The sequence below is a fragment of the Acomys russatus genome, chromosome 7 (assembly GCF_903995435.1).
Source record: "Acomys russatus chromosome 7, mAcoRus1.1, whole genome shotgun sequence".
Lineage (NCBI taxonomy): Eukaryota > Metazoa > Chordata > Mammalia > Rodentia > Muridae > Acomys > Acomys russatus.
In genome coordinates this window covers 21,421,231-21,709,588 of record NC_067143.1, presented here as the reverse complement: position 1 = coordinate 21,709,588, position 288,358 = coordinate 21,421,231, and the positions used below count along the sequence as shown (strand labels likewise).

General features: G+C 47.9%; 2 protein-coding genes and 3 pseudogenes across 2 annotated transcripts; 3 read left to right on the top strand and 2 right to left on the bottom strand.

Annotated features, from left to right (window-relative positions):
* Positions 1 to 26,081: 26,081 nt before the first annotated feature.
* Aldh1a3 (aldehyde dehydrogenase 1 family member A3) lies at positions 26,082 to 59,827 on the top strand. The gene is made up of 13 exons (XM_051148696.1): positions 26,082 to 26,264; positions 30,965 to 31,069; positions 33,789 to 33,929; positions 40,065 to 40,194; positions 40,704 to 40,765; positions 41,499 to 41,627; positions 43,399 to 43,512; positions 44,607 to 44,709; positions 46,400 to 46,584; positions 50,349 to 50,513; positions 52,120 to 52,277; positions 53,444 to 53,518; positions 59,376 to 59,827. Exons 1-13 carry the CDS (start codon positions 26,166 to 26,168, stop codon positions 59,446 to 59,448), a joined length of 1,539 nt encoding a protein of 512 aa, XP_051004653.1. The 5' UTR covers positions 26,082 to 26,165; the 3' UTR covers positions 59,449 to 59,827.
* Positions 59,828 to 83,604: 23,777 nt separating this feature from the next.
* Positions 83,605 to 92,010, bottom strand: LOC127192453 (high mobility group protein B1-like; annotated as a pseudogene).
* A 1,084-nt stretch (positions 92,011 to 93,094) lies between these two features.
* On the bottom strand, positions 93,095 to 93,217 carry LOC127192525 (uncharacterized; annotated as a pseudogene).
* A 19,951-nt stretch (positions 93,218 to 113,168) lies between these two features.
* Positions 113,169 to 203,419, top strand: Lrrk1 (leucine rich repeat kinase 1). The gene is made up of 32 exons (XM_051149712.1): positions 113,169 to 113,321; positions 123,537 to 123,729; positions 126,618 to 126,797; positions 127,751 to 127,899; positions 150,455 to 150,681; positions 152,433 to 152,560; positions 152,652 to 152,815; positions 154,192 to 154,329; positions 156,497 to 156,609; positions 158,377 to 158,453; positions 163,423 to 163,552; positions 164,239 to 164,351; positions 164,789 to 165,003; positions 167,318 to 167,482; positions 168,191 to 168,363; positions 169,376 to 169,496; positions 169,844 to 170,003; positions 171,505 to 171,781; positions 174,878 to 175,049; positions 177,693 to 177,856; positions 178,284 to 178,423; positions 180,317 to 180,566; positions 183,266 to 183,432; positions 187,039 to 187,236; positions 189,416 to 189,693; positions 191,695 to 191,889; positions 192,788 to 192,939; positions 194,987 to 195,104; positions 196,082 to 196,198; positions 199,437 to 200,287; positions 200,677 to 200,778; positions 202,923 to 203,419. The coding sequence occupies exons 1-32, from the start codon at positions 113,169 to 113,171 to the stop codon at positions 203,098 to 203,100; spliced, it is 5,958 nt and encodes a 1,985-aa protein (XP_051005669.1). The 3' UTR covers positions 203,101 to 203,419.
* Positions 203,420 to 233,712: 30,293 nt separating this feature from the next.
* LOC127192451 (40S ribosomal protein S20-like) lies at positions 233,713 to 234,070 on the top strand (annotated as a pseudogene).
* The last annotated feature ends 54,288 nt before the right edge of the window (positions 234,071 to 288,358 follow it).

The window sequence follows — 288,358 nt, the reverse complement described above, 5'->3', positions numbered from 1 at the left end:
ATGTAACCAAGCAGGACTGCGGCCTGCCTTTATGAAAGGCCAGGAGAAGAAGCAAGGCACGTCCCAACATGGGTGTGGCTTCAAGAACAATGTAACTTTTTGAAGATCATACCCCAGCTTTGCTCATATTATGTAATATAATTATAACCTCGGGTCATTTCTGGAAAGGACCTTCGTGCTTAGTCTTCTTAGGGCCCTGTTACATATCTCAGTAGAAGTGGAAGTGTTCTGTCCACATCGTCAGCTAGGCCCTCTCTCTCAGACCCTCAAGTGTGCAGCAGGGTCCCAGCCAGGCACAAGCAGGTGTTGAAGTAACTCCAGGAGGAGGCCGGAAACACTACTTTCCCCAACAAGTTCCGAAGATGCCAGGACAGGCAAGTTAAAGAGATGTCACGGCAGCCATGTGCCTACATCATGAGAGATTTCATATCTATAGCCAATACAATGCCCAGTTTTGAATGAGCATCTGAAACTGTTTTAAGAGCATAGGTTACCTGGTACAACAAATGACAACAAGTAAAGTAAAACACGTCCTTGTCTACTTTTAATATTGCTCATCACACGTGGAGACTGTGAATAAATTAAGGGCTGAGATGACTGTAGCTTCATCTCACCGAATACGTAGAAGTCAAGCCTGGACTTCTAGTACAAATCAACCATCAAGTAACCAATAACCAATTAGTTCCCACGCAATCTTAGATGGTTATTTGGGAGAGCAGAGCAATAAATAACGTCCTTTAGCCAGAACAGTAGGGAGTGCACTCCTAGCTGTACTAGGACTGTGGATAATTTTAAAAGATTTTAATGAATATAAATACACAGGACATCTTAGGAAGGACAGAGGTCCAAGGGAAGCAGCTTTTGAGGCTCCTGTCATTAGTCTCCTGTCCCAGAGCCTATAAGGGGGGGGGGGGGCGGCAGGGGGAGGCTTCACTGTTTGCACACAGCTTGCTTCTGGCCCAGGAGAAGGGCTCTGCCTGCAGAGCACCCCCTTAAAACGGTGTTGGGGGTGGGGGGCGTCCATTCATCATTTCCCATGTGGTGTCAGGTTTCACGGAGCAAGTGTGTTTTCCTTCATTTAAGCTGATCTCTCTGGCAAGAGGCATTTTGGGCAGCTTTGTCCCTCTCTGAAGCAAGTTTAATTTCCTTGATTAAAAGTACACCCGTGTTCAGCATGACTCAAGGGGCCAGAATGGGACGTTAATAAAGAGTTTCCCTTTGAAATAAAATATACAGATTTTGTTTCCCAGTGTTTCTGTCTCCCCTGCTTTCTTAGTTTTCATGTCATATCCGATATCACAGAGCCTGGCAGGAGAGGGACATGGCAGCGCTTCTCGTGGGGGCGTTCTCTGGGCTTGTAGGCGTGACATAGATTTTATAGGAACAATAAGAAACCAGTAAGAGATCCACTTTTTTACCCACCCTCATGGAAGATATGCTGGCTGCCTGGGGTAGAAGTGGGGGCCCCAGGGTAAAAGGTTGTTATCAAAAGCATCAGAAAAAGAAAACGTTTCAGGCTCTTGAAATTTACTGTCACTCTACCATCTCTTTCACAAAGGTTTTTTGCCTGGAACATTCACACAAACTGCACATGCTGGTGAAGGAAAAAAAAAAAAAAATCCTATTGACCAGGACTCAATGCAGAACCGCAGAAAGGTCTATTTCATATGTATCCGTATATTTATATCTTTCAGGGAGTAATATATTCTGCATATTATTTTTTACTGAGATGTGCAGAAATTCCTCACGCTGATATATAATTAGACATTTTAAAAATATAAACTGCCTTTATTTAAAGCTCATAGCCACACATTTATTTTTATTTATCCAGAAGATTGAAACAACATTTCTTTGAATTTGTTTTCTTGGGTTTCTTGTTTAAATATATAATTAGGCAGTTTTTGAACATACCTAATAACCATGAAGTGACTGAGGGAGCTCTTTTCAAAAACTTACAAAAAAAAAAAAAAAAAAAAAAAAAAAAAAAAAAAAACCTGGCTAGAAACTGTTTTCACTGCTTTTCTCCTAGTTTGGTAGCTTAGCTGTTCATTTCCTATAGCCAATAGCCAGGGTAACCAGACTGTAATGAGAACTCAATGCTTGGACATTTGAAAGTTGGAACTGCTGTTGCTCAGATCTCAGCACAGGGAAAGGGACAGGGACCCCTCCTCAGAGAGAAGGTTCTAGAATGGAATGTCATGTCTCCTAAAATTACTTCTTCCTGGAAAGACTCAAAGTCCAGGATAAACATGACATGTATACTATTTTTGTTTGTTTGGGAGGGGAGATGATAGATTCTTCATTGTTAATAAAAACTGTCTTTGAATGCTCCAGGAAGGTCCAGGACCTGTGGAAAAAGCCATTGGTCACTAGCGTTCCTTTGCCAGTGCTGGGGCTTGAACTTAGGGTCTTGAGCATGCTAGGCAAGCTCTCTACCACTGAGCTACATCTCTGGTCCGTCTTTCAGGTGTCTGCTTCCTCTTTGCCAGTGCTGGGGCTTGAACTTAGGGTCTTGAGCATGCTAGGCAAGCTCTCTACCACTGAGCTACATCTCTGGTCCGTCTTTCAGGTGTCTGCTTCCTCTTTGCCAGTGCTGGGGCTTGAACTTAGGGTCTTGAGCATGCTAGGCAAGCTCTCTACCACTGAGCTACATCTCTGGTTCTCACACAGCCTGCTGTTCGCCTTACTATGTAACCAACACAAAGATCAAGAGTGAGAACAGTTTCAGCTCATAAAGGCTCCCAGACCCCAGTCCCCAGACCCTTCCTGTGTACACAAATGGAAACCACACTCCTGCTTTAGACCCCTCAGGAAGAGGACTGTAACTTGCACACTGTTCTGTGGATGGCGTCTGAATTCTGAGACTAGCACCTGCTGTCTTCACCAGTCCACAGTCTGACCTGTCACCTCTGCTGCAGTGTCCTTCCCTTTGTGTGGACACCACGATGCATCTATCTAGTCACTGAGACTCTTCCACACCAGCCGTGTGGGCTGTTTTCCCAGCATCTCCCTCATTCCATCCCAACCATCTTCCCATGGGGCTTTCTCTCAGGGCCTCTGTGATGTCCTCTCCATCACTTGCCAGATTAACTAACACCTCCATCCAGAATTATGCCAGGACAGTCAGAAGCACTTGAGCCCAGAGGGTCACCCATAACCCAGGGTTACAGCATAGTGGCTTGTCAGCTCACTGTAGCCCAGAGCTGATGAGCTTGCCAGGTTAGTGTATTGAGCTTCTGAGGAGTTCACCGTTTTGTTCACCTTCTATACACAGGGCAGGGCTCAATCTACCGGGAAGAGATCCTGGTTCTAATAGGCCACACCCTGCAGTGGTAAATTTCCAAGGCTAGCGTCTGCCTCACCCTCACTTCTTCTCCCTCCTCCCTCTGGAAAATAACAGCTGCTGTATCATGAATACCCGCAGGCTCCACAGTAGACAAACCCACACAGTAAGGAACCGTGAAGCCTCCTGCCAATAGCCCTGTGGGCAAGTCTTCTTGGAAGCAGTGTATGGAGCCTCACTCAAGCCTTCTGATGCCTACAGCCCTGGCCACATCTTGAGTCCAACTTCATGAGAAAGCATGAGCGAGAACCACCCACCCAAGCTACTCCCAAATTCCTGAGTAAGACAATAAATGGTTACAGTTTGACGCCTCTGCATTGTGGAGCAATTTGTTACACAGCGTTAGCTAACTAGTACTAGTCACCAAAAGTTTCTGGTCCTGGCTTTCAGAATCATGACAGAATTGTTTCTCTCTCCTCGTTGAAAGTTAGCTAAGCGTATATAAATCCTTGGCTAATGAAATGGAACAAAACGGATACGTGTCACTTAGATGAGAGTATTTCAAGAGCCAGCAGAGTGTCACCAACCAACTCTTTCCTTCCATCACCAATGTTCTACCCACCGTGAACCATGAGTAGAGTAGAGCACCTTGCTGCCCCACCATAGACAGCAGAGTAAATAAGTGCTTGGGGCTTTCCATAGCTCCCTTGTAAGTGTTTGTTACTGCAGCATACCCTGCCCTGCCCTGACCCATGTAGACAAAGAGATGCAAGAATCTTATTCTCCCCACCCTCTGCTCTTTACATTCTTGGGGCCCAGCCAAGTTAGTATATCCACTGAGGTCAGAATGGCATCTTGAGCATAGGATCTGGATTCTACACAGGAAGCTGCACCCACTTAGGCCCAGTGCAGGTGAAAACTGTGGAGCCTGGTTAAGGAGAGGGTTAGGGGCTTGGCCCGGTCACCATGGCTCCGTTGGTTGGAAGCTGTGGATGGGAGAAGTTTGCAAGACAGTAAGAGGAGCAGCCTCTGTGATCGGTGTTTTGCTTTCTTTTCCAGAACCATAGAGAATTGGGGAAAATTACTGTCTGGCCACCCAGAAAACAAAGGGCGTTAGGATTTGTTTTGTTTTCTTTTCTTTCCAGACCAATCCACACTTCCCCCCAAGGACCTGATATGGTTTTTGAGCTTCCTTTGGGCCTCCTCCAATCTCCATCATGCACCCCCAACCCCCTCTTTCCTACTAGCCCCTCAACTGTCCACTCTGCCTCCCCTTGCCCACAACTCTGCCTCCTCCCCTCACTCTGTGGCTCTGGCCCCTCATTATGAAGTGTTAGAAAGTTGCTGAAGTGAGAAATGAGCCCGTGAACGCTCATTGTCCTAATTATACTTCGACAGAGAGAGAGACAAGAGGTGACAGGGAGGAAAGCGTACCACCATCGGAGTCCCAGCCTGGGCTCAGGTTGGGGAAGGCCTTTGTCCTACAGAACAAAAGCTACTGTTTACATGTGCTAAACCTCATCAGCCTTCATCAGAGTCAGGTGCAAAAGCCTGCATCCCCATCAGCCCAGCTTATGCCACCTTCCTGGAGCACTGATGGTCCCCAGCCGTCAACCCCAATCAGAGCCAGGAACCACATCAAAGCTTCTCTCCTTCCACAGACTACTTCTGCTCTGAAATGCACTGTTGTTGTGACTTCTAGGCTCCTCCCCTGAGGAATTAGGGCACAGAGCCCCCCACCCACCCCATGGCACTCCTGGACCCTGCAGCACTGTTAATGAGGTAGGAAGGGTGGGACTGCCCTAGCCTGTGCCTGCACCGACATAATCACATAAAGCTGCTGCTTTGGGACAGACCCCAACGGCCCCAGAGTCAATTTTCCCTGAAAACAATGTGAAGCAGAGCTTCTTGGGAGAAGAGACAATGGCTCCTATTGTCTCTGTCACTTCCCCTCCACCCGCCCAGATTAAGCATCCACTTGGAGCCACAGCCCTGTGCAAACCCTGTTTGCGGATGCGTCCGGTCCTAGTCCCAAAACCCCCGTGAGAAGAAGTTTCTCTCGCACTCATTGCTTCCAGACTGGCCAAGCTGGCTGGTGAGGCCAGGCCAGAGCCGGGGAGATCTGGGAATAGTTTGCAACACAGGACCCTGGTGGCTAGTGGCATCTCATGGGGGAACTGGGAGGCAGCCAGCACTTGGCCTTGTTAGACATGCTTAAGGCTTGGGCAGAGGCCAGGGGGAGCATAGTCTCCACCCCACCCCACCCTACCCCCACTGGCAGAGCTCTAGGAGGAAGCTCCAGAGCAGACATGTCTAAAGGTGGATTATGCAGTTGAGCCCACAGGACAGTCTTGGAAGGTCTAATCCAGAGCCTCCAAGATCCATCTTTTTTTCCTTCTTTCCTTCCTTCCTTCCTTCCTCCCCCTCCCCCTCCCTTTCCTCAGTGCTGGAGGAGCTCACTCCCAGGACCCTGAGCTTGGCAGGTAAGTGTTGTACTACCAAGCCACAGCCCTGTCCACACCCCGTCCACACCTTGTATTTTTCCCTAGCACTCTGAGCTAGTCACCATACTGCCCTCCACTTAGCCACACACTTCTTCCTTGCGTTGCTCAGTCCCATTGTCTCTGGAAGCTTCATGGACGTGATTGTGACTAGAGGAAAACTCCCATCATACTCATCTGATGCCCTCACATTTATCTTACTGAACTCCAGACTGTGTGTTCTGAACTGAATGTGGCCGCAGAGGCCCAGGGTAGGCAGCATAGGGCTGGCACAAAAGAGGAGTGAGGAAGAGGTGAGAAATGGGTGTGGACCTGTGCTGAGCACTGGGTAGGAACAGAAAACTCGTCCCGGAAGCTATGCCTCTCTGTCATACTCGAAGTACTTTTTGGGGGCTTCTACATCAAAGCTGTCTGGAATATTCATGACCAAGATCCTGGCCTCTCTTCTCAGTTGTGGGGAAGACCAACTTGTGGACAACCAACCATAGTCAAGACAGAGGCCCCAATGGTAATGGTTACGGAAGAGGGAAGGCAAGACTTGGTGCAGAGAGACTGGCAGGTTCCTAAGAGAACTGACCGTACTCTGGCCTCAGTGGATCAGCGAGGTCCATAGCAAAGATGGGGCACAAAGAGGTGACAGCTTTACTGAGGCATCACTGTTGGCATACAAGCAGCCAGCCTCTAGGTTGCTTAGCAACCTGTGACGTCATCACCTGCTGCTGCCAGGTGTGCCAGACTATAAAGGGGCTGAACTGCCACTTTGTCTCTCTCTTACTTTGTCTCTCTTACTCTTCATCTAAGGGTGCCCTGCCCCACCTCTCTCTCCCCCCCCCTTGCCCACTCAGGTACTAATTCCTCTTCACTTCTCCCCAAATAAATCTCTCCATATCAGATCTGTTGCACACCTCTCTCTCTCTCTCTCTCTCTCTCTCTCTCTCTCTCTCTCTCTCTCTCTTTCTCTCTCTCTCTCTCTCTCTTATATCTTAACAACCACTTAGGCACAAAGGCACTTGTGCCTTCTGAGGCCTGGGCTAGCTCTCCAACTGTGGCATTCTTGGAAAAGTGTCACTTCCATTCTGCACAGGCCTGCGGCCACTTCTAACCTTCTCCTGCAGACTGGCATGCGGGAGAGGCATCAGAGAACAGCGACTGATGTTTTGAAATTGAAGCCGTCCTTTGGGCCCCTGGAACCTAAGGTGTCTCACTGGAGATAGAGGTCGGTCAGGATTAGACAGCGACAAGTGTGAAGTCGCTCGCTAGGTATTTTGTAGAGTGTTTCTCTTTAGCTCTAGATTGCCTTTAAAAGGCTGACGTGCAAGCCCAACCCAAGAATACCTTGGCGCTGGCTCAACGCGATGAAACTAAAACATGATTTAACGTTATGTCGGAACGCTGCATATTAAAGCAGTGCCATGCCTTCGAAGAGGACAGTTCAGATGCTGGAAGCAAGGCCTTAGGCAAAGTTAAAGCTGTAACTCACATTTCAAGGGAGCAACTGTAAACACATTCCCCAGTATGCGCAGCAGCCTGGACTCCTAATGCCACTTGGTGAAGGCTCTTTACCCCCGATTAAGGAGCTCTCATTTTCTCCTCCCCTTTTCAAACCACTTATTTTCTAAGCAACAACTGACTGTGGGATGGGACACTCCTGAGAAGGAGACCTCTGGGCCTGCGTTGGCTTATGGAGCAAGGTTGCATGGTTCCTGCTTCACAAAAGCCAATGGTTTCACAGGAAACCTGAGTTTCCGACGCTCGGGGTGGAGGGGGACAGGCAGGGAGCCTGTGTGTACATCGGGTATGTTGTCTCTCCAGCTGTGCCGCAGTGGGGGCCTCTCTGTACAGAGCAGCTAATGGACAATGACTGGGCACTGAGCCCACACCAGATGTGCTGGGGGAACGGAGCCAGGAAGGGTTGGGATGCAGCCGACAGAGGGAGGAAAGGGCTTGAGAAGCCTAGCAAGGTAACCACAGGCAGAAACCTTAAAAGAAGAAGAAGAAAAGAAGAAGGAAGAAGAAGAAGAAGAAGAAGAAGAAGAAGAAGAAGAAGAAGAAGAAGAAGAAGAAACAACAATGACATTCCCACTATTTCGCAGAATGGGACTAACATAATACAGCCCCTTTCCTTGAAGTGGGCTTGGCAGGCCCAGTTGTTGAAAGAAAGAAAAAAAAAAGGAAGAAAAATCAACGTGTTTTACATTTGTCTAGCCTGCATATCTAAATGAGCTCGCTCCAGAGCCTTTCACATACATCATGAATATGGGAGAGAACAAAAGGCATTGAGAGGCATAGAGTGAAGCAAGGGGGTGGTTAAAATATTCTTCCCATGCATTTATTAAATGGTGTTTGTAAGCAGGTAGCAGCCTGTAGGGCCCTCCTGAAGTGACCATAAGTCACACACCTACTGCTAGGGGTGGGAGAGCGGGAAACATATCCCTTCCAGAGATCACTTCACCATTAAAAAAGGAGGGCAAGAGTCCAGTGCCTCTGCTGCTGAGGGTTCTTGTTTCTTGGTGCGTGTTTTGGAGCCTCAGTTCCCCTATTTCTCTCATCTTCTGTGGGTTACCACAGAATTAGACAAGATCCGGAGATATCACAAATCAGGGCCCAGGGTAGATCAACTGTCACAGGGTGCACGCATGGGAGGACCACCTGCTACCTGCATGTGTGAGAGAGCCAGAAAAGTCTGAGCACCTGCTGCAGGGCCAGGAAGGGAGCTTCCACCAGACTGCTCTCCAGAATGAGCTGTATCAGGAGACAGCCTTGAGACCATGGGGGGGAGGGGCTGTGACCCGGCCTTGAAGTGGGGGAGCAACTTAGAAAGGTACAGCATCGTATCAGAAACACTACAATGGAGGCCTTCCCTTTCAAAACCCAAGAGGAGCTGCACCAGGACTGGAAACCCTCAAGGGGAAAGAGAAGGCATTCAGGTCCAGATAAAAGCTGCCCCATGGGAGACAGACACCATCTACTGTACGATGGAGACCTAAGGAAAGAGCCTCCGAAGAATAACCTTGGAGAGGAAAGAGGCTTTCTGGCTTTTGCTTTTCCATGATGGGGCTGGATGATACAGGGAGTTCTGCACCATGTGACTTGGCCTGACCTAGCCTACCTGCCAAGAGGCAAGGAGCCAGGCTCTATATAGGACCATCAACTTACACCCTAGTTACACGGGGGTTGGGGGGAGCTAGGTTCATGTCCTTCCATCGCATTCTCATGTGCTGTGGCTGTTGCATCGCAGCAGAGGCCAGTCAGCCTCTGTCAAACAGATTGGGGGATGGGGATGTGCAGCCTGATTTCTGAGGAGAGAGAGAGGAGAGAGAGAGAGAGAGAGAGAGAGAGAGAGAGAGAGAGAGAGAGAGAGAGAGAGAGAAGGGAAGCTAGAGAGTATTTGACCTCATATCTGGGACTCTACCTCCAGTCCTCACAGTGAGTGTAGGTTCCTTACCTTAGGCTGTGTCCTATGACTTCTGTCACATAGCAGGCTGCCCCAGAGTCGAGGTTTACAACCCCTGGCACAGGATAGTCAAGTCTTTCTTCTGGTTCTAAGCTGAGTGGGACTCAGCTCACATTTTCCCTGCTGGCCTTTCCTGGGGTCTCTCAACTAACCGGAGTCACCAGAGTGATGTGACTTCCCTGTCTGGAGTCCCAGGAGGAGTAGCTCAGCCAGGACACTGGGACAATTGGGTCTGTCTTTCTCTGAGATCCTGGAGCCTCTTTCTCTTCCCACATGGTTTTTCTATGCGGTCACTCCTGAAACGTATCTGGGTCTCCTGTATGGGGGCTCAGGCCCACAAAAGTGTAGAGGAAGAAACTGGGAGGCATTAGAGATTGGGCTAACATGGGTTGTGGTAATGCCCTGGTGTGGTGTAGGGCTAAGGCAGTGATGAAGCCAGCCCAGAGTTAGCATGGGCACAGGGAGATGCTGTTTAGGGCTAACTTTGAGGTCTAGCTGCTGCAGCTCCTGAGTGCATAAGACTTGCTGGCTCGTTTTTTTTTTTTTTTTTTTTTTTTTTGTTTGTTTGTTTGTTTGTTTGTTTGTTTTGTTTTGTTTTGTTTTTTGAGACAGGGTTTCTCTGGGTAGCCCTGACTGTCCTGGACTCGCTTTGTAGACCAGGCTGGCCTCAAACTCACAGCAATCCACCTGCCTCTGCCTCCCAAGTGCCCGGCTTGACTCGTTGACTCTTACGGTGAGAAGAGCAAGGCTGAGAGAGAGACAGGAACTTGCCCATGACGATGAGACTGAACCTGAGCTTCTTTGTCTCTACAGCTTGATTTCATGTGTCCTCTTGGCCAAAGTGGTATCGTCTTAGTCCCTTTTCAATAGCCATAACAAGAGATCCAAGGCTGATAAAATAAAGAGAATTTATTTAGCTCACCATTTCAAAGGTTAAAAGGCCAGGTGGCATGGAACAAGCTCCGGTGAAGGCTTCATGGCAGAAACACATACAGAAAAGACGATTTGGTGAAACAGAACACCAGAGAAAAAGGGCCAAATTTATTTCTCCTCCTCCTCTTCCTCCTCCTCCTTCTTCTTTTAAATTTTACTTTTTATAATAACCCCCCACAGAAACTATACAAGAATCCTTGAAAACTACCTCAATCCCATCAAGGGGTACTTGTACAGTGACCCAACCACGTCCCAATAGGCCCCACTTCTTAAAGGTCTCACACTGGTACATTAAGGACCAATGCAGATGCCTCATCTCAGTGTAATTTCTGTTGCTAAAACTCAATACCACAGACTGAGTAATTTATAAAGAGAAACGGATTTCTTATCGTTTCTGCAAAGTCCAAGGCAAGGGCAGCATCCAGGGAAGCACCTGATGGTAAGGGTTCTACACCGTCCTTATGTGGTGAAGAGAGAGCAAGGGTGCTAGCCCTGGTTTCATCTTTGTAAAAGATACTGGTACCAGCATAGGGCCCTAGCCTTATGACCTCATCTAACCCTGATTATTCACCTCAAATCCCATTTTTATATGACTGTGAAGATTAAATGTCAACATGAGCTTTGGTGGGGAACATCCCACCCTGAAGGTTCACTGGTCTGCTCAACTCGCGAAGGCACCACACATAGAGCTGAAGGTGGCCTCCCATCTGTGCTCACTCTGTCTTTTGCAACAATATGGGGCCCTGTGAAACCTGCCACCAAGATGATTCCCAAGAGGGGCTGCTAGAGCCGGGTGTGGTGGCGCACGCCTTTAATCCCAGCACTCGGGAGGCAGAGGCAGGTGGATCGCTGTGAGTTCGAGGCCAGTCTGGTCTACAAAGTGAGTCCAGGATGGCCAAGGCTACACAGAGAAACCCTGTCTCGAAAAACCAAAAAAAAAAAAAAAAGGGGGGGGGGGGGGCTGCTACGTGGCGAGCTGGGAACATCCACAACGCCAACACCACTCTGCAGCTGCAGATCCCCTGTTAACACATGCCAACCATACACCACCATGCCAGGCTGTCCCATGCTCTGGCATGCACTTGACCCTTCTTCACCTAACAGGGCACCAGCTGAACCTCCAGACAGAGCTGTAGTAAAATAAGGCACCCCAGACTGGGGAGCAGAGCCCACAGGAGAGGTTGCCTCAAAGTGGGAGAGTTCCTTTGCCCACCCATCATCTACTTCCCTGTGGTATGTTTTTGGACATGCAGATCCCAGCCATCCCAGCCCCCTGGCCTCCTAGCTCAGCCTTCAGGGCAGGGCAGGAGAAAGAATGCAATGGGAGTTATGGCTTAAGGAAGTGAACCGTGATAACCGTAAACAGACAGTTTGGGATTTGGTCTGGTATTTTGTGCAAGGCAGTGCTTTTTCAAAAGCCACTGCTGTCAGGGTCAGGCTTGAGCATTTTCATGTCACCAACAACAGAAAAAAAAAAAAAAAAAGACAGTAGTGCCATTGTTACAACACTGTACTTTTCCACCTTAAAATGGAATTGGTTTTGGGGGACTGAGAATGTTTCCAAAAATAAGTGCCCTCCATCACAAAGAGTAGCAGAGAGGAAGTCGGAGAGCACTGTAGAAGAGCTATCACAGACGACCATGTGCACACTCCCTACCCAAGCATTGGTAATATTTAATACATGTATCATAGGCAATGGATCATGTACCACAACAGGAAGAAAACTTGTCTATGAGGCCCAGTGTGCAAGGCTCAGCAGAAACAGCTCTGAGTGGTAGCTCAGGCTACACACTCTCTTTTAAGAGAAGTGCTCACTACTGGGCTGTAGAGGTAGCTCAGTCAATCAAGCTCTTGTCTAGCAAGCATGAAGGCCTTAGCTTGAACCACAGAATGTGTTCAAAATTAACACTGGGTGTGGTGACATCCTCTTGAATTTTAGTGCGGAGAAGTTAGAGACGGGTGGCTCTCTGGAACCCACTGAATAGTCAACTAGTCTACCTTGCAAGTGCCAGGCCAGTTAGAGACCCTATCTCAAAAACAAAATAATACAGCAACAACAAAAGCCAAGGTGAATGGCACCTGATGACAGTCAATATTGTCCTCTGGTCTCCTGGTACATGCTCACACATCTGTGCCTTGCATACAAATTACCTGTACATACAAACATTCATATACATGCTTGTGTGTGCATGCGCATGAACACACACACACACAAACACACACACACACACACACACACACACACACACACACACACACACACACACACGAACACTACAAAAAAGTTTCCCTCTTGCAACGAACACCCCAACCGGAGGGTGTCTTGGCTTTGCATGCTCTGGCCACCAGCCCAAGATGGAGTAAGGCAGTTTGGAGTGGGGTCTGCTCTCCACACTACCTTTAGAATGTGTTCTGCTATCTCTAAAAGGCTCATGATCTCTGTCTTGCATTAAAGTATAGCCAAGATCTCAGCTCCTTGCAGTTGCACCTGAAGTCAGGACCACTCCCAGAACTTTTTGAGTTTGAGTCATTTAGTGGTTCCCAGAGGAGTTCTTCATCTTTCAAAACACAAGCTAGAGCAGAGAGGTGGTGGTGCACACCTTTAATCCCAGCACTTGGGAGGCACAGGCAGGTGGATCTCTGTGAGTTGAAGGCCAGCCTGGTCTACAAAGTGAGTCCAGGACAGCCGGGTGACACAGAGAAACCCTGTTTCAAAAACAAACAAACAAACAAAAAACCCCAAAAAAACAAAAACAAAAGCCCAAGCTAGAAACAGGCCCTGTCTTAGGGTTTCATTGCTGTGAAGAGACACCATGACCACAGCAACTCTATTTATAAAGGCAAACATTTCATTGGGGCTACCTTACAGTTTCAGATTTAGTCCACTATCATCATGGCGTAGGAAGTATGGCAGCATGCAGGCAGGCAGGGTGCTGGAAGAGCCTAGAGTTCTCCATCTTGTTCAGCAGGCAGCCAGAGGGAAGCTATGAAACCTAGCTAACAACAGTGCTGTGGAGTCACTGGAGAAGCCACACCCACTAACTTACCAAACCAGCACAATGTCTAACAACAGTCTGTAAACATTGCCCTTATACTTGCTGATAAGTAAATCTTCACCCCTCTTCAAGGAACGTTCTCTTCCCAACAGATAAGCACCACTACAGAAAACCCAAACCCATCAAAAGGCAGACTTGTGGAGCCCAGCGCCAATGGATACATCTGCAACACGTGCTGGCATCTAAGGCACAGGGAAGGCTCATTGTGGAAGAGGGGACAGAAAGATGATAAGCGCTGGAGGATTAAGGAGTTTGCTATGAAGTAACTTCTCCTAGTCATGATGTAAGCTGCATCCATAAACTCTCACCAACGTGACTGCTCGAATGAGAGCTGAACATGGACAGCACCAATGGGCACACCAAAGCCCAAGGGGCCTCAACCCCACACAAAGAACTATAAGGCAACTGAAGAAATCTGTGCACAGCAACTAGTTGTCGGGTGGAAACATATATACAAGAAACTTTTATGGACTGAGTAGGTTATATTTAGGAAATATGTTATATTTAGGAAATGTGTGTGTGTAGGAAATATATATATATGTACATATGTATACACATATTTATTCATGTAAATAATGAAAAGAGAGACCATGCATTAGAAGGAGAATGAGAAAGGGTTTATGGGAGAGTTTAAAGGGAGGAAAGGGAAGGGAAAAATATTCTAATTATAATCTCAAAAATGAAAAATAAATGAAAAATAAAACCAGAAGCTAAAAGTATGTCTCAAGGAGATGCTGGTGATGGTGTAGAGATGGCAAGGACAAAGGCTGATGGGGACAGGAGACAAAGTTCTCAGCCCTAGGGCCCAGGGCAGCCTGAACAGACCTTACTCAGACATGAGGCCCCAAGGCCCCAAGAACTTCCAATCTATCTGAGCCAAAGTTTCTAGCTTATAGTTTCCCTACACAGATGATTCAAGTTCTTATATATTTTCACTTAAAACATCTTCCCTATACATAGGAATACTATCCATTTGCCCCAATGCCTTCCTCTCAAGTATGCCACCAATATCTTAAATGGGACACTAATGACTCTACCTGGACAAAGCTAAGTTTTTAACCCAGTCACAAAGCCGTCCCGAGCTGGAGCCACATCCTATGGCTCTGAAGCCATTCCATATGCTGCTTGGAGATGGACTGCAACATGCCAAAGATTAACAGAGTGCCTTCCGTTGGGGAGTGACCTTCCCACTTCTGGAAGCAGATGATGGATCTCCGTGCTATACAACACTGCACTGGGATCCTGGTGTCCCTCCTCATCGCAGGTCAGTCTCTGCTGACTTGAGCATTGTGGCTCTGCATATGGCCTGTCCTGTGGCTCCAGTGTTTGTCTACAAAGTAAGGGACAGAATTTTGGACATGGCTGTGGTCTCATACCAGGACTGCAGCACTGGGCTAGCCAGTGACGTTGTTTCATCCACCATCATCTTAAGCATGGGCAGAGATAGCAGGGGATGGCTTTTCACTACTCCAACATAAGCCTATTTTCATTTGTTCTAGAAAGAATATTATTGCTGATGTATTTACCACACACCTACTAATAAACTATTTGAAGGGATTCTGGCCAGCTTGAGAGTGCTGAGCATGGGCCTGGCTGGCCTTGCCCTCTTCCCCAATTCCCTCTACCTTGCTAAAGCCCATTAGATGGCATTCCTAAAGCTAGCCACCAAGGTATATTCTGTTAATCGGGCACTTTCTTCTCCTGAGGTTGACTACCAAGGTCCAGCTATCAAAGTATTGAAGTCCAACAATCAAAAGCCCCCTTTGGCTCACCTAATTAGCATGTCCAATTAAAAATTAAACGCCTCATCCTAACATTGGGTTTCCCGTTTTAGCTTTATAAACCATCATTTGTTTTATCTGCAGTGTTTGTCTCCTCTCTATCCAGAGGCAGTCCTTTGTCCAGTCCTCCCATCCCCTGGAACAAATACCCCTGACCCCTCCCACTCACCCCCCATCCTCCATCTCCTTTGTTCCCTTCCCCTCATGCCTCTTTCTGGAGCAAATAAATCTTTGCACTGAGAACTTGGTCTTGGGGGTCCTGAGCTGACACGTTTCCTTTCTCTATCCAATTCCCATTGGTGAGCGTGCCCTATACTTAAGGAGCCTTGTCAAAACTTTGGGACTTCATGGAAAATCCAGAATCAAATTGTCCCAGGCCAAGGCTGCACCCTCATGGCTAGTAGGAGCATCTTTGAGGCCAGAAACCTCCATTGGAGATTCAAAAGTCCAGACAGCAAACAAATAGAAAAGGTATAACAGAGCCATAAAGAGAGACAGGCAGATGGAAATCTGGATGTGTCATCCCAGACAAGCTGGTCAAGGGAGTCCTCAGGGGACAGAAGATTTGTCTGTAGAGCCACAGTGGGAAAAGACAGGTCCTGTCAATATCCGAAGAAGAAGGCAGTGAGGCTGAGAAGGCAAATACCCTGGAGTGGGAGCCAAATGACAGTGCTTCAGGGACAGAAAGACCTTGACATCTGGGTCTGCAAACAGCACAGGTAGCTGTGGGACAGACAGAAAGGTCCATCTGGGAGTTTTTCCAATGTGAGCAGTGGATCTGAGGGCAGAAAATTAAGAGTCAGGGTCAATCAGACGAGTAGTGTGGGACAGGCAGAAGTCCCAGCTTGCTCCATCTTGGTCCTTGGTCTTTTGAGTTGTGTTGGGGCTAAGACTTGTAGAACAATTAAAGTGCGGTTTCGGATGAAGACAGAAGCGCCAGTGCTTGCGGCACTGTCTTGCAGCCTTCCTTCTTGATCGCTCACCCTACTTTAAGAGCATCATACTCATCATGCTTCACGCAATACAGATATCCTTCAGGACCCCAAATCCCCAGATACTCAACCTCCTGCAGTACATGATGTGGTGTTCACACAGACCTGTGTACATCCTTCTGCAGAGTAAACCATCCCTCGTGACTCACAATACTTAGTGCAATGTGATACTATGCAGGTAGCTGTCACACTTTGTTGTTCAGGAAATAGTAACAGGAGAGACTGCTGGACATAATCTAGTACTATGCCCTTTCTTCTCAGTGCTTTGGATCTGTGTTGGTTGAACCAACAACTACAGCGCATGTGCAAACAGAGGACTGATTATCTTTCTAGGCCAGCCTTCCCACAGATGGCTCAGGAAAATGTATCTTCCCTATGAGCACCCTCTATGTCATCTCACTGGGGACAAAGCTAACCCTGACTGGCCAGTGAACACACTGTGACCTTGGCTCTTATAAAAAAATCTTATCAACTAAAAATCTCTAAAGCTAGCTCCTGGCAGACTCAAGTGTCTCCAAAGAGCAGGGTCTGGTCTAGGTGTTGAACTTTCCTTAGACTCACAGAGGCACATGATGCCATCCTGACTGAAAATAAGATGAAACTTGAAAAAGGCGGAGAGATTTCTTTCAGCCATCCCTGATACAGTTGGGCCAACCTGCTTTCCTCAAAAGAATGAACAGCACCAGGCCTGGCAGCCTTTCTCACACTCCATGCTCATTGGAAGCTTCGGGAGGACTTATCAACTTTCAGAGTTTTGCCTCAGCGAGTCTCAGAAGGGGCCTAAGAGTCTGTGTCACTCACAAAGCACCCAGACAGTGCTGACGTAGAAAGGAGGCCTGTTAGTTATGTATTGGTAGCGAGCTAGAATGTCCAGCTCCCGAGATGCTCCTCTGACTCTGAATGGAACGTGTCCAGCAACAAGATGCCAGATTCCTAAGCATGTTCCAGAGTGACAGGCTGGTTTCCTGCACTCGGATTCATCTCTTTGTCCATGAGAGACATAACTAATCAATCAAGGTGCACTGATGGTCCTTCTCTACACAGCACGGCAATGTCAAGCAATGCCTGAGAGACAACCTAGGAAACTGCTCTGCTCCTGAGTCTAGAGAAAAATCATCCCTGACTCATGACCAAATGAAATGAGGAAGAGAAATGGGCCAGGGATAGTTTGGGCTTTTAGAAGGCCAATCCTGGAGATTTCTAGAAAGTACTCTAAAGTGTCTGCAATGTCAGACAACGCATATGCCTACACAAAGCTCACTGAGTTCTCCTGTGATGGCTTCTCTCATGGTTCTGAAGCTACAGAAAACCACCAGTGGCTTTTCTCACAAAGAAGACCAGGAAAAAGTTCTAGAAGGGCTGAGAGGAGTTTCTTGGCTTGTGATGAAAGAAGGGACTGGAGTCTATAGCTCTACAAAGAGGGTTTCAAGAGTCATAAGCAGACCGCCCAACATGCACCAGGCAGTGGCTGGCCTTCCCACACCGAGAACGGCAGTCAGAGCTCCAATTCCAGGAGGGGGCCCCAGCATCACTTTAAGATGAGGACTCTGAGGTCAGGTGATAAAGCTCACAAGTGCCCGACAGGAACCTTTACCAACAGCCTGCCGAGCTGTCCCACATGCAATATAGCATCTCTTGGCACCTTAACTGTTTTGTTTGTTTGTTTTGCAATCTCTTGGCATGCTTACTTTACGGAGTTCTTGCTTGCCATCCTTTGGGAGAAACTTTGAGGAATGAGGAACAGGTGGGCACTGAGGAGGGTGCTTCCCTTTGGCTCAATCAAGAGTCTGGCTGCACTGAGCTCTTCTTGTACACTGGGTATATGGCAACTGCTCTCTAATCCATGTGAGCCCTTTGCTGGGTGGGAAGCGTTATCCCCAAGTTCAGCAGACAAGCAAGATGACAAAGAGCAGATGTCAGGTCCAAGTTTGTCCTGGGCTGTGATAGCCACCTAATGTCCTTTTGATCTTAAATAATCTCTATCTTAGAGTTTACTAATAAATGAGGTGTTTTTCACATGGCTGCCTAGGTACTCATCGGCACCAGAATCCGTAGGACCCGTGTTTAAGCACGTGAGGGAGCAGTTCTGATTGGGTCAATGGCAACACTGAAGTTTGGGGAACTGTGGCTTCAGTAAGCTCTTATACAGCTATTTGATTATAATTGGGAAGTGAATACATTTCAGTGACAATTTCCTACTCAACTTGGACCCGTGACATCTAGCGGCCAACAGAGGAAGTGCAGGGAAATCGCTGGGACATGAGCAGGTGCAAAGGCACACTGATGGTTCACGGGATAAAAGATGGGCAGACATTCACTACTGGCTGAAGTCTCTGTGGAGTTAGCCAGATGCACATGTAAGCCATGTGAGGCCTGTGTTTCATGCCTAATATTTATTCTGTTTTACTATCACCAATGGAAACTACACTCCATCTAATCTGTTGTCTCTTAATTGATAAACTGTGTTGGCGCTAACTCAAAACATCCGATACGTAACATCCTGATACAGCACAATGCAAACCCAGTGCATGAATGCCTGTGCAAGAGTGAAAAGCATGATACATTGGAAAGTGTTGTAGTCACTCATTAAGCCAGACCCCCGGGCACGGGGTGAGGATATTAGGATCATCATAATGCCATGTGAAAGAGTTAGGTGAGGAACAGCACAAAGGTGGGGGGTGGGTATTTTACTCCTTTCAGACATGCTGTGCCATGCAGAGGAGTGTAAACTCTGCCAATGAATTCACAATGAAGGCATTGCTACAGGAGGACCCGTCAGGAAACTGCACAACAGCACAGACTTCAGCAGTCACCCCCCAACCCCCGACCCCCCCATCTCCACCCCAGGATCCAAGTAGTGGCAAAACTCCAAGGGAAGATGTTGCGGAAATCTGTGCTCTTTTTACAGCATGTCCCAGCTGAGGGCCAGGGGACAGTCTTCTCACTGTGGGGCCAGAAGGGATGAACCGGAGAGTGATTTGCCAAACCTTAGCATACTCAAATTATTTTTCAAACATTTTGGGTTTGGCAAATGTATTCCACTAAAGTCCCCTTTCCCGACATTCTTACACCCGTGTGGATTTCAAAGGAAATTTAATATGTGTGTGTGTGTCTGATTCACGTGGACCCAAGCGCACACCATCGCTCTGTGAGAATCATCCTGCATGCAAGCCTCTCCCTAGCCCCTTTCTTCTATCAGCCCCTTAACACTTTCCCTCCTAACCAGGAAGCCTGTTTCATCCTCATCAAAATGAGCTCAAAAGCTAAAACATTCAAGTTTGGTTTGAACTTTAGAGCCCCTCGAGTCTGACAATATGTCTAAGAAGTTGACAAACAATGTCTTGTGTCACAGAGAAAGCCAAGTGGTACTTCTGGGAAGGGTGGGGTGCTAGGAGAGAGATGCAGGCATTAGTGTCACAGTTTGTATATTTTAAAGCTGAAACTCTGGCCTCTTATTCCTTAGAGTGAGTGACAGCCCAGACAAGCATCTTTCTGGGGCTGGGTGGCACAGAAACCTTGGCACTCAGGGCAATTCTCCCAGTGCCGGGCTTCCCTTAGAACACAGCAGGCACCAGGAAGAGGCCATAGTATGGGGGCGGGGGCACTGCCCGCCCAGCCCAAGCTAGTCTTTAGGTGGGTGGGATTCCACTGTCCAATTTAGGCAATAAAGCTTCAAATGAACAAGTGAAATGGATTCATTTATTCTATTTAAGGGTTAATTTTGTCATTTTAAAGTTCCTATATAAATCTACATCATCTATACCACTTAAAAAATCGTGTGTGTGTGTGTGTGTGTGTGTGTGTGTGTGTGTGTGTGTGTTAGGGGTATGAACATATACATGTGAACTTATACAGTCGTTTCTCTCTTTCCAGTGGGCTCCAGGAGTCAAATTAAGGGGTAGAACTTGGCAGCCATTTTGCTAGCCCTAGGGCATTTGGTTAAGCTCAAGATAGCAGAGATAGAGAGAACCTTTTTTTTTTTTTTTTTTTTTTTAAATAGGCTGTTCTACTGATATAAAATGACGTAATTATTATGTTTTGTCATAGTGATGGATTGGATTCATACAGGCAGCTCAGGTGATGACCTTTCTCACATGGAAGAAACCAAGTGAAGGACATCCAGAGTGAGAGGCTGGCTCCAGGCCCTTCAGGGTCTAGATTCTTCCTTTATGTGTCTACTCCATATCCTTTATCTCAAACTTCCAGGTCAGAAGTGCTTAACTGTCCCAGGATGGCTGCTGCAGCCTTAGCCCTCATGCCTGGGTTCCAGGCAATGGGGAGGAAAGAGTCCCTGACCTGACTCTCTTCCATGGAAGCTCAAGCCAAGGCTTCAGCTTATATTTCTTTCACCACCTCTGCCTGCAAGAGAAGATGATAAACACGCTTTATCAAAACATTCTGCTGCCCCTGATCATGTGGGGTTTCTTATGGCCAGAAAGAAGAGAAAATTGGAAGGTCAACCAGCTGTCATCCTTACCCACATGTTCTTTCCTGGCCTTGTCACAACTCCTAACCGCTGGAAGGGCAGGAAAGTTCCAGAAGCCATGTACTGTCAAGCTTTGTGTGTGTGTGAGGTCTCATCAAGGCCAGACCCACAAATATTGTGATGTATTCTCTTTGGTTTTATATGATTAGTTCTCTGTTTGCTTCTGCCTGGTTGGGGTTTGATTTACCTCAGGTTAATGTGTGTTTATGTGGAAGATATTTTCTTGGGATCAAAAAGGGACAGCAGAGTTGAGGAGAAAGCAGCTGCAAGAGGCAGTAGGGTAGCCCTTCAACATTTTCCTTGCTTCCATCAGTTAATTCGTTTTCCTTCTACATGGGCAGCTGCTCACTCTCATGATCCTGGATCCCATGGTTACATGGAGCATGTAATGAACCCCAAAGACCCTTGTGTTACAGCTTTGTTCTTCATCCTGCAGTGATATCTTTAGTAGGCTGGGCCTAATGGAAGGATACGTAGTCATTGGAGGTATACCCTAAAGGGGGATATTAGCGCCCTGGCTCATTCCTGGGTTTTCCCCTTTCTTTTGCTTCCCAGTCAATGTGAGGTGAACTTTGCCACCTACTCCAGCCACGATGTCCTACCTCACCATGGGCCCAAGGAAAGAGGCCCAAGGGGCCATGGAAATATGAGCTGAAATCTAACTTTTTTCATCAATTGATTGCCCCAGGACCAGAAAGCTGACTAATGCTTGTGTTAACTAACTTTACTGACAACTTGACACAACAACTAAGAATCATCTTAGAAGAGGGAACTTCAATTGAGAAATTGCCCAGATTAGATTGGCCTAAGATCATGTCTGTGAAAGATTGTCTTCCTTGGCAGGGGAAGGTTCGGCCCACTGTGGGCAGCACCATCTCTAGGCAGGTGGATCTGGGCTGTATGTGAAAAGCAGCAGCGAGCTGAGCAGAAGCCATTGAATCAGTCAATAAGCAGCATTCTTCTGTGGCTCCCGCCTCTGGGTCCCTTCCTTGAGTTCGTGTCTGACTTCCCTCGATGTCCGATTGTGGCCTGGAAGAGTACGCCAGGTAAACCCTTTCCTCACTCACCTAAGTTGCTTTTGATCGGAGCCTTTTACCACAGTGAAAGCAAACCAGGGAAACAGATTGATTTGCATGTTCTATAATTCCCAAAAGTCACCTGTACGCCCCACAGGCCCACAGGCAAATCGTAATTTATAAAGTTTGAAGAATAAGAAGTTGCCTGTTCAAACCTATTTAATCTCATTGGACAGCACTGCCCTCCCCCTCCCCCCCAATACAAACTCTGCTTCAGTGATAATAGCAAGGAAATGCTCACAGTGAAATCAACCTTGCCAGGTCCTGGGCCACCTGTCACCCCCATTTATAGCCAAGAAGACTGAGTGCCCAGAGGACACCTAAGAACTGCACCACCTTCACTTTGAAGACCTCCCTTATGGGAAAAGCCTAGCTTTCTGGATAGTCCTTAGGAATGTGCACCAGTGTGCCTGGACTGGGCCAGACGTCCATCTACTCGCCGAGTGACGTGAGTGGTTTGGGTAAGGAGATGGGATGATGAACTCTGGGATGCTAGAGACCCCCAGGAAGCCCAGCCACCCCTCACAGATGCTCAGACACCAGACTTGAAATAAGGTAAAATAAAGTACAGGTCTGTCCCTCCCGTTATTAATTATGTTTATTACAGATGCCAACAGTTCCCACAAACAGGCTCAGTTTGAAATGGAACTGGGTTGGCATGTGAGGGAGGTTATCTAACCTCTTCTGTCGCTGTTTTCTTTAAGTTGGCATCAGATGTCTTCAGTGAGAATGGCCAACCAGTGAGCTCCGGGGAGTTGCCAGTTTTCCACCTGCCTATCTAGTGCTGGAATTCCGGGCGCATGCTGCCGTGAAGAGCTTTTACATGGGTGCAGAGGTACTTGTACAGAAAGTGCGTCAATGACTGAGCTATCCCGCCTGTGCCCGTGCTTTGTAAAAATCTATTTACTTATTTACATATGTAAATATGTGTTCCACATATGTGCAGTGCCCACAGAAGCCAGACGAGGGCGTCAGATCTCCTGGAACTGGAGTAACAGACAGTTGTGAGCTGCCGTGTAGTTGCTGGGAACCAATACATCTCTCCACACCACCCCCATGGTGCTTATTATTATTAAATGTTTATCACACACACAAGCCTCCAACATAGCCCCAGATCACATGACACACCCACCAAGAAGCCAAGCTTTAAGCAGTGCCAGCACCACCAATCTGAATACAAAAACAGTGAAATTAGCAGAAAATTGCAGGCTGGGAAAGCTACACGAAGCAGGAAGAAGTGAGAGCTGGATGCTGGCTTCTGAGGAGAAATGTCTGTTAGGAGGGAAAACGGGAGAATTAAGAACAGGCATGAGTTGGAGTCCACTTTAAATCCTTTAACGAGGATCCATTGGAGGGCAAGTCTGGTGCCAGCAGCCTCGGTAATTCCAGCTCCAATAGCATATATTAAAGTTGTTGCAGTTTAAACAAAAAACAAAAAACAAGCATGCGTACAGCACTTTACAGTTTATCCAGTGTTATCTTGCTTGAGACTCCCCAGGCACTGGGAAGTGGGAAGAGAGTTACAGAAAAGGAAATGAAAGTTCAGAGCTCAGGTGTCCAACCCAGGAACGCACAGCTGGGTGTGAGGAAGGGATGTGGGGGGAGGGAGACTGAGCCCTCACCAACCACAATGCTTAGGAAATCCCCAAACACCTGGTGACCCACTGTGCAAAGTAATGAGACCTTCCTTCTTTAACCCCTAGGGCCATGTCCCTGTGGCCAAGGCTGTGAGCATTGGTTCCTAGTAGACACAGCCAGAAGGGATGATCCCACTTAGTGCATCAGGTGACTAGTGCATCAGGTGACATGGGGCCGCCTTGGGACACAGGTACATCCTCGGGTGAACAAATGTGACAGAGAAATTGAAGAGAAACCTCTCCTCATATCCTACACCACCCGCTCCCACAGTCAGCCTTTGGTTCCTCCAAGACAGTGAGGTCCAGGGCAAGTATCCACCTGCCTCTGTTTGCTCATCTGTAAAATGGGAACTTGAGCATCTCAGCTTCTCCCTGACTGATGAATGGCAAGCTGAGGGGAGTGGAGGAAGAGCCTTCCAGTCAGGACAAGCCCAGAGCCAAACCCATCCTCCCCCCCCCCCGCCCCACACACCTGCTCTTGGGGAACTGCCTACCACAGGAAAGGTCAGTCTACAGTTGTGAGTTTTGCTGCAACCTCCTCAGGGTCATGTGGGAATTGGCAAGAGGAGTTGACGGTGAGCCCAGTCTGTCTGCGGCATTGCCACCGGCTCCAGGACTCTCCAGATGCCATGGGGCAGGAGGGAGTTTTGGGGTATGACTTGAGGCAACCTGCATTCCCTACTCTGTGGCTGGCAGAGTGACAGCCGTCCACCTTAAAACAATCAGGCTCTTACCCCCAAAGGAGCAGAGTTCTAATGCTCAATCCCATTTACCACCTCCATCAGTCCAATGATTATGGAAAAGGTGCAATGTCTTCAGCATATTTTCAGAATTTGCAGTTTTTAATTAACTAATTAACTAAGTAATTAATTTTATTCACTTTACATCCTTATCACAGCCCCCTCCCCTCCTCTCCTCCCCCTTACCCCCTCCCCTTCTCCTGAGAAAAGAGGGACCCCCCCCCTCAAAGCACCCTGGCACATCAGGACTAAGCATATCCTCTTCCACTGAGGCCCAGCAAGACAGGCCCAGCTAGGGGAAAGTGATCCAAAAGCAGGCAACAGAGTCCATGTCAGAGATAACACTGTTCTTATCCTAGGGGACCCTCATGAAGACCAAGCTGCCCATCAGCTACTTATGTGTAACGGGTCTGGTCCAGTCCATGCACGCTCTTTGGTGGGTGGTTCAGTCTCTGTGAGCCCCATGGTCCTCAGTTTAGTGACCTGTCAAACTGAAACCCCAGGCAGGATCCCTGGCAAACTTGTAGGATAGGAGTTCCTATAGGCTTTTGACAACTGCCAGCCTTTGGTCTCCCAGCCCCTGCACGGGGGAGGGTCTTTCAGTATTTCAAAAGCACTCAGATGGTGGGACTCAGCATCCAGGGTCCCTGGTGTGAGACACCCAGATGTTTTCAGTTGACCAAGGTGGGAGTCATGGGACCAGCCACACACACAGGGAGCCCAGAAAGCGGCAGGAAAGATGAAGTAAGCGGGTTGGTGACCCTAGTGTCAAGGACAGAGTCTCAGATTTCTGTCCTTTATTCATTTGCCCCACCCCCCCCCACCCCCAACCCCCGTAGGCAGCTATGCCCCCGTCTCACCTGCAGGGGCAACACGTAACAGCACAAGACCCTCCCACCGTCGGAGAGGGCGGAGCTCTAAAGGTTCGGCGCTTATTCGACTGTCCAGAAGGATGCCTAGTGATGCTCCAGTGCGGAAGGACACGGAGAGCAGAGACGGACACTGAGTCCTTAAAGCAGACAGTGGGAGCCACGTTACTGATTTCTCACAGAAAGAGATGGCTGAGACTGTCTCTGAGGTTTAAACAACTTCTGTGGCAAGTTCCAGCCTCATTGATGCAGCCATCCTATACCTGCATGAGAAGCTTTCCCATGTTTCACCTGGAGTTGAAGTCTATTTCCTGGGATGAAAGCAGCGTTTCCTAAATGGCGAAATAAGGGAGTCAGACGTCCCTAACCCCAACCCCTTCTTGGCAGTTTTGAGCAATATAAACATTAGGAGCTCTGAGTCTGAAAGCAACTAGCTGCAAAGATCTCATGACTTTTGTTCTGGGAGTTTTTGTTTGCTTGTTTGTTTTTGTTGTTTGTTTTTCATTTTTAAAACGGAAGTTCAGTTTATACGTTTCAAACATTAAACTAATTACCTCCGTTGGGCTGGGCCTGAGGGTGGTGAATGTTTATGAAGGTCATAGGACGAACAGCCACTAGGCTCCATGGTGCGGTGTATAAGAACTGTTGCCTAGCTTTTGCGTTCTGTTGTGGGTGTAAAGGAAGTTCCCTGCCAGCCTGACTCAGAACGGACCTCCCGGCCGCTGGCTGCCCTAGCTTGGGAAAGATGGAGCACGGGCGTCTGGCAGCTGGACCCCAAGTCGAGGCAGCGATGGGTGGTGGCCTCAAGGCGTCCAAATTCCTGCGCAGCAGGATCCCAGAGCTAGCTTTCACTCTCGCCCCGGCAGAAGTTAGGCAGGTATGGGGAGCCGCTGTGGCGGTCCGGGAGCCCGCAGGTGGCTCCGACAAAGTCTTCTGATGGCCCTGAGAGAAAGGCCTATTACTGAGGTCGCTGCGAACTTGCCCTGACCGGTGTCTGAACCCTAGAAGTTTTGGGCCCTGGCGTCCCTCTCTAAGTTCCTTCAGGACGGCAGGAGTCCGTGGTATGGCCGCCCCGCGATGCGCAGAGCTCACTCCAGCCGCAGCTGAGGTCGGGCCAGGATCGTCCGGCTCCGGCTGGGGAAGGGACCGTGGAAGGGGTGGCTACGGCGGCCGGGTCCCCTCCTCCCCTCCCGCGCCCGCCCTCCCTTCCTCCATCCTGCAGCCAATTAGGCGGCCCCCTTGGGCGGGAGGCGTGGGGTGCTGCATAAAGGCGCGGAGCTGTCACCCGGAGTAGGCAGCGCACAGCCTAAGCAGAGCCTGTGCGTCCGGGACACCGACCGGGGAGTGCGAACCAGCCATGGCCACCACCAACGGGGCTGTGGAAAACGGACAGCCAGATGCGAAACCTCCTGCCTTGCCGCGCCCCATTCGCAACTTGGAGGTGAAGTTCACCAAGGTGAGGAGGGCGCCCTTTCCCCTTTCGACATGACAGCCTCAGACTTCCTCGCGGAGAGCACCCTGGTAGGGAAAGCGGGAACCAGGAGCTAAACCTGCTGGGAGACCACAGGGAGCTACCCACACCTGAAGTGTCTCTCTGGTGGGGTCGGCTCCTCAGAAACCGCACTATTGGGGTGGTGGGGGCACCCAGAGTGGGAAACCCTCGCCTCTCGCTAGGTGATCTAAGCCTCAAAGCCGGAGGAGCAAGGCAGTGCGGCGCCCAAACTGCCTAGTTGCAGCCTGCAGAGGCCCCGATGCGCCTGAGCCACCGCCCACTTTCAACGCTGGTGCTTGCAGCTAGCTGTGACTGGGCCCCCCGCGGTGACTTCTTGTCTGAAAGGTTTCTAGGCTGAAGGACTTGGGCTGTGGGAAGGCTAGAGGTATCTGAGGACTCCAAGATTAGTTTCAAGTATGAACTACCTCGGGGAACTGCAACTGGAAGGAAGGTAGGTCTTCCTGGGCGAGAGAAGGGTCTGGTACCTTCTGTGTGCTCAGCCTGAACCCAACTTACCAGCAGAACTGAGAGGGAAAGATGAAGATCACTGAAAAACACTCTGGGCCTAGGGAAGCTGAGCTGCCAGGTGAACAAGGCCACACGCAGGGCCCAGACACGGTGCCCTTTCCTGGGAGGCTGAAACAGGCAGAGTGGCGAGCTCACCTGCCCTGAGCCGCACAGACAATGGTGATGTTTGAGAACGGAGCAGGCTCCTGGAGGAAGAACAGCTAAGTCTAAGCTCTGAGGTGGCGCACTGCTCCGTGCCTGCTGTTTGAACGGGTCTCATCTGAGGGACCCGGGCAGCTTTTGGCTTCAGGTCTGGAAATTTCAACCCCTCTTATTTTTCACATCTTATCCATAGCTCCCAACTCCAGCTGACACGATGCTTCGAAACAGCTCCCATCAATTTTACTTTCAGAAGTGGCAATTATCCCTCTCGAATGATTTTAATCAAAAGGTGAAAGTGGCAGGCCGCTATGTGTGGCCTTCAGATTCCGATCTGTTGGCACTTAATCCCCAAAGTTGGCCATGCCGACATATAAATTGCATGACATTTACACGAACTGTTTTCCCAAGGAAGGCTCAGTAATCAAGAGAGGCACAGCCCTGGGAGGACTGAAAAAAAAATTTTTTTTTAATGTAGTTTCCTTAATCGTATCAACTTCAGAGGGAGAGTTCCAACATCAGGTCTGGGAACCGTGGGAATAATGGCTTCATTTTTCAAACCCATGCTGTGATGATCGTGTGTCTCTCTCTCTCTCTCTCTCTCTCCTCTCCTCTCCTCTCGCCTCTCCCCCTCCTCTCCTCTCCTCCTCCTCTCTCTCTCTCTCTCGTCTCTCTCTCTCTCTCTCTCTCTCTCTCTCTCTCTCGTTCTGCTGGTGGTGGTTCTGTTTTGTTTTCACAGTTCTGTAAACCGCCACAGCCGCCAGAGAGGGAGCAGGATTGCCTCTTTGCTTAGAATCTTGTTGAGTTTTCCCACAATTGTCTGGCTACACGGGAGGACAAGTTTGCCTCTTTCTAGGCGATTCCCTGTAACACTTTAAAGATACCAATGTAGCCTTCCTGGGAAGTTATTAGAGGAGAGATTACTGTCCTGACAGAGGCCTCCCTGCCCGCCTTGTGGGTTGAAGGTTCGGGTGTGTCTGATGGAGACTGAGAGCTGGGGGCCCCTTGGCTTGTTCCAGGAGACACTTGATCCAACTGCTTGATGCCCAGCGACACCTTCCACCCTTTGTTAGTTCTGTCTGTTCCCTCTTTGCTCCTTGTGCACTTCTCCAGAGACTTCCCATAACGTTTAAAAGGCCAAGGTGAGCAGTGTACCATCAGGGTATCCTGCGCCAAGGAAGGGAGCCAAGGATTCAGAACAGAATCCAGGCCCAGGACACTCGGCCATGAAGCGTGCAAGCCAGCAAGGCTGTGCGGTATTCCCGACTCACTGTTCCTCTCCAACATGGAGGACTGGTTTGAGGCCAGGCCATGGCAGCCGATTTACCAACTTCCTGAAGGATGACTTTACCAAAGCTCCTTCATTTGTTCTCAAATTTTTATAGTGGGCACAGGGTCATGTGGAAGGATTCTGATGAGGAAAGGGAGGGCCCTCTGGGGGGTTCCTATGCTCATCTTAGAGGATGGCCGCCCCTTCTATTTTAGGGACCCACCTTTCTTTATAAACTCTCTTCCAGTAGCAGAGGCTCTTTTTCCAAGGTTTTTAACTCACCAAAATGCAAAATGCTCCCATCTCTTTAATGAAAAGTAAAATTCCCCCAAATCTCCTGAAAACGTAGTTACTTTGAAATTAGCTGAGTCCAATGGAAGTGACCGGAACCAGTGCCAGCAGGGTTGTCTTGTGTGACCACCACCTTTGCCTCTATCCAGTAAACTGTGAATTCTGTCTGCATCACACGGTATCTTTTACCTTGTATCTCAATAACGCCCTGGTCCACGAGTCAGTGACGATGTTTTCTTTCTAGACCCGTCAGCTAGTGCGTTATGATTCACAAGAGTTCAGCCCACAGCAGTGGTGGTGGGCCAGGCCTGTTTCCTCAGTTGTGTGTATGAGTTGCTTTAGCGGAAAGAAAGCCAGCAGTAAGGTAATGAAAACAACAGCTTTACTGTAGTGAGAAACACTACGGTGGAGAAATATGGTCTACCAGTCTGAAGATTTTATTGGAGATTGCTGGTTTGCAAGGCCTAGGAATCAATGTCATGAACAACTGATATATACATATATATATATTTTTTTTTTCGAAGAGTGTGCCCAGCCATGAGGTGCATGTAGCAGACATCTGATCACTGCAATCTGCCTCCATCCCCTGCTATTTAGACTCCATTTTGCCACCTTCTCATTTTCCCTCCCCCTTGGAATTGATACCAGGAAGGACCTAGAATCAGCAATTTCCACTGACAGTCTCTATCATCTAACTGAGGAAATTTCATCTTCCTTCAAATGAGCCTGCTCCCGGCTCCACTCTCCTTTCTACGCTGACTTAACTGTTTCCCTGCTTATTAATTTCTCGCTGTTGCCGAGTAATTGCTTGCTGCGCAGCAAAACTGAACTCTTGGATTTGGTTTCAGCTGGGAGAATAAACCTGTAATCGTAGCCAGGCCTCCTCCTCCTCGCGGGCTTCCCTGGGGGCCTGGCCTCACATGGAAGGTGCTGAGCTTCCAGAAGCTAGATGGCTAGTCCCACTGCAACTCCCTGCGCAGCTCTAAACGCCGCTATTTTAAGGGTCGCGGGTAGCCGCTGCTCCCCTGCTTAGACCAAGCCCGCCGTCTGTTTGCAGCTCACTCCGGAGATATCTCGAGTTGGTTTCCTTCTGATACCTAAGCTTCAAAACATGCGCAAGAGAGCCTGAAGATGCGCACTGCGCTCCCCCCACCCCCCCATCTGCTGTCATCAGGGAACCGTCGTGTGTTCCAAATGAAGTGACGGCAGTGACACAGTTACTATTACCATTTTACTAACTTGCATAAAGTTACGTGATGTGCGTTAGGCTGTAGCAGTCAGGCACTTGATGGCCTTTTCTTCAGGGGGCTGCATGAAGGAGGCTCTGGAACCTACACAGCACCAGGTTGACGCGCCTTCTGCGCCATCAGAACTTGCTCTGTGTGTTAGCTGTCCTCTCTGTTTCTGGTTCTTTCCAAAAGCTACATTAAAAAAAAAATTCATGTGCATTGATGTTTTGCCTACATGAATGTCTGTGTGAGGGAGGGTATGGGATCCCCTAGAACTGGAGTTACAGTTGTGAGCTGCCATGTGGGTGCTGGGAGTTGAACCCAGGTCCTGTGGAAGAACAGCCAGTGTTCATTACTGCAGAGTCATCTCTCCAGCCCCCCAAAAGCCACATGTTTTAATGCCACATTTTAAAGGCGATTAGAGATGAGAATATAGTGGAGGTTAAACACAAAGGGTCTCAGTGCACCGATGTGGTAAATTCTTTTTTAAATATTGCATTTTCAGCTATGTTTTGGATAATTGAGGCTTTTATAAAACAATCTTTGTGTGTGTGTGTGAGTTACTTATTTCTGGATATAAGTGATTGTTTACTATGTCATTTAAAGTAATTTTAAAAGTTTGTAACCCAGATACTTAGCTTTGTGTTCCAACGCTAGCTTTGTAAAAGGTCCCAGACAGTAAACACTGTAGAGGAGATGCAGAGCCAATGCCACCAGGTGGCTTAAGGAAGCTTAAGGATTTATGGGAAGATCTCGAATAAACCTAGGTCCAAGGGGGTCTTACTTGGAAGGCAGAAGGAGTGTGCGTAGCTTATGGCCTTTTGGGACCTGGCAGACTGTATGCTGATTTATACACAAACCCGCCCAGCCTTTCCCTAGAGCCTACAAGTGTGCAAGCTTCAATGTGCACTCTTTGTAACCATTTAATTCAGTGGGTTCGTTGGCAAATCCGTGCTAATGCTACAAAAATATCATTTAGAAAAAAAAAAGAAGAAGAAACAACTCTAGAGGACTTTAAACTCATTCTGCTCCCAATCGGTCCCTCTGTGTGCTTCTGTGCCCTGCTCTCCACTCCAGGTCTCATGTATAAAACATCCAGGGGAGGAGTCAGGAAGATGGCGGACAAGACGTTACCTAAGTTCCTTAGCATGTTGAAGTTGTATGATTTTGATTTAAACCTAATTTGTTACACTTCCTTTCCTGGTTAGATATTTATCAACAACGACTGGCATGAATCCAAGAGTGGAAAAAAGTTTGCCACGTACAACCCTTCGACTCTAGAGAAAATATGTGAGGTGGAAGAAGGCGATAAGGTGAGTCCCCCCCCCCCCCCCCTTTGTAAGAATTCAATTAGGGAGAAATGAAGTCTGAGGAAGCTCTGTGGCTTGGCTGTGAGACGCGTGGGCCCACCTCCAGGTAGGGCCAGGGCAACCCCAGCAGCCAGTTGGTATGTGCAGCTCAGACACAGCCTAGCACGGGATCAGTTACAGATGGTCCTCTGCAAAGAGTCACCATCTTTGATGGATGTTTCTCCATCTCTGAGAATGACCTCAGCTGTCTTCATCACACAGCTAAAGGGAAGGGTTTTGGTTTTTGGTTGTTTTTTTTTTTTTTTTTTTTTTTTTTTTTTAAATCAATTATTTCAACCTGTAAGCATTAAAGAGTCTTTCCAGAAGGCATTTCCTGCTGGTGTGTTTCACCAAAAGTAGCCTTCTGGCAAGAGACATTTAAAAAAATAAAAATAAAAAAGGCTTCAAGGGTGGGGAGGATGTTCCCAAATGAGCCTGGGGAGCAGAGGGGGTAGTCATATATCACGTGACTGCTCCATTTCTTTGGTAGTGGAAACTCACACGATCATGTGAGGCTGTAGTCTGCACAGACCTTTTGCCTAATATAAGCTCTCCTTTATCACACAGCCTTGAAGGGACTGCAGCATGTGTCCCTTTTACTTGTCAAGGCCATCAAATGTAGTTTAAATAGAAGGGCCTCTGAAGAAAAGCCGATTAGGGCAGCAGCCTTCTGCAGAGAGGAGAAAGGCATGCCCCTCTGCTTAAACCACTAGAGCACTGGATGGACTGCCTGCCTGCCTGTCTTCCTCCCTCCCTTCCTCTCTCCCTCCCCTCTTCCTCTTTTTCTCTCTTCCTTCCATCCTTCTTCCTTCTTTCACCTTCCTTTCTCGCTTCTGTTCCCATCCCTTCCTCTCACCACCACTCTTGCCTTCCTCCATTTCGCTTTCTTTCTTTTCTTCCTCCCCTCCCCCCACCCCCACTGGCACCCCATTCTGAGATTGCACCCTTCAGGTCAACCCCACGACCCGTTGCATTCTGGGTAAGCACTCCAATGCTGAGCTATACCCTCAGCCCTTGGTTTCTTAAGAAAGGTCTCACTATTTAGACCAGTCTAGCCTCGAACTCTTACTCTTCCTGCCTCCCCCCCCCCCAAGTGCTAAGGTTATAACTGTGTACCACAATACCTGTTGAACTGATTGTTTTTTTTGAGACAAGGTTTCTCTGTGTAATAGCCCTGGCTGTCCGAGGACTCACTCTGTAGACCAGGGTGGCCTCAAACTCACAGAGGTCTGCCTGCCTCTGCCTCCTGAGTGCTGGGATTAAAGATGCATGCCACCACTACCCTGCTAGGTGTTCTTAATATGTGCATTGGTGAGTCCAAGTAGGTAAAATAAGTGGCATGCTGGTGATGAAGACTTGGATTTTCTTCTACAAATGACATCTTTTATATGTGCATGACGCACAGTGGCTCACCTGCATAAACTGCTTAGAAGACCAGCTTCCCATAGGTTCTTTATACTGAAAAGCAAAGAAATAGGGAAGAGCTGGGAGAAAGCTGAGAGGGCCTAAAGAGGGGGCGTGAGGCTGATATCCCAGGAGGAAAGTGGGAACCCTGTGAAGGGCTCCAGTTCTTCCTGTCATCTGAACGGACACTTTGCTATATACACCCAGAGACAGAGGCTGCCCCATCTCCCACAGCTGGAGCAGTCCTGGCTTCCACCCACTGTCCAGAACAAGAACCACAGTGGCCAGCATTTCTTTTTTCCAAAGCTTTCCCTCATCCTGAGAAGGCTTTGGAGACGGTCTTAGCAGAGGCCTCTCCTGGCTAGGGTGCCAGGAGCTACCTGCCACATCCCCTCCAGGGACACAGGCTCTGTGTAGAGTGAGACAATACCTATCGGCAACCAGATCCTCAGAGCCCATTCTCCTGAGATGAGGAGAGATGGCTGTCCTGGGCATGCCTCTCAGCCTTCTTTTAAAGACTGAGAACAGCGTGGCACGGCTCAGTAACAGAAGGCTTGTCTAGCACAATCAAGGCTCCAGTTCAATTCTCTGTCTAAGAAAACAAAAACCAAACACACACACACACACACACACACACACACACACACACACACACACACACACACAAACCTATGGTTGTTGCTCTACCTAGCACGCAAAATGGTGGTCTCTGTGTGTGTTGAAATGAAGTTGACACATTGAAAATCTTTTCAGATTTTTAAGTTTTGTGTGTGTGTGTGTGTGTGTGTGTGTCTGTGTGTGTGTGTCTGTGTGTGTGTGTGTCCCCTGTACGTGACTGCAGACACTCCTGTGTTCACCGGGAGGTCAAAGGGCAACTTTGGGGAGTCATCCCTCTCTTTCCATCCTGGACCCTGAGACTGACCTTGAATCATCAGGGTTTCCTAGTGAGCCCTTTGCCGGCTGAGCCATCATCTCCCTGGCCTGGAAAAAAACGTTTAGACTTGGGTCATCAAGAAAAATATTTGCGATCCACAACTCTATAAAACATTAATACTTGGCCATTACAGAAATAGTTTTTTAAAAAATGACTTACCATGTAAAGAAAATAAAAAATCACTTGGAGGCTCCCAGGTCACCAAAGGCATTTAAAACCTTGTTTCTTTGACACGCTGGGTTGCACCTCTTTTCTGGGCTCCACAGCATGACACTGCTCTTTTCTGTGCCCTCATACGACAGATGCATGGAAAGTGACCACTCTATCTGTTGTTTTGCCATGCAGCCTGACGTGGACAAGGCTGTGGAGGCCGCACAAACTGCCTTCCAGCGGGGCTCCCCTTGGCGCCGGCTGGATGCCCTGAGCCGAGGCCAGTTGCTGCACCAGCTGGCTGATGTTATAGAAAGGGACCGTGCTATCCTGGCAGTAAGTACAGGCACTGGGCAGGTGGCAGCGTGGGAGTGGGTTGGGGGGAGGACTGTCCTCCCTATTCCCCTCACAGAGGGGCCTGTCCTCATGGGGATGTGGCTGGAAACATCTGAGGTGCTTGTTTTGTGTGGCTATGGACCTCTCTGGTCTTTGGATGTGGGTAGTAGGTGTCTATACCTCGGGACTTTATCCTTTTCATCTTGAAGTCAGGCTTTCCTCCGCCTGTAGCTCAGCTTCTTGGTCAAGCTGTATAAAGGAAGTTCAGCTGCCTCAGTGGTTTCCCAGAGTAGAGACATTCGCAGCAGGTGACCAGAGGCTGGGGTCATCCGACCTCACCTGGACATTGATGTAGTAACTGTTGGCTTCTTCACATTAGCTTCCTTGCAAATGTATATCTAACCTCATCATAGCTAGGCCAATCTCCCTTTATCCGAAGTTTCAGTTATCCAGAATCACCCTAGCCCTAAAAAAATATCATATGAAAAATTCTAGAAATAACCGATTGGCCTTGCATCACAGTGAGCTGCTATACTTTTGTTAGTGACTGCTTCTCATCCCTTACGGTGACTTACAAGCTAAGCTTTATCGTGGAAACTCAGTAGAGGAAAAAAAAAAAAATACAGTATGTATTAAGGGGTTAGTTGCTACCTGCAGTTTTCAGGCATTATATGATAAACATGAAACCACAGACCTAATGTTCTCCTTGTAGTTTTTTTTTTTTTAAGTTAATAAAAACAAACGATACCGTGTATAGAAAATCAAAGTCCTTGCGTTATTGGAATGCATTCCTGTATCACCCCAGAACAAGACAGTGGTGAGCACAACCAGAATGTTGGTAGGAACAAGATTAGATTATAGGAGGGTGCACAGCATAAAGTCTCTGGGGTCAAAGCCCAGCATTGCCGCTTACTGATTACATGCTAGTTTCTTACCTGCCTGAGATTTATTTCTTCGAGTAAAATGTCACAGATAACGGTATCTGAGTGTTGTGACCAAGAGCCATTTAAAATCCTCAACAGGGTCCCCAGCATACAGTAAGCACCAGTGAGGTGCTAGCTTTTATCAATAACCACCTGCCCAGGGGTGTACAGAAAGACTACAGGGCCGGGGAGTCATTAATAAGCTGAAAGCCTGATCATTAGCAAGATGCAGCCCTCCTTAGGCCCTGAGGTAGATGAGCAGAAGGCAACTCTGGGCCCACAGGAAGGATTTTGTTTTAAAATATTTTTTAGTCATTATTATTCATGGGGGGATGGGTGGGTGCATGTGTGTGGGTGTGCACTTGCCACAGTGTAGGTAGGTGTGAAGGTCAAAGGGCAACTCTCAGGAGTTGGTTCACTTCTATTGCCATATAAGTCCCAAGGGTCCAGCTCAGGTCCTCAGGCTTAAGGGCAAGCACCTGTACCAAGAGCTATGTCACTGGCCCCACAGAGCCTCGAAATCATGACAGCCTTTGCTTTAGCTGTTGTACAGTTCAATTTGTTGGTTAAAAAAAAAATTTTTTTTTTTGTTTCAAACCTTGAGGCCCAGTTTGTACGATGGGCCATTTCCGTTTTAGTCTTCGATTTTTTATTTTTAATTTTTGCTAGTGTTCTTCTGATGTTGAAAACCAGGAGATCAGCCATCCTTTTAAAGAACAGCATCGGCCACAGCACTGCCTTGCTTTTGTCTTGAGTGTATTCCTTGGGGCTAGGGGAGCTCTGAGAGAGAGAGAGAGAGAGAGAGAGAGAGAGAGAGAGAGAGAGAGAGAGAGAGAGAGAGAGAGAGATATGCAGATAGCGAGAGTTCTGCTTCCTTCCTCCCAGTTGTCCTGCTGTTCAGGGGAATGAATCTGAGTGAGTATATCTCCCTCCCTCCCAGAGTAAAAGCTCCAGAGAGCCTCTGGTTCCTTCCTGCACCGAAAACCAGCCGCCTGCACTGTTCAAGCTGCCAAACTGGCTTTCTCAAAAACATTTCTGTCCTTCCCTCCTCCCGCCCCCCCCCCCCATGAGCTCATCAGTCTGCAATGTCCCTGAGTACTAATAGCAGGCTCAAGAGGATGTGCCCTGGGCAACCCTCCCCGCCCTGTCCTCAAGTGTCAGTGCCATCTGTGGCAGCCACAAAGCCACCTTCCTCTCCTGCCCCATCGCCCTGGTCCTAGAGCCTGTTGGGAGTAGACAGAAGCAGGTGGAGGGAATGGGGACATTACTCAGCGCCTTAGTCCTGCCACTACAACCTGGTTGCTCGCAAGAAATAAGATCCAGCTCTTGGCCCCAACATTAAAGGGACGTGAGAATGACTGGGAAATGTGGCTTTGAAACCTCTGACCACATCATAGGCGGGTGCCCCTTGCTGCTCTCCACCTTCATACAGTTTCCTGCCTCTTTGAGTAGCGAAGTGCTTTATTCTGTCGCATTCTCTCGCCAAGCTCGATGGTTTGATGGAGCTGGGTGTTTATTCTGTGTTCAAAGTTCAGAACCAGATGTCGGGGGTGAGGGGGGTGGGAAGGGGGGGCAGGGAGCTTGGTGGCTTGTGACTTTCTAGCTTTGTTGAGAAACCCTGGGCCCAAGCTCTGGCCCTTTGGGTGCTCATCCAGGGAGGTGCCACACAGGGCCCCTCCTTGACAGAAGATTAAACCTTTCGACTTAGGTGTCATTTCTGGACTTGCATTGGCAGTCTGAGCACAGTGGCATTCAGGGCAACCGTACCAGCACTTGGTTGTCCTGTAGCATTAGAACGTTGAGACACGTTAAATTTTTGAGAAGGTGTGTATTTCTCTTAATAGGCTAAAGAAAGTAAGCCTGGGGGTGGCTGAGGTAGATAGCCGTGTGCTCCAGGCTAGAGATAACACTTGATTTCCCAAGTTCAGTCCTCTAACCAAACTCCAATCTCCTCTTCCCCCTCCTCCTTCTCCTCTTCTTCCTCCCCTCTTCCCCCTCTTCCTCCTCCCCTTCCTCCTGCTCCTTGTCATCTACCTCCTCCCCTTCCCCCTCCTCCTCCCCTCCTCCTCCTCCTCTTCTTCCTCCTCCTCCTCTTCCTCCTCCTCCATCACCTTTTCTTCCTCCATCTTCCCCTCCTCCAGCTTCACCTCCTCCTCCTTTTGTACCAACTCCTCCTCCACCCCCACCGTCTCTTTCTTCTCCCCATCTTCTGTTCCTTTTTTCCTTTGTGCATGTGGAGATGTCTACATGTCTTAGTCAGGGTTTCAGTTGCTGTAATAAAACACCATGGTCAAAAGCAACCTGAGGAGGAAAGGGTTTGTCTCAGCTTACAACTGTCAGGTCACACTCCGTCACCGGGGGAATCAGGACAGGCACTGGAGGCAGGAACTGAAGCAGGGGCCAGGGAGGGGTGCTGCTTACTAGCTTGCTCCTCACAGCCTGCTCAATCTGTTTTCTTATACCATTCAAGACTACCTGTCCAGGGTTGGCACGGCCCACAGTGAGCTGTGGGCCCTTCCTCATCACTCATTCATTATTTTTAAATGCCCCCACAGGCTTGTGTACAGACCAATCTGGTGAGGGCACTTTCTCAATTGAGGTTCTTTCTTCCCAATCTAGCTCGTGTCAGGCTGACAAACCAGTAGCCATCACAGCACGTGAGTGTAGATGTGCATGCACACGTTTGATGTGTGTGAGGAGGCCAGAAGTCACCATCGTGTGTTGTTCCACAGGAGCCACCCACTTTGGTGTGTGCTTTCCTGAAACAGAATTTCTGATTGGCTTGGAGCTCACTAATTAGACAAGGGTTATTGACCAGTCAGCCCCAGGGATCTGTTTCTGCCCCCCCCCCCCTTTTTTAATGCAGGAGTTATAAGGCTGTGCCATCAAACCTGGCTTTTCTCAAACGTGCGTTCTGGGGATTGAGCTCAGCCCCTCACCCTTGCACAGCTAGCACTTACCCACTGAGCTATCTCCTTAGCCACCCTTCCCTTCTGAAGAACTTTCTGCTTAAATTTACTGTGAACTGGATTTTGTTTGTACAGATTCTTTACAGCCAGCGCAGAAAATTCGAGTTATTGTGCTACTAAGCAACCTTGCTTGCCTAAACTAACAATTTAAACATCTGTAGGCAAGGCTTATTGGATGCCCTCCACGGACCTGATTTGTAGACTCTGCACCTGTAGTTATCTCATTTCAAAGTCAGGACATTGAGGCCCAGAAAAAGTAAGGTCCCTGTCCAAGTCCACCAAGCCAGGGTAGAAATCCAGAATGAGAGGCAGAGGAGTGCCATGTCCCAAATTTGCCCACAGTGCTCCATCAGAATCTTCTCCCTTGCCTTATCACAACAAAGCCAAGAACAGACCAGCCCTTAGCTTCGTGTACAGATGTGCCCACGAATTTGGGAGCTGCCCAGAGCTGGGGCATCCTTGCCAGTGCCAGGCTTCTCCTCAGAAAACGAAAGTGCTGACTTGGATGCCAATCCGCAGGGGCCCAGGGTACAGGAGGCGTGTGTCACGTTAGCCTCCAAGTTGTTGATGCTGAGGGTAGGACTCAGGCACTCAGACCTAGCCAAGTGCTGTCATCTTCAGCAAGTCTGAGTCCTTCCTCCTCAGGGACACAGTGAGGATCACCAAGAACCTGCCCAGTGCATAAGAGAAAGCTGGACTGTCCACCACTTCACATCTGGACAATTGTGTGCCACTGCAGTGCGCCACTGATTTGAGGGTTATGTCTCCCAGTTTCCCTACCTCTCACACCAGCCCCAAGAGGGCAAAACTGTTAATATCTTCATTTTACAGCAGAGGAAACTGAGGTGAAAGATATTTGGGGGTGCTCAGGCAGTGTCAATCAGAAGCGACTGTTCCTATGGCTCGGGAGATGGCTTAGTCGACAGAGTATTAGCTGCACCCGCATGAGGACCTGCATTAGGGGCCTCAGCATCACAGAGGGATGGCGGGAGAGGAGGGTCCTAGAGCTCAGTGGACCGATTAGCCATTCTAGCTAAATCAGTGAACTCCAGGCCCCCAGCGTAAGGTGTGGAACGACTGAGAGAAGTTTCTACATGCATACACACCCACATGTACATGTGTCCACAACACACATGAACATGTACACACGTGCATACCACACACTCAGAAAGTGGCTTTTCTTTCAATTGTCTCTGAAGCAAAGGTCAGACAGAAGATCCCTGAACATTTCAAGTCTTTCCAATGTCCGAGGGACGGTGATAACTGAGGTAGCTGCAAGTCAGTGGTGGCTGGTTTTTCGGCCTCAGGGAATCCCTGGGCCAGAGACATCTAGCACACAATAAGACTTAGGCAAGTGCTTTGGGTAGGGATGAGGAGGCAGCACTTCCTCTCTCTCTGGCTTCATCTAGCCCCATGGAAGCTTCCTCAGGAATCCAGCCTCAGGCAACGTGTAGGGGTGGATACTTTTCTGTGAAGCCAGATAAGGGGAGGTCTCAGCCAAGTTCTCCCCCAGGGGCTCCTTGTGTGAGGGACAAAAGAAGTTTCTTTCACCCAGGCTAGAAATAGAAAAGAATACCAACATTGAGCAGCAGCAGCAGCACCCCAGCCTGGGTGACTGCCTAGTCCAGCTCGCTTGCCCTCCCTACTCCGTTTCTGCATCCGGCTGGCCGGCGGCGGCAGCCTTCTTGGAAAGCATTGCATCTTTGTGCTGGTGGCCTGACCCTCCTGCGTGCCATCATTCTTTCCACTGCCGCACTGACCAGTTCAGCTGAGAAGGGAAAACCAACGTCTGCCCTTTCTGTTTTGTTAAAATGAAAAGGAGCCACTTTCTTGTTAGAGCCAACCTTCTGGAAGCTCCCTGGGTGGGAGTGGGGGTGGGGGGCTGGAGGGTGCATGAATTCTTGGGTCTGGATGGAATCACGAAGACCGCCGTGCTCTGGGTGGAAGAGTAAATGCCAGGGTGGATGGCGCCCAGCACACCTTTAAATGCACATCCATGGAGATGGTGGCCATGCATCAGCAGCCCCTGGCAATCAAGTGGGGGTGGGGTGGGGGTGGGGTGGACGGTCCTTGGCAGTAGTGTGGCAGGTCCATTTCACTGTAGAGACCGGCTTCCTGAAGTGCTGTGTAAGGGCAGAGCTATGCCCCAGGCTTGCGCTTTCTCCCGCACCCCTCTACTTACCAAGTAACTGGATAAGGAAAGAAAGCCACATCTACAAAAGGTGTCCATCTCGCCCTTGCAGACCCTGGAGACCATGGACACCGGCAAGCCATTCCTTCAAGCCTTCTTCATCGACCTGGAGGGCTGTATCAAGACCTTCAGATATTTCGCTGGGTGGGCAGACAAAATCCAGGGCAGGACCATCCCCACCGGTGAGCCTGCATTGACTGGAGCCTCGCTTGGGTCTATGGGGGGGGGGGCTGTCTGTCTTCTCCTCCCTCCATGCCCTTTGCCCTGCAGTGCATTCTCCCCTCCACAAGCCCCCTCCCCATGTGGCATCATGTTAGTTCTTCTAGGGAATTCAACTTGTGTCTTGAAGTTGAGCTCACATCGCTTCTTTGAGAAGGGACCTGGTACCTTTGCAGACTTTTCCATTTCTTTCTTTTAGTTTTGCCATGTAAATTTTTTTTTTTTTTTTTTTTTTGGTTTTGTTTCTTTGTGCTGTTGTTGTTTTTGTTGTCATTGTTTTGAGACAGGGTCTTTCTAGGGGCTCCAGTTGTCTTGGAACTCACTCTGTAGATCAGGCTGGCCTTGAACTCCCAGAGATCCACCTGCTTCTGCCTCCCAAGGTGCTGGGATTAATGGTGTAAACGACAAGCCTGGGTCAATGTGAAATTCTTAACCATGACTGTGTTCTTCCCCTGTGTCACCTCTCTTCCAGATGACAATGTTATGTGCTTTACCAGGCATGAGCCCATTGGCGTGTGTGGGGCCATTACACCAGTGAGTATGGAAGCTTTCCCTCACAGACTCTGTTTCTGCCCACTGGACCCATCGCTGGCTGAGTACAAGCTGGGGGCACGGGACATGGAGTCTCTTAACTGGGGAATAGGAAAGTTTGGCCAACATACAAGAGGGCTTTGCCAAACAGTGGGGACCTGCCTGGCAAAGGCATGGGAGGAAGCAGAGGAAGGCTGACTAGTAGAAGTTAAGGCTGAGATGAGCATACCTGGCAAATAGCAGGGCCCACTCCTGCAGCCTGGGACACCAAGGGGTTGAGATCTGTGCATGTTGGGGAACTCAATACTGCCTCCCAGTTTGGGAAGCCCTGAGCCACTTCCACGGCAGCTGAGTGAATGAGGACTGAAGAGACACGGAAAGAGGTCACCCTGTTGGCAAGCATTGTGAAGGGAATAGGAAGACACACAGGATAGACCCACTGTGCATCAGCATCTTCTAGGGTGCTCCCCTCCCCCCTGAGCAAGCACCGAGCTCCTGCAGTCTTGCAGACTCCAATATTATCCTTCAAAGCCCAAACCAGACCATACAAAGGAAGTATCCTGCACAGAGGCAGCTGGGCTCTGGGATGGGGGCACAGTGGACCTGACCTGCACAGAGGTGGCTGGGCTCTGGGATGGGGGCACAGTGGACCTGACCTACACAGAGGTGGCTGGACTCTGGGATGGGGGCACAGTAGACCTGAACCTCAGAGCCCCCTTCTTGTCCTCTGGCACAGTGGAACTTCCCCCTGCTCATGCTGGCCTGGAAACTGGCTCCTGCCCTGTGCTGTGGGAACACCGTGGTCCTGAAGCCAGCTGAACAGACGCCCCTCACGGCACTGTACCTTGGCTCTCTCATCAAAGAGGTAAGAAGTCTAAAAAGAAGATATTGTGTATTCTGGATAGAGCCACATGCTCCAGAGCTAGGCGCCATCAAGTGCTGTGACAGTGGCCCTCAGCTCGTCACGCAGAGAGTGACTGTACACATGGTAGCCAGTCTGGAGCTGCTATTCCTCCCCCACCTGGTCCTAATAAGAACCTGCCTCTCTCATTAAGGCACAAACTGGTGCTTAGCACTCAGTGTTTCATCTAGAGCATTGTAGGAGGGGGCCAAAAAAGGGATCCCCAAACTCCACGGGTCCTGGGCTCAGTGGCCATGGGAAGTGAAATGGTCCTTCTTCCTCTGGGAAGGGTGGCCTTGCCAGCTAGTTAGGTACTCAGTTGCAGCTGTGCGTCAATCCCCAGGAGCCTCCACACTGTCTTCCCCACCCCAAGGGAGCCACAACTCAGGGAAGATGTGGCCTAAAGGGACACCTGCCAGACACACCTGGCAACATACCTCAGCCATTCCATCATCAGCATGTATGTAGCGAGGATTGAAAGAACAGGAAGAAAGATGAGCTGGAAGCAAGGTGACCATTTCACTCCCAGCTGGGAGGAGCAGGCTGGACTGCTTGAGGGAGGCTGGGATCACTGTAACCAGCCAGGTCTTGCCTTCCCCTCCCTGGCCACACATGCGTGTCATGTAAAAGAGACGCTAGGATTCTAAAATCACAGCTGTGACAGAATGATGTCTAAGAAAATAAATAGTCAAACATTGCAAAGGTGACATTTTTAAACACAGAGTCACAGAGAAGACCAAGCCACGCTGGCAATGTCTACCTTCTCCCTCGCTGGGTTGGCGATGGGCGTACTAATGGGGAGGTCTCCAGGTGGGCCTTGCAGGAGGATGGGAGGAGTCACCAGTCTTTTGCCTCAGCCAGTGCCAATCTTGGCCAAACCCAGTGGGGCCAGAAAGGGGAAGGATTTCTTGGTTTTGCCTGATAAACATGGGAAAGAGTAAGCTCTAACATTTGCATGGCAAGTGCATAGGTGCCTGGGGAGGTGGTGGCCAAGGTACCTCTCCTTCCCTCAAAACACACGCGCGTGCGCGCACACACACACACACACACACACACACACACACACACACACACACGTGCTCTCATATTCATATGTTTACATACAGATGCACACACAGGCTCACATATGAACTCTCAATGCACATACAAGTGCACTTATGCTCACACACTCATGCAAACACACTCTTACAAATAAAAGTGCTTTCACATGTCCATTCTTTCTTACTCCTTTCCCCACATATACACAGCTATACTCTCACATATGTACATTCATGTTCACATGTATACACATGCAGACATACAAGCACATACACCCATATACATGCACACACATTCTCCCCAACACACACACACACACACACACACACACACACACACACACATACACACCCCCGGCCTGGCACTCTTATACAAGAGGGCCACTGCCACCTAGTGGCGTCTCTGAACCTTTGTCCTGGGATGACTGGCTCTTCCAGAGGGTGATCTGATCAGTTCACCCAAGAGCCTTCACCCCCAGCTGGCAACAGAGGATTAAAAGGCCAGCACAGCTTGGGGGTTGGGTGGGGTCCTGCAGCTGATGTGGGTGCATCCTGGCTAGTGTGTGACCCAGCTGCCCTTTAAAGGATGCTGCTCCGCTTGGGGACATTACATGGCAACAACTCTTGCCACCCTTGAAGATAGGCTTGCAGCTGGTGCTGTCTATCTGGTCCTTTGATACCAGTTCTGTGCCTCCCAGGTCGGGTTCCCTCCAGGTGTAGTGAACATCGTGCCTGGCTTTGGGCCCACAGTGGGAGCAGCAATCTCCTCCCACCCGCAGATCAACAAGATAGCCTTCACCGGGTCCACAGAGGTAAGCCCCCTTTATGAGCTGCTGGCAACAATCACTCCATCATTTGAGACCCACGGACCTTTTCTTGAGAGGCTCAAATATGACTTGTCTCTTTTTTCTAAATCTAACTATACTCTAACTATTAGTAAAATGACACTGCTTCAGATCCCAAACTAAATAAATACTTAATAGAATTTGGAAGCCTTAGAAAAAAATAACTAAGAGATAAGATAAAATAAAAATGTAAAACATCTGTAAGAGGTGATAAACAAGCCGGGAGAAAACCAGTTGTACTGCATGTAGCTCACCAAATGTTTATATATCCTTCATATGTGAAGAGCACCTACAAATCAACAACAACAACAAAAAAGAAGACAAGCAGAATGATGAGGGGAATGGGCATCTCTGAGATATCTAGTCCAGCCAGAAGCCTGCTACCTGCCTCACTTCTGACCTTCCCTTCGGTTGCCAGGATGAGCATCTTCAGAGACTTTAGTCAGAATTAGACCCTGGCCTACAGCCACCATTCCCCTGCATGCCATTAAACAAGTCCTGGCAATGACTTGAGCTCTATCCAGCTCTAAGTCTCTGGGGTCTGCCCTGGTCTCTCTGGTCTTTCCCGGCTCTGAGGTTCTTGATGTTTGGCTAAAACTTGCAGTCAGGATGGGTCAGAAGGCACAGTAGGCCAGTGTGCATCCAGCTGTGTACCCTGTCAAGGTGTGTGGGAGGGAGGTCTTATGAGGTCTCATACCTCAGCTACAAATTTTCACTCTTCTTTCTAAGGTGGGCTCAGTCTTCAAAGGGTTCTAGAGAACTGGCCACATGTCATCTTTGAGCCATCTTTGGTGTGTCCCTAGCTTGACAGTCCCCCCAAAACAGCACCACCTCCATATTGGGCCGGCAGAGTCTCAGTCGTTAATAGCAGGAGAGGAAAGTCACTTCAGCAGGGTGCCCTGCTGCAGTGGCCTGCCTGGTGAGCCAAGGCTGCGTGATACAACAGGCCTAGGGTGATTCACTGAAGCAGGTGACCAGTGTGCCCCCCAGTCATGCCTGCATCTCCTGGGACCGAGTTCACCACATCTAAGAGTTAACGAAGTCTGATTCTTACCCTGAAGGTAGGAAAGCTGGTTAAAGAGGCTGCGTCCCGGAGCAACCTAAAGCGCGTCACGCTAGAGCTGGGAGGAAAGAACCCGTGCATCGTGTGTGCAGACGCTGACCGTGAGTCACTGGGGCTATCGGTCTGGTCTCTCCTCACTTTCTAACGTGCATTCAGGACCCACTGAAAGAGGGGCATGCACACACAACGAGATGCTTTCCACAGACCTACAGAGGGCAGAACGCCAGTGTTGTGGTGGGCGTGGCTTGTGGGTGCTACAGGGTCTGCACCTGAAGACTAAGTTTACCTTCTTGCCCCTAAGGAGGAGGCTGGGAGGACCCTGTAAACTGTGCCCAGTTTCTCCTATAGGGGCCCTTCTGGGCTGGGGAAGGAGGGAACAGGCTCCCCACTCTGGGCATCCTTTTTTTTTTTTTTTTTTCTATCTTCAAGCCACTATCGCTGCTGTGTTCTTAGGCCTCTTGAAAGAGTTGAAGTGTTTCTTTCTTCCTTATCTTGGGCACGATGACACACCAGAGGATAGCCTTGCTGACCCTTCAAAGCACAAAACAAAAACATGCTCTGGATGTCATCCCTGTGTGATTCCTTTCCTGGAAAAGCCACCTGCACAGCAGCCGGGAGCAACTAGTGTCTTGCCAGAGCTGTGTGACACAATATTAAAATGTGTGTTATTGTTGGCTATTATGTCCAGGAGAGAGCAGAAGGGACCACACTGGGCATTTACTCACCTGATCCCCGGGTCACCTATCAAAAGGTGTGACACCTCAAAAGACCTTAGAGCGCCTATGCCTTAAAGGACAACCTCCCCCACTGTCCACTGGTGCCAGAAATCCACGCCACAGAGAACAAAGCCTTCCATTCCATGCTCAGATAAGACTGGAATTGCAAATAGCCCTGAGAAATAATGACACTGGCACAATTTCTCATTAAGATGTGAAGGACTGGTAGCCATTCCTTTCCCTAAAGCCGATTTTCAATGGGAGAGGCAGAGAGTGAGGAAGAAATCCAGAGAGGTTGTGGAAAGGGACCTGCCATCTCTTGCCTGAGTAATGTAGTGATGCTACTGGAGTCACTTGGAACAGTTTCCTATGTCGCCTTACCGTGATTCACATGTAGGGTCCCAAACCCCCCATCCCATAGAACCAGGACTGTTTTGTGTTCCTGGGCCACTGTAGTGGTGTCCAGTTAGTGAAGCAAAGTGTATATAGGGGCTGGCTTTCCAGGGGTGAAAACAGAGCCTGTCCCCTTTTCCTCCTGCCCCCTCCTCCAGGGAGTGCCACTCCACAGAATTAAATCCTGACATAGTGCTCAGGGTGGCAAACACGCACCCTTCTATCACTTCAGTCATCTTTCCTGCATCCCAGAAGGGACCAGAAAATGAATTAGTGTCTTGAGGAGGGGCAGAGCTAGCCTGGCCGCTGGCACCAGGGCAGGGGTGGGGTGTAAAAACATCCAAGAGCCTTTCGGGACTGTCCTGTTACAATCCTGCTGGGGTACAGTACCTCCAGGGATAGGAAAGCTGGGGTGGGGGTTCGATGGGCAATTGAACTGGAAAGTGTTCCGACTCTGCACTCATTAGCATATTAAAGGCACTGAGAAGTCCTGAGTCTAGGACTTAGCTCAGACTTGGTGCGTCTAAAATCCTTTTCCCCACCAAGCGCTGCCGTAAAAGAAAAATGAGTTTCTGAAATGCAGTCATCTGGGCCCTGTTTTCTTGTGGGGGCAATTAAGAGCTGCAGCTGTCAGGCCTGCTATAACAACTTAATGGCTTCCTCTTGCCTCCCTGACCCCCAGTGGACTTGGCCGTAGAGTGTGCTCACCAGGGAGTGTTCTTCAACCAAGGCCAGTGCTGCACGGCAGCCTCCAGAGTGTTTGTGGAGGAGCAGGTCTACGGGGAGTTTGTGAGGAGGAGTGTGGAGTACGCCAAGAAGAGGCCGGTTGGAGACCCCTTCGATGCCAAAACGGAGCAGGGGCCCCAGGTAACCCACCAACAGACATGACGTGTCTCCATGTATGGTGCTCCTCTGGGCACTGGGCCAAGGCAGAAGTATGGCCACAGATGGAGGTCTCCTCCTGCTGGTCACTCAAGGCTTTGGTTTAGAAGTTGATGCAGTGGTTTCTGTCAGGAAACAGACCTGCAGGGAACAGGGAGGAACCAGCCGATCTCAGGCATAAGGCTATCTTCTGTACCCTGCAGCCTTCTTCATATGATGACCTTCAAAGCCTGGGGGTAGAGAGAGAGTTCCCTGCACCCTGCACAAGAGGGGCATGGCCAGGGCAAGCTAGACTCAGGGGCCCTCGAGGCTACATGCATTACTGCATGAGATAGCCTCCAGGAGGCAGAGGACTGGAGACTCTAGGGATTGGGCCTGGATCCTGGGCAGTGGGAGCAGGTTTCTGCAGGCCTGGTTTGGGAAGCCGCGAATGACTGTAGCCATAAAGCTTAATACCGTTTGTAAAGGGCACATCCTGTGTGGCTTTCTTGCTAACGGTAAATGGAGCCAAAGGATGGATATTTAAGTGGGCAGCTGGGCCATCCCTTGTACTATTGCAACATAGCACAGTTGCCAGAATTCTGTTCCACCCTTATGTTTCCAGTCATATCCATCATTTGCCCACTGTGGTCTATCCCAGAAACTCACTGAATTGGCACCAAATGTTTACACAGGAAACTAGGCTCTGTGGCTTTGTTCCTTCCAGCTCTGACTTTCCCCATCTAAGAAAAGGGGGTAATAGAGGGTGAAACACCACCAGGAAGTACAAAGGGAAGAGATTTGTTTTAAGGGAGATGCTCTGACTGACAACTCTCTGACCCAGGCACACATGCCCGCCCCCCACGTGATTTCAGGACATCTTCCTCAGGTTTGCCTAGTTATTCTGTGTGGATACTGGCTGGGGGAAAAAGTGGAGGGAGATTTTTTATTTTTATATTTATTTATTTATTTGTTTGTTTATTTATTTATTTTGCCTCAGGCGACACCAATCCTGACTCCAGTCCATTTGCTCTATGGCTCTGGTGTCACGTGTCCCTGGTGGGGAAGCTATGTCCACTCCTCATGCTCAGCCTCAAACCACAAACTCTGCTGTCCTGTCACAAGGTAGCCCGTGGCCTCAGTGCACACATAGCCACCAATCAGTATGGAATACACATGTTAATGTGGAATAGGTGGGAAAAGTACAAAGGGTGGCTTTTCCTCCTGTCATCTACCTCCTTTTCTTCCCAAGTCTCCAGAGTGGCATTTCCAGGGAGCAGGTGTCCGTCCATTACTCAGCTGTGCAGAGTCCCTTTGGACCTCATGCTGTCAAACCTGGAGACTATTTAGGATCCTGTCTATATTCTTTCCCTTTCCAAGACCTGTACGGTTTTACCCTGCAAGGCTGCCCAGCTGCCTACACACTTCTGTCTTTCTCAGGCCTGTGGAAGAGCTAGCTGACCTACATCAGGGCCCAGGGCTGGAGGCCACGTGCTGGAACATCCCAGCTCTCTTTTGGGTTAACTTGGCAGCCGAGCAAGGAAGCCACCTGGCCTGCTCTGGATCCAGAGGCATCCTCTGGAGAGGTCCTGGGGGGGCCATCTTTTCCCACTTCTGGTGATGTGCCCTGCCCTGTCATCTTACTTCCTGCCAGATCTCTTCCTGTACTGAAGGCACCAGCTGACATTTCACGGATGGTTATTAGATTTAAACAACCTGTTTACGAGGTCTCGTCAGGGAGAGAGCTGAGTTTGAGTGTGTAGGGGTTCTGACAGGGATCCATGCTGCCTGTAGAACAGAGCTCCGGCCAGCTAAGACCTGAGGCCTGATTAAGTTCCTCTAGTGAGCAATGCCGGCCCCCGTAGGAGGATAGAAGGCCTTTGTAACACAAGGGCTTCTTTTCTCACATTAAAAAAAAAAATGTTTGAAGTGACACTCATTTATTTAATTTGTACGTGTCTACGTTTGTGTATATGCGTGGGATGCACATGCCACAGCACTTACGTGGAGCCACAGACAGCTGTCTGCTTATATTATGTGGATCCTTGCCAGGCCCAGGACTGAGGTCAAGTTGCCAGGCTTGACAGCCAACACCGTTATTTGCTGAGCATCTCATCAGCCCCGTCTGGAACTTGTAAGCCAAGATGTGGTTCACCCAGAGAAAGACCACCAGGGCTTGGAACAGGAATGTTTCACGTCCTTTCGTTACTTTTTTGTGGGTGTGTGAGCACAGGGCTCCAAACCCTAACCATGTACAAAGGACTACAGTGACGAGGTTCCACCATTACCACCCCATCCCCACCCGTTCTCACCTGTCCCCACAGTGGGGCTCCTATGGTCTTTATTCCTGGCAAATCCCTCCAGGATTTCCTTATAGGAAGGCAAGCAAGTATGAATGTGCACTTGGATTTCTTCCTCCATCTCTATGCAAAGGAGATCATGTTGGCGCCACCATTTTATTTGTTTCTATTCCTTAAAAAAAAAAAAAAGACCTCAAAGAACTTTCTGTACCTGAAATAGGTTTACTTTCTTTTCATCCTTTTTCTGTATGTGTCTGTGTGTGGTATATGATCGTATATGTGTTCGTATGCATGCGCAGCCATGTGTACATATGTGTATGTGTGTGTTATATGTTTGTGTGGAGGCCAGGGGTCAAGGACAGGTTCATCCTCTATTGACGTCCACTCTATCTTTTGAAGCAGGGTCTGTCACTGAACCTGGAATGCACTGACTGGGTGAGACTAGCTGAGCAGTGAGCCCCAGGGGGCATCTTGTCTCTGCCTTCCCAGTCCTGGGATTATATAGGGTGGGTCACCATGCTCGGTTTTTTTCCATGGATATCAGAGATCCAAAGTAGGGTCCTCAAGTTCTACTGACTGAGCTATGTCCCCAGCTCTGATTTTTTTTTCCCCTTACCTAATGTTTCTGGAATGAAACCAAGTCTCCTAGCTAAATGCCTCAGTAACGGTGTTTTTTGCTTTAAACTGTGTCTCTCTCAGACTAGGAGGGAAGGAGCTGTCTGTTAATAAGAGCATATGGATTTGAGGAAGAAGGCTAGGAAGGGGGACAGAAAAAGCATCTTATCTTCCCTGCTGAGCCATCCCCAGAAAAGATAGCCTTTCAGCAGCTGGCTGAGTACCGTGTCCCCCAGCTGGTGTCCCCCAGCTGAGTGTTAATCTATGGCATAAGGCACTTTCTAGCCAAGGAGGAAGTAGCAGTTCATTTCCCTCCAGGCAAGAAGCGGTACCCATACCCTATCGGGAGGCTCACTCTGTTGTTCCCAGGGGTGCTGAGACAAGGGCTCGGCCCTTGCTCCCTTCCCTATACTATGATAGGATGATTCCCATAAGCACCCCCTCATCTATGGTGTGCAGCGAGCAGGATACAGACTTGTCCGGTAAATATGACACCATTAGGCTTGAATTTTAGACAAACTGAAGATATCAAGTCTATCTCAAGTACAGTTTGGCATATACTTAGACTAAAAGCTACCACGTGTTGTATTTTCGATAGTTACATTTAGCTGGGCTTCCTGGGTCTTTACTTGTTGAGCCTGGTAAAGCTAGCAGAACGCCAAGGCCTGAGAGAATGCCACCATTTCAGAACCTCCTTTACCCTGAGGCTTACTTCACAGCACGAGGAAGGAACCAGATGTAGGAACAAGGCCTCAAGCCTGGGACAACCATTGATGGTGCTGAGGGCCACTGAAAATACAAGAGGACAGTCCCCTCCTGGAGGAAGCAGGCATAACTCCCTTCTGCATTTTGCAGATCGATCAAAAGCAGTTCGACAAGATCCTGGAGTTGATCGAGAGTGGGAAGAAGGAAGGGGCCAAGCTGGAATGTGGAGGGTCAGCCATGGAGGACAGAGGACTGTTCATCAAGCCCACTGTCTTCTCAGACGTCACGGACAACATGAGGATCGCCAAAGAGGAGGTAGGTGTGGCTACAGCCCAAACTGAGGTGAGGCCTTTACAGGGCAAAACAGTTCCATTTCTGGGTGGTTGCGTTGTCCCTCAGGACTCAGGTGCCTCTGGTAAGTCCCAAGGCCCACAACAGCTGCGGCTGCTCCAGCCCGGGTTTCCGTCCTTGCTCACGGTCTCCAGGTGGCAGTCCCTATCTCCTTCCCACACCATCACAGTTACACGTCTTCAGTTACATGCACGGCTTACGTCCGGCATCTCTCAGCCTTGTTTGCGAGCGTCACCAGGCACTGAACTGTGGATTCAGGAACCGTGGCCACTTCAAACTCTTCGGTCTGTCCTTAAATAATAAGTATCTGGGCTGGAGAGGCGGCTCGGAGGTCAACAGCACTGACTGCTCTCCCAGAGGTCCTCAGTTCAATTCCTAGCAATCACATGGTGGCTCACAACCATCTATAATGAGATCTGGTTCCCTCTTCTGGCATGCAGGTGTACATGCAGGCAGAGCACTGTATACATAATAATGAATAATAAATCTTTGAAAAAAATGTAAGTATCCTTCAAAGAATGCATTGCAGCCCTAAATCCACACTGACTTTTCTGCCACAGTTGTTCCTGAGAGTGATGGGGATGATGCAGACCCCGCCCCCATAGGAACATAAATCTTCTCTTGCCCCTCAATCACCATGTTAGGCACATGGCTGCCATTCCCCCACAGGATTAGTTAGAAGGAGTCTCAGGCCCAGGGACAAGATTTTTCAGGAGCCGTGTTCTGGAACATGTGAGGGCTGGGCGTGGGCCTCCCCATGAGGGCATCTGATATTTCCTCCTTGAGATACTGAAAAGTTTCTCACCTCTCTGTGGTGGTGCAGAGCCCAGATCTTTATGTACTTCTTTTTTTTAATATATTTTATTAATTTATTCATATTATATCTCAATTGTTATCCCATCCCTTGTATCCTTCCATTCCTCCCTGTACTTCTTTTTTAAATTGTTGTTGCTGTTTGTACACTTTTTGATGAGATGTCCTGAGGAGGCTGAGGAACCATTTGCAGAGATTGTACGCTGTCCTGACACGTAATTCCACCTACTGTTGAGTCAATCCCAAGATCCCTTCAGAATCGCCACTAAATGGGCAACCTTGTACTTTCCCTCTTCCATTTCTTTGCTGTGTGACTACTGTGGCTTTCCTTCCCCCTGGGATGCTCTATAGAAACATTTTTTTAATTATTATTTTCATTAAGCAACAGAAAAAGACATCAGGGAAGAAGCATGCATCCCCAGGGAACACCCTTCTAGAGAACCTTCCAGAAACCTCTCCAGTGTTTCCCTTCTGTGAACCCTGCTGTACATGGGTTTTCCTGAAGCTCTAAGGCTGAGTGATGGTTCTCAGAAACAGCACTAGCATGGAGGGATCATAAATGCAGTGTATAGTCTTCTATTATCTTTCATTTTTGATCCATCTGAATGCCTTTATTCAAATTTTAGCTATCACACAGCTATAGAGTTCTCTGGAGTTCTTTGTCTCGGGGGCAGGGTTCTTGTCCTGTGGAAAAGCCAGAGTGCCTGCTCAGGGCACATGGTCCCATCCTCACATGCCTCCTTGTAATTAACCACAGATTTTCGGACCAGTGCAGCCAATACTGAAGTTCAAAAATCTTGAAGAAGTGATCAAAAGAGCGAACAGTACCGACTATGGACTCACAGCGGCAGTGTTCACCAAAAACCTCGACAAAGCCCTGAAGCTGGCTTCTGCGCTGGAGTCGGGAACAGTCTGGTGAGCACTGGAGCATTTGTGTTGTCTGAGCAGCTGGCTTACTATTTTCACTTTTCATCCATTACCAGAGATCATGTGATGTCCTCCCACTTCCTAAGTGCGCTATTGATCACCCTCTGAAATGGGTATTGTATGGCCTTAAGTTCTTCATTTTTCACATGGAGAAACTGAGGCACAAAAAGAGATGGGATGGGTTGTCCAGCATCACACAGCTTGACTCTCACTCAGTGTTTGACTGTGGAGGATTCATTCCTTGCTGAGAGACCAAACTCTGTGGCTACTCAAGTCCTTTGTATGTATGTAGAGGTAGCTTAGGCACATCTTCCAGCTTGCTTACTGGCTCGCTGGCTTGTCTGTCTGTCTATCTGTCTGCCCGTCCATCTGTCTGTCCATCCATCCATCTGCCATCTGTCTGTCTGTCTGTTATCTATCTATCTGTGCCATGCTAACACTCTGGTCCAGGACCTGGAACATACTAGAAAAAGCATTTTTACCACCAAGACACACCCCATTCCCTCTGGCATACTACAAACTCATCTGCGTGTTCTGCAACACCTAAAACAATGCTCTGGTGATATTTGTTGTGCAATATTGTTTAAGGAGTACCGAAAGGGAGAGAAATAATTCTGCACCAAAACTTTGGGTCTGATTCAACAGTTGGTTGAATCTGAAGGTATAGAACCTATGGTTATCAAGGGTCACTTTACATAGCCAAGGAGGTTCCAAAGCCTGGACCTTTGACACACGGTCACACTCACCTCTCTGATGTTGTCTCTGGTGGATTCTACAGTCCACACATGGGCACTTATCCCTGTTCACTGACAGTTCTGAAGACTGACACTCGTGCCCATCTTCCAGCTGAATGAAAATGAGCCTCAAAGAGGTAGAACAAGCTTACAGTCACATAGTCTAGGGAGCAGAGCTCTGAGATCAGGCCTGTACCATTTCACAGGTAACTCACCCTCTAGCTCTTTTCCTCAGAATATTCCAGCTGTAGTTTCTGGCAGGAAAAAGCAGGAAGCAGGAGTAAAAAGCATAAGGGGCATGCTGTGTTATTAACACTCTGCCCAAGGGCCATGCGCTGGGCAGCCCTGTGCCTCCAGTGTCTTAAGATGCAGACGCTCTTAAGTTCTCCAGGTAACCTGGGCATCTTTCTCTTTCTCCAGGATCAACTGCTACAATGCGTTTTACGCACAGGCTCCATTTGGTGGCTTCAAAATGTCTGGGAATGGCCGAGAATTGTAAGTATGGCTAAGCCCTTACCATCTCCTCTGCCACGAAGACTGGTGGTCCCGCAATGGAGGCTGCCCGGGCTCCCTCCCATCTCCCCTCCCTCCCTCCCATCCTTGTCCTCCCCTAAGCCCTAGAACTAACCTGGAGCCTCAACTTCTTGTCCTGCCCAGTGACATCACCCCAGGGACATTCTACAGTTCTTGGCCCTAGGCTAGCAGGATGAGGTGTGACAAATGAGGGTGTTATGACACACATCTGTCCCCACTCTGGGTAGTGAGAGCAGACTGGCTCAAGTCAGGCTCTGAATCTGCCCAGCTTTGCTTTGAGAAGCTGGTACAAGCTTTGGGGACATACCGTGGATGACTCTGCTTCCTTTTGGGATACTTTTTGTGGGACTGTGTTGTACCTTTGTGACCCCAGCAGTACATTCTGGGACTGAACAAGTGCCTCTTGTCATTCCTGCCTGGCCCCCAGAGATTCGAGGATGAGCCATCTTACCCTTGGCCGGAGTCAAAGCTAGGTAGAAGATGCTGGGGTCCCCAGCTGGACACCCTCTTCATACCCCCTTATTGTTGTCCTGGGTTGTATTAGGCAGTGTGGACGAACATCATGGTAGGCTCCGTATTTCTGGGGAGCCATCTATGACAACACCCCACGGCTGTTTCTGAGGGGTCCTGTTCTCCCTTTTGTTTAAACAGTTTGTGTCATTTATATACAAATGCATTGCCTTCTACATATTTGGACCTCTAGTCAGATTCCAGGCACTTCTTCTCAGCCCTGGCCTTAGTGTGGCCATGGGGCAGCTCTCCTTGCAGATTATTAAGTATGTTATGGTGGAGAGGGCTGGTTTCCACTGTTTTTTGACTGACCTACATGGAATTGGTGCCCCTTACTCTACCCTAGTTCTGTTCAGATCATCCTCAACGCATGACAGATGCCCAGGGGACATCTGCACAAATGAGCATAAAACATAGTAATTTTTGGTCCTGTTGCCCCCTCCCTTGTTCCCATGACTGGCTCTTCTGCGATAACTTACTGATTCTTAGCAACAAAGACTCATGGCAGGAGCCAGGGGCAGGGTTCTCTTGGCAGCCTGTTGTATTTGCCGTTTTGTAGCCTCTTAGAGGAGCTTGCCAGCTGAGGTTGGGATGGCAGGGCTAGAGTCACCTGAGTTCCCATCAGGCTCCTCCAATAATAACAACACTGGCGAGAGCCAACGTTTGCTCAGCACAGACTCTAGAAGGTTCTGAGAGCCTCTCCCCTCTTCACGGTCTCATGGAGACAGTCCATGAGAGGGAATAGCTCTCAAAAGAAGACACAGACCCAGGAGGTTAATGGGTCCTAAGAGTTAGCAGCAGGGCTGGAGAGATGGCTCAGCCATTAAAGACTAGGCTCACAACCAAAGAGGCAACTTGGCCTTGGGTAGCCCTGGGCTTGCTAGACAGAGACCACTTGGGCCTTTTTGGGTTCTTGTGTTTTGTTTGGGGATATTTTGTTTTGCTTTGCAGTACTGGAAATTGAACTTAGGTCATCCCGCACGCCAGGAAAGTTCTCCACCACTGAGATAACCCCTGCCCTAGGAGTCAGCTCGGTAAGCCTCTTCAAATGAGGCCACCAGAGCTCATGTGCTCATTTGTCTCCTTTGGTCTTCTGTCTTCAGCCAGGCAGGGTGGGGGGTGGGGGGCTGAGAAACCCATCCCCTTCACAGTCTTCCTTCCAGAGGCCAGAAGGCAGGGAGCACTCCAGTCCAGCAAGTGAAGGTCATTTGGAAGGACACAGGGTGACTGGGAAATACTGGGAACACTTGCTGCCAGGGTTTTCTGAGCATCACGGAGAATTCACTGTGTGGTTTTCTTACCTGGGCTGGCTCCCCTCTTGTTGTGGTCCCGGTGCCTGCCACAGACTGGCTTGGTGAGCTCGCAGACCTCAGTCATGCTTCACGTTGACAGCTCCTCTGGGGGCTTGCTTGAACATCTGCTTTTTAGATCTCTGCCATCTATTTTCCCAGAGCTTTCTGTTGACAAATTATTTTCAAATCATTCATAAGGAGCCTGGAAACTGCCTTGAAGAATAATATCTGTTTTCAATTGTTTCAAATTAATGTCTCCGTGTTGCAACAAGTTCCCCTTTTCTATGCTGGAGCACTGTACGGTGGATTCCGTGGTTTTCCCCCAAATTGGTCACTGGGGCTGGGCCGGTTACTGGCTGCACACCCGCTGCCAGCCCCTCTGGGATGCATTTCTGAGTTGGTCTTGGATGGAGCCTGAAAAGCCTGTTCTTCTTAGTGCATTACTTCCTGGTTCTTTGATTTGCAGTGTAAGATGAGCAGCATCCAAGCCAGCAACCAAAACCTCCTACAACAGAGATACAGCAAAGTCAGACCTTCCTCCCCGACCATCAGTCTCATTTGTTAGGGGACCCACTGCTCGCTCAATTTACTCATCCAATCATTGGCCCACGTCGCAAATATTTGTTTTTGTCTTTCTAAATTAAAAAAAAATTTTTTTAATTAAAAAAAAAAAAATGAATGGTGGTAACAAAAATAACCCTAAAGCCAAGGCTTCTGGGAATGCACTTGTTCTGGCCTGTGTTGTACTGTTCCTCAAACTTGACCTGGGCCTCCCACCTGGGCCTTGTGTCTCCCAGCTGGGTCACTGACAACAGTTTATCCAAGGGCATAGCCACAGAGGACGCTGTGGGTATGAGGACGTGTGAGCATCATTGTAGTCAGACATTTTCACAAAGGATATGCTCTTTGGTCTCTGGGCAGCCTTCTTCTGGCAAATATTCTTTGAGCATCTTTACTGCTCCAAGCTTGGTGTCAAGCTCTGGGCATTTGTCAGTGAGCTGCCATCAATCCTTGACCCCATTGTCATTGTAGGGAGGTTTGTTGGGAGGAAGGCTGAACTCCCAAATGGCTTCGGTTCCTGAGGTAGAAAAGACTGAGTGGGGGGGTTGGATGAGGCCAGCAGGAGCTTGAACTAGAACAACAGATGAGGAAATGGAAGGAAAAATAAATGAGGAATCTACACCCAGTTTCTCGCAAGAATGCTGACACTTCTGAGCTGTTTGACATGAGCTAATTCGGGAAGATTCCACCTCTTTTCTTTATTAGATCAATAAATCACTAACACTTAGAATTTTGGCAAAGCAGCGCTGTTTTCACATCTTGAAAGTTTATGGTGCATTTTCTATGGATATTCAAAAATCCACTCATTCTCTTCTGTCTGCTAACGTGAAAGCAAGCTACATTTTACCCTCTGAGATAGGTTTTGGATATCTCCCAGTCTTTTTTGTGAAAGCCTCCTAGAATGGGCGTTAGTGTTACTTCTACGGGCCTTTATTATTACAAACCCTGTTTATATACTTCTTTGCATATAAATATTTATGCACTTAGGGTGACTGTTTTCAGCGTGAATTCCTAGAATTCAGTGCTGGGCCACATGAAAGTGGTTTTGTCTCTGCGTGGGTCCTCACGTTTTCAAGTGCGGGACACTGAGCGCCCCTTGCACACCTGTTGGAGTTCGTACTTCTTTTTCTGCCAAAAAAAAAAAGAGTTTGTTCTTTGTGGAATTTTCCCATTCTGTTGTTTGTGTTCCTCCTTGGCCCAGTACATTGATGAAAACAGTGCAGCTTCCTAATGGTGACATTACTTATTCAGCACAGAGTGGGTGGCTTATGCAGGTTCTCTCTGGTTGATATAACTGAGTGGGCATGCTGGCATTCCCATGGCACAGCCGGAACAGTCAATGTCAATGAACTTGACTCATTTACGTGATTCTGAGCCCCAGTTGCTCTTATACTTAAGCATCAGAATTACCCAGGGAACCTGCGGGACGCAAGTGTCTTGGCTCTGCCGAGGAGACCGCTGATGCCATAAATATATTGGTTTTTCTGGTACTGCAAAATCGGTGCTTTAGATGGCACAGCATGTGACCCCTACGATTTGTAGGATATGCACAGCTCTTTCTGAGTGTAGATTGAGGTGTTGGCTAGCCCACATCCTCTTTGGAGGCTGTGAGGACTGAGTTGCCTTGCCTTGCTGAGCCCCCAGAGGGCCTACCTCCTACTTGGCTGATGGCCTCTTCTATCTTCCCAGCCAGCCTGGTGGCACCTTTCTGTTTCTTGTCTCGTTCTTGGTCAACTCTCTTCTTCAACTTTTAAGGACTGTTGGGTCACCCAAACTACCCAGAAAAGTCTCTCCTTTGAAGTCAACTGCTTAGCCACAGGAATTCCATCTCCGGCATCAGTTCTCCCTTGCCTTATAACCTAATTAATTTGTGCAACAGGACAGGGGAGTAAGGTGTGGAGACATTTTACTATTTTGCCTACTACAGTAGGTCTAGGTGAGCCCCCAGAATCTGTATTTCTAAAACATTCAGAAGTAAGGCTGCGGCCACTGCTGCTGCTGCTGCTACAGGATTTTAGGTCTCAAGAGATGAGATGGGCCTGTGGCTCAGATCTTTAGTACAGAGGTTGAACAGGCTATCTCTACCCTTACTTTTTCTGGAACCAGAATTTACTGTTCTATTTCTGCAACCAGTAAGAGTGCGCTAGGAGCCGAGCTGTGGTGGCGCACACCTTTAATCCCAGGGCTTGGGACGTAGAGGCAGGCAGATCGCTGTGAGTTCGAGGCCAGCCTGGTCGACAAAGCGAGTCCAGGACAGCCAAGGCTACACAGAGAAACCCTGTCTCAAAAAAACCAAAACCAAAACAACAACAACAAAGAGTGTGCTAGGGGAGAAATAGCATCCAAGCTGCCTCTGGGTTCTGTGAAGGGGATCCCCTCCAAGGATGGTCTAAGATGCCTAGCAAAGCCCCTATGAGATATAAGGGAAGGAAATATGCCAAAGATGCTAGCCTGAGGGCCATCGCCTCCCTGTGTCTAGCCTGTGCCAGTGGCTGCTCCCTTTCCCAGTGTAGTCTGACCCAGCTCCTCTTACTGCAGTTCCCTTCAGAGCCAGATGTCCCTGTGGTCCCTTGGCTACCTCCTCAAGTGCAGACATCACTTTTCCTGTCTGTTCCTGTAGAAACAAATTACCACTTAAAACTTAACATGGTCAGTGCAGTTCTTATACCCTAGATCTCCTTGTTCACTGCCCAGGCCCCTCCCGGACCGAGAGAACTGACATTGTATTGGTTTTGTTGTTTTCACTTCTCGTCTGAAAGCAAACCCTTATTTCTTTTTTGTTTGTTTGGGTTTTTTTGTTTTTTTTTTTGTTTTTTTGATAATTTATTTTTTAATTTATTCGCTTTATATCCTGATTATAGCCCCCTCCTTTGTCTCTCCCCGAACCTACCCTCCCTCCTTCCTCCAGTTCCTCCTCCTCTAGTCCTCAGAAAGGGGAGCCCTCCTCCCCTACCATCATATCTCAGCCTACCACGTCTCATCACGACCTTCTGCATCCTCTTCCTCTGTGGCCTGGCAAGGCCACCCCACCAGGGGGAAGTGATCAACGCGTGGGCAACAGAGATAGCTCCTGCTCCCCATATTAGGAGACCCACATAGAGACTGAGCTGCCTATCGACTACATCTGAGCAGGGGGTCTAGGTCCTCTCCATGCCTGGTCCTTGGTTGGTGCATCAGTCTCTGCAGGGCCCCCTGGGCCCAGAAAACTCTTAGTTCTTTTCATTGCTTCAAAAGCATCACACACACGAACTTAGCATTTAAGCTCACATTTCCAGACCCTGACACTTACTGAGCTCATCGTAGCACCTACTTGTCTTACTATGCCCAGGTACCACATTGTGTCCTGTCACACAAGCTCCAGCTGTCAAACTGTCCAGCAGACTATGTAGGCACTGGAAGATTTCCCCAGAGCCATGAACTGACAGTGTGACCTGCCCCCTTTTCTGTCATCACAGAGGTGAATATGCTCTGGCTGAGTACACAGAAGTGAAGACTGTCACCATCAAACTCGATGACAAGAACCCCTGAAGGAGAGACCAGCTTCTTCCTCAAAAGCTGGACAACAAGCTGTGGCAACTCCCAACCCGCCACGTGCAGAACGCAGGGTGACAGGACCCTTCTCTTCTGGACACCCGCTCTACTGGAGTTTAATGGTTTTGATTTTCCTCTCACACTCATGCTCTATGGACCAAACTGTGGGTGGCTGGATGGTATGTGTGAAACTGCAGGCCTTCCTGGGGAGGAGCTCCTACCCAGCTCTGGCTTTGCCTTTAGACTAAGTGCAGGACACAGCAAAGACATCTGGGGCTCTGTTTCTATGAGATGGTCTCTAGAGTGTCCAGTGATTACTTTAAATGCTTTGTCAACCCCAGTAGGAACGCAGAAAGAGCTCACTGCAGGTTCTGCAAACAGATCTGCTCTTGTGACTACTCCTTGGGGTCACCTGTGCACAGAGCAAGTCCCTCCTCACTCCGAGGTAGAAGTGGGACTATTTGCAAGCAAAGGATTAGTGTGGAGGTGAAAGGTGGATTTCAGGGACACAGTGCAGGGAGCGTAGGGAAGCATATGCCACAGAAAGGCACCAGAAGCCTTTGGTCTGCAGGGTTGTGGGTCCTAAGGGCTGCGTGTGGACACTGACCATGGGATTCACCTTGAAAACAATCCTAACTTTGGACTGACCAAACCGACAACCCAAAGAGCCTGCTCTAGAGTTGTGAGATGGCCTTCTGTAACTAAGGCCCATCTTAGGCAGAGAACATCCTTAGTGTCAACTTTGCCACTGAGGACTCATTTTAGAAGTACCACAGCAGAGCAAACCCTAAGCAGTTAAGCCTCCTGTCTGACACTCAGAGCCATCATTCACTTTCACAGTTTACCCATTTCTACCCCAGTCAAAATGGATACGCCCACTTCCTTTTTCTTTTCTCCAGCTCTATTATCTGTTTTAGATCAATAGAGTTAGCTATACTGAGAGACAGCTGCCACACTGCTCTGTAGTCATAATAAAAAAAAAAAAAAATCCCATTTGGATTTTCATTTCTGATTGGTTAACAAATAAACACCTGGATCCCATGGGGAACCAATCATCAGCCAACTCACCCTAAGTATTTCATTCACATTATAGCATTTTTCTTTTCCTCTTTGGTATAGCCATTTGATGTGCAATCCCATGTTTGAGCTTGGAAAACTGAAACCATTTCGATAAAGCTTTAAGGATCAAACCAAACTCACTGGGTCTACTGCTATTTGAGTACTTTTACTGTCAGTCACATGCACCTCTCTAAGTGAATAGGATGCTTTCATTTGAGGATTAAAGATAGACCGAGCAACAGAGAAAATGAAGGCTTATATCAGAACCAGTGTGTGCATAAAGAATAGGATGTGTGAATTGGGCCTCTCAGGCCTGTCAGAGATAAGCAATATCCTGTTCACCTTCTTTCTTCCCTCAGCACTTATACTATCAGTAACTTGTTAAATCAGGATTTGGCCTCTTACACTGAATTTTAAGTATCTCAGTAACTCTAGGCACTACCCTTCACCACAGTATATTAGAGGGTTGCTATTCTTCCATTGTACAATAATGCCTTTAATATGAAATGTTACATTATTTATAATTGGTATCATTAATGTATCTTTTTATAGCTGTAAGTACACAGAGGTAGTATATTTAACCTTCTGTAATATACTGTATTTAGAAATGAAAATCTATATAATGCTAGCTTTCACTTCTTTTAAGGTTTACACCTGTGGTATGGTTTTTAAATCGATTGGATTGGTAATTTTGATCCTAACTTCAGATTGTGTTCAGCAATGATAAAATAAAATTGAACATTTGAAAAACACCATTTTTTTTTAATTGAAGGACTAACTCATTTGAATTCTGTGGTAGGCCTGTCTCTTTCTGAGATTTCTGTGCTATGTGGCCTTTGATAAGGCACTGGCAATAATAAAATTACATTCCTTCAATCAGTCACACATAGGGCTTTTCTTGTTGGTGGCATCCATTTCTATAGTGTTGGATGTTGGACAGCCCCATGGCTTACAGGGCAATGTAAGGCTCTTTCGACGCTGCTCAGGTACGTTTTAGTCACCAAGCAATGATGGTTGAGCACAGGAAATGAGGATTGGGGGAAAACATCTTGTCCCCAAATCGTGACCATGTGTCTATTTTTGTGACTTTTCTCTATGATGACCTAAGGGCCTGGACTTAGCTGAGGTTCTTAAGGTTTCTAACTGCCAAGCAATACCAGATACCCAGTTATGACCTGGCACTGATGCTGGAGCGGGAACCTTCACTGGACAGATCAAACAACATTAAAAGCTGAGGCGACTGACACGTATAAAAAGCATCACCTCTTTAAAAAAATGGCAGCAGGGTGGCTGGACCAGACCTCTCTCAGTATGCACTTTGTGTATATGTTGCTGTGTTTATGAACATTCCATTTCTGATCCAAATGTGAACAAAAGATTAGATAAAAAATGACGTTCTTTTTATTTGATTAATTAGAACAGGCCTGCCAGAAGAGAGCCACTCTAAAGATACGTTTGTGTATGTGCGTCTAAGAGTGTGCAAGTAATTGTATATGTGCACTTGCCAGCCTGTGGCTAGGCACATTCTCTAAAAGAAGACACTTTGGGATGTTCTAGCTTTACCTCTTGGTAGGCACCTACTTTCTAATGTCTACTCCTTGCTAGGATCCAGATAGCAGATTGTACTTGCAGGTGGAGACTTGGGGATCACTAAGTCATTTGGGGAGGGAGCATCAAAAGAAAGCGGGCTTTTGGCTGAATAAAGACAAGCATCAGAAGACCAAAGGAACAGTTAGCTTTAGTGAATGTTCGTTCAGAGAGGTAGGCGGATGGATGACTTACATCTGACGGTGGTCTACCAGATGGCCCTGTTGTACACAGGGTCATTCCAACCTCAGGCCTCTGAAAACCTGAAAAAGAACATGAGTATAAAGGAATGAAAAGGAAGTGAAAAAGAATTTTAACTGCTCTGTAATAACCTCCTTTGCAAACTTGGGACGAAAGCATGCCTCCTGGCAGATGGCCATCTCAAAAAAAGGCCATATATGTGTCAAATGATCCAGATGTTTTTTGTTTTGTTGTTTATTGGTTTGGCTTGGTTTCGTTTTACACTGGGTACTTTTTCTAACCTAGTTCCAAGCTTGTTTAAAGGGGAAATTTTCTTGCCACAGTAAGTATTGGCAACACAAGTCCCCTAAGTGTCGGTCCTGGAGCGAGGCATGAATTTCCTCGGTGTACCGCTAGGTGGCAGTGATTTATGTCCTGAAGGCGCCACCAACCCAGGCTTATTCAATCTGCTGACGCCACGCCTTGCAAATTATTAGGGACTTTTCCGTAGCAGTCATACTGCTGCCCTTGCTAATTGGTCTGAGGACCTCGGTGGCGAGGACAGGACTGCAGAACTGGGCCTACATTTTTGGAAGGGTGTTCGGAAGTGGAGGGAAAGTAGAGCATAGCAAAGCTGCGAGGTGATCCTTTTGCCGACTAGGGATCCAAACTCCAACTCTAAGTAAATACTCGCCTTATTCCTGGAGTAGCTCGGGCGGTCCAAAGCTGCTCAGATTCTGTGAACTGGCTGTGAGGGTTATGGAGATCTGTTTGTATTCTTTGCGCGTGGTCTCAGCAATACTCGTTACTGGGAAAGCGCCTACGTGCAGGACTATTTTTCTGTCAAGGATTATCTTTTCTAGGTGAAAATTGGAGCCGAATCCGAAGCCTGCCTGCAGCTTGGCCATGAGTGTTTAGCCTGCGTTTGGCTATTTTATCCTCAGTAGCATTAACCGACAACATCCCACCATGCTTTTCACCTCACCACCACAAGCGCCCAGGCAGGTGGCACGCGACTGTAGCCCCCCGGCTACTCCAGAGTCCGAAAATCTAAGGAGAGTCAGAAGCTAGTAATATCTTTGCCAATGTCCATAATTAAATTAGCGAATTTGTGTGGTGAAAGGGTGCAGCTTACAAAACATCAACGTTTAAAAGTAGTTTCTGTACTACTCCCTAAAAACCTACGCACACATCAATATTCTCATCCTTTTAAAATATTTACAGCCAGAGTGCATGGCCAGCATACAAGATAGAAATTAATCAGTTACCAGAACAGAGCAGAAAAGGCTGAGCAGTGCACGGAGCAACCTTGTCACAGTGCCTGTCCCTAGGGAAGACAGCAAGGCATTTGAATTTGGGGAGGACCCCAGCAAGTCTCAGGGCCCAGCCAGTGTCTACAGACGCACAAGAGCACAAGAGCTTAGTCACCGACATCTTGCACTAGGGAAACCGAGGCAGGCCATCAAGGGGACCAGGTCTGCGGAGGCGGGGAGCGGGTGGGGGGGGGTGGGGGTTGGGGCACGGATGGCCGACCCTCTGGCACAGCCCTGCTTCCGCGCCACTCGCCCTCTCCGCCCGCAAGGCGGCCTCAGGATTGAGGAAGTGCGTCTGGCCCCGCGGGCTGACAGAGCTTTGCAGGGCAGAACCCTGTCGGACCGGCAGGCCCTGGCCGGCTGGTGTCACCAGTCCGAGGAGCCCCGACCCTGCTTCCGCAGGTAAGTGCTGCTCAGACCCTCACCCTGCCTGGGGACCCTAAAGCCTGCACCCCTATAGCCAAGCTTCGCCCGCGCCGCCCTTTCCCGTGCCCGGGTCCCGGCGTGCAGCTGCGGCCGCCTGTCCCGAGCCTTGCGGCCCGCCCTGCAACCCTTCTCTCCAACTAAGCACCCCGTATCGCGGGCAATCACAAGCTCCGAACTCCGGCCTGTGCCTGGGACCCGCAAATCACAACTCTGGGGGGCGCTTGGATCTCAGGGCAATCTGGGTCTCCTCGCTGCTTCTCTGGCTGAGCAGAGACTCTCGCCCCTCGAAAGGTTAAGTGGGTACGGTGCCGTAGCCCAGGAGCTGGGGACCCCTAAATCCCGCACAGGATCAGATCCCAGCGGGGCGGCGAGGGCGGGGGGTTGGGTGGCCGGGGCGGGAGCAGAGTTCGGAAGCAAAAGTAGGAAACACTAGGGCGGCTACAAAGTTCTTTAGCGATTGAAGAAAACCTGACTTTTAACTTGGGGGGCGTGGGGGTGTCTAAGCATGTGTGCGCGAGAGGGTGCGTGAGCGCGAGTGGCGGGAGGCGACGGCACAGCAGGCTCTCCCTGACCTGGGTAGCCAGGCGATCCCGCGTGGTCTGGAGGTCTAACCCTCCTCCAAGCCTGAGGTACGGTTTTTCCGCCCAGTGGTCGCATCTTGTAGCTACAGGGAAAAACTGTCCCCTCGGTTGCTTGAGCCTGCGGTGGTCCCTAATGTAGATGAGAGCAAGAATCTAGGAGGGCAAGGGGTGGCAACAAAGACTGTGATGGAGAGACTCTTAAGATGCGGACAGCCAGTTCTTCTTGCTTGCGCTCACCCCTGCAAAGACTGGAGCAGGATAAATAGAGTCATAAGGGCCATGTTCTTAGCAAATTCTCACCAAATAACCTTTTATTTTTCTTTTCTTTTTTTTTTTTTTAATGAGTTGGTCACTCACATAACAGCATCAAATTTGTACATTTGGAAAAAGCTTAACATTGAATTCCTTCTCTGATTTGGCTTTCATTGTCTTTGCCCATGTTCCAGAAAAATATAGCATACCAACAACTAATTTGTCCCTAGAGGAGGTTTTAGAGCCAGCCAAGTCTTTCCTAACTCCCCCCCCCCATCTCTTTAATAGCTTAGAAATAATAATAATAATAATAATAATAATAATAATAAACCAGCTAGGGAAAATGGTTCAATATGTAAAGCACTTAATTGCTGGTCAAGTGTGAGGATCTGAATTCAGATTCAGAATTCACATCAAGCCAGATGAGGTAAAGGCTGTAATTCCAGCATGCCCTTTCTTTGAGATGGGAAGTGTGGACAGGAGACCCTCTGGAAACTCACTGGCCAGCTACTTGGCATAGGCAGTGAGGAAGAGACCTTATCTCAAACACGGTGCAAAACAGGGACCGTCGCCAGAGTCATTGTATGATCACAACACACACACACACACACACACACACACACACACACACACACAGAGAGAGAGAGAGAGAGAGAGAGAGAGACAGACAGACAGACAGACAGACAGACAGACAGACAGACACAGACACAGACACAGAAACAGACACAGACAGATAGAGATTAAAAATAAGGACCCTAGAATTTCTCTGCATCCCAGAGTCCAGTCTACTGTCTTGTTGGCCCCATCCCCAAAAGTATCCCCACTTGTTCCCTTCTTCTCACATATTTTTGAGACACAACAGGGTGGACGCACATCTGAATTCTGACAACTCCAAGCCAGCACTGTCTCTGTTACATCATCACAACCCCTCCCTCTGCTCTAGCTACCCGGCAACGTGATCAAGTGTATATACCTTCTTTGTCTTAGTATTTATTTTAAAATTTTATTTATACAATATATATTTTGTCATATTATTTCCCCTACCCCAACTTCTCCCAGATGCTTCTCTCTATTCATACAACTTTATATATTCTTTCTATCAAATAACAAAACAAACAAAAAACAAAACATTAAGCCAAACCAACCAACCAACAAAAAATTTAAAAAACTCACAAAAAACATGGAGTCAGCTTTGTGTTGATCAACTATTACTCTTAGGCATGGAGCCTGCCCTGGAGCCTGGCTGAACAGTGATTTTTCTCTATCTTAGCAGGTATCACAATTGCAAATTGCTTCTTGGCTGGGAGGTGGGACTTTGTCCCCACTTCCCCTTCTCATGAGATTCAGTCTGGTTTGCACCTGTGCAGGCCCTGTGTTTGCTGCCTCAGTCTCTATGAGTTCATATGTGCATCAGGCCTGTTGGGTCTCAAAAAAATGCTGATCCCAGGGAGTCATCTACCACCTCTGTCTCTTACAATCTTTCCACCTCTGCTTACCCATGGATCCCTGAGCCTTGAGGGGAGGAGTATGACAAAGAAATCCCATTTAGGATGGAGTGTTCCAAAGGCTGTCACTCTGCACATTGTCCCGTTGTAGGTCTCTGGGTTAATTCCCATCCATTGTAAGAAGAAGCTCCTCTGATGTGGGTTGAGCTATGCACTGATGTATGGGTCTAGCCATGCGTCATTGGGAGCCATTTTATTGCTATGTCCCTTTAAATAAGACTAGTGGGCTTTCCCATAGGAACAGAATGGTGGGCATATATTCTTGATGGCTTGGTGGGATGCATCCTTCCTCTTCATGGAGTCTTTAGTATTCTCTCTGTGGTGTTGGCATGACATCCAGGGGGGGGGGTAGCCTTTCATTTCAGCCCCCTGCCATCCCACGATACTGCCCCCCAGCCTCCCTGGTTGAGCTTACTCTCCAGCTTGAAGCCTCTGCTGTGCTGCCCATGTCTCTCCATGTGCCCCTCAAACCTCCACTGTCTCCCCCTTCCATCTGTCCATGTGCTCCTCCTAATTGGTTTATCCTCTCTCTATTTACTCACGGTCTCTCCTGGGGCTCCTGAGGGCAAAGACTGCCTTGTTTGCCGTGGCGTCCTCCCACAGCCACGTCAGGAGTCACCTGTGAACAGTGGTAGGCACAGTGATGGAATAATGAAAGAGCAGCTTTAAGTTAGATGTGGGTTCAGACGGGTGGAACATTTCTGTCTCCCAACCTTTGTACACTCGTGTGTGGGGCTTCAGGCAGCATAGCTCTCAGGCCTCCAGTGCCACGCTATTTTAACATCCATTTCTGTAGGCACAGATATTGGTCCGAGGATGCTGACAGCACTAGAGGAGTCTACAACCACAGACTGGGCATCTGTATCCACCAGGTTTTGATTCAGGAAGGTGCTAGCTGGTGTGAGCAGTCCCGGCATGCTTCACGCAGACATTCAACACCTGTATTGATTGTCCTTTCCAAACTTCCTGCAGAAACACTGGTGGCTCTCTTTGGTCAGGGAACCTCACAGCAGTGACTTATTTGGGGGTCTTCCCTCCCCTCTGGCATCACAATCTCACCGACACTCACTCTTCCCCAAGAAAGGCTCAGAGAAAGCCTTTTGAGAATCAACAGCAAGCTCCATCTTCTGTTTTTCATTAACCATTTAGGTTTGTTCATTCATACAGGCGCGAAGAGTTGGCAAAGGGAAACAGGTGACATTTTAAAACATTAGTAAAATAGTTGATACTGAAGAAAACCCCTCGAGGCCCTCCCTCTGCAGAATGAAAACTCGCAATTTACCACAATGATCTGTTGCATTACTCTGCACCTAAGGGACGCACCAGGAAGCAGGGAGCTGTTTGAGGGCGAAGATGGAGTAAGTCCAATGACTTCATCCTAAAAGTACCTACCTTAGGGTGTAAGCCAAAATACAAATTGCAATGTAAAAACTGCCCCTGTGACAGAATCCTCTATCTGTGGGGTGATTTGCAAAAGGAAACTGAAAGGGGAACCAAGTGTGCTGGGTGAGAGTTAGCCTAAAATATGTGTGTGTGTGTATGTGTGTGTGTGTGTGTGTGTGTGTGTGCGCGCGCGCTCGCGTGCGCGCAGCTTAAACACATTACATGCCAAGTCACTTCTGTTCTGAGAAGGAACATCTGCCACTGGGGATCCTTGAAATGTGTCCTGTGTGTTTGCTGGCTTTAGAAATGCATTTGAGGGCTGGAGAGATGGCTCAGTGGTTAAGAGCACTGTCTGCTCTTCCAGAGGTCCTGAGTTCAATTCCCAGCAACCACATGGTGGCTCACAGCCATCTATAATGAGATCTTCTGGTGAGCAGGTGTACATGCAAGCAGAACACTGTACATGTAATAAATAAATAATTTAAAAAAAAAAAGAAATGCATTTGAAAGCAGATGATAACTATGGCTCTCGGGTTCTGGATTTTAATGTGCAACTTGAAGCCTTCATTTTTACCCAGATTCTGTCTGGAGCTCTTCTCCCTCTCTCTCTTCTCAAGTTGATCTTTCGAACTAGATGGTACAACTTACAAAGCTTCTGAGAATCTCCTGTGTTTCCTTCCCTCCTTGTGCTTGCCAGACTTCTCAGCTTTAAGTGTGTTTCTTTGGATGGTGAGTCCTCTGGTTCCAAGAAGTGTAGGCCATAGGAGGAAGAACACTTGGTCACATCTTCTCCTGCCTGGAAGAGTGCACCCTGAAATCCATCCCACCCCTTCTCAAGGGCAGGTGCCTTCTTCCTAAGCTTTTAGAGGAGAAATTGGAAGCACCCTTTAGCTCTTCTTTGCTCTGTGGCTTCCTTACTGCCCACATGGTTTAGGGAAGCTTCTAGAACCTGCATGTTGGGACATAATGGTATTCTAAGTGTGCTCATCGAAAGGGAAGAATGAGACCCTGGGCTCCAGGGTCAGTGGGAGCCCAGAAGAGCAGGCCTTAGCCACAGATCAGAATCAGTTCAGTTTCAGGAGATGACTCCTAATTTGGTTAGAAATCTATGTGGCCAGCTAATTCATACATTGTTCGTTATTTAGCCACATGTCTGACCTTTACTCACTATGTGTCTATAGCACCCCACCCCACCCCAAGTTGTGACGACCCAAAATATCTCTAGATATTGTCAAATGTTCCTTTGGAGAGAGGCAACATTTACAGGATTCATTTGATATCATAATCAGTAACAACTCCTTCCAGACCCCTTCTCTGTGGGACCAAAAGCCTGGCTGTCATTTGGGGATCACAGGCTTACCCCAGGCATCCATCGGCATCTGTCCTGGCCAAGGGATGGCTTTGTACTATGACCAGCCGTGTGCTTACCCTATCCCACCTGAAGTATGAGGCCTGCCAACAGGAGCCTTATTCTGCTATGTTGGCAGCACCAGGTTCCACATGGGGCCCGGCTGTTTTGCGAGATCCAGTGGATACGTGTGGGCTGAACAACAACTGGACATTTCCTGTGATGCTTTGTGATTTTTGTTTTAATTTCTTTTCATAAAAATAAGATCTGAGCCTGGTGTCATGGTGGCATGGGGGAGGGGGACATTGCCCTTCTAGTGTCCCCATCTGACAGATTTGGCCAGATACATGAACTATGGGAAAAAATAATTCGAGGAAAGGGGAAACGCCAATGCAGAAAGAGACTATGCTGCAAGGGCTTGTGGGAGAGGACTTGGGTTTGAAAGCTCTCTAATTTGATATCTTTTGCCACTAGAGTGAGCGAGTGTCTGCAGCACCTCGACTGCGCGTCCATGCTCTAGCCCACCTGCACAGTGACGGTTGTGGTGACAACAGCAAGACCTTCCTTGGAGACCTGCTGCCTCAGGGGTTGATGGCTGGCATGTCACGGAGACCACCCAGTATGTACTGGTGTGTGGGGACAGAGGGATCAGCCGGGTGTTCGGGACATGCCATGGAGACCCATAATGGTAAGTGTGGGGCTGAGCAGGGTCTGCCATGCCTGGCCTATAGTAAGCGTAGGTTCACCAAGAACAGGTATTTCCCTTTCTCTCCCCCCGCCCCCCCCCCCCGTTTTGTTTTTTGAGGTAGGGTTTCTCTGTGTAGCCTTGGCTCTCCTGGACTCACTTTGTAGACCAGGGTGGCCTCAAACTCACAGCAATCCACCTGGCTCTGCCTCCCGAGTGCTGGGATTAAAGGTGTGCGCCACCACCGCCTAGCTTTGTTGTTGTTGTTTTGTTTTGAGACAGAGTTTCTCTGTGTAGCCTTGGCTGCCCTGGATTCTCTTTGTAGACCAGGCTGGCCTTGAACTCACCTTCTTCTACCTCCCTGGGATTACAGGCCTGTGCCACTGTACCTGGTTAAGAACAGGTATTTTCAACCAAAGGACATAAAATTATGATTCTTTGGTGCTCTTTCTGTATCTTTGGATTCTCACTCCAATCTCTAAAATTGAGAGGTCATGTACAAAATTAATTATGCTTTCGAGAGTTTGAAGGTGGGACATCATATTGGTCAAAAGACTTTTTAAAATGGGGTTTCCTTTTTGTTTATACACTATAAAAATACTTGTTTACAAAAGAACAACCGAGAAGAAGAAAAGAGAAGCTTAGAAAAAGCTCCCCTAGCGTCCCACTACACTGGTTCCCCTAGTGTCCCACTACACTGACACCAGCACAGGCAGTGTCTTGCCTGTTCCTTTTAGTCTGTTTCTCTGTGGTTAAGCAACTTTGGTTTCACTTTACGGCAGTGATTCTCAACCTTTCTAGTTTTGTTAACTTTTGCTAACAGTTCTTCATGTTGTGGTGCCCACTAACCATGAAATTATTCTTGTTGCTACTTCACAGCTCTAATTTTGCTACTTTTATGAATCATAATGTACATATCTGTGTTTTCTGGTGGTCTTGGGAGACCCCTGTGAAAGGGTCAGGCTACTCTTTGAAGGGGTCCCGACCCACAGGTTGAGAATCACTGCTCTACAGCTTCTATAAGGTTAATGTGATCTTATACGCTGCTGTCTCCTGACTTTTTACAAGTGGATATAGTGGTTACTGCCTAAGCCCTGTGGTGAAGGGAAACTCTGGGGAGCACTAATGAAATCCCTGATTTCTAGTTGGACATCTGAGTCATATCTAATCATTTGTTCTTCTGCAAAGCCATCACATTTCTATATTTTTGTATGTGGTTTCTAGGTTCTTCCCGTAAGACAGACTGATTGAATTCAGATTAGAGACTTCCCATGGGAGTGGCACCACTTTAATTCCAATCAGATATCATACACGTTGCTGACGTTGTCTGTGACTTAGCACCAGGCTCTGAGCATGTTTTCAAATGAGCTCACTGAATCCTGTGGAGTCAGTGCTTTTTTATCTGTTTGCTTGGTTGTTTTCACGTGTGTGTGTGTGTGTGTGTGTGTGTGTGTGTGTGTATGAGTGTGCATGCCTCTGTGTGTGCACATGAGCATTGGGCAGGCAGGCATGTGTGTATGAGTGTGAGTGTGTGCATGCATGCATGCAAGCATGTGTGTATGACTGTATGCATATGTGTGTGTGTGTGTGTGTGTGTGTGTGTGTGTTGTAAAATGAAGGAATCATTAAGCAGACATTGGTTTAGTTTCCTGGTCTTTTTCCTCTAAGGTTTTGCATATGCTAGACAAAACCATTTACCTCTGAGCTCTATGCTTACTCTGAGAATAGGTGCTTTTATCCCTGCTTCATAGCTAGAGAACTTGCGGATAAGAGATGTCAAGAAACTTCTTTATAGCTGGGCATGGTGGCGCATGCCTGTAATCCCAGCACTCAGGAGGCAGAGGCAGGCAGACCTCTGTGAGTTCAAGGCCAGCCTGGTTTACAGAGTGAGTCCAGGACAGCACAGAGAAACCCTGACTCACCCTCTCCCCACTAAAAAACAAAAAAAGAATCTTGTGTATGATAGGAACAGAGGCAGAGACTCCTACCCAAACATTAGACAGAGCTTGGGGCACCCACTAAAGAGGGGGAGAAAGGATTGTAAGAGCCAGAAGGGTCTGGCACATGAGAAAGAGAACAGGACCCACAAAATCAACTAACCAGGGCTCACAGAGACTGACTCGACAATCAGGGAGCCTGCATGAGTCTGACCTAGGCCCTCTGCATATGTGCTATGGTAGTGTAAACTGGTGTTCTTGTGGGGTTCCTAACATTGGATGGGCATGCTGTTTTTGACTCTTTCACCTGCTCTTGGGACCCTTTTCCTCCTATTGGGTGACCTCATCCAGCCTTGGTATGACAGTATGTGCTTAGTCTTATTGTAACTTGTCATGACGTGACATGCTCAGTTGATTTCCTTGGGAGGCCTGATCTTTTCTGAAGGGACAGGGAGGAGGGGTGGATCTCGGGGAGTGGGGAGTTCAGGTTGGGGGGGCGGGTTAGGAGGAGAGGAGGGAGGGGAAACTAAAGTCAGGATGTAATACATGAAAGAAGAAATTTTTAAAGGGAAAAGAAACTTGTTTAAGGTTAACAACTCATAAACTCAGAACTGTCATTTGTACCCTGTCTGATCCCTAGAACTCCCATTTTTTTTTTTAAAGATTTATTTATGTATTTTGTGTATGAGTGCTCTGTCTTCACGCACATCAGAAGAAGCAATCAAATCCCATTGCAGATGGCTGTGAGCCACCATGTGGTTGCTGGGAATTGAACTCAGGACCTCTAGAAGAGCAGACAAGTACTCTTAACCACTGAGCCATCTCTCCAGGCCAGAACTCCCATTCTTAAAATGATGGGCTCTCATGCATGCTTTGAGAGGGTCACAAGTTGGTTTTGAGAGCCCTGCACCCTGGGTAGGAGGGGCTATATGCTTGGGTCCTCCGCCAAAGCAATGATTGCTGCTAGCTTAGCACATATTTGTCCAGTTTACTGGGCTTTTTACCCGTTCCACCTTAAATATCCAGAAGCTAACTAGAGTGATGTTTTTTTGCACAGAAACCAAATTAAAATTTTTCTTCTTGACACTACCCAGCAATAAATGTCCCCAGGGTGTTGGACTTCTTGCATATTTTAGTTTTGTTCTCTGTCTCCCCTGCCTGCCTCTCCTCCCGCTACACACACACACACACACACACACACACACACAGAGAGAGAGAGAGAGAGAGAGAGAGAGAGAGAGAGAGAGAGAAGTGCATCCTTCTTCAGTGGCTTATTAGCTTTATGCGTGAGATCAAGGTGGCATGGGCAGTAGAATACAGACCTCTATCAGGGCAGCGTTCCCTCCTCTCCAGTGTACTCTCAGTACCATCATCCCTCCGGCTAGTCCTTTTAGCTCTTTGAGCATGAAGACAGGAAAAGTGTGAGAGCAGGGGCATTTGGTCAATAGGAGCTTTCTGGACAAATGGCTACAAGGCCTGAGAAAGCTCTGAGAAGGACTCTGCCCTTTCCTAGGGAAGAGCTGGTGATCTTAGTGTGTGTGCCTCTCCACCCTTGCTGCCAGAACTATCAGACATCATCCAGACCCACAGGACCAGCGTCCTTATGGAAGGGGCCACGTATGGGCCATTTCAGAGGCTCCCGCATGCTTCTCATATGCAGTTTGGGTTGTGCCTCGTCCACAGGGTCACATGGAGCAGTGCTTCCAGGGTTGGTATGCATGTGTTCCCTGGGGATCGTCATAAAGTGAAGGCCCTGGCCCCTTGAGATCAGGGGTAAAGGTGCTTGCCAATTTCTATGTACAGCGGAGAATGATCTATGATCTATGATAGTCATATTTCCAGTTCTGAATGAATAGATTTATTAAGTATCTAGTAATCCCAAGAAAAAGAATAAATAGAAAGTAGTGATAGACAGATGATAGATAGATAGATAGATAGATAGATAGATAGATAGATAGATAGATAAACATCAAATCTCAAAATATCCAACAGAAATCAACTGGGAAGTGACTTTAAGGCAGCCAGCTGGAGTTCCCAATAGAGCCTGGGCCGAGCAATGTCCCCTCAGACACTCATGCCATCCAGAGGAAACTGACTGGGTAAGCTGAGGCAGTCATTTGGAGTTTTCTATCCCACTGCAGGCACCACGTATCATGGGATACACAGCAATACCCACTGGGAACTGTTGTCCACTGCTGGGTAGTGAACAGGAGCAGTTGTCGGGGCACGATGCTTCCCTTGGGCTGTTTTGCTGTTCTCCTCCCCTTCTCACAGAGTTAGGTGGCTGGTAGCCCATAGCCACACAAGGAACCTTGAAGGACACATTCAGACAAACATTTTTAGGTCTGATATGTGAGCGGGAGCAGCCCTACTTCCAGAGCTGACTTCCCAGTGAGCTCAAACAACACGTGACAGCTTAGCGATTTAATGTCCATTGCACTGATAAACCTGACCATCACCCCTTGGACACAATGGTAGAAGGAGAGAATCACCTCCTGAAAGTTGTCCTCTGGCCTCCACATGTGGGTCACGTGCATGTGCATGCACGCACACACACACACACATATATGAATATGTAATGAGACATACATATTAATATATTAGTTAATATAATTTAATAACAAGTCATATAATCATAATATAATGTTATAATAATTAATATAATTAATGTAGCAATTAATACAATGCACTTATTAATGCAGACTCCCATTTGGCCAGTGTGCGGCATGAAGGCTCCATTTCTGACTGGCTCCCAGATCATGCTGCTGACTGGCAAGGCTAGTATGGTGCAGTCCCCATCATAGCTCCTGGGGACTGTGGCAAGCTGGTCACTGTACACGGTTACCTGTGGCCAGCCCTAGTTGTGTGCTTGTGACAAAACTGATCCCTAGAATAGGTTGCCATGTGCCCAGAGGGGCATTGTTCCTCCATGGTGCTTTATTTCTCTCCCTTGAAGGTCTGTGCCTGAGCTACATTCTGTTCCTTAGTAGGTCCCTGCTCCCTGATTGCTGTGATCATGGGGGCAGAAGACCTTTCATCCCCAGAGGCCTCTTTTCCACAGGGGAAATCTCCTCAGGCCCACCCACCATCCCTGTTTGAATAACGTCAGGAGTTGCATGAACAATCTGACAGAGACTAAGTACAGAGAGGTTTGCTTTTGGAGACATAGCATCAATGACATCCGGTGAAGCCCTGAGGCTGAGGGAGGTATTTAGCACAAACACAAAATCCATGGAGATGAGGATAAAAGAAAATGAGCCGCAGGTATGTCATGGGACATCTGATCCCATGGCTCTGTGTGTATGAAATTACTCTGTGTGTCAAGGAATTCTAGTTGTCAAACCCTCTTGATAAGGTTTTTAAAGAAGCCACCAACGTAGGCGCCCGTACCCTGTGAGTTTAAAGGCTCTTCAGGTGGTAGCAGCAGGGTTGAGCCTAAAACTATCACTTTCAGATCTAAACATACTTTATTAATTTCAAAGGCCTCTTTTCCTTCACCCCTACACACTCTGCAGTGTTTTTTAAATTATCAATATTATCGGCATGTCCGGCTAGCAATCAATCAAGACACTGACACCTGTTTTTTAAAATAGCTTTAGTTAACCTGGGGCAGGGCAGACATTAATCCTCTAAACTACTTCCCATGGTGGGGCAGGTATCCCATGCCATCGGCTTCTAATAACGTCTATCAAGCTACCTCCCATCCACAATCCCAAATACTTGCTAATGTTCTTCATGTGGGCCAAATCCTCCATCCATGCTGGCCATGTGCTTCTTCTCCACCTAACCCATGGTGGCCTCTTCTCTTCTCCTCCTCTGGCTTCCCTTTATTCTTCCTCCTTCCCAGGATTTCTCTCTCTAAGCCCAGGAACCTTAGCCACACCTATCTCATCTGCCCTACCCAGGAGGGATGGCTTTTAATTAATTAGCATCAAAATACGACAGACCAACCTCCAACACTGCAGAGTCCAGTTTTAAAAACTTCTCTTGGTAGATTTTTATTTTCAGAGAATATAAATACCAAATCAAGCTCTGGTGCAGTTATGTCCCGATGAACCTATCAAGAACCGAAACTGCCTTAGTTCAAACATGCATCAAGTCTGCCTCCCTCACTCAGCAGTGTGGCTTTTCCTGCACTTGGAGCACCAGTCATCTGACGCACAGTCTGTTTTAGTACCAGGTGCCTTGTGCAGTTGATTGAATACTACACTGTAAGTGGAAAGCAGAAAGCTTGTGTGCTTATACTGTGGCACTATTATGCAGTCACCTAATAGATCATAAGTTAAAACGACATAAGTCGGGGGCTGTCTGTACACACCAAGACCACAGCCAGGGTATGGCTGAGTGGTGGCAAAGGGTGAGCTTTGCTTATCTGTATTCTTCGCTCTCTGTGATAAACACCTCACTTTTTGTTTTGTTCTGTGTTACTTTTTGCAAGCCAGAAGAATACATTTGCAAGCTGTTCGCCTTTGTTGCTAATCTGATTGTCTAAGTCCTCAAAGTCCAGGTGCCTCAGGGCCATTTTACCAGAAATTCATCTGGCAGGACCACAGACTAGCATTTTTGAGAGCAAATCCAAGCTGCTTTCACCCAGGTTCTTGACAACGGGATGTGAGGCTCCCTGGCTTCCTCTTGGGCAATGTGTTCTTGCAGTCTTGCAGGGACTCTGCTTCTGGCCACACTTTATTGTTAGGAGTGCCCAGAGCTCTGCAAATCCTCCTGAAGTGCTGGCCCATCTCTGAATTGCCATGAGAAAGTGGCTTCTTAATTGGCAGTTCTGCAAATATGATCCCCATACTCCAGACATCAACTGGGGCGGAGTGACAAGCTGAGGCTTTTTGGGTTTTTGTTTTTTCCAATTGATGTTTCTTTAAGCACTTATGTTTCGTGATTAGGAACAAGCCGGCACACCTGTGACTCACCACTCCCACCCCCACCGCCCCACCCCCACCTCGGGTCAAATGTGCCCTAGCACCCTGTTTTTTCTGGAATAAGTGATTTTAGACTAAATTCTCCTGCACCTGAGCCCTCTTCAGAGTCTGCTTTTGGCTTGGGAGGTATCCTCAGAGATGGGTTGTTCCACCCTGTCACCCATCCTGCCCCCCCACTCCGCCCTGCCAGACATGCTGAGGTCAGGGTGAGCTTTATATTTCTCAGCTCTTCTTCTCCCAACTGCACCTACCAGGCTCATGTCACAGAAGACTGCTCCAGACCTATTTTGCAGCCCTGGCTAAGAAAAGCTGCCTGCCAGAAGGGGAAAGCAATAATCCCCAAATTATACAGGGTCAGCTCTCCATCTTTCAAAAGTCCCTAGAAAATAACATGTTTTATTCTTCATACGTGAATGAATGGTTTTGAAACAAAGACTATGCTTTATAACTGAACGCATCGTTTAAACTCCAGCATTCTTTGGCAATGGTATTTTATGCCTTGCGTTTATGTGCCTTTGCACAGCCCCTACCTATTTTGACTTGTGTGTGTTTGGGATGCTTTCAAAGCTCATGCATGTGCAGCAAGCACAGGCCCAACCGTGGCGTCATGGCAGGAGGTCTGGGTGCGGCACAAAAGTGAGCCAGGAAAGGTATGTCATGAAGACATGGGGGGCAAGCAGGGGGCTCCGAGGAGGTAGAGGAGGAATACTAGAAAGAGTTAGTGGATTTCAAAGGCAGTGATTGGCAGGGGGAGCAGCGAGCCTTTTGTGAAGCCAGAGCTGCTGAAGTCTAGCAGCTAGACATATTCCTTTGACAAACATGACATTAAATGTTCTTCTGAATGCCCATACCAGCTAGAGTGGAAAAACCTGCTCTACTGGTTGAGGTAAGGCGCCTGGGAAGGTAGATTCAGCCTCTCCTACACAGCTGAAGGTTTGGGGAGGAGGGAGCCATCTCTGTGTGAGGATTCTGCCCTTGGCCCTGAAAGGTCTGAAACAGCTACCTACCCTTAAAGCACTACCAACTGCCAGACCCGGGATGGACCAAAGAAGATGGAACATTCCAGAGGGCCCTCAAGTCTCAGGTTGTTACATAGCTGCTTAAAACATCCTGTTCTTTTTCTTTTTCTCTTCTGCTTCTCCTCCTCCTCTTTCCTTTGGCTTTTAAAAATGTGCATTAATTGTCTATCATTTTGCTATAACCATGTGGTTTTCCCCCAAACAGGAACTCACCTTCTTCCAGGAAGAAGGAAATAGACTGGATTAGGAAATGCCTCTAACATATTAGCCTATTTGCATCTCATAGCAGTGTCCCATCACACTTTCATGGGATATGTGGGGTGCATGGACACATGGTTTTTCTAGATAGATCACAGTCAGTGGAGCCACCTTCTCCAACCTGAGTACAGAGGCACACTGTGCCTCTCCAAGAAGCATGTTGAGGGTCAGGTAGTGTCTTACTAAGTGGGGTGAAAGAAGAGTGGCTGGGAGATGGCCTATTTGGTCAAGATTAGTCCATGCAGGTGGCAATCAGCTCAGCTGTGCCTCATTCCTACAAAGCCAAGGGCACCTATGCAAGCTCCGAGGCTCAGTGAGACTTGTAACATTTACCTTAATGTGAGGTTGGAGGCCTCGCTTAACTAATTGTCCAGAATATGCTTGCTCACTTCTGGCAATAGAGAGCTGGCTAGCCTGCCAATGATACCAAGCCTTCTTAGGAAGTGGATGCTGGGGAGTTTATCCTGCAATCAACTAGCTCCGCCCAGCAAGGCAACATCGATCCTTCCAGCCCTCTCTTTAGGAACTAAATGCCTTTCCTGCTAAAAGCCAACATCTGGCTCTCCTTGCAGAGTTCCTCTTAGGCCAAGCCTTCCGGATGCTCAGATGCTCAGATGCTCGCAAGATCAGTCCCCTCACATGTTCTGCTCCCATAGTGCTTAGCCCTTTTCCAACCTCAGTCTGTCTGGACCAGTCCTTAGCCTGTGACCTCCTGAGTGCAGGGGGAAAAAAAAACAGCTTCTACCTTCTCAGGCCTGCCATATAAGGGTTCGAGGCCTCCCTCATGCCCTTTGCAGGGCAGGCCGCTCTACCTCATGGCCTCTGTGCTGAGGCCCAACCCTGGCCTATTTGTTATGCACTCTGCAGCCAGCAGAGAAGTTCATTCCAGCCACTCATGGTCCTGTGAGCACAGGGATTTCTGTGCACAAGAGCTTTTCATGCCCCTGTTTGGATTCCAGATCCATGTGGGTCAGACTTTACCACAACTAGAGCTATTTTTTTAAAAAACGAAACTTTCTGGTCTTCCCGCCGATGGCTCCCTCACTCGTAATATATAAACTGAAACTCCAGGCTGTGAGAGCCATGCACACTTTGGGGTTCCATGTCATGGAAACCCTGTTTAGCACTCAGATGTTTTGTCTTTTTCCTGGGCTTTTTGGTTTCTGATCCGGTTCTCTCCCAGAATGCTAGGAAGCCCCAGACAACCTCAGCTCCCAGTGTGCAACAAAGTTTCAAAGGAAACAATTGACTCTATACAAGGCTGTGTTGCTCCGTTGGGATGGTCCACAGCTGTGTGCACTGGGAACGCTCCCCACTGTCCATATTTCCCGTTTGCACTGAGTTCATCAGGACATGGCCCATTGCAAGCTGAAGTCCTTCCACCTCTCTCTGTCATTCACCATCCAGGGCGCCCTGTCCTCAATCTGTGCAGATTCTATTTAATCGCCATGCTAGTTACTGAATGACGTTTGTCAGGGGGTGGGGGGTGGGGGATGGGGGAGCAGGTAGAAGCTACAGAATAGAAGCATACTTCTCAGGCAGCATGCTGTCCCTGTGCTCCGACCTCCGATGTTATGGAACGAATCATACAGCAGTTCACTTAGACTCTGTATTTCAGATATACGGATGGTATAGAATTTCAGATCACTTTCCCAGTTTCTCCTAATGTTGGACCTTCTGGGCCGTCATCCACTATTCAAGAACCAAGGATGTATTACCAAGGGTATCTTAAAATCATTTACCTGGCTCTTTTAGGAGAACCACCCCCCCAAAAAAAAAAACCTTAAAAAGATAAAAATAAAAAGCAAACCAAAAACTTAAGTTCCATGACACTTTGAGCGTTTCAAAGACTCGGAGATATTTAAAGGCCCTGAGAGCTTGTGGTCTGTTGTCGTAAATATAGAATTGTGCAATGGTGACAATTTGAGGTTGGAATTTGAATACAAAACGGCAAGAGCGACACAGAGGTTCCTGCCAGAAACCGGTTCTGGACTTTAAAAGGTTGTTCAAGCACTGAGAGATAAGCAGGTGTTGCAGGTGGCCCACATCTATGGGGCTTGGAGGCAAACAAGCAGGACCCTAGTTCTATAGTGGTGCTTGGTGGGAGGAGGTAGGCAGGGCCCTGAGGCTGTTGACTCCTGCCCCAGCTGACAGGCCAAAGCAGCATCCACGCAAGCAGTTGCCCCTGCCTCTGTGCAGGCAGCAGCAGCACCTCTGCATTCATCCCAACAGAAAAGGCAAAGAAAGGCTTCCTCCCAGTGGGCAGGGAGCATTCTCCTAGCCCCAACTCCTTAAAAGATAAGGACAGTAGGTATCTGTATGTAATGCCATATGTTCCTGCAAGGGATTGAAATAATACAGGGAGAGCCATGCTACCTCTTGACGCTTTTCACCTTGTATAAGGCTGATCACCATTTGCTGAATGTACTTCCTCCCTGATTTCTTGACCACGTGCACACATGGTCTGTCTGTCTGTCTGTCTGTCTGTATCTCTCATTCTTTGGCTTGACGTGTGCATATTCAGTTATACTTTTTTGTGGTCCTAGAATCTTACCCAGGACCTTGTGCATACTCAGCCAGCATATGCTATCCTTGAGCTATATTCCCAGCCCCATCAATGTTGCACATTAAACATGCAGCTTGCTTACCTGAGTGATGTCAGCATTGACTCCACAAGGGCCATGTACATAAATCCAATCCTATTCTTTCATCATTCCCTTGGTGAAGTGTCTCTAGACAAGCAGTCTTCAACTCCCAGGTTGAGAACCACTGCCCTGCACTCTCTCCATTTTACCTCTTATCATAACAGTTGAGTATTACTATATGTGTCCTGGCAGACTTGTGGAATTACAGAGTAAGCGCATTAAATGTTATCAAAGTCCTATGTGCCCCTGGCCAGAGACCACTAAGACACAGAGAGCCAGGACACAGGAAGGTTGGAGAACAAAGCCTGTCCTGGTGTCTGCTGCCCAAATGGTCTCTCGCCCTGTTCCTGGATTTTTTTTTTTTTCTTTGAGTAGCTACCATTTCTTTATTCGGAGACTATGTTTGCCCCTCGCTACCTGGTTCATCAAGACAGTCTCCATGGACTTCCAGCCGTAAGCATCCCTGTCAATTCCCTGAATATTACTTTTCATTTAGGACTCATCCTGTTGGCACTGAGTCCTCTGCACGTCACACATGTAGCTTTATGACATGTTCCCACCGCCGTACCTTGCCTTTTCCTTACACTTTTACCCAACCTCCTCCTCTCTCCTGAACGCTTACTTTGAACTATTTGATTTTAGTCAAGAAAGTTTCCGGCAAGAAAGTTCTTCAGAAAGGCTTTGTGGGACACAAGCATGGGATCGTGTTCCAGGAGGCACCTTAACCTTCACCTCCCCTGGGGACCAGCTTGTCCCCACCTGCCTCCCGGGCTTGGGAGAGTCTGTTCTTGTTCATTGATGTGTTCTGTCTCTCACTGTTCTGTTGCCCCATGTCCCTCTTTTCCTCCGTTGGACAGGTTTTGCTCTTCCCCAGGAGGGTTCTTGTTGGCAATGGATGGGCCAGGCATGTCTTCCTTCCAGGTTTGGAAATGTCTTCTGAGTCTGCTTTTCCTCTCTTTTGTCTGTTTCTGTGGAACTTCTCGTGGATGCGACGCATGTCGATTCATTTTGGCACCTTTTTTTGGTTGTTTGCTTGCTTGCTTGTTTGTCTATCTATACGGAGGGTCTCCCTCTGCACTTTGGGCCAGCCTGGAACTCACCATGGAGCTCAGGTTGGCCTAGAACTCATGGAAGTTCTCCTGCCTCGGCATCCTAAGTACTAGAATTAGAAGCACAAGGCCCAGCTGCTGGTTTGTCACCTTGTGCTTAATTTCCAAAAGCCCTTTCCCATCCTTCATTGTCCTGTTCATATACTCTGCTCCTCTGTTACAGGTGTGGCATGTTCTGGAATTCTCCGGGGAGCTCTAATTGGAAGTTACTTTATTATAGTACCAATTATTTTAATGTTTTCTTGGTTGTCTATCTTTTCAATGTTAAGTATACTTAAAATTAATATATCTACAATGAATTATAGGTAGACCACTAATTGTGTGATATATCCCAAAGCATTTTTCCCATCCTCTGGATCTTGTATTCTTTCTCCAATCCCCTTTTCCTCAGTGTTTCCTGCATTTTGGGGAGAGCAGGGTGAACATAGACGCCCCAACCACTGCTGAGCACTCAGTCACTAAGTCTCAGCAAGCTGAGCGGTAACCTGTTACTGTCTCTGCTTTAAGCGGTACCCACCCACATCAGAAGTGTCACCGACAAGATTGGGAACAGCACAATCTAAGAATATATGAAACATCTAGGAGGCAGTTTGACAACACAACCATCCAACAAAGCAACATCAATAGGGTCTCCCCTAGGGCCTATGACTTCCCTAGGAGAGAATTTTACTATTTTTGTAGTACCAAGCTTTAATTTCCTCCTATGGAGCAGACCTCAAATCCAATCAAGAGAAAGGTTGGTCATGCAGGGTGGCACATACTTTTAATCCCAGGACCCTGGGAGGCAGAGGCAGGTAGATCTCTGAGTTGAGGCCATCCCAGTCTACAAAGTGAATCCAGGACAGCCAAGGCTACACAGAGAACCCCTGTCTCAAAAACCAAAAACAAACAAATATATATATGTACACACACACACACACACACACACACACACACACACACACACACATATATATATATATATATATATATATATATATATATATATAGAGAGAGAGAGAGAGAGAGAGAGAGAGAGAGAGAGAGAGAGAGAGAAAGGTTGGCTACCCACATAAACAGTCATAACGCTGTTGTACCAATGGGCAAATCTTGCCATTAGAGGTCAATTGCTGTAGAGCGAAGGGTCCAGCTGCGAATAAGACCATGTTTGGCTTTTCTCCCCAGCAGCCTGCACAGTGCCTTCCAACACCATGAAAGCTAGTCACCAAGAAGCATTTCCCAATCGCTTCAAGACTGATTTCTTTGCATCCCCAAACCAACATGAGCTGTAGGTTCTTGCCTGTCTACTAACGATGAGCAACCAAGAGCAGCAGCAATAGCCTGTGTTGTTTGGGGTACCCCTGGAGCCTCCCTGGCCGGTACTTGTAGGGAGGCAGTCCATGTCTGGCACTGAGAGTTTTCACTGAAAGCATGTGAGTAGATGGCATTGACTCTCAGATTCTTCTGGTTGACCAGAAGGAGGGAGCCATGAGAAGGTAGGACAAACATTTGTGGAACATACTAAAATCAACAGAGAATGATGTGCCTCGCCAAGAGTTTGTCAAAGCCTGTGTGAACCAGGCTTGGGAAACCAGGACATCTTCCTAATGCTTAGAATCCGGGGAGGAAAACACAGCCAGCAGGAACTAATTCACCTGGTACAGTGTACACGCAGAGCTTGCCTAGGTTTGTCTGGGTCAAGCAAGAGTCTGGGTGGGTCTCGGCCACGTGGCTCTTTATGCTTCTCCCATGTGTCTGGCCCCACAATGGTCCTCTGTGTCTTTGCTCTCTTTAACATGGCCTCTTGTCACACAGCCCCAATTTCCTCATGGCCCGCAGTTGAAAGTTCCAGAGTTCAGTGGTAGAAGCTTCTAGGCTTTCAGGAAGCACGAGTCCAGAACTGGAGCGGTATCACCTTGGCCATCTCCCACAAGCTAAACAAATCAGGAAGCAAGGTCAGATTGGGCCTGTGTAGGAGATCAGTTCCATTTCTGCACAGGATGAAAGATAGAAAATTAGCGGTCATCTTTAATATGGCAATTCTTCATACAGCACTTATTTTTAGTTACTGAGTCATTTTGAAAAGACACACACAGGAGGATGTGCATAAGTGCTATGTAAATACATAAAGGCTGGTGCATCTCTGTATCCTGCCATCCAGAAGGAGCCTGGGACCAATCCCTGCAGATGCCAAGGGCTGACAGTGTATATTACTCTTCTGAGGAAAGGCATACAATATTTTGCTTACTTGGGCATTTATGAATTCGCTATTTGGACTTTTTTTAAAAAAGCAAGATTGGTTCTGTCTGTCTGTCTGTCTGTCTCTCTCTCTCTCTCTCTCTCTCTGTTTAGAGGTATATTTAGACCTTCTACTTCTTGATTGGGTTTTGTCTATATAATTTTCCAGTGTTTCAACATAGTGACATCAGAATTCAAACAACTATTGTTTAATTGTTACTTTTGACATAAAATTCAAAAGCATAAAAGAAAATACAATGAAAACCTTGCATTCCCGGCTTCCCACCCCCTCCTCATCTTCTAATTTCCACTTCTTCCAAAGAACTGACAGATGCTCAGTTCCCCTTGTTAGTTTTTAACCTCAGAAACCATAGGTTCGATGTGCTCATGCCACCCTCAGACTGTCAGTTCTCAGAAACCACGGGTTCAGTATGCTCATGCCACCCTCAGACTGTCAGTTCTCGTCTGATTTTGAAAGCTAAGCAGGCTCGGGCCTGGTTACTATTTGGGTCAGAGGAGCCCCTTTCTTAGGCTAACAGTCACCAATGGTGGCTTTCTCCCTCACAAACCTTTTACCTGTGCAAATTTAATGCTTTGTCTCCCTTTAAATTGTGTGTGCATGCATGCATGCGCGCGCACGCGTGCATGTGTGTGTGTGTGCATGAGTGCGTGCGTGTGTGTGTGTGTGTGTGTGTGTTGTGGAAGTTTTGAGCTCATCACGAAATGAAAGAGACTAATATACTAAACTCCCTCTGTCCATCACGAGGCTTCAGCTGATTTACACACAACCCATCTCGATCTGTGAATGTTCCTCCTCTCTCCAGATGCCTGGGACACAGATCTTCAGAAGTCCAGAAACATCCACAGCACAGCACATGCATACTTAGGAAAAACAATCCCACAGCACTATCTACTCGATATCCGAGTGCGCCTTGTTGTCTACTCACTTGTTTTCACTGTTGTATCTCCCCAGTTCGGTCAGCTGCATCATTATCCGTCTGTCCTGCGGGTCACCGCTGTCCCAAGACTCTCGACTTCTATTTTCTCCCTCATTTCCCTTTTCTGTGCGACTTCATCGCTGATACAGCCACGTGGGCCCTGGCAGTTCCCACTGTCTGGATTTGGGCTTTCTTGTGTGTGGTCTGGCTTGCTTCTCTCTTCCCTGTGGTTTCTTTGGACCTAGAGGGCTGGTTGGTTTCAGGGAGACTGGATGGTAAGAACCCCAGATCGTCTGGGGTGTCCCTCCTGCTTTGCCCCAGGAATCAGAGAATGTCTGGTGTCTGCCTTAGACACTTATATTTTCCCCGAAGTTTTAACTGGTGTCACCTTGATATTCATTCTGGTGGTCCTGATGGGTTTTCCAGTTTGCACCTAGTGGTTGTAGCTCATTCGTTCCTTGCTGCTTGGGTCACTTAGTGCATTCAGGTTTACAAAATCGTGAACCTTTTCCCTGCTGTAACTCAGTTGGTAAAATCCTTCCGTACCAACCGGGCGTGGTGGCACACACCTTTAATCCCAGCACTTGGGAGGCAGAGGCAGGCAGATCTCTGTGAGTTCGAGGACAGCCTGGTCTACAAAGAGAGTTCCAGGACAGCCAGGGATATTACACAGAGAAAGCCTGTCTTGGAAAACTAAAAATAGAAGAAAGAAAAAGAAAATCCTTCCCTATCATGTGTGAAGTCCCAGATTTGATCCCCAGTTCTGCCTGAAACCAGCCATGGTGACGAACATCCATAATCCTAGCGCTCAGGAGTCAGAGGCAGGAAGATTAGAAGGAAGTTCAGGGTTATCTTGGCTACCCAGTGAGCTGACATCCAGCTGGGCTACCTGAGATCCTGTCTCAACAGGAGGAGAGGGTGCGCCAAGCCTTTTTCCTCTTCAGATAGTAGCAGAAAGCCATTACTAACTAGACAAGCGTCTTCTCTCAGCCCACCACAAGCCTGTGGTTTCTTTGGTCACCGCTATAGGGGATTTTCAGGACTGATGCTCAGCCCTCTCCCTGTTTGTTCTTCCAGCGTGAGTCAGTTCCTGAGTACCTCTCACAGCCAACCAATGGGAGCCGTGCCCTCTCAGCATCACTGTGAGCTAAACTGTTCCTCTTTGGCCAATAGGCCCCTTGGGCTTATTCCTCCGTACTTGGTATAGAGCCCCTGGCTTTCCTACCTGGACCTGCCACCTACTGCCTCTCCAAGGAGCACCATTCTTCTCGGCTGATCACATGATTAGTTTTTTTTTTAATTAATTCATTCCTATTACATCTCAATGGTTCTCCCATTCCTTGTATCCTCCCATTCCTCCCTCCCTCCCGCTTTCACCTTATTCCCCTCCCCTATGGCTGTGACTGAGGGGGACCTCCTCCCCCTGTAAATGATCCTAGGGTATCAAGTCTCTTCTTGGTAGTCTGCTATCCTTCCTCTGAGTGCCACCAGGCCTCCCCATCAAGGAGACGTGGTCAAATATGGGGCCCCAGAGTTCGTGTGAGAGTCAGTGTCCACTCTTTAGTGCACACCTTGTCTTGTTCCAGCTGTTGCTTGTGATGGCTCCTGTTTGTGCCCTCCTGTCCCACCTGCCTCTGTGCCATCTCTTGGTTCCTATGCCTTCATTTTGGCTAATCTGTCTTTTCTTTTGTTTTTGTTTTTGTTTTTGTTTTTTCGAGACAGGGTTTCTCCGTGTTAGCCTTGGCTGTCCTGGATTCACTTTGTAGACCAGGCTGGCCTCGAACTCACAGCGATCCGCCTGCCTCTGCCTCCCGAGTGCTGGGATTAAAGGCGTGCGCCACCATGCCCAGCTAAAATGTTTTTTCTTAAGACTTTTTCATTACTCCTTTGGTTTTCCCCTTCTCTTTTCTTTACATTTTGCATTCCTCCTTTCTTCTTTTTTTCTACATTTCCCACTTCCCTTTTCAGTTTCTTGCCTAGTTTCCCAACACTCCTGAGAACTCATCTTATTGAGTTTGAGAATTATTCTTGCAGGTTAGGTTATGTTCTTGATTTAGATGAGGTTAGATACCTCTTAAATTGTTTATTTTGGTCTGATTTTTCTAGAGTTTACTTCTCTCTTTGTTATTTTCGGTGTATAAGTGTTTTGTCTGAATGCATGTCTGTATACCACATGTAACCCTAGTGCCCCAGGGAGGCCAGAAGAAGGTACCAGATCCCCTGGGACTGGAATTAAAGACTGTTGTGCTCCACTATGTGAGTGCTGGGAATTGAACCCAGATCCTCTGTAAAAACAGCTAGTGTTCCTGACCACTGAGCGATCCCTCAACTCCCACTCCTTAAATTCCTATTATAGACTTATTTTGATTAAAAAGGAGCCTGCATGAGCTCCTTCCCAATCCACGGCTTCCATCTGTGCATTCAGCTAACTGGAGGTCAAAACTAATTGTCAAAAAAAAAAAAAAAAAAAATGACCTCTTTGTGGAAGGTGTTCAGACTTCATCCTTACCACCTTTCCCATAGAATAATTGTTAGCATACACTTACAAAGCATTAAGTTTCATAGGTAATCTATGGATACTTGTGCTTTGGGACATATGTACATGTTACGACATTTTATAAAAAAGGGTTTGAACACTTGCAGGTCTTTGTGTGGGAGGGCAATGCTACACTCACCTTGAGCACGTATAGGGATGGGGCAGCTGTGTGCCCTCCATGTCTCTTTCTTTCTTGTCTCTGCTTCCATCATCTTTGCTGCTGCATCCTTTGCTTGACCTTCCAGATTACAGGGCTCACCTTTAGCCCTTTCACTTCTGTTCTGCACCTCACCTGCCTCTCTACTGTCCAGCTCCTCAGGTTTGCCTTCCCTAGGGCTTTTGTTTTAGTTTGTTTTGGGTTTTGTTGTTTGTTTGTTTGTTTGTTTTTCTAATGGTGGTTCTGGGTAGAGATGGGCCTCTGAGATGCCGGAGAGCTGGAGCCTAAGACGATGCATGGGGAAGTTCATGTGATGACTCAGTCTGTTCACCTCCCTTTCCCCGGGGATGAGGGGTGACATTTGCTGACAGCAAGTTTTGCCATGAGAGCCCAGATCACTCTCATTTCAGTGACTAGCTTATTTGTGTCTATTTTCCTACCCTCTCTGATATATCAAGATACTCTTAGCTCCAGCCAGACCCTGCCTTGCACAGACACTGTCCCCACCAGGTGCTCACGTCTCCATGTGAATTCTGAGTCCCAAGGGATACACCTGTGACAAGTGTCGCATCTGTCTGGCTTCCAGTAAATACGTGTGCTGGGCTGCATACTGACTTCTCTACTCGTCTGGTTCATCTCTGACCTTCCCCAAGCGTTGTGGCTGTCTGGCTGGGTGCCAGTCTTTGTGTTTGAGATTCCCCATGGATTTCTGTGTACCCAATGTCAGTTCTGACAGCCTTCAGGCAGGAGGCAAGGAGACTGTAGCTGACCCTCTGTGGCATACACTCAGAGCATGTCTCCTGTGCAGGAGCGTCTATTAGGTGCCTCCCCACTCTCTTCCTTCAGTGAAAATGGACAGATCTCTTTACTAAACCGCAGGAGCTTGCTCACTAGGGTCTCTCTCTTAGTCCCCCTCCCAGCAGCCCTCAGCTCTCCTGCTTCTGTGTGTAGCCTGGGCAGCCCCAGAACACCCCCTTGCCTTCCCCAACCCGTGTTCCATGACTTCCGGACTTCTTCTCTTACTAATATAATGTTTTGGTGTTTTTAGATCATTTTATTTTAAAATTTTCGATCAAGTTAACTATTCTATATATGTGTGTGGATATATGTGCCATGGCATGCATTTGGAGGTCAGAGGAGAATTTGCCAACTTGTCAATTCTCAACTTCTGCCCTGTGGGTCCTGCGGATTGAACTCAGGTTGTTAGGATAACATTAACTCTTATGCTTTGTTTTGGAGTTTTTGTTTTGTTTTGTTTTGTTTTTTGAGTTTTTGTTTGTTTTGGTTTGTGTGTTTGTTTGTTTGTTTGAGATAGCATCTCTCTGTGTAGCTCTGGCTATCCTAGCATTCACTCTGTAGACCAGCCCGGCCTTGAACTCACAGAAATCTGTCTGCCTCTGGCTTTTAAGTGCTGGGGCTAAAGGCATGAACCATCACATCTATCCAAGATAATCTTCTTAATACTTAAGGAGATTAATGGCATTAATCTCTTTCCTTTGAAGTATGCCACTTCACAAAATAATGCTTGTGTTCTCATATCCCCTAAAATCTCTGAAAAACTAAAACTTTCAATCTTTGTTGTCTGCTATAATAATTTCTACAAATTTAAATAAATTCATGGTGGCTCTAGGAAGTTGCCAAGACAAGCTATCTGAAACTTCTTTTTCCAAATCGAACTAAGACAACATTCCTTTCTCTTGCTCATTTTTTTATTCCTTAAACAAACTCCTAGCTTGAAATGAGTACAGCTTTCCTCCATCCTTGGCTTTTTTTGTCCTCATCTGTTTGCAAGGGCTGTTGTCTCAAATGTGCAGCTGCAGGCCATTCATCCTGGATGCAAGTCATAGAAAGATCCAGAAAAGAGGCTATGAGTCAGGCCTGATGGGCTGCAGGCCTTGAGAGCAGAGCCTGAGGAATTCTTGGGATATTTGTGGTTACTAAGGAATCTTGGAGTGTGCTTCAGTTTCATAATCAGAGAGAGACAGAGAGGCAGAGACATACACAGAGAAACAGAAAGGCAGAGACCAAGAGAGAGACAGACAGACAGACAGAGATATACACACAGAGAGTCAGAGATACAGAGAGAGACAGAGAGAGACAGAGAAACAGAGACAGAGCAAGAGAGAGAGAGAGAGAGAGAGAGAGAGAGAGAGAGAGAGAGAAAAGAAGAAGAAGAAGAAGAAGAAGAAGAAGAAGAAGAAGAAGAAGGAGAAGAAGAGAAGAAGAAGAAGAAGAAGAAGAAGAAGAAGAAGAAGAAGAAGAAGAAGAAGAAGAGAGAAGAGAGGAGATAGACAGACAGACAGACAGACAGACGGATGGATGGACAGACAAACAATACACACATTACTACTAGCAAGCCAGGGTTTTCTCTAAGGAAGTAAGTCTGTGCTGGAAAAGTACTGTGACAACCACAGACCAGGGTTGGGCCATCTCAGGCAGCCACACTCTAAAACCCTGACCTTGGCCTGTGTTACATCCTCGCTTTTGGATTAGAAAGATACATGACCAATTTCATGTTGGTGAAAGACAGCTGGACTCAGTTTTTGTTGTTTGAACTTGAGGGTGTGGATCTCTGGAGATGTGGAGAAAAAAAGAGTTAAGGGACCTCATGTCTATTCCTTGACAACACAATCAGGATTCCCTCACCACTGCCACACATCACAGAAGAGCAGGTTAGACAGGTCTGTGCTCATGTGAACATCATAGACTACACAGACTTACACACATGGTATAGCTAAATACACACCTAGATTGTGGGCACCTCTTTCCATGTATACATATGTGTACAGAGTTATATTTTTGTCTAGATAAATGTAAATGTAAGAGTACATTTACACGTCGCACACATGTGTGTGTGTGTGTGTGTGTGTGTGTGTGCACTCTCAGATTTATGGAGTAGTTTGTTGCTCCTAGGGCCACACTAAATAAAATGACAAGATAAGTGGAGAAAGAAAATAATATAACCAAGAGATGCAGGAAGCGTGTGACCTACGAGCTGCTGGTGATAAAGCAAATGTTTGCCCAGGTTTTGCGTAGCTGGGATATACTGTGAGGGTGTACAGGACGGTGCAGTGGGAATATAATGCCGCAACTCATTGGTCCCATCACCAAGCACGACGCAGGAGACTCATCTGCACCTGTGTCACCACAGACGCGTGAGTGGTATGTTACCATCTGTGTTAGCACGGTGCCACAGGAATCCTCAGTGGCAGTATCATCTCATGGCATCGCATCATTGTCATCGTTGGCCATCATTGACCAAAGCACCATTAGGCACCTCTGACAATACTTTAAAACTTACTTGTTTGAATATGTAATATGATCCCATGATTCAAAAGTCTTAGGTATCCTGCCTTTAATTCTTAGTTTTCCTTCTTCCAGAACTAATTTTATGTAAACAAGTAAAATAAATATAGTTTCTTGCCTTTTCTTCTTCTTCTTTTTAATAATAATAAATTATTATAAAAATAAATAATAAATAATAAAAAATTGTATTTACTTAGAAGCATTCAGACAACTGAAGATGAAAAAAAAAAAAAAACAAAAAGAAAGAAAGAAAGAAACAAAACCTGCCATCCCCATATATAACTAATTTGTACTGTGCCCTAACAAGAATCTGCTTTAAATTTCCATGCCAATTTACAACCCCCAGACTGTACCAGGCAAGGTCAGTGGCCATTGAAAATACCACCAGGACAGGGATAGCTAAAGACACATTCGGTAGTGTGTTAACTATACAAAAAAGACAGTGTACAGTTTAAAAACAAATCTTACACAGCCTTACATTTCAATTTTTTCTTCTTTAAAAGGAGTGGGTTGTGTAGAGGGGGAGTTAAGTGCTTTAGAGACAAGAAAAAAACTGCACTAGAACCAACTTATTCATCATCTTCCTTCTCTTCCACTGCTCTTCATCCTCCTCTTCATCTTCCTCTTCTTTTTCTTACTCTTTCCAGCCTTGACCACCCCCCTTTCTCTCTGCATTGGGCTTCCTTCAGCTCTGAAGGCAGCAGTATCCTTTTCACACTTCCCCTTCGGCGTGGCAGCCTTTTTCTCACAGGGCTGCTTGTCACCCATGACGGGCCTGCTCCACATCTCTCATAGTTTCTTTGCACCACCACCAATGGACAAGCCGGGGTGTTACCCCTTGATTTTGGGGCGGTACTCAGAACAGAACAAGAAGGTCCCTTGGGTGCATTGGGGCCCTTGAACTTCTTTTTGGTCTCCCCTTTGGGGGGAACGTGGGTTTTCATTTCTCTTTCATGGCAAGCCTTGTCAGTCTTTGCCATGTCTTCAAATTTCCCCTTTTCTTTAGCAGACTTCGTCTTCCACCTCTCTGAGCACTTCTTGGAGAACTCTGAGAAGCTGACATAAGCATCTGGGTGCTTCTTCTTGTGCTCATTCTGGCAAGGTTTCACAAAGAATGGATATGAAGACATGTTGCCTCTCGGATTCCTAGGATCTCCTTTGCCTATGTTTAGTTGATTTTCATCCATGAGGCTCAGAGTCGCCCGGTGCCCGTCAAGCTTGCGCTTGCCCTAGCACTGTCTCTATGGAACTCAGTGTACTGCAATGGCTGTGAGAGCGGGAGCCAGACGCAGCCACCTCACTCTCTCCACTCTGTAACACTCGCCTTTTTCTTCTTTTATATAGTTAATTGCAAATGCTCATCTGGATTTCACTTATTTCATATATTTGTACATTTGATGTTCTTTTTGACAGCTGTATAGTATTCAGTGGAATAGGCATACCACATTTTATATGGGCAAATTTTTTTATCAATACACAATGAGCTATTCATAATACATACTGTAAGAAATAATCTTGGCTGCCTGTACACATGTTAATGAGCCTGTCCATACAGTAAATTCCAAAGTGTTGTGACAAAGGGCATATACTTCTCGAAATCAGACGGATGTTGCCAAATTGCGTCCAAGAGTGTGTGTCCTGTTGCCTCCCAACTTCAACAGTGTTTGGTTTTGCCTATTTTCCCATAGGCTAGACAATAGTGTTTGCTCCCAAATTTGGGGGTTTTCCAATTTGCTATGTGAAAAATTATCTCAGTGTAGGACCTTGAGCAGAGCAGAGCAAGAATGTGCTCTGTCACTAAGCTGCACCCAGAACCCCTTATCTCTTCATTATGCACTCTCTTGGGATGAGTGGGCAGGGCATGGGTTAGCGGTGGAAGAGCAGATTACGTACCCTTCTGGGGTCCTCCCTTCATATCCTCCACCCATCAATTCCAAGGAGTCCTTTGACCTTTTCCTACGAGTTTTGAAGCACCTGTCCTGTAGACAGTGTGTCTTGCTAATGCATTAGATGCCCTGCCAAATTCCATGAGAACGCAAAAATTGAAATGGAAACACTGAGTGTTCATAGGGCTATAAGAAAAAAGAAAGGTCTATTTTTTAAGTCCTGCCTTATTAAATAATTTCTAAGTTTAAAATTAGGATAAATAAGTTAAAAGCCTACCAAAGAAGGCCTTTAATTTAAACCAGTAAAATATCATCACGCTTAGGAAGCTTTAATATCGTGATCCTTTTTCAAATCCTATTTATATCATCAGTTCACTTTTAAAACCATATTCCTTATTACATGTATCAAATCTCACTCTAAATATTGAGTTCTGGGTTGTGCAAGACTTATCTTTGCTCCTGTGCCTGGTGCTTTTGTCCACCAGTTGAGCAAACACACACAAGTGTTATCATTATCCTCTTAAAATTGTCAGTTCCTTATAAGTTGGTGTTGCAATTCAGGGCAAGAGCAGTTTAAATACAATCAGCACTTCTTTGGAGAGCAGGAAAAAAAAACACACTACATTTTATCTAGAAAAATAAAGCCATGAGAATAGTCAGAAAAATTCAAATGGGGAGGGGTTAGAGTGAGGCAGAGAGAGAAGCCATGCAGTTTGCTACAATGTTGCCACTATGAACGGGTTGAAAGCGGCAAAGGAAGGCTGCAAAAAGGCGGGAGCAAAGCCTGGCTCCCACGTGTGTCCCGATGCACACCGCTTTTCCTTTGCTTTACTTTTGTTCTGCACAAAAGTCAACTTAAGAGTAATCAAATATTTAGATGTAAAATTTAACTAACCAAAGTCTAGGAAAGTTACTAAATTAAAATGGTTTTGGAGCAAGGCCTTTTTTTTTCTCAAAGTATATCACTAAAACCTGAGCATCATGGGAGAGAAAACCAAGGGCTCTGACCATGTACAGTTAGAACTGATGTGATCCAAAGCACCCTTCTGTGTGCAAATGGCCGGAACAAACTGGTTTCCACACTTAGCAGAGAGCTAACTTCCTTCCTCTGGGAAGAACCCTTGCAAAACACTGTGGAAAGGGCATAAAGGAAATCAGGAGTGAGGAGTTACTTTAGTACACACACACACACACACACACACACACACACACACACACACACACACACACCCCACCAAAATGACCAATAATTTCATTGGAAACTGATGTGTGTCATTCTACAGAAACAAATCCCAATCAAATGCCTTGGTGGGACACGTTCCTTGGCTTTGCTGATATTTGATAAGGCCAGGAAGTTTATTATCTAACATGATGAGGGTGTGATTTTATTTCTCTTACATTTTGTCCTAGCAATATTTACTAATATAATTGTATAACTAGCTGTGCTGTGGGTTGGAAGGTCTAAACTATTGTGTAACCACCTGGCCTCCAGCTTGTCAAGTTGCTCAGAAAGTTGTGGAACCGCAATGGTGTCTCTCTGGAGGAAGGGAGGAAGGGGTGGGACTAGAGGTGTGCTATAGGCTGGCTGCACTTGCTATCTGGCCTCTGTTTCCTGACTATGGACAGGATGGGACCAGCCACTGCGTGCCCTTGCTGCCTTCCCCACAGTAATGAATGGCTGTGTCCCTCCACACCAAGCCAAATCAACCCTTCCTCCATCAAATGCTTGTTGTAGGGTGTTTGGTGATAGTAACAGTTGCAATAGCTTATATGTTGATTGGTATGGACTTGGTGGGAAAAAAAAAGTAGTTTTTGTTTTGATACAGAGAACTCACTCTGTAGACTGTTCTATTGATGTGAAGAGACACCATGATCAAGGCAGCTTTTTTTTTTTTTTTTTTGGTTTTTTCAGACAAGATCTTTCTGTATAGCCTTGGTTGTCCTGGACTCACTTTGTAGACCAGGCTGTCCTCGAACTCAGAGCGATCCGCCTGCGTCCGCCTCCCGCGTGCTGGGATTAATGGCATGCGCCACCAGGCCCAGCTCGAGGGGCAAAGTTTCTACCACATTTAATTCGGGGCCGGTTTACAGTGTCAAAGTCTGAGTCCATTATCATCGTGGCGGGGAGCTTTGCGGCAGGCAACATGGCAGCAGGCAGGCTCCGTGTTGGAGAAATAGCTGAGAGTTAGGCCCTGGTCCACAGACAGAGAGATAGAACTGGGTCTAGCATGGGGGTTTTGAAGCCTCAGACTCACTTCCTCCTCCTGCAAGATCAGATGAGACCAGCGCACAAACAACGACTCTGCTGAAGCCCCTCAGCTGTTGCGTTTCCACATCGTCTGTACTTTTGTCTCGTCTATGCCAATGCAAATGCCGAGGAGCTTTTCCCTGTTGTTTCTTCTGGGAGTTTCAGGTCTGACATGTAAGTCTTTACTTCAAGTTGAACTTGAGGTATTGTGTAACGCCTGGATCTAATTTCATTTTTTTGTAATTAGCTATTCAGTTTTCCCAACACCTTTCCTTAAGGGAACCATCTTATCTTTGTGTGCTCTACATGTCTTATCAAAACTCAGTTGATTTCTTTCTTTATGTGTGGATTTTCTTCTGGGTTCTACTCTGTTTCTCTTGTCCCTGTCCATGTGAATGACAAAAAAACATACTGTTTTGATTACTGCAGCTTTGGGGTGTAGTTTGTAACCACCAAGTGCGGTACTTTCAGTTTTGTTCTTTTACAAGACTATTTTAGCTATTAGGGGGGGTTGTGGTTCCAACTAGTTTTAAAAGGCTTTGTTGTTGTTGTTGTTGTTGTTGGGTTTGGTTTCTATTCTTATATGAAATGCCACTGGATTGATTTTTGTTATTCTTAATTATATATGCATGTATGTACAGGTGTGTGCACACGAGTGCAGGTGCCTGTGGAAGCCAGAGGTTTTGTAATCACAGGCAGTTGTGGGCCACCCGACATGGGTACTGGGAATCAAACTCAGGTCCCCTGCAAGAGCGGCACGTGTTCTGGCCACTGAGCCATCCCATCAGCCCTGAATGGCTCAGTCTTGGGAGGATAGATCTCATTCTCACTTGATCTTGGTGTATGGTTTTGTTGTTTTGTTTTAATGTGCCGTTAAGTTCAGTTTACAAGTGTTTTGTTTGCACCTCTTCTATTCATCTTGTTCATCGACCTGTAATTTCCCCCTTTTATTAACTTACTCTTTGATAATTTCATATATGTATATAGTAGTCTGGTCACACCTCTCTCTCTCTCTCTCTCTCTTCCCCCCCCCCCATCAACCCCTCTCCTCTCACCAAGTTTCTGCCCCATTCCATGCCTTGTTTACATTGTTGTTTTGTGACCCACTGGGCTTAACCAGGGCCACCCCGTAGATGTGAAACTGGCATTTGAGTAACTCACCTGTGACAACATCACTAGAAACAATGAGTTCCTTTCCTTTAACAGTCCTCTTCTGGTCTTATGCTCCCCTGAGCAAGGTGACAAGGCGCTTCTCCCCTGCCCACTCCCCCGTCTGTGACCAAACGTTTAAGGCCTCAGTCCTCTGCAGACTCTACAGAGGCAAGTACAATTGCTTGACTTCTCAGTGCCACAACCCTGTCATGACTGCAAGGTGACATTTCACAGCTCTCCATCCCATCATCAAGTTCTTTCTAACCCCTTCCTCCATGTTCCCTGAGCCTTCAAAGGGGAGAGATGAGTGTGTCATTTAAAGCTGACCACTCAACAGTTACTTGTTCTCAGAGCTTTGATGGGCCATGAGTCTCGGCATTAGCTGCCATTCACTGCAAAGAGGCATCTCCGATGAAGGCTAAGGGTAAGGGCAGGGTTAGTCCCGAGGCCACAGGAGCTCCTGTAATTTTTTTCTTACAGTGTCCTTAGATAATCTTTTTAAATATTTAATTTATTTAATTTTCATGTGTGTGCATCAGTGTGAAAGTGTCGGATCTTGGAGTTATAGACAGTTGTGAGCTGCTATATGAGTGCTGGGAATTGAACCCTGGTCCTTTGGAAGAGCAGGCAATGCTCTTAACCACTGAGCCATCTCTTCAGCCCCCCTTATATGATCTTCATTGGCCAGTCTCATAAAATGAGTTTGAAATTTTCCCGTCCCCTTCAATGTTTGACACAGTTTTGGAAGTATTGTCACCTAATTCTTATATGTTGATAAAATTCACCTCAGTAGACATCTAGTTCTAGAATTTTTCTTTTGGAGATTTTTTTAAAAATACTGTTTCAATGTTCTTCTGCCTCCTCATATTTCTTATTTATGCACAGTTCGTTCTTATTTATTAAGACTTATTTTTATTGTTGTTAATTATGTATGCATGTACGTACAGGTATGTGCACACGAGTGCAGGTGCCTGTGGAGGCCAGAGGTTTTGGAGTCACAGGCAGTTATGGGCCACCCGACATGAGTACTGGGAACCAAACTCAGGTCCCCTGCAAGAGAGGCATGTGTTCTAGCCACTGAGCCATCCTGCCAGCCCTGAATGGCTCACTCTTGGGAGGCCGTAGAGTCTAGGGTTTCATCTGTTTTTCTATGTTATCTCATTTGGTGTGTAGTTGTTCACAGTGGTCCCTTATGGTTCTTTGTACTTATGTACTGTCACCCTAATATTTGTTCTTTTTTTTTTTTTTTTAAGATTTATTTATTTATTAACTATACAGTGTTTTGCCTACATGTATGCCTGCACACCAGAAGAGGGCACCAGATCTCAGTGTAGATGGTTGTGAGCCACCATGTGGTTGCTGGGAATTGAACTCAGGACCCCTGGAAGAACAGGCAGTCTTCTTAACCTCTGAGCCATCTCTCCAGCCTCTAATATTTGTTCTTTCACTCATAATTTTATTAATGTGAATCTTCTCCTTTTTCTTGGTTAACGTAGCTAAACATTTATCAATTTTACTAAAAACAAATAAACAAAAAGCCTTAGCTACCTCCACTTACCTTTTTCTGTCGTCTTCTGTTTCATTCAAATCTTTCTTAGCTCTGCCTTCAGGCACATTTGAGTTCTTACTCCCTCCTGCTCCCCTTGAAGTTTAAACTCATAAGTAAAGACACACTTCCCTGCCCCCACCCCAATGTAGGCACTTACTACTGTGAGCTTCCCTTAGTGCGGAGCTTGTTACTTTCTGTGTCTATTTTAGTTTGCTTCAAGGTACTTCCCTCCCCCCGCCTCCCATGGCCTTCTAGCTTCATCCCAGCGTGGACAGAAGCAATGCTTGCTATGATTCCAGTCTTCCTGGATGTGTTGAGCCTGGTTTTCAGTCCTGCGTAAGCTTTGTTCTGGATAACGTCTGCCTGTGCCTGAGAGGAACATGTGTTCTCTCGTTGGATGGACAGCTCTGGGTATACCTGTTCGTTCCACTTGGCCTGATGTTGTCCAAGACCATGGCGTCTTGCTTGGTTTTCCGTCTGAACCACTCATAGTAGAAACTAGGGCAGCAAAGACTCCAACTCTTGTTATACGGTTAGTTATTTTTCTCCTCAGTTAATACTTGTGATGTCAGATACACACACACACACACACACACACACACACACACACACACACACACTCACCCTCTGATGACGGGTGCATCTTCATTTCTTCAGACAGATTTTTACTAACATTCTGTTTTGCTTAATAAAAATACATTTCTTTATTTTCCCCCTTTTTGTTGAAAACAGGCTCTTTTCTCATACACGAAGCCCTGATTACAGTTTCCCCTTGCTCCACTCCTCCAGCCCCTCCCCACCTCCCATTCCATCCAGATCTGCTCCCTCCAATGCTGTTTACACCTCTGTGGGCTCACAGGCGCCTTGCTCAGTTGATTCAGATGCCTTGGTCTCCTGGTGTCCTCCATCCCCTCTGGCGCTTCCACTCTTCCCGCCTCCCCTCTTACACTGAAGGTCTCTTTTAGTCCCCATTCACAAGGAATACTGCTGTCCTTTCGCTTTTAGTGGATGCGCATCTCTCATGGGCAGCAAATCATTTTCTAATTTACAGACTGGGGCTTCTCTAGCTTTTGATTGGGGTTCTTAATCCACTCAGATTAGAAGTAATGATGGATGGTAAAGAGTAATCTCAGACTGGAAAGATGGCTGAACAATAGGGAGCCCTTGCTCCTCTTCCAAAGGACCTGGGTTCTGTTCCCAGCATCCGTCAGTAGCTCACTTCTGATTCTGAGGGTCCACTGCTCCCTTCTGGCTTAACGCCCACATGCGCAGATATGTATGTGTTTATGTGCAAACATACACACACACACACACACACACACACACACACACACACACACACACGCAGACATTACATTTAAAAAAATAATAAAATACTTTATAAAGATTTATCCGTGCCATTTTTCACTGTTTGGTAGTTCCTTTCTTTTTCTTCGAGGTGTTGATTTTCTGTGATAATCTTAAGCAGCCTTTTAAGAGAAGGGTTCTGTCAACCTAAGCAGTTGGGGTGTTTTCTTTCTATGTTTAGCATGTTTGGGGAAGTGGTTGTTGTTTTCCCTTGGGTGGGGACTTTATTCCCATGGGTGGGGGCCGGACAGCATCTTGCTCTGCCTCCTAGAGAAGTCTTGAAGTCACAGTCTTCCTATCTCAGCCTCCTGAGTGCTGCGATCACAGGCTTTTGCCGCTACATCCTTGAATGTTTACAGAGCTTAAGCCACATGCCTGGCAGTGTCTACCTAAGTGCGCATGCCCAACAGTCACCCTGCTGTGGCTCATGCTGCCCAGTCTGGAGTGAACACTTTGGGGGCTTAATCCATCTTTTACCTCAGCTCCCCAGCACTATCTCATGCTAGGTGGGACTTGTTGGTTGACTTTTTAGCCTAACTCACATCTGACTCTAAGCTAAGCAAACAAAAGGCACCAACTTACCCATTTAATTGTCGTCACCTGGTCCAGGCAGCTGAGGAATAAGATAAGAACCTCAGACTTCATAGTTTCTTTAAAAGAACAAAAATTCTCCCTCCCCCCCCCCCCTCCCTCCCTCCCCCCCCCCCCTCTGGTTTTTCCAGACATGGTTTCTCTGTGTAGTATCCCCGGCTGTCCTGGACTCACTCTGTAGACCAGGCTGGCCTCCAACTCACAAAGATCTGCCTGCCTCTGCCTCTGCTTCTGCCTCTGCCTCTGCCTCTGCCTCTGCCTCTGCCTCTGCCTCTGCCTCTGCCTCTGCCTCTGCCTCTGCTTCTGCCCCTGCCCCTGCCCCTGCCCCTGCCCTTGCCCCTGCCCCTGCCTCTGCCCCTGCTTCTGCCTCCCGAGTGCTGGGATTACAGGCGTGTACCACCAGACCCGGCTTGAAGGGGCAAAATTTCTAACTTCATTTTAAGTAATGACAGCGACCTTCATTCTTGACCCTGACCACAGGGCCTCCGAGCTAGCTAGCTTCCACCAGTCCCTCTAGTTTGGTTGCTGAAGAAGAAGAAGATGGAAGTGTGCCAGGGACTCCAAGAAGGGTGCTGATAACAGGGGGAAGAGTTGGGGGTTATGGGTATGTTGTGGCTGTATACCCCAGTCTTCTGTCACTCTCTGGAGGTCTCTCGGGGTCTCCTTCCTTGGGAGTGGTTTATATGTCTACGGTGTACATTCCTAATTAAGTTTCAGATCCTGGTACGAACTGGAAAGCCCCAGAAGAATTACCTTGAAATTGTGAAATTTTTGATCTGACATGAATCCTGTAAATGTTATTCTGAAACAGCCAACTTGCAGAACAGAGGGGAAATGGGGGCACAAGAGGCAGTGAAGCTATTCTTGGAAAGAAGTTTCCAGAAACACCCTGAGTATATCGTTCTTGCCCTTTACCAGGAGAATTCTATTCCCCTAGGCCATGTTATGTGAAATACAGATGGGCAAGACTATAGTTGAGTTGTTCTCAACCTTCTTATGGCTGGGACCTTTTAATACAGTTCCTCATGTTGTGGTGACCCCCCAGCCATGATATATTTTCATTGCTACTTCATAACTGTAATTTTGCTACTGTTATGAACTGTAATGCAAATTTCTATGTTTTTCCAGTAGTCTTAGGAAACCCTTGTAAAGGAGTTGTTTGACCACCAAAGGGGTCATGGCCCAAAGGTTGAGAAAGAACTACAGAGAGCACTGAGGACACCTTGGTAGGTGCCTGCTGTTGTGGGGGGGGGGGGCATATGAGTGGGGCCTGGTCCAGGGGAAGTGCTGAGTAGGCCCTTTCCCAAGGGGGCAGGATCTGGGTCAGACCATGTGCAGACAGAGGAAGGAGAAGGAAGCCCAGAGGGAAAGTCCACCGGTCTTCTTTTGGGGACTCCCACCTATGGTGGGTTCTGGGCAGAGGAGAATGTTGACCAGCGAAGAAAGGGTGGAGACTCCTCCAGGGAGCGAAGGAAACCTGGGGGCCTCTGAGGAAATGCAAACACACCCAAGAGCCCCTGCCCCTTTGTGCGTATGTGTCTGTCCTTTTTATTGACTTATGTGTTATACTAGGTTCAATCTTCATGGGTTTCATTCAACTATCCCAGACGCTTGCCAAAACCCGGGAAGCTATAAGAGGCAAGCCTAGAGCTTGAACTAATTCACTTCTGACAACTTAATTACATTTCTGTTGTTCCATGTTTTAACTAGTGCAATTTTCAGGAGTTACTGGCAGCACCTTGGTGTATTTATTTATTTATTTATCTATTCGCTTTATATTCTGATCATAGCCTCTTTCTCCTCTCCTCCAGGTCCCACCCTCCCTCCCTGTTTCCCCTATACTGCTCCCCCACTCCTCAGAAAATGGGAGCCTGCCCCCAACTAACCCACCCCAGCTCATCAAGTCTAATCAGGACTGAGGGCTTCCTCTTCCCCTGTGGCCTGGCAAGGCAGCCCTGCCAGCGGGAAAGTGATCAGAAAGCGGGCAACAGAGTCCATGTCAGAACCAGCTTCCGCTCCCCTTACTAAGAAGCCCACATGAAGCCCGAGCCGACTATCAGCTACATCTGTGTAGGGGACCTAGGTCCATCCATGCATGGTGCTTGGTTCTTGTGTCAGTCTCAGCTAGCCCCCCTGGGCCCTGGTTAGTTGGTTCCTATCTTGTCTTACGTTTCCTTTTGTTTAATTTTTTTTTATTATTTATTTATTTTATTTTTATTTTATTTTATCTTTTTGTCCTTCCTCTGCCCTACCTCTGTTGTGAGGAAGTTGGCTTCTGTTAGAAACTGACTGTGTGCACTGGGAAGTCGTGCTTTTGAGAAACTTGGTCATTTTAGCAGTAACAGAGAAAGAGTTTTCTCTGGAAAATAGAGAAAAGAGTTTTGCGAGGATGACCCAAGAGTCTTCCACGTAAGAGAGGCCACTTTGAGAAATGTTTGTCTTGTCTGCTCCCTGTGCGCTGCATGACGGGTTGTCCTCATTCGGGTGTTTCTGTTGTTAGAGTTGCCGCAAGCATCAGACCACACAGCGATGAGCATGTTCATGCACACAGCATCGAGTGTCCATGCGTGCGTGCCTCTGTGTGTGTGTGTGTGTGTGTGTGTGTGTGTGTGTGTGTGTGTGTAACATGAGTGGGAGTGTGCAAGCTTATCTTTCCTTTCTCTTACCATTCCTCAGGCTTCCTTAGAGATCCAGGGTCTCCCTAAGCCAGAAACTCGCTGTTCAGCTAGGCTAGCTGGCACTGAGCTCTCTGGTCCTCATGCTTGACGAACACATACTCTCAGCCATCACTCCAGCCCATTCTTATTTAGTTCCTTTTTAAGGTCTCAGTACCAAACCTATGGCCGCGCACATGCTAAGCACATGCTAAGCACATGCCGCACCGTTGAACTGCACTCTCTGCCTTGCAAAGGGTTTTAAAATATGTGGAATTGTTCCTTTGGAGTCAGTTCCAAGCCAACAGGATTGCTGTGTTGGAGGATGTTCTAATCCTGGCATTTTTTAACCACAATCACCTCAAAGATCGGACTAGGGATTATTATTTTAACTTTTATATCTTCAGCTTGGAGCATTTCATATTGTGCTGTAGGTATCGAGTAAAAGAAACGTCTTTTCTCTGGGTTTTCACTCTCTCAGACTGATGGTTCTTTTTTTTTCCAAGTCACCTCTTGTTTGTTGACCATCTCAAACCCTTTAAACATCCCTTCTTGGACAGAGGGTGTGGTTTCTGCTGCAGATGTTTAAAAGTAAACTCCAGGAAAAAAAAAAAAAAAAAAAAAAACATTGACTCAAGCTGTCTCCGCAAGCTCTGAGTCCAGGACCAACACATAGAAGGTTTTAAATGTCCATAGAGCAAAGGAGCAGTGGGTGGGCGAAGTTTTGGAGAAGTATCTAAATTTAGGAGAGAGGTCATCAGTGCCCCTGTGTCTTGTTGCTGTTTCTCTCTTGCGGCTGCAAGAGTTGAAAGACAAACTGCTTCCATTTCCACTCTGGCTTTTCCATCTGGTAAGGCAGCATCACTCACCTCTTAGTTACCACTGTCTTGCCCTGCACAGCATGACATACCTTATGGTGAATAAGAAGCTGATGTTTGGTTGGGAGTGCGTAGCCTAGAGTGCAGAAGGTCATGTTCTTCTGATGGCAGAGGTCCAGATATTAGCTCTGCCTCTGTGAGCTGGGTAAAGCCGGCTTCTTGAACCACTCCAGCCCTGGTCACCTCCTGGCAGGTGGTAATGAGATGGACAGCCTCGCATGAGTGTTGGGAGAAAGGGGATATTCCTCCCGCCCCCCCAGTACCTGGCAGAAATGAAAAATAACAAAAATTTAAAAACGAAGTTACTTTATCTGCTGAAGGCAGACACCACTCTCATTTTTGATACATATTAGTTCATATTTCTAAAGGAGCGAGAAAGAGAAAGGAGGAGGAAGAAAGGATGGAGACAAGTAGAAAGAGGGAGGGAGGTGCTTCTGCTATTCAGCTTTCTCATTGCTGCGACAGACACAACCTAAAGGGGAGATTTCTACTTGGCTCATGGTTTCATAGGATTTAGTCCTTGGTGATAGGAGAGTAGCGGGGGCAGACTAGCTCACATCATGGCTGACAGGAAGCAGTGAGAGAAAATGCCTGTACTTCAGCCTTTCTCCTTTTCCCCTCTTTTATTTCACACAGGCCCCCTAGCCTCAGGGGCATCTCCTCTTCTTAGTTGCTCCTCTCTGGTAGCCACTCATCGACACTGCAGGAGCAAGCTTATCTACCCCTCGGGCACTTTTCAGTCCTTCAAGATTTACCATCCCAGGGCTGGGGGGACGGTGTGCAGGTGAGAGCACTTCCCACCAAGCCTGGTGACCTGAGTCTAATCCCCAGGATTCACATGATGGAAGGAGAGAGCCAGCTCCTAAAGGTTGTTTTCTGACTGCCACATAGACACAAAGACACGCGCATGTGTACACATGCACACACACATATGTATGTATGTATGTATGTATGATGCGAATATGTAAATTGCCCACCCTTACAGTTTACATAATATAGAAATGCACAATGTTCTCTGTGCTTTATGCATTTTAGCGACTCGCAGTGTCTCATTTGGAAGTCCCAAGAGATCCTACATTGTAAAGCAGAGGCATGGACACTCCGTCCAGCTTCTCTTTTAGCCATGCCCCTGTAGAACTCTATGAACCTTTTCCTGTCCTCTTGGCCTCCCTCATCTGTCTGTGGTAGTCAGGACTTCTCCCTCAGGACGGGGCTGTAAGCACTACACTCAGTGTCATAAGCCAAGCCCCCGTCATGTAGGGGAGTTCCAAGTATCTCCTCCCCTGGCGTTGCCATCTCCCTGGCTAACTGGCACCTCACAGGCTGGCACAGGAGTTCTGCAGGAGGTACACTTGTAGCTTTTTGTGTGTGGCATGCTATTCTGCAGGTTAGTTCCTTACAGTGAACCACAGGTCCACTATTAGAATCTCCCCTTGGGTCTGCTTACATGGGATTTTCTTCCTTGCTTTATGAATAGTCATGGCAGTGGTAAGGTTTCCAGCAATGGCTAATGTACCATAAGATATGCCAATTTCACCAGCAATGAATTTTGTAAGACTTTATGTTTTTCTTTGTGTTATGTGAATATAACACAGCATTTTAGGGTTGGTTGCTGTATGCATGGCATGTGCATGTGTGTGTGTGTGTGTGTGCGCGCGCGCGCTTGGTCATGTGTGTGGGTGCAGACCTGTGCCTTCCATGGTACACATGTGGAGGTTAGAGGACAACCTCTGATGTCACTCTTTATCTTTCTAGCTCTTTGAAAGAGTCTTTTCACCCATTGACCTATCCGCCTGCCATCGCCTGTAGGAGAACTCTGGCATTACAGGTGCATGCTGAGAGTACAGGTGCCTGAGCTGCCACCAATGGCTTTTAGGTGATTTCAGAGGATTTGAATTTAGCTCATCAGGCTTACAAAGTGGGTGCTTTTACCTACATTATCTTCTGTATTAAAGAAAATAGGTCCTTTACATGTGATTCTACCCCTGGAGCTGTCTGTATACATGACACCCATCTGTCTTTTACTAAATAAAAATTTCCAAAGATTGGACGAGACTGGCCTTGGAGTTCTGAGTCCATGTCTGGGAGCTTTGCTGGAATGATTACAGCTGGTCCCCAGCTCCCAGCCCGGCCCCTGCTTTGCTCTCTTTGCTGATGCTGATGCTGATGCTGATGCTGGTGCTGGTGCTGGTGCAGCAGCTAGCAGGACAGAGTTGAGTGTTAGCCATCTGGAGCCAGCAGCAGTTGCCTAGGAGGGTCACCTTCCTCCCCTGGCACCCTGTATCTTCTGCCTCTTCCTCCAAAGAAATAAAGGCTTGGATTTCACCGTAATGCGACCCAGAGGTGAAAACTGCTGCTGAAGCTAAAACTTCCCACTGGTGTCTGGGGAAGAGAGAGGCATCCTGCTCTCTGACGGCTACTAAAGCTAGGGTCACCAAGACGAGTTCTGGAGTGCAAAGAGGGTGTCACCTCGGAGGAGGAGGCCCAGCCTTCTTTCCTGGTGCTGTGTGGCCACATGGGGACTCTGTGGAAGAAGGTGGAGGAAGGTCACTAAACAACTCTGACCAGGTTGGTAGCATCCTGCAGTGTGCCTGTCTTTGTTCTGCAGTGAGCTGAGAGCTGATGGGTTGCTTGACCGTTTTGCTGTTCTGTTGATGGAGGTGAATGCAACCAGCAATGTCATGGCTGTGCCAATAAAATGGTAGTGCCTTTTCTTCTGGACATCACAAATGTGCCTCTCAAATATAAAGACACCATGCTTTTTAAATGGACAGGTAGTATTTGCCTCCCATCATATACATTTACTTTAATGCTAATGAGAAAACTATCACACACACACACACACACACACACACACACACACACACGCATGCTTTGCATATGCAGTCAAAATTAGATCTCACTGAATTAAGTCCATTTTTAATATAATTTCTCCATTGCCCTAGATTTGTAGAATAAAGCAGTAGAGAATGTGGTTTTGGTTATTGTGTCAGGAGAAATGACAAATCCTGTCCTAGAAGAAATGTTAAGAATGGCATTGTGACAGAACAGCCTAGGGGACTGAGACAAAGGAGGCCCATCCTACCGTGTGCCCAGTGTCACCATGAGCTCCCGGGATAAGTGACAGGGTCTCAACAGCCTCGCTCTGTAATCTCTGTGGGATTCTGTCATTATAAACCACTGATGGATGAGAATCTTGTCTGCTAGTTTGTCTGTAGTTAGGATGATTTGTGTTTCAAAAACAAGAATTGCGCAAGTCCCAGGGACCGAGTTATTGGCAACGGACCCATTTCTCTCAAACGGGGCTGACGATGTGAAATACTGTGTGAGCCGGAGAGTGTAAATAGAATGTTGAGTTGAAAGCAAGTATCAAAGACAAATGCTGTTCTCTTTCTATGGGTTTTAAGATATTTTACTTCATTTAACCAGCATTTCTTCACATTATGAGCTTGAACTTACCACCCATGTCTGGAGCATCCAGGATATTGCTGCAGCTCACGCCTCAACAACCAGGAATACTTGCGCTTACGAGCTGAGCTCGGAGCTTACTTTAACTACTTCTTGTTACTTTCCTGGGTAACTCCACGTGGGCTGCCTCTGTTACCCTGGTCAGGCACCACACTTCTGTTCCTTGCTCACTCGATCCTACTTCTAGTCAACTCTTTGCTGACATTTGACAGACAACTCTTAGAAGCAGATTCTTTTTTAGACGATGCTGTCAGTTTGCCCTTCCCTTCCTCTGTGTACCTGGGCAGGCATATTAATTTGTATTAAAAGCAAATGACACGCTTGTTTGTAGTCTGTGTGTGTTGGAAAAGGTCATTGCTATTTGGGAAAATCAGGACATAACAAAGACATTGAGAAGGATTTTTAATATATGAAACTAAACTATTCAATATTCTATTTTCATACTAGCTCTTGCTGCTTGAGATGTTCAGGTTTTATTGAAATGGAATATAGGTTTGGGAAATCTCTCTTTTTGTGTGATTTCAAGTGTCTATGAAGAATGCATTTGTCAGTGTAGTGGTTTACCATGTAAAAGGACAATGGTATTTTGAGCAAGGGGATGAGTATAAATACCTGAATAAATAGATACAAATATCTAAACAATCTCGACTGTTTTAAAACTTTGTATCAAAGTAACCAATTCATAGTTATAGAACTATAGTGTCTTGGGTTTAAAAACAGAAATTCCATGAAAATCTTTACCTGTTTAAAAAAGCAAAAAAAGGTGTCTGATCATGGTAAGGCAAGGCTTCTGTCTTTAACATGACTTTTTTTTTTTTCCTTTTTATTTCACTTATTTCCATGTCATTTATTTTTTTCCACTGGCTTTCTGTTCATGGGCTATGTGTAATTATTCTACCATTTAAAACAAATCAGCCATACCATTCCAATACAAGGCACTTGAAAAATAATTTAGGGAACCTTCCCCAGCTCCCCTGTCCCCCTCTAGCAATCCATCCTCAACGCTCATTGTTGGAATGTCACCTTCCCTTTCCGTATAAATAAGTGCTACCCACAGTGCTCTGCATTTCTGGAAATTGCAGGATTAGCATTTGTACCCTTCTAACTGTCTGATCAGACTAGACCTCCAGCTCACAAGGTCTATGAGTGCACGTGCGATGTCCATGCAACTTAAGGAAATCGGGGACCAAGCTGAAAGACCCAACACTGAGGAATTCGAAAAGAACAGGGCAATTCTAGAGTCCCGTGACATCAATACCTCACACGCACCGGCATTATTTAATACCCACATTAAAATGAAAGCACTCTTGTGATTTCCTGTGTGCTGTAACCCTGTATAGATATGTATGGGACCTTCATGGTGCCCTATTACATCACTTCAGAATCTAACCGCCTGCAGAAGCAAAGGCATGCAAGGCACACTTACTGTTGATGAGCTAGCAGCTGCTTGTTTAATTCTGAAAGATGAGCCCTGACATGATGAAGTGCCAGTTCTGATGGAGGCGCCAGCAAGGGAGGGAGCTGACTCCACCCCCTTCTCACCCCTGCTAATGGCCTTTCTCTTGCCTAGCCTGCTCTCAGTGGCCTGCGGTCACAGACTGTGAATAATTAACGGGGACCGTCTTGTGTGTTGGAGAGAGAAGCTGCCATAGTCACATGGTGTGGCCACATACACACAGAGCTTTCTTGCGTTTCTAGAAACAGAACCCAGAGATCTCTCCTCAGACCTAGCTCCACATGCCTCAGGGAAGCTGTCAGCTATGCACAACTGGATTTTCAGAACGATTGCCTTGGAAGTGGTCAGATCCTAGCTCAGGGTGTGTTGTAAAGACTTTGGATGGTATTTACTGTGGCTGAAGCATCTTGCTCTGGCTTCTGCACAGCAGGGTTTTTTCTGTGCTGGTAGGAAACTCATACTGTGTGTCAGATGGTGGACCCTGCTTGTAGGGTTTGACACTATGAGCCTCCTTTCTCCCAACATATTGTGAAAAATTCCCAACATGCAGTAACACCAAAGGAATTGGACCAGGGTACACCCATACACCTATCCCTCTGGAATCTGACCTGGGCCTATTCCATTTCTAATGATTTTGAAGTAAGTTACCAACACCTATACATTTACCCCTAACTTCTAGCATGTGTGTGCAGTGGTTATAATAGCTTTTTAGATAAAAACATCTACAAAGTGTAGTGCACATATTTTAAATGGGCTTTTGATATATTTTAGCAAATACAGCACCCGTGGAACGCAAACTTCATCGAGATCTGGAGCCATCAGCACAAGCGATAGCCTCATGCCCCACCCCACCCCCCACCTCCAAGATTAGCACATCATAGAAATAGCATCGCTTTGTGCAAGCTTTTATTTTCTCAGTGTTTCATTTTGGAGATTCATATCAGCCATCAGAATGATCGCTAGTTCATCCCTTTTTGTTATTGAGTGGTTATGACCCCACAGTTTGTTTATCCATCCCCCTATGGATGAACAAACACCTGGGCTACTTGAAGCTTGGAGATATTCTGGCCACCACTTTTATGAGTATTCTTGGGTAACTTTTTTAGACATGCTCATTCTGGGAAAAAAAAAATCTAAGAATGGAACTGGTAGGTCGTAGGTCGGTGTGTGTGTTCAGTTTTTAAAGAAGCCACTGGAGCTGTCTATAATTTAATTATACGTTTTACAATCTCACCCACTGTACCTGAGCATCCTACTCACTCACAGTTTTTTTTTTTTTTAAATATAGCTCTCTGGTGGAGCATTGTGGGTGTTGTTTCCCCTTCTCTGCGTCTCTGTGATGGGTGATGGGATTGAGTTCTTTGACTGTCCTCCAGTGTTGATTATTCCATTTGTTATTATGTTATGGTTTTTTCCTATTCTTTGTGGTAATCTACACACCGTCTCTTTTCTGATATGTTTTACAGCATTGTATTCCCGACTAGAATTTGCCTGTTTCTTTAAAGGATGCCTTTTGATGAGCGTAATGCTGAACTTTTAACAATTTTTCATCACTTATATGCTTTTTGGTCAAGTGTTACTTCACAGTTTTCCTTCGTGGCTACTGTTTTCTGGGACCTTCTGTATTGGCCCTCTTTTCACCACTGGGACAAAGTATGTGACACAGGCTACTTGACAAGGAAGGAGGTTTATGTAAGTCACAGCTGTGAAGATCCAAGGACCTGAGTGAGTCCACAGAGGCTCGGGGAAGGTGGGGACTTTCTGCTGAATGCCAGGCAGCCCTGTATGTGCACAGGCAGGCAGGTGATGACATCTTGACAATGAGAGCTACCTCAGTCTTCATGGCCCAGGCCTCCTAAGAGCCTCGGCCACTTAAAGCGTCAACACCTTGCAGTAATGCTGCCCTGCTGCCAAGCCTTAAATCCCAGCAGACCAGAGAAACACTCAGATCACATCAAACCGCAGCACCCGGCTTAAGGAGCCCAGCTTCCTCTGAAGTGTTGAAAGTAGTCTACATGTTTTCTTAGAACCTTTATAGCTTTAACTTTTATATTATTGGTCCATGGTCCATCCCAAGTTAACTTTTGTGTACTATAAGAGACAAGCATGGTTTTTTTTTATTTATTTTTATTTAGGGCATCAGATTTCCCCCTGGAACTGGAGTTACAGTGCCACGTGGGTGCTGGGAACTGAATCTAGGTCTGCTGGAAGAGCAGCAACTACTCTTAACTGCTGAGCCATCTCTCTAGTCCAAACGATGAGGATGTTGTGTTGGCGCCATTTGTCAAAAACTCTTTTTCCCCATTGTGCTGTTTTGGGACCCTTGTCAAAAGTTAGATGGCCAAATATGGGTTTTTGTGTGTTTGCTATGTGTATGTGTTCATTTGTGCATGTGTGTGTTTATGTGTGTATATGTTTTTTTGTATGCATGCATTTGTGTGGGTGTGGTGTGTGTTGGTGTGCCATGCATGTGAGTCAGCTTGCGTGTGTGAGTGGGTATGCTGTGCACATATGTCTGCTTGCATGCGTGTGTGTGTGTGTGTGTGTGTGTGTGTGTGTGTGCGCTAGCCTGAGTGTGCTCATGCTTGTGTGTGTCTGTGTTAGCCAGAGTTCAACATCAGATGACTTCCTTGATCACTTTCCACCTTTTTCTTTTTTTCTCCATTTTCATGTGTGTGACACGCATGTGTGTGCATGTTCACATATGGTAGCCTAAGGTTGATGTCGGGACGCCCCCTCCCTCGATGGTTTTTCCATATTACTTGTTGCATCAGGGTCTCAGTCAAACCCAGAGCTGTCTCACAGCCAGCTCTCGCTGGGGATTCCATCTCTGCCTTCCCAAGCCGGAACTTACAAAAGGGCTGGCTGCCACACACACTTAACCTTTGTGTGGGTTCTGGGGATCTGAACTCTGTTCTCCATGCTTGCCCAGCAGGCACTCTAAACCCTGAGCCATCTCCCCAGCCCCATGACTCTATTGCTTAGTTCACCTCTGTCCTCTGGCCCTATCTGTCTGTTCTAGTATCATATTGCCTGCTTACAGGAGCCTTACAGTACGTTTTTAAAGCAGATAATGTAAATCTTTTTCAATATCGCTTTGACTGGTCTAGGTTCTTTAAGTTTTCTGTATAAACTTGAGAGCCTGATATAATTTTATGAGGGGGACAAAAAAGTCCAACTGGGATTATAGTGGAATTGAAATTAAATCTGTACATAAAGTCAGGGGCAACTGGTGTCTTCACAGTATTTGTTCGCTAGTCCATGAACACATGTGGTCTTTCTGGCTACACAAATCTTAATTTTCTTGGCAGTGTTTTGGTTTTTGTTGTTGGTTTTGTTTTGCGTTCAGACTTTACTGGTCTTTTGTGAAGTTTATTTCTAAGCACAGAATTTTGTGCTTTTGTTAGGTAGGTAGTTTTCCCTTGTTGTAACAAAATATCTGAACTAACCAACTTTAAAGAGAAAAATTAAAGGTTATTTTAGCTCATAGTTTCAGTCCATGACAGATTGGCCCCACTGCTTTGAGTCTGTGATATGGTAGCACATCTTGAAGTGACTGAGAGGGAGCAGAGAAAGAAAGAGGAGCAGCCTGGGGTCCCAGATTACCCAGGCTATGTGACAATTTCCCACTAGGCCTGTTTCTTAACAGCTCCACTGGCTGCCAGGATCATCACTTTGGGGACCAAACCTTTCCTACATGGTCTTCTGAGGAACAACTAAGATCCAAACTATAACACATGCTATTGCAGATAAATTAAACTTCAAAACCATTCTCTCAACATTGCTGCTCTGTGTGGGCTAACTTTTGTGATGCCTGCTTATGTTTGGGGGTCACCCTGCTCAGCATATGTTTAACAACATAAGGAAAAAGAAACCACCAGCACCCATTCCATCATCCCTTTAGAGAGATAGCAAGTGGTGGGCAGCCTGTTCCATCCATCATCCCAACATCTTCCTACTATTCAAACTTAGCCAAGAATCCCAGAATTTCTATCGTATTTTTTATGCCACTCAACACAGTTCAGGACTTGGCTTCTCATCGGTTTCAGTCTTTTCTGATATATATATATATATATATATATATATATATACACACACACACAGAGAGAGAGAGCGCTTTCACATTTCTTTCCAGAGATATGTATACACACATCAGAGAGATAGTTTTACAAAGAACCTTAAAATGTTCAGAGAACTTCCAAAGCCTATTTGTCAGCATTTGGGAGCTTGCAGACCTCTAATATGATCCCTTGTTCTGGAGCGGGACACCAATGTGGACCAGTGATCTCCTTCCTCCGTATCTTTCCACCCAGTACAGTCCTCGGCTGTGTCCAGCTGCTCCATAAGTCTCCTTAAGTATCTATGCCCTGAGTCCTCTGCATGGCTGGCCTCCCAGGTGTTGCCAGTTGCTCAGCTTGCCAGAGCATCCTGTATCCCTTCTCTGCCCGGGGCAGGTTAGCACCCACTTATAGGGAAAAGGGATACGTCTACAGGAAGCCACAATTCAGCTAACCACAATGGCAGGATCACCAGGCATCTTAAGGACAGGGTGGGTCAGTCACACGCATGGTCCAGGCATGTCTAACAGCCCAGAGTTTCAAAGGATTGCTGGAGACAGCAGGGTGGGAAGTTGGTGCAGAGGCAAGGATTACCAGTCCTAAACCACTCGACCTTTTGAGAGTAAAGAAAGCCTTCAGAGCTGTGTAGAGTCCCACATCCTGGGTCTTAGCTGTTTGCACGTGTGCGCACGTGCCCACGCTATCTCTCTCAGAGGGACATAGCAGTGGAGCCTCTTAGCTGGGACCACCATAGTGCTGTCCGCCTCCTGTTGCCCGGAGCACTGGAGCAGCTCCAGTTGCAAGTCCCCAGCAGCCATCAGTAACCTGTGCTAAACTTCCCACTGTCCCAGTAAATATCTTCCAGAATGGCCAAAATGTCCCCAGAGATATAGGAACTTGCTGACAGGCACATGGAAGGCTTTCCTTTCTCTTCCTGCACACCCCCACAGTGATGTCACGGGTAAGGAATTTCTCCACTGTCACCTCCAGTGGCTACCCAGAGGTCTCCAGCACAGTGATGCCATGTGTACGTGTCCTCCCATGCAGGTGCCGAAGACATGGGCAGCAAACTGTCTGCAGCAGGTGGCAACGTCACGGTGCACTCCTCCAACGTGGAAGACATCCACACGGCGTACAAGCAGAGAAACGTCTCCCGGGCCCGTGACCTACTCAGAGAGGTTTGTGAAGAAACTGAATCCCCGCAGGAGAAGGTAGGGTGCACTCCTGCCACGGAAATGTTACTCTGATTGTGTGTGTGTGTGTGTGTGTGTGTGCGTGTGCGTGCGTGAGCGTATGTGTGTGCACGCGTGTGTGTGTGCACGCGTGTGTGTGTGCGCGTGCGTGCGTGAGCGTGTGTGTGCGCGTGCGCATGTGTGCGTGCGTGCGTGAGTGTGTGCGCGTGTGTGCGTGCATGCGTGAGCGTGTGTGTGCACGCGTGTGTGTGTGCACGTGTGTGTGTGTGTGTGTGTGTGTGAGTGATGAGATGCCCATGTCTGTGTGTGCAGGTGGAAGCCCAAGGTCTACACAGGGGATCTTCTCTATTGCTCCCTACCTTATTTTTAAGATTTACTCACTTTTACCTTATGTATTCTGCTCGTGATGTTAAGAAGCACCATGTATATGCAGTACCCAAGGAAGCCAGAAGAGGGCGTCAGATCCCCTGGAATTACGGACAATTGTGAGCTTTGACAGGTGTTGAAAACCAACTGGACCCAGATCCTCCGCAATAGGAGCAAGCGCTTTTAATCGTTGAGCCATCTCTCCAGCCCCTATGCTATATTTTTTTAATATAGAGTCACTCACTAAACCCTGTTTCTCAGCCAGACTAGGCTGGCCAGCAACCCCAAAAGATCTTCCTGACTCTACAACCCTAGAACTGAGGTGACAGACCTGCAGCAATGAATCTGGGCTTTATATGGGTACTGGGTATCCAAATCCTGGTCTTCATGTTTGTGCAGCAAGCGCTTTACTCAACTGAGCCCCTGTTTTTACTCACTGAGCGATCCCTCCATAACCACCCGTTCCTCAGGGAGGGATGTGGAGAGCAGAGTCTCATGTGTCTCAGGTTGTCCTCTAACTCACTCTATAGTCAAGGTTGGCCCTAAACCTCTGCCTCCAGGCCAGGGATTCCCAGCATGCACCTCTGTGCCAGGTTTAAGAGGCTGGTGATGGACTGCATGCTTGGTGCACTCTAGACAAGTACTGGGCCGCCTGGGCAGCACGCCCAGCCTCTGGGTCATCCTCTCATGACCAGCATCTTCACAGGAGTCCAGCATTCAGGAACACCTGGATTTGTGGGCAGCATTCCTTCCCAGTGATGTCTTCGGTGGCCCCTCACCGTCACCTTCACCTCGGGCCTTGCAGGGATGTGAAAGGGTTCGTTTACATGGAAAGAACCAGGTGACCTCTGCAGATTTTACCTAACAATTTTATACTTTCTTCCACTATATAAAAGCAACATGTGCTCAGACTTTTTTTTTAATTATATAAAAGTAAAGGAAAAAAGGAAGAACAAAATCGAAGTGTGTCCCTAATATATCCAAACCCTCCTCTTCACTGTCTCAGTACATTTTCTTCTAGCCCGCTGGCCTGGGCGGTGTTGCCATTTCTGACCATTTATAATGTATTACCTATGTAATATAGATACAGATAATAATTTTACATATACTTCTTGTTTGCTTCTGTTATATGAATACTTTTCTGCAGGATTATAAATTCATTTCAAGCATCACCACCAGTGACTGTAGAATATACCATGTGATAGGGAGAATACAGCATAAATTCAATCTATTTCTCTTGATTGGATATTTGGATTATTTCAGATATCTTACTAATAATGCTGTATGGGATTTTTGGCCTATACATTTTCTTATTATAAGGCAATTTTCTTAGCGTACATAGCTATGCTCAGTGGAAAGTATAGGTTTGGACATTTTTGTTAGCATATTAGTATAAAACGAGTTTCATTTTGACATTTTCATACATGGTATTTGAAGTTTTAGAACAGATGCCAAACTGGTAAAAAAAAAAAAACAAGTCCAAAATAGCCCTCCTGCCAACAGTTCAAAGGGGATAAGAATGTGATGTTACCATGGAAACACTTCATCAATATTTTGTTTGCATTACTTTGCATAGCAGAGCCCTAATCTGTCTATACTTAATTTAAAGTTAGAAATGATTCTATTTTTAAACCTAAAACCTGCTCTCAGAAAAGTAAGAGATTGGGGGACAGTGAGCACCATTGGGAAGATGACTGATATCCCTCTGATTGTGAATTCTCGGTGCACATGACAGAGGGCCACACCTGTGTGGGGGAGACGGCCTAAGTGTTCAGCCCACAGGGTGAAAGTGCTGCATCGTTCTCAGTGTTCCCTGGTCATAGGATGCTGTAAAGAATTCCCAGTGCATCTGATAGTGTCTCAACATGTTTCAGTAAATAAGCAAATAACTTCTGCTTCTATTAAGAAGGGGGTGTGTGTGAATGAAAGCATGTGGTGCAAAGACATGCATATGGGCAAAACACTAGTACATATAAAAATAACAATAAATAAATATTTTTTAAAAAAAATAAAGGAAGATTGAATGAACTGCTATGCTTTTCAACACTCTATGTGCACTCAAGACCCCTGGACATCCCATACACAGTGAACAATTTGAAGCTGGAAAGGAAAAACCCACTAGTGAGTTCAGAGCTTAAAAACAAAAACAAAAACAAAAATGTGCTGTTGCATTTCTGGCAGTCTTTTTTACCTTTTTTACATCCCAGACTAAACATGAAAAAGCTGGTAACCCAGAAACAAACTGATACAGACATAAAGGCTCCAAGGAAAGTTGCTGTTGTAGCAGCCAGAGGGCCAGGCAAGGGCAGCATGAAAAGACAGAAAAAGTCCATGGGTGACACCCAGCCACACCACAGCAGTGCCCGCAGCCCACTGCTCTCCAGCCAAGGCCAGGTGGAGAGACTCTAGCCCAGCCAGGCTGGAAAAGCTGCCCCAGTCATCCAAGCAGGCTGTGGGGATCTGGGATGCTAATCTGTAGTAGACAGTAGTGTAACACACACACACACACCCTGCTGCCACTGGAGAGGGAGGGAGCACAGGAGAGCTTCCTGTCCAAGAGGAACCAGGAGTCCACCCCTCCAGTGCAATCTAAATCTGAACAGTTCCTGTTTTTCCACCCCACAAGGGAGTGCTGTTCACCCACCAGCGTTAGCTTAAATTAAGATCCCGATCCTAAGCTTCATTTCCACTAATCACCAGATCCTAATAAACAAACTCTGCCGGGGAAGCAGAAGACGGACAAACTCAGTGAAAACAAGGCAACAACAGACACAAGCAGCAGGGTGAGTCAGATGTTTGAAAGCTCTGACAAGAATGTAAAACAGACCAGACACTCCAGCCAGCCAACATGAGCGCGCGCTTAGAGCAAAAGTAAGCGGTCCATGTCTCCAAAGTGGGAGTGAGGCGGAAATGAGCTGGAAATGTTGGAATCTCTATACAATAGCTGAAGTTTTCTTCTGTAGGCAGAGGAAGGAAGCTGTACCTTGATGGTGTGGGAGGAGGAGGAGAGAGAGAGAGGAGAGAGAGAGAGAGAGAGAGAGAGAAGAAGAAGAAGAAGAAGAAGAAGAAGAAGAAGAAGAAGAAGAAGAAGAAGAAGAAGAAGAAGAAGGGGGCGAGGTGAGAGGAGACAGAGAGATGGGGAGGGAGCAGAGAGGAAGGGGAAAAGAGAGAGAAGAGAGGGAGGGGAGCGGGGAGAATGAGAGAGGAGGGGGAGGGGGAAGATGGAGGGAGGGAGAAGAAAAGGACAGGGGAGAGGGAGAAGGAGGGCAAAGAGAAAGAAGAGAGGGAGGGGGAAGGAGATGGGGGAGGGGGAGAGACTGGAACTGGAAGAGGGGAGGGAGCAAGGAAGGAAAGGCGAGGATGACAATAAACAGACTCTCAGAGGTACGTGAGAATTTTAACTGAACTCACGTCCTCAGCATCCAGGAGTACAAGGAAACACACTGAGATGTAACTGAGGAAATTAAAATCTCCCCCAAAGCGGAGAAGACACAGCCCGCAGAGGAGGGAAGAGGCTAGAGAGTCCCCGACAGGATAGAAGGCTCAGCATGCACCATACTGAAACGACGAACCAAAAATATATTGAAAGCTATTTCCTGAAGGGGAAAACAACCCAAATGGCATCATCAGACACCATAAGGACCCAGAGGAAGTGGCACAAAATATTAAAGAAAAGAAGAAAATGGTTCAAACTAGAATTCCATAGCCTGAAAAATACCCTTCAAGAAGGAAGAGGAGATACACACATTCTGGAATGACTGAAAACAGAGAGGAGTGTCTGGAAAGCTTTCCTAATGGAACAGCTAAAACCAGAAAAGGATGAAATAAGGATTGTTGTGATAAATAGGAACATGGTGAGACCAAAACACAGATGCACATAATGCATTGTTACTTCCTCCTTTGCTAAGTTATATTTACCAACTGAAGCAAAAAGTGTAATATCACCTAATACAGCTCTTAATATATAGAGGAGGGATTTTTAAAGACAAAGCAATTATCTAATAAAGGTAAAGGCTTTAATATTCACCTAAACTTATAAAAAAATACTGAAAATAGTGTTCTATCATTGTGTTTTGGTAGTTTACATATCAATAATGCAATACTTGAAGCAACCATTTATGAAACTGCATATAACTGGACATGGTGGTGCATGCCTTTAATCTTAGCACTTGGGAGGAAGAGGCAGGCAGATCTGCAAAGAGGCATACATGGAAAGTTCCAGGACAGCCAAGGCTACATAGTGAGGAACTGTCTCAAAATAAATAAATATCAAAACTACACATAGAGCTATATTTAAAAACGCTGTAATCTAATAAGAATGAAATTCAAAGTGTCAAGCTGCTCATGGGAAAAACAAAACATGAGAGTAAAGAAAAACAAACAAAATCACATGGCAGACTTAAACTTTAACATCTAAATAATTATATTAAATAGAAATGATTTAAGTCTAGGACTTTTGTTTACAGGTAGGATTTTTAAAAAGAATAAGAAATGGATATTGTGACTCACTTTAAAATAGTGTGTGTGTGTGAATGTGTATGTGTCTGTTGTGTATGTTAGTGTGTGTGTGTGTGTGAATGTGTGTGTGTCTGTTGTGTATGTGAGTGTGTGTGAATGTGTGTGTGTATTGTGTGAGTGTATCTATCTGTTGTGTATGTGAGTGTGTGTGTGTTGTGTGAGTGTATCTGTTGTGTATGTGAGTGTGTGTGTGTTGTGTGAGTGTATCTGTTGTGTATGTGAGTGTGTGTGTGTTGTGTGAGTGTATCTGTTGTGTATGTGAGTGTGGTGTGAGGTATCTGTTGTGTATGGGAGTGTGTGTGTGTTGTGTGAGTGTATCTGTTGTGTATGTGAGTGTGTGTGAATGTGTGTGTGTTGTGTGAGTGTATCTGTTGTGTATGTGTGTGTTGTGTGAGTGTATCTGTTGTGTATGTGAGTGTGTGTGTGTTGTGTGAGTGTATCTGTTGTGTATGTGAGTGTGTGTGTGAATGTGTGTGTGTTGTGTGAGTGTATCTGTTGTGTATGTGTGTGTTGTGTGAGTGTATCTGTTGTGTATGTGAGTATGTGTGTGAATGTGTGTGTGTGTGTGTGTTCTGCAAGTAAGTAAATGAAAAAATATAGACTGTGCAAACACTAAGCAAAAGAAAGCACGAGTGGCTGTGTTACTATCAGGTAAAGTGAACTCCAGAACAAAGAGAACCACCCTGGGGGAGGGTTCTGGGCTAGTGATAGTGAACTAGGTTCCTAGGTCATGGTCTCCAATGTTTATGCATGATTTGTGATAGTGAGAAACTGCATTCGTGCTCTCTGAAATAAAAAAGAATGATTATATTTATAATTGCTATATTATTATTCACTAAACCACTTGATGTTCAAGCCACTGAAATAAGGCGAAGTTAAAAAACACACACACACACACACAGAGACCTGAAGGGAAAATAAAACTAGCCTCCATTTGCAGATGGTACAGTCTGCATAATAAGTCCATAAAAGGAAGGATCTAGAAAAAAGAAAAATAGATAAATTGCATAGTGCCAAAATTATAAACTTGCGCTCTGAGAAACACTCTGTTTGGAGGCTAGAGAAAAAAACACACAGCCCAGGAGGAAGTATTTGCTAATTGCGTCCCTAACAGCAGATTCGTTCTGGAAGACAGAACCTGGAGGAGTGAGTGGACATTAGAAAGTAAACACTCCATGCTCAGGCCAACAGCCCTACTCCACCCAGTGGATTACACACACACACACACACACACACACACACACACACACACACACACACACACTCACACATTCACCCTCATACATACACTCCAACTTATACTCACCCACAGAGACACACTGTCACACACACTCACACATTCACATACATACACTCACTCATACACATTCACACACACAGACACACAAACACACTTACTCTCTTACACACACACACACACACACCCCACCCCAGGTTGGCTTTCTCCCTTCTTGCTTCTTGTCATGTGATGCGATAGAGCATCATGACAGAGAACGCTCAGGGAAGCAAAGTGGTTTACCTCAGGGCAGCCAGGAAGAGGGGAGGAAAAGAGAGAGGGGGGGGGCATGGGTAGCATAGTGGGGCAGCGACAGGATACACCAGGCAAGGGCATGTCCTTCAGTGTCCTCTTTTCTCCAATTAAGGACCACCTTTTTAGGGACTGGTCCACTCCACTATGAACTGAGCAGGACAGTAACCCGCTGATGAAGTCAGCCTTTGGCGTTAGCATCAAGTCGCCTCTGATCACCTCCTCCAGCTGCAGACCAAGCCCTCCCTCAGCACAGGAGCCTTGGGGACATTTTCTAGACAAATGATAACAAGGGGCTTCTGAGCAAGGTTTTGTTCCTCTGCCTGGGGGCAGCTCATGAAACCCAATGGCTTTGTTTTCCCTCTAGGCATATCATACACCTGGTAAAAAGTTGTAAAGACTTAGACGAAGGCTGGAGAGAAGGCTGTCCTGTCGGTAAAGTGCTGACACGCAAGCAGGACGTAGGCCTGAAACTCCAATGCTGGGATGGCGGGAGGCAGGTAGATCCCAGGGACTTACTGGACAGCCATCCTGACACAAATCAGGAGCTCAGTGAGAGACCTTGACCCAAAAGGTAAGTTGGAAAACAGTGGAAGAAGATGCAAGTAGTTGTGAACTCTGCCCGATCACACACCAGCCAGCGCCTCCAATGACACTTGCGTGTGCACACACACAGATAATTAGGTGAGAAAAGTACTTAGTTTTATGTGGCTTCCTTACAAGTGTGCATGGTTACACATGCGCCCAGCAGCTTTCTTTCATAGTGGGAGATGTGGACACAGAAGGAGGCCGGACTTTTATTTTATACTGAATTAAACACTTCAGAGCCATCAATTGTCTCCAGCCAGAGAGGAAGCTCCTGCCTTCCCTGCCTCCTGGTCCCTCTTGGCTGTGGCTGCCTGTAACACCACCCATCACCTCCTGAGAACGGGGCTTTTAAGCCTGTGATGGACAGGAGTCTAGACGGCTCTTAGTCCCGTTAGTCAGTTAATCAATCACTTGTGGCTTTTCTCCGCACTGCCGGTGCTTTCCAGGAATGGCTGGGCTTCTGGGTCCCACCTGGCCTACGTAGTGGCAGGTTTTTGCTTTCTGGTTGCATTTGAGCAAATCCAGTTCCTTGCTTGCCAGACACAGTGTCTCCAGTCCATCTGCACTGCTTACAGAACTCAACAATTCCTCCAAGAGTCCCACCCTACCCAGGAGGTCTTGAGTGAGATGAAGAGGATGTGGGCTCAGCACCACAAATTGAAGTTCAGATCTGGGGTTGCTCTGTGGACCACGTAGCTCCTAACTGGGGCTTCCACGTTCACATCCCGTGTGGATTAAGGGCTGCGTGTGGCATCCACACATGGACAGAGCTTGCTGAACAGCCATTACTTTCCCCAGAACTCTGCTCACACACCCTTTCCTGCCCATCTCACTGACATGTTTCTAGAGATGTCTGTTTTTTGAACTGCTCTGTTGGTTATTTTGCGCACATTCCCACCCCTACCGTGAGCTTACCTGTAAATCCAAGAAGGCCAGCAATTGTCCCTGACATCCTCTGTGCTCAGCCCCGCCCCCTTACACATGCAAAACTCCAAAAAACGTCCACGAAAGCACTGGTTGACTCATTCCTGCTTGGGTTTCCCATTGGCCTCCTTCGGTGTGCTGATGCTCGGGATCATGGGAAGCAGCCGCGTTGTAGGAAAGACAGAAATTTTAGTCATGTATTCCCACACTCGTGTTTTCTGTGGGCGCGGGTCTGTGAGTTACTACTATACTGCCTACTTCACAGAGCTTTAAATGCCAGAGTTACCAGAATGAAGTTGGGACTCAGGCAGAGGCCAGTGTCCATCCTATCGCTTTTCGCCTTTGAACTCAAATCAAGAATCCTGCTGCACCGGGCATGGTGGCACACACCTTTAATCCCGGCACTCGGGAGGCAGAGGCAGGTGGATTGCTGTGAGTTTGAGGCCAGCCTGGTCTACAAAGCAAGTCCAGGACAGCCAAGGCTACACAGAGAAACCCTGTCTCGAAAAGCCAAAAAAAAAAAAAAAAAAAAAAAAAAAAGAAGGAAAGAAAGAAAGAAAGAAAGAAAGAAAGAAAGAAAGAAAGAAAAAGAATCCTGCTGCTTCTTTGTCCTTGGATTTCTGAGTGTGGAGCTCCATCACCAGTCACATTTATCAATAGCTTCTAGGGTGATGTCTTGTCAGTTGTATTGCTGTGAAGAAACACCATGACCATGGAAACTCTTATAAAAAGAAAGCAGTAGGACTTGCTTACAGTTTCAGAGGTCTAGTTCATTTTCATCTTGGTGGAGAACATGCCGGCACAGGCAGACAGAGTTCTACATCTGGATCCCCGGGCATCAGGAAGAGAGCGAGACCCTGAAACTAGCTTGGGCTTTTGAAACCTCATGGCCCACCCCCAATGACATACTTCCTCCAACAAGGCCATACCTACTCCAACAAGGCCACAACGCCTAATTCCCGTCAAGTAGTGCCACTCCCTAATGACCCAGCTTTCAAATGTATGAGCCTACAAGGGATCATTCTCATTGAAAACACCACAGGTGGTCCTCAGGGAGCTTGGTGGGTACCTTCCCCCATCTAAGGTTCCTGAATATAGCAGGTGAGCGCTGGCGCTGGGCTCATACAGCCTCCATCTTCATGAAGCAGGTGGTTGAGAACAGTGCCATGCTGCATACTGTGTTAGTAGAATTCACATAGATAAGGGCACATTTTCTTTTTAAAAAAATACCTCCCTTGACAGTTTCATGCGTATATAACTTCATCCCTATTACCCCTTCCGATCCCCCTCCTACCCCCACTGAATCTCTTCTCCTTCCCTACAACCCTTTAGTTTTGTGCCTTTAATCACTTGCCTGAGCATAGCTGTAGGGTTATTGTCTGGTGCATAGGCTCCTTACCACTGGCTGAAACAAAGGGGGAAAAAAAAAAGACCCCTCTTCCATCAGCAACCTACCAATAGCTCCTCAGGAAGGAGTAAGGGTATATCATGAGCCCCTCCCCCATCCATAATGGAACACTGATGGGCCCCCATCTTATGTAGGTCATATGCAGGTAACCAGGGATGCTCTTGGTTCATGAGTTCATGGTTGTGTCGTGTCCAAGAGAAGTATGTTGCAGAACTCCTTCCCATCCTCTGCTCCCACCGTCTTTCTTCCTTCTCGTCCACTCTGTTCCCAAAGAAGGTGACGTAAGTGTTTCATTTAGGGCTGAGCATCCCGCAGTCATTTATTCTAGGCCCTTTGAAAGTTGGATTTTTAAAAATTGCATTAGAGGCATAAAGGGAAACAGGGAATGTCAATAAAGCAATAAAGTTTTATTGAACCTGAATGGACATTCTCCTATTTACAGTGGTCTGGCTTGACTTTTAGACTTTCTAGTAGTGGGGAAATAACACACTTTCAGGAGCAGTCACAGGGGATTTTGACATTTTCCTGGCACAGGGGTATGTGCACCCGTCTCTGTGACACAGGGCAGCCATGCCAACTACAGCTCTAAGTGCTGTGTTGCTAAGCTGTGGTGTCCTGGATTAGAAAGACTCGGTGCACTGCATGTGCTATTTTCAAATATGCACTTATACCCTAGTATAAGTTGGAAAGTATGTCTGTGTGTATTAAAATCATTGTTCCCTCCTGTAATAATACAGACCTCTTGGTAACCTGGTTTCTGGTTTTGGTTTAAGTGTGTAAAGTTGAGTGTGGTCATCCGCGCTTCAAGCATGGTGCAGCCGCATGGACGGGGGTTGTCGTCCTGGGCGGCTGAGCTCGAGACTTGAGGGAACATTTGAAGTTACGGGGCTGGCCTCACTGAACCCTGTCCCGTTTTGACCAGGGCCAGTTGCTGAGCATCTCAGCAGCCCACGGGGATCTGGAGACCGTCAGGTTCCTGCTCACTGAGAAGCGCATGGAGCTGCCGGTGGAGCCCACTGATGACAACCCAGCTGTGTTGGCAGCACATTTTGGACACACTGAAGTAGTACATGAGTTGCTAGAGTCCTTGTCAGGTAAACCCCTGTGCGTGAGCTCCATTACCGCTGTCCTTTGTAGCTTTGCCTTTTCTGGAAAACAGTCTGAACCTCATGCTTGCTTAGGTAATCTTTTCCGGTTGGTTTCTCTCACCTAGCAATAGGCATCGGAAGTTACTCTGTGTCTTTTCGTGACTCAGTAACTTATTCTTTTATGGCTAAATAATACCCCTCGTCACTGATGGATATACCATACGGGGAAGAGTGTGACAGGGTTTCTCTGTGTAGCCTTGGCCGTCCTGGACTAGCTTTGTAGACCAGGTTGGCTTTGAACTCACAGCGATCTGCCTGCCTCTGCCTCTGCCGCTGCCTCCCTGAGCACTGGGATTAAAGGCAATGTGCCCCCATGCCCAGCTGGATATGCTGTATTCTGATGCATTGGTAATTTGCCTCTGTTAAACTCAAGGTGTTCTAGTCTTCTATAAGTTCCTTGTAGCTTTGGCTCAGCAATAAGGGGCAAGTGCTGAAAGCATCGCTGTTTACTACAAGTTGAGGAGAACTCTGGGAATTATAGGTGTTGGGTCTTTGATGTCAAGGCTGTGTGCTGAAGGAGAACCCACAAACCCACACATAGTCTAGTGTCCTATAATTGATACCTTGAATTTCCTTTATAACTTGGAAACCAAAGGTCCTATTGTTTCTGTACTGGGCTCACATATATGTACTGTTCTTGTGTGGGCGTGTCTGTCTGCATTGAGATGGATCTGTGCTCAGTGGCTTATCCCAGCCAGTGCTCCACTTATGTTCCTGAAAGGGAAGAACTTGATGGGGGAGACAGAGTTGGGAGGTACCTAAGAAGCAGACTGGAAACCAGGTAGTGGTGGTGAACACTTTTAATCCAAAGGCTGAGGCAGGCAGATTGCTGAGTTTGATGACAGCTCAGTCTGTAGAGCAAGTTCCAGGACAGCCAGCGCTATACAGAGAAACCCTATCTCAAAGAGGGGGTGGGGGGTACAGACTGGATGAGATGAGATGTAAAGGCAGGAAGGAGCTGAAGGATGGTGGTCTTCAATGTCTGTGACTAGCTGACTCAGCACCTGTATTTTCTATTGCTGTGCTAAGACATAAGTTACCAAGGCAACTTATGGAAGGAAAGGTTTGATTGAGATTATAGTTCCATAGGGTTAGAGTCTGTGATGGCAGAGTTGGGGCACGGGAACAACTGTGAACTCACACCTTAGTCCACAAGCAGGAGGCAAAGAACACACTGGCAATGGCTTAGGCTTTTGAAACCTCAAAGGCCATCCCCAGTGATGTACCTCCTCCAACAAAGCCACACCTCCTAGTCCTCCCTAAACAGTTCCCCCATCTGGGGACTAAGCGTTCAAGCACATGGATGTGTTTATAAGCGCACCGTGTGTGTGTGTGCCTGGTGTCCGTAGAAGCCAAAAGAGAGTGGTACTGGATGCCCTGGAGTTACAGACCGTTGTAAACTGTCATTTGGGTGCTGGGACCCAAACCTAGGTCCTCTGCAAGAGCAGCCATGGTCCCTATCCACTGAGCTGTCTCTCCAGTCCCCTCCAGTCCCCAGAGTAGGATTTAAGCCTTCACTCTGCTGCATATCCACTGAGGGGCCCCTCAGCATTTCCAATCTCCCTGAACTCTGAGCTGGTCTTAAAACAGTGGCTCTGCCTCCTAACTCAGACACGTCTCCACCAAAGTTAGCACTGTAGTTCTACATCCCCTTGCCAGCATGTCCTTCCTATGCATGAATTGGGGACCCCAGTTTTCTGTTACTGTGCCTTATAGTCACCATTGGCATAGAGCAAGATGGACACTAACTCAACAAGGCTCCAGCCAGGCACTGTGCTGGCGCCTTCGCTGGTGAATCCCAACCTCAGCCATCCTGATCTCATCCCTACTTCCTGTCAGTCCTTCTCCTGTCCCAGAGGTCACCCTCTTACAACTGGTGACACTTTAGTCTTGAAGCACTTTGCACCTCTGGAAATGAGACAATGAGATGATGCCTTGGGGACATGACCAAATAACATGAGGTTATTTCCATGGCAACTGCATCCAAAAGATTCTACACTAGCTTGAACTTAAAGATATTCTAACACCCCAGCCCACTCTGGCCCTGTTACATCCGATGGGTTCAGTGTCATTTTTTTTTTCCTGAAATTAAGTGGGTGGCTGTTTCAGAGAGTCATTTTAGACCCTTTAGTCCGCAGAGTTAGACCTGTTTCCTTTGTCAAAAAATTTTAAAAGTATTAATTATGAAAGCAATGTGTATATGTATGTTACAGGTAATTTGGAAGTACAGACCACTGTAAGCACTCTAGTGGTGTAAGGGACATCCCATAGTGAATGAAGAGTGACTGGTTTAGGCACTTGACTCGTGATGTAATGTGAGGATTAAACTCCAAGGGAAGGGGTTTGTGCCCATTTTACTGTTGGATAACCTGAGGCTTCCAAAGAATAAGCAACCTGTACAAAACGGCATAGTAAATATAGTTAAATCCTAACCTATCTCTCTTTGAAGTCCTTCTCTTGTGTGTAATGTGACCTGAAGGCTAATGTCAGAGGGAAGGGGAAGGCATCTAGAAAAACTACAGCAATTTTGGGTAATTTTTTTCTGGCTTTATTCACATGCATAGGCGTTTTTAATCCATCCAGATCACACGGCACATACCTTTGTCACTCAGACGTTTCTCGGCTTCTAAGCAGGTTGGTCTATGGTAATATGGAGATGTGCTGGGCCAAACAAGGAGGCAGAACTCCAGCGAACACTGTCAATGTGGCAGAATCAGAGATTTCAGTTCGAACTAGGGTAGCTGCGTTTTATTCATCGCCCAAGGGAAGATGAGTGTGGGGAGCAGCCAGTGCGATGCAGTGGCACTTTCCCTCTGCCCTCATACCCCCTCCAGGTCCCTGTAGCACCCAGCGGCTGCTGAACTGGATGCTGGCGCTGGCTTGCCAGCGAGGACACTTGGAGGTTGTGAAGCTGCTGGTCCTGACACATGGGGCTGACCCAGAGAACTACGCTGTCAGGAAGAATGAGTTCCCGGTCATTGTGCGTTTGCCCCTCTATGCGGCCATCAAGTCAGGTGGGTCCCACATGGCCAACCCTGGCCTGCAAAGCATCCCACTCTCCAGTGTGGGACTTTGACTCCACTCCCACCGCTAACTCTCCAGGGGCCTGTGAAAGGGATTCTGCAACTTCTTCCTTTCTGTGAGCATGCACATGTGTGTGCATGCATGCATGCCCTCGTGTGTGTGTGTGTGTGTATGTGTGTGTGCATGTGTGTGTATGTGCACGCACAAGCATGCATGTGTATGTTTATGAGGGATGCGCATGTGTGTGTGCATGCATGCCCTCTGTGTGTGTGTGAGTGCATGCATGTGTGCACGTGTGTATGTGTGTGTGTGCATGTGTGTGTGTGCATGTGTATGTGTGTGCACGTGTGTGTCTGTGCATGCGCATACACGTGTGCATGTGTATGTGTATGTTTATGGGGGATGCACATGTGTGCAGCTGTGTGCGCACTCACATGTGTGAAGGGCCAAAGTCCCCCTCAAACATCATTCCTTAGGACAGAAAGATGGGGTGTCTCACTTCTGCCTGGAGAGCCCCTATTCATCTCTTTGGCTGGCTATCCAGCCCCACTGATATGGATCCATTCTTCCCCCCCCCCCCTTTTTCCGGGATTACAGTCTTACTTGTCATGCTCAGTATCCTTTCTATGTGGCTTCTGAAGATGGGCCCTCAGCAAGCACCACGCCGGCTTAGCTATCCCTTAGCCCTGTTCTTAGTTTCTTTTTCAAAATAGCTGTTTCTCTCTCCTAGTTCCCCCACTGGGTGGCAGGGACCCACAGTGGCAAGTGGGACTTCCTGTGCAGCCCTCAAGAACAAAGTGCAATAAACTTTTGCTGCCCAAAACTTGGCGCATCAGAGGGAGTAACGAGAGAGCCTGCTCTCCAAGCACCAAAGCCCCGGCCAAGTGGAAGTGACCACTGGGACATCCAGATGCCCTGAGCTCTCTGTGCTTTGCCCCATCAGGGAATGAAGACATAGCCATATTCCTACTTCGGCACGGAGCCTATTTCTGCTCCTACATTCTCCTGGACAGTCCTGACCCGAGCAAGCATCTGCTCAGGAAGTACTTCATTGAAGCCAGTGCCCTGCCCAGCAGCTATCCCGGAAAAACAGTGAGTGGCATGGCCTGAGGGCGGGGTCTGAAACTCTGCTTGTGATGGGGATTTCTTTGCCATTCTTAGAAAACCAGTTAAATAGTTAAGAGTTAAGTAGGTCACATACATACACACACACACACACACACACACACACACACACACACACACTTCCCCCTTAAACTGAGTAAGATCTTAAACTATGCAAATAGGTTACACTTGTAAAAAGTGAAAACTCCAGGGTGGGGGTCGATGTTATGAAATGTATGAGTCTTAAAGTAAGTAATCTACCCGGCTAGGAAGGAACCTTCATACACACATTTCCATAAGAAAACTGTGGGATTATTGTGAACCAAGACAGAGCAGGGCTTGGCAGCACAGGAAGCTGGGCATGGTGTCACAGGGAGCTGGGTATGGCAACACAGAGAGCTGGGCATGGCAGCACAGGGAGCAGGGCGTGGCAGTGCAGGCCTGTGATCCCAGCAACTGGGGAGCACAGAAGCAGGAAGATCATGAGTCCAAGGTCACCCTTAATTACACAGAGAGCCTGAAGCCAGCCTAGAATACATGGGACCCTGTCTAAAACCAAGCAAGCAAACAAACAAACTATACCATTTACATTGGCTTTTTAAAACATCAGTCCACATCGCCTTAACTCACTCTTCCAAATGTGCGCTTCAGGGCAAGGTAGTCTCAGCCTTTCTCTTGTGGATACACACTCGGGTTTGCTCTGCCTTCTGGGGTTTGCCTCTTGTTATTCAGCCTTGTTTACTAGGGTGAATGGGTCCGAGTTCCTGAAGTGGGTGGCTGTTGAGTGGCTGCAGCCCACAGCGTCTGAGCCTCTCTGGCCCACACCTTGGCCAGGACTAGATACCCGACCCAGAGCCTTCTCATTTCCCAGTCTATCCCGGGAACACAGCTATCAAGTGGTTTCATTTCCATGTTTTATTAATAATTCTATTACATTTTCTCACACGTTCATAAACTATTTACATCCCTGTAATATGAGCAGCCTCATGCTGTTTGTCAACTGTTTTTCTGAAGCATTAGCATTTCCTTTTCATGGTGGAAATCTTTTGTATGTTAGAGATTTGGGATCCTTGTGGGCCCCCTGAGTTGTCAGTCTTGTCCCCTAGACCATTGTTTTCTTTTTGTTAGTGGGTGGGTGGGTTGATTGGTGGGTGAGTTGACTAGTTGGTGGGTGGGTTGGCTGGTTGGTGGTTGGGTTGGTTGGTGGGTGGGTTGGCTGGTTGGTGGGTGGGTTGGTTGGTGGGTGGGTTGACTGGTTGGTGGGTGGGTTGACTGGTTGGTGGGTGGGTTGACTGGTTGGTGGGTGGGTTGGTTGGTGGGTGGGTTGACTGGTTGGTGGGTGGGTTGGCTGGTTGGTGGTTGGGTTGGTTGGTGGGTGGGTTGACTGGTTGGTGGGTGGGTTGACTGGTTGGTGGGTGGGTTGGTTGGTGGGTGGGTTGGCTGGTTGGTGGGTGGGCTGACTGGTTGGTGGGTGGGTTGACTGGTTGGTGGGTGGGTTGACTGGTTGGTGGGTGGGTTGGCTGGTTGGTGGGTGGTTGGGTTGCTAGGTTGGTTGGTTGGTCAGTCAGTTGGTTGTTGGTTTTGTTCTGCCTGTTACACTTGTGCTGATATAGATATGAGAACATATCCTCACAGCAGTTTGTCTCCTTTATTGGCTCTATGTCGTCTGGGGAGTAGAAAGGGGACTTTCCAGACTGGTTTTATATAAATACTCCACTAGATACTCACACAGTACTTTTGTCCATTTAGGGTTTTACATCTTAAGCGTTGCTCTTTCTCCTACTCATCTCCGTGCTGTTAGTGAGGAGAAGAGGCCTAGCCTTCATATCTTTACATGTATAGACAATAAATCCAGCATAGTTTTCAGGGGAAATTAGTTTGGGGTGGGGTGAGCTTGTCTACAATCCCTGCTTGGGGGGGAACATCTTCAGTTCAGGGCTAGTCTGGGTTACATAGCAAGACTCTGGCTGAAATATAAATGAAACTAATAACAATGGAGCATCCTTTCTCCTCTGGGTTAAAATGTCACTATTGGCATTTTCATATAGGTATTGGTATGGATTTGGGGTTTTTGAGTGGTACTCAGGGACCAGCCCTTCCTGGTAAAGCCTTGCTGTTCGATTACAGGTGCCTCGGTTTATCCTTTCAGTATAGCAATACAAGCTTCCTGTTCCTTTCCTTCTTCTAAAGTTCTATGCATCCTACCCTGTGCAATCCCCACAGACACCCATTTTTGTTGCATCAAATAAGTGTGCACACGTCTGTCCTAGCAACAGAGCTTGCTGCTTCCTTCACCCTGACCTCACCGACTTTGCATCCGTCTTGGGTGGGTTTCCTGAGACTTTCACTTGGAATCCTCAGATCTCCCTGTTTATGTGTGTTTGTGTACATTTCCTAGTTTTCTCCCTAAAGGTCTCAGATCACTCTTATTGACTTGTGATCGTTTTATTGCTTTGGCACTTTTTGAATGGGATATACATTTGTATGTTTTCCACTTCCTCTTCCGGCCTGATGACTGTGGATGGGAAAGAGGTTTGTTTTATTGTTTTTCTTTTTTGTCTTTCGACCATCTCCTTACCAGCTTCCTGTTTATTAATTCCAAGTCCAAGTTCCTTAAGATTGAGCAGTTTCTCAGCAGATTCAACAAAAGTTTGTGTCTGTGGCCATGGACTGTTTAGTCCACGTCTGTACATCACCAGGATTACTAAAAGTTGGGCAATCATGATGCCTGTGGATACCCCTCCCTCCCTCGTCCCTGGCTTTAACGTCTTGGTGTCAATGCTTTGTAAGCCCTGCCTTTGGGGTTCTTAAGAGTAGGCCCTGGTTATATTTAGGTAGTTTTTTCCTTAGTGTTGCATTAAGAAGGTTGCTAAATTAGGTCAAATCACATTTGAAGATATAGTTTTCTGCTTTAATTCATTGATTAAATAAATGATGATGGTAATTGCTGACCCAACCTTGAATTCTTGCAGTAAATACTAGCTGCTGCTGTTGTTGTTGCTGTTGTTGTTGCTGTTGTTTCCCTCCGTGGCTGGATTTAACTACCAATGTTCTGTTTACAATTTTTACGTTTACATTTGTAGATGAGCTGACCTACCATTTTCAGTTTCTGTTGTTTTGTTGAGGTTTGCTGTGTAACTGTTCTTGCTTCTTGTGACAATCTTAGGAGCTTTTCATTGTTTTCTTGTAGATGCCTCATAAGAACCATTGTCAACGGTTGGGTAAAAGGAGACATATTTTGTTTCTGCTTCTTTTGAAGCAATTGGTCTGCTTTCTTATATTTGGTTTAGGAGACTAAAATCTGGTAGATTAACATGCATTTCCTTTAGGTTTCAGCTGTGCCATTTAGTGGTTTTTTTGTTTTTTTTTTTTTTTTTTGTTTTTTTTATGCCTTTTTAAGCATTCTTCTTCTACATCTGTATTTGTATTTCTCTCTCTTTATGATGTTCTGCAGCTTGGCCTTTTCTCTTTCAAACGTAAGCAGAATACCTAGCGATTGTGTCTTGGTGTCCTGTCAAGGAACTAAACTTTATTCAGCACCAAATCCTTCTTCATATGTCCCTTTTTTAAAAAAAGATTTATTTATTTATTGTATATGAGTGTTTTATCTGCAGAAGCGGCATCAGATCATGTTATAGATGGTTGTGAGCCACCATGTGCTTGCTAGGAATTGAACCCAGGACCTCTGGAAGAGCAGGTGGCGCTCTTAACCACTGAGCCATCCCTCAGGCCCCCACATGTCCCTTTTTTGTGTATTCTGTGGTTGAGAAGGAGGTTTCAACAAGGCTCGGGTCTTTCTTGGGCTCCAGAATTCATCACCCTTGCTTCTCATAGCACCTTCTCTGTCTCTGAAAAGAGAGAGTCCAATAAAGTTCTTGTCTCATGGAGATGCTTGGCAGGTAACCGTGACAACGTCTGTAACTTTCTAATAGCAAGGCGTAGCCCATGGGGAGTAGTACCATTATGATCAACATTACCTGCTAGTTATGGTGCAGCCATCCTTCCGTGTCCTTGAGGGTGAGATCCAGGACCCCAGAAGATGATACCAAAATCACAGGTGCTCGAGTCCCTCAGATGAAGTGTCCTGGTATTCCTATATAATCTATTTGCTCCCTACGGTGTGTTAAATCATGTCCATATGGCTTGGACTAACTAATAAATGCGAAGGTGAAGCCACTGGTCCCTGCGAGTAGCATCAAGGGCGAGATGACAAGAAGGAAAGTTGGTACATGTTCACTGCATACACAGCTTTTTAAAAATTCATTTTCACACGGGATTCACGTGATCCACATGCAGCGTCTGTGGATACAAGGGCCACCTAGAATCCTTTTTTAGAAGTCTCAGGTTGAGTATTTATTTATTTATTTCGCTGTTTACCTTGCTGATCACATTACTCACGCCCCTTATGCGCTGCCTATTTGTTCTTTACCAGAATCTGAAATAAGGATGTAGAGACATGCCTTTCTGTACCAACATACATATGTGTGTGATTATATGTACATATGTGTCTGTGCACATATGCATCCTCCCCCCGCTACAGAGTTTCTGTCTCATTCTTGTGTTCTACAAGGATGCTTCACATATGTGGTTTGATGCCAAATAACCATGCGCTGTCTAGTTTTATGCCAATTTGACACAAGCTAGAGTCATCTGAGAGGAGGGAACCTCAACTGAGAAGATGCCTCCATGAGCTTGCGGTGTAAGCAGACAAGCCTACAGAATAGTTTAATTGGTGATTAATGTGGGACCATTGCATATTTTGAATTGAGAATCTGTGATTCTGGTCAGCAAGGACTGAAGAATTAGCCATGACGAACAAAAAAGTAGCACTAGCGAAGCATGTCTTTGCTTTACGAGGACACTTGGTGCTGGCTAGCTGGAGCTGAGAAGTTAGTGGTGCTTAAGAAGAGACCAGCATCATTAAGGTGAACTCTTGGAAGTGTTTCCTCAGAGTCAGCACACAGAAGCTGTGTTCCAGAGGCAACCAAGCTTGGACCTCGTGCTGGCAGCTGTACTTGGTCATGTGGCACTGGTCTTGAAGGCCTGAAGGGGTCATGGAGAGCAGCTGAGGCTTGGCACAGTGGGGCATAGCTTGAGTCCCTGAAGAGAGCCCAGAAGACGTTATTGATGAAAGCGCAGTTTAGTTGCAGCAAGAGATGCCAGCGCTTTGGGAATGCCAGCACTAGGGGACAGCTGCCAAGAACAGCAGCGATGATGGAGTGGAGCCAGCTTGATCTTAGGAGACAATCTGTTTGGTGCAGAGGGTAGAGCCAGAGAAGTGACCCAGGCCCTTTGGAGGAGTCCCAAAGATTGTGAGTGGACCCCAGACATTGGACACCGAGTTGTTTACACAGCTGGGGTTTGGTTTTTACTTTGTTCAGATTGTGACTGTGCCCTGGTTCTTCCCTCTTGAAGTAAGAAAAACATTTAACTTTTTACATTTTATTTTATAGGAGACCATAGCTATAGACATTTAATTTTTAAAGAATGTAGGACATTTTAAAATTTGGAATGTTTATATCGTAGTGTTGATATTAATGTGTGATTCGGGGGTGAACAAGAAGGAAAGGTTGTGTCTTAACAGTGATATGTTTGTGTCAAGGTGGCAGGGGGTCAGTTGCACTGACGAGTTTTATGTCAGTTTGACACAACCTATAGTCATCTGAGAGGAGAGAATCTTCATTGAGAAAATGCCTCCATAAGCCTGGGCTGTAAGCAGACAAGCCTGTTGGACATTTTCTCCATTAGTGATTGATGAGGGAGGACCCACCCCATTGTGGGCAGTGCTATCGCTGGGCTTGTGCTCCTGGGTTCCATAAGAAAGCAGGCTGAGGGCCTGGGGTGGTGGCGCACACCTTTAACCCCTACACTTGGGAGGCAGAGGCAGGCGAATTACTGTGAGTTCAAGGCCAGCCTGGTCTACAGGCTGAGCAAGCCATTACGAGCAAGGCAGGAAGCAGCACCCCTCCATGGCCTCTGCATCAGCTCCTAACCCTGGGTTTCTGCCCTGACTGAGTTCCTGTCCTGACTTCCTTCAGTGATGGAGTATGACGTGGCAGTGTGAGCCCCCATGGAGGCAGCCATGTGCTTAGCACAGGACCTGGCACACAAAGGGTTAGTCATTGTCGTTGTTGTGGTGTCATCTCCATGCTGCAGAGGAAATGGCAATCCTTAGTCCTGCATTCTGTAGTAACTGGTTGTTTTTCCGCTCTTTCTCCTCATATTAGTTCGTGCAGCACAACCGTAGAATGTATTGCAGAGAATGCACTGTGTCTTCCGAGTGAAAACACTGCGGTACAAAAACATTGTCACCAGCCCGCATGTGCCCAGACAGTGCTGCTGGCCAGACCAGAGCCTGCAGCTCCTGCAGACATAGCCTCCCAGATCTCAGTTCCTGAAGCAGGTGGTGCAGGATAGTGTGTGCGTCTCACTTTCGTATGTACTGGAATGTCCGGGAGTTTTAAACGCTCTGCGTTCAAACTGTACCCTACACTGATCGATCCAAATCGTGGGGACAGGGCCCAGCTTCAAGCATTTTGGCAACTCTCCCAGGTGATTCCAGTGTGCCCCGGATGTTGACAGCCAGGGGCTTTGGTTTTCTTGGTATAATGAAGCAGAGAGGAACAGATATCTCTGGTCCCTTCTGCGAGGCGTCTCCCACCTCACGTGCCAAGGCTAGCAGCGGGTATGGAAGTGATGACTGCATCTTGCCAATGAAACAACAAAAGGCCACATCGCGTTTCCCTCTCCTGAGCTCTTCTCCTCACACCAGAAGAGGAAATGAAATTACAGCACAGCCCGACTCATCCTGACCCCCTGGGCTTTCCCAGAGCAGGTATTACTTTTTGTTTTTAAAGTGAACCTCAAAGGCAAATGCCACGGAGTGAGGACATTGGGCTGTCTTGTAATCTCTGACCTGCAAGGGACACTCCTTCTATGCGGCCAGCAAAGAGCAGATAAGGGTGATGGCCCAGGAGGCCCAGGTAAGCTCCGACACCTTTCCAGGTAGCCTGTGGACTGAGCTGAGCCTGTGTTGTTGTTGCTGTTGTTGCTGCTGCTGCTGCTGCTGCTGCTGCTGCTGCTGCTGCTGCTGTTGTTGTTTTCCTTCCAAATATTGAGTTTCAAATGCTAGGCATTAAGAGAGCACTTTGCCCACATGACACACTGCCTGAAAACAGCCTTGGCTTTGCTGCCACTCACAGCAGTGACTTCTATGAAGTTGCTAACACCAAGAAGGGCGCTGGTGAGAGAGGTTACCTCCTGTGACATGTTTAGGGTATGCCATCTTGTTTTGTGTGTGGCACCTGTTTCCCCCACTGGCTTATGTCATTTGGGGTTTGTTTTAGAAAACAGGGTCTCCCTGTGTAGCCCAAGCTGGTCTTGAACTTGCAACCTCAGTATCCTGAGTGCAAAGATCGCATAAATGGGCCTTGGTGGACCTTTTTCCTGATATATTTGAGCAGGCTCTCATACAACCCAGGCTGGCCTTGAACTTGCTGTGTTTGGAGGATGACCTTTAACTCCTAATCATCCTGCCACTGTCTCCTAAGTGCTGGGATTGTAAGCATTCACTGCTGTGCCCATCTTTAGAGGGTATTGTATTGTAGCTGCCCCTCTGGAAACCACAGCTAACACAGGCAGAGCAGCTATGGGTTAAGTACTACCAGCTCTCAAGCCACTGGGGTCCACCTCTGCTGGCTAACCGGGAGCTGCTGACGAGCATGTATTTTCCACACACAGCGTCTGGTTCCTTGGACCGTGTTGCTGTTTGAGTAAGGAAGGCTACAGAAACCACAACACGTGGTCGGATCTGTCAGACACACTTTTCAGACGACAGAAGTGAAGCCAAGTCAGACCTGGTAAAGCCCTTTCCTTGGTCCTTGGTGTCCATCTTAGCCTGTCAGACTCTTGCCTACTGAGAGCTGGGTTCACGGTGGACAGCTGGGCAGTGTTGCCCTGTACTGCTGGGGAAAAAAATATATTGTCACCGAGACACCAGGAAACATCAGGAAAAGCGTAGGAACCTTAGCTGTTCATCCCTGTGCGGCCATCAGTGCCAGGACAGAGGGGCTTGCTGGGCTGTCTGCAGGGTTGGTTGGAAATCAACAAGGGCCGAAATTAAATTTGAAACAGTTCAGTGAGGGACTCGTTTCCTCTTTCACATCTCTCAGCTAAGTAAAGATAGAGAGCCGTTTAGACGTCGCCAACCGTGTTTATCTTTGGTCGCCAACCGTGTTTATCTTTGGAACCAGTGATGACCCACCAACCTGTCTCTGTGGTGGAGCTGAGCAGCTGGTTGTCTGTGCTGAACCTGAAGCAAGTCTCCGCCTGTGTGACCCATGTGGGTGTTTCCTTCCTGCACTTCCAGAGATGCTGCTGCCTCTGCTGGACCGTGGGAGCTGCCCAAGGCCCAGTGGAGCAGAGGCTTCATGCTGTGCTCTTAGGCGGGCTGGAATTTTTTTTTTTTTTTTTTTAAGGATAGGTAAGGCCTTTGGGGAGAATTCTCCCAGGTAAGGCCTCACAGTTGCTGCAAGGAATCTTCTTCAAGCATTATAAGTAATTGGGATGTAGACCATTTATATACACATTGCAGGCAGGCCGTCTTAGTTCCTGGACCCCTGAGTGGCTGCAGGTTCTGTTTACTGAGGGGTGGGCAGAGGTGGAAATTAGCATCCCTAGGTTTAAATCTCAGGCTGTGTGTAGAGGCAGTGCTGTCAAGTCCCTGGATTCCCACAGTCTGGCCTGTTCACCTCCTACTTATGGAGAGGAAGAGAAAGCCAGCCACTACCCTCAGAAAGTCCCAAAGCCAACTCGAGGCAGACATCTTCCTGTTAATTCGCTTCTCCTGGTCTCGGTCCCAAGGTTTCAGTTACTCACAGTCACTTTGGGTCCCAAACTATTAAATTAAAAATCTAAGTAAAAAGCATCCTTAAATCTTAAATTGCATGCCATTCCAAGCATCATGATAAAATTTTACACTCTTCCAGCCTGTCCTGTCCCAAGTGTGAAGCACCCCCTTGCCCAGGGCATCCATGTTGGAGTTTATACCTGACCAATCGTTGCTTAGCAACTGTAGCTCCCAGGAAGACTCTCAGGGTGTCCCAGGGCTTATGTTTAAGTAATCCTTTTTTTTTTTTTTTTTTTTTACTAATAGTGACCCCAACACACAAGAGGAAATGCTGGCAGTTCAGATATACAGATACACATTTTAAGAGAATGACAATGTTCTCTTGACTTCTATTAACAACTTTTTACTATTATTCTACTATTAGTTTGTGTTGTTGATCTCTCATTATATGCAATGTACAAATTGGCACAGATATAAAGGAAAGAGCATAGCATATTTAGGGCTTGGTATTAACACAGTTCAAGCATCCCCTGGGTGTCTGGGCATCTCCCCGTGGATAAGGCAGGGCGACTGTGCCCCTCACAGGTATTATCTTCTCTGGTCTTCACAGACTGACTCTTTCCAGAGGGTGTTCATCTCGTCCTATGGGACATACTACAATTGGGGCCGCCCTATAGAGCAAGGCCCCTTAAAGAGTCTGCCCTATCACAGCCTCTTTTAGCCCAATACATTGTTACAGCATATAGTTGTATAAAATAGGTATATAAGTCAAACATTTACTGGTAATGAATCATAAAGAATTTTATTTTAAAAACAATTCATATATATATATATATATATATATATATATATATAATTTACCAGTTATTAGAGATTAAAGCAAATTTGCATACTAATGAGGTAGATATGCTTGTTTATTTTTACATAAGAATTAAATCTCAGCAGACTATTCTGTTGCTGCAGGATCTAGAGCATCATCAATATTGTTAGAAGTGGGTGATAATGATCAAATATATCATATTAAATATTTACACACACATACACACACACACACATCAGTGCCAAAAAGACCACATCATATAAATATGTAGCATTAAAGTAGCAGAAGTGTGATTACAGCCGTCTCAGAAAGTGCTAGAAATTCTGTCATAATCACCAGCTGAAACTCACTGTGTGATTTTTGTTTAATAGAACTTGTCAGCAAATCAAACTACAGTTTCTAAAATCAAACATTCTAGAACAATGCAGTCTAAAGGTATTCTTATACTTACATGAGAAATAACACTTAGAAACTATTTGAAGTTTTTGTTCTCTTTAATTAAACCATTACATTTCTATAAGAACAGATAAATTTGCAGACGTAGCAAAAGCATTGTGTTTCTTAATGCCATAGTCCTGGCCTTGGGGCAAGGTGTTTCGGAAGTCTTTACACAGTGCAAAGGCCTGTGCTGTGTGCTGTGTGCTGTGTGCTGTGTGCTTCCATCTGAGACTGTAGTGAAGCCACGTGGCAGCACAGAATGAGCTCTGCTGGAAACAGCTCAGGTTAGGACACCTTCTGTTTGGAGCTGTTTTTCGGTCAATTCACATTCAAAAGCCTTTTACTATTGCAAAGGTTTGTGACTTCCTTCCGCACTCAGTTTCATGGCCCCCACACGGGGTCACAAGCCACAGTTTAAGATGCTTGGACGTAGATCAACCATTATATTAACTACTTATAGTAGCTAAGAGCAGAGAGACTGACTGGTAAGCTGGACATGCGGAAGACTGTTACTGGATTGTACTTGACAAACTGAAAAACATAAAAAAGGGGAGGATAAGAAGCCTCACAAGTGTTGGCACTGTTGGGTATATAGCCCAGAGGTTTAGTTCATCAAGGTGCAGGAGACTGTGGCCAGGCTAAGCTTGGAGTACCATCCTTCTATCTCATAAATATTTAAAAGTACACATCAATTACATGCATGAACGCACGCGCGCGCACACACACGCACACACACACACAAACACACAGACACACACACATACACACAGACACACCCACATACACACACACACATATGGATGGTATTTCCAATGTTACAAACATACTTCCAAATATAAAGATATATAATTAGATATAATATGAATGCATTTAAATGGTAAAATTATTTACACTAAATAGTATTTTTAAAATAAAGCTTTTTTTAAAGGGCAGTAGAAGCCAGTGAAGGTCATACCTGTAGTCCCACCTAATTGGGAGATGGAGTCGTTGCAGGAGTCCCAGGACAGCCCCGGCAGCATAGGGATATGCCGTCTCAACAGAACAAAGGAATAGAAAGCAAACTGACAAAAATGTAAATCCAGAAAGATTATTGCTTTGTATGATTGATGACGTCCTCATCAATCGGGTCTGGCTTTAATCCAGCCAATGCCTATTAGTCATGTACTAAGACCAGGCTCTCACATCAGCCTGGCCTCACCTCTACAAGTCACCTTGGCTACAGACACAAATGAGAGAGACAAGCAGTGATTCCCATGTGAGAAGACTCCGAGAGCAAGCCACCGCAGGAAAACACACACAAACTTAGGCACAATTATGGAAAACCAAAGTGAAGCAACTTAAAGCACTATCACCCACCTACTAAACTATCAAACAGAAACAGAAATGCTCGGTAAGATGTTTGGCAGGGCCTGGAGCTGCAGGCACACTGCCATGCTCCTGGCACTGTGGATTGGTTCCATATGTGCAAAAGTAATTGGCATCACATGACAAAGACTATAATCTTTTTTTTTTTTTTCTCCCAGTGAACTATTCTGGATTTGGTATTTCATTTCTGAAAACTATCCTTAGGACGTAATTCAAAAGCTGTGTCCAAATGTCTTATAGCAGGGAGAAACTATATTAGCCATGCTATTATCTGGTGAATACCGCAGCCAGGAAAAGTGGCTCTTGCCTTCTCAACACTCAACACACTGCATTGTGACCCCAAGACACCCTACAAACCTCACCCCCACACAATAGCCTCCAGAAGGCACTGTGGGGACACATACCTTCTCTTATCTCTCAGAACTGCCTATCTGCTTTATTCTTAGCGTCTAGAGTTGACTCTTTGGATGACATTTCTATTTAATGCCAACTCCACTACCTGACCAGAAGCTTTCTAAAAGCAGGGCCTCCAGCCACCTTTGCTCACTCTGTGTTTGCCATTCAGTATAGATCCTGGACAGAATTAGTAGCTGTTGCACTGATGGGTGCATGGATCATTGGATGTGTGCATGAGTGAGCAGGTGGTTGGATGAACAGGGAGGTGGGTGGGTGGGTGATGGATGAAAGAACTGATGGTTCGGAGGATGGATGATTGGATGGATGGATAGATGGTTACATGGGTGAAAGGGTGGGTAATTAGCTGCATAAATGGGTAAATGGTTAAAACTTTACATTTTAAATAATACCCCTTCTATTTATAAATGATATCCTAGCTTAAATGTACTTTGCTAAATTTCCTGCTTTAATCTTTCACATAATTATGAGGCAGAAATATTTCATTTACTTAAAAATTGAGGAACCTGGGGGTGTCTCTCAATAATGAGTTATATATCTTTACTAACTACACACAGAATTTTCATTTCTAGCTTTTTCTCTTTCTCAACTATTAGCAAATTAGTGATTGGATAGTTCTTAAAATTGTCCTATACTGGGGCCTGGAGAGGTGGCTCAGAGGTTAAGCACATCATCTGTTCTTCCAGAGGTCCTGAGTTCAATTCCCAGCAACCACATGGTGGCTCATCACCATCTATGGTGTGATATGATGCCCTCTTCTGGCCTGCAGATGTACATGTAGACAGAGCACTGTATACTAAATAAATAAACAAACAAATAAATAAATCTTTTAAAAAATTGTCCTATACTTTAAAAGAATAACTAAAATAGTAAAAGAAAAAAAGAGCAGTATTCACTGGGGAGACCTGGTAAATTTTTAAGCACTTTAGGGGTTCAGTATAAACTGTTTGTCAGTCCTGCAAGAGGCCCTGGGTACTATCTATCACCAGGGCAGAAAACAAGAGAATTAGTGAAGACAGCACCAGGCTCCCCAAAGAAGCGTCTAACGTTCTTCTGACTTAAGAAGCTCTGTCTCCCTTCCTTCAGAGTGAATTGGGGTTGTCGGGGTCTGAGTTACCACTGTGCTGTGCTGTGCTGGTTTTATGGAGAGACATAAATCAGCCTTAGAATTAAAACATTTGTGTTCCTTTTAATTGTATTCTATTTTTAAAGATGTCATAGCAGTTTTTACATCCATGCACACACATGCGACTGGCCTGGGATTTTAATAGCTCTCACAGAGTTCCTAGTTTTTGCTCATAAAATGAAGAGAGCAGCTATACTAAGGGGCCGTTTACGTAACAATGAGGACTGTTTGTTCTTTAAACTTTTACTTGAGAACAAGTTAGGTTGAATTAGGAACTTTGGGGAATGGTTCTTTAGTTATTTCCCTTAGATACATCATTTCACATTTACTTTTATTGTGTCACATTGGGGATTTTTATTTCTGTAAGTCTTGTGTTTCAGTGTAGTCAAGGGCTTATCAGATCTGGCTAACAATAAACTCTCCCACATTTTGGACATATTTTATACCAGCTTTTCTACTGCTACTTTTACCCTTAGGTTATTATTAGTATATTTTAAAAATGTCATTATTTTACCAATTTCATTCACAAGTATCATACAAAGTATCTTGACTTTGTGTACCCCAACTCCTCCCATCTCCCACTTTCCCTGACATCCACCCCGCGTTGTAACCCACTGAGGCCCTGATCTTGTTGGATTGATCTTATACAGGTAGCCGTAGCTTTAGTGAGATCTTGGATGCAGCCGCAGCATCCTATCCAAAAGCCAGCATTTCATAGCACTCCTCTCCTTGCATTTATTTCTGCCCCTTTCATTAGACCCCCCTAAACGTGTGGGTAGTTATGGTAAACATGTCTCACTTGGGGCTGAGCACTAGAACTTTCACCAGCTGCCCACCGCAGAAGCAGCACCTCTGGCCAAGGCTGAGAGCAACACTGACCTACAGTGTAATCCTAAATGTTTAGAAGGAAGAATTCCACATGGACATTAGGCAAACCACCCTAGAAGGCTCCCCCGTGGGCCTGTGACCTCCCCAGCCATGAGCTTTTGACTAGTTTTGCAGAACTTAACCTGAGTTCCCTACAGAGCCTGCCTCAGAACCCACCAGAAAGTAAGCTCATCGATGAACCATCAAGTTCACTGGCTTTTGAGAGATTCTCAACTTGATTTTCCTGGCCATGCTTTCCCGTCGTCTCTATTTTTCATGTCAGCTTGGCCGTCCCAGCTTTTCTGCTTTCTTGCATCATCCCTCTGTGCTGACTGAACACAGAACACAGTGGTGCTTCCGTTTTTCCTTCTCAGAGCTGATTAGATGTGTGTTCGCCATTCACTGTGAGGCTTTCATTGTCCTAACTTTCTACACTGTTGCCGTGTGTTGGTTTTTTTCTCTCCTTGCCTCACATTATTCAAAGGGGAGATTTTTCAATGTCCAAATACTTTAAATGTTTAAATAATTAAACCATGCCCACTGTTTAATCCTCTTCTCTTGGCTGACCATTCCTTTACTTTGCCTTTGTAAGTTATGTAGTAGAGAAAGGGACGAGGTATGTTGCAAGCCTGCCTTTCCAAGTTTCATTCCCTTCATATCTCAAAGTTTAACCAATTGATGAGGAAGTTCCTATGGGAAAATACAACTTACTCTCTCGCCTCTGTCCTTCGGTGCCCTCCCCCACTATTACATGATACACAGCTTTGTAGTTCCCCATTGCTTCTTTGTACAGTTTGTCTTTCATGATCTACTGCCATTTTTTTTTTCCTGCACTTTCATGGACTTTTCTGTTATATCTTTTGCCCAGTGTCAAGACATAAAGATTTATCTTCATTGTATTTTTCGATTGTAATAATTTGTCTTTTACCACGGCCTGTCACTCTGATATCTTAAGTGTCTTTGGGTGCCTATTGGCTTTTCCATAGCCCTGTAAGCATGCAGGTGTAGTAGAGAGGGAGCACATGAACTACAGTGGTGTGTCTGTCTGTCACAGGACAGGATCCTTCCAGGCAGATGGCACCAGCCCTGGAGGGATGTCGTAAATGGTCAGTAGAAAGTGCTCTGTGTACACTACAAGGAGCTCGTGAGAAGTCCTGCCACTTCTGTAGCTCGGCCTCTGGGCTGCTCACCTGCACTCAGGTCTTGATTTTGTGCTTGCATTAATTGGAACTCATCAGATTTCAGTGCCAGTAGGATAGATGGGTAGATTGCATAGGTGAAAAATGAATGGGTAGATTGGTAGGAATCATAGGTATATAATAATGATTGATGGATGGATAGATTGGTGGGTGGATGGATGGATGGGAGGATAGATGGACAGAGATGATAGATAGATAGATAGATAGATAGATAGATAGATAGATAGATAATAGATTGATAGGTAATAGATAAATAAATAGGTAGATAGATAGAAGATAAATAGGAGAGAGAGAAGAAGAGAAGAGAGGAGAGGAGAGGAGAGGAGAGGAGAGGAGAGGAGAGGAGACGTACTAGGAGACGTGGTTCCTCTAGCTATGGAAACTGAGCAGCCCCTTGATCCTTTCTTCAAGATGGAGGCCATGGATGCCAATAACATGTTTAATGGGACGGCCTGAGAATGCAGAGGGCCACTGGTGTAAAGTCCTCAAGGGCCCCAATGACTTCTGCTGTTCAGTTATGTCTCAGCCCCTGGCTGACTGGATGGCAAACCTGCTCCCTTCGAGAGCAGATGCTCCACTGTCACTGGTCTCCTTAGGACCGCCACAGACACAACCAAGCATGCTCTAGCAGGTTTCCATGGAGCCCTTCGCCAAGTCCGTGCCTGAGATTAACCGTTACATGAACAGACAACTAGAGTGGGTTTTAAATTGCATCCTTAAACTTGGACTTGGAGGTTATTTTTGTATTTAACATTTTTCAGTTATCTGGTTTCTATGGTAATGTCTTCCCCAGTGTTTATGATTGGCAGCTAAGCACTAGTCAGTCTGACCCTCACAATATATTTTAGCAGATATGCTTCATCAGAGCTCATTTCATTTTCCTTTCACTCAGTCATTCAATTAACTGAGTACCCCCTTTCAAGATATAGGAACTGGTTACCAGTTGCCATATCCTTAGGGTTTCTATAGCAAGTCATCAAAGCATAGATGTCTGAAATGAACATAGATGTCCCCTCACCCTTCTGACTCCCCCAAAGCCCCAAGCCAGGGAGAAGCTGTTTTCAGACACCTTCTGAGAACCTTCTGCTGAACACAGAGAGTTTGGGGGTTGCTGTAGACCAAGGACCAACAGACATTTCTAGAATATTCTGTCTTGCTCCCTCATTTTAACGGGTATGTCATAATTGAATGAACTTCTGTCAACTGCCTCTCAGTACATTATGTCCCTCTGCACTGGACAGTGGTCTGTCCCATCAAGGGGTTTGTAGTCTCCAAGGGGTACAGTTCAGACTTACCAGTGTACATAACTGACATGAACAATGGGTTAGGAACGGGGAGGGGGCACAGATCTATAAACTCTGCTCTGAGAGGCAGCAGATTCCTAATAAGAAGAAGCAAGGGCTCCACTTTAGCAGGCTCTCTGTCTGACCAAGCCCTACCAAGCTGTCTACCCTACCAGCCGTCCTTTTCCGTGTCTCTTCTGTGTTTCTTCTCTCTCTCTCTCTCTCTCTCTCTCTCTCTCTCTCTCTCTCTCTCTCTCTCTCTCTCTCTCTCTCTCTCTGGCTGGTGCACTTAAAACCATTGGAGGCTCCAGTCCATCGTTGACTATTTCTTTTTCTTTAGCCAGTCGAGTGCCAGCAACACACAAATAAAAGCAAGGGCCATCTAGAAGATGGCCAGACGGTCAAGGGAATTGCCTCTGAGCCTGAAAACCTGAGTTTGCATCCTCAAGACCCATATGGCAAAAGTTGTCCTCTGACCTCCACATGTGCTGTGTGGTACGCACGCTTGCGCAGACATACACAAACATACACAAAATAAATAAAATATAGTAAAAATGGTTTTGTCAGGGGAAACATGATATCTTTGTGGCCAGTGGCTTCTAAAACATGTCAAGGCAGAGAGTACAGCCTCCATCTCCAGATCAGGAGAGCTTTCTCTACAACACTGTCTACGCATGGCCCAAAGTACACACATACCTTCGTTTTTCTTTTTTTTCCAACTTTTGGTCTTATTTATTGTTATTGATGTGTGTCTGTCGTTTGTCTGTCTGTACAATAGTGTGTGTGTGTGGTGGTATGTGTACAGTATGTTTGTGTGGCATACATGTGACAATCTGAGGATAAGTTTTGGGAGTCAGTAGAAAGAGCCATTGGATTCGTGACTGGGAATTGAAAAATGAAGAAAGGGCTTGCATACCAACATCTTCCTCCAGGACACAGAAGACTTCCTGCTGAGAGGCTCAGCACCTTAACTTGGGTTCCAGGAGTCCCTAGACTTGTAAGCTAGCACTTTTACCCACTGAGCATCCCCGCCGCCTCGCCCCCCAACCCCCCCGCAGCCTCCCACGCAACCCTTAGCAACCTGAGTCCCAGCCATCACCTTGGAAAACAGCTTTCTGAGCCATCATTTGGTGCCTCTGGGGACAGGCGGTCCTTCCTCTGTCTTCCTGTTTGTTTGGCCAACATTTGAAAGGCTTGGAGACAAACACTGGGACATTTTCCATCTATGTTCCCTGGTGCTTGTGGCTTGACCTCTGACCTGTTGAACAGTCCGGTGCCAGCTGCCTTTGATCTTTCGGTTCAGCCTTCTGGGACAGGGTTATGCAATGGCTGGCTGTGCTCCCTCTGAGCCTGGGTTGTGGTAATTTTGCCCAGACTAACACAAGCAACCAGGCTTGTTGGGCCTGTTTCTGTCAAGTACATCGACATTATTGTCCTTTTGTGTTCTTTGTCCTCTCTCTCTCTCTTTCTCTCTCTCTCTCTGGCACCCTATGAGCACTTAGATGCCCTGGGTCCCTGTGCACCAGAAATGATATTAAAATGTGTCAGACTGAATTTTCAATGTAACCCAAGACCAGGTGGAAGGCTTCCATGTCTGTCTATGGTATGCCCCGTCTAGCCCGGTGCGCATCCTTCTGTAAGCCTGTCTGTCTTCCAAGAATGTCATCCTCCTGTCTTCAGACTTCTTTCCTCATTTCTCTCTGGGCATGAGTTTATCAAATATCAGTTGTGAGGAAGCTTGGGGTGGTGGGCCCTAGAAAGGACTCTAGGAACCGGCAGCAGCAGTTGCTTCCCCCTCTCCTCAAGGTCTAGTGAAGTCAGTGGTACACACCATACTCCACTACGTGGCTGATTTTCTTCTAATAAAATGGCCACTGTGAAAGAAGCACAGGTTTCCGCACAAGCATTTTTTTTTTTCATTTAAGTGGGCCCATCATTCACTCATGAGTCCAAGAAGATCAAGAAACTTAAGCCAGAGGCTTGCACACACCCAATGCACACACACACATGCACACTGTATGCTCACATACACAATGCACATACACAATGCTCCCTCTCACACACATACACACAATGTCCTCTCACATACCCATACACACACAACGCTCACTCTCTCTTACACACACACACACACACACACACACACACACCTCTGAACCCCAAGTTTCCTGATCACTACCAGATCAGTGAACACACTCAGCACTATACAAGGAAGCGCTGCTGGACAAAGGCGTCAAACAAGATGGCGACCCCTTCTGTAATAGTATCAGGTACTCCATTTGGGAGATAAAGAATGCTGCATCCATACAGTAAGTTGTTATTGAAAGCAAGCCTGGCCGACAAATCCCTCTCTGATTTCCTTCTCACGGGATGATCCCCTCCCCTCCCATGCCCCCACCAGGAGGCTGCCTTCTATGCTGCTATGTAGCCACTGAATGTCTCCTAGAATCAAGCACCACACTGAGTTCTTTTCCTTAGAAATCTCCTAAGCGCCTCCTGATTTTTCCAGTTGCAGAAAACAGACCACTCTCTTGGGTTTGCAGGCGTAAAAGAATTTCTGAACTGATTTTTTTTTTAATTAGGTTAAAGCCAGCAATATTCAGGTAAGGTAAAGGGAATGGTAGTCCAGTTGTCTGGGTAGCAGAATGACTCGTGGTAACCTCAGAGCTGTGTCCAGTCAGCGGCCTGAGAAGGGGCACTACCCCAGCAGGGATCAGCAACCTACTGCCCACATCTCTGTTCCTCAAGTGAGAACCATAGATAAGGCCAGGACAGCATCAGAGGAGCCAGGACAGCATCTGGTTTTGGTCACCTTAGGGACCAGAAAAAGTCAAACGAGTACAGGCACCCTCAGAAGGGATTGCCCCCTGGACCAGCTGGGACACTTGGACATCAAAAGAAGTGATGATAACAAATTGAAACTTTGAAGAATTGACAGTCAATGTAAGGAACACTTACATGGGGTGGGCACCTGGGTCGTTCTTGCACAAAGAATGACAGTGAACATAAGAAGATAGTTTGGAGAAAACACACACACACACACACACACACACACACACACACACACACACACACACACACACACGCATGCACGCATACATGCATATACACTATGTCAGAATATCACCCTGCATGGTGCTTGTTATGCATAGAGGGTCAAACAGACTGTTACCTACTGGAGAACAGACAGGCTCTACCTCAGTTGGGACTTAAAGCTGGCCTCTGTGATAGAATCACCTGGTGTCTAGTGCCCCCTGGTGGGATTAGGTGGGAAGGGTGCAACATTGTCTCTGCCTTTGGTAAAATGCTTAACCTACGTCTTCACTGACACCTGTGTCAGTTCCAGGGCATGTAGCCAGGCAAGGTTGGGAGATTGTTCTATGGAGAAAATTGAGATGGTTTGAATAATTGCAACGCCAGGCTCAAAAGGCCCTTAAAGCACGAGGTTGCTTCTAGACAGAAGAAAAGCAAAGGACACAGCAATTCCTGGATCCGAACACAAGCTAGTTTTGAAAACACATTCCTGGGGCAGCAAGGGGATACTTGAACATGGGCCATGAGCTGGATAAGCTTGTGTTACTATGTTCTGTACAAAAAGATCCCTGTTTTACCGAGGCATGTCCTGAAATGTGTAGGGTGGCATGCTGTCCTGGAGAGTTTTATGTCAACTCGACACAAGCTAGAGTCATCAGAGAGGAGGGAGCCTCAACTGAGAAAATGTCTCCATAAGATCCAGCTGTAAGGCATTTTCTTAATTAGTGATTGATGGGAGCAAGCCTAGCCCACTGTGGGTGGGGCCATCCCTGGGCTGGTGTCCTGGGTTCTGTAAGAAAGCAGGCTGAGCAAGCCATGATGAGCAAGCCAGTAAGCAGCGCACACACACACACACACACACACACACACACACACACACGGCCTCTGCATCAGCTCCTGCCTCCCTGCTTGAGTTCCTGTCCTGAGTTCCTTATATGAACGGTGACGTGGAAGTGTAAGCCAAATAAATTCTTTCTTTCCAAGTCACTTTGGCCATGGTGTTTAGTCACAACAGTAGAAACCCTAACCAGGACATATGCCATGATGTTCCATTCACAAATGTTTTGACAAAAGTGAAGCTTTGTTTTGTTGTTTTTTTGTTTTTTTTTTTTTTTTTATGTTTTAATATGAGTATGGGAGGGGGGCTATGTGCAGATGAGGACAGGTGCCCTCAGATCCAGAGGCATAGGATCCGCCCCCCCCCCCCCAAAGCTGGAGTTACAGGCAGATGTGAGCCACCCAACCTGAATGCTAGGTACCAAACTCAGGTCCTCTGCAAGGGCAGCAAGTGCTCTTAACGGGAGAGCCATCTCCCCAGCCCCGAGAGTGTATGGTTTTGTATTTGGAAAGAGCTGGGAGACAGCCCACGTGACGACACTTTGGCAGCTGGTGACTCCAGGTCTTTGGGGGCCCATTGCATCCTAGTTCAGCTCCTCGGCGTATTTTAGATTTTTCCAGACTTAAAAGTTTTAAGTGGGAAAAGACGGTAGTTAAAAATAAGGCTGCCAGAGCAATTGACTTATCTAGCAAAACTGCCGGAGGCTAAGATTCCCCTCTCTGAGCCTTAGCTGTTCATCTTAAAGAAGTGAAGAGAGAGATGAAGGTTGGAGGGGAGGCAGGCACACAGCCTTTCCAGGGTTTGGCTAAGGGGAGCTAAAAACAATGTACACAGCACCACCTAGTGGCCAGATACTGTCACTTCTCAGAGGCTGCCAATTGGAAAGGCCAACTTAGCCCACATTATTGGTTACATTTCCCACTGTGCCCGTGGCTCTTACATGCTCTCATTTGTGAAACACTAATTTCTGTTTATATTTCTTGCCCTGTAATTTTCTGCTATGGATTTCCAGTTGCTTTGGATAAACAAGCCAAGAAAAAAAAAAAAAAAAAAGAAAGAAAGAAAGAAAGAAAGAAAGAAAAAAGAAAACAAAACAAATCAGATTTCTTCTCCCCAGAAACCCACTTGAGTCCCAGATTCTTTGATAAGCCTGAAGACAGAAGGAAGCTTGGTCCTTATGTGTTTAGCCAGCACCCACTTGCTGCCTGACAATATCAAACCACTGGGATTTCTGGCTTCCTCTTGTGAAAAACAAACAAAAAAAACAGCCAAATAAGGGACATGTTCTGCGCTTGCCACAGCAAAGAGGTTGGCCTGTTGTTTGCATGTGGCAGAGGTTCAGGGCACAGAACCAAGGGAAGGTTTTACTAAGTTCTCATTGGAGGTTCTTGTTCAGGGAAATCAGAGAGACCTCTGGAAATAGGATGCCCGCGTATCTCTGTAAGGGCCAGGGTTAACCTTCTCATGTTGGCCCGAACGGGAAGAAGGGACAAAAATTAGGGAAACTGATACTAATACAGGCCTGTTACCAAGGAAACTGGTGCGCTCGCTGGATTGTTACTATAGATAACAGTGGCTATCTGGCTTCCTGGGGTGGGTTTCTTGCCCTGAGCTGTGACCAGAGTTCTGGGTTTCTACTTGCTGTGGCCTTTCTTCTGGGGGCAGCCAGTCCAAAGTATGGCCCAGCACAGTGGCAGGTGGCTGCAGACAGCAGCTTCCCAGATCATACAGAGTGTGTCAAGAAAAGAGACCTCAGAGGCACGTTTAGGATTCGGCCTTCACCCTGCCTGAAAAGAGGCCCTAGAGGCTGGAGAGATGGCTCAGTGGTTAAGAGTGCCGCCTGCTCTTCCAGAGGTCCTGAGTTCAATTCCCAGCAACCACATGGTGGCTCACAACCATCTGTAATGTAATCTGATACCCTCTTCTGCAGATAAAGCACTCATATACAATAAATAAAATAAATAAATCTTTAAAAAAAAAAAAAGAAAAGAAAGAAAAAGAAAAAGAAGAGACATTCCATGCCTCCTTAGTACCCATAAGCCATTGCTGCCCTGCTGCACCCCTTTGAGCTGCTCTCCAAGGCTGGCTCAGGGCCCACCAGCACCTTCTGGAGGTGACTTGAAGCCATGAGCAGATGACTTGTACACATCACATTAGCCATCTTCTTAATTGTCATGGTGGAAGCTGGGAAGACAAGGTAGACATGGTCGGCTGAAGTGAGTACCCAGCCTCACTTGAACCTTTTATCTCAGGCCCACCTTGGGCCTGGCTTCACCATCTTTATGTGCTGTCCCCTTGCTGTCCAACCCCAGGCACTTCGTGTCAAGTGGTCCCATCTTAGGTTGCCCTGGGTGGACCTCGATTGGCTCTTAGACATCTCCTGCCAGATCACAGAGCTTGACCTCTCTGCCAACTGCCTGCCTTCGCTCCCCTCCATCATCCCTTGGGGGCTCATCAACCTGAAGAAACTGAACCTCTCCAACAACCACCTGGGGGAACTGCCCTGCGTGCAGTCATCCGATGAAATCATCTGCTCCAGGTGAGCCCAGGGATTGTGGCCCTGTGGCCATCTGTGCCCACCTGTCTGGGACACTCTCCTGTCTGGGTTCTTTGGTTGAATTTTATATTTTGGAAAACTGGCTTATGGTGGCAGTAAAAGGACTGCACAAGCTCACAAGAGCAAGGTCAGCCAGGCCTCTGACCCCTTAGGGGCCGGAGAAGCCCGGCGTCTAGGCTAAGGTTTCACAGCACATCTATAGTCTCAGGGAGCTCTTTGTTCAAAGTGCCCAACTGGGCCTTGCACAGAACTAGAGGAGAGTGTCTAGAAGCTTCCTGGGCTGGTAGAAGGGTTTGCTCTAACTCGCAGAAAAAAAGCTGGGTGGACCTGAGGAAGGGTCAGCTATGGAACTGGGAGTATGTACATGAACGCTGGTCGCTGCCTGACTTTCCTAGAGCCCTGGGCCCTGAGGTGATGTGGGAGGAGAAGGACATCTATTAATTTCTTTCCTCACTGTGGTAACTAAGCCCCCTGACAACGTAAAGAAGGAGGGGTTTATCCCGACTCACAGTGTAAGGGAGACGGTCCGATGTGTCGGGAAAGGCACAGCTGCGGGAACAGGAGGCAGCTGGTCACGCTGCATCCGCAGTCAGGAAGCAGAGAGATGGCTACTTACTGGTGGTCAGGCTAGGCCCCCAGCCCACGGGATGGTGCCACACACATTCAAGGTGGCTCACCAAATCTACATGATCCCCCACAGACGTGCCCAGAAGCTTGCTTTGACAATCTGGTTGAACCATCAGAGGGCCTGTACTTGGATTTCTTTAGCATGTGTGTATGCAAGGCTTCCCTGCAGAAAGGATTTGAGCTGACTACAAAAGCTAAGGCTGAGGTTGGCACGATGGCCCAGTAGGTAAAGGTGCTTGCTGTCAGGCCTGGTGTCCTGGAACCCATATAGTGATAAGAGAAAACTGACCCCTTGAAAGAGGTCCTCCGACTTCACACAGGGTGGCGTAGTATGGCGGTTCACAAGCACAGATGCACACGCTAAATACATGTGATTTTAAAAAAGAAACTGGGGGTTTAAATGGTATAAGAGACAAGGATGTTGGAAAGAGCTTGAGGCTAGTCCTTGAGTCTCACAAATGAGTTTACAAGCCAAAAATGTGAAAAGCCAGGGCCACCGGCACAGACGCCCTAACCTGGGTCAAGTGGGCACATTTGCATGCCCTGAAAGGGTGAACCCTGCCCCATGGCATTGTAGCAGCTCCAGGGCACCACTAGATTTGCATTGGCAAAGACTTTAACCCTTGGATGCTCAGAAGAGCCAGGACCCACCAACATCAGATTCCATTGTGGTAGCAATTAACCAAATGAGTGAAAAAGCCATGTTCCCTCTCACTTTTTAAACTGCGTGTGCATGGCCTGGAGAGATGACTCAGAGGTTAAGAGCACTGGCTGCTCTTCTGAAGGTCCTGAGTTCAATTCCCAGCAACCACATGGTGGTTCACAACCATCTATAATGAGATCTGGTGCCCTCCTCTGGCGGGCAAGCACATATGCAGGCAGAACATTGTATACATAATAAATAAATAAATCTTTAAACTGCGTGTGCAGAGAGGAAACGCACACCTTGCCTGCGAGAAGTCTGTTAGTACTGATTGTTTTGGTTTGGCTTTTGTTGTTGTTGTTTTTTGTTATGTTTGGGTTTTTGGGGGGGGTTGGGTTTTTGGTTTTGTTTTGTTTTGTTTTGTTGCTGTTTGCCACCCTGACCCCCTTCTCCCCGGTCCCAGGTTACTTGAGATTGACATCTCCGGCAACAAACTGTCCCACCTTCCGCCAGGATTCTTGCACCTCTCAAAACTTCAAAAGCTGACTGCTTCCAGAAATTACCTGGAGCGGTTGTTTGAAGAGGAAAACGGTAGGTGTCTCCATCGACAGGCCCGGTGTCATTAGCCACTTTGTCGCTGGTTCAGATACTTTTGACATTTCACGCTCTTTTCGCCCCACAGCCACTAACTGGATCGGCCTCCGGAAGCTGCAGGAGCTTGACCTAGCCGACAACAGGCTGACTGAGCTCCCCGTCCTCTTTGTGCACTCCTTCAAGTCACTCACTTATCTGAACGTTTCCAGAAACCACCTGAAGAGCTTCCCTGACCCCTGGTCCTGCCCGTTGGTTTGTATCATGAAAACCATAGTCTAGACTACGTCACTATGTAGGCCCTCACTTCATCTCCTTTGTGGCGGTCATGCTGTCTGTCACGAGTGTTGCCCCACAGTGTAGCTGAGTAGAGGCCCATAGCACTCAGTCAGGCTGTGTCCTCTGCAGTAATACCTGTAAACCAGTCCGTCTGACTCCGGATTTAAGGGGCACACAGTAGCCGATAGAGTTTCAGAGGGCAGCAGCTCACACCTTGATGTGGGATGATACTGGAATGTGGTAGATGGCTCACTTTGGTAAAGTGCCTGCCGCACTAGCATGGGGACTTGAGTTTGATTCCCAGGAATCCACATAAAAAGGCCACATGTGGGTCTGGAGAGACGGCTCAGTGGGTAAAGTGTTTACTGTGCAAGTCTAAGGACCTGCGTTTAGGTCCCCAGCATCCAGGAAGCAAAGATAGGATCCCCCGGGCAAACCAGCTAGCTAGACCAACCATATCTATGAGCTCTGAGTTCAAGTGAGAGATCCTGCCTCTCTACATGGGGTGGGGAACAATCAACCTCTGGCCCCCACATGAAGACAGGTGAGCACACATACATACATGTCACACACACTTTTTTTAAGCCAGCACTGAAAGGTGGGGATAAGCAAACCCCTGGAATCGGCTGGTCAGCCAGTCCAGACAACTGATGAGCTCCAGATTCAGGGAGAATCCCTGTCCAAAAAAAAATGTTGGAGAGCTATTGAAGAAGACACCCACCGTTAACCTTTGACCTCCACATGTATGTACATACACACCCAAACCCAGATATACCCAGACATACCAACACAAATGCCAAAGGTGGGTGCGGTTCTTTAGTGCATTAAGAAATAAAGAGCAGGAGATAAAGAAAGAGAGGCAGGAGCCTGTATTTACAGTGCTGCCAACTAAATGAGGTTTTTGTTTCCCGGGAATCTGGCTGACTGAGACAGATGAATAACATAAGGAATATTTGTGCTTTGTTGCTGTTGGTTTCAAACCAGGAAATTCCCCATCACAAGAATAAGCATTTCTAGTTTGACCGTATGCTCGGGGGAAGCAGTGTCTCCCAAGAGCATGTCTCTGAATTGGTCCGTTATTTCCCAGGACAATGGACCGGATGGTGGCAAAGGGAAAAATAACTACAAGCCACATTTGTCTCCCCCAGGAAACTTTATTCCCCTTCTTGCAGGGCAGGACAACACAGGAATGGAGAATTTGAAGGCTTCGTCCTCACCCTGCGCCGTGGTCACAGAGCCTGGTGCCCAAAGCCTCACTTCTGACGTCAAATTTCCAAACAGACTTCTAGGCAGCATTACACTCCAAAAACTGCTTAATAACAGCCTCCCCCTCTCTCTCCTCAAACTCCTAGAAATGTTGTAAAGCCTCCAAAAATGCCCTGGAATCACTGCCAGACAAAATGGCTATCTTTTGGAAAAACCACCTTAAGAACGTGGATTTCTCCGAGAACTCCCTGAGAGAGGTGCCCCTGGGCCTCTTCCAGCTTGACGTGAGTCCAGTGGTGCTTCATTTCTCATTGTCTGCACTGGTGAGAAAGATCTCTGGGCTGCAGGGAATCTATGTGCTTTTTCCAAGTTTGTGAGACACACAAAAGGGGAGGGGGGAAGGTGAAGGAGAAGTTCAGCTATCAAAACCATGCAGCCTTGAGCTAAGATGGAAGTGAGAGGACCTGTCACTATGGCAACAGCCTTGCTGGAGGAGGGCTTGTTTACCTGCCAGTCAGCTTTTCGTTACTATAATAAATATCCTGAGATAACAAATGTAAGTGTAGAAAGGGCTTGTCTTGGCACAGGATTCGGGAAGTATCAGCCCGGATACCTATCCACCATGGTTGGCTTCGGTGCTCCTGTGCCTGTGGTGAGGCAGTGCATCATGGGAGAGCAAAGCTGTTCACCTCACAACCAGGACCTGGACTAAAGGGGAAGAGGTGTAGCCCAGATATCCTCTTCAAGGGCACACCAGCGATGAGCAGAGCACCCCTGCCCAGGCCCCAGCTCTGAAAGGTTTCCAAGAGGGATGGTACCCCCCCCCCTTCTTGTCTGATTGTTTAACACATGGGCCTGTAGAGAACATCCCTGTTCTCTCAAAACAGCATCCCCAAGACTTCATTTCATGGTGGGACTTTCATCTTGCTTTTGGCTTCACCGAAGATTCAACCTAGAGCCTCGTGTAGACCATGACAGTGCTCTACGGCTAAGCCCCAGCCCCAGCCTTTCCCATTGAAACTTTTGAGTCATGGTAGAGAGAGACCCCATCTGTTCCTAGCTCTCTTCTCCCTACTCCTAGAGATCCTACTGAACACTTCAAACTTCAGGAAGAGACTCTGTACCTACGGTACTATACCAGGTCTTTAGGCAGGCTGTGAGGCCGCCGACCAGTCCCAGAACATGGATTGCGAAAGCATTAGGGCATTCCCTGTACGGGCCTCATTGCCAGGGGAAAGTGACCATGTTTGAACACTCAGGTACAAGCCCTAATCTTCCCAGACCAGCTGCTCAGATCATCCAGAATGCCAAAGTACACCAAGGGATCTCTTCAGCATGTGTATCTCAGAAAAGACAGACTATCACGTCATAGCCCTCCCAAGCAAACATGGGACAAAGAAAGAGACCCGCATGTACTCACAGCCAGGGGAAGCAGGAGTGCCACTGAATGAGAACCCTTGTCACTGGTACCCACAGGGACCGAGTAGCCATGTGCTCTTACCATTCCCTACCTCCCTATTCTGAGCGCATCCCACACACCTTGCAGTGTAGCGTGGCCAGCAAGGAGGGATGGAATCCTGTCAAGTCTCAACTCTGTGTTCTGTGGAACTCCTGTTTTCCCCCTTGTTGCTTTCTCCAGATTGGGGGGTTGGGTAGGCCTTCACATCCCTGGGCTGGTCACTTGGGGAGGCTTTTATAGAAACGGAGAAGGTGGCAACCATCCTGGTCCTTAGGATCCTAAGGGCCATAGCATCAGCCCGTACACAAGGGGAAACTAAAGCACGGAGAAGGCTAAATGTGGCACAGCAGTGTGGTGATTGGAGGTAGATCTATGCTAATGTCATCAAGAAAAGCTAAGGTACATCTCTAGTGCTCCCATTAAAGAAAGACATCCTCCAGGGGAGTAGGGACCCCGGTAGGCTTGAATACAGCATGGCACAGGATCACCTATGTGGAAATCCCAAGAAATCCATACTGTACAACTGAGGATACCCAGGGGGCCTGCAGACAGCAAGGCACAAGGATGAGTCCCCCAATGTGGGGACCCATGGAGCCCTCACTGGGCATCGGAGGATGTGTGGCTAAGGCAGATCACCCATGGTCTTCTTGCCTCTCTTTGGGGAACACCCAAGGAGGAAGACACCAAGAGGCAGCAAGTACCCCAGTGGTACTCTGTACTCCAGGCAGGCGCCCACTAACCACAACTCTTAAGAAGCTTTGGCCTCAGGGTGTGTTTAGACATCTTCTATTCTACAGTTCTCATCGGCCGCGAGGGAAAGTCTAGATGCATTGTTCGTTGTCTCTGTTTGAGTCAACGCGGGGATTCTGTATATAGAAATAGGTTGTGATTGTTCAGTTGTATGCTGACAGGAAGTCGCCTGACTTGTCACACCCTCTCCTTTCTTTTCATGTTTGACACCATCTTTTCCCCCTCTCTCCTCCTGCTTTCAGGCCCTCCTGTTCTTGAGGTTACAGGGGAACCAGCTGTTGTCACTGCCACCTCAAGAGAAGTGGACCTGCAGACAACTCAAGACCCTGGACCTCTCCAGAAACCAACTTGGCAAGTAAGCAGGGGTTCTCTTTACCCCAAGAGTGTGTAGAGCCACAGATGGGGTCCCCACATCCCCAGATATGTGTCTAACTGCAGCTGAGCAGGAGATGCTGAGCCAGGCCACCATGTCCCACTCAGGGAAGAATGATGCTCTTCTGTAACAAACCGTTGCTCACTATTACGGAGGCCTCAGGTCTGAGACCAGCATGTCAGCGAGACAGGTGCCTCCTGAGCCCTCCTTTACTGGCTTGTTAAAACATCAGGACAGTGGCGCACACCTTTAATTCCAGCGCTCAAGAGGCAGAGGTAGGCAGATCTCTGAGTTCAAGGCCAGACTGGTCTACAGAGTGAGTTCAGGACAGCCAGGGCTACACAGAGAAACCCTGTCTCAAGAAACAAAGAAACCAACACACAAAGTTGTCTTCCCTATATATCTCCATGACCTTTCTCTTTGTTGCTTTTGTTTGTTTGTTTTTACAGACACCATCCATATTAGACTAGGACCCATCCTAAAGAGCTTATGTCAACACAAACACTTCTTTAGAGACCCTACTTGTTGAGTGTCCCTCATTCAAAAATGCTTGGGACCATAAAAGTTTCAGATTTTAGATGTCTTTGGGGTTTTGAAGTATTTGTATATATCCCAGATATCCTGTGATAGGACCAAAAGCTAAACTCAAGATTTATGCATGTGCCATATGCTTCCCATCCACCCAGCCTAAGGACGAGTTCATGTAACATTTTTAGCACACCTGAATGCTATGTGACATGGCTCTGAGGTCAGGTCTAGAATGTTCGCTTTTTTTCCTGGGGAGAAATGACCAAACATCTTTCCCCCATATGAGACACTAGACAGCAGACTGCAGAAACCTTCCCACCCATATCTACCTTGAAAAACTGATGCTTGTCTTGGGGTTACTTTCAGCACCCTGGGTGACCCAGAGGTACCTGTATCACCCCAAGCATGGATGTCAACTCACGAAAGCTGCATCCTGCCCACCTTGTAGGCAGCTCCACCAAAGAGTCTCCCCTCCCCCGCCAGCACACTGTGGTTCCTTACATAGCCTGCAGGGCTGAGGGCTTGTGAGTGGTATTATTATGCCAACTGTCCCCAGACTTACAAGTATCCCTCTTCCCTCCATGACGAGGGTCTAGGTGCAAAACAGAGTCTCAGTACATAATTCCAAATTCCAAAATGCCAAGATAAGGATTCCAGGGGACATCCTGTGGCCCACGAGCGGGACCTTCCATCTGTAATGGTTCAGACGTCTGAGCCTCTTGTCTCTCACTTCAGCCTACACTAGAAGTCTCTAAGTTCTTTACCATCTGCTATTGTGTTCATAAGTAGAATAAAATGTATCCACGCAATGAAAGGTGAAAGGTTAAAGGTGAGCCCTGGAGAGGCCAGGCCCTTGGGATCATTGGGGGGGGGGGTTTACTCTGTAACATCTCAGCAGATCACACACCCAAAGGCAACTTCTCCTGGGACAGTGTACCAGCCCCAGAATGCCAAGTGAGGGAGTGTTTTTGCCTTCTTGAAACTGGGAAGCCTGAGAATGAGCAACTAAATGGTCATGGCAGTTGGATTATTCTTTCTGGTTGTTTCTTCCAGAAGGCCCACAAGTTCCCTCATACAAATTGAAGGAAGGCCAAGCGTCTGCTGGTAGAATTTACTGCCTTTTCCCTGGTTCCATATTACATAGTCAGAGCTAATAATACTCCATGTCTTTGTCATGCTGACCTCAAATGTCTGAGGGTTCTTTTTTCCCCACCTCCACAGAAGTGAAGATGGGCTTAAAACAAAGCGGATCTCTCTTTTCACCACCAGAGGGCGCCAGCGTTCTGGAACTGAGACAGGTTTGTGCTGGATTGGGGAGACCATGGGATCCTGAAGATGAGGCAAGTCAGAATAGGTAGCCTTTATCTTTGTCATAAGTTGGGCTCTTCCCTTCCTTTCCCGGTTGGGATGTCAGAGATACTTATGGTCAGTTGAAAACGTCTGCCAGTAAGAAAATGGTGACTGTTCCCACATGTCACTTGTGTGCATGTCTGTGGCCTTGACTCCCCATCTGGAGGCCAGCTAAGCTGATAGCTACCCGCCACATACAGAGAACTGCCCAAACTTGTATACACAACAGTTTCAGTCCTCACAGCAAGTAGGAAACGCCATCTATATTGCACACAAGGAAACAAAGGTTCCTCGCATACCTCAGTCATCAAAGACCCATGGCTCATACAGTAGATGCTTCCTCCTCGTACTTCTAGGGCCTGGAAGGCGTGCATCCATGGTTGCCTTTCTCACTTGCCAGGAGTCGCCTCCTCCACGCACCCACACATGGTGGAGAGTCTCTCCTAACAGCAATCTTCCGTCCTGAAGCACCTGCCTTCATGACGTCATCTAAACCTAACCGCTTCTTCCCAAAGATCCCGCCTCCAGATTGAGGGTCAGGGCCTCTGCACACACACGGTGCTTCTTGACTAGTTCTGGCTCACGTGACAGAGCCTGGCTTCCACCGGGCGCGGGGACCAATGCTATCCAGTCAGAGGACACAGCCACACTGGCCCCCAGGCTGAAGTCGCAAGGGCACTCAAGGATTCCTTGGGAAAGGCGTTTTGTTCTTCAAGGAAACCCTGCCCGGTGGCAAACAAATCAGCGCGCCTCTGTGCGCATGCGTGTGTATCTCCGGGTGTGTATGTACATGGAGTCCAGAGAACAACCTCAGGTGTCATTCCTCAGTGGCCGCTCTCCTTTGTGTGTATGTGTTGTTTCTGTCGGGGTTGGTGTTCACAAGGTCTCTCACTGGCCTCATACTCAACAAGTAGGCTAGGCTAGCTGGCGATCAAGCCTGAGGGACCTACCTGTCTCTGTTTCTCCAACACTGGGATCACAAGTATGTCCTCCTCTGCTCCCCTCCCACCCCCACCCCCACCCCCCAGGGAAGGAGTGCGGCCTGGGAATCGAACTCGGGTCCCTGCAAGGCAGGACTTTACAGACTATGACATCTCTTTTATTTTGTTTGCAATGCTTGAGTAGGGATTGTATGCATCTATAGGGCACAGTGTACCAAGCGCAATGATCAGATCAGAGATAACTGGCATTTCCATCACCTCAGACCGGCAGTGCTTTGTGTTAGAAACGTTGATAATCCTCTCGGCTATAAGTTTTGAAATGGACAATTAGCTGTCAATGCAGCTATCCTGCTGCACTACAGAACATGAGAGGCTTCTGGCTACCCAGCACACCCTTACACCCACTGTCCATCCTCTCTGCCTCCCTCACCCCTGCACCCACTGTCCACGCTCTGCCTCCTTCACCCCTATACCCACTGGGATCCCAGTCCCTCAGAGTTCCTGAGAGAAAACTGTACACATTTAATATATGGCACTGTAATTTAGTAGAAAAGGCTGTTTTCAGGTTTTAGCAAACAGAGTTGGCATAGCCAGCTAGGAGGACCCGCACCCTTCCTTAAGTCAGTGATTGGAGTGCCTTCACTGATAACAGGCTTGCTTTGAAGAGATAACACTTCAGAGGGCATTTGTGTGGTGTGTGTTGGGGGGAGACCTTTAAAAGCTGGCTGGGAAATCTTTTTAATTTTATTTTATTTTTATACATGGTCTCATGCTATAGCCTGGGCTAGCCTGGAAATCCACTCTGTGGCCTCAGTGGTGATTGTCCTGCCTCAGCCTCCCAAGTGCTGAGATTATAGGTATGGGCTACCATGCCATAAAAAAATCATTTTTGGTTTTGTTTTGTTTTTTTCTAGACAGGATTTCTCTGTGTAGTCTTGGCTGGTCTGGACTTGCTTTGTAGACCAGGCTGGCCTCAAACTCCCAGAGATCCGCCTGCTTCTGCCTCCTGAGTGCTGGGATTACAGGAGTGCACCACCATGCCCAGATCAAAACTCATTTTTTAAAGCCCCAAATCTTGGCTTTGCAAAAACTGGACAGTTTTATTTGGTAAAAGACAGTATAGACAAAGGCTTCCTGAAAATGTCTGAGAACTACTTCCCACCGAGGTCACTGCAATACCGATTGGCACACAAATCCCTAATATTCAAAGAATGCTTACAGTTTATTCCCATATGTATGAATTTGACAGACAACCCCACAAGAAAAAGATGGCAACAAATAACAAAGTTTGGAAAAATAGGCCCAAGAACCAGGAGACAGATGCAGAAATCTGTTGCCATGCTAATAGGAAAATACGGTTTATCAACTTTTATAATAGGGCCCTTTTGCTTTGTTTTTCCTGCATGCAAGTATAGGACCCAAGGCCTCGGGGCATGCTGGGATAGTACTCTGCCACTAAGTCATCCCCCCCCCCCCCCCAGCGCAGCTGGTTCCTTTATACAAGTTCCCTCAGCCTTGGGAAATAGAGTGCAGATGTAAGAATCTCACTTGGAAAGAAAGAAAGAAACACCATCTTCTCCTGGTGCCGAGGAGGACAGTGGACAAAAGCATGGGCTGGGAATAATCTTGGTCCCTTTTGCCACTTGCTGGTGGCCAACTTTGTCTACTCTGCCTTCCACTCACACATGTGGGATCCTTTTTTGTTTGTTTTGTTTTGCTTTTCAAGACAGGGTTTCTCTGTGTAGTCTTGGCTGTCCTGGACTCACTTTGTAGACCAGGCTGGCCTCGAACTCACAGAGACCCGCCTGCCTCTGCTTCCCCGAGTGCTGGGATTAAAGGCATGTGCTACCACACCCAGCTATGTGGGATCCTTTTGGGGACCAAAGTGATGGCACTGGAAAAAAAAAAGCAAAGCACTTAGTGGGGCCGACCACAGCCTGTAGAAACTGCTGCTAAGGGAGGCCAAGCTGCATACTGAGAAAGCCATGGGGTGAGTTGGCAGCCAGTCTGAGGGGGCTACAGCTTGAAAGGTTCCCCAGCGGAGGGCATCAAGACATTGGTAGATGACAAAGGCCTCCTGCTTTTTCAATTACATCTGGAATTTTGAAGGCCACCCCTGAGTGAGATGAAGGCAAGATGCCCTTGCCAGGCTTCTTCCTCAGTAGAGTTGTTCTTTCAGGGCAGTTGACCTGGGGTAAAGATTTACCTACAAAAGACAACTTGTTTGCAGATGGGCAGTTAAATTCCAGGGAGGTTTACGTACATTCAAGCATTCAGTTTTGGGCAGTCGCCTTGTCCAAAAATAATTTGGGTGATCATTTTTACAGTAAAACTCAGACGACTAGAGTCATAAATAACTTATGAATAAATAACAGTTCATAAATACCTCAGGCTGTGTTCTCTCCAACCCAGTTTCCACAGTTTTCAACAGTTGGCTGGAGGCGTGACAGGTGTTGCCTCCCTTCCGAGCTGTGGCTCCTTATTCCCCTTATCCGTCACTTAAGGCGCTTTCGTAAACACCAGGGTGAAACTTCAGACTTGGCCGGCTCCGCGGCCAGCTGCTCAGCGTTCCCTCGGTGGGCAAGAGAGCACACCTCTCCTGCATTAGATGCCCTCCCAGGAAAATGTGAAGTTGTTTCACTGAAAGGGGAAAGAAAGGCCTTTTGAACATCTTTTACAGGACAAGGTCTAGGACAGAGTTGCCTTGGCAAGCCTTCTGCAACTTTATTTCCACAGCTGCAGCAAATCCCACTAACAGTGCGGTGAGCTGGGCAGGGTTTCCTAAGTGTTCATCTTAATAGTCTGGCATGGTCTCTTCCAGAACATTCTCCGAGGCCGGGTTACCCCGTGCCCATCACCAATACTGCCACTTCACGGGTGGAGAGGTGCCAGTGCTGGGGGAGGTGGTTGCACCTAGGTAACCGACCAGTGATTTCAGCCCCTAAAAGAATGTTGCCTTTTTTATCCCCTGCGTCTTCCGTGCCTGGCAGAGCATCACAGCCGAGGCTTCGGAGGCAGCGCCTGCATCTGGGATTCCTTGATTCCTAGTGGGATATCCTGTCCGTTCTTCCTGCTTGTCTGGGTAGTGGGGGTGATGGGAGGATAAAAGTTCCTCAGAGATCCTGCTGTAGTCTAAAGGCCTGAATCCTATTAATGTGCACTTCCAAAGCTCTGTATGGCATTCTTTCTTTACACAAAGGCTCGGGTGCCGTGGAAACGGCAAACATGACGTGACCTTAATGGTAATCTCATAATTAGCCTCCCGAATGAACTTACTCGAATACTAAAGAGCCAGCTGGTTTTTCAGAGAGTAACCTCTTTAAGCAACATTAACAAACAAACAAACAAAACACCTTGGCCCATAACATTTCTCTTTGTTGATTACCTTTTCTTTCATTGAAGGGGTAATGCTGTGTATTTTAAATAACAAAATGAGTATTTGGCCTTCTAGTGAGTTCCTTCTCTGGATGTGACTATTAGCCTGTGTAACATACATGCATATATGTGTGTCTGGCACATGTGTTGGATGTACATGCATGCATATGACACTCATGTGCTGGGATAATGCACGTGTGCATATCTGCAGATATTTTCTGTCACATTAATAAGCCTCTTTATGGACCTGGTTCTGCACCTGGATTTTCCAATTCTTCAAAAGCCATCACTTTACAGGCACGTGACCTGCACTGTGCTTTGTAACCATTGCACACTATCCCATTGTTTATTCAACCCCCTGTGGACAAGTAACAATTGAAGGACATGTCACTGTCATGTCTCTGCGCTATTGCAAGCCAGTGTCCCCATCATTACGTCTTTGTCACATGTGCACGCAAAGGTGCCTGTAGAATTAGAACTGACGGGTCAGGGAGTTGAGCACTGTCATTCCCAGTCTGCTCTCGCCAGACATGGCAGCCATTCATGCCGCGGCCATCTAGAACGGCTGGGAAGCATGGCCTCTTTTGACTTTTCTTGGCAGCATGCATGCTAGAATTCCCAGCTTTCCTGAGTGAGTCTTTGGAGGTCCTTTGTCTGAATGACAACCATCTTGACGCAGTCCCTCCATCCGTCTGCCTGATGAAGAACCTGTCAGAGCTCTACCTGGGCAAGTAAGTTGACGTTGAGGGCAGGTCGCCCTGAGAGACAGAAGACCTCCCCTTTACATCACAAGGGGCCAGGCAGAAGGAAGGAAGCCATCTGAGACACAGGAGCAGGGTTTTCAGATTGGGTATGATACAGATGGCGGAGGGAGGAAGATGGAGGAGGCTGGGGGACAGTGAGGAGGATAGCTGCATCCCTGACCCCTTTGCGCACTGACCTTTTACCGTGTGCTGGGTCCTGTCAGGGCCTTACGCAGCATTCAAGCCTTGAGGGCCATAGAAAGTGTTGCCTTCGGATTGAAAATATAGAGCCTTTGCAAGAGGAAGATGTGGCCATCTTGATGGACGTGTCATTAGGGAAAGAGAGAGGGTAGATTGTGGGTGAGGACTCAGTTTGAAAAGGAAGTAGTGACCATCTTGATGGTTATGTCATTGGTGAAAGAGAGATGGTAGGTTGTGGGTGGGAACTCAGTTTGAAGCTGTGGGGACTCCCAGTAGGCAGAACTAATGTTTCCACTACTGAGGGTGCAGGAGTGTGATGGGCTTAGTGTTTAAATGGTATGTTGAGATTAACACCTATGGCACGTGGCTTGGTATGGAGCTTGACGGTGGCCGTGCAGGCTGGGGAGGCTTATGAGAGCTGTGGGCCCGTGTCTTCACATATTGCTTCTCTCCTGCGGACTTGTTCACTTCAGTAACCCTGGCCTCCGGGAGCTCCCTCTGGAGCTAGGCCAGCTGGGAAACCTCTGGCAACTGGACATCGAAGATCTGAACATTGGCAACGTGCCTGCAGAGGTCAGGAAAGAAGGTAGGGCCTCCTCAGCCCTGTTCCAATCACCACTTTAGAAAGATGAGTTAGGTTCCCTTGGTAGGTTTTAAGAATGGGATCAGTGGGTGAATGAACCGCGGGGCCCAGTTCCAGCCTCACGAATTGGGAAGATGCTACGAAACTGGCCCCAACGCAGTAGCTGCCAATAGTAATATGGTTGAGAACAGCTAGGGTAGTAAAGTATGTGACTAGGGCAGCAAGGACGTTGTCAGTCGGTCCTGACTTTCACACTTAAGCTTCGGGGTGGTTGCTTTCATCCCTTCACCCACCCAGATCCAAACATCATCTCTTGGAACACATAGAAATTGTCCCTTTGGGATGGAATTTGGCCGAGAAATGTGTATAGTGTTGCACAAAGCATTCCCTTTAGACATCATCTAGGGCACCCACTTTTTCCCTCTTCTGATTTCTCACAGGCCCAAAAGCCACGCTGTCTTTCCTGCGTGCTCAGCTGCGCAAGGCGGAGAAGTGTAAGTTGATGAAGATGATCCTCGTGGGCCCCCCTCGCCAGGGCAAGTCTACACTCCTGGAGATCTTACAGACAGGGAAGGCCCCGCAGCTAGCACACAGCGAAGCCACCATCAGGACCAGCAAGTGGGAGCTTCAGAGACCAGCAGGCTCCAAAGCCAAGGTGAAGGATGGTGGACACGTAGTTCCTGTGGATGGGAAGGAGCGCCCTGTGAGCTGTTCTCTGTTCTCCTGGGGACCCTGGGCACCCTGAGTCCAAGGCTCAAGATGTTCTGCCCTGCACACTTGCCAAGAGGGACGAATCAGTTCTTCCCATGACCTTGTAGTTTTTCTATCATAATGAAGTCTAGGCTCGGGGCCAGTGGCCTGCCTGTCTGCTGGGTTCCCCTGTGGGGCTTTTCATGAGCGCATGCTCAGGGTTCAAAGCTGGTCACAGTGGCTTAGATTCAAATAGGCTAGGGTGGGGATCCCCTAGGGGTAAGAATAAAGTACTACAGCAGGCAGTGAGATGTACCTCAGCATCTGTCAGCTCCCACACACACACTAAAAGGAGACCGAGAAAGTACCCCAGGACTTAATGCCTTATCCTCCCTAATTCCTGCTTTCATTCAAGTTCTCCAAAAGTTCCGTTAAATGGCCTGTTTAAAATGTATATTTCATCAACTTGTTCATCATCCTCGTTCCCATTCAGAACCACGAAGATAGAAATAAACTATTATTTTAACCCTTTGAAGTAGAGGAGAGCCTGTGAGATCTCAGGCATGGCGTTTGTGTTAGTTACTTGTATGTTGCTGTGACCAAAATACAAAAAATGCCTCTCAGAAGTGAGTTAGAAAGGGGCACATGTGTTTTGGCTCACAGCACCAGAGGGTTCAGTCCACAGCTGCTTGGCCCCTTGTGTTGAGCAGAGCATCGTAATGGTTGAAGTGTGTGATGAGTTCAGCCATTCACATCGTTGGGGACCGGAAGTAGGGAGTGACAGGAAGTGGCCAGGATAATATATATTCCAAGGACCCTCCTCTGATGACCTACTTTCACCTTCCTAAGTTTCTAGAGTTTCCTGAGATCTCACCAGCAGGGGGCCAAGTATTCAAGCCATAAGCCTCCAGCAGACATTGCAAATTCAATCTATAACAGCATCCATCCATACAGCCCACAGAAAGTGGTTTTGCCCTGAGTGCCAGAAATACAGGCCTTTATCTGTTGAATATGTGCTTCTTGCCTCCCTGTGGCGACTCTGGGGTGCAGAGTGGAGAGAGGTTTACAGGACAGAAAACTGAAAAGCCATGTCCACCTGGGACATAGCTTCTCCTCCAAGCCCAGTACTATGAGAGGTAAGTTTGATGGCAGGGGTTTTCACATAAAATCTCCTTCCAAATCAGGGAAATCCAGTTTGCATACTGGAGCCTTTGGGCTGAAGCTGTATGCTAGCTTACTTGGAACTGGTCCTTGTAAGAAGGAGTACAAATCAATGAGACAGCCCGTGCTTAGCATGTGCAAGGCTGTGAGTTCAATCCCCAGCACCCAAAAGAAAAATAAGAACAGTGTCCTGCCTGTCAGGTTTAAACAGTGAGATGGTGAATACCACGCCCTCTCGGAATAGACAGGGAGTGACAACCTGACTCACTCCTGAAGGTTCTCTAAAATAACCAGCATTTCCTGCAACACCCTTGGCTTTGCCGTTTTGACGATGACTCAGTCACTTTTGCTCCCAGCTTTTCTTCAGTGAACCGCTTCCCCGAGCATGAGGGGTGGACAGCCCAATACTCCCGCCTTCACTTTAACGCCATAGCTGCTCTTATGAGCACTGAGGCCCATCCGGCTGCTCTGTGCTGGCTGAGAACAGCTGCCTGCTTTCATCTTTATCCAAAGCCAGGTCAGCATGCTGTCTCTGTCTCAGAGGCCCAAATGCTGCGTCACATCATGGGAATGACTCCTGGCTACAGCTCACTGCAGCCCTGGTTTCCCAGCCAGCTCTGAGCTCATGCCGTGATAGAGAAACCGTTTACACAGCCTTCCTGGCAGCCCAGTTCCTGTTGTCGGATTCTCACGTTAGGGGGGGTTTCCCATCCTCGTTGGTGGGCGATAACCTTTGACCTACACAAGTTCAGGGACGCCTCCTCCATCTGGCCATTGCACAGAGGGTGGGAGCCATGATGTCAAAGTAGAGGCCCTCGTGAAAGCAGATGTCTTCCAACTGTGGGGAGCCTAAGGTAACGACCACAAGAGGCCATGATCTCCCCAGGCTCCCTGCTTCTATTAGCATCAAATAGAAGCTCCCAGAAGTCTACCTTTGTGCCACTGGGCCCTTCTCCCTTGGCAGGATTGCTAATTCCTAAGACACTGGAGTCTGTAACTTTTCCATGGCCTTTTCCAGATGCATTCCAAGTTGTAAATTTTCTTGTGGCTTACTCACGCCCGCCCCCCACCCCTCGGTCACTCAAATGTCCCCCTTCTGTGCTTTGTTGCTCAAGTAGGTTGAGTCCGTGGAGTTCAACGTCTGGGACATTGGGGGCCCTGCCAGCATGTCCACCGTCAATCAGTGCTTCTTCACAGATAAGGCCCTGTATGTGGTGGTCTGGAACCTGGCCCTTGGGGAGGAAGCCGTGGCCAACCTCCAGTTCTGGCTGCTCAACATCGAGGTGAGGAGCCGCCAGCTTTGCCTTCTCGCGCTCAGGTCTCAGCATCCGAGGCCTGAAGCATTGTGTGGAGTGGTGATGCACGCTTTTAATCCCAGCACTTGGGAGGCAGAGCAGGTGGATCGCTGTGAGTTCGAGGCCAGTCTGGTCTACAAAGCGAGTCTGGGATAGCCAGGGCTACAGGGAGAAACCCTGTCTTGGAAAGAAAGAAAGAAAGAAAGAAAGAAAGAAAGAAAGAAAGAAAGAAAGAAAGAGCGAATGAGGGTGGTTGATGCAAGGGAAAGATACTCTTCTTGGTGAAGGGCTTTCCTAGAGGGACCCCCACCTTGCTTGCTTTTCACACACAAGAACTCAGAGGCCTTCCAGGCCCGAGGACCCAGAGCTGCTGTTATTTTCTTATTTACATTAAACCTAATAACCCAGTGCATACAAGGCAGGCAGCACGCCTTCCAGTGTAAAGATGCCATTGGCCTGACACAGGCCACTCCCTCAGGTAGTCAGAAGAGCCAGCCATCCCTCTCTATGGGCTAAACTCAGCATCAGTGAGTGGAACGCATTCTAAGGCAGCTCTGACATCCCTCAGCTCAGGGCGAACCCATAATGTTTGAGTCTACAGGATGGTGGCTGAGCATGGACCACTAACATCCAAGGTTGGCACGCTTGCACACTGAGGGAGAAGATACAGGATGCTGCTGTGGGACTCTGTTTCAGGCCAAGGCCCCAAATGCTGTTGTGCTGGTGGTCGGGACACACCTGGACCTAATCGAAGCCAAATTCCGAGTGGAGAGGATAGCAACACTGCGTGCCTATGTGCTGGCGCTCTGCCGTTCGCCTTCGGGCTCCAGAGCTACGGGCTTCCCAGACATCACTTTCAAACACTTGCAGTGAGTGTCGCCTGCCTCTTGCTTGCCGCTGCTGCCATGTGTGCTCTGTTCACTAAGATGCCCTCTTGCCTGAGATCTGACCTGGGGATGGGCCAGGCCTCTTCAGACTGAGGCTGACATCCTGAGCAGGGTGTCACCAGCTAGATGACTAGAGAGACAAGGTCTCGAGATACCCTAACTGCTTCCTTCTGGGGCCCTCTCCTCCATCAGGGCCAGTGCCAAGAGCACACAGCTCCCATTGGAACAAAGAGACAGGAACTTGAACACCATGCGTAGTCGTTTCCAATCACTGATCGAGGACTGACATCCCAGGCCCTGTGTTGGATCCAAATAGATCTCAGAGCAGCTGTTGAGTCTGAAAGTATCTGCAGGGGGTGACGTGGGGCAGGCTGCTGCAGATGAGACCAGCCACCCCTGGGTGTGTCACTCCGTTTAACCTCTTGTCAGTGGCCATCATATTTGCCAGGGCCGAGGCACTTAGTTTTCAGGCCATGAATTTGAGACTCAGGAAAGGAAGTGAGGATCCCTGAACAGAATAAAACACATGCTGCTGCAGCCAGTCTCGGATTCCTTCACTCTGGGTGGAATGGCATGGGTGCTGGTGGACAGGGCGGGATGACCTGTCAGCCTGACATTAGGATTTTGGAGACTCCTGGTATACCCCCCAAGAAAAACCCAGAAGGGTCGTTAATAACAGAGTCCCAGCCTCAGCATGCGCTTCTCTTTCCCAGCTAACACCCTTGAGAGCCCCAGTACCTCTGGGCCTCACTCTGCCTCTGTGAACTCAGCGTATTGGGAAGCCAGGCCAACGTGGCAAGTTGTTCGGCGCCCAGCATGGGGCTGTGCACACAAAAAGACCTACTAGAAGCTTCTGTTCTCTCTTTAATAACTTCTCAAGTCTTGTTAGCATTTGGGACAAATCTTTAGGGAAACAGGGATGCTATGTGCTGCCTCATCCCCCCCCCAATGAAGAGGTAGTATATTGATTAAGCCCCAGTATTCTCACACACAGTGAAATCTCCTGCAAGAATCTGGAAGGGCAGGAGGGGCTGCGGCAGCTGATTTTCCATGTCACGTGCAACATGAAAGATGTGGGCAGCACGATTGGCTGTCAGAAACTCGCTGGCAGGCTGGTGAGTGTCCCCTTATCCAGTTAGGTCAGAGGGTCCCACTTCTGGGATCCACACTTCCCTCCTTTTTTGCTATAAGGCGTATATGGCTGTGTTCAAGGTCAGTAGTTACAGGTGAGAGCAGGAAAGGATCGTTGGCCTATCACAATCATCCTCGCCTTCCTAGGCCTGCTGCCATCCTGTGTTTGTCCCCAACTGAGGCGGAGCAAAGCCGTGCTCTGAGTTTGTAGTTCTCATAACGTAATGACATGTCCTCTGATCCTAGAACCTTATAGTGGGGTGCGGGAGAGTGTTGGCGCAGGCAGCACCCATGGGCCTGAGGGGCTCAGCCTTGCCTCTCCTACTCCCAGATCCCCAGGAGCTACATAAGCCTACAGGAGGCCGTGTTGGCTGAGCAGCAGCGACGTAGCCTGGGCGATGAAGTGCAGTATCTGACTGACAAGCAGCTGGAACAGCTGGTGGAGCAGACGCCAGGCAACGACATCAAAGACTATGAGGACCTGCAGTCTGGTAGGCCTGGAGTGGGTACACAGGGAGCATGGGTATGGGGGACCTGAAGGCTGGCAGAAAGTGGGGTGAGGCAACTGTGAGGCTTCTGTGTCAGGTCTCTGCCTCCCGGTGTTCTGCCTGCCTCCGTGCCTCTTCCCTCCACTTCTCCTTGCTGCCATCGCCCCCTGCCATCCCTCTCCCTGCCCTTCTTTCCTTGGATAGAGAACAGGACAGCGGCTCTGCAGAGGATGCGCACAGACACAAAGTGTACTGGCCACCACCCTCCAGGACCTCGGTCCAGGAAGATAGTGAGGTTAAACAATTACAGTTCTTACTGTTCACAATAGTTATCATCACCACACCCACTGCCCTGGCAGATACAAAACCCATTGCCCCTGGAGAAAGGCACGGCTAGGTTCCTGCCTGCCTCTGGCCACACTGTGATCAATGAAGCCGCCAGTAACCTTGCTTTACATAGGCCTCTGTTCCGTACTGCAGTAAAACACCCCGGCCACACACTACTTAGAGGAGGACAAAGTTTACTTGGGTTACAATTCCAGGTTACAGCTTAGCACTGAAAGTAAGTCAAAGCAGGAAGCTAGTCACATCACATCCACAGCCAAGAGGAGAGAGGAACAAATGGACCCCTGCTGCCTGGTTGCTTGGTTTCTTCTTTCTTCATTCTGATACTATTGAGGAGGACCGACTCCCTGTCTGGAAAATGATGCCACCCACAATGGCCTAGGTCAATCAGTAATCAAGACTATCTCCCACAGACAGGCCCAAAGGCCAGGCTGATATAGATCTTCCTCAATTGAGATTCCATGTGATTATGGGCCACTTCAAGTTAACATTAAAAACTAACCAGCACATATATCTTATTTAACTTTTGAACAGATATTGCCGATTTATTCACTCGTGCCATGGCTTTTATAGTCTCTGTCTAAACACTGCTTACCCAATGCCATATTTTCTCTATAAATCAGTCCTGTACTTAGAAACACTAGACAACCCATTAGCATTGTTCTTGAGGGTCATTTTAGACAGCAAAATTACCCCAAATGCAAAAAATATTTTAAACATGGCAGTAAATAGACCCTTGAAGGGGCATTCACAGGGCAAGAGCTCAGTTAGGAACACAAACACAGGACAACACACGCTTTTCACACTGCTCAGCGCGGGTCTACACAGAACCGTCGAAGCACCTCGGGTGTTGTTTTAGGAGATTCACGAGTGAATTTCAAGGGCTGAAACTTACAGATACTCAGTCTGAGTACCAAGATTATTTGTAGTTGCTTGGCCATCAACTCAGGACATTGGTGAGAGTTAATGTGTGTCACCAGGCTCCAGCTGCCCGCCCTGTCTGATGGGCCTGGCGTAGCAGGAATATTGGTTTCTTCCTAGAAATAGGGTCATCATTGGAGTATCCTTTGGTCCCTATGTGGTTCTGACACAGCTCCCTCCTTCTTTTCCTCCGCCCCTCCCTCCCACCCTCCCTCCCTCGCTCACTCCCTCCTTGCAGCCATCAGCTTTCTCATAGAAACAGGAGCCCTGCTGCACTTCCCGGACACCAGCCATGGCCTGAGGAACCTCTACTTCCTGGACCCCATCTGGCTATCGGAATGCCTGCAGAGGATCTTCAGCATCAAGGGGTCCCGGTCAGTGGCGAAGAATGGGGTGATCCGAGCCGAGGACCTCAGGATGCTGCTGGTGGGGACCGGCTTCACACAGCAGACTGAAGAGCAATATTTCCAGTTTCTTGCCAAGTTTGAGATCGCCCTCCCTGTTGCCAATGACAGGTGAGCCCACAGCCCGGGCTATGCTGAAAGAAGGAATGGGGTCTGAGGATACTGGTGGCCTCAGCAAGAGTTCCTGGGCTGCCACCTGAGGGATGGCCAGTTGCCCAGCCTAGGACAGCAGGAAGGTAGATGCACCTACTTTGGCCACCCCATATCTCTTTTCAGGCAGTTGGAAGAAATCCATTTATTGAAAGGGGTCAGGAAAGCATGCAATGGGAGTTCTTCTTGGGGCAGCTGTTTGCTTGGTTATATGGTAACTGAAAACAGTCTGTGACATGGACAAACGTATCAGTTTTGCAGGCTCAGAATGCACTCTCAAATCATTAATAGCACTGAGGGTGGCTGGCTTGACAGGCTCAGGCCTGGGTCTCTACAAATGCCACTTCCTGGAATGCCGATAGAACCCTTGCAAGCACGTCCGAGACCCCCTGTTTCCTCTCCTCCACCACCTGTCTCAGTGGACATGTCATTCATACTGCCCGATACTCTTCTCTGTGCCCCTGATACCTGTTTCTTACTCCACCCCTCCACTGTGTAACTACCACCTCCCATGAGCTATTCTTCTGTGTATACTGAAGGCATCTACAGTCTCCTTTATCCAGGTCACACACTCTCCAGGTTCATTTACCAATGACCAGCTGCAGTGCGAAAATATGGAATCAAAAATGCTATGAACAGTTCCTTTTTTTTAATTGCCACTCCATCCCTAGTAGCATAATGAAATTTCTCACTATTCCACTCTGACCCACCTAGGACACAGCCCATCATTTGTCTAGTATATCCATGCCATATAATCTTGGCTTGGCTATAAACTTAGCTGTTCTGATATGGTTTTGTTTATGGTGTTTTTTTGTTTTGGTTTGTTTTTTGTTTTTTGTTTTGGTTTTTCGAGACAGGGTTTCTCTGTGTAGCCTTGCCCGTCCTGGATTCACTTTGTAGACCAGGCTGGCCTCGAACTCACAGGGATCCGCCTGCCTCTGCCTCCCGAGTGCTGGGATTAAAGGCGTGCACCACCAAGCCTGGCCAGTTTTGCTTATGTTTAATCCCCATTTTTTTTTTTTTTTTACTAAAGGCCCAATGCAAAAAGATACTGATATTAGACATGCATGGCAACATGTTGTTATAATTGTTCTGTTATTGTTTTATTATTGAGTATCTCTTGTTACGTCACATAATATTTCTTTCTTGAAGTCCATTTTGTCTGATTTTAAAATAATTACACACCAGCTTTGATGATCTTTTAGCTTTTTAAATTCCAACTATGCCCCCTCCCCCAATACTTTTATTATCAATTTATTGGGGGTATTTATGTTACAATGAATATCTTATTGGCAGTGAATTATCTAACCCAAAGATCTCTGCCTTAAACAGGAATACTTGGATCATTTATACTTAGTGTGATTAGCTTCGTAGTTGGCTTCAAGTCTAATACCTTATCATTTGTTTAATTTGCTCATTTGTTCTACTTTATTCTGAGTTACTTACATTTTCAGTGCTTTCATTCATCCCATCTGTTCTTGGTGTGGTCCTCAGTGGTTCCCTAGGTGTTAGACTATCCATCCCTAGCAGCCATCACCCACATTCTACATGTCACTCATCTTGCTAAACATCAGAACTGCCAACATTCCAATCCCACTTCAATGGGAGCCCGAGACGCCTAGGCTGAGAAGAGAACATGAGGACCAGATCTCTGCTGGCTACTCAGTCTCCAGAAGATGCTTTACACTAAGCCAGGTTGATGCTCTAGATCATTTCATCCACTTCCTGGGTTTGATGCTGATATGGCCATAAGCCTATAGTCCCTTATGATGCATCTGCCATAGAACACACCACCACTCTGCATCCAACTCCAGAGCCCTACATTGGTACCATTAAAGACTTCTAGAAAGCTGGCCTGGTCCCTGGGAAGCCATCCTAGAGATTCTGTTGTTGTAAACCAAGCATCCACAGAGACATCCCTACTTTACACTTGGCCATGTGTAGGGGTAGGGGGCACCTCAAGACCTTCTTGCTCCATTTGTATGAGGCCACCCATGAGTAGAGTCCTAAAGAGAGAAACTTCAAAAAGGGTTCAAGGTCTGTGATTTCTAGGGAGATATAATCTCATGGCAGACTTCTTGGTCCTGAGCTCATAGAATATTTCTGCTCCTTCCTCAGAGTTTCTTGAGCCTTAGGTATGGGCATTGTGTTATAAATGTATCCTTCTCAGCTGGGCAACCTACAATTAATTGATCTTTACACTTTAACCACTTACGGTTTTCCATCATGGTCTCTGTTCACTGCAAAGAGAAGAAGCTTCTTTGATGAGGGGTGAGGCCTACACTGGTTTACAAGTATGAGAATGAGCTTTAGAATGCATTTAGAATTCCCTGATCTCCATGGGCCCTATGTACACGGTACACAGAGATACATGCAGGAGAAACATCCATATGCACTGTATTTTTTTTTTTTTTTTAAGAAGAAAGAATCCAGCCACTGCATCCCAGGGTACCGTATGCCTGTTCTGTTCCTACCCCCACAGCTCACAGCTTGCGGCACATAGTGGATGTTGCTTTCCAGATGCGTTTGTGGGGAGGGACTTCCCAGCTGTAAGCTCTTTAAAATGACTATAGACAAGAACACCTAGGTCACACAGTGATGCAACATTTTAACGATGACCATGTCCACTCGCGTTCTCATAAAACCATCGTTTGTTTTGTGAGGAAAATCGCCGTGTTCTAAGTTTTAAGGCAATTGTGTTGTTTTAATTAGCCAAGAACAATAAACAGCCTTGGAGACCAAAACCAGTTACCCTGACCCCAATATCTGTGTTGTCCTCAGAACTCCGCAGCTGTATTTGTTTTTCCTCCGCCAACCAGAGTCAGCGTTGAGTGATTTCACAACCGCAACCCAGTTTTCTGAGAAGCAACTCCAATTTGCTCTGTCTGGCAATTTTATGTCTTCAGAGCTTCCCTCCACATCATTTCTAGTCTCACTGGAACTCTACAGCCTGAGCCTTGTCAGCAGCGGCCTTCCCACAGTCCAGCATCTGCAGGAACCAGGGTCCTACAGCGGATCTCGGGCCATGATAATCACCTGTCCCCTTATGCGTTTCAGCTACCTCCTACCACACCTCCTTCCATCCAAACCTGGGCTGGACACCCACAGCATGCAGCACCCAATGCCTAACACCATCCAGCGGGTGTTTAAGATGAGCTTCGTGCCTGTTGGCTTCTGGCAAAGGTTCATAGCACGGATGCTGATCAGCTTGGCTGAGATGGACCTGCAGGTAGCATGGTTTGTGAAAGGGGAAGGCATGGGGGTGGGGGAAGGGGGCTTCCATAAGCTCATTGTTGGGGGAAGACTGCATCCTCTATGCTAATGAGGCCTAATTGAAGGTCAGGAGGAAAACATAGCATGGATCCATTGGCCCTGCCTGGAAATACCAGTTTTAACCTAACTGGCTTAGACCACTCCCTCCTAGAGTTATGGTCCCAAATGTTAACCATTTACAAGTCACCGTGAAACTTGTAGCAGAAGCAAGGTCCCCCCACTAAGCCCCATGGTTTCAATGCAGCAGCTATGAGCTGGGCCAAGAACTAGTATTTTGTTTATTTATTTATTTGTTTATTTATTTTTTGTTGTTGTTGTTTTTGTTTTTCGAGACAGTGTTTCTCTGTGTAGCCTTGGCTGTCCTGGACTCACTTTGTAGACGAAGACAACCTCGAACTCACAGCGATCAGCCTGCCTCCGCCTCCCAAGTGCTTGGATTAGAGATGTGTGCCACCACGCCCAGCCCCAAGAACTTATCTTTTAAATCATGTCCCAGCTCCCTGGCTTCATGGTCCTTCTGTCCCAGATATACACTATGACTCACCTGAGAAGGTGTCTCTAACTGACACAGCCCTTCTCAGATCACCCAGATTTTAAAGCTTGGTTGTAAGACCCATACCTTAAGTATTGTTGTAAAGACACCTTACAAGACTTGGTTCGGTCCTTTCATGTCCTGGGCCTCAGGGACCGAACTCAAGTTGTCAGGCTTAGCAGCAAACATCTGTGCTTGAACCACTTCACTGGAGAATCTAAGGATGTGCACTCCACGCCCAGCTTGCATCACTCAGGCTTTGTAAAGCTCCCTAGTGATGCCACTCTGCAACCAATCCAGAGCTCTGGAGAGGCAGCCCAGCTGTCAGTCAACGGTAGTTTCATGCAAAACAGTAATACAGAAGTAATATTTGCCTAGAGCAGTATCTCAAAACGGGGTTCCTAGATCAGCAAAATTGACCTCACCTCCTGAGAGCCATGAAAGATACTCTCAAGGCCCAACTCCAGATTTACCATCTCAGAAACTTCAGGATGGAGCCCTGGCAGGACCCCCAGGGGAATTGTGACCCTCTCTGCAGTTTGTGAGCCCCTGGCATGCACTCCAACTATTGGATTGTTGAATCTTTTTGACATCGATCTCTGCTTTTGCCACTCTTTAATTAGAGCGCCCTTATTGAATTATAACTTCTTGGCTGGGTAAAGCTGCTCTTTGATCTTCCCATTTTATGGGAAGAAAAATAAACATAAGATGTTGAAAAAAATCAATCAAAACCGCTGCAGCCTGTGGCACAGATGGGGGCAGAGGTGTCTCTTTATGATGCTAAATGGTTTGCTGGCACCTACAGAGGGGGTGCTGGCACTGCCTCTCCTGGAGTTCCTTCTGTCCTGTGTCCTGCATTTGAACTGTGTCCTGCAGTGTTCTAAGTGGGAGGTCACTGCACCGCCCCCTCCCCGCGCCCCCCACTGTGGGAGGTTGAGCTTGGGGGTGGGTTGGGGGGAGGGGGAGGGGGAGGGAGTACCAATAGCATGCCTGTCTGAGAAATCAATACAGAACGAAATCCTGTTAAAATTCAGATGGAGGACAGAGGGAGAAAAGTTCAGCCTTTAGCATTCATCAGAGACACAGATTTCCCACAGCAATCGCTTCTCAATCTGTTGATCTGTCAGACCAACAAATAACCCAGCGAGATGCCCAGGCCTGGTGCTGTGATGACAGTCTCATCTTTTCCAAACCTCCCTGCACTTCCAGGGCCTTCAAACTGCCAGACCCTAGAGCCAGGCATCCCACTGACAAATGTCTAAACTGAGGGAAACAGAAATCTTCCTGTGTTTTTCATGTTTGTAGGGCTGTATCCTGAGGGGAGTGGAAGAGCCAACCTAGTATAAAGGAATGGTTCAAGAAATCACTATCATAGCCTTAGGGGGAAAAATGAATTTTTAGTGAGTTTTTATTGGCATGGTAACCATGGCATTTTCCAAGTATACCTTGTTTTCCAGTGCTAGTGACTCGCGCTAGAGGCTGGGGCATAGTGGGCAAGCCCTCTGCCACTGGGCTATATCCCCAGGCCAAAGAGCATTCAGAATGAGTAACACAGTGTGAATTGTTGGGTTTTTTGTTTTACATATGTGTGTGTGTGTGTGTGTGTGTGTGTGTGTGTGTGTGTGTGTGTGTGTGTATATATATATATATATATTTTTTTTTTTTTAGGAAAAACTCCAGGACTCATACCTACCCAAATCTTAATGTTCCTCCTCCTGGGTGTTAAATTGTTGATTGCCTATTTTCTCTGTTATATTTTTTTTTTCTGTCCTGTCCACATTATTTAAAGTAAATGTTCACTTATAAAGTCAGGGAGGAAAGTCTTCAGAGAAGAACAGCCTATTTGTAATCGCTTGGAAAATCTGTTCCCAGGGTACCCTGGAGACCCTTCCAGATCATGTGGCCTTTGACTTGGCAGCTGGGAAGAGCAGCGGGCGTGGGAGGCACGGGTGGGAAAGCTGCAGCAATTTATCAAGATGGGGCCAGGCCGGCCTCCTCGGAGCTCTGCACAGGGCCAGTGGGGAGCCCAGAATCCTTAAGCAGGGTCTTTTCTCTCCTGTCTTTCAGCTTTTTGAAAACAAGAAGAATACAAAAAGCAGGAACCGGAAAGTCACCATTTACAGTTTTACAGGAAACCAGAGAAATCGCTGCAGCACATTCAGAGTCAAGAGAAATCAGACCATCTACTGGCAGGAAGGACTGCTGGTTACTTTCGATGGGGGCTACCTCAGGTGGGACATCCAGGAGCCCACCAGCATGGTGTCCAAACAGTAGCCTGTGATAGCCTTGACATGGTGTCCTTCCCACTTGGAGTGCACCATTCTGCTCCTGAGAAGGGCTTCTCATGATAGCTTGCTGGAAACAGAGACCCTCCCTGTCCTGTTGGCCCCATCTCCCTCCGCGGCCCTACCCCGACTCCTTCTTCAGGACAGACTGAGGGAAGTGTAGCCCAGGATTTAAGTTCACTCCAATTGGGAGAGTAGGTAGCAAGGACAAAGTAGGTCATAAAACAGGCATATAAATAGAGTCACCCCAATATCCCACAGGGCACATGGACCCTTAGGGTCCTTGGGGGTTAAGCCCATCCTTGGAAGCAGGGAAATCACTCTGGGTCTTTGAAAGTTTGTCAACGGGGTCTTTTTTACTTCTGGGTTATAGTGTGGAATCTTCAGATGTGAACTGGAAAAAGAAAAAGAGCGGAGGGATTAAAATCATCTGCCAATCAGAAATGAGAGACTTCTCAGCAATGGCTTTCATCACAGACCACGTCAACTCCCTGATCGACCAGTGGTTTCCTGGTAAGAGAATATTCTAGAACCAAGCCTTTGAACATGCTTACATAGATAGACAGACAGACAGACAGACAGACAGACAGACAGATGATAAATACATAGGTAAGTAGATGATACATAGGCAGGTAGGTAGATAGACAGACAGATGATAGATAGGTAGATAGATAGATAGATAGATAGATAGATAGATAGATAGATATGACTGCCTCTTTGAGAAAGCAAGCTGGCCACCACCAGGATGCAGCCCTTTGCCTGAGAGTCCTGCTCTGGGCTGGCTGGGGCGGGAATTACTGTGGGATAAGTGACCCACAGGAAGTCAACCAGAACTAGGTCTCCTGCATGCCTACAATATATGGAGAGAAGGCAGTGTGCATCATACGTATGTTTTATGCATGTTGAGGATGATGGGCTTGACATCAGGAGGAGCTCCTGGTGTAGGCACAGTGGGGGGGAGGCCAGAGCTGCAGTGCCCTTTCCTCCTTCCCCGTGTGTCCCTGCCCATCCTGGTGGTCATCAAGCCGCCCACCCAGGCCTTCTCAGACTCTTTCAGTCCATTTCCCCCACTGAAAATTTACCCCCCCCCAAAAAAAAAATACTGTTTGAAGTGAACCCCTTGTGGTCCTCTGTTTGTTTTGCTACTGGGGTAGACAGACAGCAGACAGCAGGGAGGAGGCTGTGGGGGCAGCAGCTGCTGCTAGGAGGAGCCTGCTGAGTGAGCTCTCCTCCTCCGCCTCTCCACCTCTGGAAACCAGAGGCCAAAGAGTACAGGATAGATTCTGGATGTCTTTTCTGTCACATAAGTCTCTATAAACTGTTCTGCTCTCCTGTCCCCGAGCCTTACATCCCAGGAGGAAAATAAGGAAGTGCTTAAGGATATGGCAGGTCCCACTGCATACAAAATCCAGATGCGGAGTTGGGTTCCCAGGCATGTTGCTTCAAAGCTCATGGAAAGTGGCTTAGGAAGGGGGTTCTCAGAGAAAGCAGCCAGGGTGTGAGTCGGGGGAACTGGGGGCTCTTGGCCAGCCAGTGGGACTCTCAGAGCCTGTATCAGCTCTCTGGCCACTGTGTAGCTCCCTACCAGCCCATGTTCCACCTCAGAAGGTGGTAGGGAGGAAGGCAGGTGGGCCAAGTAGACAGTAATCTAAGAGAGAAGAAATCCAGCCAGGCATATGAGACAAGGTGTCCCAGAGGCTGCAACACCATGAGCCAGCAGCCAAGAGGCTCTTCCTGGGGATAGCTTTGAATGTCAAGTGCACCCAGGACATCTAGGAATCCACATTATCTTGTCACCACCCTGCCCCAGGGTCCTTTCATGGGTATGTCTTAGCACCTCCTAATGGGAGGGACACAGAAAAGATGGATCTCCTGATAGGGGGGACCTAGTCAAGCTTTCCCGCCATCTTTGGTATCCCCAGAGCATGCAGCAGGCCTTCCGTTTCTAATGTGTACTGACCTTAGTTAGGGTACTACAGCTCAGATGCAGTTCCAGTCATGCAGGTGAAGTCCCCACCACCCTTGGCTTGCCTCTACCAGCCTCCCAAGGGCCGCGGGACACTTTTACTCAGGGTCTGGACCATGGGGTAACCCCTCCCTGACAAATCCTTTAGGAGTAACAATTTTACTGTCCAAAAAGTCACCTGAAGGCAAGGACTGTTGAGACATGATGTAATCCCAGCATTTGGGAAGCTGGGACCAGAGAATCTTGAGTTTGAGGCCGGCCTTGGCTATCTAGCCAAACCCTGCCTTAAAGTCAAAACCAAAGCAATAAGGCACTGGGGAGTGTTCTAGATTTCAGGTTCCCTGACAGAGCTCCTGATATAAAACCAATGGGGCCCCAGGCTTCTTGGGCACTGCTCACAGCCAGTTCACAGACCTGTCCCCACCTGTGTTCCCATGTAGCCCTGACAGCCACAGAAAGCGACGGGACCCCACTTATGGAGCAGTACGTACCCTGCCCTGTCTGTGAGGCATCCTGGGCCCAGCACGCAGATCCGAGCGAGAAGTCAGAGAGCGTGCAGTACTTTGATATGGAAGACTGTGTGCTCACAGCCATCGAACGGGACTTCATCTCCTGTCCCAGACACCCAGACCTCCCAGTGCCACTGCAGGAGCTTGTCCCAGAGATGTTCATGACTGACTTCCCAGCCAGGTATGCTCCGAGGTCCCCTCCCAGCTGTGTGCCTCTCCTACCAGCTCACTGCATAGTGCCCCATCATTGGGGTGGCAGGAACGGTCCCAGCCATTCCTTCCTGCCAAGTCTCTGGTGTCTTAGAACCCCATGGTGAGCCTCCAGAAGGAATTTAGACCTGCTGGAGTCCTCAGCAGGACCTGCTGCACTTTGCACACAGCCACGGGGTGGGGGGGGGACCTGCTCTTTCTGCCCCTCTATGGGCTGGCCCCCCTCAGAGTCCCACTTTGTTGCCCACTGGAGGACAGATGGCTGGCACAGATGCTCACTGGCCTTTGTGAAAGGGGAACACTCCCCACACCTGCAGCCACGTCTTTCTTTTCGGGCAAATGCTGATGCCCGGCTACAGGCACACTCTACTTCAGTTCTTCCAGCACATTCTACCTCTCTCCTCACAAGATGATAACTGGAGATGGAAATACTACAAAAAAACAGAGAGACTTTGACTGGTCCCTTCCAAAAGGAAACGACCACAAAAAAAAAAAAAAAAAAAAAAAAAAAAAAAAAAAAAGGAGAGACAAAACAGACCGTCTTCTTTAGTGGCCGGGAGCCACTCCAATCCTTTTGGACTTCAGCCATTGCCAATCATTTTGGAGGTGTGGGAAACTGTCCCTGCCAATGGCACACTGTATCTGGCTTCTTTAACTTTGTTTTCTCTTAAAGGGCTCTGTTTTTTTGTTTTTGTTTTTGTTTTTGTTTTTGTTTTTCATTTTTCTTCACTGTTCCCAATGGCCACAGGGCACTCTCTGAATGTACAGCATTGCTGCTCTGTATCCTACGTCCAGGGATTTATTGAATTTTAAATGGGCCTGGGAGGTGTCTCGGGGCAGTGCATGAAGGCCTGTGCTCAGTACTCAGCAGAGACGGAGGATAACTAATCAACAATGGACACTTCTCATCCAAGTCCTTTCAGCGTCTCCAGCAGCCTCCCGGTGGACGTAGCAAGCACCACGCTGCTAGAGAATTGGCTTTTCTTCACCCCTGGGTCCTTTATGGACGTGCAATGGTGTAGGAGCATGAATCGCATGTTCTGGGAGGCGCTAGGTTGGGCACCCTTAAAGTTTTAGATATTTCATTTATCTGTCAAGCCTTGTGGCATTTATGGCATTTATGCCTCAGCACAGAGATGCCAACTGGTGGTCTGGAGAATTCTCTCTGTGGCTTCAAGAAGCCAGGCTGAATCGGGGAGGTGGTGGTGTGCCGCACCTTTTAATCCCAGCACTCAGGAGGCAGAAGCAGGCAGGTCTCTGTGAGTTAGAGACCAGCTGGGTCTACAGAGTGAGTTCCAAGGCAGCCAGGGATACACAAAGAAACCCTGTCTTGAGAAAAGAAAAGAGAAAAAATAAGTAAATAAAAGTCAGGCTGGACTGTTCTGGGCAGGAGTCTATCCAGAGAGGAACCATCCCTGACAGGGGAGTTTGACAGGCAGAGCTCCTCCCTGTGGCTCCTACAGAACTCTGCATATTTTTTTAAAAGCTTGCATAAGCCCTAGTAGAAAGCCCTAGAAGGACCCACAGCACTCCCTCAGTTTCCACAGCCCTCTCAGGTAGTATCCACATACCTGTGCTTCCCAAGCAAGGGTTTTATTGGGGCACTTGAAAAACATCCCCTGGCTATGCTCAGCATGTGCCCGAGGCTGCAGTGGATGCAGGTGACAAAATGAAGCAAATGCACCTAGGCCGGGAGGGCTCACCGGCACCCTTAGCCTAGATGGACAGGTTGGCACACAGCCCTGATGGAGACCTGTGCAGACCTCAGTGGAGTGGGCTGCCTTTCTCCTCCCCACCCAGCCCCCTCTCCCTTTGCTTCGTGTTTTGTCTTTCATGACACTGCTTCTGAAGAAAGAGGGGCATCTCGGGAAGTAAGAGACCAGGATCCATGCAGGCCAGAGTCAATGAGGGAGTGAAAAAAGATGCCCAGCCCCCGAAAGCACCAAGCCGTACATGCTGCCCCCACCCCAGCACTAATGTCAAAGCCTGCATCTCTTTACTCAGAAACCTCATGCTGTCCCAGCTGCCATCTGAGCTTCGTGGAAAGCATCAGCTCCGCCTCATTCTCCTCAGCTTCGTATTCCAGAGCTGTCAGGCCCAGGAGCCTTCACTGAAGGCTGAGGAATAGCAGCCGTGTTTCTAGAAGCCCAGCAGAAATCTTTGCTTTCACAAGGCTCAGAATACCCAGCCAGCAAGGTGGCTAAAAATGCCCAATGAAATGCTAGTCCCCCAGCTGTAGGGAACACGAGCTCTGTGTGACTGAGGGTGATCTTACCTCATAAAAAGTAGAGGGAAAAAAACAAACAAACAAAACTAAGCGAACACTGAACAACATGGCATCTCCAAGCATGATGTCTCTCAAAGCACAAAAGGTTCAGAGTGAAACATAGAGAAGGACCCTTCTTCTATGCCCACTGTAGCCAGGGAGCTCCCCGAAGCCAGGCTTCCTCAGCATCTTTCAGTGGGTCCCTGTGATGTGTCCACCATACAGAGCAAACCCCAGCTTGACAACACTATGTGGGCTGCCCAGGCTGCCCCCTGGCACATGGTAGGTCATGGGCAGCCTAGAGCAGTCCAACCTCACAAGCAGGACACACTGAGCCTGAGGCTGGATGCAGGACACACCGAGCCTGAGGCTGGATGCTAACCCCTGGCTTGTCTGTGCCGCAGGCTCTTCCTGGAGAACAACAAGCTGGAGCACACAGAGGGTGAGGGCAGCATCCTGGGCCAAGGGGGCAGCGGCACCGTCATCTACCGGGCCCGGTACCAGGGCCAGCCTGTGGCAGTGAAGAGATTCCATATCAAGAAGTTCAAGAATTCTGCTAATGCCCCAGCAGGTAACAAGGGGGCGTGGCCAAGCACCCTTTTCTTCAGATATACGAACTCTCTCGTGTCCAAACTCCAGGCCACCTTAGGGAGGGCAGAAGCCATGCAGGTGAGGCACGAGGTGAGGAGGATGAGGGGTCTGGTAGCCGGTGCAGCTCTGCTTTGCGCCTGACCTTGCAGGTTGGAATGTACAGACTAGAGAGCCAAGCCTAGCGAGCCCTCACTATTGATGCCTGTCTAGACAGGAATGTGTGTTAGCAGAGACCACGCTGCTATGTCTATAGACTTTGCGCCCACCGAAGGCCCAGCAGACATGAACGGGCAGTCTGACATCAGGCAGACTCCTCATCTGCAGGGCTCCTTCATGTTAAATATTCACCACACAACATACATGATATAAGATTTACTGTAGAAGCACGGGGAGAGAAAGACACAGAGAGAAAGTAAGAGAGGGAGGGAGGATGGAGAAGTTTCCGTTTTTATTCTGGGCCCCTGGGTGGTAGTGGCAGGTGATGACCTCAGAGGTTGCTTAGCAACCTGGAGGCAGGCTAGTGAAGCTGCTTGTATGCTAACACTCCAACCCTGTCCTGTGCAAACAGAAAGCTGTATAAGGAAAGACAAGAGAATGGGCAAGTCCTGTACATAGATATTTGGGGTGTTCCCTCCCCTATGACTCCCCAGACCTTACACCCCAAGCCACCAAGAGGCAGCACACTCAGCCCAAAAACACTTTCCAGTGGGAGGGACCGAGACCATCAGTACTCACGTTAATCCATTTCTGTTGCTACCACCGAAATACCACACAGTGGGCAACTGCTAAACAAAAGGAAGTTGTTTGGTTCAGGGTTGTGTGTGGGGTTTGAGAGAGCCAGGTGCTTAGTGTTAGAGGGCCTTCATACTCTGTCATGCCAGAAGGCAAAGAGTGAGAGAATGGGGAGCCAGAGACCAAGAAGGGGGCCGGATCTCTTTTTCCAACAAGCCCACTCCTGTGATAACTAACAAAGTCTTGAACACGTGATCACTGGGGGTAGGGAGTGAGGGACACATTCTAACCATAGTCCCGCCATGTAATACTCTGCCCAGGCCACCTCTCTCCAGGCAGCTGAACTGCCCCTTGCACCAATGTGTGTTCTTTGGTGGGAAAAAAAAAAAAAAAAGAATCATAGGAAAATACAAAGAAACCAGAAAGGAAGAAACCAACTTGCAGTTCTTTGAAGAGCGTGTTGGTTTCTGCACTGACCTGACAGGCTTCGTTGACATATCTCAGGCCGATAAAAGTTCCCTGGAAGTCCTGGCCATGAGCAGAATATTAGAGTCCAGTGGTGCTCTCACCCTCGGCAGAGAGCATTAGAAACTAGCCTCCACAGCAACAATTAAAAGATAATATTTGTAATTGTGATTAACTAGGGCATCTGACTCCCGGCTGGGCAATTTGACTACCGCATATGTGCTGAGCCAAGGCTAAGAGCTGACAGGGACTAGGGCCAACCCAGCAAAAGTTATGAATAGGTACAGAGGTCACAGCAGGGTGCTTCTAGGGCCTTATACAGGCCTGCCCAGGAAACAGAAGCAGCTTGTAGGCTCGGAGAGGCAGCACATGGCAGAGGTGACATCGCTGATCAGAGAGAAGACAGCACACTCACTCAGTAGGGTGGAGATTAGAACCTTCTCCACCCTCTAAAAAAAATAAATAAATTCTTAATGGGTCAAAGAACCAGAGTGAAAACTGACCATTTCCCTTGGGAGCCAAACGGCCAGCACACACTCAAGGTCTTGCAAAATCAGCAGCTTGATCACTAAGACTTTTGGGGTGCTTGACCTTTCACACTCAACAGTGCCCAACTTTGAAATCTGTGGGGGAAGGAATACAAACAGGAAACAAGACAGTCAAGACTTGGGTATATGTACCCTGCCTAGTGACTTGAGAGACAGATGATCCTGTGTGGACTGGCCACACCCAGGGGTGTTGTCTTGAACCACCCAAATGTCCTGCAGGCCATCCTCTAAAAGATGCGTGCATGTCAAGGGCTGTGGAAGAAGTTACAACGTGGCTGAAAGTCACTCACCCCTGCTGTAGACCCGTCCTCTCTAATAGGAATGTCATAGGCCAGCAGCCATGGACAAATGTCTCGCCAGCTGCTGCTGCTGATGATGGTGGTTCCCATTTTCATTAGTCCTGGCTCCTTGGTAAGGAATAAGGCAACTTGCAGTGACCCTGAGGGTGGAAGAGAAGGGAACCAACTACACTCCAGAAAGCTCCTGGGCCAGGCTTTGACTCAGACAAGGGGATGCAAAGGGAGTGAGGTCACTGGTACCTCCAAGTGACAGGCAGCTGTGGCTGAGAGTTGTAAAGGCACTCTCTCTGAGCCATGAGGGTGGAGCCCTGTGGCAGGTCCTTCCTTGAAGGAGCCCAGTGGAACTCAGCCAGTACCCAGCGTCAGTCACAAACGACAAGGCCACATTAGCTTTTGCGTAAGGAAGAGGCTTGGAGTCAGCATTTGCAGCAGGGAGACATAGCCCAAGGGACAGTAACCTGGGGACATCCCTTTGGGAATCTTTGAATACAGCACAGGAGTTTCAGGATAAGTGATGGTGAAACAAAGGTGCCGAGTCTTTATATATAGAGAGAGTGCATACTGTAGAGGTAAGTGGTGGTGGTGGTGAGGGTAGACAGGGGACAACACATCGGAGGCAAAAAAAGACACCCTTAAAGAAAGGATAATAGCACCTGCCTGAGACATGGGTGCGGCCACTCAAGAGAGTCAGGCTTTAAGTACCTTAGTGTTTGTGTGTGTGTGTGTGTGTGTATGTGTGTCTGTGTGTGTGTGTATGTGTGTGTGTGTCTGTGTGTGTGTGTGTCAGAAATTTACAACCAGGCTCAAACACTGAGCAAAGTTTAATAATTAGGTACAAAAAAATATAGCCTCATTCACCTATTTCTTCCATCTTAAAGCCTCTCCTTGTCAAGGAACTTGCCGGGCACTTTTACTGAGTATTTTTTGAGAATTAGTATTGAGACCATGCTGAGATAGATAAACTCAAAGGCCTCCTATGTTCCATCCCTTGGCGAGCGAAGGATGGTTCTTCTATGGATTTGAGTACTCCTTTTCGACACACTGCTTAGGGAAGAGAATAACGTAGTCCCTGAAGGTGCTCACTGGGTGGCTCTGTCAAGTTGTGCTGAAGTTTTTGATTCCTAGTCAGAGGAGAAGGGAACCAGCTCCAGAGGAAGGGGCTTCCTCCCTTCTCTTGTCCCCTTAGTTTTCCCTGACTTTCTGTCTGTCTTAGTCTCAGCCCCACAATACCAACCTTTAGGACCAAATCCTGGCCATCAGTATTACAACACACACACACACACACACACACACACACACACACACACACACACACACCGCCGCCCGCCCACAGTGTGTACTTTAAAATATAACTCCTTGTCTCGCCTAATCCAAATCCCTGTAATGCAATGCTAAGTATGGTAGCCCCCCCCCCCCCGTGTCATGTGGCCCTTCGGGCACAACCTACCTGGCCTAGACCCGGGTCTACCTTGCCTCAAGTCGAGCAGGGAGGCCCATGCCTAGATCTACCTAGATAGCCCATAGCCTTCCTTTGTCCTGCAGACACCATGCTGAGACACCTGAGAGCCATGGACGCCATGAAGAACTTCTCAGATTTCCGGCAGGAGGCCAGCATGTTGCACGCCTTGCAGCACCCCTGCATCGTGTCCCTCATCGGCATCAGCATCCACCCGCTTTGCTTTGCCCTGGAGCTTGCCCCACTGAGCAGCCTCAACACCGTGCTATCTGAGAACGCCAAAGGTACCGCCACTCTGAGAACATTCCATGGGGGCCATGCCTGCAGCCTGCTCCTGGGGGGCCAGCAGTGCCCCAGTGCCAGAGGACGGGCTTCTGGAGAGCCTTGGGTCCAGAAGCTTCCTCCTATCTCACGTGTCTCCCTTGGTTGCAAAAGCAAAGCTCTGGGTGGTTTCAGTGAGCCAGGGTGTGCCCAGCCCCACGGCAGGGGCCTTGCCAACTCCAAACATGTGGCAGAGCTCACACTTTGAGGTCAGACAGAAACAAATCGCAAGTTTTATAAGAAGAGGGAAGACACTGAGCCTCGGATGAGATAGCACTATTGGCCCAAGAGACAGCAGCAGTTGGTACGTCAAGCCACAGCTACATCAATAAGTCCCCCCTGTAACCACATACACACACTGGGCACCAGTTAAGACAGAGCCTGGGATCCCTTCTGCTCTGCCCCATCTGTTGATAGATGGCTGCTTTCACTAAGAAAGAACCGCCTTTAAGCCAGTCTCTTCTCAACCTCAGTGAAAATGGAAGTTTCATGAAGTTTCTATATCTTTTTTTGTTGTTTTTTTTGTTTTTGTTTTTGTTTTTGTTTTTCAAGACAGGGTTTCTCTGTGTAGACCTGGCTGTCCTGGAACTCGCTCTGTAGACCAGGCTGGCCTCGAACTCAGGGAGATCTACCTGCCTCTGCCTCTCAAGTGCTGGGATTAAAGGTGTGCGCCGCCGCCACCACCCTCCGGCTAAGTTTCTGTATCTTTAGTTTACCCTTGACCACAGGACAAGTTTGACCTGGGATAAGCTCAAGAGGGCTTGAATCCTTTAGTGAAAACCCCTGCAACTCCACACATGGCCTATCATGACAGGGTCCCCAAGAGCAAGCATTTCTATCCCAAATGCTTGCTACTCTCCTGGCCTCTAGCATGAAGAAGAGCAAGAACGTATCCATGGAAAGTATTATGGGGTGCATGAGTCAGTTTTCTGTTGCTGTGACAAAATGTCTGAGATAAACTACTTATGACAAGGCAAGGCTGCTTTTGGGCTCATGGTTTTAGAGATTTCAGCCCGCTGTCAGCTTGCCTTGTTCTTTGGGCCTGTGGTTCTGCGGTACTTTACAATGGGGTCATGTGACAGAAAAGGCTGCTCATGTAATGTCATCTAGGAGGCTAAGAAAAGAGAAAGAAGGGCCTGGAGAGATGGCTCAGAGGTTAAGAGTGCTGTCTGGTCTTCCAAAGGTCCTGAGTTCAATTCCCAGAAACCACATGGTGGCTCACAACCATCTATAATGAAATCTAGTGCCCTCTTCTAGCATGCAGGCACACATGCGGGCAGAATACTATATAAATAAATGTTTAAAAAGAGAAAGAGAAAGCAAGCTGAGCAAGCCAGTAAGCAGCACCCCTCCATGGCCTCTGCATCAGCTCTGCCTCCTGGTTCCAGTCCTGTTTGAATTCCTGCCCTGGCTTCCTTCAGTGATGGACTACAATATGGAAGTATAAGCCAAATAAACCCTTTCCTCCCTCCCTGCCCCACACGCCCCCCCCCCCCAAAGAGAGAAAGAGAAAGGTTAGAGTCCCAATGGCTCCTTCAAAGGCATGTCTCCAGTGACCTCACTGCCTTCTGTGAGGCCTGTCTTGGTTAGGGTTTCTATTGCTGTGATAAAACCATAACCAAAGCAGTATGGTGAGGAAAGGGCTCATTTCAGCTTACAGCTTATCAACCATCATGCAGGGAAGTCAAGGCTGGAACCTGAAGGCAGGAACTGATGCAGAGGCCGTGGAGGAAAGTAGCTTGTGGGTTTGCTCAACCTGCTCTCCTAGACATCCCAGGACCACACCGTGAGTGAAATTGCCTACAGTGGGCTGGGCCCTCCCAAGCCCCTCCCACACCAATCACCAATCTAGAAAATGCACAACAGGCTTTGCCCACAGGCCAGTGGAAAGAACCTCAAGCGAAGTTCTTTCTTCCACACCGACCCTAGCTTATGTCAAGTTGACATAAAACTAGGCAGCACAAGGCTCCACTTCTTAAAGGTCTCATCAATTACCAAAAGTGCCATACAAGCCAACCCTTTAGCCCCATTTATACTAAAGTAGAGGAGAGAGAAGAAGAATCAAAGACAGGTTCTAGAACGCTAATTTGTTTCAATCTTAGGTTTGATAAATTTGAACATAGATTCTTCTTTCTCTCCAAGATTCTTCCTTCATGCCCTTGGGACACATGCTCACCCAAAAAATAGCCTACCAGATTGCCTCGGGCCTGGCCTACCTCCACAAGAAGAACATCATCTTCTGTGACCTCAAGTCAGACAACATCCTGGTGTGGTCCCTGAGCGTCAAGGACCACATCAACATCAAGCTGTCAGACTATGGCATCTCACGGCAGTCCTTTCATGAGGGTGCCCTGGGTGTGGAGGGCACCCCGGGATACCAGGCTCCAGAGATCAGGCCCCGCATTGTGTATGATGAGAAGGTATCTTCTGGTCCCACTGTCATCCCCAAACCCAGCTATGCACAGCAGGAGCCCAGGTCCAGTAAGAAACCAGACAGGCAGTCCTAGGGCTCTGGGATCACCTCCGGCGCGTTTTCCTCTCTCACTTAATGCTCAGTGAGGGAGCTTCTGCCTCTGACCAGAAGGTGCTGGAGCATGTGTCTGCCTGCTGGTTAAAAGGCTGGCCTGGTCTTAGCTTTTGAAGCATTTTTTTTAGTTTGTCTATGTGGGTGCAGGTGTGGGTACAGGTGTGGGTGCTGGTGTGGGTACAGGTGTGGTGCAAGTGTGAGTGCAGGTGTGGGTGCAGGTGTGGGTGCAGATGTGCTTACCCACCCACCAACCTTAGTGTCTTTCTCTGTCACTCTCCACCTTGTGTTTTGAAGCAGGCTCTCTCACTGAACCTTGAGTTACCTCTCTGATTGACTAGACTTGTTAGTCCATGAGCCCCTGGGGATCCTCCTGCCTCCACCTCCCAGGGTTGGGATTCCAGACACACACTACCACACCTGGCTTTTACGTAGGTGCTGGGGATCTTTTCACTGCCAGCACCTTTCCCGCTGAGCCATCTCCCCAGCCATAGCTACAAGAGTCTGGGACAGAAGACCACCTTGCAGTATGCGCTTGAGAAGCAGACAGAATAAAAAGGTGGTAGAAGTTCTTGGTACCGCAAGATTCTGGTTAAGTGCCAGGCTGGAAGAGAGTGAGTTCTGTGGAAGTGGGTGTGGCTTCCCAGGCAGCCGTGGCTTGGACTGGGGCCGAGTCCAGATGTCTACTCAGTAGTTGCAAGTCATACTAGCCTACGCATTCACCTCCCCTCTGACTCACACTTATCTTTATTATACTTAGCTACTTATGTATTTATTTGCAGGGCCCCTGTGTATAGAGATCAGGAGACAACTTGCAAGACTTAGTTCTCCTTCCACAGTGTGGGTTCTGGGGTTTGAACTTAGCTCATTGGGCTTAGTGGCATGTGCCTTCACCTGCAGAGTCACTGTGTCACTTGTTCGCTAATTTTTCATCATGATATCACTTCCAAATGAGTCATGGACCTTGAGAATGGCTAAGCATGTGTGGGTTAACTCAGCAGCCACGGTAGAAAAGTGAAAATCAAAGCACCAGAAACAAGAAGCTTCTTAGTGGCAGGTGACCAGACGAGACATTCATTGAACAGAGGCTGTTATAGAAAAGTCACATTAAAACCTACCGACGTGCTGGGCACAGTAGCACACGCCTGTAATCCCAGCCCTCAGGGAGGCAGAGACAGGTGGATCTCTGTGAGTTCGAGGCCAGCCTAGTCCACAAAGCGGCACAGCCAAAGCTACCCAGAGAAACCCTGTCTCAAAAAACAAAAACAAAACAAAACTGCCAACTCCATCTCAGACATTCTCTTGTGAAAGATGCTCCCCAACTTATACACTTATATGGGGGGATGAGTATGCTGGGTCATTTGATGGCAATTAAAATGAGAAAACACATGAGTTGCAGTCTAGGAAACACGCCCCTTTTTCTAAGGGCTCTGTCTCAGATTCTACCCATAATGCACTATGGTAACGGTCTGATTTGATGGACAAGTGCTAAGCTTGATGTCAGAGGGCCTCTTCCAACAAACAAAGAACTATCTTTGCAAATGTAATACAGTCCCTGCTGTACTATACAGCCCTCTGGCATCTTGACTTTGGAGCCCTTAATTGATACCTGGTAATTAGCAATTCCAGAGTGTATGTCTGTCATGTGGATGGACAAACGGATGGATGGGGAAGATAGATGAGCAATACAGATAGAGGAAAGGGCAAATGATTAGATAAATGGGTGGAAGGATAGGTGGCCAGATGGTTGTCTGGATGTTTGAGCAGACCAGGGTAGATGGGTGAAATCAGTGGGTGGACTGATGAGGGTCTCTCTGCGGGGGGTGGGGGCTGGGTCTCTCTCATCTGATTGCTGGGCCCGGGCAGGAGACCTAACTCGGCTTGCCTTTCTGCCCAGGTAGACATGTTCTCCTATGGCATGGTGCTGTACGAGTTGCTGTCAGGACAGCGCCCTGCACTGGGCCACCACCAACTTCAGATTGCCAAGAAGCTGTCCAAGGGCATCCGCCCAGTTCTGGGGCAGCCAGAGGAAGTACAGTTCCATCGTCTCCAGGCACTCATGATGGAGTGCTGGGACACAAAGCCGGAGAAGGTACTCGGAACAGAGTGGGGCTGGGGCCTGTCGTCCCCTGGTGGGAGGGGCTGTGGGTCTCCAATGCATGTGTGTGCCTGCTCACCCACCCTCACTAAGGACAACTGGGCAACCTTCCCTGTTTGTTTCTTCCAGAGGGAGCTTTATTTCCCCTAATGTATCTAGTCTTGGTGTATGTGTGTGTATGTGTGTGTGTGTGTGTGTGTGTGTCTGTCTGTCTGTCTGTCTGTCTGAAGGTTGCCTTTCTTTTCCTCCTTAACATATATATTCAAGACCAGAAGTACTTCAAATTTTGGAGTTTTTCAGATTTTTAGAATATTCACATGTTAGTTGACCATCCCCCGATACAAAATTTCAAAGTCTAAAGTGCTCTGAAATCTGGAACTTTTTGAGTTCCACTCAATTTATATACCAAACCCATTGAGGCAATATAGTCCCCATGCAAGAGCAGAGGGAAGGTGCGTACACCTTTGGAGGGTTTGCTCATGAGCAGCAGGGACTGTATTACATTTGTGAAGAGAGTTCTTTGTTTGTTGTAAGAGGGCCCCAACATTAAGCTTAGCACTTGTCCATCAAATCAGACCATTACCATAGTGTAATATGGGTAGAATCTGAAACAGAGCCCTTAGAAAAGTTTATGACTCTTGACTGAAGGTAGGACACAATGGGCCTTTGACTCTGGAGCATCCAAGCCTATTACTGTGGCCATGATGACCCAGGAGCTATGAAGGGCTTTTATTGGTGGTGGTGGTGGTGGTGGGGTTCTTCTGAAGCCTTTTCAGGAATGCGTTAGGCTAACCCTAACTGGGAAGATTCTCACATTCCCCTGGCGTGTGCCAAGTGGCCCTGTGTGGGCAAACTGTGCAGCTGTGCTCACCAGGGATTCTCTCTCCTGCAGCGCCCGCTGGCCCTGTCTGTGGTGAGCCAGATGAAGGACCCAACCTTCGCCACCTTCATGTACATGCTGCCCTGTGGGAAACAATCAACCTTCTTTTCATGCCAGAGCCAGGAGTACACTGTGGTGTTCTGGGATGGGAAGGAGGAATCCAGGTAACCTCTTCCATCTGTCCTTCCTGCTTATGTCTTGGGTGGCACTGGGACCAGAAAAGCAATGATGCAGGCAGCAGATTCTGAAGCCTCACTCAAAGTCCATTCAAGAGAGAAGCAGCTCTGGGCACTGATGGCGCACGCCTTTAATCCCACCACTTGGGAGGCAAAGGCAGGAGGATCTCCGAGTTCAAAGCCAGCTTGGTCTGTAGAGTTGAGTTTTAGGACAGCCAGGGCTATACAGAGAAACCCTGTGGATGGGGGGAGAAGAGGAGGGGTTGAGTGTGCTAGAAACCCAATTCCAATGATGGAGTTGTTCACACTCTGAGCATGGACATCAGAGGATACTGAAGCTGGGAGAGTGAGCAGCCAATGACATGGAGTAAAAAGCCAAAGGACCAGAACCAAAGAGAGACCAACTAAAAAAGAGGACTAAAAAGCAAAGACAAAGAACTGTCATTGGCACCCCAGGATCTAGATGTGGTCTCTACTACCAGGAAGAAGCAGGGTTCATCAAATGGCTGCCTTCAGGGCTGGGCCTGGAACCTTTGGCACAAGAGATGGAAGCAGGGAGAGGCTTCTGGGAGTATATTATTGGTACCCTCTTTCACCCACCTGAGGATGCTCACTTTGCCCTTCATCTCAGACACAAGCAGGATGCTGCAAAGAGTTGGGCTTAGGGACAAAATGATCATTCCCAATAGGAGAAGGGCCTTAAAAATGTCCACCCCCTGCAGTGGAGTGTGAGGGGGCTTCTGCCTGGCACACAGAGCAGGGAACATGAACAGAGGTAGGGGAGAGCCTGAAAGCTATCCATGAGAGGAGAGAGGCAGAGAGGCAGGAAACACAGGACAGTTTGACAGCGCTGTGGCTAGACTGATCATTTCTCTGTACCTTTATTTTTCTTAATGCAACTATATTTAGAGCACCATTAAGTTTTTTTCAATATATAGGGGAAAAGACTAAAATGAGTAGAACTTTGGAGAACGTTTAGTTTGCAGGGTTTGCACCCATTTTTATCACTTGCAGCCACTTGGTGTCAGTCATGGATGGTGAAAGCCTTCCAAAGTATGAATCCTGGCTGCTGCTTCACTCTGAGTGGGGGAAAGAGCTGTGTGCCCTGGGGAATGCAGCCAACCAACCACCCTCTCCTGTACGTACTCTTCCCTCTTCCATGCAAAGGATGCTGGGAATGCATAGAGAGGCAGTGGTACTGGACACATCGGTGCCTGTGAGCCAAGCACCTGCTCTCCTTACTAACTGGGCTAGTTCTCAGAGCACCCAAGCTGGAGACGTGTCTTAAGCCTCACCCAGTCAAGTGTCAAATTTGCACATCTTATCTTTAGCCTGGCTGAAGAGGCTGCCCATGTTCCTGTAATGAGCAGGCTCTGGTCAATGGGAGGACACGGAGCAGTCCAATGGAGTTGCCCTATGTCCCCATGTTGGGGTGACTGCCTCAACCCTCAGGGGTCACAAAAGGAAAGGAGGCTGGCGTCCCATTGGAATGTCCTTTCTCTTCCATGTTCAAGCCTTGCACAACAGGCAAATCTAGCTGTTACCCAGTGTCAGGAGGGCTAGGCTTTGGTTCTCTCAGAATGTGGCAAGGTATAATTCTGATGTCCAGAAGTAAACAGAAGTAATCAACAGCTGTCGGTGTCATTTGTGTGTCACTGTGAACAAAATGTCTGACAGAAGCAAGTCAAGGGTGGTTGACCGATCTGGACTCACTGTGTCCCATTCCTGCTATCTTGGCCCCTTGCACTTGGAAGGAACTTCATGGTACCAGAGGTTGTCTGTTACTTCTGGGAGGCAAGCTGCAGAGAGGAAGTGAGAGAGACTGGAGTCCTGGGACAACGTTCAAAGCCATGACACCCCACTTTCCAAAGTTTCCACACCTCCCAAAATTATACCTACATCTGGGAACCAAATCTTTAAAACAAGTGTCAGACTCTCAGTCTTAAATGGTCTCTTCCAAGGCCATTGCAGCAGCCTGGGGAAAGAGGTGGCCCCCGGCTATCTGGAACTGACCACATGTTGTTGCCAACCACAGGAATTACACAGTGGTCAACACAGAGAAGGGCCTGCTGGAAGTACAGAGGATGACCTGTGCTGGCATGAAGCTGAGCTGCCAGCTCAAGATCCAGAGTTCAGTATGGATAGCCACCGAGGTAACTGCAGGGCAGGGCCCATATCAGGGTGAGCTCTAGAGGGCTGCAGTTCCTAGGGGGGCAGGGAGCAGATTTGTCAAAATGTAAGGTGTCCAGGTCAACTTGACTATCGATCGGGTGACCCCAGCTTGTCCCAGAGCAAGCCCTAGAACAATGTCATCAGTCCTGTAAGCTAGGTCACCAGGGGACTTACTGCTACCTCCTGCTCACCACCAGCTGGCAGATGGGATCCAAGGTGGTGAGAGTAGGTAGAGACTCGCAGCAGGAGAAACCGGGTGTGTTGGTGGCATGCTGTGTTTTCTCGTAACACTGCAAGAGCCACAGAGCACAGCTCATCTCTGAAGAGCCCCCGGCTTCATATTCAGAAGCCATTGGAAGACCCAAGCAACTGTCTTATGAGAAATCCAAACACTGACCCAAATCAAATGCTCTGGGCCTGTGAGTAAGGAAAGGATCATCAGAGTCCTTCTACTGTTTAGAAGTATGGCTAACTATGTACTCCCAAAATACCCATGAGACTAAGACCTCAAGAATTAAGAATTTGATCTAAGAGAATACACAAAGAGAGAGCTCTAAGAATACCTATCCCAATGTAATTCTTTATAGAGACAACAAATTCACCAAATATATATAAAGGTGATGGGCAGAGGAGGTGACCCCATATCCACCCTAGAGAGAGTGAAGGGGATGTGCCTGTGGCACACTGTCACTGTATTGTGACACCACTTTGCTAGTGCCTCGCTTGTGCACACCCACAGCAAGCCTCTGAGATGGTCTGTCCCCCTTTCCTGAGGACTCTCTGTGGGATAACTTTCTTCCATACTATTCAATAGTTTTCAAAGTTTCTACAAAAAGCGGAAATAAATTAGCAAACAAAATGCTGCCCTTTTATGGTACCAAAGGGTGTTCCCCAGGCTGAAAGATGTGTCAGTCACTTCCTTATCTGGATCTTATAGTGGGCTCGTCTGTTTTTGCAGGACCAGAAAATTTATGTCTACAGCCTGAAGGGCATGTGCCCGCTAAGCATGCCCCAGCAGGCCCTGGACACCCCAGCTGTCGTCACCTGCTTCTTAGCAGTACCTGTTATTAAAAAGGTAAAGTGGGCAGAGGGGCATATTCAGGTCTGACACCTGGTATAAGAGGATCTCCTTGCTGGGGACAATGGGTTGAGCTGGGGACAGTGGAGTCACAATTTTCTGAGCCACCTTGCCCAGGTCACAGTCGGCCTCAGAGACACAGGTGACCATCATTAACATGGAGGGCCCCTGACCCAGGTGAGGTTCCTATTGGTGCAAATGATGCAGTAAGCCCTTGCATGTGGACCCTACTCCTGACAGATGTAGCGGGAGCCTTTCCCCAGCCTGCCTAGCCACTGTCCTCCCTGATTAGCAGGGGCAATGGATTCCCTTCTCTTTCTGCCTCTTCTCAAAGACTCGCTTTCCTTCCCAGGTTACAGTCCATTGCCAAACAGACCCACTTCCTCATCTTCCTGACCCCATCCACTCTGTGCCCTCCCCAGCCCTAGGCTTAGCCAGCTCTGTCACATCTTGGCATTGAATCCAGCCTCACTGGGGCTGTTGAGGCCATCACTTGATTGGCCCTGGGTCTTCTCTTCCAAACAGTAGATGCAGGGCCTTCGCCTTCCTTTCTGGTGAACTGTCAGAATCCAGAACCATGATCTCTCTTCTAAGAAGTTGTGTAGAGGAATTTTAATTCGGCAACATGGCTGCTTGGGCTAGAATACAGACACACTTTGAATCCTAGAGGCAAGCAGATCTCTGAGTTCAAGGCCAGCCTGGTATAGAGCAAGTATCAAGTAAAAAAAAAAAAAAAAAAAGTTTAGGTGGAGGTGTGGTGGTGCATGCCTTTAATCCCAGCACTCAGGAGACAGAAGCATGCAGAGCTCTGTGTTCTAGTCAGTTCCCTTCAGGCAGTTCAGTTGAGTCAGGGAGTTGAGAGGCAGTGCAGTGGAGTTAAGTTTGTGGCAGTTCAGTTCATGGAATTCAGAGGCAGTTTTTACTGGGAGAGTTTTACAGAGACAGGTTGAACTGAAAACACCAAAACATAGGTGAAGAAAGAATGGGCCAGGAGCCAGAAGATTAGAGCAGATTTTGCCAAAATTAGCATGAGGCCAAGCAGAGCAATTCAGTCAGAAGTTGACAGAAGCCAACTTAATCAGTCAGCTTGGAGAGGAGTTTGAGCCAGAGGAGTTGAACCAGGCAGCTAGAGTTCAGAAAGAGCTAGAAAGGATGAGCTTATTCAGCAGAGAGCTCAGAAGCTGAAAACATTCTAGGCCTAGATTGTACAGAGGCTAGAAGCTTCCAGGGCTAGGCCTAAGTTAGCAGATGGAGGCAATAAGCAAGCCCCCAAGATGACAATTACATCAGGAGAATAAAAGCTGCTTTTACAAATTGGGTGGCACTGCCTACTCTCCCAAGCTCTGCTGCCTTCCCTGGATCCAGACAGGCCATGAGGGGCCTGTGGATGCAGTGGGTGCTCTCCGCCAGTGAGTAAGCAGCACTTCCTGCCACATCCTCTTTAAATGTGCTGACAGCCCTTATGTGATCCCGGTTTGTCCATCTACAATGAGGGTAATAACACTACCGAAATAGGTCTCTGAACCAACCGAGCCCAGAGTTTGAGGCTGGGCACTTGGAAGCTAAGTGGTACTGTGATGTGCTGATAGTCGCCAAGCCTGTGAGATCCCATGCTGCTCTAGTTTCATTACTTTATAAAAGGAAAAAGAAGAGACACAAATAGGTATGAAATGAACCTTAGAGTCATTTATGGCCATTGCCCCAGGGCCAGGCCCGGGCTGCTGGGATCTTCCTGCACCGCCCGGGAGAACTGGACACAAAGCATTATTGAAGGACCCCAACAGGCAGAGCCCCAGCCAGGGTGCACCTCCTGCCTAAGCAGGGAAAAGAAAGCTGGCTCTGTGTGAGCCTCCTGAGCAGAGTGCCTGTCCCTGTGGAGGTCGTCCTGTGGAGGCCACACAGGGCAGGCCCGTGCGTTCTTTGCACAAGCATGCTTACATCCCGACAGACGTGGCGTTCCCCACGCTGGCCAGCAGAGCCAGGATCCAGAAAGACTTATGGCCTGTTTGCTCTGGCTGCTTTATTGACCTAAATCCTGAAGGTGGATTTTGAGAAACTTTCCTAGGGCTCCTCATTGCGGGCGTTGAGTGAGAAGCCACTCCCTCCACTGCCCTGAACAGTTGCCCATGCCCCTATACACACATGCAGGCACGCACGCACACACACGCACGCATGTACACACCTTGACTCCTAACAAAGTGGCTTTCTGCCATCCCCCTTGACTGGAACAAGGCTGGGCTCCTGCTCTGTTCTGAACTCCACCTTTGTTCTGTGGCACGTTCCCTGCCCCACTGCTGTGCTCTGGGAGAGACCCTGGGAAGCTTTCACTTGGCTTCACTTTGTGCCTGCAGCTGTGACCTCTTCCTGGTGACTGCTGGTGGGAAATCACACTTTGTGGTGTTATCAGAGTCCCTGTTAGTGCGTATGTGGGTGCACGGGGCCAAGACATGCCTGCAGGAGCGTTAAGTTAGAAGCTGTTTCTTCCAGAAATATATGCTGTCCACTTGATGGGAACAGTGAGGTCTGGGGCCACAGAGATGAATGAGACTTAACCCTTTCGTATGCCAGTCTGGTGCCAAGTGGTAGGCACAGAGACCTGGCCCCTGTGGGCAATGAGCAGAGCTCCTAGTGCCTACAACAGTTGCAGTGTTGATAAGACATTTACAAGTGGGAGGGTATCCCACCCTGCCTTTCAGAGAGGACTTCATGGCATCCAGGAAAGGCACCTCCTTGCTGCTCATACAGCAAGAGACCAGTGCCTGGTGGTGGCATCCTTGCTTGATTCCCTTGGCCCTATGTGTATAGTTCTCCCTCGCTCATCCCTTGCTTTGCGGTACCAAGGATGTACATGGTTCTACTGGGACAAAGCCGTATCTTCTTTGGATATGGGCCCGAGAACCCCCTGAGAAGCCCAAGATTTCAAGGGCTTTATTTCTCTGAGGCATTAAGGGGAAAATGTGTGGTCACTTGAGGCACATATGGAGATGAGTCCGGCACCTGTGGTTTCTCTCCTAGAATGTGTGACATGAAAGAGCATCATGTTGGCTGGGCGTGGTGGCACACACCTTTAATCCCAGCACTCAGGAGGCAGAGGCAGGCAGACGGCTGTGAGTTCGAGGCCAGCCTGGACTACAAAGTGAGTCTAGGACAGCCAAGACTACATAGAGAAACCATGTCTCGAAAAAATAAAGAAAGAAAGAAAGAACATCATGTGTCCCTGTCCCTTCCCCCACAGAACTCCTTTCTGGTGCTAGCAGGCCTGGCTGATGGACTCATGGCTATTTTTCCTGTGGTACGGGGCGCCCCAAAAGAAAGCTGTTCCTACCTGTGCTCGCACACAGCCAACAGGTCCAAGTTCGGCATCCCAGATGAAGATTCACGGCAGAACCCCTACCCAGTGAAGGCGATGGAGGTGGTCAACAGTGGCTCTGAGGTCTGGTACAGCAATGGGCCTGGCCTTCTTATCATTGACTGCACAGTCCTGGACATCAGCAGGCGGCTGGAGCCCTATGCAGCCCCATCCATGGTCACATCGCTTGTGTGCAGCTCAGATTGCAGCGGGGAGGAGGTAGTCTGGTGCTTAGATGACAAGGCCAGTTCCTTAGTGATGTACCATTCAGCCACCTACCAGCTGTGTGCCCGGTACTTTTGTGGGGACCCTAGTCCTCTCAGGGACATGTTTCCAGTGCAGCCCTCAGTCCCAGAAGCCCACAGCCATCACATAGCCACCTCAAAGGAGCCTGAGGAAGAGTGCATAACAGACGTGAGCATCATGTACAGCGAGGAGCTGGGCATGCAGATCCTGACCCACCAGGACTCGCTCACTGACTATTGCTCCATGTCTTCGTACTCTTCGTCCCCACCCCACCAAGACCCCAGGTCCCCTGTCAGTCTGCCCAGCTCCATGACCAGCTATACCAGCGTGCCTTTCTCCACTGATTACGAAGACACAGACAGACTGCAGGAGGCCAGCATTGCCTCTGACAGACCTGAACATGACCTGAGCCCCATGGATGGGGAGACTTTCAGCCAACACCTGCAGGCTGTGAAGGTCCTTGCTGTCAAAGACCTCATTTGGGTCCCGAGGTAAGTTTTGTGGTGTTGGGAGTACCATTTCAGAGCCTCTGGATGCTCTTGCTTTTGGGGTGAGTGAAACTCATTGCTCTTTAACAATTCCCAGATCCAGTCGGGCCAGTTCTCCTGAGGAGACTTGCCCTTTGATTTTAGAACTGGGAGTGATCTCTTCAGCAAATCTAAGAATGTCCATATAGAGGCTCATCTGCCCGCCAGAAAACTCAAGGTGCCACAAAACAAGAACTACACTTAGGTTTCCTATAGGGAAGGTCCTTTTCTGCATCACATGGAGCCTCCATTGTCACTCCCTTCACGAAGACTTCAGCTCTGTCCTTACTGGGCGCACTAGAGAGTGCAGTTTTCTGAGCAAACTCTCTCCCTTCTCGGTCTTGGCTCCTTAGGCGTGGCGGAGATATCATTGTCATTGGCCTGGAGAAGAATTCAGGTGCCCAGCGGGGCAGAGTCATCGCTGTTTTAAAAGCCCGAGAGCTTGCTCCGCATGGGTAAGACTGTGAGAGCCATTCTGTAGTGCCAGGGGGGGGGGGGGCCGTGGGGCAGGGGGGGGGAGAGAGAAGAGGATGGGAGGAGGCGGGGGCGGGAGGGGGGAGGCAAGGGGCCTCCCAGGGGGCAAGGGACTCAGTGCTCACTAACATGCCCACTAGACAGCACAGGAGTCCTGCTGTCCCTGCGTTCTCACAAATAAGCATCTTGAGATGGCAAAACAGAAGGAAGGTGGGGTCCTCCAGGCAGCTCCTGGGGCTTAGTATGACAGATGAATAGACCATCAGACAGACACTAGCCAAGGATATATCTATTTCTGGGGTGTCTACATACCTGTGGATCAAGTAGGCTGCCAAAGGTGTGTCTCTAGGGCCGGATTTAGCTGTAATTGAAATGAGGGGGTTCCTCCAAATGGTTCACTGTCCTTCCTGCCAAACAGGAGAACCTTGTCAGGGGATCCACCGGCACATGGAAGACCAGATAAGACCAGATGACACTGTCACTCTCTGCTACTGCCCTCTCTAAGCCTGAGAGCGACTTTATGCTCATGTGTAGTGTGCACCACTAGGAAACAGTGCCAGTCCCTGCTGTGAGGACATCTGGGCTGAATGCCAGTTCTGCGTACAGTCTTCATGGCCAGCCTGGCATTAAGCCAGAGTTCCTGATAGTGTGCATTCCTTGCCCTGAAGCTCCCCATGAAAAGCCCTGAAGCCAAACACGTGTGGAGTACTTCACATATTAGACCTGCTGTCAACGTGAGCTGCCACTCATCCTTGGGCAAAGGATTTTATTCATCTTTAATACCTTCACATAGTCTGATCCTTCGACAAAGCTGGACAGTTAGTGACAAGCAGCCAGCCACTCCTGCCCCTTCCAGTCCTTTGCCTGCCAGTGCTGAGCTTTCTCAGTGAGGCCTGGGGCAGTGGATCTTCTCTGTAAATGGTTCTGGAAACCAGATTAGGCTTTGCTCCTGAACCCTGGCTGACCTGGTAAAAGGAAGCTTTGTACCGAAGTAGTTCCCAGCTTCCAAGTGGGATTCTGGGAAACAAACGGGTCTTCAGAACCCAGGTCAGTTGACGTTGGCATGCCTTTTCCAAGTGTACCTGAGGTCCTTTTCTATGCCCCCCACACAAGATGGATTATATCAAGTGTTGGACACATTTGATAGGAGAAAGACCCAAGTTAGCAAAGAAGGCCCAAAGGCTTTTGATACCTTGGTGAACGAGAACCCCCAGTGTGCAGTGGCGCTCAGTCACTGGGCATAAGAGGAGAAAGAGCACCTAGACACAGAGATGGGCCACCAGCCCCACAGAGACACCACCAGAGCAAGAAGGCTGCAGGGAGCCACTCACTGTGGCCCGAGCAGAAGCACATTGTGCCCTCACAGACCATGCAGAACAGTTCATAACCTGCAGGCAATGCGAACAGTGGTGGTTTTGAGGCAGCAGGGTTTTCTGTCAATGTACACCTTTGAATTGTCCAAGTGTGTGGGAGAACAGAATGGGAGGAGCCTGCCAAAAGGATATTTATGGGTCACTCCTTGTTTTGTTTTGTTTTGTTTTTATCACCTTGGGGTGCATGTATGTGTCACAGTGTGCATGTGGAGGTCGGAGGACAACTTTGTGGGGGGCTGAGTCCCTCTGGCTTCTACCTGGGTTCCGAGGATTGAAATTAGGTTGCCAAACTTGCCTCATAGGGAGGCAAGCCCCTTTACCTGCTGAGCCGTCTCTCTGACTTTCATGGGATGTTTTTGAACAGTAGCATTCAGTTGCTATTTCGTTCTAGACATCAGAATTCCAAAGAGGGGCATGGGCGATGCCTTCTGTGGTTGGGTCAGTCAGTGGCCTCTTCCAGAGCTTTATTCTACAGCCAATGCTTATGACTGTGAATTGATGTCCTTGGCCTTTTGTGGTACATTATAAGTCCCCAGCCCATAGACAAGGTCACCAGGGTGAATTGGGACCGTCGGGTACTTCCAGAGCCAGGCTGGGCTGTTTATGACAGACAGCCTCTTAGTAACTCCGTCCACTTCGAGGATATACCTGAAGAGGGAGACCCCACCCCCATCTCCACCCTGGCCTATTGAAGACTCCTGTGGGTGTTCTCAGACCCCCCCCCCCCCCCGCCTCCACCCGTCTCTCTGCAGGGTCCTGATGGATGCAGCGGTGGTAGCCAAGGACACAGTAGTGTGTGGCTTTGCAAATGAAAACACAGAGTGGTGCCTGGCTGTCTGGAGGGGCTGGGGCGCCAGGGAGTTCGACATCTTCTACCAGTCCTACGAGGAGTTGGGCCGGCTGGAGGCTTGTACGCGCAAGAGAAGGTAACGCCGGTGGAAGGGCCTCTGCGTGGAGCCAGCAGGTCCGAGCTGCTGCCCGACCCTTTGGCCACAGCCCTCCAAGGGCACAGAAGACAAATGGGTTCTTTGCTACCCCTGTGCTAAGAAGGGCTGAGAAGCTAGCAGATCCTGGTAGTTTGGGAGTTCTCAGGTTCTGTGGGGAGAGTTACCAACCCAAGGGAAGCCACAGGGTCTGGTTGAGAGAGGCCTCCTCTTGCCTCTTGCATGGGCCTCAAGGAGCCCGGGAGAGTGACCCTCCCCCTCCTATTCCAGGCCTTCCTGGCATAATGAATGGGCCTGTCCGTTTTTTTTTTTTTTTGTTTTTTGTTTTTTTTGTTTTTTTTTTATCACCAGGCCTCAGATGGAATTACACTAGAGACTCACGGTTGAGGAGCAGTTCAGGGTAAGGTGGGAGGAGGATTGTGACCTCTAGCCCTCCTCCCCCAAGGACCCCCAGCTCTCAGCCTGTTTCACAAGGCTCTGAAATCCCTGGAGCGTGGGGCCCAGCTTGGTCAAGCTGAGATCGAATCTCCTGCTTGGCAAGGGTTCTGGATGGGAAAGCCCAGAAGGACCCTTGGCTGGCAGCGTTGCCCAACCTTGGGAATGAATGGGGTTCCTTCAGGAGTCCCAGCTGGAAAGCCCAGTGCGGGGGGGGGGGGGGGGCCCTGCTCCCCTCTTTACATTCTTCTTCCCACCGACAAAGGGAAGGAGAAATCCAATCAGCGAGGCCTGGAGAGAGGGCCTGTGTTTATAGCTTGGTAAAATAAACTTGGACGCAGCTGCAGCACAAGCCCTGTTTGTTTGCACATCATATAATCTTGTTTATCACTTTAACAAATTAAGTAATATCTCAGCGGTGAGGCCTGGTTGTGAAATCCCATCGTATGGGACTTTATACTGAGTTATGTATTTGCCAAACAGTTACTGCCCACATGGACAGCAGATGATGAAAAGTGAAATTGTTAGCAGGGTGTATGGGGACAACAGGGAATAGTTTGTAAATTCTGTGCACACACGTGTGTACACACCCACATCTTTGCCAAGCACTACCCTTAGACTGCTTAACCTAGAACTCAAATTTAAATGTGAGGTTGTACTTGGCTCATGTTATCGAACCTTTTCTAGAATTAAATTATAAAAACCAAACTTAAGATTTGCTGGGGGAGTGCAAGCTGATGTGACTCCTGTCGTCTGAAAATAAACAGAGATAGAAAGGAAATCATGGCTTCTGTCTCTTGAGTGTGACAAGGGGGCCTTCTCAGGTTCCCTTGCTGCCCAGGGTAGATGTGAGCCACCCCTCTCAGCCCACTGCTGGCTGCTTCCGGCTGCCCTGGAGCCCTTTCCATGGGCAGTTGTTTCTGTCAGCTCCAGCCCTGGGGAAAGCGAGTTCCCCACTTTCTTTTGTGAATCGGGCTCTGAATCCTTGATCTCTGTGCCTACTGAATACCTCACCACTTCCCAGCCGGATACCTAAGGTGAGCCTTGGAGGTCACCCGCTTTCCTGCCTCTCCCAGTAGCCCAAAGCTATCTGCCTAGATTTCCAAACATAAACCTGTCCCTGTCTGCCCTGTGCCTGTCCCCCATGTCACTTGCCGTCCACTGCTGTGCTGATTGCCAGCCTCCTCTACCTTGTAATACCTCATCTCCTCCTGTCCACAGATAGAGCCCTAACCTGAGCCTCATAGTCAGTCAGGGAAGGAGAATTTTCACACAATCACTAGGGACCTAGAGGGAAATGCCTAATGAACTTGACTACAGAAGAATTAGAAACCTAAAAGGAAGCCAGCCTGTGGAGGCACACACCTTTAATCCCAGCACTGGGGAGGCAGAGGCAGGTGAGTCTCTGAGTTCAAGGCCAGCCTGGTCTACAGTGTGAGTTCCAAGGACCACCAGAGCTACACAGAGAAAGCTTGTCTCAAAAAAAAAAACCAATCCCCTCCCACCCCCCCCCCAAAAATACCTAAAAGGAAAGTGTACCACAAAGGTAAACAACAACTGAAAAGGAAAAAAAAATCTACAGAGCTGAGGAGATGGTTTATCAGGCAAAGAGGCTCACTGTCAGGACCAAAGACCTGAGTTCAGTCCCCCGGACCCACATGGTGGAAAGAGAGAACCAACTAAAACAAGTTGCCTACACATATGTACACACACACACACACACACACACACACACACACACACACACACACACACACACACACACTTAAGAATATAATATTCAAAAATGTATTTCTAAAACAAATAAAAGATGAACAGTTCACTTATCTTATATGCAAAATTCATATTCATCCATGAGAGAAAGCACAATTGGAAAACAGGTAAGTGGCATGCACAGGCTAGTTGACATAAAGAAACAGAGCCCCTCAACATGATAAAATATGGCTTTTATGACCCTCGAGTTACAAGAATTAAAAGATCAGCCATGATTCTTGACCTCTTGCATTAGGCAGTGTCACCAGGACACAGTGGCAATCACTCAAACGAAAACACTCTGCTCCTGGGGCCCTGCTCAAGAGGGCAGGGGTGACAGTGGACACACAAACCAAATAGTTAGAGAGGAGAATTCAGGAAACTGGCAGCTGATGATGACGAGGGCTGGGGGAGGCTCAGATGCTGTCTGAGAGACGGCTCTTATGTGAGGCCTCAGGAACCCACTCAGGAGAGCTGACATTTGCAGAGCTGGTACTGGTGTGGCTGGAGCACCGTGAAGAAGGGAGTGCCCAACCTGCTCCCACCCCACGGACCCAGCACGCAATTACAGGTGTCTAGTGCAGCTACTGGGGGGTGTAAAACAAAAACATTGCCTGTTGAATAGTGAATGGGCCAAAGAAGTAGAAACAGGTGCGGGGTGAGTTATAGTAGCTGAACTCTCTTGTGCTCAACAGCTAATTTTGCTGGTCCGCCGTTTCCCAGATACCTTTGCATGTAGAAGGGTTGTACTCTACTCAGACACTTTGAGTGTGGATGAGTAGGACTTTTCAGAGCATCATCAAGAAGGTAAGAGCCACGCTATGCACCGTGGTGCACACCTTTAATCGCAGCACTCGGGAGGCAGAGGCAAGAGGATCTCTGTGAGTTCGAGGCCAGCCTGGTAACAGCGAGTTCCAGGACAGCCAGAACTACAAAGAGAGACCCTGTCTAAACACGCACACACACACACACACACACACACACACACACACACAAAATTGGGGTTCCTTCTCTCCCACACAGTGATGTAGAGCAGCCAGCTGTCCCAGATGGGGCCTGCACAATCTGACTGCAGCCAGAAAAAGGAACCTGGGCTCAGCCTTCCGAGCAGATGCTCGCAAGATCCATGTCCACGATACTAGCAACGTAGGTCAGCATAGCACGAGCATGCTTTGTGCTGGGAGACAGCTAGCCCGCAAAATAGTATGAGGCAAAAGCATGGTGGCTGTTAGGGCTTCCTAGGGCTCCCAGAAACCACCACTGCACTCTTGGTGCAGAAAGGACACTCGCCTTTATGCCTGAACTCTGTGCTGTTCACCCGGAGGAGCAGCCAACAGCCTGCGCCAGGGCAACCAAAGACACCCAGAGGCCATGTAGCTTTGTCTGGCATCTTCTAAGGCCTGGTCTCTCTCTCTCCTCCAAGGGTCAAGAAAGGCTGTTGTGACTCTTCGAAGGTGCAGACAGCCTAGGAAGAGTTGTGAACACAGGTAGGTACAGTGTGTAAAAGGGCCTTGTGAGCACAGATGAGCACTGGAGAATCCAGGAAAGAGAAACACGCAGGCTTGTCTCTTCAAAGGGAGAAGACGCTTGCCTGTCTTCCACCTTGAACTCTGGGAAAGCATGTAGTTCACAACATGGTGAGCTTGGCTATCTGTAGGACTGGGCTTCATCTGAATCCCCCTATAATAATATGTTTGTCTATCTCAGACATCTCCCCCCAAACCTTAGCACTGTTTCAAAGTCCATAAACCCGTCCTTATGATAAATATCTCCTGTACTTAAACAGCTAACTAACTTCTATGTTATCTTAGGGCCAAGCTAGTCCTGACCCCACAGGTATTGTGTTTATCTCAGTCGCTCTCCATAGACCTTATCCTCAGCATTGTTCCTGAGTCAACAGAGCCCATCTGCATGGAGACTTTGTAGAGACTCTCAATGTAAACATGCCCTAAGCTTTGTTGTGCGATTGGGGACTGAGTTAAGTGTCATCGAGAAACTTCTTTCGAAAAGTGTGCTGTGCTTAAATATGGCTAAAATATACTGCCTGGTGTCAGACTCCAGAATCGCGGCCCAGCACCAGCTTACTGTCAGACTGAACCAAGTTTCATTCTTGTCTCTCTGTGAATCATTGTTCTACTGCCAGCCACAGAGCTTACACACACACACACACACACACACACACACACATACACACACACACGTGCTGCCAGCTACAGAGCTTGCACACACACACATACATACACACACATACACACACATACAGACACACACACATACACACACACACACACACACAAATAGGAAGGCTGGTACCATGGTGGGGGGAAGTTGGAACCCTTGGTCTTCAGCATCCAGGGTAGTTTTCAAGCGAGTAGAATAAGTCCAAGCTCCATGGCTACATGATCTAAAGTGTCAACAACTTGAAATGAAAAAGATTAGGAAGGGTGCGGAATGGTGTGGACCATGTGCCAGTTTTGTTTCCTGTCATTATTCCTCGAACAATCCAGGACAGCTACTGCTTACCAAGCATTGCCTAGTATTCACTGTTAGTCACCTGAGGAGGACTGGAAGCCTATGAGAGAAAGTATTCAGGCTCTGTGCCATTTCTACACTGTTCCATAGGCGGGACTTGAGCCTCCACAGACTCAGCCCACAGGTGGTCTTGGAGCCAAGTCCCTGTGGACACCGGAGGACAATCAAACATGGTTGAGTAATTGATATCACATCGTTGGCTGTTTCTTAGGATGCTCACAACACTGGTGATAGGCTGGTGTTTTAGACTATGATTTTAATTAAATCTTGGCAACTGCAGGTTAATTACAATTTTGAAATCGGCGTTTAATGGCGGGAGTTATGTATCCAGTGTATGACACTATGTTGTTATTTAGGGACTGGCTCATTTTTCCATAGTTAGTAGAATTATAAGCCGCATACACACAACATCATTACATAGGCAGGGATCATGACACGACACCCCACAGGCAGGCACCAAAGAATGCCAGATCAGCAGGGGCAGAAATGCCAACATATTGGGATCTATGCATCTCTTTGACCTAGGGGGAAAAATCCAGAGGTCAGCATTCCTATTCCTGCCTCCTCTGAAGGGTATATCGAAATGGCTGCCATGCAGCAATGCCAGGCCCTGTATCCTTGGAGACCAGAGGACCCAGGAAAGGGCCCAGAGTCAGAGGCAAGATCCACACGGGTACTTCACAATGGGATCTTGCAGAGGAAGAGGCTGTCACAAGTCACCTCTTGAAGGCAGAGGCTGCCCACACCAGCCCCCAGATCTGTAAGTTCCAAGATTTTCCTTCCACGTGCCTGGTAATGGCAGAGTAGACCGGCCCCGTGGCCCACTGTGGGTTTGCCACATTGCACTTGAGCCATTGCGACATTCTTAGGATGGCTAGCACTCTCTGTCAGCCACAGGAAGCCTGACCTGTGGTCACATTCCAGAGCGCTAGGGTAAGAGCTTCAGCTTGTGGACCCTGAGGGGACACAGTTCACAGTTCAGTCCTCAATGCCTTCCTTGTTCCAAAAGCTCCATGGTGAGGACATTAAACCCAGTCAGCTGAAGGTAGTCACAGGATACTAAGAGAGGCCTTGGGTGCATGCTAACATGAAATACACACACAGTGGTTTTTTTTCATTTTTCATTTACAAATGTATAAAAGATGTAAAAGATCAGAAAGACACAGACCAACATGTGATCTGTGACCATTTCTGGCTCCTGAGGGCACCACGGGTTCTTGTTGGCTCTCTTCTGGTTTGTCTGAATAATTTATTTTATAATAAGACTAAGATCTAAATACACACACACACACACACACACACACACACGTCTGTGTGTGTGTGTGTGTGTGTGTGTGTGTGTGTGTGTGTGTGTGTGTATATATATTCACTTTAAATACTGTAAAATTACTTCGGGACCAACGCAAGAACTTTCTTGCTGTAACTGACCTGCCTTGGCACCCTGAGTATCACAACAGCCAATGCCAAAAGAATAATTTTTGTCAGTCACTTACTTTCCAGAACACAGAAACAATTCACTACTCAAGTAAGACCCCGCGGTGCCTTGCTCCTTTAAGCCTGAGAGGAAATGTCGTTTTTTCCCAGGGCAGTCTGTACAGAGAACATTCCAGTATTGTAGATAATGCTGCCCTTGGAGTCATACAGACTACTTCCTGAAATTGACTTTTCTAACAGCCTGTAGCAAGGACTGCAGCTGGCCCATCCAGTCAGAACTTGGGAGCACTTTGGCCCTGAGAGGCAAGTAGCATAGGCCATCTCTCAAGAAGGTCTGAACAAATCTAGAGATGCTGTACTGTCCGGAAGGAGATCCTCATACCTTTTAAACCCATGTCCTGCAGGAGTTCCAGAATGACAGAAAGTGGGGTTTTGAGTGCCACCCCTCTGACAAGCATGGAGGGCATCCAGCAGGCAATGCCAGACCACCTGGCTAGATGGGGCAACTTTTCTCAGCATTGGAGGCTGGCCTCAAAGCTGGGCCAGTACCACCAAAGTGTGTCCATCACTTCCTAAGAGAGTCCACTTCATCCTCTGGTACTTATAAAGTCTGTGAGGTAGAGAGGCAGGACTCAGTCACATGACTATATCTCCCTCTTGCACAGGCTGCTGGTTCGTTCCCAGCCGATCTCTTGGGGGCCATGTGGTACATTCTGGTGGCCCTGTGCTCTCTTGATTCTAATGTCTGGACACATACCCATCAGCTCCCAGCTTCCAAATATACCCTAGTCTAAACATAGTGCTCTGCGGCTCCATCAGTTCCAGAACATGGTAGCCTCTGTGGCCTGCTTCCAGGAGCCACAGCTCCTCAGCATGCTCAGTAAGTACACCAGAGCATTTTCAGTTTAACAGAAATGTTGTCCTCACACAATACTAGCCCCTCTTCTTTCTCCACTGACAGACACACTCTTTAGGCAGATGACTGGTAGGCTCACTGTGGTCAGGTTCTTAAGCCTCAAGGACACTCCTGTCCTATAGGGGACTGAGCACCCAGCCCCTGTAGGCTGTTGCTTTGTAGTTCTGTGGGCACATGTTACTCAGCCTCCCTTCACTATAGTGAAAGCCTGGGATAATTCATCTTTATCTCACAGTCTAAGATGCCCAGGTCCATTGCTTTGGACTTCTGGTGAAGGTACCAGATAGTTACAACCAAGAATGAATGGCAGAGCAAACCGTTCACCTCACTACCAGGAAGCAAAGAGAAAACCCAGTAAGAGCCCCTAAATCCTTTCCAGGGTGTGCCTCAGAGACCTAAGGAAACCCCCAGTAGGTCCCATCTTTTAAAGGTTCTCAGTAGCACCACCCTGGGAACCAAGCCTTTAACACGGGAGCCTGGAGGACCCTAAGCACAGTAGGGCTTCAGTTTTAATGATAGGAGTCAATGGAAGGGATTCCAACATGACCTAACCCAAAGGGACACAAGAAAGAACAGCAAGTGCCCACTCTCCACCCATGAGTGTGGGGTCATCTGTTTCTTTAGCTCCAGCTGTACATCCCGAGGCCTTTAGGCATGACACAGCATGCTCGCGTTGCTAACACTGAGGTGTAGAGAGTCGAGGGGTTGCCATCACTCACCAGAGGTCCACACCGAAACCCATCGCAGTTCACTCAGGTGTGACGCTGGTTTTGGCCTCTCCATACGTCCCACTTGGGCTTGGGTTTTGCCCCATCTTTAGTTCCAGCCTCAGTTGAATCTGTGGCAGAGCCTAACAGGGCATTGAATATCTTCCAGAAGACACTGCTGTGCACTCAGAGCCACACCTGGCCCCTGCCCTCAGAGGACAGACTAATCTCTGATGAGGGCACAGAGCAGATCTCCCTCAGCACAGAGGCCAGGGCCACCCACCTCCACCCTCCTCCTCTGAGGGATGCTGGGTGCTGTGCAGAGTGAAGCAATTCCATCTAGAACCAGGCTTCCAACTTGAGGGACCATCCCAGCCAGCTCTCCTCACAGAGCACTCCAGCCTCTGCCCTCTGCCTGGGTCTGCAGGGGAAGCAGGAGGCAAGAGCAGCAGTGAGGCAAAAAGGGACCAGAAAATGTCTCCACCTCTGAGGTCTACACAAGTTCTCAAATAAAGGCAGGGGGAGAGTTAAGGCCAAGGAGCTCTTTATCTGGGTTGTGTTGATATAATGTGTAGTTTAATTGTTTTAGAGAGTGTTTGTTTGTTTGTTTGTTTGTTCGTTTATGCATATGCCCACAGGCCAATCTGAAGAGGGAATTTTTCTCAGTTAAGGCTCCCTCTTCCTGTGTCATGTTGACATAAAACTAGCCAGCAGCACATCCAGGTGTCTTCAGAGGCTGGAAGAGGGTGTCAGATCCCTTGGAACTGAACTTACAGAGAATTGGGAGCCAGCGGTGGGCTGGGAACTGAACTTCGGTCCTCTGGGAAAGCAGCAAGTGATCTTAACTTGTACATCCATCTCTACAGCCCTGTGGAGGTCATTTAAGTTATCTAAAAGACAACAAGTGTTGGTCATAGTCAAAACAACAACGTGTCAGCTCCTAGCATGCCTGGAGCATACATAAGGTTAGAGTAGGGAGATGTCCTCCCTGGAGCATCTGGGAGGGTTTGGGAATAGGAGGATGGTGTCAACTTCATGGCAACACACAGCAAAGGCACACAGCGAGGATTCCATTAAGTGAAAATTCTGTGTCCTGACGGGGTGAGTCCCAAGTGTCACTCAAGTTCTCCAGGCTTGCGTGTACCTAGACCCAGAAAAGCAAGCTGTGAGGATGGTGCATAGATGTCCTACTACAGGAAGGAAAACATAGGACCAAACTCTTTGAGGATTTCCTTTTTAGGAGAGTCAGGAGCAACGGAAGATGTGAAGATGCGTCACTCACACCCTGGTCCCTGCTCCCAGTCACACACAGGCAGGATGCCTCTGAGCCTTTGCTATTGACACATCCCTACCGGAAGACCCTGAGTACACACACCCACACCCACGCACCCACGCATGCACCCTCCCACCCACCCCCTCACCCAACTCCATGGGCTTGCACCCACACACGTGTGAGCGCGCGCACACACGCGCACACTCATTCTCTCTCTCTCTCCTTCTCTCTCTCTCTCTCTCTCTCTCTCTCTCTCTCTCTCTCACTCTCTCTCTCTCTTCCTTCCCTCCCTCCTCTTTCCCTCTCTCCCTCTTTCCTTCATCCTTGTCACCACTCCTCACACACAGTGCAATCAGGATATATCTATCTCTGTCTTATGTGTTCTTGTGACCAAGTCATGGTGTTACAGATAGCCCACCAGAGATGAACACTCCAAGATCACAGCCAATTCACAGTCTTTATTACAGCTGGGACACATACCCAGGAACCTACGTGTTTCTCCAAGTGTCCCAAATGTGGAGTTTTAAGGGCAGAGACCTTGTCCAGGCACCACACTCAGCAGCGGCAGAGGGGCCTTCGCAGAGTTTGAAGCAAGCAGTTTTACCAGAAGCTAAGCCATGTGGTTAGCCAGCCCCGGGGGGTGGGGTGGGGGGTGGGTGGGTTCCACATGAACAACAGCTAGGGTGAATGGTTAGCTGGAGGAAGCTGCCACACAAGCAAGCAATCTTAACAGAGGCTGAGATAAGTTAGCGAGCACACCCTGACCTTTGGTTTCTAGAACAGAGTTGGGTAATTTTCCATGGGATTCTCTGTGAAGGAGATCAGATTCCAGTTAAGCCTGGAAGTGGCCTCAGCAAAAAGACAAGATGGAGGAACTTCTGCCCTGTCTACCCTGTCACAACAGAAGGAAGAGACTCTGAGCCAGTGGCATGGCTATGTGCTTTTTCTGCCTCAGCTCCTGCACATGGCTGTCCCTATTACAGGGACCCCAGGCAGCAAGGCCTTATAAGAGAAATGTCATTGCTCAAAGCTAGGCCTGGCTGTGGACAAAATTGAGCCAAGGCTTCCCTTATCCCCTAGTCCACACTGAAGCCACAGCCTGGGACTAGGAGGAAGAGTTCCTAAATACTACAGAGAGACAGAAAAAAACAAGGCCGGAATGGAGGCCAGGACTTCCTTGTGGCCAACTAAACACAGCACTCCTCCACACAGACCCCATCGTGCAAGGCTCCACGTCAGTCATCGTTAGCTCTCAGCCAGCTATGACGGTGCCTCAGGGAAATAGGACTATAGGCTCCCCCACAGCAGGGAAAGAACACAGGTGGCCATGATGGCCAGCAGGTGGGGACTTGGCCAATACACAGATATGCTTCCCTGAGTCATAGTAGGGAGGAAGGCTGTAGGTGCCAGCCTCCCCAGCCCTGTCCTCCCAGCACAGCGCCTGCTCTTTGCTTGGCCAGTTCTCTGGAGCAGTTCCCTCCACAGCCTCCAGGGGGCGCCCATATGCAACAGCCAGCTGCTATCCAGCCTGCCTGCTGTCTGCCTATGCAAACAAGACAAGACTAGCAAAGAAATGGATGCCCCTGGGCCCTCTAAGAAGAGTCTGTGGACTTGATGAGTTTACTTTATTCTTAAACTGTGATCTCACCTGGGAAAGAAGGAATTCTTGTGGCTATGGATGGATATAAATAAAGATACCTAGGTGATCAGGCAGCTAGGGACCCAAGGAAGCCAGCCCTGTGTGCCTGAGGGCCAGGTTATGAGGGAGGGGACATGGGACTTTCTACTTAATATTTTGCATTCTCTGTGCAATAATAAAATGGAAAATGTCTTGGCTTTTCCATATCATAGGCTTCTGCAGTCTGTTCTCCATCTTCCTCTCTCTGTCTCTATCCCAACCCCACCCCACCGCTGTGTCTATGTGTCTGTCTGTCTGTCTCTCTTTGTCTATGTCTCTGTCTGTCTGTCTGTCTCTGTGCATGCGTGTGTGCGCGTGCACGTGTGTCTGTCTGCCTGTGTCTGTCTCTTTGCCTCTGTTGTCTGTCTGCCTCCCTGTCTGTCTCTGTCTCTGTCTCTCTGTCTCTCTGTCTCTCTGTCTGCCTCTGTCTGTCTCTGTCTATCTCTGTCTCTGTCTCTTTGTCTCTGTCTCTGTCTCTGTCTCTCTCTCTCTCTCTCTCTCTCTCTCTCTCTCTCTCTCTCTCTCTCTCTCTCTCACACACACACACACACACACACACACACACACACACACATTGTACATTGTGTAGGCCTAGGTAGGGCCCTGTGTCCCCTCTGGGGTCTGAGGATCAGAGGCACACAGACAGGAGCAGGGCAGCAGTGGAAGGAGACTGAGGTTCTGGGGGAAGACACTTGCTATGAAAGTTTTCAGGTAAACTGGCTTCTGGAAGTACAAGAGCCCTGATCCCCACAGCTGACCTCAGCCGTGTGTCTTTCTCAGCAAAGCTCCTTAGACCATCTTAGCCCATAAGGAAAGCAGGAGCTTGGCCTGCAGTTCATTTTCATGGCTGCTACACAGAAATTATCCTGCAGCTGAGAGCCAGTCCCTCACCAAGCAGGAGTATGACAGCGAGCGGCTCTATCCTAAAGCCCTAAATTACAGATACAAAAGAGAGGTCACTGGATGCTCTGCAGAACCCATACTGCCTGACTCCAGGAGGAGGCTCTGCCTGCATTACCTCATTCCAGAACCACAAATGGAGTGAGATCCAAGAAACATAAGGCCCAAAGCTGTATGAACAGCCATAGACAGACTCAGACTGCACAGGCAAGTCGGAAGACTTCGTTCAACTCCATATCCCTGCCCTTGCCCAGAACAATGCAAGAGAAATAAATGTAAGAACCTACCCTAGACTCCAGAGTCCTGGACAGAGCCTCCCAGCTGGCCCTAGTGTGAGGAAAGGGCAAAGGAAAGGCCCGGCCAGGCCTGTCTGTCCATGTCTGAGGCCAACTGAGGAGGGAAGCCAGAGGGAAAAACTGACCACCTCACCATGCCTCTGTCTTGAGACAGGCCTTCTGTACTCTCCCCCTCAGGGCTTGTGACTTTCTTACAGCCCACAGAATATGGTAGAAATGAAGGAGTGTGACTCTAAAATTCAGTCAGAAAAGGCACTGGAGTGGGTACTTACCTCTGAAGCTCTCTGACACCAAGCAAGTAGTTTGGCTAGGTCGAGGCCTCCATGCTGAGAGGGACCACCCACCACAGAGAGGGGCATGGAGTTGAGAGGGGCCACCCACCACAGAGAGGGACATGGAGTTGAGAGGGACCACCCACCGCAGAGAGGGACATGGAGGCTTCTGGTCCCAGGTGAGAGCCAGCACTGGGACATAGGATAAACTTAGAAGACACCTTCAGAACATTATGCTGGGGCTTCCTCACCATAGCCAGGTCATGGGGCCAAGACCTCACACACTACATGGTGGGGTTTAATCAGGCCCACAGACACACAGTATGGAAGACAGTTGTCACACACTAAATTCTGATATACAGATAACAGAGAAGTTCAGAAGGCCAACCAACGCTCCATTTTCATGGTTGCTCTAGAGACCTAAGAAGCCAAGGGTTATGGAATCAAGCCCTGTTTAGCAGGTAAGGACCCAGGCCTAGAGTCTTGAGCACTGTGTCTTGGGGACAAGCCTCATCCTGAGCCATCACAGCTCAGGCACAGGAAAACCATAGCCGTGTCACACAAAACCACCTCTCCGTCCTCTCTGAGGGGCACTGGCAAGCATGCCAGCTGAGTTTGCCAGACAGTGTTCAGTGCATGTGGACTCCATAGATGAATGGGGACTCAAGAGTCTCGGGTTACTACGGCAACCACCAAGCCCTGGGAGAGCCAAGCGCAGACTATTGGTGTATGAGCTGGTGAATTTGGAAAGAAATTCATCTTGGCTTTGCCACTTGGTTCTGGCCCAGGCTGATGCTGGGACTCTCCTTCCATCGGCCACTTTGATACTCTGGGAGTAAGCAAATGGAAGTTTGCAGGAAAAAGGAAAATATGACAGGCAGTCTCTCAGGCTGTGGGGGTGGGGCCGGCAGGGTGCTGGGCAGCCCAAGCAAAGCTCTCAGCCGTGAGATCTAATTGGCCAGCAGTGGCCAAGGCCATGGTGGGCAGCAGCCTCCCTCATTGGTCGCTAGACTATCTGTTTTCAGGCAAGAGCCCCTGGGAAGCCACAACACAGGAGCTTTTATTCTGGCTGCTGAGATAGATGCCAGCCAGGAGACGAAAGGGCAGGAGAGGCCCCTGAGGTATGGGTTTGGCCTCAAAGAACGTGGGGCCGGAAACAACCTTGACCTCCTCCTAACCACACTGTGCAATGAGAAACAAAGGCCCAGAGAATCCGCCAACCCAAAATGTGTCGTTGCCAGGGGCAACCTGGACTCAGTGCTGACCAGCCTGGGAAAAAGCTGTTATTCTCAGCAGGGGATGGGTGTTTGTTTTCTTTTATTTATTTATTTTTTTAAGTTGGGTCAGATCAGATTTTTAAAATGTTGCTCCAAGCCATGATGTTGCCTGAACATCACTTGAAAAGGCTGCTCCAGGCAGAAAGGGTCATAGATTCGTTAGGAGAGAAACTCTCACAAATTACAAAATATCCGTGCAAGACTCCTGCGTCACTGAACAGTGAGCCTGTCCTGTCTGTGCCTGAGAGGAAAGGGTCGGTTCAGGTCCGCCTACGCTGGCAATGGATGAGCATGGCCCCCACTCTCAGCTCCCAGGAGAGACCAGAACGCACCTCACCTCGGGCCTGCCCCATGCCAGCTGCCCCAGGGCTGCATGTATGCAATGTCAGGCAGGCATGCCAAGCAGATGAGAAAACACAGGCAACAAGGTAGAACAAACACAAGAATAAGCAACGAGACAATCACAAAAGGCAAGTGGCAGGCACATGCTATGGCCTCCTGCTCCTACCCCTAAATTCTGAAAAAAATGCAAGGGGAAAAAATGGTTTTGAGAAAAGAAATTCTGGCCAGGAAGTGGTGGCACACACCTTTAATCACGGCAATTGGGAGGCAGAAGCAGGCAGATCTCCGAGTTCGAGACCAGTCTGGTCTACAGAGTAAGTTCCAGGACAGCCGAGGCTACACAGAGAAACTCTGTCTCAAGAAACAAAAACAAAAACAAACACACACACACAAAAGAAAGAAAGAAGAAATTCTGGATTCTGAAGACCATCCCCGTTGTCTGAGCTGTAATCTGCAGACTGTCCATATTACAGACTGTCACTAATCCTGTGTTCTTCAGCTACCGCTTGAAGGAGATGTGAGAGCTGGGGTTTTGATGGATGAATAAGAGTTCACCAAATTAGGGCTGTCAGACTCTGCAGGAGCTAACTGACCCTGTGGGAACGCACAGCCTCAAGGAACACCATTGAGGCTGGAGAACAGTGTTCCCACCATGGGTTGGAGTGTAGCACAGGAGCAGAGAGCACTTGCCTCGTATGTGTGAGGAACATGTCTGGTCCCCACCACAAAAACATGTCCACTGTGGACAGGATTCCATGTATTTGATGCCTAGCAGAAAGAAACCTGGATCATGACATGGTCTCTCTGGGTGTCAAAGTCTCCCTTGAGATGCAGTTCCAGAGAGAGGCAGACAGACAGACAGACAGGTGGTAGGAGCAGAGAGGCCTGAGTATGGACTTTAACTTCTCAGTGTGGTTCTGGGAAAATGTCTTTCCCACTCTGGGCTTGTGTTTAAAAGAGTAATCCAATGACAAATACTCTCTCTGCGCCAAACGCTGTTCCTTGGGTTTCATCCTCTACACGCCATCAGCCCCATGTGGTCTAAGCAGCTGAGGCTCAGTGAGGCCAGAGGCTCATCCCATGATGGTCCAGTAAAAGTTCTGGCTCCACAAGGCATCTGCCCTGGGCCCGGCTGGGAGCACAGTCATGGGGGCATCTGAGTGGAAGGTCGGCTGTGAGGCCAGCATGGCTCTCCCCATACTGCTGTGTGACCCAGCGGGTGTCTTGGGGTTGCTGATGAAGTGACTCTGCCCACACGGTGAGGGGGAATTACAGGTCCTCCAGCCCTCTCTGCATTCTCCCTGACTCCACAGTCTATGCTGCCTGGCTGGAGGAAAGACCAAAGCTGTCTAAGTCACCTTATAAAAGCCCACATTGACAACAAAAATTCATTCATTCGTTCATTCATTCATTCATTCCTGGAAGAACTGGGGGGTGGGGGGTCGTAGTCAGTTGTACTTCCCAGGCTGACTGTAAAGGGACCATCCACTCCAGCACCTTAACGCTTCTCTTACAAGACATTCAGCCTGCTTCCCAGCTAGCACTGCGTCTCTGCTTCATCGCCTAGATCCTTCCTGACGGGTCTGTGACTTTTGAGTAAAGCCCTATGGCAAGCCTGTCAGAAAGCTGATTCCAGTTCTGCCTGGTCCTTGGACATACTTGTACTTGTGCCCAGACACCATGCTGTGGGGACGCCCAGGACACATGGAGATGACATGTGGAGGTGTTCCATCTGATGCACCAGCTGTGTCTAACCACTGATGGCTGTAATCCCTAAACCAGAGTGGCTTGCCTGAACCCAGTCTCCTCCAAGACTCCTGGGATTACACTAAGAACAATGGCTGTTTCCAGCCACTGTGCTTCAGAATGACCCACTTCTCAGCAGGGAATGCCTGGAACATGGGTGCCCTCCATGCACAGAGTTAGAAAAGAGTTGGGATCCAAATGAGCAAGGAAACCAAAGTCCCAATTTCATAAAACAGTGGAAGGAACTATGGGGAAATGTCCAATGTACTCAGTACATGTACAGGGGACAGAATAAAGCCCCAGGTTTGGGTTGCTAAATGATGTCACCTGTATCCAAAAGACCATTCAGTGGCCCATGCCACCTGGTGATACATCCCAGCCTCTCACCAGCAATGCTGGCAGTAAATAGATGGGCACCTGCAAAAGCACTATAGACCTCAGTCCAAGGCGAGCACTTCATGGAGACACCTCAGACAGCTAAGGAAAGTTCACCACAAAATAGTGACCAAACTCAACCAGTAAAACACTAAAATGGGGGTGTTTTATGAGAAATAAATTGGGCTTTCAGAACAAAAATAATTAGTACATTTATAGAGATCAAGACCAGACAAAAAAAGACTAGATGTGTCTCAGTCACGTTCTATGGCTGTGTCAAAACACCATGACCGCAAGGCAAAAAAACTAAAGTGTTTAATTGAGCTTACGGTTTCAGAGGATTCGAGTCCATGATGACAGAGCAAAGGCATGGTGGCCAGAGCAGCTAAGAGTTCACATTTTGATCTGTAAGCAGGAGGCAGAGAGCACACTGGGAATGGCATAAGCCTCAAAGCCAGTAACACACGTCCTCCCACAAGGCCACACCTCCTAATCCTTCCCAAACAGTTTCACCAACTGGGGACCAAATACTTAAACATAGAAGCCTATGGGGGCCCTTCTCATCTAAACCATCACAACTTATGATTGTCAGAGCCATCTAATAGGAAGGATATAGAGTTAAACATGCATGAGAAGAAACGGTGGAAGAAAAATTTTATTAAAACCTATTCCCCAGAGGCTTAAAAAAAAAGACATAGTAAACTTGGGCAGATGAATAGAGAAATATTTATCACAGAAAATAAATGGAATAGACAAAAACAAAATGCCCCCATGCGCATCCATGTTAGTAGGTATTTTCTACCCTACATTTTTAAAAATAGTAATTATTGTGTTAGGTGAGCTAGCTTAAAGTATTTGACAGTCCAGAAAGTGTACCAACCTGTGGTATAAGAACAGCAGAGACTGACACCAAAACCAGAGGACCCCACACTGATGATCAGACGCAAAGAGGCAGTCTGTCCTCTCTGACTACTAATTAAAAACTGTTTGGAAACCCAGGTGTGGTGATGCACACTTATAATCCCAGCAAGTGGGATGCTAGCCTGGGCTATGGAGAAAGACAGGTCTCAGGGTGAGGGAGAAGGAGGGAGATGGGGAGGGAAAGGAGGAGGGGGAGAGAGAGAGGAGGGAGATGGAAAGGGGGAAAGAGAGGAGCTGAAGTGAATATGGCCAGATTTGGGCTTATTATTCTTTAGACTATGGTATAATGAATATGTCCCCATTACATTGAGATACTTTAGGGACTAAGTTAATTTATATTTTATATATACCTTTTACATGAAGCTGAAAGACAATCCTAGCCACCATTTTGAATAGGTCTGTGATTGATAACAGCAAACTTGGAGCTTTGCAAACGTTATTTCATGGTACGGTGATCTCCAGTGTGGTGTCCTGTGAGGGCTCAGGAGTTTGGGGCTTGGGAGCATGTTATGCACTGGACAGGGGATCCTCCAAAAGGGTCACATGTTAAAGGCTTTGCTGCCAACTGATAGTTGGACTTCCGGGTGGCGACTGGCTCCTAGGGGCTCTGACCTAACCAATGGATTAAGTCCTTGGTGGACTCCTAACCTGGCAGCATTAGTAAGAGGTGGTGGAAATTAGGAGATGGGGCTGGTTGGAGGAAGTAGGTTGAAAGGACCTTGTTCCTGGCTTCTTCCTAGTGTGCTGGGTCTCACTCTCCCACTTCTCCTCTCTCCTTCCTGGCTGCCATAGAGTGAGACACTCTGGTTGAACGCCCTCTCCACCATGATACCCTGCCTTCCACAGGCGCACAGCGGTGGCACCGAGTGCCCATGGGCTGACAGCTCAGAACTAATGAGCTACGGTGAATATCTCCTTTTTTGTTTCTTGTTTTGGTTTCGTTTGGGGTTTGGTTGTTGGTACAGGGTTTCTTTGTGTAGCCTTGACTGTCCTGGAACTCACTCTGTAGACCAGGATGGCCTTGAACTCAGAGGTCTGCCTGCTTTGGCCACTGAGTGCTGGAATTAAAGGGGTACACCACCACTCTCCAGTTCCTTTCTTCCTTTTACTCTGATTCATTCGTGTATTTGTTCCTGAGTCAAAAATTCTAAGTGGCACATAGCAGTTCAGATTTCAAGTTGGACATTCTTTTTGTTTGTTTTTGGTTTTTGTTTTTGTTTTTTTTTCGAGACAAGGTTTCTCTGTGTAGCCTTGACTGTCCTGGACTCCATTTGTACACCAGGCTGGCCTCAAACTCACAGCAATCTGTCTTCCTCTGCCTTCCTGAGTGCTGAGACTACAGATATGAGTCACTGCACTAGGCTAAATTGAAGATTCTTAAGCCGTATCTTACAAGGCTCTTTTAAAGATCCAGTAAGAACAGGTGTGGGTCACATGACCTAATAAATAAAATGTTTGTTATGCCCTCTTGTTGGTTGCATTCATTTGTGCACATTTAACTGCAGGAATCAAATTCAGAAATATTCTCCCAATGGGCATATGTCCGTGTCACATCTAGTCAGGAATTTTCCACAGCTCCAAACTCCAGAGATGCAAGGAGCCATCTTTACAGTTGAAGGGCTGGGAGCTGGCAGGAGAATTCAGAGAGCAAGTAACACACAGGAGGAGTCCGTAGTTTTTGGCATAGCCACCATGTGAATGTGGCAACCCCAGAGCTAATCAAATGTCAGCAATGAAAGGGCCCAAGTGTGGTGCCGATAATTTAGACGCTACTTAATACACATATGATAGTTCATTTTGGTTGTTTACTTAGCTTGATCTGTAACTAACTAAGAGATACACCTTTGGGTGAACATGTGAGAGCATTTCCTAGGGAAACTACAGGGGAGGAGAAGGCCTGCCTCCAAAGTGGCATCACCTTCTAGCAGCTCAGATATAAAAAGCCTGAGGGGAAAGCAACATGGTCCTTTTTTTCTTTTTTTATTTTTCTTTTTTTCCTTTTGGGTTTTCCAGACAGGATTTCTTGACTGTCCTGAACTCACTTTGTAGACCAGGCTGGCCTCGAACTCACAGCAATCCTCCTACCTCTGCCTCCCAAGTGCTGGGATTAAAGGCATGCACATGGTTCTTACCTGTCAGCCTTCATCCCCTGTTTCTGAGTGCATCTACCTTGTTGCTGCTACTCCTGCTGCCGCCGCTGCCACTACCAAGATGCTTCAGCTCTCAACATGGACCAACAACCTGTGGTTCTCCAGTAATCCTCTAGGGTACGGCGTTGACGATTGCTGCTGCACCCAGCTTTGTGCCCTGAGCAGCCGCCAGGTTCTGAGGTTCTCCACCGTGCTCATAGGCACTGTTTAACTACCCAGCTGGCATCATGTAAGCCACCTAAAATCACTGCCGTCTGTTAGATGTACATTTATTCTACTTGTCTTTTTCCAGAGACCCCTGAGTAATACAACGCATTAGTTGCCTCCTACCTATTGTGTTAGTAATAGGAAAACATGACCATCACAGGGTTTGGGTGACTTGCCTAGGGTCACTCAATGCTGGCAGGCTCTAAGTTCACAGAGAGGCTTCAGGAGAGCAGGAATGCTATACAGGGGGCGGAGGCAAACGGTTTTGCATTTGGGATTCAGGAAAAGCACTTTAAGAAGCTGATATGGGGGTTGGGGATTTAGCTTAGTGGTAGAGCACTTGCCTAGCAAGCACAAGGCCCTGGGTTCGGTCCTCAGCTCAGGGGGTGGGGGGTTGAGGGGGGAGAAGCTGATATGACTAAAACTTCCCAAAAGAAAAAGATTTCCTCTGTGTCTTGCTCATGCTGGTCCCCGGCCATGACACACCCTTCTAAGCACATGGCTTGGGACACTACAGACTGTCTGCAGCTGAGCCCTGGCACAGATTCCCATGCCAGGCCCAGTGAGCAGCTCAGCAGAGGGTGGAGACTGTTTAACCACTGCTAGGGAGTTGGGATGACACTGTCCTTTCAGACCAAATGGTCATCCTTGTCAGACGAGGGCTATCCAGGGTTCACTTTCCTCAAACTGAGGCTGGCATAGCTCCTAGGGTGGCTGTCCCTAATGCTCCTCATGTGGGGAGTTGTCTGTCACAGATGTGGTGCTTGCTCAGCCGGGTCTCAGAGACAAGGCTTGCTCTATGGCTCTGCCCCTTTTGACAGCTGGGGCCTTGCCATCATGAGAAGTGGAGCAGATGTACAGGCATGAGGCCAGAGACAATGTGAGCTGAAGGCAGGCTGATCTCCAAACACTCAACCTGGACAGCCTTGGAGACCTGGGGAATGCAGGGGTCCTGCCAAGGAACAAGGGCAGAAATCAAGGATGGGAAGTCCTGGGGTCCCTGCCTCTGACCCCAGAGTACCCAGCACTGACCTACTTAGGATAGACCAACCTCTTCCAGCCTGCTCCCTGAGCAGACATGCTGCTGGATCTCAAAGCCACAGGCAATGCCAAAGTTCAGCTTAATCACCCACCCTCTGTCCAAAGATCTTAATGACTTAATTTTCAGAATTATTTTCCCAAAGCTTAACAAAAACACCATATAAACTTAGCGGCTCAAAACAATCGACTTATCATCTCACTGTCTTGGGACCAGAAGTCCTAAGGAAATGGGTCCCAGGGTTGTGGTCACCTCCATAGGCCCTGGGACCATTCTTTTCTGAGAGTGTTCCAGCTTCATATATCCCTCCCCCCCATGTCACTTAGGGCCACATCACTCCTGTCTGCATTCACGTGGTCTGTTGACCTTTCCCTGTTTGACTGTGCCTCCTCCCTTTCTGTCTCTTTATAAGACATACATCATTAGATTTAAGGTCTACCAGGTAATCAAGGATGACCCCCATCTCAAGATCTGTAACTCAATCGCATCTATGAAGATCCTTTCCCCAAACAAGGTCATGTTCACAGTTGTCCAGAGAATTGTACGTGGTCAGATCTTTACAGAAGCCACCACTCAGCTGACTAGAGGGACCACCTTTCTCATGGTCAAACTGTGAGACAAAAGTCACACTCTTCCTGCAGTCAGCCAGTGCTTGATCAAAAGTGGCTGACGGTCTTCCCTCGATGTTCTCAGGGGACCGTCAACATGGACCAAAACGCATCCAGGAAGCTGATCGTTTTCTGTTTAATCCTGACTACATTTTGACAAGTGACTGTCTTTCCAAAACCAGTCTTGTCACTGAACGTCCATGACTGCTGCCTTCTTCGCATGCTAATATTGGCCAAATGATATTGTCATTATCCACTTATAGGCATCTGATTTTTTTATATCAAAGTTAAGAACTCCTTCCCTTCTGTACACTCTGATCAGTGCCGTCATTGTGAAGTCCTGTCCCTTCCATTCCATGCAGGTACTAGGGCAGACCGTGTCCATCATGGTGGCTGGGCCTTGGGGCCATCCAAACACCATGTTCTGCAGTCATTTACAAAGTAAATTGCATGCAGGTATTGCCTAGAAACATACTAGATATAGGGACTTTATCTGCTACAACAGGCTGAATTGTGGCCCCTATTCATATGTTGAAGTCTTAACTCCCAGAACTCCAGAAAATGATTGTATTTGAAGACAAGCTCTTTGAGAAATAGTTAAGGTAAAATAAGGTCATGTGGATGGGTCTTAAGCCAATACAACTAGTGCATACAATAAGAAGAGATCAGGACACACACAAAGACTATGTGAAGACTGGGGAGAAGAGCAACAGCCAACGGCCAAGGAGAGAGACCTCAGAAGAAGCCAACCCCACCGATGCCTCAATCTCCCAGGAACCTGCTCTCTTCCGGCCTCGACAATAGTGAGAAATAGATTTCTGGGATTTGAGCTTCCAGTGTGATGATAGCCTGCTACGGACTGCATGTATCCCCTCAAATTCCATTAGGTGGTGACCCAGCTCCCATGTGACAGGCAGGTCAATGAGGCTGCGACGGGTGATTAGGTGCTAAGAGTGGGGTGCTCACTCCCAGGTATGTTCCCTGTCTTTCTCCTGCCATGTGAGGACACAGTGAAGAGATGGCCATCTGCAGACTAGGAAAGACATCCTAGCCAGGTGCTAGCTCTGCCAGCATCTTGGCTTTGGACTATCCAGCCTTCCAAGCTGTGAGAGACAGTAGCTTTCGGCTAAGTCATCCACCTTAGCATAGCTTGTGAAGGCATCCTCAATTCCCAGGGCTCGTAACCCAGCTCCTCCCAGCTGACTCTCCTTCCCCAGCCACAGCCATATGGCATCAAGATGTGCTTCGGGTTCAAGGCAATGGACTGGGCCATAGAAGTGGCTGTTGGCCTAGATTAACTCCTGGAGGAAGTTGACCTTCACCAAGGACCTGTGATGCCATCACTCCCCAGAGGCAGCAATACCTGAGTTTCACCAAGGCTTCTTAATGATGTGATGGAGGGAACAGGGCAGCATGAAGACCTAGGAAGCATTGGTATTGTGTTGAACACCATGCATCCTATAGCACTGGTGTAGAGTGCACTAGAGGACAGCTGCAGATTCCATGCCATTAGCAAGCCATTTTATAGTGCATATCTGAAGAGAAATCCTAGCACCAATCCTTCATGGGTGCTAAGGGACAATTACACACACACACACACACACACACACACACACACACACACACACACACACCATATCAGGATATACAAGATAGGATCTATATGTTGTTCTTGGTTTGGGTTTTAATTTTTTGGGGGTTTTGTTTGGTTGGTTTGGTTTTGGTTTTGGGTTTTTTGGTTTTTTGAGACAGGGTTTCTCTGTGTAGCCTTGGCTGTCGTGGACTCACTTTGTCCTGAGTGCTGGGATTACAGGTGTGCACCTCTTTACCCAGCTTGTTTATTTTATTTAAAACTTTTCATGCAATATAATTTGATCATGTACCCCCTTACTCCTCCCAGATCACACCTACCTCCCTACCTACCGAACTTTATCTTCTTTCTCTCAAAAATAAAAGGATACACACCCAGGAAAAGATCCCACAAAGATGAAAATCAAAACAAGCAAAAGACCAGTAAGACAAAAATGTCAAAAACAAGGTAAAATAAAAATAAAAGGTCCAAAAAAAGTACCATTGAATTTGTTTTGTATTGGTCTGCTATTCCTGGGCATTGAACCTGCCTTGGTGTATTGGCTGGCTTTGGGTGTGAAGCTGACACAAGCCAGAGTCATCAGAGAGAAAGAAGCCTCAGTTGAGAAAATACCTCCATGAGATCCAGGAGAAATGCTTTGATGAAGACATACCACTTAAGACAGAGTGCTTCACCAGCCATAGTGGCGCACGCCTTTAATCCCAGCACCCGGGAGGCAAAGGCAGGCAGATAACTGTGAGTTCGAGGCCAGCCTGGTATACAAAGCAAGTCCAGCACAGCCAAGGCTACACAGAGAGACCCTGTCTCAAAAAACAAAAACAAACAAATAAACAAAAAGACTGCTTCAACGTCTCTCACTCTATGTGTTGTCCAGTTGTGGGTCTCTGTGTTATTTACCACCCACCCAAGAAGCAGCTTCTCTGATGTGGGTTGAGCAATTGCCTCTGTTTTAAATTCCAATTCCTGCTCCTCCTTTGAGTCTCTCCCCACAAGCATCCAGTCCCAAAAGTATCTGGCCCCTGGGAGTGTTTTGTTAAGAGAACCACACTGTTTCATCAAGAGCATGCTCTAGGCTGACCGTGATGGGATTTTCCTGTAATCCCAGCACTCGAGAAGTGGAGACATCAAGAGTTCAAGGACACACTCAGCTATATCACATATTTGAGGCCAGCCTAAGCTACATGGGACCCTGTACCAGAGAGCCTGGTCCATGCTTACCAAAACTCATGTATGTTCCAGGAGATGAACCTCTTTGGGCCACTAATTAATTTTGGCAGAGGAAGGGCCTGGAAGGTTGTAGCCAGAGCAGATAACAGCACAGTAGTGTGAGTGCCTTAGGGCAGCCGCACATGAGTGCACTGTATCTGTGTGTATGCAGTGCATATGTGTGGGAGTGAACAGCTCTTTGATGTTGGTGGTCTGTTGAGGATGGACTGGGTGAGAATCAGGTTCCTGGACAGGCGGGTGCCAACCCCCTGCTCTCCCAGTATTTCCATTCTTCCTCCTGAGGTTCTGCACTGGCCCTCGCAGCCGATGCCACCCTGGCAGGATTCACTGGAGGGTAAAATGCAAAGACTCAAGTAGAGGAAGAGGAGAGGAGACAAGAGAGCTGGCAGGACCAGAATGCTGGGAGCTTGGCCTAACCCAGCAAGCAGCTTTGTCCTGTAGGAAGCTTTACAGGGAACCAGATGATGTTCTTGGATATTCTGGGTCCACAGGTCAGGAGTGAAAGAAGCCACCAGGCAATTCTGAAGCTGTGGGTGGGTGGGTGGAAGGCAGAAGGCCAAGATCAGACATCTCCAGGTCAAGGTCTGAACAGATGGTCGAAGTTGAAGGCAGATTGTAATCAACTTTAATCAATTAGGCACTTGTAATCAATGTTTCTTTAACCAAGATGAATCCTCCATACAGCAGGAGGCTTATAGCGCCTTCCCAGAGCGGTGCAGGGCTTTGGCAGCAGTAATGAAGTTCAGGATGCACACGTCAAAACTCACAAATGGACAGCCTTCAGCCATGTCCTGGCACAGAGTCCCTTGGTGTGATGCTTCAAGAGCCCTGCGAAGTCTCCTCTGCTCTGCCCAATCATTTCATTTTGTATTCCTAATTAAATATCCAGGTAATATGTAAAAAATAATAATAAACAGACATGTTGCCTTCCCCCAGATGTGCACTTCCGTGTCACCTACTCCAGCTGTGAGTGGAAATCGCATACATGTCCAGTGGTGTGAAATGGTAAAGTGAAACAGGATGCATCTATTTAACTAGAGTCACTTAGGAAAGAATCACAGCTGAGCACGGTGGCACACACCTGTGTCTTGGCCACTCGGAAGGTCAGGGTGGGATTGCTTGAGGCAGCAGTTCAGGGCCAGCATGGCCCTATCAGGAGGAACAGAGAGAGGGAGGAGAGAAGAGGCAGGGAAAGAAGGAAGGAAGAAGGGATGACCGCTATTTTCTCCCACTTTCCTGGCACTCGCTGCATAAGCAGCGGCCTGACAACTGGCAGCAATGTCCCACAGTCCCTTTCTGACTTCATGACACACTGGAGCCTTGTTTGTGCACTTTTTATCAATTGGCTCCAAGTGCTTCCTGGAGAAATCAGGAGTGAAAAAGTATTGATTAGAGGCTCCAAGAAAACCACTCCTCCGGTGGTGACAAGGGAGCCAGGGAAGGAGCTGCTCTGTAGACTTGCCACCAAAGACACACGCTAAGCACACCAGTAGGCCACCGAATGTACAGGAAGAGGGTGGGTCTTTCTTTATTGACACCAGGATTCACAGTTCTTCTCGTAAACATAGTTTGCCTCACCCCTCAACAAAGCAAAGCGAGACTGCAGCGTTCAAGCTTTGTGTGAATTACTTTGTGCACAATTCATGAAGTGGTTCTTTCAGCCAGGCCTGGTGGGGCAGCTTGGAGGAGCCAGTTCCTCCTTGGCCAGGGACTGGGACCCAGAACAAAAAGATCTCAGAGCCTTTGTAGGCTCAGCCAGCCAGGTGCTGTGGCTCTCCGGGCTCAGATTTGGTGGTGGGTTTATCTCCACCCTGGCTGAGCTCACTGAGCATCAAGGGAAGCGGCTGGGCTCAGTAGCAGCTGCTCTGAGGCCCCCATGGCTCCCATGGGTGCTGGTGGAGGGCGGCCAGTACTGAGAGTACAGGATGCTGAAAGTCTGCTGACCATGACCTTTTATAAATGTTTACTGGACCTTAACCTCAGAAGGACAGAACTGATCCCTACTGTCCTTCGTATCCCAATTCTAAATACTAAAGTAGTATTTGGGGCTCTCCTCAGGGTGATCAGCCTGTCCTGTTGTTTCTCCCAGAGCACGCTACATGCTTCTTTCTTTCTCTGGCCCTGTGACAACCACTTTGCACCTGCCTAGAACGCACCCCATCTTCCCCTGTCCCCATCCCCCGTGGTCATCCCAGTCCCACCACCTCACCTTCCTCCAGGGATAACCAGACACCCTGACTTTTCTGAGGCCATCCTCTTCTCAATAACTCCACCCTGGTGTTTCTATGTGTCACTAAACTATCTTTTGCTGGCCATTAGCCAGAGCACCAGGATCGAGCATCTTAGTGTTGGAAGAAAGCTCATTCCCCTGAGGCTATTACAGACTGGACCACCCAAGAGCCTTGGATGTTGCTGGGAAGGATTTGGGCATTTGGGACTTTAAAAACTTCCTGTGCTTCTAAAGCACGGGCTCAGAGAGCCCTGAGGATGGATCTTTGAGGGGCGGGGGGAACCTCTTGGCCAGCCATCCCTGTGCCGGTCAGAATAAGAAGGGAAAGGGGAAGGGTTAGACTCTTAGCCCTGGTGAGATATGCCTAGCCGGAGCACCTAGGCTGCCCACTGCAGATAGATTTGTGTGGGGCTCAGCCTCAGCCTCTGGGCACATGGGGGTGGCCCACTGCAAGGCATAGCTTACAGAGCAGGACATAAAATGCTCATGTTGGGTGGTTTCCACTTTACCAAAGGCCGTATACATTGTACCTCATCCTTGGGAATGTGGCCCAGGGGCAGTTTTAGGGCATATATGGTGGTCTAAATAAAATGAGGTGCCTGAGACAGGCACTGTCCAGACTCTCCTCGCCCACAGGCTCTCAGAAGTCCTGGCCCCTGGGCTAGCAGGAGGGTTTTCTTCCAGGGTTTTCTCTCCACACCCTGAACCCAGGGGTTCCCAGGAGTGGCTTCCTCACTAAGGGTAATGGCTCAACCTCAAGTCGCATGTGACATCTCCAGCCTAGCGGGTAGGTCTGTCTCCACATTCAGTGGGTCCTGTACCATATAAGAGCTAGACACTGTCCTAAACTGGACTGGGAACATCCTGATGGGGGTCATAGATGAGGTCCTGACCTGGAGAGACCCACACAGATGGCCAGGCTGCCAAATAAATAACAACCACACAAGTAAACAAGTGAGACTGGCCCAGACCCAGACTGGGGCTGCAAGTGCCTAGATTGTGGCAACCACCCTCCACTGAGCTGTTAGGAAGCTGGGGCGTACAGCACGGATCCAGCCAGTTGGCCAGAAATGTCGGGAGTCACTAGGAGAAGATGCAGAGGCCAAGCCAGGCCCTATTCACCTCCAATAGCAGGGCTGGGCCCAAGTCTCCCGCCTTTGATCTTAGGGCCAGGCACGGCTGGAAGGTGGGGCTGGAGTGTAGGCTGCCTTGGCTTCCCAGGTGATGAAATAATGCCTCTCAGGGCTATGATTCCCAAAGAGGCTGCCACAGAAAGCTTTGGAGAACTCTGGAAAGCTCTGATAGCTGGGCCACACTGGACTTAGTGGATTAGAAAACACAGAAGGCAGGAGACACTGTCAACAGAACAAAGCGACAGCCTACAGACTGGGAAAAGATCTTCACCAATCCTACATCTGACAAAGGTCTAATATCCAAAATATATAAAGAACTCAAGAAATTAAACACCACCAGACCATATAACCCAATTAAGAAATGGGGCTCAGAACTAAACAAAGAATTCTCAACGGAGGAATATTGAATGGCTGAAAAACACTTAAAGAAATGTTCAACGTCTTTAGTCATTAGAGAAATGCAAATCAAAACGACTCTGAGATTCCATCTTACACACATTAGAATGGCTAAGATCAAAAATTCAAGCGACACCACATGCTGGTGAGGATGTGGGGAGAGAGGAACACTCCTTCATTGCTGGTGGGAATGCAAACTAGTACAACCGCTTTGGAAATCTATCTGGCACTTTCTCAGAAAACTGGGAATAGGGCTTCCTCAAGACCCAGCTATTCCACTCCTTGGAATATACCCAAAAATTACTCCACCACACAACAAGGATATATATGCTCAACCATGTTCATGGCAGCCTTATTCATAATAGCCAGAACCTGGAAACAGCCTAAATGTCCCTCAGTTGAAGAATGGATAAAGAAACTGTGGTGTATTTACACTATTACACTATGGAATATTACTCAGCTACAAAAAAAAAAACAAAAATAAAAACAAACAAACAAACAAAAAAAAAACAAGAAAATCCCAAAATTTGTGTACAAATGGATGGAACTAGAAACGATCATATTGAGTGAGTTAACCCAGAAGCAGAAAGACTCACATGGTATATACTCACTTATAATTGGGCACTAGCCCCAAAAGCATGTCCCATGAAAGTTTTCACTTACCAGGAGATTGGGATAGATGTGAGGACATCCTACTGAGACTCTAGGTAAGAGAATATAGGAGATGGGGAAGTAGAAAGATTCAGAGGATCTTAGAAAACTATAAGAAGAACATTGTAATGGGTAGATCAGGGTCCAGGGGGTTCTGCTCAAACTATTGCACTAACCAAGGACAATACAAGTAGTAAACATCGAACCCCTACTCTGATCTAGCCAATGGACAGGACGTTCTCCACAGTTATGTGGAGAGCAGGGACTAACTGTGACATGATGAACTCTGGTGCCCCTTTGTGGGGAGGTCTGGTGGCACTCAAAGAAAGAATAAGCAAGCTACCAAGATGAGACTTGATAGCCTATGAGCGTATAGTGGGGGAGGAGGTCCCACTCAGTCATAGACCTAGGGGAGGGGAATAGGGTGAAAGCCAGAGGGAGGGAGGAACGGGAGGATACAAGTGATGGGATAACAATTGAGTTGTAATCTGAATAAATTAATTAAATAAAAAAGTTGAAAAAGAAAGAAAACATACACAGGAAGGAGGCTTATGTAATCAGAGCTGGGTACCCCAACAGTGGTGGTTTGAATAGGTATGGCCCCCATAGACTCATGTGTTTGAATGCTTGTCCACACAGAGTGGCACTATTAGGAGGTGTGGCCCTGTTGGAGGAAGTGTGTCACTTTGTGGTCGGCCTTTGAAGTTCCCTATACTCAGTGACTCAGTCCCCTCTGCTGCCTGCGGATGGATCAAAATGCAGAACTCTCTAGAAAGTTGATGGATTCAGTTTTCTCAATTTCTCAATTTTCTTAATATAAGACAAAATCCCATCTTCTTAAAACAGCATGCTTTTCCTTGAAGACAACACACACTATGACAAACTTAAGACCTTCCAGCGCTAGTTGTTGTTAACCTCATTTGCCTTTAGTGGTTTTCATTATATTTAGCTAACTAGAGAAGAAAGGACGGCAGCCAAGGAAACAGAGCGCATCCAGTGTGCATGTGTTTCAGTCTTATACTCCTCCTCCATGTAGCTAAACTCTAAATGTATTCTAATTCTCTTCTAGTGGGAATGCTGACAAAGGCCAGCTCTTCAGTCCTTCCTTTCTTGATATGTCACCTTCTCTTAGTTGTATCTTTCAACAGAATTGACATATTCTTGTTCTGGCACTTTAACCTAATACAGGTTTACCCTTCCATATTATTCTTGTTATATTCATTCTTGTTTATAAGTAAGATCTTGTTTTTAAAATAAAATTTTGTCTTTAAACTCTGAATATACTATTTATTTACATCAGCTGAATAAACAACAGTGACACACACACACACACAAAATGTAGAACTCTCAGCTCCTCCTCCACACCATGTCTGCCTGCACGCTGCCATGTTTCCCACCATGACAGTAATGAACTAAACCTCTGAAACTGTAAGTCAGCCACAATTAAATATTTTCTTTCATAAGGGTTGCCGTGGTCATGGTGTCTCTTCACAGCAATGGAAACCCTGAGACAGGCATCATGTTGGGAGGCCAAGAAGCTGGAGTCCAATGTCAGCACGCGGAGTATGGCGGTGTGGCAGCTGCAGGGGCAGGGGCATAGACACACTTGCCAGCAAGAACAGAAAGGCAGACAGGAGGCAACACTGCTTCCCCTGGGGCCATTTTCCTCTGCCTGTCAGAGGGTGCTGCCCACCCAGGGGAAGCACTTTTCTCCTCACAGTTAATCCTTCCAGGAATGCTCCTCAGACCTGCTGAGGGGCGTGTCACAGTTAATTCTGGATCTTATCAAGCTGACAATAAGATTAATCACCCTATCAACCTGACACCGCCTAACTTCAGATGAAGACGACAGCGAAGGTCTGTTCTGCCTAACATGATAACAGCTATCCCCTGTATGACCGAGCCCACTAATCCTCCACCTGGAACAGTCCTCGAGGAGTGCTTGGCTTTCTAATATGCATTGATTGAAATATAATTTAGATTTAATAGCACTACTGTATAATCTCAACAAATAGTAAATTAATAGGTAGAAGAAAAGGAGATAGAAGGAAACATAAAAGCCTGTTTAATAAATGTACACGTATAAATAAACATATTGTTAATGAAGTGGGCCAGAGACACTCATGACAGCATCAATCCTCTCTATAACTGGTCACATGGACAAAGTTGGTATTTATAAGTGGCTCCTTTCCTCTACTACCCATTCTGTATTTCCTCCAACTTAGCAAGCACCTCAACAAGTCTCAATTCTTTAGCTGGGAGGGTGACCTACACCTTCAGTCCTGAAGAATCTGTGCCCTTTGTCACGTTGTCTGGATTGAGTGGTAGTTTACCATTGATTTTAATCACAGGACACAGTAATGCCAAGAGATAGCGGTGGTTGAAGGACCCTTTCACAGGGGTCACTTAAGACCGTCAGAAGCAGGAGTATTTACATTATGATTCGTAACAGTAGCAGTTACAGTTACAGTTACAAAATAGCAACAAAATAATGCTGGTTGGGCCACAACATGAGGAACTGTATTAAAGGATCGCAGCTGGAACTCGAGGTGGCGATTCACCAAATTCCAGTCATGTTCACCAGCTGCGACGTGAAGCCGCTGGGAAGGTGTGCGCAGATTCGATCAGAGGCGCAAAGGACAAGAATCTGAGAGTGAAAGGACTAGTGCGCATGCCTACCAAGACATTGAGAATCTCTACAAGAAAAACCGCCCTGCGGTGAAGGTTCCAAGACTTGGGATCGTTTCCAGATGAGGCTCCGCAAGCGACTCGTTGACTTACACAATCCTTCTGAGATTGTTAAACAGATTACTTTCCATCAGTATTGAGCCAGGAGTGGAGGTTGAAGTCACCGTTGCAGACGCCTAAGTCAACTATTTCAATAAATTGGCTTAAATCAGAAAAAAAAAAAAAAAAAGGATCGCAGCATTAGGAAGGTTGAGAACGGCTGCAAGGGTCTCCCGTACTCTAGACACCCCCTTCCTTGCTCCCTTGGTGGAGTGGCCATCCGATCCCCCCTAGTAGCCCGGATGGACCACCCCTTGCAACACTGTTGTTCTTAGCTGATGACTCAAGCACATCAGGAACCCAAAGTGCCCAAGGAGAAGTCTCAGCTTCCTCTCAGTGAGTGTTTGCTGAGCCTCCTGGCAGGAGCACTTCCCCATTTGGAACCAAGGCTTTGGACCAGCAGAACATAAGGTCATGGGTCACCGTGCAGAAATTTACAACTCTGAAATATACCTTCTCCAACCATGCAAACGGGGACCAGGGAAATAATGGTAGGATGAGTTTGGATTCACCCTGGACCCACTGAGAATCAGACTTTAGGTAAACCTCCATCATCACCTGACTCCCATAAGCCCACTGACGTATGCGGCCACTGGAGGGCCACAGTGGCCAATGTACACTTACCCTGCTAAAAGGCCTAGGTCCCTTTGGTGAAAGGAGGGAGAGAGATTATTAGCTCAGTAGCTCAACCACCTGTCACACAGTACCAGTGGACATCCCTCCCTGCCAGGGCAGCCATGTTAGATGACTGGCTTCTTACTATGATGTCATTTACATATATATGAGTGTGGTCCACACTAATTCTAGTTTCCTACCTAGGATTTCTTGAGCATTCTTCAGCGCATAGAACTGAAAAGAGGATAAAGGATGGAGAGAATGAAGGAAAAAAATGAGCGCACGGGAGGGGAAAGGTGTCTCGTTGCTGGTGCCTGGGCTGTTTCAGCTTCTCATTTTCTTCAGGGAATGCTCAACTTCGTTACTCACTGGTCATGTATGCATGTGTATGTATGTTTGTATGTGTATGCATGTTTGCATGTGTGTCTTTACATAAGTACACACACATGTTTGCATATACACATATGCATAAATTATATCTTTATAATTTATACATTGTTGGGTCTGGTTATTTGTGGTGTATGACTTTTTTTTATATTTGCAACATTTTATAATAAAGTTTAAAATTGAAAATTAAATAATAAAAAAAAAGTTTTCAGCACTCAGTACTGCAATAAGTGTCTTCCTCATGGGGACATGCCCTTCTCTTCAAGGAAGCCATAATTCTCTGTGCTGTGATTCAAGGCAGCCGTTTGTTTTGCTTTACGCAGATTGAGCAAGAGCTTAGTAGGCGCCCTATCTGTCTCCCTTCTGGGAACACCATGATGAATTAGCCAGTGCCAAAGGGCTCCTTGACGCAGACATCGTCAGCCTTGCTTTGCCTGAGCTGTCCATTACAGGAGAGCTGCCCATCCAGGACCCGTTAGCTCCACTGCTTTTAAGGTATCCAGTCGAGCAACTGTGAGTCCTGGAACCCTGAGAAACAACAGACTCTTTAGCTGTGCAGGTTCCCGCCTCACGAGTCTGGTTCGGGCGGTAGTAGTGAAGCAGATAGCTTCTTGACCCTCCCCTCGTGAAAGGCCAGTTTTCTTTTTTTATTTTATTTTATTTTATTAATTTATTCATATTACATCTCAATGGTTTTCCCATCCCTTGTATCCTCCAACTCCACCCTCCCTCCCATTTTCCCCTTACTCCCCTCCCCTATGTCTGTGACTGAGTGGGACTTCCTCCCCCTGCATATGCTCATAGGGTATCAAGTCTCTTCTTGGTAGCCTGCTATTCTTCCTCTGAGTGCCACCAGGTCTCCCCATCCAGAGGATGTGGTCAAATATGAGGCACCAGAGTACATGTAAAAGTCATACCCCACTCTCCACTCAGCTGTGGAGAACCTCAAGGGTCAGTTTTCAAATGGCAACATCACTGCAGCATTTCAATCACGAGCCTTCATCAACTAAGCCTGCCTAGGGCTATCATGAGCACTCAGACCATTCACACCAGGCTGCCTTTTGACCCACACTTCACTCAACCAATCAAATAAGCTCTTGGCACCTCTTTTTAACAGTGTGAGTTACATCAGATCCAGACTTCATTTCAGTGGTCTCTACCCCCACCCTCGTAGCTCTATGCCACAGTCTATAATTGCTCTTCTTTCCAGTCGGTGCCCTCCTTTCAAGTTGTTTGTTGTTGTTGTTGGTTTTGTTTGTTTGTTTGTTTTTGTTTTTTAATTTTTAGACAGGATCTCACTATGTAGCCTTGGCGAGCCTGGGACTTTCTATACAGACCAGGCTGACCTCAAACTCAGAGAGATCCCCCTATTTCTGCCTCCCAAATACTGGGATTAAAGGCCTGCGTTGCCATGCACAGCCTCGGTGGCCTCATTTTACTTGTCAACCTCCTTCAAAGCTGAGACTTAGGGCTGCATTTGAGACAGCCAATCATGTGATGATGGGGTCTTGGGCTTAGTTTTCAGCAGCTTGAGTCCAGTTGCTGCTGGAGAGATGATCTCTTCCGCGACATGCTTAGAAGCCTGCAGGTTAGTTATGCACACCTGAAGCTGGAAGTTTCCATCTCTGAACAGAATCTCGCCCTTGGTTGCTTTAGCCCAAGAGGCTGGAAGCAACCAGCCAGCATCGTTGCATTGCATTCCTTGGGTTTCCAGAAGTAATTGAAAGTTTTCCATGTATAGTCGCTAAATTCATTGATTCTCACAAGAGGCAACTTAGGAGTTCCAGAAGCATTTATGTCACACGCTCTCTAAGCAGCTCATAAGCATGGGTTTCCAGTGTGTTCCACGGTACTGGAAGACTTCAAGTTTAGTTGGGTTGGAGCTTCAGCTCAAGCTCAGATTCATCCTTACAACTCCGTTTTCTCTAGATCCACTCTGAGCACCACAGCTCTGTCAGGCAAGGTTCTCTAGAGGGGCGACACTAATGGTGTGCATATGGTGTAATGGGGATTGCTAGAACAGCTTACACACTAGAAGATGAGTACCCAGCTATGGCCATCTGCACACTGAAGGGGCTGAGAACTGGGGAGCTGGGATGACTTGGCGATGCCAGCCTGGCACTGATGGCCTGAGAGTTTCTGAGAGTTGCTGGTCTTCGGTCCACATTGGAAAGTAGAATGGGCTGCAGCCTGATGCCAAGAAGGACAGTAATGACAGCAAAGGGACAGCTGTACATACCGACAAGAAGAGAATGTGACAGCCAGGCAGCACTGTCTTTTCCTTGGGCCTCCTTAGAGCCAGCACCGGCGCCAGCTGCTGGAAAGTGCTACCCACTCACCCACAATGGGAAAAGATCTTTCCCATAGGTTAATTCTTGTAGGAAATGCCCCCGCAGACCCTCCTAGAGGTGTGTCCCTGTCACGCTGACAATCAAAAAGAACCCATCACACTCAGTATGTAGACGTGGTATGCAGACTGAACAAGGCAATATATGTTTGATGTGCAGCCGGATCCCTGCTCCCTGTGACGTGATACTGTGACTGTCCTTCCCCCACCACACAAGGCCATGCTAAAGTACCTAAGCTTGGAGGCGGCACGTGTGGCCTGGCTCATAGCCCCAGTCCTAACCTTGACAAAATTAGGGGTCCTCAGTTTGACTGTATGTGGAATGTGCAGAACTGGGCCCCGCCCTTGCATTGTAGAGGACCACACTGAATGAGTGGGCCATGGCAGCCTGCAGCATACCATAATGCATTGCACCTAAGATGACTAGCCTGAGGTCACAGGGACCACATTTCCACAGTGACCTTTCTGGTGATGCAGAAGCCAGTGATACAGAAATACGTATTTCCATGCAAAATGGCTTGAGCATAGACCCCGCCCCAGAGTGGCACTTTTTATAGAATGCCTTTTTTTTTTTTTTTTTTTTTGACTGTGCTAAATGACTTCATGCAACTCCCCCTACCACCCCCTGTGAATGTTCCAGCCCCTAACAGATGCTTATCAGTGAACTCAACCACCAGCAGTAGTGGTGACAAGACACAAACCCTTTGTCCCCAGAATTTGCCCACAGTCTCTGGTAGCCACAAAGAAATTTCTGAGAAGTCTGGTGGAGGAAAAGGCCTTACCAGGAACCTGCATCAGGGCCTGAGTTCTGCTCTGCAGGACTCGGGGGATCAATGCTCCAGAAAGACTGGGGGTCCTGGGGCCAGGTCTGGGGAAACCTCCCAGACTCTCCACCTCGGCCTGTTTCCTCCAGTCTCCACGTCTACCAGGGACAGCTGTGTCTCTTTGGAGAGATGGAGGAAGGCTCTAATGTTCTAACACCCTCATGCTCCACTCTCATGCCCCACTCTCTGTCTTGTCCCAGCATCACCCCAGAGATGGACAAACTCATCTTTGGTTTCCTTAAAAGAGGAACATGGGTCCCCAGTTTTGCTCCAACAGCTGATTCTCCCTTTGTGGATAGAAAGCTACTTTTTGGTAACCCCCTTCTTTCTGAGAGAAGGCCGGCCAGGTGAAGGCAAAGAGACAAGATCAAGTTTACCAGTCAACCAGATGGGTCTGCTGTCCGGCTTGGTCATTCTCTGAGCAGTGGTGGGTCCTGTTTAGTTAGGGTTACTACTTACTGTGATGAAACACCATGACCAAAGCGACTCAAGGAGGGAAGAATTTATTTGGCTTAGGCTTCCACATCACAGTTCATCATCAAAGGAAGTCAGGACAGGAACTCAAGCAGGAAGATATTCTGCCCTGCTCAAGGCTGGGGGATGCTGTGGATTTGACTGAGTCCCAGATGCTTGCAATCCTCCAGGGTCTGGGATCAACCAGAGGTCAGGGGCTATGCATTGGCAAGCTTAAACTGGTTTTGTTTGTTTGTTTGTTTGTTTGGCAGGACTGGGGGTTGAACTTAGGCCTTGTGTGGTCTAGGCAAATTTTCTACCACTTAGTAATTCATCAAATCCTTTTCAAAACTCATCTATTTCAAGTCACGCTTTTTGCTAAGCTTCCAAGACTGACCTAGCACTCACTCTGTAGCCCAAACTGGCCTTAACACTTAATACCCCCACCCCACCCCACCCCACCCCTCCTCTGCCTCCCATGGATGTAGCTAAGATTACAAGCCTATATCACCAGGTTTGGCTTGTTTAAAGTATCTTTTTCTTACACCAGTACCTGGCCATTCATTCTGTCATATATTTAAAAGCACGAGCTAGAGCATGGAATATTGAACCCCTCCCACCGTATGAGAGCCATTCTGAAGAGCTGTGCGGACTCCTCAGCTTGTGACCAGCCAACAAAAGTCTGGCTCTGCAAATGGGGAAAACAAGGTTGTTGGACTGGGTGCATTGCCTTGCAGGATGAAGTGAGTGGCTCCCTTCTGCCCCAACCAAGTGCCCCATCCACCCAGTTCACACTGGAAATCCAGAGACCTGGCTTCTGTAACCAGAGGCCTGCAGGAACCCTGCTGCGGACCATATTTCTGCTCTGACAGCCAGGCGTTGTAAAACCAAGCCTCTTGCTTGCAATCCCTGCACAAGTTTCCCCTTGGAGGAGCTGACTTTGAACTTACAGAGAACAAAGACCCCTTTGTGATTTGCCTTGGGGACGGGAACAGGGGGGAGAATTGCATAAATAATATGAGAAGCACCAGCCCCAGTTCTATTTTGTAACCTCTCTTGTGACTATGAAATGAAAACCACTTTATTTTGAAAACTGCAGAGCAGCCAAGTTTCTCTGGCTGCATGCAGAGGCCGGGGCCCAAGCAGGGCCAACAAGGCAGCGGTTGTATAGTATGGGCACTGCCAGGCCAGCTGTGGGCACATCAGCCTGCTCAGGCCCTGCTTGGCCCAAGCAAGGCGTCAGTAAAACACAGCAGGAATCTGTTCCTTCCCCAGTCGTGGGAAGCCGCATTTGTGTGTGTAGAAAGCCATTTCTTTACAACTGAGCTGGAAAGAAAAGGCCCTGTCCCCTCCTTTCTTCTGATGCTCTCAGCCACAAGTGTCTTCCTGTATCTGCCCCCCAGGCATCTTCCTGCCAGCACTCTAGGCAGAAGGGCTGGCCTGGGGCCCTGTAGAGAGACTTCATCAGAGTTCTGCTTTCAGTATTATTTTTCACACACTGGTACTCAGCAGCCACGTAGGCTCCATCCACCAGGTCCTGGGCTCTGAAAAAAAAACCCTCATTCACCTCCTCTGGAAAGCCCTGCACAGCTCCTCCCTGCCTTGCCTTCCCCGCAACAATTAATGTCTCAGGTGTGCCCCTCAGTTGACATGTGTCACTCACTCATCTTTGATTGCTAACAGCTGACCCAGGGCTTGGCACAACAGCAGCAGGTAGGTGGGTAAAGGTTCACATTCTGTGTGTTCCTCTAACCTAGCATGCCTCCAGCCCTGAATTGTCTCCCCAGCACTGATGGGGGCGAGGAGGGCGCGGGGGAGAGGGGCAGGGAGGTTTTCTTCTTGCGCCATAGGGAATGATGGTGAGTCTAGATGCTTCCCAGTGCAAACCACCCAGTAGGGGCCTTCAGAGGTTGATGCAACTGGGCTATGTGAGTATAAAGCTGCAGGGGTGGCTCCATCCAGGGCCTTGGCTTTATCATAGACCTCCTTCACAGCAGAGATGTTGAAAAGATAGTTGGAGCAGCTCAGCAGCGATGCTGAGGAGATGCTGAGGAACGAGCCCTTTGTTTTCACAAGCTTGGCGAGGTAAGTGCTCTGCATCCACCCAGCCCAGAGGCCTGGAGGCAGCTCTTTCCTAGGAAGGGAACTCCTCCAGCCATTCTGGTGGAGCAGAGCTCTGAGGGGAATGGAGACTGTCAGTCCCTCACACTGGGCTCCCAGCATGGATCTGGGCGCAGTCATCCTACGTCTTCTTTTTACCAATAATCCATACATCATCTGCCACCAAAAGAAACCTGAGACTCCACCTGCATTTAGCCCTGCCTGTGGTCTATGCTGCAGCTACCGTGGGGGCAGCCACAGTGAGGGATGAGGGCCAGAGGAAGTGACTGGCTGAGGCCAACAGCCCTCACCACCTCCACCAGATGTGCTATCAGCTGCACGGAGATCCTCCTGCAGGGACTAAGAAGCTGTTGCTTCCCACCGTCCCCAGGAGACAAAGGACAAGCAGATGCAACTGCTGTCACTCAGCCTCAGCTTGGTCCCCACTGTGATTAGGTTGCCCTCTTAGAGAGGCAGAACCTCATTCCTACATTCCTGGGGAAGAGCTTGTGGTTACCACAGTCCTTAATGTTGTTGCTATTCAGGCTTGCCGATAAAATGGTCTGTATCTATCTATACACATAATCATATATATGTATATGTGTACACACATATGAAAAAGGAGGGATAGAGTAGGGCTCAGGAGATCACAAAACTGAGGTGCTCAGATGTGGTTTGATACAGGGCAATCACACGCACATGCACACACACACATACACACAATAAAGCATATATGTTACCTCATGGGCCCACTTTACAGATAGGAAATAGCTTCTCAGAGAAAATGTCTAACATTGTTCAGATGAGTCTAAAATGCTTTAACCTGGGTAATTTGACACAGAGAAACCTATTTCTTCATAGTTATGGGGGCTGGACATCCAAGTTCAAGGTTACTCAGTATCTGACAAGGGTCTAGTGTCCACTTCTGAAATGGTGTCTAGTTGCTGTTCCTCCAGAGAAGACAGAGTCGTGTGGCATCTTCACACGGCAGAAAAGACAGGGGAGGACGAGCTCCCTCCCTCCACCTTTTCCAAGGACTCGGTCTATAGAGGGTAGAAATGCAAGCTCTGGGTCTGAGGCACATTCCCTCACCAGCTCTAGGCTGAGGGCATGGATCTAGCTCCACTGAGTCAGTTTTCACACCTAAAACGGGAGCTGACCTGGGGCAGCAGTTACTCATGGGCTTGATGGGGTGGCCTGATGCTGGGCAGCTGCATTAAGGGGGGGGGAGTCTCTATTCTTCAGGTACCCCCATCCCAGCCTTTACCCTCATCCTCTGAGAAGTACAACCCCAGTGGGAATGCCAGGCTCAGCAGACAGAGGTCCCACTGAGGGCCTTGGGGAAACACTCCCCAAAAGCCTACCAGAGCTTATCCAAGCTCCAGCCATGCAGGCCTCACCTAACCTAAGAGCAAAGAGGAAGAATTGTTCCTCTGTCCCAGAGCCAAACCAGGCTAGAACTGGCTAAGGGAGGCCATCCGGAAGCTTGAACTGGCCCCTGACGCCTGGGAAAGAGTTAGGAGCTGTGGTCCTCCTGAACCTGCCTCTACCACTGCTCCTCCACCCACTGGCATAGCACTTAGCCTAGAAATGTGAGGTGCTGGGTCCAGGGTCCACCCAACAGGCACTGTCTGGTATGATGAGTGACGAGGCAAAGATCTGATTTATTTTTACTTTTCAAGATTGCTCCCACCGAAATGAAGGCTGCTATTTAACTAGCAGCCACTAAAAATAAATGTTTAAACACCACGTTGGTGCAGCTGAGCCAGGCCACACCCGCCACCGGCCTCAGATGCATGCCTTCACCCTCAACTGGCCCCCGACAGTGACGCTCTCGCACCTTTGGCAGCCCCAACATTAGAAGGGCCGGGCCTTGGCCCACTAAGAGGACAAACCCTGATGTACATGGGCAGCCTTGTTCCCAGAGTCTTTAAAAAAAAAAAAGAAAGAAAAAAAAAAGAAACCAAGCAGATAGAAAGGAGACCGAAAAAGGTATCACCTTTGGAGAAATAAATCCCCCCCCAGGGACCGGTGATGGACTTGCAAGAGGGGCCCTGCCGGTGTGGCTAAGGCTAGCTCAAGCTGTGCAGGCCCCGCTGAGGCACCGACACCAGTGCTCCCCACTGCTGAAAGCAGAAAACACCCACAGCCATCTGTGTCAGGGATGGAGCTGGCCTGGGTAGAAGAGAGACTACCCAGGATCCTCTGTGACTTCCAAATGCAGCTTCTATCACTGGAGACCAGGCAGTGGAGGAATGAAAGTTTTGCTTCTCAGAGCCTGAATGACAGACAGAAGGGAAAGAAACAGGAACTGACAAGAGAGGAGAGTGAGCACAGGGGGAGGGGAGAAAGTAGAAACAGTAAGAACAGCCAGTGAGAAGAGCAGTTTGGGCCATGACTGAGCTGGTCCCTGCAGAGTGGATTCCCTCACCATATGTGAAGGCAGCTTCCAGCTCTCAAACCCATTCTCCTGGGGTGGTCACTGAAGACTCTCCGGTGACCATCTCTCAGATGGAGCAGGACCTAGAGTCACACAGACCTTCCAGGAGGAATTGAAGTCAACTCTACCCTCCAGGCTTCTGTCACCCTGGGGTCCTGTGGAGTAAACCATAACTGCACTATGAAGCTATCAGTCTCTCAGTTGTGCTGTGTGGCTTAGCCTTTGTGATTGTTGATCGTGATTGTCAACTTGACAGGGTCTCCGGTCAACTAGGACCCCCACCCCCGGAGTGGTTCTGTGAAGGTATTTCTAGGAAGGATTAACTGGGCGAGAAGACTCTCCCCAGAATGGGCAGCACTGCACTGCCCAGTGCTGATTCAGTGATAAAGAGGTCAGAAGAAAAGCAGGGCTGCTTTTGCCTGCCTACTTTCCTCTCTTGCTGGTGAGTGTATTTACTCTGCTTCTGCCTCTGTTGCTGCCACTCTTTACTGACATCAGAACCCCCTCTGTCCAACATGGACTGAAGATGGGTGACCCTCCAGGAATCCTCCAGGCCTTCAGCACCAGTTTGGGACTGCTGAGACACCCAGCTTTGTGGGCTGAGTAGCTATGGGGTTCTCAGCAGGAAGGCAGCCATTGTGGGATTACCCAGCTCCTATTGTACCAGTTAACATGAGGAATCCCCTATGGTAATAAGCATTCATTCTGTTGGTTCTTTCCTTCCCGAGAATCCCGATTAATGCAACCATCTATGCTAAAAAAAAATGCACTTTAGTGCCAGTTGTTTTACTAGCTTCCTACTGTTTTTAAAACACACTTAAATTAGCTTTCTGTCACTGTGACAAAGTGCCTGAGATAACTAAGGCCACATAGCTAAGTGAATAAAGGTGCTTGCTACAATGCCTGGTACCTCCCCACCCCCACCCCCAGGAACCACATGGTGGAAGGAGAGAACCAGCTCCTGCAGGTTGAACTCTGACCTCCACACATGCAACAACGCATCATGTCCATCCCCACCACACACATTCACTAAGTAAATAAATAAACAAATAAACATAATTTGTGATTATTTTTTTAAAAGACAGAAAAAGATTCCTTTAGGCTCATACTTGGAAAAGTTTTGTTTTGTGACCACTGCTCCTGTTGCTTGGAGCCTGCGGCAGCACACTACGTGGCAGGAGCACGCATGGGGAAAGTTTGCACACATTACAGTGGCCAAAAAGCAGAAGAGGAAGACACCATCCCCCACCCCCACCCCACCAGTGACCTAACTTCCTCCACTTCACCTCTCAAGGCTTCTACTATCCCCTATTAGTGCCACAAGCCAGAGGCCAGCCTTTTAGCATGGGGACATTTCAGATGAAGGGCTGCCTGTGCCGAGAACACAGCTGTGGTTCGCTAAGTACCATGGCCCCAGGGCACACAGTGTCTCCTGTGGAGTCCAGAGCATCTCCTGGGCAAACCCTACACTCTCAGCATTGCATCTTTGACCTCTTAGGTCCCACTGGAACCTGAGGTTCTGCACATCTGAGAGGCAGCCTGCTGCAACCCATAGCTAGGGCTGAGCAGCCTAGGGAGGAAGGGTTGCTGGCAGGTTATGGCTGGCTGGGGTTACTGTGGGATTCCTGGGGTGACATCTGGTTGGAATTGCTGAGGCAGCACCTACTTTAGGCAGACGTTGGTAGTATTATGACACTCAGGGTCATGTGGCATTTCAGAGACCCCTGACCTAGATGTTGCTTTTGAAGGTAGCTCTTTTTCTGTCCCCTCCATCTCTAGATTTGCCTTGAGCAAAGCAGAGTAATGAAGCCTAGCCCACCTCGGTGTCCTGTTGTATGCTAAAATGACATTGTGGTGGGCTTCTCTGCCATAACACAGATCTCCTTCCGCATAGCCAACTGATACAAACAACAGGCCACCCTTGCTCCTCTTCACTCCTGTGTCAAGTACACCAACGCCTTTCTGACCCGTGCCCTTACACGTTCTCCTCTTTCTGCTCTACCGTGGTGATTAACGTGGGTGCCGACTTGGCCGAATCTAGAAGCACCCAGATGAGCCTCCAGGCACAGCTGTGAGGGGCAATCTGTGATAGGCGAGAGTGTTGGCTTCACTTCTGTTGCGGTAACAAAACACCCTGACGAGATGGTAAAGAAGACAATTCCAGGTTACGGCCCATCATCCCAGGCAAGTCAGGGCAGCGACTTACAACAATTAGTCACACCACATTCACAGCCAAGAGTTAGTTTCTAGGCATGCCTTGAAGGAGTATCTTGACTGGGCTATTTGAGGTGGGAAGTCAGACCCTAAAGGAAAGTGACACCGTTCCCTGGGGTCGGGTCCTAGATAATACAAATAAGGAGGAAGTGCGCTGAGAATGAACAGTCTCATTGGTCTCTGCCTCCTGACTGTGGACCAGCTGCCCAAGCTGTTGCCAGGACATCCCCATGTGATGGACTCTTTGAACAGTGAGCCAAAATAAACCCTTTCTCCTTTAAGTTGCTATTGTCAGAGTATTTTATGGGTCACAGTTACTACTCTGTTCTCCTGAAAGTCTCACTATACAACCATGTATGCTCTTCTTAAAGAGCAAGTCTGGGTTCAGTTCTCAGCACCAATAGGATGGCTCACAACTGCCTATAATTCCAATTCCAAAATAACCTAAATCTTCTAGCTCATGTGTGCATATGCTACACATAAATGCATGCAAGCAAACACACATAAACATAAGTAAATAAACAAATCTTTTTTAAAAACTTTCTTTCATCAGGCATGGCCAGCACATATTTTTAATCCCAGCACTCAGGAGACAGAGGGAAGTTGATCTCCATAAGTTCAAAGCTAGCCTGGTCTATACAGGGTGTTCCTGACAAGACAGGTTACAGAGCGAGGCCCTGTCAGTTAATCAATCAACTAATTAATTAAAATGACCCAGGATTCTTTGCATCTTCTCCATCAACAGTCACAGTTTATTTCTCATCCTCCGATCGAGGCAAGATTTGACCAGTAGATCATGAAGGACGAATGCATCCACACGCTAGGATAAAAGACTTCCTATATCATACATCCGACAAAGGACTTGCTTCTGGGATATACGATTTCCTAAATCTCAATACTAAAATGACAAATAATTCATCTTAAGTGATGAAAGGACTTCTCCAAACAAGATTCAAATAGCCAAATAGTGCATGGCATGTAAACCACTGTGAGATGTTATGTCACACCTAACTAGAATGACTATTGCTCATGTTGCATCTCTGGGGACCAAACCCAAGATCTTGCATGTGCTAGACAGCCATGCCCAGCCTTGGAAGGAGAGGTTTTTAAATGCAGTCTCCATGTGCTAGGGGAGACTATAGAGACACTGAAACATGTACAAACAGCTGGTGGAATTCACAATTGATGCAGACATGTTGGGAAACAGTTTGGTGTACTTTAAAAAGTTAAACTGAGTTTCCGTGTGACCAACAATTCCACCCAAGGAAAATGAAAACACTGGGGTTCTAAGTGTCCTTTTTGCTGCTGTGTGTTGTGTGGTGGTTTTCTGCAGTTGACACATTACCTCCAGGGGTGCGAGTTGGGGTGGGGGGCTCATAAGCCTAAGGAGGTGAACAGAAGGATAATAAACACCTGGAAGATTCTTGAGGGCCCCTCCCCGACTCAGAGAGGGGCCTGGGGCAGCCACCCAGGTGAGATGAGATTCCGGACTGAGAAGCTAGCTGCCTGCACGCTGTGCAGAGAGCTCCAGGGTTGCAGCTTTCCAGAACTGTCACCTGTTTTGGAGTGAGCTTTGAGGTTATTCAGCTGTTTTTGAATCATCCGTATGCCTTTTAGTAACCTCAACACCCAAAAAAAAAAAACACATTGGTTTACCAAATTGCATATTGGCACAGTTGTTACTTTGGTCTGCCATGGGTTCCCCTTTCTGGGATAAATAGACAGGTATATGTTGTGCCTCCCTGGGAAGAGTCTGTCATATATCAGTGTGATAAAATACCATGATGAAAAGCAGTTTAAGGGGGAAAAGGTTTATTTTAGTTCATATTTCCAGGTTCTGTTCATGTTTCATGGAAGACAATTTAACAAGAATGTTAAATTATGGTGTTGGCAGGGGCCTTTTCTGCCACCCACCCTAGCTTTCAAATAATGGCACAGAGACATATTTAGATTTATTGAGTGAGCTTTAAGCTCTATAGTTTGGCAGGTATTCATCTATTCTAAGCCAATTATGCTAGTGTGACTGCCTCCTGTTGGGTCTGGAGTAATGCAAATGAAACACCAACGACACCCTGCAGTGGAGTAAAAAAGTTTATTTTCCCAGGCCACAGGTACTGGCAGGCAAGGATGCAGCATCAAGCCACGATGAAAAGCAAGTTAGCTACAGTCTTTTAAAAGCAAAGATCATAGTCAGAAAGGCATGTGCAGGAAGGGGGAGCGCAAGTTTACCTGGACTGGTCAGTATCAGATGGACTCATTATTTTTTAACAAGGTAGGAGTGGGCAGGATGCGATAAGGACCAGGGAGTCAGCAACAGGAATCTATCTTGGGACTGGGAACTTCTGTTTGTCCTTGCCTAAGGGGGTGGTCCCTTTGTTCTGCTGGTTTTTCCCAGAATTGAAGGCCTGTGTGCTAATATGGAGAACAGGCCTCAGATGTAGTCAGGCTACCTAATCCTTTCACCTCCCAGCCGTCTCAGTCTTGCTGTGGCCTAATGCTGTAACTCTCTGTCCTCATGGCAAACTCCTTGTGGCCTGTCCTCCTCAGACTGGGACCACAAGTCCAGACTTCCTATTTCCTCTGCCCATTCACTCATTGCCAGTCCAGCTTCTTAATGAACAAGTCAGAGATTACCGGGGAGCACCGTTCAGACAACATTGAGACAGGAGATTCTTCAGAGAAATGACAATGCCCAAGTCTGGACTGCAACCAGATCTCGGGGCACAGAAATCAGCGTATGAGTACACAGTGCACAAGACCATCCCCCAAAACAGAAACCTGAAGCGGTTGATTCGCTGGTCACATCGCATCCACAGTCAGAAGCAGAGCGAAGTGGGCATGCGCGCTCACTTGTCTTGCTGGGTTGTGCTCAGATCTGTTTCTTCTCCTCAACAGTTCAGTATCCCCTGACTGGAGAATGGTGCTGCCCACACTGGGCTGGGCTCCCCCCACACTCATGAACCTGATTAAGACAATCCTCAACAGGCAAGTCCACAGGCCAGGCAAATGGAGACAATCTCGCCTGGAGACCCTCCTTCCAGGTGGTTGTAGGTTGTTAAGTTGACAATGAAAGCTGACCATCCTTAGTTGGCTTGCACAGGATCATGGGTACGAATCTTCACAGTTGTGTCATTCACACTAGGCAAAGATAGCAGCGATTCAAATGCCTATGGCAGATGAATGGCTAAACCCATACAGGGGAATATTACTGAGCCAGAGAGAAAATTCTGACATGCTGCAGTGTGGATGAATCTGGAAGACATGATGCTGAGTGAAAGAAGTCAGATGCCAACAGTCACATAGACTATGATTTCATGGATATCAGATGCCAGAGAAGGCAAAGATTAGCATTTGCCTTAGGGGGATGTGTTGAAAAGAGGAGCAACTGCTAACTAATCAATCGTATGAAATTTATTTTTTTTTTCAAGTAATAAAAATGTTGCAGAACTAGATATTGGTAATATTTGCTCAATCTTGTGCGTAGATTAAAGCCACTGGACCTTGCAATGATAACTCTGTAGGAACATGAATTCACATTAAAGCCAAACACATGGAGAAGATAGAACTCAAGCAGCTGCTACATTTACTGTCATATTTAATTTTCTTGATTTACTCTTTAGTTTTAAGTTTAAAAAGAACGTGTTTCAATTGGGTAGTAATATTTTAAAATAACATTCATTTTCAAAGACATTGTTCCAATTTAGTCAAATGTTTCTCACTTGGATTAAAATTGCAAACATTGCAGTTTGCACTCTTGACTTGTCTTAAACTTTATTTAACCCAAGTAAGGGTGTCAGTGGTCTCTCAGGATGACTGAATTGAAGTGACTCACTGACTCTCCATGCCTTCCTAGCCTGCTATTTAAATGCAGGAACATGTACAGGCCCCGAGGCTGGGGCCTGAATCATGCGCAAAGTCCCCTCACAAATGCAGTCCTCACAGCTTGCATTGGAAAGGCACCTCCCTGGACCAGGGCATAGTCAACAACTCTCCAAATCAAGTTCATGTAGGAAAAAACAAGCCTATTACAAGATGAGCAATAAAACCACATTGATTTGTAGCCTGTAACTCACAGTAGCCCCAGCTATTGTTAAGAATTTCAACCAACAAAACATTCTTCTTGGGAGGAGTCTGTTTGTCCTGCCTGGTAATCAAAAACAGTAGTCCAGCTTGGCAGGTTGCTCGGAGGCAGAAAAAAATGAAAAGGCCATGGAACAAGACAGAAAGCCCTCGCCCTAAGGTCCTGTTCACCCTTGGGTCTAGTTTGTGATTGTCTTGGGGGGAAGGGGCGATCAAGAAACTTTAATAAAACCGATAAATCTGAAATAGTTTACACTGACAATGTGTGCTTTCTTAAAGACATCTCAATCAGGATGTGGAAAAAAAAAAAAATACAACAACAACAACAACAAATGAAACATCCCCACTTAGGACCAAAATGTTTGCGACCTTGAGTTGAACCATATCAGCCCACCTGTCTTGTCCCTAAACCCAGACAGCAAGCCTCTTAATACTCCGCATGTGTGGGCGGCTCTGTGTGTGCAGGCACACACATGTGCACTCTTTTGTATCCGCGTGTGGAGACCAGAGGCCAGCTTCAGGTGCTGTTCCTCCGGAGCCATTCACCTGGTTTTCTGAGACAGTCACTTGCTGAGAGCTGGGGCTCATGGGGTAAGTTGGCTGTTGGTGAGTCCCAGGGATCCACTTGTCCTGCTTGGATTATGAGCACACGCCACCATGTCTGCATTTTTATGTCAGTGCTGAAGATTAAACTGAAGTCCTCGTGCATGTGAGCTAAGCACTTTGCCAGCTCAGCCCTCTTCTTTTTTATTTCATTTATTTGTTTGTTTGTTTGTTTGTGTCCTGGACTTGCTTTGTAGACAAGCCTGGCCTCAAAAATTCACAGAGATCCACCTGTCTGCCTCTGCCTCCCTGGGTGCTGGGATTACAGGCGGGTGCCACCACGGCGCCTGGCTCCTCTAATTTTTACACTTCAAATTTTGTTTCATCTCTAAACCTTGGTGTAAATTGCATCTTTGGACAATGTAACCCAGGGAGCCACAGGATCTTATACAGCCATTGTGAAGCAGCCCTCACTCTAAAGAAGGCGGCACCCATACCTTAGGGATTTCACTGACCTTTTCTTAAGCGCACCCCCTTTACCCATGCTGAGGAATTTACCCATACCCTGAGGCACTCTCTGTCTGTTATATTTACGTAATAAACTGGCTAATTACTTCACTCTGACTCATCCTGAAGTTCTTTTCTGCCGAGTAGTCAAGGACCTGGCTTTGCCTGGGTGAAGGTCCAGAAAGGGGGTGGAGGGGGAGGCTCAAACTGCTGATACCAACACTGGGCTTCACCTTCCTGTCACCACTGTCCACTTACTACCTTTCTTATTGCCTGGACGCGGGTAGCTGCCTTCCACCGCTCTGCCCTCACGCTCTCTCTCCCCAAAGCCTTAGTCTTTCTTCTGTCCTACACCCCTAGGACAGGAAAGTATGCCAAGTTTCACGTTACAAATGACCACAGAGAGCTGAAGAGTTTGTCCAAGGAAGGACTCCGAGTCCTCGGGCATTTTGTCCCGGGCTCAACGTCCACTTCAAGGGGCCCCACCCAGACTGCCCCATTTTATGGATACTCCTTGGATGCTCCAGTGACCATAGCCCTGGCTGTCAGACTCACAAAGGCTGTGCCTCACTCCCAGGACCCTGGCCCTCCATGAAGTGCCTGCTTAGAAAGAAGCTGATTGTTCACTTGAACTTGGAAGCTGGGAGCCCACAGCAGGCTCCCCCTCCGAAAAGCATTCTCCTGTAGAAAAAGAAAGACTAAGGCAGTGGTGGCATACACCTTTAATTCCAGCACTTGGGAGGCAGGCGATGGATCTTAGTTGGAGGCCAGCCTGGTCTACAGAGCGAGTTCTAGGACAGCCATGGCTACAAAGAGAAACCCTGTCCCAAAAAGGGGGGGGGGGGGAATCAAGAGAAGGAAAAAAGAACTGAGAGGAAGAAAATTCCCTACAGGCACCATGTCTGTCAGGGCTGCTGGGCCATTTGTATGAAAACCACCTCAGGAAACATGCCTTGTCCAGGTCGTCCCAGCCTCAAAGTGTATTTTTACTAACAAATTAGGTGACATATGCTAATGACTTCTGTTAGGTTGCACAGGACCAAGAAAACGCAGTTCTCTTGGTACTATTATGCATGGCACACACCCTGCCCCTCGCTCCCCCCACAATGTAGCCTGGGCCTTGTGGATCTGAGAAGGCAGACTCCCCAAAGGCTCTGGAAGTGGCTTTCTAACTCTCCTGGTGTGAGCAAAGGGAGAGAATTTTGCCCCCACTTTGGTGGTTAGGCTATTGAGACACTGGGCCCTAAGGAGTTGGAAGGTCCACAGGAGTCTCCTGTGGAAGCCTGGTGCACAGCAGGGGCAACTGCAGAGCTTCACACGCATGACAAGTTGTCAGACTTGCAGGGGAGCCTGGGACTGACATAACGGCAGGTCAGTGATGGACAGGACCACTGTAAGGATTAAAAATGAGGTGCCGGGAAAGGTATGATATGGAGAAGTTTATTGTAGGAGCGCGGGAAAGCAGGGGAAGGGAGGGGGGGGAAGAGGCAGGGAGAACGAGAGGGGGGAAGGGGGGCAGGGAGAATGAGAGAGGGGGGGCAGGGAGAATGAGAGAGAGAGAGAGAGAGAGAGAGAGAGAGAGAGAGAGAGAGAGTGACTAAGCAGTTTGCCCACCAAGTGGTAGGCAGGCAATGACATCATAAGTTGCTAGGCAGACTAGGGGCAGTATGCTAACAACCACTTTTGACCTGGATTACTTAGTCATTCATAACCTCTTGCATAAGCCTATTGTTAGGACCCCAAAATGGATTTGGCGTAACCAACCCCTTTCTCCATTCTTTTTCCTAATGTGGGCACATTGACCAAACCCCCGCTTCTCTGCTTTCCCATACTATTTTTATCTCTTTTAATGGCTCTTCTGGGGACAAGTGGCAGCGCCTGCCTTGTTAGAACCCTCAAGACTCAGGCTGTGACCTTAACAATTGTGGCAACAGCTTTGTCCTTCCCTCTTAATTCAAACAGGTGTTCCCCTCCAGCTCCAGCAGTGGAGCTTAACAAACCGCAGGAGGCCAGTTTACTGAAGGTTTTTTCCCAAGTGTCTCAAACTCACTTAATTCTTCTACCCAGCCAGGTGAGGGACAGGCCTGAAAACAATGTCTATCTGCCTCAAATCCAAAGTGGTCTCCCGTTACACTTTCTAGCATCTCCACGCTTCAGCCTCAGAACCCGGTCTACAGTTTCAAGCCCAAAGGACTCTAGGCAGGAAGGGAGGGCCTTACACTGTCATTGAGAGCGTGGGGGGAGCCAGACCTGCTGAACGGATGCCTAGACCAAGCCTGGGAACCGGTGGCTGGGCGCTGCTGCTATTTGAGCCTGTTAGCCAGCAGGGCCAGGAAGTCATCGGATCTGCCTCCCCGCTTGTCCTCTGACCCCTGGGAAAGACCCTGGAGCTCTGCACAGAGTAAATGACCTCACGGCTTTGCTTGCCAGCAGAAGTGGCCAAAAGCAGCAGGGACGTCTTGGCCGTGAGTGGAAGTGGTATGCACTGGACTACAGACTGGGGACATGCTGGAGCTCGCTCATTCCTGTGAGACTCAGCTGCTGTGGCAACCCCAGCTCCACAGGCGCTCGCACCACGGTCCAGCATCCTAGAAATAAATGGACCGGGACGAAAGCATTCGCGCAACAGAAATAGAGCAACATTCACCAAGGTACCTTCTCTTTGGTTTCTTTTTCCGTCTGCGGCTGCCCCCGCGTGCCCCGCCCCCAGCCCTGCTCTCTTCAAGACCTGGTTTAAGCTGTTGCCAGCATAAAACTAGGCCAAAGCCAGTTCACACCAGAACCCTAGCAGCAAGGGAGGCAGGGAACACAGCTGTTCACTTCCAGACTCCGAAGAAACATGAAACCACGGGAGCTGCCAAGCCGTCCCTGTGACACATTTTTCTAAGAATGCCTCTGACGGCGAAGCCACACATGTGTGGCCTGATGAATGACTGAGGCCGCACAGCACTGTGGGTAATTGTGTGGAGTCATCATTTGTTGGCATGAGTTGCTTTTGAGAACATCTCAAAGTGCATTAACCCTCTAACCGGGAAGCTGGTGAGGTGACAAAAAGAATAAACTGGTTCAAAAAGGTGTTGGAACTTGTTCCGTTCGCATTGCAACGCCACTAATTAAGGAAAAGGGCAGTTTAATAAGGCCAAGATTCTCAGTTGTATTTAGCATGATCATTAAAATGTCATTTCCCTATTAGCTGGACCTAGTGGGATTTGGGGCCCGGCAATTTCTGGAGAAGCCAAGCATATATCAGAAGTAACAAGAAATTCATGCAAGACACGCCACATCTGTGGTTGATAATTAGACAGAGCTACTTGTCCTGATGGAGCTGGATAGCAGCTCCCAGGCAGCCAATGCATCCAGCACAGGTCACAGCCGGACACCAAAGAAGCCAGGGCCAGATCATCCTCTCAGAGTCTAACCTGGTCCAAGGTGCGAACTAAGCCCACAAGTCACCTCACCCTACATGTTGACTGTAATCAGACATGGAAGCTAGCTGCCAGCCACTGAACTGCGTGGCCCTCTACCAAAATGCACATGGGGCCCTAACCCAGTGTGCCTGTTTCTGGAGGCAAATTATCTGGACATGGCAGCACAACGCTGTAATGCCAGCACTTAGAAGGGTGAGGCAGGAGGACAGAGTCTATGTCCAAGGCCACTGAGAGCTACATAGCGTGATGATCTGAAACAGAGCAGTGAGGTTAACCCTGGACCCTGGAGTCAGGAGTCAGGAGAGTGCCCCCGCCCCCCGCCGTCCTATGATGCCTCCCCATCAAGTAGCCTGACACTGACAGCACCTTGACCTTAAACCTCCAGCTGAGGCATTAGTGGTAGCTGCAGTCTAATACTCAAGTTCACTGCTCTCTGGTGAGGACCAGTCTGCAGTGAAAAGATGGTCCACAGGGTAGGAAGAAACATGTCTGATAGGGGCCCTGCTTGACTGGAGCATGTGTGTCCTCCTCTTTCCATCTTCCCCTGCTTCCCAGGAGGAGCCCCTCTTTCACCCTGGGAGCCACACATTCTATCTGAAGAATAACCTCTTCCATCACTTTGTCATCACCTGTTAGGAGAGACGACCTCTCTTTAAGGACACTTGTGATGTCATCATGGTCAAGTGAGGAAATAGGGTGTGAGAGGCTCTGCCAAGAGATCTCGGTTCTTCTGTAAGCACCCTGTTCTTAACTCCCTACCTCTAAGAACAGAACAAGGGTCAGAGGTTACAGCTTTCAGGATGGACACACACACACACAAACACACACACACACACCTGGCTCTAGGACCAACATATGGTGGGACCAGCATGTTCCAGCAACCTCAAACCTCAAACCTGGTCACTATCAACTAGAAAATGCTTGGTCAGGCCTATCTTCCCCTTCAAGGCTGAGGCAACCCTGGGGAACTGAATATGCAAGTAACCAGCCCTTGCCACTGTCTCCAGTGCCTGGGAGAGAGGACCTGGTGGCCAGCAGCAGCACTTCCTCAGTCACTTGTGAGTGCTTTCCATTTGTGCCAGAAAAGGTCCCCTCGCTCACTCTCCTTGCCCTCACGCCAGCCCTGAGAGATTGGCAGGATCCAAGTGTCCCTGTGGCAGGGCCTGCCCTTTTTAAGGCACAGGTTTGGGGTTTTTGTTGCTGTTGTTGTTTTGTTTTGTTTTTAACTTGCTCTGTAGACCATGCTGCCTCTGCCTCCTGGGTTCTGGGATTAAAGGCGTGCACCACCATACAGGGCTGGGCAGTGTTGCAGTGGGTAAGAGGCACTTGTGCAGATATGCACACAGATACGCACTGGAGAAGCCAGGAAAGCTAAACACATAGGCCTGTCTCTTCAAAGGAGGATGTTAGTACCTGTCTTTCACCTGGAATTCTGGGAAAGGATGTGATTTACATCCTGATGATCTTTGCTATCTGTAGGTCCAGGCTTCACCTGAGTCCCTTCAGAATATTATGTTTGTCTATCCCAGACAGCCGCCCCCCCCCCAAACCTTAGCACTGTTTCTAAGTCCATAAAACCGTCCTTATGATAAATATCTCCTGTACTTAATAACAGCTTAACTAACTTCTATGTTATCTTAGGGCCAAGCTAGTCCTGACCCCACAGGTATTGTGTTTATCTCAGTCGCTCTCCATAGACCTTATCCTCAGCATTGTTCCTGAGTCAACAGAGCCCATCTGCATGGAGGAAGCCATATGCCTTTTGTAGAGACTCTCAATGTAAACATGCCTTAAGCTTTGTTGTACACTCGGGACTGAGTAAAAGTGACACTGAGAAACTCCCCCGCCCCCCCAAAAAATTATGCTATGCGTAAAAGTGACCAACATAAACAACCCGGTGTCAGACTCTAGAAGTCCAGAAGCACTGGAAAACTAAGTTGGGCTGAACCGAGTGTCACTTTTCCCTCACCCAGATAATTTCCCTGCTGACGGGGATGGCTGCTGGGACTTCCGCACACTTTGAGTGTGTTTGTTGGTTGAGCACAAGTCAACGGTTGCTCCTGCTCTTCAGCTACCGCCAACATAGCTTTGAGGAGCATCCGTCCACAAACTCCCGTGTGGACATAGATGCTTTTCGTTTCTCTTGGGTGAATGACTAGGAGATGGGTTGCTGGCCATACAGTAGAGATATGTGTAACTTTACAGAAACAGTCCAAGTGGTCATCCAGCCTCATTTCAAACTCATGGTAACCCTCAGGCTCCCAAGATCTGGGGTTTTGGGCATGTGTCACTGTGCCTGGCTCCAAACTGTTTTCAAAACAATTGTATCCTTTTTACAAGTTCCCCTGGAACATGGAAGAGGGTCCAGCTCTGCCATGTCCTCACCTGCACTTAGCACCTCAGCCTTTGAACATTTGCTCTTCCAGTGGGTGTATGTGTGGTGGCTCCTTCGGCCGGACTTGACGTGCATTTTGCTAATGATTCGTGACGCTGAGCTGCCGTGAACTGGCGGGCGGCCATCTGGCTACCCACTTTATCTGTTTAGATCTTTGCCCCTCCCCCTTCCCAACAGGCTTGTATTGCTTCACGGGGCAGCTTGCAGCTGTAACTCAGTTCTGAACCTGGACAGGTCTTGAAGAGCCCCCTTTATTCAGTGTGGGACATTCAGCTCTCAGCTGCTAGTGTCCAAATCTACTGCAGAGACAGCACCAACATGAGAGCCCTGGGGAGCCTTTGACTGGGGGCTGCAGCTCTGGGCCAACTTTCCTTCTGGAAGATAGTCCCACAGGAACCCTGAAAGAGAAAACATCTGACCACATAGCTTCCTAGGGGGTAAAATAATATCCCCTAGGGGGATAAATTAGTTGTTCTTTTGTAATTTCAAGTTTTACTTTTTTTTAATGTGAGAATTTCATACAAGTATACAATGGAATATGATCATATGTGCCCACTATTTTGCTCCTCCAACCCCCCATATCCCCTTTAACACACATCCCCTTTCAATTTCATGTGTTCTTCCATATATATATATATATATATATATATATATATATATATATATATATATATATCCCATTAAGTCCAATCAGTGCTACCTGTATGTACATAGATGTGAGGCCCCCACAGAAACATGGGAAACCTATACCAATGGCCACACCCTCAGATTAGAATGATTCTCCCTCCCCCAGAAGCTATCAACTGCCAACAGCTCTTTTGTAAGGGGCGGAGTCTAGAGAGCACTACCCCATTTGTGCCTGAATTTTGGCTGGCTTGACTTTGTGCAGGTAACCACAGCAACCGTGAGATCATGGGTGCCACAGCCATGCCTTGTCTAGAAGGCGCATCCCACAGCACTCTTCCACATTCTCCAGCTCCTGTAGTCTTTCTGCCCCCTCTTCCTGGATGTTCCCGAGCCTCCTCAGTGAGAGGTAGGTGTTCCCCTGGGAGGCTCTACACCAACGTTCCATTTAGGCCTGAGCATCCCAGTGTCTTGCTCTCAGCACTTTGACGACTTATGAGTCTCTGCACTGACATCTGCCGAATTCAGAAAGAAGCTTCCCTGACTGTCCTAGTCTGGGTTATCACTGCTGTGATGGGCCCTATGACCGAAGCAACTTGGGGAGGAAAGGGTTTATGTGGCTTAGGCTTCCACATCATTGTTCATCTCCAAAGGAAGTCAGGACAGGAACTCAAGCAGGGCAGGAACCTGGAGGCAGGAGCTGATGCAGAGGCCATGGAGGGGTGCTGCTGAAAGGCTTGCTCTTTCATGGCTTGCTCAGCCTGCTTTCTTATGGAAGCCAGGACCACAATGGGCTGGGCCCTCCTCCATCAATCACTAATTACTTTCACACAGATCAATGCTTGGAGGCATTCTCTTAATTGGTTCCCTCTTTTAATATGATTTTATCTTGTGTCAAGTTGACATAAAACTATGCAGCACACTGACCCGTGTTGAGAGCAACCCAAGTCTATAGGTATAAACATAAATACTTAGCAGTTTGACAACATAACAATTTATCAAAATAGTAACATTAGATTCTACCCCAGGACCTAGGACCTGACCAGCTGTGTGCTTTTGACCAGGATTACAGTAGCACTCATGAAAATCCTTCCTGTAGAGTAGGACTGAAATCCAATCAGAAAGCAATTAGTTACCCCACACCACTATTGGGCCAGCAGGCATGTCTTGCTTGACTATATTTGGCTAAAATATATGAGTCAGCCAGGCCCCAGAGCAAACAGCAAGCACTCAGTAAGTGTCAGTTATAACCCTGTTTACAATCTAGCCATTTAAAAGCTGATGAAAAGGTTTTTCAGTCAGGAACCTGATGCTAAGTCCAAGAACTAGTCCCCAAGCTGGAAACCCAGCCAAACCTGCAGTGTCACAAGCCTGGGAAACTGAGCACAGCCCCTACTTGCTGCCCAAGTAGTCTCTGAAGGCTCTTGGTCATCACCAGGTGTCTCTTCTACATGCCTCAAGTGTCATACATTCTACACACACAAACACATGGGCCTCTGTCCCTCCATCACGAGCACCTCATGTAAGAGGTTCCCATCACCGTCATCCCTCCGAATCCCAAGGGCAAACATTTTCTGAGCACAACAAGGACCAGCCCAGTGGACTAAACTGCTACTCAAAGGCCAGGAGTTAAACTGTGTGTGTGTGTGTGTGTGTGTGTGTCGGGGGTTGGGGGTAGCGGCTGAGAACCAGAGTTAATTCCACCAAGGATCTGGAAAGCCCCACAAGGACAAGGCCCCTCACCTGAGGTAGCCCTTCATTAAAAAAAAAAAAAAAAAAAAAAAAAAAAAGCAGTGGGTAACTGGCTGCCAGGAAACCCCATCTCAAGAGAAGAAGGAAACAGGAGTTAGGGGACCAGCTCAGAGCAAGGCTCCTTTCTGCGTATACACTCGCCAAAGTACCTATGCCATTTCTGCTTCCTGTGATGATCCCAGCCCTCCATGGCCTCCTTCCTCATGATCTCGGCTGCCACACATTGTCCTGGCTCTTCAATGAGTCTGCTTCTCTCCTGCCTTCTACTTGCTGCCATTTTTTTCTATGACTTACTCCTCCAGGAGGGATGCACACTCCTCCAGGGCTGTCCTCCAACAGTGATGAAAGGACCCCTGCCCGCCCTGCCCCTCCCCCACCTTCTTTCTTCCTTTGCCTGTATCACGATGGGCCCAGTGATTTGTCCACAGGATGCTTTGTGCTCAGTCACAGCTCTGCAGCCTTCTAATGCCCCACTTGCCCCAGCAAACTCTGACTTACCTTTGAGCACAAGATTTTCCTGTCGCACCTTAACTGTCACAGCTCTAAACCCAGTACAAGCCAGTGTCCTAACCAGTGCTGCTCCTCTGTGTGAGGCTGAGACTTAGAACCCAAAATGAGTTCTTCAGTGTGCTCACTGACATCAGGTGGAGTCCCTTCACCTGACATAAGATAGCAGACAGGGGTTAAAGGGCTATTCAATTTCACAGGCACTTGGGTCACAGTGGAGCTAACTCCTGCTCTTTTGCTCAGGCTCTCTGTGACAAGGAGCAGCTCCTAGGCTGGCCTGTACTAGCTGACCATGCTCTACAATTGCCCTTTTAATGCACTTAAACCAACCCTGCCTGCCGAGCCATATGCCCAAATGGTAAGTACTGTGGGAGAGGCCAGGCCAGAACTACAGCTATGTCTCTCTTTGGCCATCCATTTCTAACATTCCTAAACATGGAGGTTTAAATGCAGCCTCCTTGAGGACTGAACTTGATGTGTCCAGGTGTCCCCAGCATGAGCAGATGCTATTGTCACGGCGTAAGCCTGAGGTCCTTGGATCTTGAAAGTACAGAGAGGGGCCACCGTGAATGAGGAAAAAGCCTGGGGATCTATACGGATCTGGGAAACATTATAAACACATGTTATGACTGGGCAGCTTTAGCCCACTGCCCACCCACTCCTATAGGAAAAAACACATCATGCCTTGCAGTCTACAGACTCCCAGAGGCTCCCAAGGTTAGCTGCAGAGCCCTTAGCGTTGACGGGGATGGAGAGGCTTTATGCTGAGAAGCACTGAACCTTGGAGGGATCTGTGAGGAGACTCACATGTGTTCCTTTCCTCTTAGGATCCTGAGGTCCCCAAGGTCTGACCAGCTACAGATGGAGACAAAGACATCATTCTACAACAGAAGTGAGAAGTGTAGAGTGAGAACGTGAAACAACCAAAGAAGGAAGTGTGTGTGTGTGTGTGTGTGTGTGTGTGTGTGTGTGTGTGTGTGTGTGTGTGTGTGTGTTCGTGTGTATTTCTCTGTTTATGGGGATCTGTGTCCATGTCTTTGTGTGTCTCTGTATGTATTCATATTTATGTGTCTCTGTGTTTGTGAGTCTCTCTGTGTATCTGTGTGACTCTCTTTCTCTCTGTGTGCCTTCATGTTTCTGTCTGTCTGTGTGTCTGTGTGTCTCTGTCTCTGTCTCTCTCTGTGTGTGCCTTCATATTTCTCTCTCTCTCTCTCTCTCTCTCTCTCTCTCTCTCTCTCTCTCTCTCTCTCTCTCTGTCTGTGTGTGTGTGTGTGTTTACTTGTCTGCTTTAGCCTAACCTGACCTAACACCTACTTTAAGGAGTAGATCCCAAAAGACTTCTCGGGGAGATGACTGGCTCTTGCCAGCTCTCCACCTGTCTCCATGGGACTCAAACACCATTTTGGCCAAGAAGCATCTACCCCATTAGGAGAATGCCAGCGTTTCAGAAATAAAAAGTTGTCAACTCATGGAGTCTATTTCTGTTTGTGGTAGGATAATACAGTACTCCCCGCCCCTTACCCAAAGTTTTACTTTCTGAAGTTCTTGTTACATGTGGTTAACCTCAGTCTGAAAATAGAAATGGAAACTTCCAGAAATAATTCACAGGTTTTAAATTGCATGCCATCCCCAATATAAGAGATCTTTCCCTGCCCCACTCCAGTATAATGGACTGCGAATCATCCCTTTGTGTAGTCCTGGGTATCCGCACTGTATACGTTACCCGCCAGTTAGCCACCTGGTAGCTATGTTATCAGGTAGATTGCTGTAGTATGCCAGTGCTTATGTTTAGGGGACCTTTGCTTATCAGCGGCTCCAAGAGACAAAAGCAGTGATGCTGTTAATTCAGGGTTTATTATTATATTTGTATACTGGTTCTCAATCTCCCACATCTCGAGATTCATGTGGTGTTTTATCATAGGATCTATATGCAAAAAAAAAGTGCATGAAAAGCAGAGAAAGTGTTCAACATTAGATGTAGTTCCGGAGACACATTGCCCCTTAAAACGTGCCCTTCATAAGTAAGAAGAGCCTGCTAACTAAGTGCTTTGCTTTCTGTCTGGGACATTTTTTTTTTTTTCTTTACTCGATGCTATCCTGTCATCCAGGCCATTCAGATAGGCAGTTAGTTTAGACTCACCATCCTCAGGCCAGGGCAACGTGATAGAGAACAGAACTTGCGCTTGTACATAGGCTTTCCAGAGGCCACCAAGACTCTGAAAACTGCGTCGAGAGTAGAGCCTCAACTACAAGAGCCTGGCTCCACAGAGACAAATGTTCTTAGCTTTATGTTTGGGTTTCAATTGTGAGCAGCTCTGAAGATAAAGTTTAGGCCATAAACAGTAAGATAGGAAAAAAAAAAAAAAAAAAAAAGCATGTGTGGAAAGCCTGTGCCTCACTCAGAGCAAGAGTTTGTCTGCTAGCTGAGAAATGAGAGAGGCAGATACTGGCTCAGAACATAGCCCTGGCTTCTTGGTTCTAGCCCAGGCTGTGTGCTGAAGGGGGTGCAAGAAGCTCTGGAAGTATGGCCTGACTGCAATTGCTCACCAGGGCCTGGGAGAGAGTTTGTTCCACTTCCACATGGAGCTGAGGCTGCTTCAGGCTGTCCCCCCATCATCTCGGGGGGCCAGCCCCTGGTCCTCATGTCTGGACATGTACTCTAGTCACATCCTCTGTCCTCTGAGAAACAAGGTTCAGAAAGGGGGACATGTCTTAGGGATGTTTTCCAATCGCCAGCCCAGTGCCTTTCTTTCATCCTCTTCACTGGAATGAGCTCCCATGGAAACACGTGGTCCCCTGGTGACACATCAAGGCCACTCATGCTCCAACAAGGTCACACCTCCTAACCCTTCCTAAACAGTTCACCAACTAGATACCAAACATCAAATATATGAGCCTATAAGGCCATTGACATTCAGACCATTACATTCCACACCCCTACAGCTCCCCATACATAGGCTTATAGTTGCATCCTAATGCAAAATTTATTTACTCCAACTTTAAGTGGGGAGGAAGATGAGGGATGATGGGGGGGGGGGATGAGGGCATGGTGGCGCACGCCTTTAATCCCAGCACTCAGGAGGCAGAGGCAGGTGGATCTCTGTGAGCTTGAGGCCAGCCTGGTCTACAAAGTGAGTTCCAGGACAGACAAGGCTACACAGAGAAATCCTGTTCCCTCCAAATGGTCACGGACTCACACTCTGAACTAAATTAAATGCTTTCTTTTATATGCTGCCTTGGTCTTGGTGTCTCTTCACCGAAATAGAAAGTAACTGTTTCATTGTTGTGAAGAGGCTCATGACCTCAGAAACTCTTATTAAAAGAAAACATTTAACTGGGGGCTGGCTTACAGTTTCAGAGGTTTAGTCCCTTATCATCGTGGCAGGAAGCATGGTGGCGTGCAGGCAGACATGGTGCTGGAGATGGAGCTGAGAGCTCTGCATCTTGACCCACAGGGAGCAGAAGGAGACTGTGTGCCACACTGGGCATAGCTTGAGCATAGGAGACCTCAAAGCCCGCCCCCGCAGTGACATACTTCCTCCAACAAGGCCACACCTCCTAGGGGTGCTACTCCCTATGGGCCAAGCATTCAAACACATGAGTCTATGGGGACCAAAGCTATTTAAATCACCACAAGAGGTTTAGTCCATTATCTTCATGGTGGGAAGCATGGTGGCCTGCAGACAGACATGATGCTGGAGAAGGAGCCGAGAGTTTTATATCCAGATAGGCAGGCAGCAGGAAGAAAGTGAGACTGGCCTGTACCACTGCCTAATGACCAAGCATTCAAATATATGAGCCTATGGGGACCATTCCTATTAAAACCACCCACCCACCCTTCTACCCATCCACCAATTTCCACTTCTGTACCCATTTCCTCTTAATTGAAATATTTCCTCCTGGATGGAGGGAGGCTCATAAAGCTCAGGAGAACATGACATTTACAAGGCTCAAAAAATGAAATTTCTAAGGGTTGGGAAGTTCCTGAACCTTATAAAAGTCACAAGGCACCTCCCCAATGTTACATAATCGGCAACACTTGCTGGTGAGAGGAGACTGTCTGACGGGTGGAGCTTCCTGAAATGTGTGCAAGGGGCTCTAGAGATGTAGCTTCCATGAATTGTGCTGGCGTGGCTTTTCAGTGACACAGCTGCCTTTCAGTCTCCCTTGTTGCTGTAAGTAACTCCAACAAACTTACTGGTTCACTGAATAGGTGGAGTCATTCCTTTGGTTAGTCTTTGACACCCTGATGTGCACAGATAGTTGGTTATGTCTCCTCAGGAAAATTAGCAGGACAATTGGTGTCTGCCTCAGGTAGGGTTTTTATTGCTGAGGTAAAACACCAAGCACCTAAAGCAACTTGGAAAAGAGAAGGTTTCTTCTTGACTTACAGCTTGTAGTCCAACATCCAGGAAGGTCAGGACAAGAACTTGAGGCAAGAACTTGGAGGCAGGAACTGATGCAGAGGCCATGGAAGGGTGTTGCTTACTGGCTTGCTGCAGGCTAACTCAGTTTGCTTTTTTATACATCCCAGAACCACTTGCCCAAGAGTAGCACTGCCCCTAGTGAGCTGGGCCCTCACACATCAATCACTGGTTAAGAAAATGCACTACAGTCTCGCCTAAAGGCAAGTCTTATGAAGGCATTTTCTCAGATGAGACCCTCTCTTCCCAATGACTGTAGCGTGTGTCAAGTTGGCATAAAACTAAGCAGGACAGCTCCCAAACAGGGGCCAACATAGCCAAAGATGAGTTAGGGAGGAGTTGTTCCACGGTTGCTGCCATGGCTGATGAGACATTCAACTGTAGCTAATCTATGTGAGGGTAGAGTGTGTGCTAGGAGTGGGAGCTGTGCTCCATTTATCTATCCACTCATCTGTCTATTCATGTACCCATGCCCCTACCAATCTACCCATCCTTCTATCGATCTGTCCACCCATTCATTCACTATCTACCCATTTATCTGTCCACCAATCCATTTCAGTCTCCACCCACCATACATTTCATCTACCTATTCACCCATCCACTTGATAGGCCCCTGCCTTCCTGCCTTCCGGACACTACAGGTACAAAAGCAAATGGATCACAGTCACTCCCTTCGATAAGAAAGTGATTAGGAAGACAACAATTGGTAGAGTGGTGTGACCTGACAGATGTAGTTTGAATGCCCCGGAGACACAATAATCTCCTCCTCTCAGAGTATTTTCTTGGGTGTGCCGAGGCTGAGGGAGTCTCTAGAGCAGACTAACAAACAGATTGCCCTAATCATCAATCGTTTCTGAAACTATCCCCTTCAATACAGGGGAGCGTTATTACAGACCCGGGACAGTTCCTCAGCAAAGACCAGTGCTCACAGCTGTCACTCCAAATGCCGAGTCTGTTCCTAAACTACCAGAGGGAAGAGACACCTCCACCCAGGATTTACTTTTAACACATCGTTCTGGCAGTGTGTAGCCCAGGCCAGTGACTCATCTGCATGCCCTGGGGCTCCAGGTCTCAGAGGGTCAGGTCTCCACCCTACAACAAGAACAAACCCAGGGCTCCCCAAGACAGGAAGCTCACCTGCACAGCTCCATCTTCTCTTGACAGGAGAGGGCAGGGGCTGTGGCTTGGTCAAAGGCTCAGCCACAGGGACCTCCTGGGAAAACTGTGGACATACGGGCTTGCAGGGTTGATGGGGATGTAAATGACTTGGGGTGGGGGGGTGTGGTTGGCATACAGCTAGTGCTTAATAAATATTACATGTAGACTTGGAATGTGAGAAGGGTTTCTTTGCACTCTGAAGAGAGGATGTGAGGTGCACAGGGATCACTTCTGAAGTTTGACAAGCCTGAATGAAATGACTTGGACTCAGGCTCCGGTTTGTCCTGAGGGAAAGGACAACACACAGAAAATCAAGTCACCTTTGACCTAGCAGGAAGACCAGCTTCCCTCACACTTCACCTGCTCTTCAGAGAGTCTTCATGACATACACCAACACGCCAGACAGTCTAGAGGTCTAAGATCTCCTGAGAGTGGTCTGTTAGAATCGTAAGATTGGCCACAGAGCATCGATTCGTGCTGGTGATAGGCAGGGCCCAAGCACACCCGAGGGTGAGCTGGTTGGCTGCCCTTCACAGATGGTTATTTAAAGTTGGAGCCCAGATCAGTTTGCTGTAAACACAGCTTGAGAGCCTGAGAGTAGGCCACAGGATTTGCAGACTCATTTCTCCCCTATAAAAACACACCCCACAGGCAACATCTGCTCAAGAGTTCAGGTCGAATAAGTCGATGTAATTTTCAGAAAGCACTAGGTGCTGGGCTCCAATTGCAGGAGATTGTGGAATCATTCAAACAGCTCTGCATGGAGTGTTTGCTCTTCCTGTTGCTTGGCAGCAATCTAGACAGGCGTAGCCCAATACTGAAGTTGGGGAGCAGATGATAAGGAAATAGACGAACTGTATGTATATAGACCGAGTAAATATCCAAGTGCTGTGAAGACAAGGAGCAGTAGACTTCTGTGACAGTGTGACACTGAGACTGAGATGGTGGCCTGGCTGCTAAAGCGCTTGCCATCCAATCATGGGGACTTGAGTTCAAACTCCAACATCTCAGGCCTGGTGCAAGTGTTTGTAATCCCAATGAGGAGGCAGGAATGGTAGGCCACGCCCTGAGCCTCTGGGTCTCTCTGGCCAGTCAGCCTAGGCTAATTGTCAATTCCCGGGTCCCATGTCTCAAAGAGCAAGGTGGACGGCTCCAGAAAAATGACACTCAAGGTTGATCTCGGGACTCCCGCCATGAACATACACAGGAACGTGCGCCTGCATGCACGCACACAAAGTAAGAACGCAAGGAATACGTTAAGACTCGGAGAGTAGAGATTAAGTCATTCGATGAATGAGCACAAAGGAAAGAATTTAAGACCCGGGGGCATGGTATGTTTAAATGGCCTGAGGCAAAAGTTGACTTGCAAGAGTAAAGCAAGTGGGGGCTGGAGAGTTGGCTTAGTGGTTAAGAACACTGTCTGCTCTTCCAAAGGTCCCGGGTTCAATTCCCAGCACCCACACGGCAGTTCACAACTGTCTGTAACTCCAAGATCTGACACCCTCACACCAATGCACATAAATTAAAATTAAGTAAAAATTAAAAAAAAAAAAAAAAAAAGAGTAAAGCAAGTGGAGCACCATGAGGAAGGTGGGAGAGGATGGCGTGGCCAGTAAGCAATTTTATCCTTAGTTAGATGAGAGGGAGATTTGAAGCAAAGGAACCACATGCTCTGAGTTGTGCCTAAGGGATAGCATATTCCTATGGCTGTTAGGAGAGTGGAGGAGAAGGAACAAAGGTGGAAACAGAGATCTGGCAGAAGGCTTTGGGAACTACCCAGATGGGCACAGATGGTTCTGTGGCTGAGAGCAGTAGCAATCGAAATGGGAGGATGTGGCAGGGTTGAAATGCACTAGAAGACAGAGGCCAATGCCACTTGCTGCTGCCCCGGCCTCAGGGTGGGAAGGAAAGGACTGTGCTAATCATGAAGTGCTGGCTTGAAAACAGTAGCGCATGCTGTGTCAGTGGTGCGCTGATTGTGGGCGGACACGTTAAGAAGAGAGATGTAGAGATCGGAGGAGAGGGCTCTTGTCAGTAGCATGCTTGCCACACAAGCTTGAGGACCTCAGGGCAACCCCCAGCACCCACGTCACAGCTGGGCATAGAGGACATATCTGTAACAGCTTTGGCAAGGGCTGGGGTTTGCAGGCCAGCCAATCTAGCACAATTAGGGAGCTCAGGGTCCAGTGAGAAAACAATGTGGAGAGTGACTAGGGGGGAAAACACCAATACTGATTTCTGGCCCCCACACAAATGTATATGTGCACAATACCACATACACATATGGATATGTGTGCACGCGCGCGCACACACACACAAAATAAATAAAAAGAAGAGAGATTTCTGCAATTAGAGGCTGAGGGAATGACCAAATGACAAGGCCAAGTGATCTATGCCAATCCTATGGGGACTTTTCCTCTTCCCAAATGATTCCAGCTTGTGTCAAGTTGGCATAAAATTAACGTACGCACTGTGGAGCCGCCCAGGTGTAGAGATGTTTCCCATCTAAGAGTGGGAGGAGGAAGAGCAAGCTAAGAAGACTGAGGAGACAGATGTCACCATGAAGGAGGAAGAGGGTGGGGGACACTAGAGCAGCCACATAGAGGGCCTAGGAAGAGCTTCTAGAAGTCCAACAGGGAGCATGCCTCCAGCAGCTCAGCAGTGCAACGACTGTCAGGGTTCACTATTAGTATCTGGCCAGAGCAGTTGCAGTGTGTGTGTGTGTGTGTGTGTGTGTGTGTGTGTGTGTGTGTGTGTGTGACAGAAGGCGAACAGGATTAGGGTGAAGAATGAAAAAGAAGAAGGGAAGCAGGAGCAACATGGGGGGCAATTACCAGGGTTTCTGGATATCCATATGTTTGAGATAGACAAAATGACCCACCTCTTCCCCACGTGGATTTGGTTAGTAGAAAAGCATTGTTCAGAACTGTTAGAGGACTTTACGCCAGGCTTGAGGGCAAGCATCTTTACCCACCGACCCATCTCGGTGGCCTGAAATTCCTTTTTCTGACTAGCACAGCTAGGGAGAAAGATAATTCTAGACTACCCATTATGTGAAATAGCAAACACATGACCACCGACAGTCATAGTGCAAAAGGCCATACACCTGCAATTAATTCTCCCCTATCTAGCTAAATGGGGCAAAAGATAAAGCTGAAAGGCAGCATTGAATCTGCATGATGTCAGTACATACGAGACTCTTGCTTTGGTCAGGCAGGTTGGGTTTCCATAAAACAAGGATGCAGCCGTGAAGATGGTGTGTTCCCAGTGTTCCCAGGCAGCCCTCTGGAAATCAGAGGGAGTCTCCTGGGGGAAATTAATATACTAGTTCCTCCTTCATCAGTGTTACCCATGGTCAATTTCAGTTAATAAATAAATAAATGGAAGATTCCAAAGTTTTTTTTTAAAGTAACTTCCATTACAGTATATTGTTCACGTATCCTATTTCTTTAGTAAACATTGTTGTCCATCTCTACCTGTGCCTAACTTTGAAACCGCACTTCATTATAAGCATTGTATGTACATTATATGTATGTGTGTGTGTATAAGAAACAGTGCCGGGTGCACAGGCTCCTGACCATCCGTGGTTTCAGACCTTTCCTGAGGAATCAATGGGGGCTGCTATACTCAGGAACCCCAAGAACCAAAAACAGGGCCCCGGGGAGCTCAACCTGAGAGCCCCAGTGGGCCTCTGAGGCTGGGAGAGCATCATTCTCACATGGCTATGATCAGCTTCTGCACAGCAGGAGGGACATAGCCACACCTTCAGGGGGATGCTGGCCCTGCCTCCAGGACAACACTTACAGGCCTTAGTTAGGAGGGAGGGGGAAGAAGGGAGGAGGAGGAGAACTCACTTTTCCCTCTGCATCCCAGGTAGCCAGAGAAGCCACCAGCCACTGCTGTTCTTGAATGTGATGGACCTCTGTAGTCCTCAGTGCCCGTAGGGCTTATGCCTCCGTGTCACAGACACAGCAAGCAAGGCTCATAGAGACAGAGCAGTTGCTCAGAGTCACCCAGCTGTGCTGTGCGCTGGCTCTATTGGCTTTGGAGCCCCTGCTCCACCTCCAGCTTCTCTGGCACCCACGAATTCCTTAAGGTGGCACCTGCATTCAGCCATCACTTCACGGTGGGTGCTGAGAGGCTCTGTGGTATGGTTATGTGACCCTCGGGCTCCGCAGCTGGCTTGTCACTGCTCGATTCTTAATTCTCATTGATTGTGTGACCTGGGGCCAGTTTTCAGCCTCTCTGTGTACTCTGGTTTCCCCCTCTGTAAAAAGGGCAGGATGTGAGCAGTGTAGTCTAAGGATTGGCTACTAGTGGTGTGTGATTTTGTCACCGTTGATGTTCGTGTGGAGTTGTGCAGCTCAGCGACAAGCCTGGGAAAGCAGCCGGAACCTGCCCACTTGAGAAGCCCCAAACCCTGTTCTCTGACACCCCAGCTCTACCCTCCCTGAAAGTGGCTTCTGTTTCATCTCTCTGTTCTGAGGGTTCATGCGCAAGCTCTTCTCAGCTCCAGACTCCACACAGCCTCCTACCACAGAGGAAGTGAAACTACCCCTGGTCTGGAGGCTGTGGCCTTCCTCTGGCTGGATTCCAAGACCAGCCTTCACAGGGTTGGCTGCATCAGCCTGAAGCTTTGTGTGAGCCTGAGCACTAGCGATTGTGGGGGAGCTTGCTCCCTTCCCTGAGCCCTGTCTGCCCAGAGCCTAGTGTGACTGAGTAGCGGGTGGGGTGTCTGCCCTGCTCATCTGCAGGCTGTGTTCTAACTCCACTGCCGGTCTCATCTTTGGGTCCATGCTATGTTTAGGCTGGACCCAGCTCTCCTCTCCCCATTGGCTCCTGGTGGGCCCAGCTAGGTTGCACGGTGGTACCCACCATCCCAGGACATCCCCTGGGCCATGCCACAGCTGTCCCTACCTATACCCTGTGAAGGAATGCCTCGGGTGGATGTAGCAGGGTGTCAAAAAAGAGCTGTTTGGTTAATCATCTGGGCAGAAGGACAGGAAGTAGAAGGCGGGACTTCCTGGAAAAGTGGTTGGGGAACAGGAGAAGGATGGCAGAGCACATGGCTGGAGAAAGCGACTGATAGAGTAGAAGCTGCCTGGGAGTCATCAGATCGGCAAGTTATTGGTTTTTATGTGAGTTTTAAAGGTACAAGCATTGAAGTAGCTAAGATTCTGCCCAGCATAGTGCTTGCAGTTTAAAAATAAGCCATAGTCTCTCTGCGTCTGTGATTGGGGAACTAGCTGGTTAAAGAAAACTACTGCCTTAATAATTTACACTATTAGTTAATATAGGAGAAATAATTTTTAACTCGACAATACCCAATAGGCTAAAGCAGGGGCCTTGGGATGGTGGGGAGGAGGGGGCCTCTGGACAGTGGGTGACAGCCTTTAGTCCTGTTCCTCCTTGATGGGAAGGCAAGCCGCAAGCCAGCGAATTCCAGCCCCTATGACTTCCCCAGCCCGAAGTTGTACAACAGGCACTTGAACTGCCAAAAACAGTCCCCAGATAACCTTATCACCCACCCAGCCACAGAGGCTTCCTGTCGCCCCAGCCACCCACAAAAATAGAGCCGCTGATTAGAACCTTCCAGAAACACTGACACTCAAGCCTTCCAAAAGCTGAAGAGACATCTTGGCGACTTCTGGTGGCCTGCTCTATCTTAAAGCAACACACACACACACACACACACACACACACACACACACACACGCACGCACGCAAATTATTTTGGGTTCTTCCAATCAGCCCTCGGGATCTTTGGAAAGAAATGTGCCAACTACCTTTAAAAAAGACCACAAAGGCATCCAACTTCTTGAGCTTCTTAACTATCATTTCTGATAGCAGAGCTTAAGGAACTCAGTGAATAGGAGGGGAAGGTACTAGTTAAGGCTGTCCAGCGGTGGGTCTATCAGAATACCTACGCACAACCTGAAAATACTATCATGTCCAAAACTGGGAGGAGAAGGGAGGGAAGAGGGGAGAGGGAGGAGGGGAAGCAGGCGGGGGGGGGGGGGGGGAGAGAGGGAAGGAAGTGGGGTTAGGAAGGAGGACACATAGTGGCTACCCACATCACTGTGTCCTAGAGAGCTCTTAAAATACAAGTGGCAGGGTTTATGGCAGGATGGTTCAGTGGGGAAGAGCTCACTGTACAAGCATGAGAGGCACGCTCAGGTCTCAGCACACACAGAGGCAGTTGAACATGTATGTGAACACCTGTGACACCAGCTCCCTGGAGGGTGTGCATACAGGACAATGACTAATTTCCTGGCTGTCACCCTAGGTCCTGGTTTAGTGAGAGACATGGTCTCAAGGGAACAAAAGGAGATGATAGAGAGGGACAGGATGTTGTCTTCTGACCTTCATAGATTCTCTCTCACACATACTGCTTTTTTTAAACCTTTTTTTTTTTTTTTTAAAGATTTATTTATTTATCATGTCTACCTTGCTCTGCCTGCCTGTGCGCCTGCAGGCCAGAAGAGGGCACTGGATCACGTCATAGATGGTCGTGAGCCACCATGTGGTTGCCGGAAATTGAACTCAGAACCTCTGGAAGAGCAGACAGTGCTCTTAACCTCTGAGCCATCTCTCCAGCCCACCCCCTGCCCCCAGCTTTTTAAAGATTTATTTAAATATTATATGAATGAATGTTTATCTGCACATATGTATGTGCACCACATGTGTGCACAGCCCTCGGAGGCCAGAAGAGGGTGTTCTTTCTCCCTGAGAATATAGTTACAGGTACGAATAAACTACCACTTAAGTGCTAGGAACCCAAGCACCTAGTGTTCTTAACTTATGAGCCATCTCTCCAGCCCCAACCAATGTGTGTGTGTGTTTGTATATTTGTGTCTGTGTGCCTCTGTGTGTATGTGCATATGTGTATATGCATGCATCTCTGTGTGTGTATTTAGGTAAATGTGTGTGTATTCACAGCAGCCAGAGGAGCATCCTGTAGCTGGTATCCAGAAAGCCCCAGAAATCCTCCGGTCTCTGTCCCCATAACGCACAGTCATATCTGGATTTTTATCAGGTGCTGGGATCCAAACTCAGATCCTGGAGCTAATGGAGCAACTGCTCCTGCTCACGGAGCCTTCTCTCCAGCCAGCTACCAGATTTTAAAAAGTGAAATCACACCATTGACCAGGAGCACACAAATCAAGTCTTCCTCCCCACACCCTGCTCCTTTAGCAAAGGCCCCAATCTCAGCCTGCGAAGACTATAGAACCATGTGGACTCTGCCAGGCGTGGTGGCTTAGCCATGCATTGCCAGTGCTTTGGGGGTCCAAGGCTAGGATCCAGGTGCTTTGGATACACCCCCTCTTCACCTCCAAACTGGGTTGCTGTGCTGACACTCAGTCCTTCCCACAAGGACTGGCCTTATGGTCTCTGGGGACGACCCCCAACACCTATCTACTGCCTCCCTAGGAGCCACAGTTGAAGCCAGAAACACCCCCTAGAGCACAGCCCCAGGCAGTGGTTCCCTTCAAAGACACAACACCCTACCCCCACCCCCAACTGACTCACCAAGGCCAGTGGCTCCCTTGGGACCCCTCGACCCTCTATGACACCTGGAGGCGGCTTCCTCTTCCTGAGCTGGGGTTGAACACCCTCTAGGGAAAACACAGCTGCAAAAGAAAAAAGCCATACCAGACAACCAAGACACAGGTCAATTGTCCCTGGTTACTCACCTTTCCACACCCTCTCCTCTGGAAGCCTCTGGGGGGTAGTGTATTCCTCTGCCTGTCTGCTCAGACTCTGCCTCTGGCTGCTTGGAGGCGTGGGTGAAAGAGGATGCTGGATGCTGGGGCTGCTCTCCGGGCATGGGCAGGAAAGAAGCTGCTGGCTGTTTCTTTCTCTCCTTTCTCTGTCTCTGTCTGTCTGTCTGTCTGTCTGTCTGTCTGTCTCTTTCTCTCTCTCTCTCTCTCTCTCTGGTTTTTTGAGACAGGGTTTCTCTGTGTAACATCCCTGGCTGTCCTAGACTCATTTCTTAGACCTGCTGTCCTAGACTCGCTTTGTAGCTGAGGCTGGCCTCGAACTCACAGAGACTCACCTGACTCTGCCTCCTGAGTACTGGGACTAAAGGTGTGCGCCACCACACCTGGCGGGGCCTGTTCTCTTAAAAATCACCCTGTTACCAAAGATGTGGATACTTGTCAGAAGCAGGAGGCACTGTGGTAATGAGGAGATGTGAACACCAGTCTCCCCACTCCACCTACTGTGTCTCTAGGAGGGTGCCGCTGCTCTCCAAGCCGGTCATGAAAGAGATGAGGGCAAGTTGGAGCCGAGTGCAGCTAAAAGAAGAAGGCCAGGAAAAAGACCGCATGGGGGACAGAGAGAGAACTGAAGAGGAAGATGCATATATTAGTCACTGTTGCCAGTGACAGAAACTGATTCAAACCAGTGTTCAAAAAGAGGGCTCAGGGGAAGGAGAAAGACAGAAGCACTCTTAGCTTACATCCCAGGGGTGTCTGTCTTCAGGTGAGGCGGGGGTGGGGGCGATGGGGGGGGTCCAGGACCACTTCCCTTTCTTTGCCATGACTAGCCTTTCATCTGGTGGTTGACCTTTCATTTCTTTCGCCAGATAAACTTGGCTGTCATGGCAGAGACTACTGGTAACCTGCGCTTACCTCATGCCAGCTTGCCAAGCCAAACAGAAGCATCTCTTTAACAGGCCCATCGAGGTCTGATGGGCAGCCCTCAGGTGCATGCCCACTTCTTGGGCTGACCACTGGTTTCAGGCAACAGAAGAATGAGCTTTGGGCAAGCCCGGGCCATGTGTGCTCAGGGCACTAAGAAGGCAGACTCCCAGCAGGCTTGTTTCTGGAGACTGAGAGGCTGACTCCTGTAGTAGCCAGGCTGTGTTGTTAAAAAAACAAAACAAACAAAACAACAACAACAAAAACATAAACAACATCCTAGAGTGGGACTTGTGGAGATGGCTCAGTAAAGGAGCTTGTAACCAAGCTTGAGGGTCTAAGTTTGGTCCCCAGAACCCACACAGGGGAAGAAGAGAACAGACTCCTGTAAGCTGCCTTTTGACCTATACATACACATGACATGGCATACCCTGCCATCCTACCCACAACGCATGCGCTAAATGAATAAATGTAAAGAAAAAGAAACTTGGCCCCGTAGACAGTTCATGCTGGAAGCAGCTAAGCCGAGATAGGAAGTGCGTCAGGGACACCCCCACAAGAGAAACTCATCCTCCTATGCAGGGGTTTCTCACGTTACCTTCCACCAAAATCACCTGTGGCTGAAGCAGAGGAATTGCCACGGGTTCAAGGCCAACATGGGCTACATAGCAAGGCCTTATCTAAAAAAAAACAACAAAAAAAAAACCAACAGCCAATAACAGCAACAGGAATCACTCTGGATGCAACTGGAAAACAGTAATAAACCCCAGGTTAGAATGGGCAAAGAATGTAGAGATCGCTCTCCAAAGATGTGCAAACGGCCAATAAGAGGACAAAATGCTTAATATCTGATCACTAAGAAGACAAATCAAAATCACAACACCTCTGGTGGTTTGCATGAAAGTGGCCCCCTAAAGGCTCACAGGGAGTGACACTGTTAGGAAATGTGGCCTTGTTGAAGTAGGTGTGGCCTTGCTGGAGGATGTGTCACTGAGGGTGGGCTTCGAGGTTTCAGATGCTCAAACCAGACCCAGTGTCACTCTCTCTTCCTCTTGCCTGCCAGTCCAGCACCATGTCTGCCTGCATGCTGCCATGCTCCCTGCCATGATGATAATGGACTAAACCTCTGAACCTGTAAGCCAGCCCCAAATTAAATGTTTGCCTTTATAAGAGTTGCCATGGTCATGGTGTCTCTTCACAGCAATATAACTCTGACTAAGACACCACCCCACATCCACAGAATGAGTGTTACTGAGCACAAAAAACAGTGTGGTGGTGCACACCTGTAATGCTAGCAGCATCCAGGAGGCACAAGTGCAGGGGACAGGAGGTGTCATGAGTTTCTGGGCCATGCTGAGAACCTGACTCAAGAGGGAATGAATCTCAAGCTGCTGGGACTCATAACCAGGGTGATTCCCAAGTTCACTAGAAAAAGAAAAAGGCAAGGGGAGAAGGGAGGCACCCAAATACAGCTTGTTGGTGCACAAGTGTGTGTGGGGGCAGGGGGTTAAGGACAAACATGACACTAACAGCTGTTATGTGGCTTTGTCTCAAATAATAAACATAGCAGTACCACACGATCCAGCAATTCAGCTCCAGGACACAGCATGAGCGTGAAAGGTACTGTTAGAGTCCAACCTCTAGCTGCTCAAGCTGCGTGCTTTGCAGCATTTCCCTTCACCAATACCAGAGACATCCACTGAGAAAGGACCTTTGAGGCCCTTAGCCGGCAGCCTTCCCAGGGCCGGGATCTTTAGCCTGTGACTCAGATTTTCATCAAAGCCTTGCATCCTGCATCCTGCATCCTGCACCATCCACCCACCCACCTCAGAATCAGAGCCTAGATGTTGGCTTCCTCTGTGAAACCTCCAGCATCCTCAGAAATGGGTAAGAACAGATGCTGTTCCTGCCACACGGTGCTCTGATTCCTCTCTTTAAGACTCCACCATGAGGTCTGTCTCTGGTCTCTCTTTGAAGTCCAATGCCATGTTGTTGCCTCTTTGTCCATGGCACTGATAGCTTCCCCAATCAACTCCTTACTGTCCTGTAATCTGGCTCAGTGTCTCCCTTGAACACTCACATTCCAGAGCCTTTCAGTAGGAGCTTCATGAGATCTTTACACACCCACTCTGGTGCAGCATTATTCACAGTAGCCAAGGGTAAGCATCCCATCAGTGAGAGAATGGACACATCAGGCATATATACATGGATGTACTGTTCATCCACACAAAAAAGGAAAATTGGACATATCCTACAACATAGGTGTTACTTGATGACATCATGCCTGTGTCACAAGCCAGTCACAAAGATTCTCCTAATAACAGGCATCCAGAGCAGCAGACTATTGGGGACAAACTAGAATGGTGGCTGCCAGGGGCTGGAGCAGGGGGGATGAGAAGTTATTAATTGATGGATGCAGTGTCTGTTATTTCAAAGTAAAAATAGCCTATGGATGGATAGTGGTAATGACAGAAGGACTGTATGCCTGAAGTTGTCTGTGACAGCTCTGGCTATATAGCCAACTATTAGACTAGGTGACAGTTCTGGAAACCAGATGCCCAGATTGGGGACTGATCAGGACTAGCAGACAGATGACCACCTCCTTGCTACGTCCTTGTGTGACCATTCTTTGGTTCATGCACTTGCAAGGAAAGCTCTCACTTCCTCCTTTGTTTAATTTTGTTCTCTTGATGCAGAGTCTTACTCTAGCCAAGGCTAGCCTAGAGCTCATTAGGTAGCCCAGGCTGGCCTGAAGCTCATGGCAAACCTACTGATCATTAGATTACAGGCATGAGCCACTACACTCTCTGACCCTTCCTTTCTTTTTTAATTAATGAATTAACTTTTAGTATTTTGACCATTTCATAAACATATTTTGGTCATTTATATCCCCATTATCCTTTCTTGTCATCCCCCCACTCCTGCTGAACCCTTTCTTTCCAAGTCCCCCTTCTATTTTCATGCCTTCTTATATAACCCGCTGAGTTTAGAATTGCTTGCATGGCTGTGAAATTATACACAGGTCATGGGCAACTTAAGAATATGACATGTCCCTCCTCCCTCTCCAATCATTAACTTGCCAAAAGATGTCTTTCCTGGAGGGGAGGGGCCTCATGTGCTTCCCCCAGTCTATGCTGGAATATCAACAGGCTGAGTCTTGTTCAGACCTTGTGCTAAGTCCCTGGGTATAACACCTCACCCAACGGCAGCATTTCACAAGTATCCCTCCCATCCATACCACTTATATCTTTCTGATCCCTCTTCTGCAAGGTGCCCTGGCCTGTGGGGTGGGGGGGTGGGGTGGGTGGGATAGAGATGTCCTGTTTAGGGCTGAACACTCAACAGTTACTTATTCTCGGCACTTGGACCACTTGCCCATCTACGTTAACCATTTTCCCCTGCAGACAGATGCTCAGGCTGAGCCAGCACTAACCCATGAGTATAAGTATAATTTTAAAAAAAGGAATATAAGTACAATTGTTTAAAAGGCAGCTTGGCACCATCTTGGTTTTTACATAGTCTATCTGTGTCACTTTAACTAGCCTGGTGCACACTGGCCCTGAACTTGCAGTAATCTGTAGTGGAAGTTTTGGTTTCTTTAAAAACTTAGTTATGTCATGTAAACAGGTTTTTGTTTTAATGCCAAGTGTGGGATATGGAATTGCTTTTATTTTGTCCACAGATGACAATTTCCTCATTTGGCTCAGAGATGGGTGTGGTCTTTGCCAGCTGTAGTTAGTTTAATTCTGAGGATTCTGAGAGGGTATAAATATCAGAGCCCAGAGAGAGAAAAAGGATACTTCTAGGGACACTCTGTTGAGGCGGGGGTGGGTAGGGCATGGGGGAGGCTTCAAGGAGATGGTTGGAGGAGGAAGAAGGCTGCTGTTGGATATCTTAACGACTGAGGTCAGTATTGCTCCAAAAAGCCCATGACCCTAACCAGTAGGAACTAAGTCTAAAGAGGTCAACATCCCCTTTCCCTTCTAGTCTTCTTTCTCTCCTACCTAAGGCTGAAGGCTTGGAAGGGAGATAGAGGCATTAAGAAACCCCATTAAAATAGTTAATAAAACAGAGATTAAAAACTGGCACCTACAGTAATCCTCCTGCCTCAGACCCTTTCTCTCTATCGAGATACTAATCAATCACTGAATCCTCATCCAACCCTCCCATTCACTCCACCTCCATATGCCACCACACTTGGCAGTTCCACTTGGGACTTCGCCTTATGAATTCTGTGGGGCTGCAGACATCCAGTTCACATCAGGAGTACACTTAAAAAGTAAGTGAAGATGGTAATGTTTACATAGAGTATGTTTTACTGCAATCACAAAGTAAACACAAGTACAAGGATCCTGTGTGAAGTGGCAAGTCCTTGGGCGCTCTCTCCATGATCCAGTCAGTGGCTCTGTGTGGAGGATGAGCTGTGATCTCTTCATGATGCAAGTGAATCTGAGCCCACCCCTGTATGAGAAGTCTTACTTTAAGTGATGGAGAGCCACAGGAGATTCCTAGCCAAGCTGTGGCAGGGTGCTACTGGAAGGTGATGTACCCGGAGGGGCAGGCCTCTAGAGCCATCTTGTCCACGTGGCTAAGGAAGGAAAGGGAGGGGGAGAGAGGGACAACAGACGCTGGGGATGGTGTGCACATTCGTCAGAACAGGGATAACCTCTGAGGCCTCATGAACACAGAGCCGCAGCTGACGATCTCAAGTCCACCTCAGCCCCACCTGCAGCCCTTCTCCAGGGAAGGAACCTTCCGCGCTTCCACCGTGCTCTCCCAAAGTCATCCTGACTCAGGTGTCCGGAAGCAGAGCCATCTGCAGACACACAAAGAGCCACTTTCTCCACTGAAGGGAAAGCAGCCCGTGCCTATGGGACCTTGCCAGGAAGGACTCCAGGCTTGGCATGACCAGCAGAGCTATCTACGCCCTGCCAGCCAATACCTGCCAGGAGTGAAATGAGAAACCCTCATGGGGGAACCATGTGGCTCTGCTCCTAGACCTCTGGCCACAGATGACTGCTTATCATTTAAAGGGCGGGTCCCAGCAGGGAGAAGCAGAGCCAGATCCCTCTTGTCTGGAGCCATTCTCAGTACAGGAGGCCCTGGTTTTGTCCAGGGACACAGCAGGTCTATGGGAGAAAGAGAGGCATGTGTCCCAGCCCCAGGCCTGGCCTCTGTGGGTGGAGATAAAGAGATCAGATTCTCTCAGAGGCCTCTTCCTGCTCTCCAGGTGCTTGCCAAGGCTCCAAAACAGCTCTATTCAGGGTGATAAGCGGGTGACAGATCCACAGGCCCCAGGGACAGCCCCAGCCAGATGGTAGATGGCCTCAGCCTGAGACAGTAACTGAGGAGTGGAAACAAGCCGGATATGCAATAGCCTTTGACACGGAGGGAGCAGGAGGGCTCCGTGTTGCCTTCTGAATCCTGTGTCCACAGTGATTATTTTAATTTTTAAAAATTACATAGGTGTATGCGCGCGTGCACTCATATATGCATACATGTGTGTTCACTCATGGAGAGGTCAGGGCAACTTTCAAGAGTCGGTACTCTCCTCCCACCATGTGGATCCTGGGGATTGAACTCACGCTTTGCAGCAAGTGCCTTTACGTCGCCAGCCTCTGATGACTTTAAATACTAGAGTGCTGGCTACACAGTCATGTGGACTGGCATTGACGCCAGCACCCATGCGACAAGCTAGGCATACCCCTAATGCTTTTAACTCCAGCCCCAAGGGAATCTGTGTTTCCTGGCTTGCCCACATGCACATGTGCATGTGTGCATGCACGCGCGTGCACATGCGCGCACACACACACACACAGGGGCGGGAGGGGGAGGAAGAGCTCACCTATGTGATCATATACTCACATCGACACACAAACATATAAATAAAATAAATCTTTTTTTTTTAAATAAAGAATATTTGCAGCAGATTGGGGTTATGACTTCGTAGTCCACCTGCAGCTCAGATGTCAGTCTTAGAGCCCTGAACCCCGAAGGCCCCTCCCCCAACACAGGAGCTACCTAGGTCTCTGTGGTTTATCTACAGAGAATCTCAGGCCCTGCCCACTCCAAACGCTTTCCAAAGAAACCTTGAACGATGCTGTCCTAGACTAAATTGTGCCTACTTGGTCCCCAAACTTCCAAGCTGGAGTCCCATCTCTACAACGTGAGATGTGGCCTTATTAGAAAGAGGGTCACCAGGTGTAAGCAGTGACGCTGCAATCACACTGTGGCAGGGATGGGCTTGATTCAGTCTACCAACAGTCCTAAAGAGCAGGGGAGGCATGGCACAGAAACACACCCGGGATACCATGGGAGGCCTGGGAAGACAGCCTTTCTCTTTCTTTCTTTCTTTCTTTCTTTCTTTCTTTCTTTCTTTCTTTCTTTCTTTCAGATTTATGTATTTAGGCATGCATGTATACCTGCAGGCCAGAAGAAGGCACCAGATCTCATTGTAGATGGTTGTGAGCCGCCATGTGGTGGCTGGGAATTGAACTCAGGACCTTTGGAAGAACAGACAGTGCTTTTAACCTCTGAGCCATCTCTCCAGCCCAAGACAGCCATGTCCAATTCCCAGCTTAGAAGGAAGCAATTCCTTTGACTTGGACTTCTAGCCTGCAGGACTAGGAGACCTACTTTCTGTTGTTCTGATGTTGACCTGTAGGTCAAAAAGTCCATTATGAAGGAAAGTCAGGGCAGGGACCTGGAGGCAGAAACGGAAGCAGGGACCATGAAAAAACACTGTTTCCTGGCTTGCTCAGCCTGTCCACCTACACAAGCCGGGATAGGATTTATTTTATTTTTATGTGTATTAGCATTTTGCCCACATGCATGTCTACCACATGCATGCCTGGTACCTGTGGAGGCCAAAAAAGGTTGCTGGATGCCTTAGAATAAGATTGTTGTGACCTACGATGTGGGTGCTGGGAATTGAACTTGGGTTCTCTGGGGGTGAGATGGGAGGGGTGGGCTCAGAACAGAGCCTCACCAAGGTCCTGCTTAAGAAAGCAAGCAAGTATATACCGTTTGTCTCTTTTTGCTTCTGGGTGAACTCACTCATTATGATAATTACTCACTTATATTAAAACACTAGTCCAAGGGATACGTACCATGAAAAACTTTACTTACCAAGAAAATGGGTCAGAAGAGAGGACATCCTATTGAGACTTTAGGCGAGAGTAACATGGAAGAATGGGGAAATAGTAGGACCCACAGGGTCCTGGAAACCTACAAGAACTTTATGACAGGCAGATCTGGGTCCTGGCGTCCTCCTCAAACTAAGGCACCAGCCAAGGAGAATATAGGCAGTAAGCTTCAAACCCCTACCAAGACCTAGCCGATGAACATGATATTCTCCACCGTTGAGTGGAGAGTGAGATCTGACTCTCACCGGAACTCTGGTGCCCCTTTTCTGACCACGTCCCCCGGATGGGGAGGCCTGGCGGCACTCAGAGGAAGGATAGCAAGTTACCAAGAAGAGACTCGATATTCTAAGAGCACATATAGGGGGAGGAGGTCTCCTTCAATCACAGACATAGGGGAGGGGAGAAGGGGGGAAGTGGGAGGGAGGGAAGAATGGGAGGAAACAGGGGAAGGGCTAACAATCGAGATGTAATATGAATAAATTAATAAAATTTTTAAAAAAAGAAAGAAAGCGAGTGCCTTTCCATATGCTTCCTCTGTGTGTATGTGGGGGCGGGCTAGTGCTCAAGGCTTACCCATCTCTAGGGTTAGTTGTAGGCATAAGGTTATTGTGTAGTTTAAATTCTGATTTCCTGTCTAAATGTTGTGTAAACTCTACTCCCCAATTGGCTTCCTGACATGTCAATAAAGCTGCTTAGAATCAATCAATGAGCAGGGGAGAAAATAGGGCTGGACTTCCTGCCAGTTAGGGGAGGAGGAGTTAGGGAAGGAGCCATAGAGAGAGGTCCAAGGAAGAGGTAGAAGGAGCCTGAGCTGAGGAAAGCTACAAAAGTGCAAGTATCGCTGGGATGTTTGCTGGGAGTAAGACAAAAGAGATACAAGGTTAAGAACAGACTTAAACTGCTCAGATAGTGTTGTGAAGCCTTGTTTTATAAAAGAGTCTCAATTATTTGTGTGTAGCCGGGTTAAGAAATAAGCTAAAAGAAACAAACACTGTTTTATAAAAATAATTTCAACAGGTGGTAGTGTTATTGTCATTGTCACATAGGAGTGCCACACACATTCTCATATATACACACGTTCACACACACACATTCTCACACACACACTTTCTCATGCACACACATACACACACTCACACGAGTCCTTTGTTACTTGAGGTGCTGCAAATATCTCCCTGCTATTCTGGCCTGGTTTTTTATGATATCTTGATGGGCTTGCAGGTACACATCTTCTCTGAGAAAAGCTAGAATTTGGGGAGGGTTTTATTTTGTTGGTTCCTTGAGACATGGTTTCTCTGTGTAGCCCCGACTGCCCTGAAAAATCTCTCTGTAGACCAGGCTGGCCTCAAGCTCACAGAGAGAGATCCTCCTACCTCTGCCTCCTAGGTGCTGGGATTAAAAGCGAGCTCCACCACACTGGCTGGGGAGGTTTGTTTTGGTTTTTTTGTTTGTTTGTTTGTTTTTGTTTTAAGAAATCCTTCCTTGGGGTTGGAGAGATGGCTCAGTGGTTAAGAGCACTGCCTGCTCTTGCAAAGGACCTGGGTTCAATTCCCAGCACCCACATGGCAGCTCACAACTGTCTGTAACTCTAAGATCTGACACCCTCCCACCAATGCACATAAATTAAAAAAAAAAAAAAAAAAAAAAAAGAAATCCTTCCTTACTCCAAGATATCTGACTATGCCATTCCCTCTTGTCCTCCATCATTGTTTTGTGGGTGGGAGGGTCAGTTATGTACTCCACGTACAGTTATGTAGGCTCCACGTACTGAAGACTCAAAGGTCTGCATGTCCTATTTTATTTTTGCAGTGTTGGGCTATGAACCTAGGGCCTGGTGTATCCTAGACAAGCCCTCTACCATTGGGCTAAAATAGAGTCCTCACATGCCACCCTGTCACCTGTGGTACCCAGTTATGCACAGGTTCATTTCTGAACTCTCTAGGCTCGACATTCCATCACCTACCCTAAGATTTAAGTAAGCTGTTCCCACTACAGGACAGTATGCCAGTACTGTGTTTGGAACAAAAGCTTTACTCACCCTGTTTTTGTCTACATTTATTCATTTAGTGTGTATCCTGCATGTGTGTGTGCAAGTACACAAGCACATGGTTCACACACAAGGGTCAGAGGACAATTTTTGGGAGTGGGTGCTCTCCTTTTAACATGTGAGCTTTGGGGATTGAACTCCAGGTTGTCAGGGCTTGGTGGCAAGTGCCTCTCCCCACCCCCACACCATCTTGCCAGGCCCAGCCTTGCTGCTCTCTTGTTCTATCAGTCGGCTGTGGGGCAGCCATCATCCCCAGGGATAGTTATTATAGGACAACAGAGATTATAAACAGAGACGCTAAACACAGACAAAATACAGACGACCCATGGACAGTAAACACCGATGATATAAATGTGGAGGAACAACACAGACCGTGGTCCCCAACCGTAGGGGGGCGAGTTACACTTGAGATGAGTTGAGTACGTGACAGGCATTCAAGTCGAAACTGTACTCAGAATGTAAAATCCCAGCTTCTCCCATGCTGGTGAGTATAAACGGTCGTGTCAGTGCTGGCTTCACTAGGGAGCCACATCTCCAGTCACCCACAATTACAAAGGGAAGCTGGGATTCTCACTAGTTGGGTGTAGCAAAAGCATGGTATATGTGTGCATGTGTATTTGTGTGTGTGTACACACACGAGTGTGTGCACAAGTACACACATGTTTGTACATGAACAGTAGGCATGGGATCCACAGCTTTATGCTTTAGACAAGGACTCTGTCACTGGGTCACACTCCCAGCTCTAGCTGATGCATGTTTTACTTTGTATGTCTTCACCCTCTGGGTGGTTTGCCAGTACAGAGCTGTATTGTAAGTTGAGGACCAACCATAGTTAAGGTGGTTAAGTGCTTGACCTTAAACTGAAGACGCACTGGAGAGGGTGTAAAGCACTCGCTAGCCCCCAAATCCTGGGTTCCATCTCCCACACTTATATACATAAGTCTGATTTATTAGCTCGAGCCTAAGAGATGAGCTGGAGACTCTGTGGGTGGGGAGAAGTGAGGGAATAGGGTGACCATTGGGTAGTCTCTATCTGGGCCATTGGTCATGACTCTAGGGTCTCAGAAATGTAGGAATAGCTGACACCCTGAGGTACATGGCAGGCCCCACACTTGTCCCTGTGCCTGGTTGTGCTGGGGTGGTGAAACAGGAGAGGCATGGAATGTGACAAGTTTTCTGAGCAGGAAAAGCAGCACCGCTGAGCAGGAGGAAGGGGCAAAGGTACCCCCAGAGAGAGAGAGACAGAGAGAGAGAGAGAGAGAGAGAGAGAGAGAGAGAGAGAGAGAGCCCTTTGCAATGAGCAGGGGAGAACAGGACAGTGACCTGTGGGGTCCCGGGATGAGTCCAGTAGCCATCTCCCGGAAGGCTCTATACTCTGCATATCAGGCCGTGGGTCAATGCAGAACAGCAACAGTGAGCCCAGGTGTCCTGAGTTCGTGTCCAGTAAGAGAAGCTAAGGCTGTTCACGTGAGCTCTGGAGATCTGAACCCAGGTTTGCATGGTGTGGTGGTTTGAACAGGTGTGGCCCCCACAGACTCATGTGTTTGAATGCTTGGCCCATAGGGAGTGGCACTATTAGGAGGTGTGGCCTTGTTACAGGAAGTGTGTCAGTGTGAGGGTGGGCTTTGAGGTCTCCTATGCCCAGGCTATGCCCATTGTGGGACATAATCTCCTGGCTGCCTGTGGACCTAAGATGTAAGGCTCTCAGCTCCATCTCCAGCACCGTGTCTGCCTGCACGCTGCCATGCTTCCCGCCATGATGCTAATGGACTAAACCTCTGAAACTGTAAGCCAGCCCTAATTAAATGTTGTTGTTTATAAGAGTTGCCGTGGTCATGGTGTCTCTTCACAGCAATAAAATCCTCATCAAGACACATGGTAAGAGTCCACCGCTGAGCTATCAGCCCAGGCCACTAACATAATGAGATTCTAGCTCCCCTGCAGCAGGAGCTAATCTGATTTGCTTTTCTGGGAAGAGCAGCTATGACTTTCTCCTGATTCCTTGGAGTCTGCCCCATGCAAACAAACTTAGAAGTCAAGTGAGGTTTGGAAAGGCGCAAACTTGCTGACTCAGCCGTTCCTCCCTCTGGCCTCACTCCTTCCTGGGACCTCCTCCTTCACTGCCAGCTGTTCTGGCAGCTCCAAACTCTTTCCTATGACACACCAAACCAAGACCAATGGGATCTGATGAGTCCTAAGCCCCTCCCCCTCCCCCACTCCTAAGTAGTCTGGTCTGTTCAATGTGTATGTCAGCCAGCGAGCTTCCCTTCTTTCAGAGCAGGAGTCCCGACTCTGGCATGATCTCAGACACTTGCCAGCACTTTGAGCAGTTAGTTGTCCCTTTGTTGTTGTGTTTTAATTAGTTAATTATTTTGTGTGTATGGATGTTTTGCCTGTATGTATGTCTGCGCATCATGTGCACGTGGTGCCTTCGGAGGCCAGATGAGGACGTCAGATCCCCTGGAACTGGAGTTACAGATGGTTTTAAGGCACCATGTGAGTGCTGGGAATTAAACTCAGGTCCTCTGAAAGAGCAGCCAAGGCTATTAACAACTGAGCCTTTCTTTCCCTTCCTTCCTTTTTTGTTTTGTGTTCTGAGATAGGGTTTCTCTGTGTAACCTTGGCTGTTCTGGATTTGCTTTGTAGACCAGGCTGGCCTTGAACTCACAGTGATCCTCCTGCCTCTGCCACCCCAAGTGCGGGGATTAAAGGCGTGTGCACCCCCGCACCTGACTCCGAGCCATTTCTTCATTTCTTATTGTTGCTTTCCCTGTGGTGCATAATTATTCTATCATTCCTGGAGCTAGAATCTTCTGAATACTTTGTGTTTTGAAACTTCCTTTTTGTACGGAATGGCACATTAATGGAATGCTTGTTTTAGTGTGCTCCCCCCACCCCAAGATGCCTGTGTTGGAACCCTAATCCTCAAATTCATACACCGATGGTATTTGGAGGTGAAGCCATGGGAGATGACTAACTGGAACTTGCTAGATGTTGGGTCCCCCATGATGGCATGAGATGATTTCTAGGAACAGGAAAAGGGACCCTGTAGAGCAGCTTGTTCAATCTCACCCGGAGCTGCCCTCCACCATACAAATGGCCCTCTCCAGATGTCAGCACCATGCTCTTGGATGTCCCAGTCCCCGGCACTGTGAGCCAATGAACTTCTATTTTTTGTAAAGTATTTGGTTACAAATGTTTTGTTGTGGTAATAGAAAATATACTAAGACATGGACTCTGTCAGGTGGTGGTGGCTCACGCCTTTAATCCCAGCACTTGGGAGGCAGAGGCAGATGGATCTCTGTGAGTTCAAGGCCAGTCTAGTCTGGGACTGCCAAGGTTACATAGAGAAACCCTGTATCAAACAAACAAACAAAGATGGACTCTTTACAAAATAGAACTCACTCTCTCTCTCTCATATATATATATATATATATATATATATATATATATATATATATATATATATATATATATACACACACATATATATATATACACACACACACACACACATACATACATACATACATGCATATGTACATACATACACACAAAACTTTACTATGTAGGCAGGCTGGCCTCCGACTCATAATCCTCTGGAGTCAGCCTTCCCATTGCTGGCATTGTAGGTTTGCACCACCACACCAAGCTCAAAAACTTTGACCTTGAGTCTCAGCACTTAAGACAAAGGCATGTCAATCTTCGTGGGTTCAAGGCTAGCTTGGTCTACATGCAAGTCCCAAATCAGCCAGGGATACCCAGTGAGCTCCACTTTGGGGTGGGGGTGGGGGTGTGGGGGTATGGGGTGGGGGGGAAGGGTGGTGGGGAGAGGGCTGATAAGATGGCTCAGCAAGTAAAGGGACTTGTCACTAAACCTGGGACCTAAATGTGACCCCTGAAACACATATAGTGGAGAGGACCGACTCCTGCAAATTGTCCTACAACCTCCCCATATTACCGTGGCATGTGCACACCCACACAATACTCATCTTCCCCAACCAAGCAGGCAACCAAATTCTTTTAAAAATAAATGGATACGTTGGAAAAAAAAAAAAAAAAACTTTAACCTTTTTTTAAAGTGGAGCACATTTGAAAAGATCCCATACATGGTTGTCTTTGGCTCTTCAACAGTTGACTCCATCCAAGGGCCACCGTTTCCTGGTGGCAGGTGAGTGCTCTCAGCTGAGCCTCTTACATTCCTACCCACCCACCCCCCTTCCCAAAACCAGGCTGGTCTCTCTGAAACATCTATCATTTATCGGCTCTGGCATCTTAGGTGTGTTACTCACAGTCTCTGGGCTTCCGTTCCTCATCCAGGCCCGGAACACTGCTCTCACAGCGAAGGCGAGGGAGAGAGCCACCGATGAAGTAACATCCCTAGAGTGCTGGGCACTGAGTCATTGCCCCATGAACACTCACTCCGGGATTCCAGCCGGGGAGGTATTCTGTGGCTCTTGTCTTTCACTGAGAGCTGTTTGATTCTTTTCTTGGAAAAGCTGAAAGCCACAGCTGTCTTTTTATAGGAGGATTCTCATGTTAGCTCTTATTTTCCTGTGATAAACACCCCAGCCAACATAAAGGGTGACTAACTCGCCTTTGCTCAGTAACCTACCAGGTCCCTCATGAGTCTCCAGGATGAGTGTGTCCTGGTTTTGCCCAGTCTGCTGCGGCAGCTAGGTCACAAGGAGGTGAACATTTGGCATCAGCGTCTAAAGCCTAGAACCTTCTATGACAAGCAGAAAGGGACACCACGTCTGCAGGTGTGCCCAGCTAGGGGAAGGGGGTACTCCAGATACTACATGACTGGAGCTCAGGCTCAGAGCAGAATCTCCTAGTTTCCTCTCGTGTCTGGAGAGACGAGGCAGGGGTTCTATGGACAGGCAGTTAGAAAGGCAGTTAAAGCCCATTGGGTTATGTGCAGGATGGTCAGACAGGCAGTCTGAGCTTGAGCCACAGCAGTACCTTAGGAGGATGATTTGGTAAGATCTGGTTGGTTTTGTTGTTGTTTAAGGAAGGGACTGGGATGGTGGGAGTGAACAGGGCATGTCCCACCAGGTGTGTGTCCACAGGGTGTTTCAGCAGACACAAGGGGTGGTGACGATTAAGTAGTATTGTCGTTGACCTGAAACTACGGGACAGCCAGAGTCTCGGGCAGCTCCCTTCTTAGTCTGGGGAGGCAATGGGGCACCATGCCCACTTTACAGAGTGAGCAACCAAACCTTGGCACAGGAAATCTGCCCAAGATCACACAGCTGCAAGCAGGGCCTGTCTGGGGTCTATGGAGTTGACTCAACCCAGTGCTGTGTGGCAAACCCGACTTAGAAAAAAAAAATTTAAAGCTTTGAAGTACTGGCCATTTCCTGAGGTGTGAATGATTTCTGGCTCCTGTTGTGATGTCACAGGCAGAGCTGGCAATGAGACTCCTTCTCCAGTCTGAGCTGGCCCCAGACCACTGCTGACCCAAACTCAGTTCTGCTTGGTTCCGAGCCTGTGGCTCCTAAGCAATGCCAAAACAAACAGCTCAGCAATATTTTGACTTAGCTGACATCCTTCCCTGCCCATTCTCATGGGTTTGCATAACCACAGGTCTGTCTATGATATGAGCTACTCAGATACATCTCAGAGCATGAAGACTCACTATCCCTCATCCTTTCTTGAGCCCTGGGCCACCTGATATTTCAGGATGTACAGCTTAGCCACATGGCGAAGCAACATCCTTCACAGATAAGGATGT

Bases quoted from the DNA above. Each gene is read 5' to 3' on its own strand.
- Aldh1a3 (XM_051148696.1), top strand. From the start codon at position 26,166: ATGGCCACCACCAACGGGGCTGTGGAAAACGGACAGCCAGATGCGAAA. The intron at 52,278-53,443 runs GTGAGCACTGGA...CTCTTTCTCCAG, and splicing joins CTGGAGTCGGGAACAGTCTG to GATCAACTGCTACAATGCGT. The intron at 53,519-59,375 runs GTAAGTATGGCT...CTGTCATCACAG, and splicing joins TCTGGGAATGGCCGAGAATT to AGGTGAATATGCTCTGGCTG.
- Lrrk1 (XM_051149712.1), top strand. From the start codon at position 113,169: ATGGGCAGCAAACTGTCTGCAGCAGGTGGCAACGTCACGGTGCACTCC. The intron at 154,330-156,496 runs GTGAGTCCAGTG...TCCTGCTTTCAG, and splicing joins TGGGCCTCTTCCAGCTTGAC to GCCCTCCTGTTCTTGAGGTT. The intron at 171,782-174,877 runs GTGAGCCCACAG...TATGCGTTTCAG, and splicing joins CTCCCTGTTGCCAATGACAG to CTACCTCCTACCACACCTCC.